The sequence below is a fragment of the Heterocephalus glaber genome, unplaced genomic scaffold, assembly GCF_053883595.1.
Source record: "Heterocephalus glaber isolate CG9 unplaced genomic scaffold, H.glaber_assembly_v1.0 deba00001452, whole genome shotgun sequence".
In the NCBI taxonomy this organism is placed as follows: domain Eukaryota; kingdom Metazoa; phylum Chordata; class Mammalia; order Rodentia; family Bathyergidae; genus Heterocephalus; species Heterocephalus glaber.
The window spans coordinates 10,031,196-10,283,871 of NW_028258302.1; the positions used below are offsets into that span (position 1 = coordinate 10,031,196).

Genomic DNA, 252,676 nt, shown 5'->3' on the forward strand with positions numbered 1-252,676 from the left:
TAGGGCTCTATTATAAATGGATGTTGAATTTTGTCCGTTTTTTTCCACATCTATTGAGATGATCATGTGATTTTTGTCCTTCCTTCTGATTATGTGGTGTATTACATTTATTGATTTGCATATATTGAACCATTCTTCCATCCTTGGGATGAAATTTACTTGATCACAATGTATGTTTTTAATGATTTGTTGCATTCTGTTGTCAGTATCTTGTTGAGAATTTTTGCCTCTGTATTTATTGAAAAGATTGGCCTTTCTTAGTTGAGTCTTTGTCTAGTTTTGGAATCAAGGTAATATCAGCTTCCAGGAATGAGTTTGGCAGTACTCCTTCTCTTTCAATTGCACTAAAGAGTTTGAGAAATATTGGTATTAGATATTTCCTGAAGTTGTTATAGAATTCAGTGGTGAATCTATCAGCTCCTGGGCTTTTCTTAGTTGGTAAGTTTTTGATTACTGCCTTAATTTCATTTCCTATTATTGAACTGTTCATGATTTTTATATCTTCTTGGTTCAGTTCTAGTAATTCAAATGTGTCTAAGAATCTATCCACTTCTTCTAGATTCTCCAATTTATATGAGTATAGGTTTTCAAAGTAGTTACTAATAATCAGAATTTCATCAGTGTTCATTGCGATTTTGCCTTTTTTATTTTTTGCTTGCATTGATATGGGTCTTTTCTTTCCTTCTTTTGGTACATTTGACTAGAGTTCGTATATTTTGTTTATTTTTGAAGAACCACCTCTTTAATTCATTGATACTTTTCATTGTTTTTAGTCTCAATTTAGCTTTGGATTTGGATTGTTCTGATTTTCCATCATGGTTGGCAAGATAGTGGCAGCAAAGGAGGGAAGCTCCAATATGTACACCAGAGGAAAGCTGGTACACTGAGGTGGGGGTAATAGAGAAAAATAGATACAGGAAGGCAATCAAAAGGAGAAACTCACTAGCCCCAAATTTAGTATCTGGGGAGTTCAGAAAGGATGTGAGAATGCTCCTGGGCCATGACATCCTTACACCCAGGGAGGGAGCTGGCATTTCAGTGGTGACCAGGCCAATGGAACAGACTACTAACTCTTTTACTCTCCCCACTAAGAAGAGGAATACAGTGAGTGAGAAATTTGAAAACTATGGCATCATAAAAACAGAAAGCCAAAGAGCAATGTATGACAGAATACCAGTGGGTCCTTGGGGAATTTGAAATCAAGTGCACCACTCTGAGCAGTGTCTGCAAGTGGCAGGATCCTGTAGAGAGACAAGACCAGCCTAGCCAAGAAATAAGTATATGGCCATTTCTTCCTTAAACACTAGAAGTATTATGCCCATGGAACATTCTGCACACTGTCCACCACCCACTGACAGGACCCACACAAGAATCCCCACCACCCCCTGCTAGGGGCTACTCAATGCAGCAAGCCCTGAGGCTCTACCAAGTTAGCAGGTTAGAGGGTGACAACTTTGGGGAGAGTGACCAAGGAAGAACTATGGGTAAAAAGACAAAGAGTGGCACCCTGGCTAGAAGACATCTGGTGACATGTTAGGCAGAAGGCTTGCAGAGAGAAAATACAGAGGTGACTGGGAGATTTGTCATGCACAGAAAGGACTGAGGATCAAGGGGGCCCTGGAAGAAATCAGCGGAGAACTGGGTTCTGGGACACTTGCACTGCACCTTTCCTTCCCCAAATTAACTGAGGTGGTCATATATTGGGTCAAAGACCTGCAGTTACCCATGCCCAAATTGAGGTTTGCAGCTAATAAGTGAGCCTAGAGGGCCATCTGACTAACAAGTCTCCTTGCGCATAGGTGGATAATTGAGCAAATCATGGAGGGAGGCAAGTGTTACCAGCTTGGAGGCCTGTTACTGAACTCAGACTGCAAAATCAATGGGACTGTGAGGATGCTTTGATTTTGTGTTTTTGCAGCTGTGTAAAGGAGATTTTGCAGGGGGTGCTAGTTCTTCTTCCCCTCTCTTCTTTTGTCTTCTCTCTTCCTCTCTTTCTTTTCCCTTATATCTTCTCTCTCTTCCTTTCCTGCTTTCATCTGATATATAGATATAGATGTAGATATAGATATAGGTATAGATATAGATATAGATATCTGTGTAAAGAAGAATAAGAATTAACCAGTGCTTTAATTAAATAATACCTTTCATGAGTAAGTCAGGATAACCCTCACCAAAATTTTGTAAAGGATCTATACATAAGCTAACTACCAACATATTTTTTTGTTTGTTTGGTTGGTTTTTGTTGGGGTTTTTTTGGTACCAGGGATCGAACTTGGGACCTTGCGCTTGCAAGGCAGGTGCCGTAACCACTGAGCTAAATCCCCGGCCCTAACATATTAACAGGTTTTACCATTCTCACTGCTTCCTTTAACTCCAGTTACACTTCCCTCACTCTGTCCCTTCTCCTACTCCCACAAATATTCTCACAAACCCTCTCAACATGAGCTCCAGGCTCCGACATCCAACTGCCTATTTGTCCTCCTCACTTGGAGGTCAAAATAAGCAATTCAGACTTGACCAAAACAAACTCCTGATTTCCAGTAATGGAACTGCTTTTTCCAGTAAAGGAAATGCTCACCCCGCCTGTTCTCTCCAAGTGTTTCTATCTTTTTTTTTTTTTCAAGTGTTTCTATCTTAAAGCAAGTTTCCATACATAGCACAACACCACCCACATAATTGTTCAATACACAAAATTGAAAGTCATTCTTACTTCCTCTCTTTGCTCATCTCCAGCAGTGAGATGTGTTGACACCACATCAGACCCCTTCCCAAATCTGCTATCTTGTCCCCGTCTCCTTCATTAAGCCCCTGGAACATGTGCCATCACTTCCTTCTGGGACTGTGTCAGTGACAGTGGTCTCCTGACTAGTCTTTCTGCTTTCCTTCCTGCCCCTGTAACCCATTCTCCATGCAGAGTAGAGAGTGAGATTTTAAAATATATCACTTCCCTCTCCTGCCTAAGCCCTTCAGGAGTTTCCCATCCCGTTTATAATAAAACTTAATTTCTTACTCTGACCCACAGTGCCCTACCTGAGCTGGTCTTTGCCACCTACCTCTACTATGCCATCAAAGTTATTCTCTTCTCCTCTCCTCTCCTCTCATCTTACTCCTGCCCACCTTCATCAGAAGAGCCACCTGTTTCCACTTGTTTTGCAATAGACATTTCCTTTGTCTGGTAAGCACTGTCCATTTGTGAGGGAGTTTTGTTTTTGTGTTTGAGGAGACCAGTTGATTTGTAGATGTGCCTGCCTCTGTTGTGTGTGTGTACATTTTAATAACCATGAGTTAATGATACAAACTGTGCTTTGTATATGGGTCACTACTTTAGAAACTTTTTGTCTGAGACAAAACAATTCTATGCCACTAGACAATTCTGTTCTCCCATCCTATTTTCTTAGCAGATAGACTGACTTTGAACCTAAAACAATACAAAACACTTTGAAGTCTTTCCATTAATGAAAACACCGTAAGTTGGTCATAATAATAATGTGAAAACGAAATAGAATTTAAGGTCAAATTATTGAGATTAAAGAGGATCATAGTGAAGTAATAAAAGCTATAAACACACACAATATAGCTTTTAGAAATATAAGGAGAAGTTGGCAGAAGCATAATTATGGTTTTATTTATTTATCCAACAAAAGATAGCCTACTATGGCCAGTGGTCTAAGAGGTGGGCACTGAACAAAACATCAAATCTCTGAGATTTTAGAGTTTAATTCTAATGGAAGACAGCAGGCAATTTTTAAGTAAATACATAATAAAATCATGGGTTCTATAGAAAAAATAAAGCAATGACAAGGATGGGAAAAAACGAGAGTGGAGATAGTGTTGTAATTTTTTTGTTTGTTTTTTGAAACAAGGTCTCATCGTATAGTTTAGGCTGACCTTGGACTCACTATGTAGCCCAGGCTGGCCTCAAACTTGTAATGATCTTTCTACCTCCACCTCCCAATTGCTGAGAGTACAAGCATATCCCACCGTGACTGGCCTTAGCACTGCAATTTTTAAGTAATGCAATATAGGATGATATTTCTAGCAAGGTGGCCTTTAAAGCCTGAAGAATAGAGAGGAAACTATGCAGTTCTCTGGCAGAGAAAATAGCAAGTGCAAAGTTCCTGAGATGGAAATGTGCCTGGCCTGTTTGGAAAAAAAAAAGCCAGAAGACCAGGGTGTCTGATGTGGAATGAATCAGGAAAGTGGCAGGAGGTAAAGCAAGAAAGGTCTAGGGGACAACAGGCAGGTCAGGTTGGGACCTTTTGACTGCTGTTAGGAGTTTGGCTTTTATCCTACATGAGTAGTGGGGTCATTGTAGGGTTTTGAGCAGAAGAGTGACATGATCTGATTTATATTATAAAAGTACCATTCAAGCTACTCTGATGAGAGTAGGAGATGATAGATAAATGAGGACAGAAACAGACAAGTAAGTGAGGATCTATTGCAATAAATCAGGTGTTTGATCACATTGGCTTGAACAATGATGATAGACTTGGGTAAGGAGTCAAGACATGGTTAGATATATCTTGTCCCTGGCCCCTTCCATCCCCCTGCCACCATCTTCTCTGTCTCTCTGCACGCCCCTCCAAAAATGTCTTCATTGTCTAAAAAAGGCTAGTTGAAAAGGACTAGTTGAGGGCTGAGCATTCTCCCCTCTGTCTGCCTCTCCCTCTCTTCTCTTCTCTTCTCCTCTCCTCTCCTCCTCTCCTCTCCCCCCCCAACCCTGCATATCTGCCATGAGGAACCCACTATTCCACCATATTCTCCCTGCCATAATGTTCTGCCTCATCCCTAGGCCAAAAGCAACAAAGCCAGGTGACCATGGACTGAAACCATGAGCCAAAATAAAACATTTCTCCTCTAAAAAAAAGAGAAATGGTTAAATTCTGAGTGTATTTGGAAGACAGAACTAACAGCCCTGGCTGATGAATTTGACACGGCATGTGAGAGAAAGAAACATTAAGGATGATACCAAGACTAAGGGAGAACAGGTTTGGGGAAATTAGGAGTTAAACTTTTCACGTGTTAAGCTTAAAATGACTGTTCTACATCCAAATGACAACATTAAATGATGTAAAGTGCTAAACAAAAGAGGCACTTGTATGTGTTCATATGCATGATATGTGTGCATATATGTGCATGTAGACATGTTGTGGTTAGACCTACTGCTGGGTCTTGGTGGCTGTGTGATCTTGGCAAGTCACTTAGCTTCTTTGGGATGCAGAGATAATTCAGCCTACTTCCCAGGGTGAGCTGCTTTTAAATCATGTTTACAATGGGGTTTTTTTGACACTTCTCCTATCAAAAGATTGATCCTAATTCTTTTCCCTTTGCACATGAGCACATCTCAGTGACTGGCTGCTAATGACTTTCTACTTCAGCAGAAGTAGTACAGTAAAACATCCAAGGCTAAATTAGCTACACTGCCATCTGGCTCTCATTCTGGGGACACTCGCCCTGAGAAGGCAGCCACTATGTTCTGAAGAGGCCCAGGTCACAAGGAGAGGTTGCAGGTAGATTCCGGCTCAGTCCTAGTTAAGATCCCAGCATCCATAGCTAAAGTAGTAGCAGACCCTCCAGATGATTCTGGGTGTCCCACTAATGCTGAACAGAGGAGAGACAAGTCATTCCTGCCAAACCCTGCCCAAATTAATGCTGTTATTTTGTGTGTGTTATGCATCTGGAACACTGGGAAGTTGTAAGCGGATTTTGCACACTGGATAACCATCTACAGAAATGGAACAGTAGTCGGTAAACATTCTAAACTACTCATCAGGTGAGTCCAATCAAGTCTTCTAGGAAAGGATGTCATCTCAGGGCAGGCACTGAGTCTCCCAGTACAAGGAGGAGCATCGATGAAACACCTTACAGTCATAATCTGGTCCTGGCTTCCTCTCAAACCCAATCCTCTATCAGGTACTCATGTGTAACACTTGCTACCACCCACAGAACTTCTTCAACATGCTATACTTCATGACATTTCTGCTTTTTTTTCACACTGTTCCTTCTGCCTGAACTACATTTCCTTCCCTGAGCCTCAGGCACCTGGATTCCCAGGTAACTCCTTCCCAATAATTATGGGCTTACTTCTCCTAATGTGATCTGTGGCAAGATTCAAATTTTCCTGTGGGAAGATCTTTCTTCTTCTCTAAAGGCTTGGGGTCTGAAGATCCTCCCCAGAAACAGATAAGGCATGGGGACTTGGAGCAATGAAGTCCCAGAAGATGGAAGAGGGAGGTAGAAGGGTACCATTGCCAGCTGCTGATGGAAAAGAGGAGAGGGGAGACAATCTGTGTGGATTGTGAAATTGATTTTGAGTAATCACATCATCTCCAGCCCCTTATGAAGACCCCATTGAGTTAGTTTTATTGGTTCCCAGGGTACACCTCACTTATGCTAAGAAATGAATCTGTTCCCACAGCAGCCCTGCTATTTTGCTGACCCTAGGGTCCTTCCACACTCCTCTGCAGAGCTTATCCCTCCTTCTAAACCCGATTTCACACAGCTTCTCTGGCCAGGCACAGCTGTTGTCTGCAGATGCCTGCAACCACACTGCCAGAGGCTAGGACTATTTCTTTCTGATGCTCCTATGGTGCCTTGTCCTTCTCATGACTCCCACCTCAGCAGCTCCCTGTGTCCCCTAAATTATGTGTAGCTGTGGGAAGAAAAACAGGACAGAATGTCTCTGTCTTAGTTGGCTAAGGTTGCCATAGCAGAATACCACAAACTGCATGATTTAGACAACAGAAATGTATCAGCTCACACTTCTGGAGGCTGGATGTCTGAGATCAGGGGGTGGGCAGGGCTGGTTCCTTCTGAGGGCTGGGATGGAGGATCTGCTCCACTCCGTATCTCTTCACATTGTCTTCCCTCTGTTGGTCTATCTCTTTGTCCAAGTTTCTCCCTTTTATAAGGTCAGTGGAATTGGATTATGACCCACTATTTAACTTCACCTTTAATCAATTACTTGTGTAAAAACCCTAACTTTCAAGGTCACATTCAGAGATACTGGGGGTTGATACTCCTACATATCTTTTTGAGGGAACACCATTTAACTCATAACAGGCTCCTTATGTTTGTATTATAAGAGTAAACTGGAGGCCATGGACCTCATTCCTAGGAATGAAGCCACAATATCATTTGGATACACATCTTCTCACTCAGTTCTGCCCCAACCCCATCCCAGGACTCAGAACTGCAGGACTCAGAATCTTCACAAATCTACTTTGCCCCTTGGTGTCTTTGGGACTCACAACATTGTCTGGGCCAGTCAGGGCTGCTCCTCCTGCTGCCTCCTGCACTCTGCCTTTGACATCATCCAGGGTAGATGATATCACACGCTGCTTTTGTTCTATGGGGTTAGGTACTCACAATAAACCCTAGACTGCCTCTTGATGAGACTGCTGATTGCCACCCTCTTGGATCAACACCTGTGCCCTGATCCTGGCCCTTGCCTTTTATTCCAAAAAGAATAGCGAGATGGATCTCCCTCTGCTGTGTTTTGCACCCATAGAGCAGACCCACAGCAAGGTGCTTGAGTCCTAAAATGGTACATTATTTAGAGAGATGGCTTTTCCCCCCACATGTAGAGACATGCAGATGGTGGACACAATCTATATCCATTCCTCAGATCCTGACCTGAGTCTTATTCTTCATTCCAGGCTCCTTCATTCAGTCATCCTTTATTTACCAAGTTTCTAATGTGTTTCAGAGAATATGACAATAGCCAGATATGTAAGTTTTGTACTGCTGCTGTTACCAGTTACCACACAGTTAGGAGCTTAAAATAGTGCAGATATATTATTGTACAACCCTGGAAATCAGAAGTCTACAATTGGCCAGCAAACTACATTTCTTCTGGAGTGGAGACTGTAAGGGAGAATCCATTTCTTTGTCTTTTCCCTCTTCTGGAAGCCTCTTACATTCCTTGGCTTGTGACTCTACATTATTCCAATGGCTGCTTCCATCCTGCCTTCTTATCTGATTCTGATCCTGCTGCCTCCTTCTTATAAGTATCTGTGATTACATTGGACCCACTTAAATAATTCAGAATAATCTGTCCATCACAAAATCTTTAACTTAAATCAAATTGGTAAAGTCTTACCTGACAGGCAATAGAGTCATAAGCTTTGGAGATAAGAATGTTGTCTTTTAGGGGAAACTTATTCTGCCTATCACACTGGGTAACCAGTTGAATGCATTCTACTTCATATTTCTCCCCATGATTTTGTTTTCTGTCACTATCTCCTTCTCTCCCAGTTTGCCAGACATATTTGTTTATACCTATACCCCAAACATTGATATAGTTCAAATTCTTTTCTCAGATGCTTTCTCTTCAATTACCTTGTAAATCAGAATGAAAACATTTCCCCTTAAAGAAGAGTGATTCCACTCTCAGAGATAAGGCCTCTGGGTCTCCTCTTAGCATCACAGGTAGTAGTCAGATATTCAGGTAAGGATACTGAGCCCATGGTGAATATATGCAAAGTAAAATCCATAGAAGCTTCCTGTGTTCTTCCATTTATCTCCCCCAACCAAGAACTATTCTCCACCCTCTTCCACACTGCCCTGGGCCCAGATAGCTGACCCCTAGGAACTACACCAATGAGCTCCTATGCTCTCCAGCACCCTCTTGGGTTTAGCTAATAGGAGTCCTGGCAAGAGACTGGAGGGCAGGAATAAGATGAAGGTAGGGTGTGTTCCTCTGACTTCCCCCTCCCAGGCTGCCACGGGCTGTTGCATCCTTCAGCTGGAGAGCTCAGCCCTCTTCATGAAGACTCCTCTGAGTTCAAGCAATTGTCTTCAGACCTTCAGGTCTAGGGATGGTAGCAGCTTTGCTGTTGCTAACTCCAGGCCCTGCACCATTTCTTGTGGTTCCCCTCAACCCACCCCAAGCCCTTGTACAGTTCTGGAAATCAAAAAGTCTACAGTGGGCCAGAATTTCATTGTTCAATTCCTCTAACTGTATCAACTGTGTTCTGATGGGATTCTGAGTGTTTCACTCCCCAAATAGAAATTCAAATGCCCCCTAAGCTTCACCAGTTTATGCCTATAAATAAAATCATAATATAATTTAGATCCAGATGGAGATATTTTAACCCTATCTGAGACAGTGCAGGGACTCAGTTCTTTTTTAAGCTTCTAGAATTTCAAACCCCCAAGGGAAATTCTACAGTCCCTCCATACTTCCCATGTCCATGCCAAACCACCATTGAAAGAATGAAACTGTCCATTTCTTTGGAACCAGGATCTTCCTGGGGCCCAGAGACCCCCCCACACACTGCCCCACCCTCTTTTGGTTCTATAAAACACCCCCCTACTTTGTCTCTCAACTAGTCTGGTTTTTATAATCTCTGAATATGTGAGTCAAAGCTACATGACTCTGAATCTGACTGAATCCTCACATGGGTGCACAGATCCCATATCCTTTCTTTCTTTCTTTCTTTTTTATTTTTTTATTTATTTAGGTGCCGGGGATCAAACTCGGGACCTTGTGCTTGCACTGAGCTAAATCCCCAGCGCCAAACCCTATATCCCTTGCTCAGCCACATGTCTCTTCTGTGCCAGAAATCCCCTCCCTTCTGGTTCACTCAGACAAAGGTGCTCTCAGGCAGGAATGGCTGGACTCTCTTCCTCACCTCACATCCACAAATGTCATCACCTCACCACTCATCCTCACTTTCTTCCTCCCATCTCAGAGGAAAGGCTTCTCTCTCTGTTCAAGGCTGCTCTCTGAACTTTTGGGATGATTCTGTCCACTCTGAAAGCTGCCTCTCTCCAATACAAGGTAGTAACTCCCTCTTTTTCATTTTATTAAAGTCTTCTCCACTAAAATATCCCTCCTTGTCTATAAATATTCTCACTTAGAGAGAAAGAGAAATGGCGGGGGGGGGGGGGCAAGGGACTGAGAGTGTATGTCAGTGGTAGAGCACATGTTCAGGATGTATAAGGTCCAGATTGGGCTCCAGAACAGGGAGGGAGGGAGGGGGGAAAAGAAAGTCCACTTCTGTTCTTTTGTTCTAGATTTGACTATTTCTGCCTCTCTTTCCTTCCCTTCTCCTCTAAGTCACTCTCCGACCATTTTCTTTATAAAGTACATGCTTGCAGTGCATGTTTGCATTCCCTGTGTGGAGTTGGTACATGTACATAACACACCTTCATTCCCTTTTCATCCCCTCTCCCTCCCTTCTGGCCCTTCCCTCCATCTCTTGATTCCCTTCCCGTTTAAGAAAGATCTATCTCCCTACTTCTGATTATCTATCTTTTATTTTGCTATTTATTTATGTTTCGGGTTTCTATTATATGAGAATGTCTTATTCTACGTAACATTATAGTCTCAAAGTACGTCCATTTTCCTTCAAATGATTCAAGTTTATCTTTCTTTATAGCAGAGTAGTACTTTACTGTATGTAAATACCACATTTTCTTTATCCATTCATCTAAGATTGTCTTCTACTTCTGGTTCAAAATCCTCACTTCTCATCTTCAACCCACTGTGATCTGACCCCTTCCCTTCATGGCCTAGGAATTTCATTACTACCAAGTTCAGAGGGTACTTTTTTCTCGTTTTATTGAACTTCTCTACTGCACTGAGCTATTTAATGCTGTTTGCATTTTTCATCTCCTCCCCCAAGAGCAGGGAACCTACAACAGGAACTTGAAATTGCCCTCAGTGAGCCCCCCTCCCCCTTTCCTTTTTTGTCAGTACCTCCCAGGGTTTTAATAGAGAACATGGCTGCCCACTGGGACTCTCCATTCCCCATCTTCCCTTGCAGCTGGTGGTGGCACTCTGGGTTCTTGCCACAGAGATGTGAACACACCTGGTACTGTAAACACAGAGATGAGGGCCTCCCATTAAGGGAACTCACATAAACCCATCAACCTGAACTATCCATGTGAGAAAAACAAATGCATATCTCTGGTAAGCTATCATACATTAGGAGACTTTTTATTATAGCAGCTTAGCCTGTATTCTAAGTCATTAACTCAAGGGCAGGCAAGCCAAAGGCCTTTGCAAACTCTCACGTCTACTCAATCTAAATTAGGTCTTCCTGTCACACTCTCTTATAGAAACCTACACCTCTTCAAAAAAATTTTCACAATTTAAGATTAGATAATTATTTGTGTAACATAGTGGTCACTTTTGATTGCAGTCCCAACAATGTTCCCCCTCCATTATTTTGATCTCACAGAATCCTGATTTTATTCAAAGGTCCATACCTCCCTCATCCAGACTTGGACCGTGTGAAAAGATGCGCTTTGCTAATTAGATTCTCTATTATATACTTTGCACTAAAATAATAATAATAATAATAATAATGCACTTATCAAAAAAATTTAAGACTGAGAGTTCATAACATAGAAGAAGCCAGTGAGACTACCAGGGACTGTGTACAAGCAAAAGCATTAGGGAAACCAAAACTAAGAATGAGAGGGGCCCACAGGTAGGAAAGAAGCAGGAATAGGATAACTGTATTGCTGGTGACCTATGCATCCTGTCTACAAAGGACCCACAGCCACCTTTTCCCAGGATTATCTCCCAGTTCCAGTCTCTGCTCTTGGCTTTGCATGGACAGCATCCACAATTATCCCTAAAATATGTGACCTTGCCCAAGCTAGTGGGCATGAACACCTGTTTCTCATAATTAAGCAAGCCTACATAAAACAGCAACTTTGGGCAAATGTGCTCAGTAAATATTTTTTTAACACGGTATCTTTGGTCCCACCACAGAAGTAGGAAGAGCAATATGGGCTGCCTAAAACATCTCTCTGTAACCCTAGTGCCTGGCACAGGGCATGTAAGGCCAAGTATTTTACTTTTTACCTGGATAAAATGCTTCGGTGATTCCCACTTGACCTCAGACTAATGCCCTTACATCCTTATTATGGTTATAAAGTCACCTTGCATGATCTGCCTCCTTCTACTTTTTGCTTTCAATTCTGTTACTTTACCCCTCCCATCATGTTAAACCATACCAAACCACTTTTAGGTTTCCAAACACTGCCTCTCTTGTGCACATAGGCCTTCGCACACACACTCTCTTATCCACTTGAGAGGTGAGAAAAAGTAAGAGGCAAGGATAGGGATGGCCGTGATGATGATATCACTACCACTTACCAAGTATTTACATATATTATTCTCAGTCTTCCCAGTAATATTCCAAGACAGGCTCTGCTGTTCCCATTTTACAGATGAGAAAACTGGGGCTTCTGAAAATCAGTAACTTGCTTCGGAGCACTTAATTAGGAAGTGGCAAAGCCAGGATTTGATCCAAACCAATGTGATTCCAAAAAAAACGATTTGTCTAGGCCTGCAGGATCTTTTTAGAACTCAGACCCTAGAGGCAAACAAACTTGGGTTTGAATTTGGGGCTCCACCACTCCCTGAGTGGGTAACCCTGGGCAAGCCACTCAACCTCACAAACCTCAGTTCACTTCTCCGTAAAATGAAGCCAGCAATAGACCTGACCTCAGAAGGTTGTCGCGATGCTAAAATGAAAAAATGTAGGTAAAGTGGTTGGCGCATGCCTAGCTTGTTGCAGTCAATGAATGGAGAGGTTGTTGTTTCACTGTCATTATGTTTACCCTCTTCACATACCTTTTTCCCCTTCACCCTGTCCAAGTTAGAGCTCTGCATCTTGTCATGGACACAGTCTGAGAGCTGCTTCTCTGCAGGGCCTCCTGGGGCCCAGCCTGTACAACTCTGTGGAAGTAGCTCAGGCAGCTGGAGCAATAGCCTGTAATTGATCCCAGTTAGAGCTGGGCAGGTCCTGTCTTCCTCGGCTGGGGCCTCAGGAAGCAGGGTGTTGCCTGATTTATGTCTCCACTGCACCAGGGCTGACCCGGTGCCCTCTCTACGTGTTCCAGCATCAGACAAGGCCATAAAATGGAATTGATGCTCCACGTTTGTTCCTTCAGGGCCAACTTATACACAGTGCACCCAGCGGAGGTCAATTCCCTGCAGTATCATTGCCGGGAAATGTTGGTGTGTGTGGCTGCCCTGTGTGGTCAAGCTGCTGGGAGTTCAGGGCCCTGATCTTAGACCAACATCCAGGGACAATGAACATGTGTTTTGTGGCTAAAGTGAGCATCTATTTGCACACGTCCCCCAACACACAACCTGAAGCTACACCTCCTTCCAGCCTCAGTCCCAGCCGTCCATGGGTCTGCTGGATACTTCCTCTCACATGTCTCAAAGTTCCCAGCCTGAACTCATCATCTCCACCTCTCTGGCTGCTCCACCCCCATCTCCCCCTGCTGCCCTCCCAACACACACACACACACACACACACACACACACACACATCTAACACCACACTGAGGCTGTTTCCTCCAGGTGTGATACAGCATCTTTATATACTTCCTTTATATCCCTGAACACCTTGTTTTATAGGTAGGTCATTTGTCTCAGCTTTACCATTATCCATATCACTGTGTGTCTCCTTCAATAGACTGAGGACTCCTGGAAACAAAGGCTTGGATCTGAACCATCCCTGTGCCTCCAGCAAAGCCTGGCTCAGAGAACATGCTGTTTATTTATTTTTATTTTTTTTGATACCAGGGATCGAACTCTGGACCTTACGCCTGTGAGGCAGGCAGCGGAACCACTGAGCTAAATTCCCAGCCCCATGCTGTCTACTTTTGAATGAACAAACAGAGATAAGAAGTTTATCAAGACTGTCTTCTGAGGTAGTTTTAAAGAACAAAGTTTCTGAAGATTCACTGGGTATAGTGAAATTAAATATTAGCTTCATAGAGCTTGCTATGGTTTGAATGTGTCCCCCAGAAGTTCACATATTGGAAATTTAATCTTCAAACATATATGTCAATGACATTTGGAGGTGGAACCTTCAGAAAGTAATTAGAGTTAGATGAAATCATGAGCAGGACTGCCATGATGCCATCAATGGCTTTAGTAAAAGAGAAAGAAAGACCTCAGCTAAACCCAAGTACCTTTGCCCTGTCTTGTCATGTGGTGTCCTCCACCATGTTAGGATACAGCAAAAAGACTCTCACCGGATACCAAGTGGATGCTGGTACCATGCTGTTACACTTCCCAGCCTCCAGAACTGTGAGCTAAATAGACCTCTGTTCTTTAAACATTACCTGTTATAGTGACAGAAAATGGACTAAGACCCAGGAAAGATATTAGTTGCATTCTCTAACCCTTCCCTGCACAGACAACTGAGACTCAGGGACACCAAACAATTTCCTGACTCTAAATAGGTATTTAGTGGCAGAGCCCTTGGACCAGCACCCCAAGCTCCTAACTTCAGTCCACAGCCCTCTCCTCTCTTTCTACGTGCTGAGCTTAAAGTGAGCCCTCTGCAAACTCCTGGGCTTAGCTTCAAGAAACAGATTCCAGAAGCCAGAAGGTATTCTACATTATCCACAACTTTTTATTAATGACAACTTGATTCACAGAAGAGAAACTGAGGTGAGCTTCTCAGATATTTCAGTTCCAAAAGCACATATAAGACCGTATGACCATGTAGCTCTTTAAGTTTCACTGTCATCATCTGTGAAAAATAATAACACCTGCCTAGACAGGATGCATGTTTTTCACTTTGCATTTTTTGGGTAGATTGTATTACTATTCCAGATGATTTTCTGGACTTTCAGTAAAAGGATTATCCATCCTTGCCCTGGCAATACAATTCACAGTGCCTGTCTGTGGTGGGAATATACCCCACTGGCTCCTTGGTGTCAGTCATGGCTTCTGTTGGTGAATGGAATGTGAACAGAAATGATGTATGCCACATCCCAGCAGCAAATTTAAGAAACATTGCAGGACTTACCCACTGCATGTTTCTTTCTGCTTTCAAATTAATGTAGAGGCAGCTCCTTCAGTCTGGGACCTAGAACATGAAGACATGTCAACCAGAAGCTTAAATGACCTGTAGCTGTCATTCAACTTGAGTGACAAATAAATCTTTGATGTTATTAGCCATTGAGATTTTGAGCTGGTTTCTGTAGCTTAGCCTAACAAACACGAGTAATTTTTTATTACAATATAGCCAGAATCATTTGGGACACTTTAAAAGTGAGGATGAGGTTATGGTAAAGATATTCACAAAATGCATGTGTTCTCAGGTGGCTCTGGGGCTGAATATTAATATTCAGAGTAATTAGCTCAGTGGCACCGTGCCTGCCTCTCAAGCGCAAGGTCCTGAGTTCAATCCCAGTACAAAAAAAAAAATTCAGGGCCGGGGATTTAGCTCAGTGGTTCTGCTGCTTGCCTTGCAAGCACAAGGACCTGAGTTCGATCCCCAGTACCAAAAAAAAAAAAATTCAGTTAGATGCCATAGTAAAGAGACTCCAAAATACAAGATTTTTATTTGTTTGTTTTGGGTACTGAGGACTAAATCCAGGGCCTTCATACTGAACTACACCCCAGCCCTTTTTAAATTTTTATTTTAAGTCATTGAGTTTCCCAGGGTTGACTAGAATTTGTGATCCTCCTGCTTCAGTTTCCTAGAATAGTGCGATTACAGACATGCACCACCAAGCCAGTCTTCTAAAATATAAGTTTTAAAATACACATTGACTGATGTCTCTCTTACAAAATGGTACAGAAGTATATGGGTAGCCCAGTGTTGCTTGGCAGCTGTGCTCCAGGAAGTTGTCCAAAGATCCAGGTTCTTTCTAGTTCACTGGTCCTACTGGCCCCCATGCTGTTATCTTCATCTGCACCACATTGGACTCCAGCCTAAAGGAAGGAGAAAAGAGAATAAATAAGGTCAACCAGAGGCTTTTTAAGGATGTGACAGAGGTTGCTCACATTATTTCTATGCACAATCCACTGACTAGATTTTACTTATATGGTCATTTCTAATAGAAAGAGGCTGGGAAATATAGTTCCTAAGTCCCTATCCTGATAAAATTCAGAGGGAGCTTCTTTATATTATATAATACAAAGAGGAGATGACTCAGTGGTAACCTGGAGCTGGTTCATATAGGCTTATGAGAACCATGTATGAATTCTCCACACCCCACCCTATTCTGTATTCATTGATATTGCCTGGAAATCAGCCTTGGGAGTATTTATACCACAGAAATTGGCAAACACCCAAAATCTGGACCCTGACTCTCCCCCATCTTCCACCCACCAAGAGGTAGATGAACATTTATTAACACTGAGGATGATGGATACTGGGGGGCAGTTAGCAGTGTCTACTACAGCCAGGCCATGTCTTCATGGCATATCTGCTGTCATGGCTCAGTCTTGACCAGTTTCCTCACTTCCGCCTCTGCAAGTAGTGCTCCTTTGGCTAAAATTCATGAAGGTTCCTCCTCTGTTCTTGCCTCTCCCTTGCCTATAGATTGCCTAACCTAGGGTAACTCAGCTCTGTCCAGGGGTAGAGGTGCTACAGGGAGACCATGCATAAAGCTGATTTCAGAGATGTTATAGGCAAAACTTGCACCAGAAGTAGACATCATTTTGTGCAGCCAAGGAGTAAAAGCTCTTCCCCTAACCCCCCCACCCCCACACACAGGGCTTAGCTCATAGGAAACTCTCCTTATGCAGTTTTCTGATAGTCTTTTTTAACTCTTGAGATTAGACAGGTCAATTTAGTGAAAGATTTACTTGTTAAAGTGGCAGGAGGCCCCTTGCTATGCCCTGTACAGCAAAGGAATTTTTTATGGTATAGTTAAGGCAGCAGTAATATGCAGATCGGAACAATGATTTGCAGGTGGTCCATTCCCAAGGATCTTAGGAAAGGTGGTTGAATGAGCAGGAGCAAAATAATCTAGGAGGAAAGAAAGTGGATAGATTTTACAATCAGACAGATACAAGCCCAGGGGCTTACCCTGTCCCTTCTCAGGTGGGTGGCCTTAGACACATTCACCTAATGCCAGATTCTTTGTACCAGCATATTCTGGGCCCCTGTGCCTGAACTGCTCTTCCCTCAAGTCCTTCAGAGTCTTTCCACCCAAAAAATGAGTTTCTGCATGATTTTGTCTTGCACTACCGTAATCTTTCCCTTTGTAGCACTACTCAGAATTCAATTGTACAACATGAAAATACCTTTTTCAAAATGGTTGAGACCAGGAGTGTTTCAGATTTCAGATGTGGGTAGGGGGTGTATATGTGCATATAATACACAGTGAAATACCTTCAAGACGGGACCCAAGTCCAAACACAAGACTTGTTTATGTTTCATACATACCTTATACACAGCCTGAAGGATATTTTATACAATATTTTCTGTGTTTTACTGCACCTGTTTTTTTATTAATTATATTGGTACATTTAAGATATACAATATAATGACATTCATCATTGGAAACTTGCACCTTTACATAATCCATCTTGGTTCTTATTTTTTCCCCATTCCCCTGCCCTCCCTTCAACCCCTCCACCCCTCCCTATCTACAAAGGCTCTGTTTCCATTTTTTCTTTTTCTCATACCAATTCCATTCCCTTCTTTCTTTTCCCCTACCCCTCCCATTTGCCCTTCCCTTTTGCACCTTTTATTCCTATTTCACATTATCTATCATACCTTTTAGTCCTTATTTACACTTTCAGTTTCTCACACTAGAGAAACTATTCGGCATTTACACATGTGTGTCCTATTTATTTCACTTAAGAGTATCACCTCAATGTGCATCCATTTAGCTATAAATGTCTCTAGTTTCTCATTCATTAGGGTTGAGTAATACTCTATTTTATTTTTTTAAAAACACATTTTCTTTATCCACTCTCCAGTTGATGGGCAATTGGGTTATTTCCAAGTTTTACGTATCACAAATTGTGCTGCTATGAACATGCATGCACATATATCACTGTGGTATGATTCTTTTAATTCTTTGGGGAAGATACATAGCAGGGGAATAGTGGGGTCAAATGGGACTTCCAGTCCTAGTTCTTTGAGGTATCTCCATACTGATTTCCGCAGTGGTTGCACCAGTCTATACTCCCACCATCAGAGAAGTAGGGTTCCTCTTTCCCCACAGCCCCACCAGCATTTGTTACTGGTTGATTTCATGATAGCAGCCATTCTGTTTTCATTTGCATCTCTCAAATGACCAGTGATGTTGAACATTTTTTCATATGTTTATTTGCTATTTCTACATCTTTGTGTGAGAAATGTCTGTTCATTTCAGATGCCCATTTTTGGATTGGGTCTTTAAATTTGGGAGGTCTGATTTTTTTTAAGTTCTTTATAGATTCTAGACAGTAGGCTTTTGTCTGAGGGACAGCTGGTGACAATTTTTTTCCACATTGTGGGTTGTCTCTTCACACTGCTGGTGGTTTCTCTTGCTGTGCAGAAGCTTTTTAGTAAGAAGAGATCCCACTTGCTGATTGTTTGTGCTAATTCATGGGCAACTGAGATTTTGTTCATAAAATCTTTTCCTACACCAATGTCTTCAAGAGTTCTTCCTAAACTCTCTTCCAGCCAGTTTAATATTTCTGCTTTAATATTTAGATCTTTAGTTCATTTTGATTTTAGTTTAGTGCATGATGAGAGATGTAGGTGTAATTTTAGTCTTTGGCAAGTTGAAACCCAATTTTTCCAACACCATTTATTAAAGAGGTTATCTATCCTCCAATGAGGGTGTTTGGCTCCTTTGTCAAAGATGAAGTGGCTGAGTGTGTCTGGAGTTGTTTCTGCATCTTCTAATCTGTTCCACTAATCCTCAGGTCTGTTTCTTGGCCAGTACCTTGTGGTTTTTATCACAATAGCTTTGTCATATAGTTTCAAGTTGGAGGCTGTAATACCCCCTGCCATGTCTCCTGTTACCTAGAATTGCTTTTGCTATTCTAGGTCTCTTCTTGTTCCAAATGAATTCTTGGATTGTTTTCTCCAGGTTTGTGAAGTATGCTGCTGGAATTTCAATTGGGATTGCGTTGAATCTATATAGCAGTTTTGGAAGTATGGCCATTTTCACTATGTTGATTCTTCCTACCCAGGAGCAAGGGATGTCTTTCCATTTTCTGATATCATCTTCAATCTCTTTTTTCAGAGTTTTCCGAGTAGAAGTCTTTGATTTCTTTTGTTAGATTGATTCCTAGGTATTTCAGTTTTTTGGATGCTATTGTGAAAGGAATTGTTAGTCCTATTTCTCTCTCAATGAGTCTGTTGTTCATGTAGAGGAAAGCTATGGATTCTTGTGTGTTGACCTTGCATCCAGGTACTTTACTGAATTTGGTTGTTAAGTCTAGAAGACTTTTGGTGGAGTTCTTGGGGTCTTCTATATAGAGTATCATGTCATGTGCAAATAATGACAATTTGACTTCTTCATTTCCTATCTTTATTCGTTTTATTTCTTTCTCTTGTCTAATTGCCCTGGCTAATGTTTCCAGAACTATATTGAACAAGAGTGGTGATAGTGGACATCCTTGTCTTGTTCCTGATTTTAGTGTGAAGGATTTCAGTTTTTGACCATTTAGTATGATATTGGCTGTTGGTTTTTCATAGATGGCTTTTATCAGATTGAGGTAGAGACCATCTATTCCAATGTTTTGTAGGGTTTTTATCATAAATGTGTGTGGGATTTTGTCAGATGCTTTTTCTGCATCTATGGAGATGATCATATGGTTTTTGTCCTTGGCTCTACTGATATAGTGTATTACATTGATTGATTTGCTCATGTTGAACCATCCCTGCATCCCTGGGATGAATCCCACTTGGTCGGGGTGTATGATCTTCTTGATGATCTTCTGCATTCTATTTGTCAGTATCTTATTAAGGATTTTTGCATCTATGTTCACTAGTGAGATTGGCCTATAGTTCTCTTTTTCGGTTGAGTCTTTCTCTGCTTTGGGAATCAAGGTGATGCTTGCTTCCAGGAATGAATTTGGAAGTATTGCTTCCCTTTCAATTCCATGAAGAGTTTAAACAATAGTGGCAGTAGTTCCTCTCTAAATGTCTTGTAGAATTCAGTGGTAAAGCCATAAGGACCTGGGCTTTTCTTAGTTGGTAAGTTTTTAAGCACATTTTCAACTTCATTGATTGATATTGGGTTGTTTAGAATCTTTAGGTCTTCTTTGTTCAACTTTGGTAATTCATACGTGTCTAGGAATCTGTCCATTTCTTCTGTGTTGTCCATCTTATTGGCATACAGGTTCTTGAAGGAGGTATTGATGATCCTCTGGATTTCTGCTGGGTCCGTTGTAATATCATCTTTTTCATTCCTAATTGCATGGATTTGGGCCTTTACTTTCCTTTTTCTGATAAGGTCAGCTAAGGGTTTGTCAATTTTGTTTATTCTTTCAAAGAACCAACTCTTGCCTCCATTGATTTTTTGTATCATTCTCTTAGTCTCCATTGCATTGATTTCTGCTCGGATCTTTATAATTTCCTCCCTTGTATGGGCTTTGGGTTTGTCCCATAGATTCTGATATGATGTATTGGCATTGTCATTTAGTTGTAGAACTGCCTGATTTCTTCTTTAATTTCCTCTGTGGTTATTCAGATATGTGTTGTTCAATTTTCATGTGTTTATGAAATTCTTGCAGTTTCTTTTGCTATTCATCTCCTATTTCATCACACTTTGGTCTGATAATATACAGGGGATAACTTCAATTCCTTTGCATGTACTTAAACTGTTCTATGAGTGAGTATGTGGTCTATTTTGGAGAATGACCCGTGCAGCTGAAAAGAATGTGTATTCTGATATTTGGGGTGGAACACTCTGTAAACATCTGTTAAGTTCATTTGTTCAAGAATTTGATTGAATTCTAGTATTTTGTTGGTTATTTTTTGTCCAGTTGTTCTATCTATTTCTGACAGTGAGGTATTGAGGTCCCCCACTACTATTGTATTAGTGCATATATGACTTTTCATGTCCATTAGTATTTGTTTTATATAGTTGGGTGCTCTAGTGTTTGGTGCATAGATATTAATGACTGTCATCTCTTCCTCTTGGATCCTTCCCTTTACAAGGATATAATATCCTTCTTTGTCTCTCTTAATCAGTGTTGGTTTGAAATCCACTTGATCTGCAAAGACGAGTGCTACTCCTGCTTTTTTTCGGGTTCCTGTCACATGGAGTATTGTTTTCCACCCTTTAACTTTCAGTCTATGAGTTTCATTTTGAATTAAGTGTGTTTCTTGTATGCAGCATATTGTTGGATCTTGCTTCTTGACCCATTCTGCCAGTCTATTTCTGTTGATTGGTGAATTGAGACCATTAACATTGATGGTTATAACTGAAACGTATTTACTTATCATTGTCATGGCTTTTTCTTTTTTTTGGATTCTCCCCCTTTACATTTCATTTCTTGTCATGCCCAATGCATTCATTCTGCTGTGCTTCCTGGGGTTGTGATCCTCATTGTGTTTTCCTAGGATATTGTCTAAAATTTTTTGAATTGCTGGTTTGGTATTTGTGAAGTTCCTCAGGTGCTCTTTGTCATGAAAGTATCTTATTTCTCCACCAATTTTGAAAGATAGTTTTGCAGGGTATATCAATCTGGTTTGGAGGTTGTTTTCCTTTAGGGTTTGAAATACATTGCTCCATGCTCTTTTTGCCTTGTGGGTTTCTGTTGAGAAGTCTGCTGTGCTGATGGACTTTCCTTTGTATGTGATTTGTTTCTTTTCTCTAACTGCTTGTAGAATTTTGTTCTTCTGTTGGGTTTCTGGAATCTTGACAATTATATGCATATATGTAGATTTTTTTTGATCAAGGCTATTTGGAGTCCTATATGCCTCACTTATCTCTATGTCAGGTTATTTTCCCCTGTTTGGGAAGATTTCTGCCATTACTTCTGTGAACCATTTTTTATGTCATCTGCACTCTGTCCTGTCCTTTTATATCATCTGTACTCTTCCTTGACTCCAATCACTCTGATTTTATTCTTCTTTGCATTGTCTAGCAGCTTCTGGATTGATTTCTGATGGTCTCTTACTATTTTTAAGAAATTTTTCTTTTCCTGGTCACTAATTGCAATCCTATCTTCTATATATGAAATTCTATCCTCACATTGGCTCATTCTGCTGCATAAACTTTCAGTGGAGTTTTTAATCTCCTGGAAATCTGTTTGCATCTGTTTTATGGATTCCATTTGTTTCCTATGTTGGTATTCCATCATTTTCCTCAGATCCTCTATTTTTTTTTATCTGTGTCCACTCTAGATTTATTAATCATGTCTTGCACTATGGGGACAATCTCTGCTGTTATCTGAGAAATTATTTGTGATTTCATTTTTTCCAGGTCCCCTTTCGTTGCCAGTGCAAAGAGTCCAGGTGGTTGAGTATCAGATTATTCCATCTCCTTGCCCTTTGGGGTTCCCTTAGGTGATCTGGAAGTCTGGTTTTGGGACTTATTTACTTGTCTTCTCATTTCAACAGATGCAGCTTGCTGTGTCTTTGTTGAGGTGACTTTTAGCTCACCCAGTGGTCTTGAATTCTCAGCAGGCCCCTGAGCAGCCTTTAGGCTGCTGTTCACCAGCACACCAATTCCTGGGTTCACAGTGGTGGCCTTCTAGATCCCTGAGCTGAACTGTTGTCTGGGCAAGCTTCTGCCTGGGACCTGAGCACACTTGGGATGGTATCTAGCCATGCCTCTCGCTGGGGCTCCTATGTAGCTATTGTCTGGAAGGGCCTTTGGTTGGGGCCTGTGCAACCCAGTTTCTGTTGTCTGCACAGGCTTTGGCTAGGGTCTCCTTGCACTTATCAATGGTATTGGGGCGAGCCTCTGGGTATTGCTTGTATGCTTGTATAGCTCTTCTCCAGGCAGGTCCCTGGCTGTGGCCAATGGTATGGCAAGCCTCTGGCTGAAGCCTGTGTGCCCATGCAGCCCCTTTCCAGGTGAGCCTTTGGCTTGGGCAGGTGTACCTGAGCTTCTGGGGTTGGAATGGAGCCCTGGCTGGGATCTGCCCCCATCTGCCCTGGTCTGGGCCACACAGCTGCTCCCCAGGATCTGCCCATACTTAGGGATGGAATGGTGGGCCTCCAACCCAAGGCTGAGTGCCCATGCAGCTCCTCTCTGGGCAGGCTCCTGGCCTGGGGTGGGGGGCGTACTCCACCTGTGTTTTGACTGCAACCTGTCACATGAGGTCAGGCGTGGAATTTTCCACTTGTACTGTGTCAAGGCCATACCTCCCCAGGGGTACCTGGAGAGGGGTTTGCTTAGTCCATATAGTTTTTGGTGCCATGAGTGAGTTAATTAATTCTCCCAATAAAGAACAATACATGGAACCATTCATCATTAGCAAAAGGACAGCATCAGAGCAGGAGTGTTGGAGCTGCAGCTCCAGAGCTCAAGAACTGTGTGTCTTTATATCTTCAGCAAAAACAGTTACTAAAAGGCTACAGTGTTCTTTAGTTTACATCAGTTATAGTGTCCATTATCAGCTTACTAGACATGGTGAGACAAAAAACTTGCTGTATGATCTTGTCCATGCCACACATGCATGGTTAAGTATGTTAAGTTATTCTTATATAACTGTGACCCATTAAGCACATGACCCTGAGAGTGGAGTAGTGTCCTTAAGTGTCCTTGGATGCACTTATGTCTCCTGGGATTTGAGTATAATCAGAAGTCATACCCCACATACTATCACATTAGTACTCAAATAGTTTTGAATTTTGGAGCATTTTGGATTTTGGATTTTCCAATTAGGGATCCTCAACTCATTTATATTTATTTATCTACTTACCTCCTAATGTTTCATCTCTCTCTCCAACAACCTAGACTCTTCATATTAGTTTTGTTCAGCATTAAAGATTCAGCACTTAGCCCAGGACAGGCTCAAAGCTGACCCTCAAATTTTTGTTGAATGAATGAATGACCAAGTCAAAAACTAACAAAGTTAGTTAAGTTCTTTAAACATTTTATGTAAATAAGAAGGATATTTAAAATACTTACCAAGTATAGCACAGGCAGGAACAAATTGAAAAGTATGCCAAATGTCCAAGCCTAAGCTCCTTTAGGAGCATCCCAGGGGTCCCTGCTCAGCCAGTATTAACCTTTTAGTTGCTGGAAATTGCAGAGTTCTGGGAGATTCCAATGAAGAAACTGGGGATATCAGGAAGGGTAGAGGAGAGTACTTAGAAGGCTGGAAATCAATAGGAAAACATCTCACCAAATTAACAAACACTTGATGCCATACTGGTGCAATACAGCTAAATGTCAGGAGATGTGACTGTTGGAGTTTTAGTTTGTAGCTCCTTCCCCATGCTAGTGGCAGAGAACTGTCCCCAGCACCTTCCTGGAATGACCTTTCACCCCCACCTCACTCTGCCACTGCTGGTCACATCACAAGACTTAGTAGCCCCAGTTTCCTAAAGAAGTTCCACAGTCAGTGTAGAAATGACCTTGGACACAGACATGAATACTTGCAAGTGGTAGAGAAGATTGGGTAGGTTATCATCATGGAATAAAGAAGTTTTGTGAGGTTAAAAAAAAAAACAGCTAAATGTCAATTCCATCCACAAAACAGAGGAAAAGATACCTAACTTTGCAAAAGATATGCCGAAGGAGGTAACATGCATCAGCTCCATGGCATGTAGAAGAGGCAAACCTAAAGTAAGGGAAGCTCCAGAGGATTCAGTAATGTTAGGACACAAACATTTGCATTCCACTTTCCTGCTCCCTACTTCCCCCAGCTGCCCCCAAGAGGGACAGTCAAGGCCTCATCACCAATTCCAAGTATATGGGGAAATCTGACTCAAGGTGGGAAGTATGTCAATGCCTGAGGAATTGTGGACTTGAAGGAAAAGAACAGTGCTGTGTGTGATAGAGACCAAAGAGACTATCGCTCTCCAGGAGATTCCTCTAAGGATACTTAGAAAAAGGGGTCCCTTCCCTGAAAACTTAGCCAAGCACCCAACTAGTGTTCCAGACTCCCATCCCTTTCCTCTTCTCTGTGTTTGTAAAATTGCCTGACCCAGGGAGTAGGGAATGCAGCTCAATGGCATCACAACTGCCTGGCAAGCCCAAGGTCCTGAGTTTAATCCTCGGTATAGAAATAAAATAAAATTGCCTGACCCAAAAACTCATTCAAAGTAAAGATAGAGGCTCCAAAGCTGGCTGAGGGCTTTCTAGTCTCAAGAATGCCAGACCAGAGGTCTGCGCATGCCCTACCGAGGTCCTGAGTCATGTGGAACATGGCAAATCAGCCCACACCCCAACAACAATCCACTGGACCCCTCCCCCTGCTCCTCTGTACAGCCACCTGGTTCCACACTACAAAGACGCAGAGGACACCAGACCACCAGACCATGGTGCTGAGTCCTGCTGCTCCCGCCCCAGAGATAGGGGCTTCTGAGCCACCCTCCCACTGCTCCTGGTCCAAAGGAAGGGGCTTCCTGGCCACCATCCCTCCCGCTGCTCCCAGCCCAGAGGAAAGGGCTTTTGGGCCACCTTCTGTCCCACCACTCCTGGCCCAGAGGAAGGGGCTTCTGGGCCACCATCCCTCCCACCGCTTCTGGCCCAGAGTAGGGGCTTCTGAGCCACCATCCCACTGCTCCTGGACCAGAAGAAGAGGCTTCCTGGCCACCATCCCTCCCACTGCTCCCAGCCCACAGGAAAAGGCTTTTGGGCCACCATCCCTACTGCTGCTCCCGGCCCCTGTCCCACCTCTCCCGGCTCAGAGGAGGTAATCTGTGCAGGCACCAAACAATCCTCCACCAAGTCGAAATGAGAAAACATGTAAATAAGTCTCAAAATCAGACTTCCAGATCACCTACAGCAACCCCAAAGGGAAATGAGATGGAACACTCTGATACTCAACCACCTGGACCCACTGAACTGGCAACAAAAGGGGATCTGGAAAAAATGAAATCAGAAATAATTTCTCAGATAACAGGAGAAATTGTGCCCTTAGTGCAAGACATGATTAATAAATCTAGAGAGGAGCTCAGGAACATGATGGAATCCCAACATAGGAAACAAATGGAATCCATAAAACAGATGCAAACAGATTTCCAGGACATGAAAAACTCCATTGAAAGTCTACACAGCAGAAAGAGCCAATGTGAGGACAGAATTTCAGATATAGAAGATAAGATTGCAATTAGTGATCAGGAAAAGAAAAATTACTTCAAAATTATAAGGGAACATGAGAAATCAATCCAGCAGCTGCTAGATGATGCAAAGAAGAATAACATAAGACTGATTGGAGTCAATGAAGAAACAGGAGAGAGTGCAGATGATGTAAAAAATCTCTTCACAGAAATAATGGCAGAAAACTTCCCACGCAGGGGAAAAGAACTTCACATACAGATAAGTGAGGCATATAGGACTCCAAATAGCCTTGATCAAAAAAAATCTACACATCAAAAAAAATCTAACATATAATTGCTAAGATTCCAGAAACTCGACAGAAGAACAAAGTTCTACAAGCAATTAGAGAAAAGAAACAAATCACATACAAAGGAAAGCCCATCAGAATCACAGCAGACTTTTCAACACAAACCATCAAGGCAAGAAGAGCTTGGAGTGACATATTCCAAGCCCTAAAAGAAAACAGCCTCCAACACAGATTGATGTACCCTGCAAAACTATCTTTCAAAATTGATGGAGAAATAAGATACTTTCATGACAAAGAGTACCTTAGGAACTTCCTGAATACCAAACCAGCACTCCAAAGAATTTTACACAATATCCTAGGAACAGACATTGAGAATCACAACCCCAGGAAGCAAAGCAGAATGAACCCATCTGGCATGCAAGAAATTAAATGTAAAGGGGGAGAACCCAACAAAAAGAAAAAGTCATGGCAATGACAAGTCAATATGTTTCAGTTATAACCATCAATGTTAATGGTCTCAATTCACCAATCAAAAGAAATAGACTGGCAGAATGGGTCAAGAAGCAAGGTCCAACAATATGCTGCATACAAGAAACACACTTAATTCAAAATGAAACTCATAGACTGAAAGTTAAAGGGTGGAAAACAATTCTCCATGTGACAGGAAACCCCAAAAAAAGCAGGAGTAGCCATCCTCTTTGCAAATCAAGTAGATTTCAAACTAATACTGATTAAGAGAGATGAAGAAGGACACTACATCCTTGTAAAGGGAAGAATCCAAGAGGAAGAGATGACAATCATAAATACCTATGCACCAAACACTAGTGTGCCCAACTATATAAAATAAATACTAATTGACATGAAAAGTCATATATGCACTAATACAATTGTAGTGGGGGACCTCAACACCCCACTGTCACAAATAGATAGATCAACTAGACAAAAAATAAGTAATGAAATACTAGAACTCAGTCGAACTCTTGAACAAATGAACTTAACAGATGTTTACAGTCTTCCACCCCACAAAATCAGAATACACATTCTTCTCAGCTGCACATGGGACATTCTCAAAAATAGACCACATAGTCACACATAGAACATGTTTAAGTAAGTGCAAAGGAATTGAAGTTATCCCCTGTATATTATCAGACCATAGTGAGATGAAATTGGAGATCCATAGCAAAAGAAACTGGAAAAATTTCATAAACACGTGGAAATTGAACAACACACTTCTGAATAACCAATGAGTCACAGAGGAAATTAAGGAAGAAATCAGACAGTTCCTTCAATTAAATGACAATGACAATACAACGTATCAGAATCTATGGGACACAATGAAAGCAGTCTTACGAGGGAAATTCATAGCAGTGAATATGCATATTAGGAAAACGGAATGAGCCCAATTAAACAACCTGATGCTCAACCTCAAGCTTCTAGAAAAAGAAGAACAGGACAACCCCAGAGCTCATACAAGGAAGGAAATTATAAAGATCAGAGGAGAAATCAATACAATGGAGACTAAAAAGAATGATACAAAAAATCAATGGAGCCAAGAGTTGGTTCTTCAAAAGAATCAACAAAGTTGACAAACCCTTAGCCAACCTAATCAGAAAAAGGAAAGAAAAGGCCCAAATCCATGCAATTATGAATGAAAAGGGTGAAATGACAACAGACCCAGCAGAAATCCAAAGGATCATCAATACCTACTTCCAGAACCTATATGCCAATAAGATGGACAACACAGAAGAAATGGACAGATTCCTAGATGCATATGAATTACCAAAGTTGAACGAAGAAGACCTAAAAATTCTGAACAACCCAATATCAACCAATGAATTTGAAAATGTAATTAAAAACTTATCAACTAAGAAAATCTCGGGCCCTGATGGCTTCACTGCTGAATTCTACAAGACATTTAAAGAGGAACTGCTGCCACTACTGTTTAAACTTTTCAATGAAATTGAAAGGGAAGCAATACTCCCAAATTCATTCCTGGAAGCAAGCATCACCTTGATCCCCAAAGCAGAGAAAGACCCAACCGAAAAGGAGAACCATAGGCCAATCTCACTAATGAACATAGATGCAAAAATCCTTAATAAGATACTGGCAAACAGAATGCAGAAGATCATCAAGAAGATCATACACCCTGATCAAGTGGGATTCATCCCAGGGATGCAGGGATGGTTCAATATACACAAATCAATCAATGTAATATACTATATCAATAGAGACAAGGACAAAAATCCATATGATTATCTCCATAGATGCAGAAAAAGCATCTGACAAAATCCAACATGCATTTATGATAAAAACCCTACAAAACATTGGAATAGATGGTCTCTACCTCAAGCTGATAGAAGCCATCTATGAAAAACCAACAGCCAATATCATACTAAATGGTCAAAAACTGAAATCCTTCACACTAAAATCAGGAACAAGACAAGGATGTCCACTATCACCACTCTTGTTCAATATAGTTCTGGAAACATTAGCCAGGGCAATTAGACAAGAGAAAGAAATAAAACGAATAAAGATAGGAAATGAAGAAGTCAAATTGTCATTATTTGCAGATGACATGATACTCTATATAGAAGACCCCAAGAACTCCACCAAAAGTCTTCTAGACTTAATAACCAAATTCAGTCAAGTAGCTGGTTACAAGGTCAACACACAAAAATCAATAGCTTTCCTCTACACCAATGACAGACTCACTGAGAGAGAAATAGGGCAAATAATTCCTTTCACAATAGCATCCAAATAACTGAAATACCTAGGAATCAACCTAACAAAAGAAATCCAAGACCTCTTCTCTGAAAACTATAGCACTCTGAAAAGAGAGATTGAAGATGATATCAGAAAATGGACAGACATCCCCTGCTCCTGGGTAGAAAGGATTAATATAGTGAAAATGGCCATACTTCCAAAACTGCTATATAGATTTAATGCAATTCCAATTGAAATCCCAGCAGCATACTTCATGGACCTTGAGAAAATAATCCAAAAATTCATTTGGAACAAGAAGAGACCCAGAATAGCAAAAGCAATTCTAGGTAACAGGACATGGCAGGGGGTATCACAATCCCCAACCTGCAACTATACTACAAAGCTACTGTGATAAAAACAGCATGGTAGTGGCAAAGAAACAGACCTGAGGACCAGTGGAACAGATTAGAAGATGCAGAAACGGGGCTGCGCACGCAGCGGTGTTTGAATGGCTGTGAGTGGGCCCCGGCCCGGGAGCCGAGGGACGCTGTAGGCTGCAGGCGCTGTTCGTCAGCGCCCGGGCTGGGCTGAGGCGGCAAGGTACAGTGAGGATCTGGTAGTTAAAGAGATTATGGCATCTGAAAACCACAATGTTAAAAAATGGAACTTTTGTAATAATGTTGAGGATCATTCCACTGATCTTCCTAGAAAAAGGATCTCTAATTTCACTGAGAAGAACATAAAGGAGGTTAAGAAATCTCCAAAACAGTTGGCTGCTTACATAAATAGAACAGTTGGACAAGCTGTGAAAAGCCCGGATAGCCTACATAAGGTGATCTATTGCAGAAAGAAAGTTCATCATCCCTTTCCAAATCCTTGTTACAAAAAAACAAAACAAAACAAAAAAAACAGTCTCCTAGAAGTGGGGGCTGTGACACGGCAAATAAAGAAAATGAGCTGGCTTGTGCAGGCCACCTGCCTGAGAAGTTATATCACGATAGTTGGACATACGTGGTTAACTCCAGTGACTTTGGTTCTTCGCAGACAGAAAGTCCATCATCAAAATATAGTGGGTTTTTCTCTGAGGTTTCTCAGGACCATGAGAATGGCCCAAGTTTTGTTCAGCAGGAATTTGAGATTGAATGTGGCTTTAACTTTCTGGAGAAAGAGAAGTATTAGTGAACTTGTAGCTTATTTAGTGAGGATAGAAGACCTTGGAGTTGTGGTAGATTGCCTTCCTGTACTCACCAATAGTTTACAGGAAGAAAAACAATATATCTCACTTGGCTGCTGTGTAGATTTATTACCTCTAGTAAAGTCATTACTTAAAAGCAAATTTGAAGAATATGTAATAGTTGGTTTAAACTGGCTTCAAGCAGTAATAAAAAGATGGTGGTCAGAACTATCATCCAAAACAGAAATTATAAATGATAGAAATATTCAGATTTTAAAAAAACAATTAAGTAGATTGTGGGAACAGGAAAACCATCTTACTTTGGTTCCAGGATATACTGGTAATATAGCTAAGGATGTAGATGCTTATTTATTGCAGTTGCATTGAGAGATTTCCTCCACTAAAGAACAGTTGGTTATTTAAAGCATCCCAGGACTCATGATTTCCAACTCTGAACTGTCAAAGAAATCAAAACCATCCTTTTCTTTTAAAAAAATCCACATAATGAAACCACTAATGAAACCCTAACAATCTACTTCACATTGAAGTGGAAAAATATCCAAAACGAGCAGCTTCAACTTCAGTGAGGTGAAAGTGCACTATGAAGATTATTCACCTTTGCTGCATTTGGAACTTATGGTTATTTAGTAACATTGTTTAAAATCTACTGGGTTTTAATGCAATCCTGCATTAGAATATAATTTATACTATGTGAAAAAAATAAGACAAGATTTATTACTAGGAACCACAGAGACCAATCACAGATTTTTTGTGTGTTTTATTAAAAAAAACACACCTAAATGTGTGCAGCTATTTTCCTATGTTGAAGAGGCTTTCAAAGTTTAAAACATCATAGTAAATAATCTTAAAACTCTTTGTACACACTAAGATATTGTGTATACAAAATGTCTTACTTATTAATAAGCCAATATGTTATGATACCAGTATCTTGTTTTTAAAAAATTAAAACCAACATGCTTCTGGCATGATAAAATCATGGAATTTATCAGGGGTTTACATTCATGTAGAATGTTTTTGTTAAAACATATTTCACACCATTTTTGAAATGTGAGAATATTGTTAATATCTCTGATTTTTGGTTTTTTGTCAGAATTTTCGTGTCATGTATGTATGTATTACTGCTATATAAAGAAAAAGGTGAATATGTATTTGTATGAATGTTTAACTGGAAATGTCCATGGAGCTGGATAATTTATATTCACTTTTTATTGTGTATAGATCTCTAATATTTTTCATTTCTGTATCATTTAAACTTCATTTGAGTAAATCACTAAATATTTCTATTTTTTGCTTTTTTACTTCTGATTTTTATATGAATTCTAATCCTTTTACACTATGTATGTTTTAAAGTTACAGTGCTTTAGAATTGTTTACAGCTAATGCTGACCTTGTATTTTAAATTCCAACACTATGCATTACTACCTCCTCCAGTGGTTAGTATGAAATGCCAGCTGACTGTATGTGATTATTTTTGTGTGTCTTTTTTAAAAATACCATTTGTAATGTCAGTGAACCCAATTCTTTAAAGTCTTAATAGCTCTAAAAAAAAAAAAAGAAGAAGAAGATGCAGAAACAATGCCAGACACACTCAGACATCTCATCTTTGATAAAGGAGCCAAACACCCTCACCGGAGGAAAGATAGCCTTTTTAATAAATAGTGCTGGAAAAATTGGGCTTCAACTTGCCAAAGATTAAAACTAGACCTATATCTCTCACCATGCACTAAACTAAAATCAAAATGGATTAAAGATCTAAATATTAAAATAGAAACCCTGAGCCAGTTGGAACAGAGGTTAGGTAGAACCCTTGAAGACATCAGTGTAGGAAAAGATTTTATGAACAAAACCTCAGTTGCCCGTGAACTAGCACAATCAACAAGTGGGATCTCTTCTTATTAAAAGGCTTCTGCACAGCAAGAGAAACCACCAGCAGTGTGAAGAGACAACCCACAATGTGGGAAAAAATCTTCACCTGCTGTTCCTCAGACAAAGGTCTACTATCTCGAATCTATAAAGAACTTAAAAAGATCAGACCTCACAAATTTAAAGACCCAATCCAAAAGTGGGCATCTGAAATGAACAGACATTTCTCAGACAAAGAAGTAGAAATAGCAAATAAATACATGAAAAAATGTTCAACATCACTGGTCATTCGAGAGATGCAAATAAAAACAATGCTGAGATTCCACTTCACTCCAGAAAGAATGGCTGCTATCATGAAATCAACCAATAACAAATGGTAGTGGGGCTGTGGGGAAAGAGGAACCCTGCTCCACTGCTGGTGGGAGTGTAGACTGGTGCAACCACTGTGGGAATCAGTGTGGAGATACCTCAAAGAACTAGGACTAGAAGTTCCATTTGACCCCACTATTCCCCTGCTGGGGATCTTCCCCAAAGAATTAAAAGAATCATACCACAGTGATATATGTGCACCCATGTTCATAGCAGCACAGTTTGTGATAGCTAAAACTTGGAAACAGCCCAAATGCCCATCAACTGGAGACTGGATAAACAAAATGTGGTTTTTTTTAATAAAATAGAGTACTACTCAGCCATAAAAAATGAGAAATTAGAGACATTTATAGCTAAGAGGATGCACATTGAGGTGATACTCTTAAGTGAAATAAATAGGACACACATGTATAAATACTGAATAGTTTCTCTGGTGTGAGAAACTGAAAGTGTAAATAAGGACTAAATGTATAATAGGTAATGTGAAATAGGAAGAAAAGGGGCAAAGGGGAAGGAAGTGGGAGGGCTAGGGGAAAGGATAGAAGGGAATGGGATTAATATGAGAAATTGGAAAAATAGGAACAAAATCTCTGTAAATAGGGAGGAATGGAGGGGTTGAAGGGAGGGCAGGGGAATGGGGAAAAATAAGAACCAAGATGGATTATGTAAAGGTGCAAATTTCCAATGATGAATGTCATTATATTGTATACCTAAAATGTACCAATGATTAGAATGAATAATCGATAATGCAAAATAGGAAGAAAAGGTCCAAAGGGGTAGGGGTGGTGGGAGGGGCAGGGAAAAGGAAAGAAGGGAAAGGAAAAATGCTGAGAAATGGAAAAAATGGAAATAAAGTCTTTGTAAATAGGGAAGGGTGGAGGGGGTGAAGAGAGGGCTAGGAATGGGGAAAAAAATAAGAACCAAGATGCATGATGTAAAGGTACAAGATCCCAATGAGAAATGTAATTGTGTTGTATACCTACAATGTACCAATAAAAGAATTTAATTATATATAAAAAAAAGAATACCAGACCAGAAACCTTGAATTTACTTCTTTCTTGAGCAGTCTTGGGAAACAAACATCTTGAGCATGGGAAGGACCAGTTGTTGGGGTCCTTCCAGGCAGCAGAAAACAAGTAATCCCTGTTACATCTGATTTACACTCAATGAAGGGTTAATGAAGGATAAAAAAATACATCACAGAACCCAAGACTGGAGATGGTTCTGAGTTCCAGAATAAGGAAGCAATCTGGAACCTTAGTCCCCAGATAAATCTGAACATTGGCTTTACTTTACTTTCTAGTGCAGACTAGCGGAAAAATTTCCACTGCTAACATCTCCTGCATTTACATTCCCACCATTCAGTATGGCAACTGGAGTCAGGCAGAAAGGCTTCAGGGACTTAGAGACAGGATGTGATTGGCTCAGTTTAGGCAGGTGCCCACCCTGACTCATCATCTGTGGCCTAGGCTGAAGGCAGAACCACGTGTGTATTTGGCTATTCTTCTCCAGCCTTGTAGATACAGGAGGGACAAGGTCACTTCTAGAGATTGTGCAGGCAGTAGACAGAAGATGCCTTCCACATGCAATATGCAATGTCACTCACTGAAAAATGGAACACCAAGTCCAAATGATTCCTATGTTCTTCCCATTTTGTTCCATGTTAAGGTTATGCAATGAAGGTCACTGTGCCTACCAACACTGTGCCTACCAACACTGTGCCTACCAACACCAGATGAAGCTGAGAGGTTCAGAATACAATGAGAGTTCAGAGATGTGAAGGTAGTAAATGGAACAGTACTTCTAATACTGTTCCCATGCTAGTCTATAAACTGGGGAGGATTGTGTGTGTGTAAAAAGAGTCCCGACAAGTAGGAGTACTTGGTATTTATTTATAGAAAAACTTTTTTAAATGAATGAATGAACAAAGAGTTTGTTTCCAAGTCTCTTGTAGGGCTTGATAGAAGAAAAGATAACAACATGTGACATTTAAGCTCTTTGTCAACTTGACTAGATTAAGAGATTCCTGGAGAGGTGATTGGATACGGGGGTGCTAAAATCATCAGGGGATGAATATACTCATTACTGTATGAGTAATGTTTATATGCTGCTAAGAGATGGGGCCCACTTGGAGGTAGGATACCGAGGGCATGCCTTTGGAAAGTATATCTCCTGCTGGTGCTCTTCCCTTGCGCTCTGCTTCTGGCTGCCATGAGGTGAGCAGCTTTCCTCTACCAAGGCCTTCTTCCATTATCTTTCTGCTTAGGAGCCAGCTAACCATAGACTGAACCCTCTAAATCTGTAAGCAAAAATAAATCCTCTTTTAAAATGTGTATGTCAGTTATTTGGTCCCATCAATGAAAAGCTAACCAATAAAAATAGTAAGTAACATTTATGGAATGCTTAGTATTCTAAGATTTAGCATGTATTAAATAATTCATCTTTATATTAAACCAATGAGCTGAATAGTATTATTCCCTGTAATAGATAATATATTGGCACAGAAATGTTAAGAAATTCACCCAAGTTCCCTGGCCTGGTGGCAGAATTATTGCAATCTAAGCAGTCAGCCTCTACAGTCTCCACACTCAGCCATTGTATCACATTGCCTCTCCAGATATCAGCAGTCACACCAGATACAGAGGTGGGCCCAGGGAATCTGTGTTTTAACAACTTCATAGGTGAATCTGATGCTCAGATGGAACTAGACCTAAAACAGACTGTCTAAAAATTAGCGATAAGCTGGGGCCATGTAGTTAGAACAGACAAGGCTGTTTCCATGATTTTAAAATTTGTCTGATTATGTGACAATAAACCCTGCTGAATAATGTTAGACTGATTACATCCCTTTGTGAGGGGAGGAATTCAAATCCAAATCAAATACAAAGAATCCTCTGAGGACCCTGGAGAAGAAAGCCTGCTCAGAGGTTCTGCTGGTAAGACAACTTCCCAAGGGGCTTCAGGCCTCATCTGGGGAGAGACAGGACTGACTGTACCTGCCCTAGTTCCTGGACTTTGATCTCCCATCTGACCTCCTTCTCACCCCTGCTCTGATCCGACAACTCCTGCTGGGTTGACCCCCTCTCTGACCCAGCCTGACCCAGTTTTCAGCCTCACTGCTCCAGGCTGATAGCTCACAACATGACAGCTCCAGGCAGACAATTTTGGTATCAGCCACCAGTATTAGGATCAAAACACCATCTCTTCTTATGATATAGTGACAGATGGGATGTTTATGTCAAAAGAACTGTGACCGTCAGTTATTTTAAACCAACTCAACAGTGTCACTGAACATAGGCTGTTGAAACAGTCAGACAGAGAGATGTGTTTCCATTCATTGAAGAAATAGTTTCTGAGGGCTGATTCTAGGGTGACTTCTGCACTAACACTGAGGGCACAAAAAAGTTGATCTGTCCCCAAGAAGTTCCCTTATGCTCAATTTTGCTTTTGTACCTAGAGATGATGTTTCTAAAACTAGGCAGCTGGATTGAAGAGAAGAAAGGCCACCAGGTCTCACTTACACAGAAGGGATGTTTCTAGCTTTGTCCAAGATTCCAAAGTCTTTCAAACGCTGGATCAGCTGGTAGGAGATTGAGGAAGTTGGTAACACACAAGAACACAGTTTTTAAAAACTTAAATCTGTCTGTGCACCAAAGGTCAGGCCCAGGGAGATAGGTAGCCTTCCTAGTAGACATCAAAAGAGCTCAAGATTGGGGTCTAGGATACCACTCTGTTCCTGGCTACACTCTAACTTGATGTGTGACCCCCAAAAATTCTCATCCACTCTCTGGACCACATTTTCCTCAGTTACGTCCTTTCTCTCTGAATTCTTTGCTCCTCACAAGTGTTTGATGATGTTGTGGAGTGAATGAGTGAATCTCAGAAGTCCCTTCTACCTCTGATACTGTAAGCCTATGAGATGCAGACCTCTTTGAGAAAGAATGGAATTGGTCAAGATGCAAAAGGTTGATCCCATTGGTCACACTACAGTCAGTATGATCTCCCCTTTCTGTTCATCCTCTTTTCTTCATTTTATATCTCCTCCCAAACATATTGTTGTGGTTTGACTCATGTACCCAAAATATATATATTCAAAATCTAGCCCCCAGTACCTGTGAATGTGACCTTATTCGGAAATATAGAGTCTTGCAAATATCATCAAGTTAGGGTGAGGTCATACTGGATTACATTGGACCCTAGTCCAAAGACTAATGTGCTTATAAGAAGAGGGAAATTTGGACATGGATATATAGGGAGAACCCAAAGTGACAACAGAGACAGAGACTGAACTGATGCAACCACAAAAGAATGCCACAGAATGCTGGCAATCACCAGAAACTAGGAAAGACGCACAAACCAGACTTCCCTTACGAGCACCTAAGAAGGCATCAACACTGATGACACCATGATGTCTGACTTCTGGCCTCAGGAACTGTACAAGAATCAATTTGGTTTTTTTTAAGCTATCTATTTTGTGGTACTGTACTTTGTCATGGCAGCCCTAGGAAACTAATACACCTATCCGAGACCATTATTGTATCTGGAAATCATTCTACTGCTGCATATTAATGGAGCCCTAGAGAGCTCCAATGGGCCTGATATCTCTCCAATTATACAGTAAAGATGAGTCATTATTATGTCTGTTCCACATGTATGAACCCTAGATTCCTGTTTCCTCCATGAGCAAAGAAAGAAGTGTTCCACATGATTATTTAGCAGGGAGAGGATTCTGGGGATGGGAAGAAGGGCTGCCAACTCTTTTTTCCCCACAAGGGACAGCCCCCAAAATAAAGAGTTTTTATCATTATAAGATGCCACAGTATTTATTTTCACTCATTCAGTAAATACATATGGAGCACTTACTATGCAAAGCACTGGTGAGTGACAGAGGAGAGTGTGTAGATGGATGGGGGAAGAAAGCTAAAGAAATTTAACACCACATATTCCTTGAGTTCTAAGAGCCATGCTGGTGTCGGAGGTCTGTATGCAACATGATGGAGTATCAAGATGGTCTTGGGAATCACAGTCCTGGCTAGAATTCTGGCTCTGCCACTGACGCCCACTGAGATCTTAAACAAGTTAATATCCCTAGGCCTTAGGCCTTAGGCTTAGTGGGAGGATTAAATAAAACAATGTATACAGCAGAAGGCCAGGATAAGTGCTCAATAAATGTTAGCTATTTTCATTTCTGAGGGGAAAAGAAAAAAAGAGAGAATAGAAGGGGAAAATGGAAACAAAGCTTTTGCAAATAAGGAGGGGAAGAGGAGTTGAAGGGAAGGGAGGGGATTGGGGAAAAAAGAATCTAGATATATCATCTACAGGTACAAATTCCCTATGATGCATGTGATCATTATGTATATCTAAAATGTACTGATAAAATTAATTTTAAAAAATAAAATTGTGCTTAGAAAAAAAAAGAAAGAAAAGCAAAAATGTTCCCCAGAAACAGCTCAGTAAAAAAGCAGGCTGATTTAGATCAAGCAGGGCCTCTATCCATTTCAGGCCCTCAGCACTTCCTGCCAGACACCATCTGATAGAATGCTCAGAACAGCTACAGGAGGAAGTTAAGATTACTTTACAAATAACAAAACTGTAGTTCAGAGACATAAAACAACTTGGCCAAGTTCACACACACAGCAAGGAATTTAGCAGTGCAGGGGACAAACTAGAGCTCCAAAGGACCTTTTCTTCCTACTCCTGGGCAGCATGTACATGCAAGTCAGAAGGGTTGGAGGGCAGCAGTGTCTGGGAGACGGTCTAGGTCACTTCACCTAAAGCTGCAGTTATCTCTATAAACAGTACTCTGTACTGGACTTACATGTTTTTGATCAATTACCAAGTGCATCTCTAGTGCATCTCTATCATTACCATAGGGTGCTCTAAGCACTTTGTGTTAGCAGCTCATTTAATCCTAACAAAAGCTTGTAAGAGAGGCACTGTTATTAGTCCCATTTTGAAGATGTGGAAATTGAAATGGAAAGAGGTTAAGCAACTTCTCTAATGTCACACAGATAGCTGAGTTGCAAAAACAGGATTCACATCTGGTGTTTAAACTCTTAACCATTGTTCTACACCGCAGTATCTTGTGGAGGGGGGAATTCGAGTGTAGGAATTGAGGGAACAGGAGTGTTCACACATACACACACCTACAAGCCACCCTTTGGTGCTATTGCTGCCAAGACCATGAGTAATCTGACCCTCTATGCTGAATGGTAGGATGGGGGCTGTTTAACCCTGGGACTCTCTGAGTCATGGATTCTCATTCCCAGCCCACTTCCTGATAACTCTTTGGGCCTCAGCTTTGGAAACTCTTTGAGCACAAAGAGCTCATTTCCTGTACCCAGGAAAGACGGGACAAGTTCCTGATGACAGCTCATCTCCCTCATTAAGGCGCTCATAAAAGTACTTCAAGGAGCCTGACTTACGGCTCCACTGTTTGTAAAGTCTCCTTCTGCAAGGAGCCACTCCGGTAATTTGGTGCTAGGAGATGTGCAAGAGAAACCAGCTCCTTTGAGTCCAGGAATTATTTATGGTCCCCAAAAGAGAGAATGTCATTTGGAGAGATAACAAGCCTTCACCAGCACAACAGGCCGCTTAATGTGCCACAGGATGGAGGCAGATTCAGAATTCCAAAGCCAGCCAAGGAGCCTTGAGAGAGCCTGTACACAGGTTGTCTGATCTGAGAAAAGCTCCTGAGACAATAGCAGAAATGATAACAGCCAGCAATTATGGAGGTTTACCCTGGGCCAGAGCCTATACTAAATGCTTTTTGTACATTAATTCATTTAATTCTCATTAACATTCCTATTTTACAAGTAAGGAAATTTAGGTATACAGATGTTTTATAATTTGCCTAAATTCACACAGCCAACCAGCAGCACATCTGCCTCTATATTTGTGCTCTGAAATATGAAATATTCACAGTTTAGGAAGAAATTAAGTCAGTCTAGTAAGGCAAAACTACAAAATTACCTTTGATAACCCTGTAAAATGCTTGTATAGTTTGTTTCATTTGAGCCAAAGGGTCCAGTCCAGTGAATCATAGATAGTACTTGACATTTGGATTATCACTGTGCTAAACAAGTCTATATGCAGACATTTGTACTTTTAAACCACTCTGCTTCTAGGTGAGCTATCAAGTGCACAAGGGGTAAAAATGGAGTGACAAATATTTTTCTCTTTTAATATTTAGCCTAAAATTTATTCGAATTAGGATTAAGAACTCACACAGTCACATCTTGAAAGTTGTATTAGAGAAGGAGTTCTAACGCCCAGGAATAAATTAAACTAGCCTGATACTATGAGACTCCATGACACTAGTTTTGGAGTCAGATAAAACTGGATTCAAACCCTAAATCTGCTACTTACTAGCTGTGTAACCTTGGGCAATTTGCTTAATTTGCCAAGGCCTCAGTGTTTTAATCTGTAAAATGGTCACAGCATTATTTCCGTGTTGAGAAGATATTATTTAAACGTTTCTAAAGTATTGAATTTGAACATACTTAAATTATAGTAACCATCAGCTTTAATAGCTTTGATCTAAGGCAGGACACATCACCTCTATAAACCTCATTTTCCCTCATCAGTATTATGGACATAACTGTTCCACTAACCTCAAAGGTAAGGAAACAGTAAGGCACTACACATATTATATAGGAGGATTTTCTCAATTATTTGTATACCTGGAATTGTGAGGAGGTGTTGGGGGACCCCTACTGGAGAAAATAACTCAGACGAGTCCTGGGGCTGAAGAACAGAAATGGGCTCAGATCTAGCTCCACTTTTGCGGCTTAGTGTATGTAGTTGTGTGACTGGATGAGTAACCTAACCTCTCTGAGCCTCCGCTTTCCTGTCAAGTGAGGTTAACAGTACAGGCATCAGAGGGTTACCCCGAGAGAATCACATTTTGCAGAAAAGTGTTAGGCCCGTGGTTAAGTACTCATAAGTGCCGAATCTGAATGTCCCTGGCTGAGCCAGATTCCACCCTCTCCCTACACGGAGTGGAACTAGCACTCTGTGTTGCCACGCGAAGCTCAGGTAGGGCAGATATTCCCGGGAGGCCACTGGGCAGCGACGCCTCCTCACCCCCCCACCCCGCCCGCCCAGCCGTTGCTATGGGCACCGGTTTAGGCCCCGAGCAGCACTAAGGCGTGTTCAGCTCAATCCCCGCCTTTCCAGAGTGACCATTGGCTGGAGCAGCCACGTGACAAGCGCTGGTATGCTAATATATGTTAATCACCCACGCCCCTCCTCCGAGGGCCGCTTCGGAGTAGCCGACAGGGTGCGCGGCGCCTAGCCAAGGGGGCGGGCTGAGGGGCGGCCCCCGGGAGAGAGCGGCCAGGTGGAGGAGGAGCACGAAGGCTACCGCAGGTAACGGGCGGGCGCGTGCGCGCTGGGCCGGGTTCGCGGCCGACAGTCTGCGCGCAGGGGACTCCAGGCGCCGAGCTGCCCGCTTAACCCTTTGGGCACCCAGCTGTCACGCCGCGGCCCGGCGCAGCAGCCGGGCTGGGCCGCGCAAAGCAGGGCATTGCCGTGGGCACCGGCAGGCGGGCGGCCTGACCCAGCAGTCGGGGCCGACGACTGGCTCTCCGCAGTGCGCCCGGGACCAGAAAGGCGCTGAGGGCTGCAGTGAGCTCTGGGGCCGAGGCTTGCGGGAAGCTGCGGGGAAGCAGCTGAAGTCCCGGCACTCGCGCGCTTTCGGGGCCGGGGAGCCCTGCCGCGCTCAGAGGCCTGCCTCGGCCGCCCGTGGCCTCGCGAGGCCTGCCTTTCCCTCGCTGTCCCGGAGAGTACTAGGAGACCCTGCCGGCAGTGGGGCCTGAGCGCGGCCCTTCCTCCTCAGCCGAGGCCTGACAGCCCAGCAGCCGGCACTTTGGACTCCAACTAGAGCCTGGGGGGCCCCCTGCGGGAAGAAGGCAAGACTGGTGCGTGGTGGCACCAGCAGAGGGAACGGGGTTAGTGCTAGGAGGAGAAGATAGTCCCCTTAAGGGAAAGCAGGCCCCAAGGCATGAGGAGGGATGCTCGAGAAAGGCACTGGCCCCCTTGTTTTTCTGAGTGATGACCCGACATCCATGGGAAAAGGTCACTGCTGGACACCTGGATCGGGTCTGACTTGTACAGAGGAAGCAGCTGTTTTACGTGAGTTTCTAACAAATTTCTTACAAGGCAAGGTTTAAATTCGTCTTCCTCCCCTGCCCCCTCCGAGGTCTTCTGCAAAAGTGTCGTCTTTTAATTATTCCCCCTCCCCCAATTCACTAAGACTGGTGGCAGCTTTAGGCTCACAGTGTAATTTAGTTTTCACTGCAATAGAAATGATAGGATGGGGAATCTGCTGTTACTATTAAACTTGTCCTGAGAGTTTTAGTGTGGAGGGGGTAATGTTTCTATCACCTGTGGGGTTGAAAAATCAACTACCGTGCCAGTGATATCAATAGAGCTTCGTTTATGAGTCTAAAGTTGTTTCCTCAAAATCAAGCGAAAATGTGGTTACACAAAAAAAGTACCAGGAACCAAACTGATTTTTGCAAATGAAGTGCAAATTGCACTTCCGTGTAGCTCTTGATGTCTTTTATCACACAACAATAAATACTTGATGTGTGCCAGACACTCTGCTCTGTCTTGGAGATGCAAAGTAGTGGAAACAGAAGAGGGAACAATTAGCTGTAGAAGATAAGGGGAAAACACATTTAAGCAAAGCGTTGAGGGATGAAAATAGGAGCTTGCCTTGCAAAGACAATGGAAAGGACTGGAAGGAAAACCGAAGCCGTGAAAACAATGAATCCAGCCACTTAAAATGGTGTCTCTGGGGAATGGTTTAATATTGCAACTGTGGCATTTTTCCTTTCTCCATAAAGTAACTTTCCCAAAGTTATCCAGAACTTCTCATTCATCACAATTTTCCAGGGGTATTTTTCTTCTTATTTTTTTCTCTCCCCTATCCTCCCATCAGTTTCTGTGGACCTCATTCACGTCTTTCCAAGAAAGAGCCCAACAAGTAGAGGTTAAAAAAAAGGGCAATTTACAGTAGCTCCAAGGTATAGGACCTAAAAACTGAGCGTAATGTTCGGCACTGGGGGCAGCATCCTAGGAGGGCAAATCTAAACCGTACAAAAGAAAATGCTGGTCATGGAATAACGCTGGATGTCATATCTGTGAGACCTAGAGAAATTAGTAATTAGTAAGATATGATGCTAGAGGGATCTGGATTAAGAGAGGATTGGACTGTGCTGTGGGTCACAGCAAGCAGTCCAACACAGACCGTGAATCATTCCACTGTGATAGAACCCATGTTACATGGGGACAGCTGTTAAAACAGCGGTGAATCTGACAGCTTCAAGCGACTATGCAGAGAAAGAACATTCCATCTCCTAGACAGCTTCCAGTGCCACCTCCTTTTTGTTCTTCCCTTCCTTATTAGTATCCTCTTCTCTTGATCTGAATTTCCACCTATGATTAACTTTATATGGTTTCTTTTACTGAGGTCTTGCCGGAGGAGAGAAAATCCTGTTCTGCTGCCTTAGTATCTATCCCCAGAACTATAAATAGTCCATATGACCTCATAAGCCATCAACTAGCCAGCCTATTTTTGTTTCCTGATTGTTAGAAGCAGAACAAAGATAGGCCCAGAAGTAGTAAAGTAAACTTCAACCCCTAAAATCACCTAATGTTTAAACCAGATAAAGGCATTTTAGCTTTACTTACACCGAAGTTTATTTTTAGAATGAACTGTGGGTTTTAGCCAATCTTTTCTTTCAAACTACATTACAGATTAAGCCATGTAAAAAGGTGACACAGGTGCCTAACATGCTCAGCTAAGATTGACAAGTCTGAGTACTAGAAAATCATGGCTGTTAGTTAAGCAATCTTCTCAATCAACATATTTACTGAACATCTGCTTGTGTGCAAATACTGTGCTGGATTTGTGCTTTGAAGGAGACGGGAAAATGAAAAAGGTGGTATCCTATGGAGGTTACTCTCACTTAACAAGAATTTAGATTCCAGTTCCATAAGTCACTTGCTACATGATTTGGGACAAGTTATTTGACCTCAGTTTCTTCATCTATAATCTACCTACCTCATATAGTTGTGAGGACTAAATGAAATCACAAAGGTAGAGCACTAATTCAGCACATTTTTGAGGTGCTAAATATGTGGTATTCTAGGAGTTGAGAAAAAAAGTGATCATCATGGACTATGACTACCAAGAGAGGATTTTTCAGAGCCATGTTAAATTCTCTTGTAAAGAAGATGGCAGGAATTTCAGATAGGAAAAATCACGTTCATGAAACAGAAGGCCAGAATATAGAAGAAAGTTTCAGGTGCCAACTGATGAGGTTGACCTGTCCAGCAAGATCAGGTTTAAGTAGAGAAGTTGTAAAATTGGAAGAGTTGCCTGAAATCAGATTATAGCAGGCATTGAATGCCAAACAAGAAGTTGTGATTATCATCCTGTAGATGATAGAAAATGAAGAGTTTTGGTTAAGGAAGTATGGGGTTGTGAAGATTTTCAACAGAAACATGGAGAATAGACTTTAGTAGGGAGAAAAAGGGGCTAGTGTTTAAAAGAGGGGAGTCAAGTGCTCGCTTCGGCAGCACATATACTAAAAGAGGGGAGTCAAAGAGTCTTATACAGAGAAGTTAAGCACTGAAGCCTTATGGTTAGCTAAGTTTACCAGTGGTAGCAGCATAGAAATAAAAGTATAAGAGGCTCAAAGACCAAAGCTTAGAGTTTAGCCATGTTTGAGGAGATAGGGAGAAGAAAGGGAATTACCATGACAGAAAACAAGAAATATCAGAGAAATAAAAGAACTAATTTATTTATCTAACATAAGCATCCTATTCACCACCATTTATGGTGTCCTTGATGGATGCCTGGCCTGTTAAACATGCTGTTAACCACAAGAGTCCAGGGTCACTGACATCAAGAGAGGAAACAGGTTCAAGCTAGAGAAATTGGTCAGCAGTTTGAGATTCTACAGAAAACTCAGGAAATGTCCATTATATTTAGTAAACAGGAAGTCAGTGGCAACTTTTAGGAAGTGATTGCTTCAATGAAGGAGGGCACGTGGAGATATTAAAAGCCAGATAAAAGAGGATTGTAGAATGAAATATAGCTAAGAAATGGAGACAATATGCAGATCACCCTTTGTATGTTTGACAATGAAAGGAAGAAAAGAAATAGGAAAGTGGTTTGAAAATGCAGCAGTCAAAAAGATTTAGTCTCCCTTACATGCTCCATTATTTTGTTCTAAAATATTATTCTCTATAGCAATTCAGCAATTCATTTCTTAAACTTAACACTTTAAGAACTACCTGTATAGTATAGTTACCATTTATTGAATATTTGCTATGCACTAGGCATTATGCTAATCACTTTGTATATATCCTATTCATTATTCCACTTAGTCCTCATTATACTAGAGTCTAACTATATAACTTGGAAACACAAAGGTGTGAAATAAATTGCCTAAGCCCAGGGTCACATAGTTAATGAATGGCAGAGATGGGATTTAGATCCAGCTCTGACTCTAAAGCTCTTCTTTAGGACTATGTGTACTGTCTCTGACACCAGGGCCAGCTTCATGGGCAGGCAACCTGCACAGAAAGGCCCCCTGCTTAGCTTAATATTCTATTGTTGCTGTCGTGAAGTCTTCATAATTTTTAAACAAGAAGTCCTGCATTTTCATTTTTGTAGTGGACCCCACAGACTGTGTAACCAGTTCTGCCTGAAAGTATTGCTACTTCCTAAAGCTGGAAAAGCATTTCGTGCATAACCTTTATTTTGGTCAGGTGGCCCAGAGTCCTTGCTGTCATTATTTTCCTATGTTCCTCTGATTTTGGACCCCTTGGGTCTGGTGATATGAAGGGCAAGAGGGAGATATTTTAAATTTTAAGTAGATACCCAGGCAGTATAAGAGAATAAAGAAGGAAGGAATTATTTACTCAAAATGACTTCTGGAAACATCTGTCATATTTCAAGAGTGTTATTGGATAGAGTTACAGTTCTGATGCTGTTTTACTACTAATGTAAATAAAACACGAATTCATGTCTTCCTTTTGTAGTCAGATGTACCCATTTGCTCTAAGGAAACTAGGGAGACTATTTTTCAACTTTTTGAATCAGAAATTGAAAGTTATAGTGTTATAACTTTATTTAGTATAGTATTCTACAACTTGTCTGCTCTGATCTGGTGCTTTTCAACCAGGCCAGTGCCACCCTTCCACCCCCAAACTATGTGCTACCCAAGCAGCTTTGAATCATAGGGCCCAGTTTATCACAGTTGTCTGGAATATGAATGTTCTGCTGTTGCCTTTGTTGCTTGATCTATTCCTTTATCTACCCACATGGATCATAAAAGGCAGAAAACTTAATTTGCTCTCCTTTTTGGCTTTACATCACTACTTAGAACTGACAAAAAAATTAAATTTTTCTGGCTTTCATGGTTATTGCTTCCTCTCTCTCTCTCTCTCTCTCAAAAACAATTTTTACTTACCCTTTTGCTCCTCCCATTCCTAAACACCCTGGCTAATGATTTAACCATATACTGACCAACAGGACACTAACTAGCCACTTGACCAAGTCCCCTGCCAACAAACCTTGTGGAGGATTCCCTTGTGAAGGAAATCAGACACGACCGAGATTGTGTTGCTTCCTCCCATTACCTATCTCCTTCCCATTCTGAGTGGATTTTTTTCTTATTTTCTACTTCCAACATGGACAAAGTAAATCTAAGACTATGTGAGATTAAAAATATTGACACTTTCAGCATATGTCATGAAGCAAAGTTTATTTAGACAGCTAGGTATTCTCCATAGTCTTCTGTTTGTACCATGGTATATAGTCTCCATCCGGTGATAATAGTAATCTGTTGCTGCATACCAAATCACTCAACATTTGCCAGCTTAAAACAATCAGTTTATTTATCTTTTAAGACAGTGCAAGCATTACCTCTCAGAAGCATTTCCCAGCTTGCTTTTTATAAATTACTACCCTTCCTCTCTGATCTTCCTTTGTACTTTACTGTATTATTATAACACTGAACCACATTGCTGTAATTTCTAGGGATGCTGTCTTTTTCATATGTATAGCTTCAATTCCTAAAACTATTCCCTGAACATAATAGATGCTCAATAAATGGTTATTGAATGAGCTTAAGAATAGCTCCTAACTTTTATGTTCTTTTACTCTATTTTTTAGAAAGCTCAGATATACTGGAAGTATCCAGCGTTGTGGCTTATGATAAAATATACTCTTCATCATTTCCCCATCTATACATGTGTCATTGTGATTAAAGGTAAAAATATAAAGAAACCACTGTTTGTGTCAAACTGCTTGATTCACCTACTCTGAGGAAGACATCTTGACCTCAAATTAACCTGTAAATCCCTGTACCAGCCTACTTAAATCCAGTTCTATCCCTCATAGGAAATCACATAGTGTCAAAGTCAACATTGGTTCACTATTCAACTATTTGACTTTATGAAGACAGGGTCTGTGTCTGGCTTGTTCACCACTCTGTTTCCAACATCAAGCACTAGTAGCTGCTTAATAAATATTTGGTGAACAAATTAATGAAAACCCATTCTGGATAACTCATATCCCATTTCTGTTATCTGAGTGCTGATCTCTGAACACCCAGAACTTTAGGCCTAGACTTTTGTAACCCAGACTTTTTGTCTTGGTCCTTAACTCTTTTCTTTCAGGGCTTTGTCATAGCTTACTTGTTTACTCAGAACTAAGGTACCTCTTTATTCTTATCTTCTTAACTAATATTGGCCAGATCCCCTTGGGAGAATACTCTTTTCCCTACCTGTAACCTGAGACATGCAGACTACATATCAAATGTGTTTTAAAATATTAGAACTAAAAATTGTAACATTCAGATTTCTAAAGAAAATGAACAGACTCTTTAAGAAGGAGGTTTGAGGCAGAGACTAGAGTCTAAAATTTTGTGTTAGACTGATCAACTTGTAAGTTGCAGCAATTCAGTGCAGTGATAATTTTTATATCAAGCAGTGAATCAAAGAAGGGGAAGGAATTGAGTGAGTGTGTAAATGTGGTTGCCAGGACAACTTTTCCTGACAGAAGAAAGAACTTCTCAGGAATTTACGCAGGCCTGAAGAAGTAATGTAACATGATCTTTCTCTGTTCTTTCTGATATGAGAAGAAGATGTAGGAACCATGGGTATAGACAAATGAGATTGGAGACTTTTCAAGAGACTTGAGGAGAAAGTTCCCCAGGGCAAATGATGACTGTCCTAAGGCACCTATTCCTTTTAAGGAACCATCTGGAAACACAGAGTTTCTATGACTCCATCTCTGAGGCAATATTACCTTATTTAATAATTATTTATTCATCACTTTCTAAATGATCATTGCTCAAAAGGGAATGTAATCATTAGAGGTTGATAACCATTTGAAGATAATGAGTTATACCCAATGAATGTTCCTTAAATTTTTCTCTAAATTTTGAGTAGAGAATGACATGAGCTTAATTAAATATTTAATGCTTTTTTCAAAAAATACAATTTTGTTTCTGTAGAAAAAAAACTTAACACAAGTGTGTATTGTTCCATGTTTCTACACTTTGGTTGTTGCTCCTGAGAAGAGCCATATCCAACAGTGGATGTTCATTCGGTGACAGTGTCATCTTTATTGTAGTTTTGGTATCAGCAGAAAACACATATCTCCTCAATGACTAAAATATAAGAGATCCTCCTTGTTTAGTTATAAATGATGGATGGTTCAGTCTTGGCTGTAAAATGTATTTGGATTGAAATACAGAATACTGTTCCATGTCTGAAGTCTACCATTTATGATCTTCTTTCCTTTTCTTCCCACTTTTGTGTTCAGTTATGGATAAGGATTGTATTTACCTGAAAAGAAATATAACTCAAAGCCCCATTATACTTTAATATGCTAGGGTTTTGTTTGGTACAGGGTATTGTTCACTGGCCTGCAAGGAGAAAGAGGAAGTAAGGGTTGGAGCAGGGACACTTGTGCCAGAATGCTTGTGTTCCAGACTTGCCTCTGCCACCCTTTAATTGTAACATTCATTCCTTTTCACCTTTTACTCTGTGCTCCCATCTTGTACATGATAGAGATAATCATAACTCTCACCTTAAATAATTACAGAATTAGGTGGGGTAATATCTATGAGGTATATAGTAAATACCATGAAAATTTTACCTTTTATTCTTTCTTATGACCACCAAGATAGCAGAGTTGAATCTATCTGAAGGAAGAGAAAGTTGAGACATAAGAGATATAATAACTTCCCCATGAATATTTAGTAAGTTTGGGCTCATTATTCTCATCCTTAGTTAGGACTGAAGTTTTCCATTCAACTAAGCAAGCAAGAAAGAAATGAGAATTAAAGTAAGAAAGAAGAGCTTGGCTTTTGGAACATTTTGAAAGAAAAGTTACTTCACAAAAGTCCTTAAAGCACATAAAAATGAAATTGGTTTCTCAAAGGTAAAGTGAATGTGAGAAGTGGTTTGGAATAATGTAAGACAGGGAATATCATCTTGGGTCAAGCCTGTGGTATACCCAGCCCCAAATCCTGTCCCTGATCATGATAGCAGAGGACAGTTGGAGGGTAGTATTGGAGCTGTCAACCATGACAAAATCTTCTAATTACAGGGGTAGTCTTACCAATTTCTCACTGACTTTGAGCATCTTCTTGTGTCTTGTGCACCTGAGTATTAAGCTTTAGCTCTATTTTTTGGCCTTATAATCTATTCATTTCCTTAACAAGCATTTTTAAAAAACTTCCTTATCCCATTCAATTGGCTGGGGTTGTAAAAATGAATACAGTCCAATGTGAGGTATCAAAAAGGTGTCATGGAAACATTAATGATGTAATTAGTGCCATAATAGGAGCATGAACAAACACTTTTGAAAACTTAGAGGAGAGATCACTGAATTTGCTTAGAAATGTTGGGAAATTTTTCTGGAGAAAATTATATTTGAGATGATGACTGAAAGATAATGAGGGGCTCCTCAGGCAGACAAGGAGCAGTGTGTGCACAAGTGGGGGCATCTGGGTGAGAGAGGACATATGTGGGGAACTTCATCAGCCTAGCAGGACCACAACATAGCTCGAGTAAGATAGCCACAGCAACAAGGCGTCAAATCACAAAAGGCTTTGTCTGTTGGGCTCAGAGATTTACAGTATATGCCGGAGGCCGAGGAGTTTAAAGCACTTCAAGAGTAACATGATCAGATTTGCCATTCAGGAAGAATACATCAGCAATGCGGAGGATGATTTGGACAAGAGTGGGACTGCAGACAGAACCATGCAGTTAGAAAGGAACCTCTTAATTTGACTTCTCACTGCCAGTATTTTTGCTGTTGAACAGGACTATTCAGTCAACCCTGATTTGTGGATGACATACCGGGTACTGGGCTAACTGTTGGAAATACTGAGAAAAACAACACATAATCCCTGTCTTAGAGTTGCTGCAGTGTTTTAGTTTTCATAAACACATACTTCCTTGAGTTTTCAGCTTTCAGCTTTCCCTCTGCTTTGTCTCAGTCCCAGTGCTTATTGTGTTCAGGGATGTGAAAGTGAGCTGGTTTGTGTTGACCCTTGCCTCTATTCTTCCTGATTATACAGCCCCTGTTATAACTTCTACCTCTCAGCCATAATCTCTCCAAAGTGCAAGGTCCTGATCATTTAATAAATTCCTATAGAGAATGAATCTATTGCAACACCTTTTTGAGACTCTTGCTACTTAAATTCTTATTTTTTTCTTTTTGCTTCCTCTAAACCTCAAGTACTGTATGTTAGCCCTCTTAGTCACACATTGAACTCTTCAGGCACTACTTCCTGTCCTTTGCTAGCTTACAAAGTCCTTTCTTAATTCTTCTTTTCTTACTTCCCCAAGGATGGATATACATCCCAGAGTATCACTTTTTCTGTGTAATTCCTTTCCTTCATGACATAACAGCACTCAAAGGGGTAACTCCCCTACTCTGGAAAATGAAGAAGTTGAAGATTAGATGATATTTCTACTTAAACGGAGGATTAAGTTACATAGGAGGTGCTAGTATTTATTACATAATAATTGTGAGTACAATTTATTGAGCACTTATATACAGTAATTATCCAGCTAGGGTATTATATGAGAATTTATTTACATAAACTCTGTAAGATACATTAGTCATAACTGTCATCTCAAATCTCATCTTTTTCAAGTTCCTTGATTCCTACTAGTGGTCTTAAGAAGCTACTTTATTTGAATCACAAGAAGGCCCACTGTATTTCCAAGAATGTTCCCCCTCCCCCAAAGTTTGTGATGACTGTCTTAATTTTATAGATTTGACTTTACATGTTACCATTATAGTCTTATAATTAATTGTGGACTCTGTGCTCACAGTTTGGGGACCTACTTCCTGGTGAATGAATTGTGCCTTGGAATATGGTTGCTGTGTATTAATAGGTCTATTGCAGACAGAGCTAAATATCTTTTAAAAACAAATGTTTATGTTGTGATTTCCACACTAAATCAATCTACCTCAGTGATGAGTTAGTAGACTGAATAATGATCACCCATATATATAAGATACCAATTCCTGGTACCTGCAAATATTACCTTAGATGCCAAAAGGGTGTTTTCGGATGTAATTAAGTTAAGAATCTTGACATGGGGAGATTGTCCTGGATATCTAGGTTGGCCAATCACAAATGTCTTGGGAAGAGGGCAGCAGAGGAAAACACAGATGAGGAGGAGGCAGTGTAACCATACAGCCAAGACTGGAGTGATGTGGCTACAGGGAATGCTGTAAGAATCAAGAACAGTTTCTTCCCTAGACCCTCCAGATGGAGTCCAACCCTGGTAACATCTTTGATTTTGGCCCAGAAAAACTAATAGTGAATTTCTGGTTTCCAGAACTGTGAGAGAATAAATTTCTATTGTTTTAAGCTACTAAATTTATAGTAATTTGTTATGGTAGCAGAGGCAGAAATCTAATACAGTGAGGATAATCACTTGTACTGCTTAGTTTATTTTGAGGGTAAATATTATGAGATATCAATTAACACAACAGGGGTAATAATTTCAGCAAACATGTATGTAGGGTTTACCATCTGCCTGGCTCTGGTATAAGCATTTGAATTGTATTTAGTCATTTAATCTTCATAACAACTATATGAGGGGAGTTCTATTATTATCTCCATTTACAGCTGGGAAGTTTGAAGGATAGAGAAGTTAGGTAACTTGGCTAGAGGCTGGAGTCATACAGCTAGTAAGCAATGAGACCAGAACCTGAATCCAGACAATCTAGCCTTGGGCTAAGTTATATGGAGCAATAAATCAACCTCAACTATTAACCTTTTGTGTATGTGGGGTTGAGAGAGAGAGAGAGAGAGAGAGAGAGAGAGAGAGAGAGAGAGAGAGAATGCAGGCTCTTTTGTTTAGCATCTTAAATATGTCAAGTATCTCAACATTAACAGCCTTGTGAATTCAGTTTTTAGGTGCACATCTTGAGTATTTAATGAAAGCTGAGATCTAGAGGTACTAAGGACAAGTTCAAGTTTTTCTACTACACTTTACCATCTTTTACAATGCCAGGCAGCATTACCCTCAGTAGCACCATAATTCAGGTATAAATAGACCACAAACACAACATTGGAACGTTCATCTTGTATCCATGTATTTTGGGCTATAAAAGGCAGAATTTTGATGGATGATCATAGTTTCTTTCTTTACAAAAATAATTTGAAGCTCATAATTTATATATAGTAAATCAAAACAATAATAAAGTAGTGAGGACCTCACATTATTATCTATACATAGGCCAGTTTAACTGAAAGAGGCTTACCCAACACCATACCTAACCTATCATTCAGGTAGGCCTTTTAGCAACCCTGTTTCTAACTCTGTATTTTAAACTAATGATTTTCATAGAGCCTTCACATTTGACATTCCTACCATAGAATAATTTTTCTGTAATTGATTCCTAGCTGTGCCACTCTGTATGAGGTCCTACATCTAGTACAGGTTAAGTATTCCTTATCCAAAGTTGCTGGGACCAGAAGTAATTTGGATTTTGGAATATTTACATAAAAATAATAATATATCTTGGGGATAGGACCCAACTTTATATATGAAATCTATTTATGTTTCATATATACTTTATATGCATAGCCTGAAAATCACATTATAGAATACTTTTTCAATTTTTTTTTTACTAGTACATGTTTGCAGTGCATAATGATTACATTCTTTGGAGGGGGTTGGTATATGTACATAACACATCTTAATTCTTTTTCCATCTCCTATTCTTCCCTCCCTCCAACTCTTGGTCCCCTTCCCATATACAAAAGATCTATCTCCCTATTTTCTACCTTTTATTTTGCTCTTTATTTATATTTTGGGTTTCTCATATAAGAGAAACCATGTGATATTTAAGCTCGTCTGTCTGATTTATTTTATGTAACATTATGGTCTCAAGGTGCTTCCATTTTTCTACAAATGTCTCAAGTTTATTCTTCTTTATGACAGTGTAGCACTCCATTATGTATCAGTACCATATTTTCTTTATCCACTCATCTGTTGATGGACATATAGGCCACTTCCAAGATTTAGCTATTATCAATTTTGCTGCTGAAAACATGGCTACACATATATCACCATGTCTTTAACTCTTTCAGGAAAATACCTAGAAGAGGAATAGCTGAGTTGAACAGAATTTCTGTTTTTAGTTTTTTGAGGAATCTTCATACTAATTTCTGTAGTGGTTGTTCTAGTTCACATTTACACCAACAATGTAGAAAGGCTCCTTTCCATCCCCCGCCCCCAATCTTGCTAACATTTGTTGTTAACTGATTTCTTGATTATAGCCATTCTTTCTGGCGTAATGTGGAATCACATATATTTTAATTTGCATTTCTCTAATGGCCAGAGATGTTGAACATTTTTTCATTTATTTATTGGTCATTTATACTTCTTCTGAGAAGCACCTATTCATTTCAGTTGCCCATTTTTGGATTCGATCTTTTATTTTGGGAGGGTCTAATTTTTTTTCTTAGTTCTTAGTACAGTCTAGATACTAGTCCTGTTTGAAGAATAGCTGGCAAAAAAATTTTTCCCATTCACTCTGTTGATTGTTTCCTTTGCTGTGCAGAAGCTTAATTTTATACAGTATTTTAAATTATTCTGTGCATGAAACCAAGTTGCATGGTATGGAATTTTTTGCTGATATATCATATCAGAACTCAAAATGTTTCAGATGAGCATTTTGGGTTCTGTATTTTCAGAGGAAGGATACCCAACCTGTACTTTGTTTATAATCGCCTTGATTTGGCTTATGGCGAAGCTACCTCAGGCTCCTGCTGTAGCTCCTCTTGGCCTACAAGTTGATGTCCAGTGTTGGTGGGCTGCTATATTTCAAGGTTTCAGTGTTAATGGATTCAATAAATGCTTGTTAATTTAGCAGTGCTAGTTATCCTACTTATTATTAATGGTACAGGCAACCTTAAGTATAACTACTTAAAATTCTATGTATAAAGTCTCTGATGATAACCCTGAGTTTCTCCTATGAAGACATGCATGCTGAGAGATTTTACTTTAGTTTGTGGCTAATTGGACATTAGAACCTTACTTTCAAAGCCTACACTAGTTTTTAATTCTATTTCTGAATTTATCAGAAAGCATGTTATGTGCCCTTCATGTAGAACAATGATGCTCCTGATGCATCATCAATACTCTTTCAAATTTTGTTTTCTAACATTAAAGGTAAGTTATACCAAACCTGAATATTTGCCATTTATTGGTGATGGGACTAAGTAGGGTACATATATCCAACACATCGTTATCAGTGTGATATGTGCTAGCCTATAGTATAAGAATTACATCTACAGCTTTGATGTTTCCATATTAGACAGTTAGTGGCCATGCTTTTTCTAAGCAGAATGAGGATTCTGGACTCACATCTTGTTTTTTATCTTTACTCACCAAAATTTAGGGTGATGCTAATGATCATTGAATAGAGAAGGAAAAATGATGTTTGATGTTAGCATATGTAATAGTCACTTTCCCATGGCTAGGACAAAATACCTAACACCTGCAACTTAAGTGGGGAGAGGTAGACTCAGTCCCAGGTCACCTGGCTCCAAAGTCGAAACAGCATGCAGAATGGCATGGCAGAGGAAAACTGTTCACCCCTATGGCATATATGTGTCTTGATTTTTTTCAGTTTAGATTTTTTTTATTTTGTTGGAACATAATTGTACATATTTATGGGCTACAGTCTGATAATTCAGTACATGTATACAATGTGCAAGGGTCAAATCAGATAATTAGCATTTTGTTGTTTTATATGTTTAGCATTTCTTTGTGTTTGGAGCCTTCAAAGAGAAGAGAAGCTTTCTCTTCTAGTTCTAAATAAAATATGTAATAGTTTGTTGTAAATTACAGTTATCTGACTGTGCTGTAGAACACAAACTTACTCCTCCTGACTGTATTTTGCCACCCATTATTCAACGTTTCTTTATCCTTCCTCATCCCATTCTTCTTACCATCTAATAATCACTATTTTACTCTCTTATTTGAGATCATATGTTTTAGTTTCCTACATATGAGGGAGAACATGTGGTATTTGTCTTTCTGTTCCTGGCCTATTTCACTTAACATGATGACCTCCAATTCCATCTGTTTTGTCATGAATAACAGAATAGCATTGTTTTTTAGGCTGAATAATATTTCGTTGGGTAAATGTACCAATTTTCTTTATCCATTCATCTTCTAATGGACACTTTGGTTGATGCCATATCTTGGCTATTGTGCATATCAGTACTGGGGTGAAGCAACTTGATTTTTAAGTTACCATGTAAGTATGTTGTTGTAAGAGGAAGTCTCCAGGACCAGATTGCCTTGACTTGAATCCTGGTTCTTCCAGGTACTAACTGTAATCATAACCATGGTCAAGTTACTTAATCTCTCTGTGTTATTGTATCCTGTGACCTTTGATCACTTTAGTTCTAAGAGGTTTTTGGTAGGTTCCTTAGAATTTTCTGCAAATACAATTACGTTGTCTGCAAATGAAGACAGTTTTACTTCTGTCTTTCCAATCTTCTTTCCTTTTTACCTACCTAATTGCACTAGCTCACTCCTTCAATATAATATAGAGTTGTCATTCTAAATCTTAGGGAGAAAGCATTCAGTCTTTCAAGAATAAAAATGATGTTAGCTATAGGTTTTTGTGACATGGCTTTTATGAAATTGAGGAAGCTTTCTCTTATTTCTAATTTGCTTAAAGTTGATATGATGATTGAGTATTTATTTTTGACAGATGATTTTCCTTCATCTCTAGGGATATCATAGGATTACCATCCTTATTAATATGGTAATGTACATTAATTTTTCAAAGGTTAAACTTTCTTTAACATAACAAAAAGAAAATAGAGATATTTTAGTATTTTTTGAATTTGTTGAGAATTGGAAGTATCTTAAGGTAGTTCAAAATCTCTAGACTTATTGTCAGTTGTCTCTCAACTTAAAAAAACAATATGTTAAAGGCAGTAATCAATAATAATATAACCTTTTGAGAAGAAATGGCTATATTGAGACTTACTAATTAGTGATTTAGATATATTTTAGTAAAATACTAACTAGGACAAGGAGAATGTAGTACTTATACTAACTTACTGATCATTTACTTCTCTTATAATTCATAGAAAAATTATTTTACTTCTTTTGAGACTTTCTTTTTTGAAGAAATGAATTGAGTAATAATTCATTGAGTAATTAAGCCAGCTAGGTAATACATAGCTATTTAGATGTACTTTACTCCATATTTAGAAATATTTTGGAGTAATAATCACAATAAGCAGACGTGCTCTAATGAAGAAAAGCTTGGTCCTTCATTGGGTGGGAAACAAAATGAGCACCACCATGAATGGTGCCTTCATTTATCATACTTGCTCTTCAACTGTGACCATAATATGATGTTTATTGTCTATAGAAAGGTATTTTTGTTTTTTGTTACTAGGTATTACCAGACCTGTCTTAGTATAGTGACTATTATTTTTGTAAAAAAGGCATTTAAAAATCCATGTTTAAATATGGTAAGAATGATTCATTCCTCCTAGTGGCAAGTCTAGTCCTACAAGTGGAAATAGCACTGGCAAGGCATCTGTTAATTGAGTCTTCCATTAGATATTATTTGCATAGCTCTTAATCCTTAAAGATATAGTCTTCCCATTGCTTCAATAAACCCTTTGTACAAGTACAATTGAATAAAGCAGATGAGTGAGTGCGTGTGGTTGGAGAGCGGTCCTGGAGTCTTGTTCTGTTCCTCATGTGCAAAGCTGCACTGCCTTCCTTCTCTGTACACACAGCCTTCGGGGACAACCCTGAGAAAGAGCTCTCATCAACTTATTTACAGGGTGAACCATGTCGGCTTCGAGAAGCAGCATGACCTTTTCCATTCAGCTGCTGATGTTAGCCCATTCTTTGGCCATGTCTCTTCCGTTCCCATGGAGTAAGGCTCTGAGCTTCTCCTGCACATGCTCCCTGAGAGAGTCATTCACAAAGCAGTCTGCTATATGGAGAGGCCACAAGACCAGCTGGGGAAGGAGATGAGGCATCATGCCAATAGGAGGGGGGAAGAGAGAGACATATTAAAAATGACATCAGTGCAATAATCCCACGGGGATGAGTACAAATTGAGCTGATATGCTTTTCCTGGAAATTCCAGCCCATTCCAGGCATTTGTTTTTCTCTGTAAAGGAGTGGGGGCAGGTTTGATTCTTTCTTTGTGACAGGCTTTTCAGCCACAGAGGCAATTAATACTTGTGGACTATACTACACCAAACTATGAAAAATACAACAGATCTTGCATTATATACTTCATGTATAATGACATGAATTCATTATAGTAATAGTTTTCCCTTTGGACATTTTTTCAAAATATTTTTATTTAGTTTGAGTGTGCAAGATAATTTAAGGCCAGAGGACCATTTAAAATGGAGATTATTTGGTAGAAAACAATCACATTTTAAATATTTGACATTCTGCCACCATTAGGTGGGTAAATTTCTGGTTCTCAGCAATCAGTTTACTTCAGAAAGCATATATTATGAGCCACCCACCTACTCATGAGTGAACACTACTCTTTATTCTCAGGAGCCAAAAAAGCTATGTGTGGCTCAAGTGGAACAGATGATGGAATTAGGAGAATATAAACTTCTCTGCTGATCACTGATAGATTTAAGGGCTAGCCTGAGGTAGCAATCATATGTATTGGATGGAAAGGGATTCTGGTTTATTTTTAAATAATCAATGTTGTATTTTCTTATAAAAGCAACATTTTCATTATAGAAATTCAGTACAGAAAAAATGAACAAAGCCAAGAAAAAAAAACCTGTTAATGAAGCATCCCAAAGTAATGCTGTTAACATGTTATTTTATATCCCCTCTAGCTTTTAAAATTTATATCAAAAACTCTTACCTTATACTCTTTTATAAGCTGCTTTTGTCACCTTATTATGACATTTTGTGTCACTAAATATAATATTCTATTATATGAAAGTACAATTCCCTAATCCCCTACAGATGGGATTTAAATTTTTTAATTTCTTCTCATGTAATGACTGTCCAGATAGTTAAATCTTTTTGAATACCCATGAGTGTGTGTGTGTGAGAGTGTGTGAGTGTGTGTGTGTGTGTGTGTGTGTTTTGAGGCACTGTGTTGCCCAGGCTATTTTTTTTTTTTGGTACCAGGGATCAAACTCAAGACTTTGTGCTTGCGAGGCAGGAGGCAGCACCACTGAGCTAAATCCCCAGCCCTGCCCAGGTTATTCTTAAACTCTTGGACTCAATGATCCTTCCTCCTCAGCCTCCCAAGTAGCCAAGAATACTATTGTGCATCACCACACTTCATGATTATTTTTGAGACAAGATCATAAACATGGAATTACTGTATCAAAAGTTGTATAAAATACCATGGCTTTTGATGTATTTGTTTAAAATTTCTCCCAACATATCAGTATTAAGCTTATGAGAAAGTCTGACTTATAAGTGGACATAATTGAATAGTATCAAATTCTATATTTGTAATGACCTATTTATATATCTTTCTACTCTGATTAAATGTCTAAATTTGATGTAGTTTTTGTTCCTCTTAGTATTCAGCAAATGCTCTACTACAAGTAGATGGGGAGATGGGGGAAGAGTTGAATTCTTGAGAATCTAGTTCTTGCCCAGGATCCTGAAGCCCCTGTAAGGAGACAAGAAAGGCAAGAAGATTGGCATTTTATCTTTTGACCTAGGTCCTACATAAAAGGTAGATACTTACAAAACTAGAAAGAATATTTAATCTTCAAGAACTGACTGTCTAGTCATCAAAGAGAGAACACACATCCATGTAAAGTAAACTAGTACAAATACAAACTCAAAAGATAAAACTATTTTCTTTTTTTGGTTCGTGATTTAAATATATTATTCCTTTTGCCTATAAATAGAATCTGATTAAGGTGACCAAAATAGGCTAGGAATTATCTCCATCATCCATTGCCTTTGTGTTGTATATAATCTAGGACTTTCCACTTCTGGTAATGGTAAACTAGGTACCTACAGCCACTGAAGACAACTAAAACTATGACAGCAATATTATTTTTAAATTTTCTTACACGTATTGAAGAACCAACTAAAAAGTAAGATAATAGTGAGTCAAAACCCAGGGTAGAGCAAGAACTCAGAAAGCTAAGCTGAGCATTCAAAACCTCTTTTTCTATGAAGGTCTTTGCTAGTCTGAAAGAAATATCTGTGAATTCAAGCTGGGTGTTTGTTCATCTTAGAGGGGAAGGAAGACAGGAATCAAAGCCAAGAGGCTACCCCAGGTAAGAAATCTGATAACCCTCTTTATCTCTTTAAGTGAGACTTAAACCAGACATGGCAGCACATGTTTATAATCCTGGCACTCTGGGAGGCTGAGATAGGAAGATGGAAAGTTGGAGTCCAGCCTAGGCAAGTTGGTGACTGAGTGAAATCCTGTCTCAGAAATAAAAAGGCCCAGGGATATAGCTCAGTATAAAAACCCTAAGCTTAATCCCCAGGACCAAAAGTGAAAAAGAAAAGAAAGTAGGACTATAAAGAGCTACTCCTGCAGAGAGAGTGGTCTAGAAGTAAACCTTTACCCAAGTAGTTCAGGTTCGTGTCACTTAGGTGATTCTGGTGTATTAGTCAGCTTTCCTATCACTGGGACAAAATAGCTAACACAACTTATAGGAGGAGAGGTTTATTTTGGCTCACAGTTTTCAGAAGATTCAGTGCATGGTTGGTTGGCTCCAAGCCAGAACAAGGAATTCTACTCATCCCGTGATAGCCAGGAAAGGAGATGGGAAGAGCCACAGACAAGAATGCCTTTCCAGTGATCGGCCTCTAACCAGGCCCCAGGGATCTGCCCCTAACCAGACCCCACCTCCCATACCAAGTCAGCTATGAACTCATCAGCGTGGCCCCCTGTGATACAATCATCTTCCAAACACATGCGACTTTTGGGGCTACATTTTAGATCTAAACCATAACACCAGGCTACCACAAATTTTTTACCTAGACCAGGCAGTTCCCTTCTAGTAGTGTCTTCTCTGGTACTTGACAGAAGCCAAGAAAAGTCCTTTCTAGAGAATAATTCCATTATTGTAGGACTCAAATAAATCTTTGAAATATTTTTCTAGTGTAATTACCAACAGACAAATATAATTATTTCTACAAAATAACAAAATACCCTGAGTGATAACGAACAGAAAGTTTTACATAAACTTCAGATATTATAATCTTTAGTCAAACTATAAAATAACCATGCTATATCTAAAGAGATTTTTTTAAATAAGCTTGAAAATATCTGCAAAAACAGTAATCAATAAAAAGTATTAGAACAGGGCTGGAGATTTAGCTCAGTGGTTCTGCTGCCTGCCTCACAAGCACAAGGTCTCAAGTTTGATCCCCAGTACCAAAAAAAAAAAAAGGAAGAATTTAGTGAACATTTGACAGCAGATCATACATAATTCATGATAAAACTGGAAGATGAGTCTGAAGAAATTATTTAGAATACAGCAGAGCAGATAAAACGATAAAATATATGGAAGATAGGGTATGAGACCTGAAGGATGGAGTGAAAGCACTTAGTAACATAACTTAAATGAAAGTCCCAGAAGGTAAAAGAATTTTGAAAAATACGCATATTTGAAGAGATGATATCTAACAATTTTTCTTAAATGATATAAAACATTAATCTACTAATTCAAGAAACATAATAAATGGCAAGCTGGCAAATGAAAAGAATCCTCACTTAAATACAAGATAATGAAACTGCAGCTAACCAAAGACAAATCTTTCAAAATAATAAGTAAGCCAGGCATGGTGGCGCATGCTTTCAATCTCAGGACTCAAGAGGCTGAGGCAAGAGGATCACTGCCAAGGCCAGCCTGGACTACATAGTGAGATCCTGTCTCAAAAAATAAAACAAACAGCCAGGGATTTAGCTCAGTGGTTTCGCCGCCTGCTGCCCAAGCGCAAGGACCCAAGTTCGATCCCCAGTGCCAAATAATAATAATAATAAGTAAACAATTTGACTTCAAAGAAGTAGCAGGTAAATTGATGCCAATTTCTTGATAATGAACAATGGAAGCCAAGACTGAGGCCGTCATAATTCTTTTTGCAGATCGTTTGTTGAATAAGGGCCTCCTGCCACCTGCGTAAGAGAAGCCAAAATCTACGCCTCACTGTAGTTGTCACAATCTGGCTGGCTCTAAGCTGTTTCTTTCCACAGAAAGGGGTACCTTTTTCTAATTTCCATGAAGGTATCTTCCACTTGCCAAACCATTACCAGTAGGGCAGCCTCTACCCATAAAAGGTACCCTGTTTTAATGTGCATAAAATCACCAAATGAGCAAGCAACAGCGCTGCAGAAGGGTTTAATAATGTCAGTGTCTCAATTAGTTTTAAAGTTTTATATTCTTTCTCTTTAGACAGAGGGAAAATTGATCTCAGATAGGTAGTCCAGAAGGAATATTAAAGGCTGAATCAGAATTTCAGAATTCATTAGAGTTAACAGATTTAATAATATATATACTAGATATATAGATACATAAAAACATAAATATAATATAATTTACAAAGTAGGGTTACAATGGCCACCGGCAGAGTCAGGTGTGGAAAACTGCAAAGGGCCATCTGCATGCTGGGGAGCTGCATGATCTAGTCAAAAGTGGAAGACACCTAGAGCTCACTGCAGATTCCCTTTGGAGTCTGTATTGGTAAGCCAGAAGGTCTGTGTTTGGAGGCTGAAGAGTCTCCCCTGCAAGCCTGGAGATGGATGTCCAAAGGCAATGATGAAGGCTGGGGCTTCTCCAGAGCAGCAAAAGTAAGATTTCCTTCTTTCCCTTTTTATCCATCCAGGCTACAAACCTATTGGTTGGTGCCACCTACACCTAAGGTAGGTATTCCCTCTTCAGTAAGTCCATCATTCAAACACATTCAAAGCTATGCTAAACCAATCACCTGGGCGTTTCTTACTTAAGACCACAGTTAGCTATCACAAAGATATTTTAAGAAAAAAGCGGAGAATTTGCCTCTGTGTTAATGGGCTAAATGTTCCCATTAAAAGACAAAGATTGTCATGCTGAATAAAATAACTCAATTGTCTGCTATTTATAGACAGCATACCTAAAATATAAGTCAGTAGTTTTCAACTTGGGGTGATTCCCTCCCCCCCGGGGGGATATTTAACAGTCTCTGGAGTTACTGATTACCATGACTAGCAGGGATCTGTTGTAAACTATAGTGTGTAAGATTGCACCCTCACAACAAAGAATCTGACCCTAATGTTAATAATGCCAAAGTTGAGAAACTGATATAAGTCAACAAAAAGATAAGAAGGAAGATACACAAGGGACATAACTACACACTAAAAGCAAGCCAATATAGCTATATTTACAATAGATAAAATTATATTGAGTCAGAAAATGTATCTAGATATAAAAAGGGTTAGTTCAAAATAATAAAATTTTCCATTTACTAGGACTATATAAGTATTTTAAAGTTATATGCATCTGGCCAGGCAGAGTGGTATGCACCTGTAATCCCCACTACTTGGTACTCTGCATGATCAGAGAAATTTCTCTAGTAACAAACTATAGAAATGATCCCTGAAAGCATAGCCTTAATCCCTGCTACTTGGGAGGCAGAAGCAGGAGGATCATTTGAGCCCAGGAATTCAGGGCCAGCCTGGGTGACATAGGAAGACCCCATCTCTTAAAAAAAATAATAGCTGTGTACACCTAAGACATAAAGCAAAAATTTCAGAACTCCAAGGAAAAAGAAAAATTCACTATCAAATTGTTTTATGTTTATATACCTTCCCCAGGATTGATATAACAAGCAGTCAAAATCCTAATAGGATTTGAGTAACACAATTACCAATTTTTATTAATAGACATACATATTTCATATAAGAACTACAGAATATATATGTATTCAAGCATACATGAAACATTTATGAAATATAGCCATATATTGGACCATAGGGCTATTCTCAACAAATTTGACAGAATTGAAATCACATAATTATATTCTCTGACCACAATGCAATTATGTTAGTAGTCAACAAGAAAAAGGTGCCTGTAAACACTCCCACTCCAGCTATTTGGAAACTAAAAGCAGTATATTCCATATAAGCCATAACAGAAGAAAATAGAAAATATTCTTAAATGAATGATAATGAAAACTACTATATATGAAATCTTCTGAGGTATAAATAAAGCTGAGCTTAAAGGGAACTTTATAGCTTTTAATTCTTCATCTCAAGAAGTTAGGGGAAAGCAGCAAATTAAACCCAAAGAAAATAGAAGCAAGGAAATAAAAAGACAAGAACAGAAATTAATGAAATAAAAACTACTTTTAGGAGCTGCAAAGCCAAAAGTTGGTTCTTTTTAAAGGATAATAAGAGTATTAACCTTTATAAAGACTTACCAAGGAAAAACATAGATAACCAATAACAGGAATGAAAAAATGTACATCACTGCATATCTTACAAATATTAAAAATGATACATTTCTAAAAGCGTGAACTCCAACTTCTTATTCTAGTCATATGGAGAGCTGTGTAATATAGTCCCTGAATTCACAATATTTTACATACTTTCTGTCTTGTCTACCATGCAGCCATAAAACATCAAAAATATGTTTCTCTCTTAGGGCCTTTGAACTAACTAGTGCAAAGGGTACAATACCTGTGTCCTTGTAATTTTATCTCAGTTTTAAACATTGCCTTCTCAGAAGGGACTCTCCTAGACACCCTATCTAAAATAGCCACCTAGTTATCCTCCATCACACCATTCAATTTTAATTTCCTAATTTAACCTTATATTACTGTCTGGACTGTCAGATATGAAATACTTTGCTCCATGTCAGGTGTAAAACACATTAGAAACCTTATCTTGATCATCACTCTATCCCAGAGTGTACATAGTTGGTTCTCAGTAAATATTGATTCAGGGCCAAGGATTTAGCTCAGTGGCACTGCACCTGCCTCGCAAGTACAAGGTCCTGATTTCCATCCCCAGTACCAAATAAATAAATAAATAAATAAATAAATATTGATTGATTGATTGAAATACATATTCTGATTCAATCACATAGAGGTGGACTAAGGGAAATAAGAAAAGTAGAAGAGAAATTAGAAACTAACCAATTATGGGTAAAAGTGCAGTGTAAAGAAGAGATAAGGAAATGTGCATTAGGGGTTTAAAAAAGGAAAGAGGAAAATACTTTAATTATATATTATTGTTGTGTTTTGGAAAAACTAATTAGAGGGAAGAGAACTAACTTCATTGAGTTCCCTCTATGTAGGGAACCTTAATTGCCAGTTGATGATGTTTTTGAAGGATTTTATTCCTACTTAGAGTCATCACCAGAAAAACTTCCCTTGTATTCAACCCTTTTCTAGGGACAAAAAAAAAGTGCTTTTATTCTATAGAAGGAAATGAAAAGACTTTGTTTTCCTGGAATAGACTGTCAAGGATGACTGGTAATGCTATTCACTGAAAAAGAACATTAGACCTGTTTTCGAGAGAAATCATAACTTTCATTTTTAACAGCTTAAAGTATAGTTGCTTTGAAATATCCAAGTAGAAATGTTGACATGGTAATGGGGTTCATCCACCTGGAGCTCTTAGGAGAGTTCTGAGGTGGAGTTTTAAAACTTTGCTATGTGGATGGTAATTGAAGCTATAGGCAGGGAATGTCTAGAGTTTGCAAACCTAGGATCCAGGGATGACCTTAAGGAACTCCAGTATGAAATGGCCTATGAAGGAGGCTGAGAAGAAATTGCCAGGAGAATATGGTTTCATGAAAGCTAAGGTAAGACACCATTTGAAGGAGAACAATCAGCAGTATTGAATGCTGCTCAGACACCAAGGAAAATGAGAATTGAATATGTTTGTTAGCGTTAGTGACATTGATGTCTTTGACCTTTAGTGAAAGCAATTTTAGCAGGGTAGAGGTGGAATCTAATCAATCTTAGTCTAGTATCCACAGTATCTTTGCATGGGGTAGTCCATGGGTGTCCAACCTTTCATCTTGCCTAGACCACACTGAGTGAAGAGGAATTGTCTTAGGCCACATATAAAAAATATAATATAGTTAATGTATTTGACAAAACTTTTCTTCAAAATGTTTATTATAGCATCTCTAGTATTAGTGATTTTTATAAATATAACAATATCATGAGCAAAAAATTATTTTATAATTTCTGTACTTCCTATATCACATGTGTTAAAAATATTTTAACTTATAAATTGTTGCACAAAATTACACAGGCCCAAGTTTAATAAATAAGAAAATGTACATGGCTGCTTCATAACAGTAAATGCAGGTCTTCACAGATGCATACATGTAGGTAGGTTGAAATGCTTTTATTGGTAATCATTTCACTTACCCACCAAGTCACATAAGTGCATTTGTAACATCTGATACACATAGGTTTCAATTCAACTGACTGTGTGACAGGAGCAGGAGGGGGACTGTGCCCTCCTCTACACAGCATTATCTCATCATCCACGCAGTGCACTCTTGAGCACCATGCAAATTCATGAAAAATACCACTGAAAATCACATATAACATTGAAAATTTATGATCTTATGAGACCAGTTAGCTATCTAGGACCACATACACAGCCCATGGACCGCAGGTTGGGCATGCCTAAGATAAGACACTTGATGTTTTAAATTTGTTTTACCATTAAATGCTTAATTATATATAGAATGTATATGTAGTATTTGAACAATAAAGTGGACAGCATTTATCTATCCTCTCACTCAAATTAGGAAATAGAACCCTAAAAGACACCTTATTGCCTCTTCATGATTATATTATCCTTCTTCCTCTGCCCATTCCACACATGAATTATTTCCTAAACAATATACTGTTACTTTTAACAATATACATTTTTAGTTACAGCTTGTTTTGAACACTATAAATCAAATCAGCCTGTATCAATTCTGAAAATTGCTTCTTTTGCCCAAAATTATGTGCTTGGAATGTGTCCATGTTGCAAGAGATTTTAGGTCATTCATTTTCACCATTGTATTCTGTTGGATTACTGTGCACAATATTTTTTATTATTCTGTTTATGATAGACATTTCGGTCATTCTAGTTTTTTGCTATAAAAAGAACAGTTCTATGAGGAACATCATAATACATGTCACCTTATGAACATGTGCAAGAGTTTTCATAAGGTCCGTATATATATACATATATATATGTGTATATATATATGTATATATATATATGATATGTATAGGATTGATAGGTTGTACACTGTTGGTATGTTCAACTTTATTGTGAAATACCAAACTGTTTTCTAAAGTGCTTAAGTTAATTTACACTCCTACCCCATCTGCATGAGAATTACCATTTCTCCATATCCTCCCCAGTGTTTGATATTGTCTATAAAATTGATGTCAGTTTCATATATATGAAATTTTATTTCATTATGATTTTAATTTGTTCTTTCCTAATTATTAATAAAGTGACATTTTTATAATTTTGGCCTGAGAGTATGCACAAAAGAGAAAATCCAATTCAACTGTAATGCTCATTTTTCTATAGTACTGTATCTTTTACCTACAGATAAGTTCTTTTTAATATTTTGGACACAAATCCTTTTTTCATTATGTGTGATACAGATTTTTTTTCCTTCAGTATAAGTCTTGTTATGATGCCTTATGACCAACAGAAGTTTTTCATTTTAATGTAATCAATTTTTTCTTTACTTCTTTATTGCTACATGCTTGTAGTACATAGTAACCATATTCCTTGTGAAGAGTTGGTACATGTACATCACATCTCTTGATTTTTTTTTTAAATCTGCTTCCCCTTCCCTGACTCCCTCCCTTCATCTCTTGATCCCCTTCCCAAATACAAAAGATTTATCTCTTTATTTCCTATTATCTATTCTTTTATCTTGCACTTTATGTATATTTTGGGTGTCGCATGTAAGTGAAATCATGTGATATTTAAATTGTGTCTGATTTATTTCACTTAGAATTTTGTTCTCGAGGTGCATCCATTTTTCCTACAAATGACTAAAGCTTATCTTTCTTTATAGCAGAGTAGCATTTCATTGTGTATAGATACCACATTTTCTTTATCCAACATCTGTTGATGGTCATATAAACTGCTTCCAAGATTTAGCTATTGTAATTTGTGCTGCTATAAACTTGGGTATACCTGTATCACTGTAATATGATGTCTTTTACTCTTTGGGGAAGAAATCTAGAAGGGAAATATCTGGGTCAGATGGAATTTCTATTTTTAGTTTTTTGAGGAATCTCCATGATAATTTCATAGTGTTTGTACTAGTTTACATTAAATTGTAGAAGGGTTTCTATTTCCCCACAGCCCCTCCAGCATTTGTTATTATTTGATTTATTGATGATAGCCGTTCTTTCTGGAGTAAGATGGAATCTCAGTGTATTTTAATTTGCATTTCTCTAATGGACAGAGATGTTGACTATTGTTTCATGCATTTATTGGCCATTTGTATTACTTCTTGGAAGCGTCTGTTCATTTCAATTGCCCATTTTTTATTGAGTCTTTTATTGGGGGGGGTCTAATTTTTTTGTGTTATTTATGTATTCTAGATATTAGTCCTCTGTCCAAGGGGTTACTGGCAAAAACAAATTTCCCCAATCTGTAGGTTGTCTCTTTCACTTTGTTAGTTGGTTCTTTGCTGTGCAGAAGCTTTCTAATTTGCTACAATCCCATTTGTTGATTCTAGGTATTATTTCTTGTGCCATTGTTCTTTTCAGGTGTTTGCCTACAACTATATATTCAAGAGTTTTGCCGGGGATTTAGCTCAGTGGTTCTGCCGCCTGCCCCGCAAGCACAAGGACCCGAGTTCAATCCCCGGTACCAAAAAAAAAAGTTTTATCTATTTCTTTTTTTTTTCTTTTGGTACCGGAGATCGAACTTGGGTCCTTGTGCTTGCGCGGCAGGCTGCGGAACCACTGAGCTAAATCCCCGGCCCAATTTTTACCTATTTCATCTCCCAGCAGATTAAGTGTTTCTTTTTTACCGCTTAGTACTTTGATCCATTTTTATTTTAGTTTAGTACATCGTGAGAGATACGGGTCTAGATTCAGTCTTCTGCCTGTGTATAACCAGTTTTCCCAGCACCATTTGTTAAAGAGGCTCTTTCTTCTAGCATAAGTTTTTGGCCCCTTTGTCAAAGATCAGGCAGCTGAATAAGCCTGGAATTGTTTCTGTGTCCTCTACTCTAGCCACAGGCTTGCCTTATTTGCTTGTTTGTTTGTTTGCTTGCTTGCTTGTTTTTGCCAATACCGTGCTATTTTTATCACTAGTTTTGTAGTATAACTTGAAGACCAGGATTGTGATGCCTCTTGGTTTGCTCTTGTTACTCAGGATTGCTTTTGTTATTCTGGGTCTCTTCTGGTTCCATATGAATTTTAGGATTGTTTTCTCTAGTTCTGCAAAGAATGCTATTGGTATTTTGATTGGGGTTACATTAAATCTGTGTACCAGTTTTGGAAGTATGGCCAATTTGACTATATTGTTTCTGCCTAACCAGGAATAGGGAATATATTTTCATTTTCTGGTATCCTCTTCAATCTCCTTTTTCAAATTACTGTATTTTTTGTTGCAGAGTTCTTTCACTTCCTTGATTAGGTTAACTCCTAAGTATTTAGTTTTTCTTGATACTATTGTGAAAGGTATTGTTTCCCTGATTTCTTTTTATTATTTGTAAATAGGAATGCTATTGATTTTTGTGTGTTGTCTTTGTATCCTGCTATAATACTGAATTTGTATCCTGCTATGCTACTTCTCTGTAGCTTTTAGCCTCTTTTCCTCAAAAATAAGACCTAGCCAAAAAATAATCAGCCTTGAAAACTAGAGATCAGAAATGCCAGCCCCAATCAGCCTATCCTGGCTTACCTGCCATCACTGTTCTCTTGCTCAGTGGCTGCTCTGTAAGACAAGTAAGGTAAGGATAGGCTGATTGGGGGTGGCATTTTTTATCCCTAGCTTTCAGGGCTGCTTATTTTCCAGCTAGGGCTTATTTTCAGGGAAACACAGTAATTTTCCTGTCAGTTCCTTCCAATTCCTGGCAATCTACTTCTCTTCTTTTCTTCACCAAGTTATCTTCCAGTGTCTAGATTCTGGATCTCATAGAGGCTGGATTTGGCTGCCAATCACCACTTTGCCATTTTCTCTTCCCTATAATGTAGTCAAATTTATCAGTATTTTCTAGTTTAAAATATTCCTTCCTTTTATGGAGTCATTATAATTTTCTCCTATATTTTCTTCTAAAATTCTAATATTTTTGGGCCGGGGATTTAGCTCAGTGGTTCCACTGCCTGTCCCATAAGCACAAGGACCAGAGTTTGATCCCCAGTACCAAAACAATGAATAAATAAATAAATAAAATTCTAATATTTTTGTCTTTTCACTTAAATATTTAATATACTTAAATTTGGAGTTCGTTCTGAGACGGGATATCAATTTCATTTCTCCATATGGATGCCTGGTTTTCACATACCATTTAATGAAATAAGACTGCTTTTTTCCTACTGATATGATAAACCTATCTGTTATATAACTAGCATTTATAAATATGTGGGTATATTTTATAAAAAGCACTGATCTATAATATTTTCTGATCTTTCTGGTATAAATACTGCCACCATGATCAGTTTAAAGCTACCAGTATGATATCATGAAATGAAGAAGGGATTTCACTATTGCAAGTGTCTGTCCCAAGTAGTGTTAATAATAAACTTGCTTTTAATGATCAGAGCTTGATGTCTGATAGAGCAATTCTCTTCCTCACTCTTAAGAGTGATTTGTCTATTATTGGTCTTTTGCATTTCTGTATAAATTTTAGAATCAGTTTGTCAAGTTTCTTTTTTAAAACTCTGGAGACTTAAATTAGAATTTCACTTAATCTATAGATAGACTGAGGAAGAAATAATATGTTTATAATATGAAGTTTTCCAAACCATGAACATAGTATATCTCTCCATTTATTTAGGTCTTTTAATTTTTTTCAACTTTTATTTTTTTATTAGTACCTGTTTACAGTACATAATGATTACATTCTTTGTGGAGAGTTGGTACATGTACACACATAATACATCTTAATTTTTCAATCCCCTTCCCCTGTCCTCCCTTCACTAAATTTCTATACCTTCTGAGTATCTTGTGTATCTTTTATTAGTTCCATTCCTAGGTATTTTATCTTTGTTGTTGCTATTCTAAACAGTGTATTTTTTAAGACTTCATTTTAACTCTTTATTACTAGTATGTAAAAAATACATATGATTTCTACAAGTTGATTTTGTGGCTAGAAATTTGCAAAACTCTTACTAGTTCTAATCGTTAATCTGTGGATTCAGTCAGATTTTCTGTGTAATCTGAAAGTAAGAATAAGTCTTCTTTCCCTGTGTTTTGCTTTATATATCTGAATTCTTTTTCTTACTTTACTGTGGTGGCTAGGAATTCTATTATATTGCATAAGTGTTACTATTAGGCACCTGGTCATTTTTCCCCTTAAAATATGGCATCTCATCATATATGTGAAAAGAATTTTGAAGGTTAAATTGGGCAATGTAGACTAGAATATCTGAAGATGTTTAGGAGAAGAGAAGGTTCTGTTGGTTAAGAAAAGCTCTTGATTGAAATCCTGAGATCCAGATTGACTACACTTTGCTTAGTTAAGAAAAGCATGTAAAGTATTAAAGCCTACCAACCATATAGTAAGTGCTCAATAAATTTTAACCACTGTTATTTTTTCTCTTTCATGGCTGGTATTCTTATTGTTACTGCTGCACTGCTGATGAATACTTGGTTTGTTTCCTGATTTTTGCTCTGACAAGCAATGCTGTGATGAACATCCTTATACATATGTCTGAAAATTTGAGGGCCGTATATTCCTGAATGTAAATTTCTATAAACAGAATTCTTAGGTCAAAGAGAATGTGCCTAAAAAATTATCTATTGCTAATTTCCCATTAAAAAAGATACTCCAAATTACACTCCTACCAGCAGTTTTAGAAGTGCGTTGCACATCTTACATCAGCCTTGGATTATCAAATTTCTAAATTTTTGCCAATCCTAGAGTTACTATTTTGATTTGCATTTCTTTAAATATGAGGTAGATTAAATGTCTTTTATAAGTTTTTTTTTTATTATTTTTTACAAATAATGATGGATTGCTTGTTTATATCTATTGCTTATTTTCCCACTAAGTTATCTTTTTCTTGGTGATTTTGGAGTCAACCATACCTTATAAATAAGACTATTGACATATCAGTTTTCAAAAACACAGTTACTGTGAGTGTTAGACATAACTGTGGATTAGTTATGTTTACTTGCTATTATTTTGTAAATATCTTAAAGCTTCTTTCCTCCTCTTCCCCCTCAATATGTGCTGAGCATTCCCACCTAAAATGTACTGGGGTCAAGATCTTTGACTTCTATTCCTTTATTTTCTCCTGTACCCTGTCACTTCAGGAGAACCAGCTTTGAAAAATTCCATGGTGTAGGGACCTTGTTGTAGACATTTCAAAAGAGTCAACTTAGTCACAGTCCTAAGTTATAAACCACCCACTGGGTCATGAGAAGCCTAAAAAGAAAGAAAAATTGACCAAAAGCTATGTAGGCCGTTTGCATGTCTCTAAAGGTGAGCATGCTTAGGTCAATGACGGCACCTGTGTGGCACCTGTGAGGAAAACTTAGAGCCAGTAACTGAGCTTTTTGGTGTACACTCACCTGTAATTGTATGGCTCCTTGGAAATGGAGACAGCAGTGATGATAACGTGACTATAATATGGCCCTAATGGCCTTAGTGAGCTCTGTGCCCAGAACAGTAATAATTATAGCCTCTTCTGTGAAAGGTCTGCTGTGTGTGAGTACTATTCCAGAACTTTTACAGGTATCTGCTTCATTTTTCAGAGTGTCTCTTCAAGGAATATGATTTCCATTGTAGATGAGGAATTAGTAATTTAGTATTTCATCCTACGTCACCCTGGCAGTGAAGGACAGAGGCCTGAATACTCCAACATGCCACACTGCTGCTGCACCATTCACTTTGTATCTCTGCAGTAGAATTGTTTACATTTCGCCTTATGTACATTTTCATTGACCTTACAATAATGTCAAAGTCTGTGTCTGCTTCACCTACCCTCCCAGCAGCAATAACTGAGGCTGAAAATGTCAAACTGGACTTGCCCAAGAACACTGCTTGCTCAATATCTGGATCAGGAGCTTTCTTTAGCCACCTATATACTCTCTACTTGGAGACAGTCCTAGGAATCTGATGCCTCCCAACTGTGTGTGCCTTCTGGCTCTGAAAAATACCAAATGGTTCTGAAGGCCACTGGAATATGAATTTAGGAGAACAATAATACCTCTAGCCTCTGGTGCAGCAGGTGTCTGAACTCTGTGGCCCATGCAGGCAGTCGTATACCACCAGCTCCTGAGTGACCCATTGTCCAGATAGAGAAGGATCCTTTCCCTGGGGTTTTATGTTTCACTTATATTTTATGCAAAGGATTCAGTGACGTTGAAGCCCAGACTTTTTAAAAAATATATAGACAATTTAGAAAAGACAGAAAAGCACAAATGAGAAAATGAAAATCTGTAGTAACCCTATCATTCAAAGCAGTCATTCTTAACGTTTTGGAATATATTCTCTCAGCTAAACTACACATTAAGTAACATGTAATCAATAAAAGTGTGACATTACATTATACATCCTCTGTTTGCAACAAGCTAAGTGCCTTTTCATTTTTACTGGTTGTTCCAAGTGAAGTGAAAGCCCGTTAGAGCAAAGTCCAATCCTTCCTTTCACTGTGATGTCATGGGGTGGAGGTGGGCTTTAAATCATGCCTACTTCATACCAATTAGAACATTGCAAAGCACTCTACTTTCTAATGAGGAAACAGCTTAGTCATGCTCACTATGCTGAGGCAAGACCAGAGTGTCTTTATTTGTATTCCAGCCTTTGAACTGTTCCACGGGGCTTTAAGTTTCAGGTTTCAGGGTAGTGGGTAGAGCAGACATGAGTAGAATAGATGATCTAATGGCAGGACCAGATGGGATATTGTTTGTGATTGTTATCCATCTGAGGCATTCTCATTAAAATAATTATTTACTAAGTAATTCTTGGATGTTTTACATGCACAGAGAACAAAATTTAAAAGATACAAAAGGGCATACAGTGAAAAACATGCCTCCCTCTCCCCTGCCTCCCTACCACTGAGTCTCTCAGCCACCCACTTGCCCTCTCTGTGGGCATCATTGTTCACAGTTTCTTGTGTGTCCTTGTGGGAAGCATTCAGAGTTCAAAGGGCAGAGGGTCACAGAGGTCATCAAGGGTGCACTCCTCCATTGCCTCGGTGTCCTCTGTGAGGTCATTGCAGTAACTAGACCTCCTAATTCCCAGCAGCATCCCAAAGGGAACTGAGTCTCCTTTCAAAGCCCATGGTGGCTGTATCTGAAGTCTGGATCAAAACCCCTGCCACTGAGACCACCCCAGAGAAAGGGAGCACAGCTCTGTGCTGCCAGAGAAACAATCTTGGCAGGGCCACCACTGAATCTAGACAAATCTCCATTCAGGACACCAAAAGCCTTATCTGGGCTATGCCGTGGCCTCACTGTAGGCAAGCTGTTTTCTGAGCCTGGGCTTTTGACTAAGTGATCGCCCCGGTCCCTTCCTTCTCTACTAGTGTAAGACTAGAAAGATGATCACTCAAAACAGTGCTCAAGCTCTTTTAAGCATGGCAGTTCCTGGTGGCAGTGAGTCTGGGGTGGGCCGTTGTTCTGCATTTTCAGTAGGTTCCCAGTGATGTGATCCTGCTGCTCCAGGGACTGTGACCTGTCCTGGAGCCTAAGTACCTGAAAGTCTAGAGGAAGGTGTACTTTAAAGCTGAGAAGCTGCCTCGGGAGAACCCTGGAATTGGGTATCCTCAGGTACCTGTGTGTTCTCTGGTCCTGACAGTGCTGCTGGAAGAAAGGCTCCATGAGCTCTACTGTATGCCAGACCCTGTGTGAAATGCTCTGTATACACTCCCTTTCCCTCAATCCTTACGACTACCCAGTGGGATAGATGCTATGATTATACCCATTCTGAAGAAGAGGAAACTAAGGCTTAGAGAGGATGACATACTCAAGACTACTCAACTGGCAAGAGGCAGAGTGGGCATTCCAAAACAGGCCCTCTTTTTCAGTTTTTATTTCTTATTCATACATGTATGCATTAGATAATGATTACCTCCATTGTGGGAAGTTGGTACATGTTAATGGATCTCAATTCTTTTTTTATCCCCTTTCCCTCCTCTCTCTCCCAACTCCCTCCATCTCTTGATCTTCTTCCCATTTGAAAAAGAGCTCCCTCCTTAATATCTTTTGTTTTCCTCTTTATTTACAGTTTGGGTTTCTCATAAAAGAGACACTATGCAATATTTACGCTTGTGTGTCTGATTTATTTCACATGATATTATGGTCTCCAAGTGCATTCATTTACATATGAATGGCTCAAGTTTATCCTTCTTTGTGGCAGAGTAGTGCTCCATTGTGTATAAATACCATGTTTTCTTTGTCCACTCATCTGTTGATGAACATATAGGCTGCTTCCAACATTTAGCTATTATGAATTGTGCTGATATATACATGGGTATGCATGTATCACTGTAATATGATATCTTTAACTCTTTTGGGAGACTACCTAGAAGGGAAATAGCTGGGTCAAATGAAATTTCTAATTTTATTTTCTGAGGAACTGATTTCCATAGGGTCTAACTCAGACCTTCTGAGTTCAGACTTCTAGTTGTGGCATTAAACCAAAGAAAAGAATGGCATTCTCGGGCCAGGGATTCAGCTCAGTGGTTCTGCCACCTGCCTCACAAGTGGAAGGTCCTGAGTTCAATCCCCGGTGCCAAAAAAAAAAAAATTGTAAGAATGGCATTCTCCATTCCATTCTTGGAAACAAACACCACAGGGATTGCTATATCACAGGTCCTCTGCTTGTGTCTCTGTGGGAGGGGCCCTGCCTTCTGTTAGCTCAGCTGTGTCCTCCAAGAAAATATATCTCAACTCAAAAATCTGTCATCCGTCTGAAGTTTTCTGGATAACTTTTAATGGGTTCTGATGGCAGCTGCATCAGTTAGGGGTAGGAAGGCTTCTTTCACGAGCCTCCTTTCTGACTCCCTCCACAAGAGAGTTCCTAAGTGCTGCGCAAACAGCACTTAGTTTGTGTCAGAGGAAGGCCATGAGCCTTAACAGACCACATCTATTTTCATTTACCTTCTGAAAGAAGATTAAGGGGAAAATTCAATTTTGCCTAATGCCTCCCCCCAAATGGCTAATTTATATGCTAATTAGCAAGATAGGGATCGATGAAACTGGTAATCAATATGATATCCAAGGCACCAGTAATGAAATTCATTTGGAGATGCACTGCCAGTGGAAATGAAGCAATTATGCAGAATAAATGGGGCAGCTCAGGGAATAGAGGCTCAATATTGCACTTGACTGCATTATTTCCCCCTTTACTCCTCCCCTTACTCTTTCCCCACCCCATTAAAATCAACTGTCTATTGAGATCCTTTAAGGCGCCACACAGTAGCTTCTTCCTCTCCAAATGCCTGATCCTGCACTGTCCCTGTGGACTTCTGGAAAAGCAGAGCTAGAAAAAATGACAGAATCTGAGAAGACCAGTGGGATAAGCCCTGGAGGAGAGTCGGGGGTTAAATAGAAGGTCTTTATGTCATATACTGAGTAGTGAATAAGTACTTTTCTTTTATGCCTGCTGAGGTTGGCTTAAGACTTTTAAATTTAGAGAATAGTATAGTTACTATATTGTCCAGAATTTTTAGAACTGTACTGATTTCAATTATTCCATTCCATGAGACCACATATCAAATGATGTGTCCTATTTAATTCCACTGTGAGCTAAGCTATAGTGTCTCCCTAAGATTTAGCCTAATTCTAGGAAGTCTTTTTCCATCCTGGATATTTATTTCAAGGTTTCAGATAGTTGGGGTAGGGGTGGGGTGATTGGAATTATCCCTGCAGATTTAGGAGCATAATGTTATTCATTTCACATTTTTTAACTAAGAAAATTAAAAGCAGTCTTTTATCCCAATACCTGCTCATAAGATTTACCTGGGGAGATTCTATCCAAATTATATATATCCTATATCAATTTCAAAACTAACATTTTTGTCAGGCTTAGCTTATCACATATCCATCCATCTTTCTATCCATTCATCAGTTTATCTTTTTCTAAAATGTATTTCAAAGTTTCCATCATCAGTGTACGTCACCCCTAAACACTTCAGTGTGCATATTATTAGAGTTTAATATTTGTTTATTTTTTAGGTAAAATTTATATACAATGAAATACACAAATCTGAAGAACACTGTTCTATAAGTTTGACAGATGTATACACTTCTGGAATATAAATCCCTATCACTGGTCAGCCTTGAAGTCCCTTCATGCCCCTTCCTAGCCACTCCCTACCCACCCCTTCCCACTGTTTCTAGAGTCAACCACTGCTCTAATTTTTTTTCCACCATAGATTAACTTTTCCTGCTCTTAGAAATTCATATAAATGGAACATACAGTTTCATTTAATATACCCATCACCTCATATATTATTTCTTTGTGTTGGAATATTCAAAGTTCTCTCTTCTAGCTATTTTGAAATATACAATAAACTATTATTAACTATAGACTCTACTGTTGTATATGTATATGTTAATCTCCTTAACTGTATTTTGTACCTATTAACCCTTATAAACCCTTAAATATATAAAACTACTTTCATTCAGCATAGTATTTTTAAGATTCACCTGTTATTGTGTATATCAATATAAAAAGGAACTTTGTTCCTTTTTGTATTAATGATCAGTATTCCCTTGTATGAATAGGTTTGGGGCTATTAAGAATAAAGCTGTCACGAACATGTCTGTACATTTTCTACAAGACTTTTATGAAAATATGTTTTCATGTTGCTTAAATAAATTCCTCGGATGAAATTTCTGGGCCATAGAGTAGGTGAATGTTTCATTTTTATAAGAAATTGAGTGTTTCTTACAGAAGTAGAGTCAAATAATGGTTACCAGAGGCTGGCAAGGGTAAGAGGAGAAGAGGTGATTTAATGAGTATAGCTAGCTACTAGAATTAAGTTCTAATATTCTGTAGCACAGCAGGGTGACTATAGTTAATAAAACTTTATTGTATATTTCATAACAGCTATAAAAGACAATACTGAATAATCTAACACAAAGAGACAACAAAAATGTTTGAGGTTATGATATGCTAATTACCCTGGTTTGATCATTACACATTGTTTACATATATCAAAAATCACACTGTACCCCATAAATAAGTACAAATATTATGTATCAATTAAAATTAAAATGTTAAAAGAAATTGTCAAGCCATTTTCCAAAGTAGATGTGCTGTTCCTGGGAAGCTTTTTGGGGGGGGGGGGGGTACTGGGGATTGAACGCGGGTCCTGAAACCACTGAGCTAAATCCCCAGCCCTCCTGGGAAGCTTTTAAAAAGCACTGCCCCTCCCTCAGAAGATTCTTAATTAACTGGTCAGGAGTGGGACCCAGGCATAGGTATTTCTGACATGTTCACCCAGTAGTTCTAATATGCAGCTGAAGGTGAGTAATTGAAGATTTAACATTAGGTCCAGATGAAAGACCTTCAGGTACCCATAATCATGAAAAGTTGATTTTTTTCTTACTTTGAAAAGTAGCTTTTTGTTGCCATTCCTTTTCTCCTTTACTTTTATTATTATAAAGTCTTGGGGGGGGTCTTCTATGGCCATGATAGTCCAGGCTTTCAAGTGAAAAGACCAGTTTTTTATTGGCCAGTTTGTCACTTCATAACTGTGCAACTTTGAGGAAATTATTCATCAGATTCCTTTTTGTAAAATGGAGTTTCTACTATGCATTCCAACATTATAAGGACTAAAGTGCATAACTGAGAAAATTTTTCTGAAATTCACTGGAGGACCACCAGTCGGATTCTCTAACTCTGCCTTTTTGAACAAAAGCAGATTCACAGTTCTTTTCTTTGCTCCCCTAATCTGGCTCTGGACTGGAGGCTATGAATGTCAGAGGTTGGAGAGCTGTCACTACCTTCTTATAATGATTGGAGTATAATTATATCTTATCTTACAAATTTGTAAATGCTACAGATCAGCAGGATAGACATTTTCCATTGGTTTTCCATTCCTGATGGTGACTTGGGCTGATCTAACTATTCATTGCCCCCATATAACCAACAAGGAACCTTTACCAGACTGCTGGTTAGAATTGGTTAACTGAGCACTCTCCAGCAACTAAGGTCCTAGTGTATGCCTTCTTTGACTCTGGAGTACTGGACATTGGGTCAACAACAACATACAAACCTACTAAAATCTGATCCCTATTCTGTGAAGCCAGGCTGCTCCCCCTGAGGAGACAGTCTTGGAGATTGTCTTCTGAGTCCACTTCATATGGCACCATCCAGCTCTGATTGAACTTGCCATGAGCCATACACAGTTGGAGTGTGTGGCTCCTGACAGTGTTTTATATCAAATACACATTACTTGTTCAGAGAAAAACAAATCTCTTTAAAGGATGTTATAAGTAGTATGGTTTGTCTCATTGACCCATTTATATGAGGATTTGCCTATTAGCACTAAAAAGAGTGCAGTTGCAAATAACGGGTTTTCCATGTGAGACAGGCCAGCACGAAGCTCTTGAATCAGAGAAATACCAGGTTTTAGCTGTTTTCTGAATAGAATTGAAGAGGATTCTCCTTCTTGTCCTCTACAGACAGCTGTAGAGCAGCCAACATTCTTTGCCTGCCCAGGAAGGAAGTAGGGTTTTGAGAGTATCAGAAATTTCTCTGGGGTCATGTTGTCAGCACAGAGACCCAGGGTAAGTATGGCTGCTGATGAGCTTCTCTTCAAGTTTTGGCCTCCCTGCACTCAGGGAGAACCTGCATGCTTTGTAAGAGGGTACCCAGCAGAGAAGCAAGGGAATGAGATCAGATGGCCTGCTCTCTGAAGCATGTGCCTGGCTTCAATAGTCCCCTTTTGGGTTGGTTGTATTCTGTAATGTGTCCCCTGAGAAGACAGACTAAGCAGCCTGTGTTACCCTGCAATTTCTCCAAACTATTTGCATGAAATACTGCAGACAAAAAGCCCAGCCCCTGATTGGCTGTTGCTAGGTAACAACATAATCATCAGGAAATTAGGCTGTCCTCTTTTTTTTCCAACCCAGAGTATGTGTGTGATTGCAGCATTGTGCAGGAAGAGAGAGGGAGTGGAACAAAGAGAGATAAATGGGATGGTCTTGAAGGCGGGGACACCATAGCCACAAACCTGCATCCCACGGTAGGACAATCTGCTTTATGTTGGGCTCTTTACTCCGTCAAACCAATATTGGTACTTTTTTTTTCTTTTTCTTTTTCTTTTTTTTTTTTGCTGTAAGAATGACAAAGGTGGCAGGGCCCTGCAGACAGCAGGAACAGAAGCTATGGAAGCAACCTTGACATTTGAAGTGATTTTTTGAAGCAGAAGATAGTATTTAATATATGAGGATGACTTGAGTGAGGGTGAATAAGTGAATGTGCCTAAAGAATGTGTATAGGTAAGGATTCAGAGGCAGGGCTTCAGAGTGCCTGCAAGGAACGGAGCACTAGAAAGTATGTATGAATGAGGCATGTGGCAGAAAAATCAAGCATGCTGTAAAATGTGGAAGGAAGCTCCTGAAATTGAAATTTAGAACTGTCTGTTATAACTCTGCCAGTGTTCTGGCACGTGGTCCTTAAGTTATTCATCCAGGCAGTCCTCAGCCTACCCTTGTGCCTGGTTAGACTTTGGAGGTAGATGTAAAAACATTTGTGTGTCTGTGTGTGCATGTGTGTGTGCAAGTGCATGTGCACATACAACAAAAACACCTAGTTCATTTTCAAGATTATGTCCAAGGATGACAGCATGTAGATCCCTGGCAGGTGAACGGCCACACCTGGACAGTTCTACAGGGTAATGAACATCCGTAAAGACCCTGAGCACTGTCCCTTCACGCTAGCACCAGGTGGCTTTCCACCTCCAACCTCCCTTGTCTTGCCCTCCCTCCCTTTCATTTCCCTTGCAGTGACCCTGCCCTTACACTAGACCCTCCATTGCCATACTGCACACTTCACTAGCTCGCTACAACCCCAGGCAAGCTAATTGCTTTTTGCCATTCATTGTCTGCCAGATTAATGACTCCTTGTGCGTCTGGTTGCTCATAGCCTCCTCTGAGATTCCTCTGTGTACTCTCCCTGGCTTGTCTTTCCCCTCTTCCCCCCTCCTCAGATCAGCCTCTCTAAGCTCCACATCTGAGTTTTCAGAATCCATTTAATTGCTAAAACAGAAGCACTCCCTTTTTTTTTTTTTTTTTTTGCCTGATCAAAAGAGATAGTCCCAGGCATGATACAGAAGGGACTGTTTTTGTACAAGTGATAAAAATATGCAGATTTATCAGAAGAAGACAGTAGCCCAGACTCAGAAGATCCTCCTAACCACACCCCTAAAGACTCACTATCTCCAGTGGGTGAGCTTAACAAGACTCAGAGCTCCTGCCCTGGAGGAAAAAAAAGCCAATACTAACTTACAAGGGCCCAAAGCCCTTTCTGAATACAGGTATAAATGTACTGAACCTAGTGCTCTTCTGTCCAGAACCTGGTTCTCTTCTGAACCAGAACCTCTTCTGTCTTTAACAGTAACTTTCATTAACTCTTGGTTCTCAATGTTTCCTCCCAGCTTTCTCATACATTAAAATAGAAAACAGTCCTGTTCCACCTCCGCTTCACCAGCATTCTCCTGAGACAATATGCTCCAAGTGTGGTCCCTGGACCAGCAGCATAAGAAACTGGGGTGGGATTCAGCAGTCTTTTAATAAATCTTCCGGGTGATTCTGATGTATGCTTAAGTTTGACAACCACTGTAGGCCTGAAAAATTTGCATTTTTAATAAATGCTGGGATGATGTTGACCACTCTAAAAAAATCTGTCTTTAGAAAGTAGAGACAATGTATAATGGGAATGATCTTCTACCAGTCCCCTTCTGTATTTCCAAAGTCCCAATCAAACCCATCCTTAAAGACCCACCTCAAATACAACTTTAATTTATTCAACTGAAAGTTATCACCTCATTGCATTTCAGGGCTGGGCAAACTGGAGTCCAGGGGCCAAACCCACCCCACAACCAGTGTATGTAAAGCTCTCAAGCTAAGAACTGGTGGGGGGGGCGGGGATCAGAGATGAATATGCAATAGAGGCCTCATGTGGTCTGCAAAGCCTAAATCATATACTAAATTATATATAGCCCTTTACAGAGAAAAGCTGTCTCCTGTTATGTACTATTCTTATTTTTCCTCTTGCATTGTTAATTTCCTAACAAAGTCAATATTTGAATTATTTCTATATCCATTCAGTACCAAGAACATAATAGTTGTTCAGTAAACAATGGAAAGAATAGATAAACTAGTGGCGGTTGGATGACCTAGTTAGGTGCTGACGAGTGTTCTGGAAATCAAGAAAAGATTAATTTTATTTAGCCACTTTGTGGCTCCCCAACGCATTAGATAGGAACAGCGGCTTCCTCCACCTTAAACAGATGAAGAGAATCAGGAAGTTCATACTAGCCAGTTGTGGTGGTGCATACCTGTTATTCTGGCTACTGAGGTAGGAGGATTGAAAGTTCAAGGAGAACCTCAGCAACTTAGCAAAACTATTTCAAAATAAAAGTTTTGAAAAATGTCTGAGGATATAGCCAGATGCTCTGTAGGTTCAGTCCCCACTACTGCAAAAAAAGGAAAAAAAGGTTCATACTAATGGAATGTACTCTTTTCCATACTAATGATGAAAAATAATAAAAGCCAGTCGGGAGCTTCCCTGCAGCTTAAAAAACAAAACTAACATTTAAAATGTTCATAAATGAATGCCATTATATTGTATACCTAAAATGTACCAATAAAATTAATTTTAAAATAAAATGTTCATAAATGGAAGAGTTTAAAAATAAGCAAAAAACTTAAAATTTCAGTGGATTTCTATACCCAGTGAAAGGTTTTCATGGATTAATGTGCTACCAGTGTTAAAACAGATCCTAGCGGTTCTGCCTTGAGGTTGCCCCTTCTGCTTGGACAGCTCCACTGACAGCAACTCGCTTCCTGAGAAAGCAGCCCCTTCCACATCCTAACAGCTCCAGTTGTTAATAAGTACTTTTTTCTACTAAGCTGAAATTTCTCTTCTTATAATTTGTACCCTATAGTCCTCATTCTGCCTACTTTCATTATCAAAATTAACTACCTGAGTGTTAGTGAAAAAAGGAGCAGGATAGAGTTATACTTAACTAGAAAGTATGGAGTGTTGAGATTCTACCTATTTAGATAGTTTCCCCCTGCAAATATTAGAGAATGGATTAGAAATACAAGAAGCTAAAAGCCAAATAGATATACTTAGAGAGAAATCCATACTTACAAGTATGAAATGAAATAAGACATTCCCAATATGAAAGGAAGCAAAAGGTTGGTGGTCACAGTAGATCATAGGCTGACCACAGACTCATGGTATGTTGCTGCTAGAAAGGACTGTTAATTGCAATTAAAGTCTGTTATTTGGGACAAATGAGGATGAGGAAGCCCCAGAGCTAGGCCTGAGGGACTCTGGAATTGCTGTGTGATTCCAAAACTATAAAACAGCTGCCATGCAAGTTGCTAGGGTAGAAGCAGAGCAGGAGAAAGACCCTGAGGAATGGCTGAGTCCTCTAACTGGTGGGCTCAGGCAAAGAAGAGAGGGCCTTACAGAGAGAATTGTCCCAGAGAGGATGGAGGAGTGGAGAGAGGGAAGCTCGAATTTCAAGTTGTACACTTGTTTACAGTGTAATATATAGTAGTCTTAAGCCAAACACGTTGAGAGCTGATAAATCAATCATTGCATGAAAAATAGCCCTAAGGAAAGTGTTTATTGAATGTTCACTTACTCTCTGAATTTCTAAAGCACCTTTATTGGACAGAACTTTAAGAACTATGAGAAATGCAGTCTAGTATTTAGCAGTCACTAACTTCTAGTCTTTCATTTTCCCCCCTCTCTTCCCACATAAATATATGTATGAGTGTACATGTGTGAGCCCCTCCCACAGATACATACATACGCAGGCACACACGTTTCTTGTGGCTTATGTCTTTTCTGGTTATCACCTCCAATTTTACCTGGAGGTGATTTTGTTTTTGCTTGTTTTCTTTCTTTTCTTAGGAAGAAAATTCCAAGGATTTTGAGAATAGAGCTTTTTGGAGTGTGGTAGAAAGCTTATGTCCAAGCCAGAACTAAGGGTATATTCAATCATTTTCAAGGATTAGAAGCCCAAGCATTTGAGTCATCCCTTCACATTCAAGGTACTCCCACATTGCCATTTGGACATGAACTCTAGATTTACACTGTTCTGGGTTATGCTGCTTAGTAATTTGATCACTGTTACTTTACCTTTCAGAACTTTTTTCCTCTATAATTACTGCTCTAAAGCAGTGCTAGAAAGGTGGAGCAGATAAAGGGAGGTTGGCTTTAACTGAATGTCTATTCTGTGCTGCACATGGTTCTAGGTGTTTTGCTTGCATTTTCTTAGTTACTTTTCTAATACTGTAACTCTTAATAATCAATGTAATTAGCACTGTTCTACAGATGAGGAAACTGAGGCCCATGGAGATTTAAGTAACCTGTCCAAGTTCTCACAGATAGGGCCAAGACAGGAATCAAAGCAGCTTTCTCATACTAAGCACCCCTTTCTCTTCCTTATAAATCATGCTGCCTCCCTGACACTGTGCCCAGCGCTTGGTGGGCATTCAGGAAAGGCAGGCTTCCTCTAGCCTTTCTCTCCAAAGCACTATGGAGCCATCATTTTTGTTCTATATTGCTTTTATATTAAATGATTGCAAGTGACTTTTGTAACCAGTACTAATATGACCAGCGAGATGTGTAGATAATTTATGTGAAATACTTATGAACAGGAAAGGCCTACATGTCCTAATTATTACATCGTGTGATTCCTGGGACACCAGAAAGCACCTGAGAGAGCTGTAGCTGGCAGATTTGCTAGGACTGACCCAAATTACTTGGGATGACCCTTGTAAGACAGCCTGTTAAATATAAGGCCACCAGGGCCGGGGATTTAGCTCAGTGGTTCCGCCGCCTGCCTAGCAAGCACAAGGTCCCGAGTTCGATCCCTGGTACCAAAAAAAAAAAAAAAAAAAAAAAAATATATATATATATATAAGGCCACAGTACCCCAGTTAATTTCATAAGAAGCAACTGGCTCAGAGTGGCCTAGACTGGTGTAAGTGCAAAGAATTCTGCCTTTTATGCATGGACTTGAAACTTTCGAGTCGTACAACAGCCAGTTGCTGACTCCTTGACTTCTGATAATTATAGGACCTCTATGGACCTCACTTTTCTTATGAGAAAAAAATGAAATAAACCCTGTATCAGAATTATTGTGAGGAATAAATAAGATTATTATATTAAAGCTCCTGTCCTGACCAAACAAGAGTAAATGGCAAGAAGTATTGTTATTTATCAGTACCAGGCCCAAGGATGCTGGCCTCTTAATGAATAAAAGATCATTTATATACCAAATGAAAGTCTTCACGAAAGAGGCAGTCTACTGTCCCTGCCAACCTCTCTTTAGACTGTGTCAACATGTTTAAAGCCCCATTCCCTTAATCTCCCCACAGGGGTTGTAAAAGGAAACTCTAATACTACACTCTGAAAAGCAGCTCTGGGAGGATCATACCAATAAGCACAGGAGAACAAAGCACCCTCACATAGTGCCTGCTTTACCAAGGCACTCTTAATAAAAAGACTTCCTTTATGAAAGTCAGCAAACACCTTAGCCCCTCATGCTACAAAATGTCAAACAATACCTATAGAGAATCCTGAGCCATGACAAGAGGAAGAAATGAGGGCTGCTCAAAACTTTCTAGATCCGTTTCTAGCACTCGAACAGTAATTCTGAAAGCCTGGTAATCCACTACTTCCATGACCCTGTTCTGCTTATGCTTGTCAGGAAGAAAGACTAGCCTACCTTTGGTTGCCCCAATCGCAAGCCAATTCAAGGCCAAGTTGGAATGATAGAAAATGGCAAGCTCTAAAAATGGCAAGAGTATGTGAGTGTGAGGTATGTGTGAGAAAGAGAAAGAGAGACAGAGACAGTGACAGATTTAATATGGAGAGATTTTATAGTATCCCTTTTTGTAGGCTTGGCTACTGAAACTTCTATTACAAATCCAAAAAATGCATAGCTCTAGTAACAGTAAAAAAAAAAAAAAGAATTGACTGAGATTATAGCATAAAGAATTTATCATTAGAAATAAGAAAGATTTTTCTAATTTGAAATTATTGAGGAAAATTATAGTTTTTCCCAAGGGAGAAAAAAATCATCTATTCTAACCTATCAGTCTGTTCCTGAGCTGGGTCCTGTCTTTTAAATGCATTATTTCTCCTACTTAAGAAACCTTGAAATCTGTAATGCTGTTCTATTCTGTCCATTTTGCAGAAGAGGAAAATGAGACACAAAGAGGTTAAGTAACTTTGCCAGGGTTGCATTCATATATACCATGACATAACAATGTTTATTCATTTTCATATTACTTAATTTCTCTTCCTTTTTCTGAACCCATGAAATTTTGCATATCTGTAGTTTTTGTTTCTAAAACGCTTTCTTGTGTCTGTGTTGGTTCAATTTTGCAAAACCTTTGTGAGGTGGGAGATAGGGTTTTATCATCTCTGCCTATGTGGATGCATCATTCCCAGCTGGAAAATGGTTTGACTAGGATCACCTATATATGCCTTTTGCAGTAACCTGGCCCCCATACCCATTATTCAACACCCCTTTCCTTCCATTTTCCCTCTCACTCTTTCCCAAACCAAATTTTACATGTGCCGGGCCCTGTTTATTGAGAGTAGTAATAAGGATCAAGAAATTTGAGTAAAAGTATTAGTGGCTACTGAGTTCCAAAAGTGCCCTCTCAGCAAACATCGCATTTTCATAGGCGCTTCAGTATCTTACCTGGAGGTGTTCATCAAGAGGTAAAATCTCCCAGCAGAGCTTCCAGCTATATTTATATAGCTTAACAAGCATTCACATTGCTGACCAGGTACTGTGTTAGAATTAGGGATCTAAAAATAAGAGTCCCTAGGGGCTGGGGATTTAGCTCAGTGGTTCTGGTGCCTGCCTCACAAGCGAAAGTTCCCAAGTTCAAACCCCAGTACCAAAAAAACTAAATAAATAAATAAAAATAAAAATAGAATCCCTGACTGATGAACAAAGTCAGATGGCCTGCTTTGTTATTGCAAGCCAGAAGAGGTTGGGGTATGCAAGGGAAGCCTCTAGGGGGTGCAGACATCATGGCTGAATGGCACAGGTTGACCAGGCTCTGGCCAGGGAGATGGGCTGGAGGGGCATAGGGAGAGGGCTGGACAGAAGGAAGAGTCTGGCAAAAAGCATGAGACACACTGTTGCCTGACTCTGGCACCTGCTGCGTGTGGAATCCACTAGGTGATGGGGCTGGAGAGAAGCAGGAAGGTCTGTGCCTGAGCAGTGCCAGTATTCTCCCCTTCCCATGGGCAGGTATTTTAGGGCCTTCAACAGGGAAGAAACTGTTTGGTGACTCTCCCCCATCCCACTGCTCTCCACCTTTTAGCCCCCTCTTTCAGGAACTTCAGAATGACCAAGGAGTGATTGAAAATACGGTGTGTGCTTAAATTTTTAAAAAATGTATCACAGTAAAAACACATTGCCATTAGTCCCCCTCAGAATACTCACCCTCACTTTGAACACACTCTGTCATTCTTGCCACTTTCTGAAGAAGTTCTAGAAGGCCTCTTTTGTGTCCTTATGCAGTTGATCAAAAATATGGTGAATACTGTTGCCAACTACCATCCAATAGAAAGGCAGGCCTATAAAAATATTACAGTGTGTCCTCATCCACTTCATTCACTGGTCTAGCACCGTGCAAGTTCTGACTCTCCCCCAAAGTCAAAATGACCATAAAAGTTATACGTTTTAAATTTATTCAGGACATCTAGGCAGCCATGACAGCATAACCAAAGACACTCACAAAAAGGACTTCCAGAACTGCTTCAAAAAGTGACAAGAATGATGGGATAAGTTGTTTGAAACTAAGGGGAATATTTTCAGGGAGATTAATGTCAATGTATATTTTACTGTAATAAAATTTTTAATTTAAACATTCACCATATTTGTATCACACCTTGTGTGTCATAAGACAGCTTCTTTTTAGAATCATGTAGAGTTGATAATGGAGCTCCTTAGAGCAGTAGCTTTCAGATTTTATGAGAATCAGAGTTCCCCAGAGGGCTTGTAAAGTCACAGGTCACTGAATACGTTCCTTGAATCTCTGATTTGGTAGGTCTGAAGTAGGGCACCAAAACTGGCATATTTGAAGAGTTTCCAAGGGGCTGAATTTTGAGAACCCTTGCCTTAAAGCAGGAAAAGCTGTCACATTAAAAGGCTTTTTTTTTTTTATGTCTTTGCACCCTTTTTTTTTTTACTGGTTTTATTTGACCTTTTTGGGCTGATCAGGATTAGTAGTAGTAGGGAATTTAATTCAGTATTTTCTAGGGTTCCCATAACAAAGTGCCACAAATTGTATGGCTGAAGACTAGAAGTGTGAAATCCGGTGTTAGCAGGACCATGGTCCCTGTGAAATCCTTCCCTGCCTCTTCCTAGCTTCTGATGGCTCCAAGCAATCTTGGCTTGTGGTAGCATGGCTGTGGTTCTTCCTCCATTTTCATAAGATTATCTTATCTTATCCCTGTGTGGGCCTGTCTCTTTACGTGACCTTTTAAAATAGGAACACCACTTATATTGGGTTAAGGGCTCAAAGGAGATTCAGGATGTATATTGCCCTCCTTTGAAGCAATGAGACTAGAGGTGCCTGAGTATAGACAAACTCACTTCATTCCTGAGTCCCCAAATACTCGGCATGTACAGAACATGCCTCAAACTAATGTCCCTTCCAAAAAAAGTTCAAATCCTTCTTTTTCTTCTTCATATTCTTCTACTAACCTGTACCAGCTTGTAATATAAATATGTGATATAATCTGCCTTTTATAAATTATGAAGAAAATAGTAAGATTTCAGAAAAAGGTTATGTACGTTTAGGTTACGTTTCTCAATGGTATCATTCTGTTTTGACTGCCAGGACTAGGTGATTGGCTTTAACTCCATGTCCTTCACTTCTTTGTTGGCCTTTATTTACTTCAGTTTCTAGAGAGACTAAAGGTGGCAACATGCAGAGGTCTGGGGAGAGAGAGAGCAGGTCTTGAGGAGTTTTGAGTTGAGTCCATTTGGACTGCTCCCAGTGTGTCAGTCGCACCAGACTCCTGCCAGCGGCAGATTATGACCCATACAAATCAAGCTACTTAGGTTCATGCAGCAATGTGGAGGTGTAAGGATGTCTCCCCTAGGCCTCCTAAGTCTTGGGAGTTGAGACCTCTTCTCTTATCACCTTGTATCTCGGAGAGAGAGGCAACCAAAGAGGAACTTTGTCATCCTGCCTTTTCATACTTTCCACACATAAGCTGTACAGGCATAATACCAGCAGCAGCTATTATGGAGCTGACTAGACCTCTCATTTCCTGTCAAGCTCTGATTCCATTAGAAAACCCTCACCCGCCTTACCCCAGGGCTTTAGACTGGGTTTGGAGAGCTCTGTTTTCAGTATCTTTCCCCTCTGCTCCCTTGGAACACTGTCACAGCTGTAATCCACAGCAAATGGATTTCCCTGACCCTGGGGACAAAGGCCTAGTGTTTCCTAGACTTGGTGGCTCCTGGAAGGCAGAGCCATCAGCATTTCTCCAGCTGCTGGTCTCAGGCCCTGTGGGCAGCAGGGACCTGTAATAAGATCACTATCCAAGCCAGTTACAGTCAGCACATCATTCAAAGTGACCCCTTGTGGTTGGGAGGAGAGAACTGACTGAAATAGGAATCACAGCCCTTTAGAGCTTGGGCTCACACAAAACCACACAGTGAGTTGGAACCCACAGAAAAACAGACTTCCCATTCTGGCTGTCACCCGTGAGTGAGATTAGGCTGTGGTTCACAGTGGGAGTGCATAGAGATGGGTGGCCTTGAGGGAGAAATAAGGCAGTCATGTGAAGGAAGAGAAGGAAGGAATGAGAGAGGAAATTAAAACAATAGGAATGGGTAAAATACTTGAAGCACAAATACTGTGAAAGTTTTAGGATTCAGGTTTTCTAGTGTGGGATGCTAGATGGCAGGATGTAATGATAGTCCACAGACTCTGCAGTGGCCCCCACTGAAACTCCAGCATGCCTCCTTCTCTTCCCATAGGCCCCAAGCCTTGAGGTAGGGGGAGATAAGAATGGGGAAATACAAAGCTTTGCTGCAAAGAGTGGAACTATAGAAGAAAAACTCAAAAACTGCTATAATGACCCATACTTCCTGATTAGTTTTTCTAAACTCAAGTTCCCTGCAACTAGAAGACCAATGAAAATGTAACATATGCCAAGACTTTTGCTTTGCTTTGTCCTCAGAGACTTTCCAGTCCTCTGGTTGAGTAAGTCCCCACTACAATAAGTCCAGTAGGCTTACGGGGTGCCTTCCATCACACTGGAGGAGGGTCAAAGGAGCCAGGTCACAATGATAACACCCAAAAAAATTGGGCCTCTGTTTTTGCACAGAAAAATGGGGGAGATATGGTAATGTTCAAGTTCTTAAACTGGTTGATGGGTACACATGCATAGAATCTTTTCTATATATATTATAGAGAGAGATTTGTTAGTATAAAATGTTTGATAAACATTAGTAAGTAGGGGATTAAATTCCATGATCTCAGATTTTTTCCAGTTCTAAAACTCCACTATGCTCTGACATGGACTGTGCTCAATGTCATTGAAGTAATGGCTCAAGGTGAGATTATGCCTGAAGCTGTAGGGTTTGAATTCCAGTTATGTGATTGCCTTAGATAAATTCATTAAATAAGTCTCTTATTGACAAAACTGAAATATGAATAACTGCCTCATAGGAGAGGTCATAAGTATATATAAAGCATCTATTGTAGTGCTTGACAAGTAGTAGGTACTCAATAAATAATCACTGTTGACAATTTAAACACCATTAGTGGAAGATATGGAAACTAAATCACAGATAGTTTATGTTTTAAACTAGTTGACTTCTGCAGATGAGGTGAAAATTAAACTACACTTTCAGATGAGCAATACAATGGAGTGTGGTACATTTCCATAAATGTTGCTCAACAAGCATTTATGGCATGAAGTACCAGGTATCCATGAGAAACTGTGACATGATCCCTCCAGGAGTGCAGAATCCAGTGAGGAAGATGAATCCCCCCAAGCAAATCAATTCCTTGCAGCACTACATTGTGCATGCTAGGACAGAGACAAGTACCAAAAGCTGTGAGAGCAGCCCTCTAACTGGATGGCTTAAAGGAGAAATTCAGGCTGAATTTGAAGGAAGTAGGAAAAGAGTTTGAAGAGGCTACATTCAGTGTGTATTTCACAAGAGAGGCTCAGATTATGCTGAAAAGCTAAGGAGTTGGTTAAATGGAAGGGAGGCATTTCAGGGAAAGGGAGCAGCATGAGTAACTCACAGCAATCAACCCAGAGGTAGCAAATAGCAAGGCTTCAGGCCACTGAGAAAAATGCTGAGCCCAGTGGGAGTATAGTGTGGAAAAGTAGTGGAAAATGAAGTGAGGCAGGCAGGCAGGGTCAGACCTGGGAGACTTAGCATATGCACTGAGCAGTTTAGAGAGGAACTGAGTGGGCCCGGGAATGCACACTGGTAATTCCACAAATGATGTAAGTACAACTGGATAGCCCAAACAGAATTATCATATGATCCAGGAATTTCACTTTTACTCATATATCCAAAGAATTAAAAGCAAAGATTCAAATAGATACTTATATGCCAGTGTTCATTGCAGGCTTTTTCATAATAGCCATAGTCAAAAGGTGGAAATGACGAGTGTTCATCAACAGATAAAGGGACGAACAGAATGTGGTATATATGCACATGCACTGGAATATTATTCAACCATAAGAAGGAAGGAAATTTTCATACAGGCTACAACATGAATGAACCTTGAAAACATTATGCTAAATTTAAATAAACCAGACACAAAAGAACTGATATTGTATGATTCTGCATATATGAAATATGTAGAAAAGGCAAATTCATAAAAACAGAAAGTAGATTAGAGGCTACCAGGGCCTGCATAGGAAGATGGGGGAATAGAGGGTTATTGCTTAATAGTTGCAGAATTTTTGTTTCGGATGATGAAAAAGTTCTGAAAATAGTGGTAATAATTGCACAATATTGTGAGTGTAGTAAATATTAGTGAACTGCACATTTTAAAATGATTAATACCCTGATCCTCTAGTCAGAGTTGGTCCCTCCTTCCCTCCCTCCCTCTGTCCTGTGCACGAGTGATTGAGAGAGAGCCAAAGAGAGAGAACAGTCCGGAGAGTGAGAGAAAGCAAAGAGTGCCGTTGGATAACAGCTGTAGCTACCAAAAGCATGCGCTAGGACAGAGAGTGCCAGAGAGACAGAGCATGTTGCGAGCATGCGCTATGTAGGGAGTACAGTGTATGTGCATGCACACAAATGAGAGAGAATGTGTTTGATCAGGCCCAAGGGGCAGAGATCCTGAGATCAGAAAGGACTGGAGCTTAAGTGGCAAGGGAGCCACAGAGGGGCCGGTCAAGGGCCAGGGGCTGGAGACAACAAAGATAAGATTAGGAGAGATAGAGCTGTTAGTGAATGGGAACAACCAGGCAGGATCCATCACATGAAGAGAGTGAGAAAGGAAATGATACTGAGGGGAACGTGCTTCTATTCCAGAGAGCCAGAGCACAATGAGGTGAGTGCACACAGGAGGCAGCCATAGGAGACCTGTGGGGACAGTGCAGTCAGGTGTGAGCAAAGGTATGAGAGAGGATAGGACCAAGGACAAAACCAGGGGCCAGGGGAGCAGCAGCTGGTGAGACAGACCCAGCAAAGGAGGGAGGAGGCTAAAGCCAAGAACAAATGCAGCGGGAGTGAAGAGAGAAAGTAAAGGCATGCTGGCTGGCAGCAGGAAGGAGACAGGTGGGCAGAAGCCAGGAGGTGCTTTGTGCTTGTGGCCCCAACTTGCTCAGGTAAGTCTCTCACCTCTGCATGTAGAAGCAGTAGCTGTCCTTGCCAATGCAATTTTTCTATAAAGGGATGCCATGCTGTCTTTAGCATCTGACATTTCTCAACAACAGTTGAGTACATAGTGTCCACCCAGCTGCAAAAAAAATAGAAAGAAAAAAGAACTAAGTCTCAATCATTCATAATGTAGATATCTTATCCTTCTAATTTCCTGTGACTGCTAGCCTATCTTTCCATTTTATTTTTTATGAGTGCTTTAGTTGAGATTTCCTAGAGCTGGATGAAAAGCAAGAACTGAAATGCAATACTGGTCAATATTTGGAGAGAGAGAAGTAAGGCCTTGAACCAAGAGAAGACCTTGCGATCCTATGGGGTATACCATGTTTGGACAGAACTGTCATTTCCTGATTTTTTGCTCAGTGATCCTTAAAACTGCAATTGAATCTCCTCTGGACAACTAGTTTTCAGTTTCTGCAAGGTCAGGAATTATGGCTTCTGTTACTTTCCACCCAGCCTAGGCTTCCCTCCTTGGAACATAGATAAGATGGATTTTGCATAGCAGGGCACAAGAAATACTTCTAACTTTGCTGTGTCATTAATTCCTGCGTCTATCATACATGCCCTTAACAAGTGAGTAGCCATAATGAGGGCCATTGCAGTTCAGAACAAAGAGAATTCATGACAGTGGTCTGACCCTGTGGCAGTAAGAGCAGACACAGAAATATTAGGCGAAATCTCTGCATAAAGACCCAGGTCACATGCACAGTTTGCAGATGGGCACACCACCTTGGAAGCCAAACTCAACTTGCTGCCTCCCACCTGACAATGGCCTAGATTTTCTGACCCCCAAAATTTCTGCCTTTTACCCTTCACCCATACCTTTTTAACCCACAGTGAAACCCACCCATTCTGAAGAAGGCAGCTTGAAGAATGGTAACCCCTAAAATTAGCAGCATTACAGAGATGACAACAGAACACTAATGCCTGTTTTGCACTAATCAATCTTTAATGTGAAAAATTATATGTTCTTCTTTTACTAAATTGGTGAGATGTAAAAGCAGAGGACTGAATGTCTGTGATTGGGTGCCAGTGAATCATTATTGATTGTTACATGTGGGAAGGAGTGAGTAAAAAGAAAAGTTTATACATAGAAATGAGGATTTGGGAAATAGTATGAAAGAAGAAAAGAAGAACTTGAACTCAAATCTGGATGTGCCTCTCCTACCACTCAGTCCTTCTTTCTTGAGGCCTCTCCATACCAGGTACATAGGAATTCCTCAAGGAAATGTGTAGTTTCCAGTTGTGTGTCTGGACCACAGGAGATGGAATTTCTGGGCCTCATTAATGACTGGGACAAGAGGTCTCTAGAGGCTCTGCCAGTTCCATCTTGGGAGAAGCCTGGTCTGTTGGCACCAGACGGTGGGAACCAGACTGTGCAATATTTATAACCACAACAACAGCTGGTGCTTGCTTATGGAGGACTCCGTGAGTGCTTGACACCTGCCAAGCACTTTGTATCACCATTTACTTTCTGCTTGCAGTGGTCCATAGACCATCACATTTGACAAATTAATAAGCAGATGGCCACACAAGTGAGCCTTGCCAAGGTTTCCTAGCTAGAAAGTGGAAAAGCTAAGTCTTTCTCATTCCAAAACCTGAAATTTTAACCAAATCATTCCAGTCTCCTGCTCCATACTAGACTCAAAAGGCACTCAGTAAGTACTTAATAAAGAAAACAGAGATTCCAAAGTTCTTCTGGCTTTGAAAACAGAATAACACTTCCATTTATTTTATTACCTCTTTATTTTCCTTTTCTCTCATTCTGTTGTTGCTAGATTTTGCTTTCTAGTATCAGGGATTGAACCCAGGGCCTCAGCACTGATGCAGGTTCCTAGTCCTTTAAACTTTTTTGTCCTTTTTTTTTTTTTTTTTTTGAGTTGAGGTCTTGCTGAGTCACTAAGTTGTCCAGACTGGACTGGAACCTGCCTCAACCTCCCAGAGTGCTAGGATTACAGATGTGCACCACCAGGTCCAGTTTCTAGATTTTCAGTCCTACTTTCGTCACTATCTGGCATATGGACCAACAATAAGTTCCCTGATGTTCATTTCCTCATCCCACAGATGAAGAGCTTGACAGGGTGATGATCCCTAAGATCACTACCAGTTAGAAAATACAGGAAATCTGTCTCCTTTGCTAGTTTTACCTCTGCTGGCAGAAGGAACAGGTCACATAGGCTTTAGAATCAGGCGGACTTGATTTCAAACCTCACCTAACGAACCAAGTCTGGCCCCATCCTTTTGGTGATAACTGTGTTTTGAAACCTCAGTTCACAGGTAGCCTCATGCTGGGCCAGCTGAGCAACTGATGACCATACAGTCCTCCCTTGTCCACAGAGGATTGGTTCCAGCACTCCTGGAAGATACCAAAATCTGCAGATGCTCAAGTCCCTCACATAAAATGGTGTAATATTTGCATATCCTCCCACATACTTATATCATCTCTAGATTATTTATACTACCTACTACAATTAAATTCTATGCAAATAGTTGTTATACCATATTATTGAGGGAATAATGGCAAGAAAAAAAGTCTATACATGTTCCATACAGATATTTTTTTCCCCAAATATTTTCCATCCAAGGGTAGTTGAATTCACGATGTGGAGCACCTGAATATAGAGGCCCAACAGCATGTCCATTCTCTAATAAGCATTTGCTAAACACTTCACTCCTGCCTCTTCCCTCCTAGCATCTGCCTGCTCTTCTACCATCTGAGCACCCTGACTGTGCCACTCTGTAGGCCATGGAGAATGAGCTGCCAGTCCCACACACGTCCAGCAGTGCCGGTGCCACGAGCAGCACCAGTGGAGCCAATAGCAGCAGTGGCTGCAGCAATAGCAGCAGTGGTGGCAATGGCCGCCCCACTGGGCCCCAGATTTCTGTGTACAGTGGTATTCCTGACCGGCAGACTGTGCAGGTAAGGTTCTAATTTGTCCAGGAATTGTATTGCTTCATCACCTACAGGGCTGGCCAGGAGAAGGTATAGGCATGGTCTTGTAGAATAACCTGGAGGGCTTCATAGTGAGCAAAAAGGAGCAAGTTCATGGATATATATGTGTGCATAGAGGAGGGGAAGTGATGCAAGGTGGGCCAAATCAAAGAAGTTTGGAGAGAGGAAGAGTATTTAGCAAATCAGAAAAAAAAAAAACAAACCCTCTCTTACTTGATGGTGTAGATCCTTGAGTGCTGTTTTGGGAAAATAGGTGTGTGAAGGTATAAAGGGCAGACAAGAAAAAAATGATAAATATGAAAAATGACTGGAGGGCCTGGGATTTTAGCTCAGTGGTTTCGCAGCCTGCTGCGCAAGCACAAAGACCTGAGTTCAATCCCCAATACCAAAAAAAAAATGACTGGAGGCTGCTCAACTATAACCCAAACCCATTATCTAAATGAGTGCTCTATGAGGAACAGATCTAAGTTTCTCAAAGGCAGAAGACCAAAAAAGAATCCCCAAAGAGTCCTTTGTCTTTGAGGCTTTTTTCCTTGCTTTCCTAGAGGTTGCAAAGACCATTCACACAGCCAGCTCTCAGGTGACTATACACTGTTTCAAAATGCTATTATGACCATGCATTGCTGTCTGCTATCTGCTCAGCATGATACTAAAATTTTGCATATTTATCTTCTTCCCAGCTATGAGAATAGTTATTATTAGGCACAGTTGTATAATTGATAAAATGGGGGAGGCTCAGAAAAAGTAATAACTTGTCCAAGGCCACTGAACAAAAAAAATTGAACCTAGCTCTCCTCCTACACCTGTGTTGTTAATCACAACAATATCTGTTTTCAGTTCCTGAATGATACAGGGAGAAAAGAGAAACTGCAGCTGAGAAATACTTACTCTAAATAACATTGTTACAATTTGGATATATTAGAAGAATGACCTCATCCTGCATTGGCTCTAGGTCTCGATAAGGGAATGGGGGAGAACTCACAGGAGACAGTGAGAAGCTTGAGAAATCTGATTAAAGAAGAGACCATCATATGCTCTGGACTGTCCCCTCTCCCAGTTTTCTCTGCCCACACTTTAAACCATGTTTCTTGCTCCCACTCTTGCCCAGCTCCAGCCTCTTCTCCTGGCCCCTTCACGCCTGAGTATTATAGCTTGGGTTTCTAGGATCTGGCATTAGATTATGCCTGCCTCCTACAACACCTCAGAAATCTAGGTAAAGGGGTACAGGGTTCCTCTTCTGACAAGTGAAGTAAGCCAAGGTTGCATTCTGGCCCCTAGGCAGAACCCCTGAGGGCTGCTCCTGACTCCATTCAGTGACACCCTCTGTGAGGAGGAGTCACAGAACCAGCCACTGCTGCTGGATCGCTTCGGGGGTCACTTTCAGAGTCCAAGAAAGACAGAAAAGGCTAGGTAGTAGGAGGAAATAATTCCAGGGACAGCAGGGGATAAAAAGAGAATGGAGTTCATATCGACAGGATCCCAGAGAGGAAAGTACCCTGAAGGAGAGAGGAATTAAGGAAGTACGCACAAGCACTAGGGGTGTGGGAGGTGTCTGGGGAGATACCAGAGCCCTTGCAGGATCTGTCTGTTTTCACAGAACCCCAGATCTGAGCACGAGCTTTTGTCCTGGAACAGAACAGGAATCAAACTAAGCTAGAGAGATCCTGGACAGAGGGGCAAGGCCCAGCAACAGGAGCAGCCCTGGTCAGAGACTGCAGAGAACTAAGAGCAAGAAATAGACCAATGCCTGGCCAAGGCCAGTGGAAGGGATGGGTGAGTGGGCTGGGGCAGAAAGGAAAAGAAATGTCTCTGAGCCTCCTGAGAAAAAGACAGAGGGTCTTAGGACCACAGAAAAGCATTCACTTTTCTTTGTTCCTGGGGGTGGTGGAGGACCAGAGAATAGCCTTTTATCATTTCCTAGAGACTGCTGCTCACCATCAAGAAGGATGGAATAGGCAATAACCCCAGAGAATGGGAGGCAGTAGCTAAAAAGAGGGAGCAAAGGACAGAAAAGGCAAGAGAGAGAGAATCAAAGTGGAATGTATAATCCCTGTGGCATAGGCCTGTTCTGCAAGGCTAAAGCCACCTTCTCAGGGGCTACTAGGAGTTTCTGGGAGCTGTGGGCAGAACCTGGGGAGGAGAACCAGGTCAGACTTGAAGCCCTCCTTCCCGGGGCTGTTGGTTGCCTTGGCATGAGTCTCAGTTTGGCCACTGCTGCTGAACCTGGAGCAGGCCCGGCTTGCTTGGCTTTTCTTTCCAGCCCCTTTTGGTGCTCTGCCTTATTAAGCTTTTCCCTCACCTGCAGGCTGCAGAGTGGTGGGGGAGAGGAGCACCTGCCAGGCTGGCATGGGAGGCTCTATCTCCCTACCAGTAGTTTAGAGCAGTGGTATGTGCTTTTGACTGTTCTTGTGACAGCTGATCCAGGAGCAGGCGTGAAAGGGAGGAGCCCAAGACAGGCATTATAGCAAAATAGTTATAAAGTTCTGTGAACAGCTGTCTCCCTGGCCCCTACTCCCACTCCAAGAGGACTGATGGGTTACAGTGGTGGTCACAGATCTGCACTACCTCTCTTGAGTAGCCAGGAAGAACTGAGGTAACAAGGCATGACTGCAGAAGGGCCTGTGGTATGGGAGGGGATAGCTCCAGCTCCCCTGCCACCCTCCCAGGTGATCCAGCAGGCCTTGCACCGGCAGCCCAGCACAGCAGCTCAGTACCTGCAGCAGATGTATGCCGCTCAGCAGCAGCACCTCATGCTGCAGACAGCCGCCCTGCAGCAGCAGCAGCTCAGCAGTGCCCAGCTCCAGAGCCTGGCAGCCGTACAGCAGGTGAGAATCACAGGGCATAGGCACCAAGGCTCCTTTGGGTTGAGGTTGTGCGAGTAACAGGGAAAGGAGGCAGGTATGCCCCATGCAACTCATGCATCCTCTTACAGTGATCAGAAGGCCGTCACAAAGCAGGCACTGTTGCCATCATGTCCTGTTAGTAGATGAGGAACACAGCTCCAGCTTGGTCACAGAGCCAGTGAGTGGAGTGGCTAGAATTCTGCCCTGGGCAGCCCAGGGAAGAAGTGCTGAGAGAGCCCCTTTCTACCCATTCTACCACACTACTGGGGAGGGACCACAACTCTAGAGAAGTGCTCACAAGAGCTTGTCCGTCTGGCACTGCACTCTCTCCTCCCAGTGACTCTTGAGAAGAACACATTCATTCATGCATTTATTTGTCATTTGACAAAATGTTTTATGCACCTACTGCATATAATGCTCATGTCATGGATATACTGTGGACTCTGTCCTTTTAGAGCTTTAGAGTGAGGAGACAGCAAGTAAACAACTGAAATAGACAAACAAACTATTTAACTCTCTAAGTTGTGATAAGCTGTGACCAAGAAGAACAGACTGCTATGAATGAAGGACAGAGGATGGTCCTGCTTTGGGTGGTCAGAGACTATTGACGGATAGGAAGAAGCTGGCCAGAGCAGAAAGCCAGGCCAGACATTCAGGTCGCGTGGGTCGGGTGGAGCACTGGGGAGAGCTGGGAATGCTGAGCAGTAGTAATGGCTGGCAGAGGGCTCAGTGTCAGGCTCAGTTCAGTCTTCTCAGCAACCCTTCAAGGTAGGCACAAACTGGGCTCTTGCTCAGAACCACATGAGCGAGGCAGGTGGGACTGTGCTCCAGAGGCTACTGTCTTCACCATGGTCCCAGGTACTCCCTGGAAGATGAGGGCCCAAGAATGAGTGACTTGGGAGAATGGGGGTAGGGAGTGAGATGCTAGTGATTAGTTTGTTCTTTTCCAGGCAAGCCTGGTGGCCAACAGACAAGCGAGTACTTCTGGCAGCAGTGTGTCTGCACAGGCCCCAGCCCAGTCATCTTCGGTGAGTAGGGTAGGGCAGCAAGCAGAGTCTACAGCTCTGGACCAGCTCCTTCCTCCTTCCATGAAATGCTTATGAGTTTCTAGACCCAGTTGTGGGGACTCCTTAGCCACATGGGATCATGGTTGGAATCTACTGTTCTTACGAAGGGAGGAAAAATATATGGCCTCTTTCTAACCCTTATATTAACTAACACCTGTCATCTTCCCACTGTCAAGCCTCTGTTGTTACCTCAGTTTTCTCAATATCACATCCTCTCTGCACCAAGACCAGGGGGAAGCTCCCAGGCTCAAGCACCAGAGATGGTCCTAAGGGAGACTGTAAATCCAAGGGGCAGAAGAGGAGGAAGAGCAAGAAGTAGATGAGGAGGACACCATTCACCCCCTAGAACCTCCTGTTTCCTACTTCATGTATCTCTCTTACCAGATCAACCTGGCAGCCTCCCCAGCAGCAGCCCAGCTCATCAACCGGGCCCAGAGTGTCAATCCAGCCACAGCCTCAGGCCTTGCCCAGCAGGCTGTGCTCTTGGGCAACACATCTTCTCCAGCCCTGACTGCAAGCCAAGCACAGATGTATCTCAGGGCGCAGATGGTAAGTACTTACTTGGCTCTGGGGCTGGGAGGGAAAAGAGAGAAGTTGGGATTGAGGTGAATAAAGAAGGAGGGTGGAGCACTGGAGGCTGGGGGCAAGAAAAAGCGGGTAGAATAAAGAAGGGTGGGCCTGGAAGGCTGAGTGGGACCTGGTTTTGTAAGCTCCTCAACTCAAGGAAGGATGGGTTCCAAGCTGAAAGAGTTACCCAGGATGTCACCCTTGCTTCTCCTCCTGGAGTGAAACCAAATATCAGAAACTGCTTTTCAGATCCAATTAGGTAGACAGTGCAGGGCTCCATGCCCAGATGGTCCTCAGCACTCAGACTGTAAGATGAGCAGATGCACAGACACCAGGTGCTCCACAGAAATGGGATCATCCTCACATGGCAGTTCTTCAAGGACTGCCCGCCTCTAACTCAGAGGCCAAAGGTGCATTGTAGCCCAAGGGGGTAAACTTCAAGGCCAGCTGCTGTTGCTGCTGCTGTTACCACTGCCCTCCCAGCTGGGCCTCCCTTCTACTAAGGGACAGGGGAGCTGAACTGGACAGAATACATCCAGTATACATCTCAACAATATGCCTGGAATCTTTCCTTTGTACCTGTCCCTAAGAGGAGAAAAGGGCCCTCTACGATTCCGGAGAATTTCCTGGAACAACAGCAGCATTCTCCCTAGGAGGCAGGAACATACAGTGTTACTATGTTAGATTCCAAGCACAAAGTCATATTTCATACTTCCCATGCTGAAGAATTTTCCCTGTGGCTCCATGTCACACCATCCTGAAGACAGTGCAGCCCTGCCCCTCCCTTTTCTCTTATGGCCAGAACTTGACAGCTGGAGCTTTTCCGGTCCTGTTCCCACACCTATGTTCATGGCTCCAAGTCATTGTTTGAGGCACATCTCCATTCCCAGGGAATCCTTCTTAGACACACAGCATAAAATAGACTTCCACTTCCCCAGCAAACTGCCAGCCATAATGACCCCACCCAAATCTGCCTTCACGTTCACTCTAGTCATTCCCACATCTCACTCAGCACCCCAACTGGGGTCCTGACATCTGCCTGCTGCCCCTCAACATCAGGACATACACCCAGAGGAGCAAGCCCTGATGCATCACCTCAGAGCTGCAGGGAAAGCACCCTGGCACCAGTTTACCCACACAGACAGAGCTAGACCCACCTGCAGGTGGAGGTGCCAGGCAAGGAACATCGATAGCCTGTGCCCCTCCAGCTGAGACTGAGATGCAACCACAGATCTAGGCTGTCTGCTTCTTCTGACATTGCTGCCTTTAGGTCCCTGAGTAAAAATTTGAATAGAAAATGATCAGAAGCATACATCTGATCTAAATCCTTCTATAGGAGAGTCTTGTTCCAACCTAGCCCTGGAGTCAGGGTAGCTTAAACCTGGGAAATAATCCTCAGGCATCTGCCCAGGGTCTCTCCTTGCCAGGATTCTGAGGAAAGAATGGCTTCAGCATGTCCCAAGAATATTGGTTCCCTCCAGGATGAAGCCCCAGAATAGCCTCTGAGACCCCACACCATCACTGCCCAGCCTGGGTCAGCATGATACAAGCCTCTTGAGACATTCGAGCAGTCCCTTAGGACTCCTGCCCTGTCTTGCCTCCAATTTTTATTTTCCTAGCCATCCTCATGTCTACCTTGGCTAAACTCTTCTGCCCTTTGGCTGAGCTCACGTTGGGCGGGTAAAAGGCACCTTGTTTCCTGTGATTCCAGGCCCAGCCAGGTAACCTGGTACAGGTAGCTAGGACCCTAGGCGGCACTGTTCCTTTGTCCCCTCAGCTCATCTTCACGCCCACGGCCACCGTCGCTACTGTGCAGCCTGAGCTCGGCACTGGCTCCCCCGCCCGGCCCCCAACCCCCGCCCAGGTGAGGATCCCATGCTTGTGGGCGGGCAAGGGTGGGCAGCTCTGTAGAAGGGTAGGTTGCTGGGGATGGGTGGCCCTAGAGGAGTGTTGAGTCTTTGGAAAGGCTGGACTCTTTTAGGGAAGCAGGTGCTCCCAGACTTGCTCTTTCATTCCCATCCAGATGGCCTCAGCCCTCCTTGATTCTATTTTCTTCTCAAATATAGTTAGGAATCAAAGGACAGCATTCTGAGGCTTTAGTACCCTATACTTCCCTCTCATCTCTGGGATAATTTGCTTTTCCATTGCTGCTTTGCAAGTGGAAAATCCCACTCTGGTAATATACACTGGCCATTGCTAGGAATCAGGGAAAATAGCACAGAAGAGAAAATATGGATGTGCCCTGGGTTCCTCCCTTCTGTTGGGAGCACACGGGTGCTACTATGGCAGTGAAGATCCTGTGGGCAGCTGGGAAAGGAGAATTTCTCATTCCCATCTCCCCACCCCATCTCCAAATGGAGCCAGAACTGGAGGATTGGGTAGCAAGGACATGAGAATCTGGCACAGCATCCACATGTCCAGCAGAGGGCGCCAGGGACCAGGCTAAATAAGTATGCCAGGTGTCTTGAAAAGCCCTACAGTTAACCTTATTCTAAGGACAAGATAATCCTTTGACTGGTGGCCTTACTAGTCAATTAACTTTCACTTCTTCCCTGGCTTTTTACAGCATGGGAAGCTCCATGCTCCACTGTATCTGGAGATTATTTCTCAGTGTATCTATCCAATTCTGATAGCTTGGGGGAGGAAAGAGGCTAGGAACAGTGAGGAGCCTGGCCTCCCTGCCTTTGCCTGCCCCAGCCTGGACGTCAGTCATTTGTCAGAATTCAGTTCCTACTGTTGGTGGACCCAATCATGAGTGATCTTTTTGTCCTCTTTAGATACTCCATCTGCTCCTGGTTCTTTCAGCGTCTGTCTGTCTCTGTCTCTCTATTTCTATTTCTGTCTCTGTCTCTGTCTCTCTGTTTCTCTCTCTCTCCACCCGGCCCCCTCTGATTTTACAACCCACTATCATGTTCGGGCCACTCCTGAATCCATCCCAAACTTCTTCTCTTAGTTATGTGTTGGCATTACGCCTACCCACATTCTCTGGACTCCCACAGACCCCTCTCTTCCAGGTACAGAACCTGACCCTCCGAACACAGCAGACACCAGCTGCAGCAGCCTCGGGCCCTTTCCCCACTCAGCCTGTCCTGCCCAGCTTGGCCCTGAAACCCACACTGGGCAGTAGCCAGCCTCTGCCTACCCCATCACAGGGCAGAAACACTGCTCAGGGTTCCCCTGCAGGTGCCAAGCCTGGCGTGGCTGACAGTGTGATGGAGCCACTCAAGAAAGGAGATGGCAACAGCAGCCTTCCAGGGAACATGGAGGGCCAGGCTGGCCTCGGCCGGACAGTTCCTGCTGTAGCTACCCACCCCCTCATTGCACCAGGTAAGGGCCCTGGAAAGAAGGAACCTGGACTCTGAGCCAGGAGGAAGCTTGTAAGCCTTCCTTTTCCCATGGTTGTGCTAAGATTCCAGCCACATGTTTCTCTCCCTCTCCCAATCTTGAGGTGTGTGTCAGCTCTGGATTCTGTTACATGCTTTAAGCATAACTTTAAGAAAGGACAGGAGGGACAGGAACAAACAAGTCCTTCTTGCAGTGGCACAGTGATGGATCTTGGAGCACACAGGCATAGCTCTTAACCTTGGATCAGTGGAGGTTGGCAGTGGACCATTTTGAAATTCTCTAAGACTCAGGGAAAAGGATAGGAACCAGCCAGAAATGGGTAAGAACCAAGGGAGATGGGGAAGTCGAAGTTTATTTTATCATCATTCCATAGGCATGTGTAGGCGAATATTTCCCAATTATGTTGCCAGTTCTGGGTGTGTAGAGGTCAGTGAGATAAGGAGGGTACAGTCTAGATGGGAGACAGACAGGTACAGGGCAGCACAGTGCCATCCTGTGGGCTAAGCTATGAGCACTGCAGGAGCAGAGGAACCATGTAGCCAAGAACTGCACTCCAGTGAGGGGACACTTGAGAGTAAATCTAGAAGATGAAAACGTCCAGCCAATTACTTGTAAGACAGATTCTGCAAAGGGGATGAATCAGTACTCCCTGGCTAGACTCCTTTCCCTGCCTGCTAAGCTTTTCCCAGAACTGCCCGTTATAAGCAACATTTAATGGGAAAATCTGCCAGGAGCCCTAGAAGCCAGACTGATCAGTCTAGGAAACAAGACCAAGCCATTATACCACAGAAATAAATATAGTAGTGGACCATATGGCTTGGTATTAAAGAGAGAATCGCTCCAGTCCCATCCCTGAGAAAACCACTCACCTTCTGTCTTCATCCAGACCATTTTACAATCTAATCTGTGTTTTTTGTTTTGTTTTGTTTTGTTTTTTGAAAACCTACTATATGCTTGTCATTAGATTAAAACCAAGATGACCAAGTATGATTTCTTACCTAAAAGAGAACAAAGTCAAAGGAATGGCGCCAGGTATATGAGTAAATATCTTCAATTTCCTAAACCTGCATTCCAAACCTCACTCCCAGGCAGGCTGCATCAGAGATGCCGTCCCTCAGAGGGTCTGGCACCTGAGTCCTGAAGGATGAGCAAAAACCTGGCAGCCAAAGTAGAAAAATCATCCCAGACAGAGAGGAAACACAAGTAGAAACACATGTCACTTAGATGGGAAGAAACCATGCTGAAGTCATTTGTTCAGCTTTGTGAGATTTTACAAATCACAAAGGGCCCAATGTGCCTGCCTGTGGTCACTGCTGAGCTGAGGCAGGCCCCTCCCTTCAGCGGCCTTGTAGTTCAAAGTGTTTCTCACTCTCTGGCACTGCTTTCTCTGGAGACTGGCCCGGCCTCTTCCTTTTATGGAAAAATAAACAGGTTTAGAGGATGAAGACTCAGGGATCTTGTAGTGTGTTAATAACAGCTTGGGCTAGAGCCAAGACCTCAAGGCCACACTGACTACGTTTTCATCTAACCCTCAACATCAGGGCCCAGGACTTCCTGAGGACTCCATTCCTGACTGGCCAAAATGTAGCTTCCCTCTCAGTTTAAGCCAGCCCCCAAATTCAGAGGACTATTCAAAAGCAGTCCTTGGGCCACTCTTATGGCTGTGAGGCATCTAGTGGAGTCTCATCACATGCCAGCTACCATGCAAGGCACTTCATCCACACCACTTCTCCAGTCTTCCAAAAGAGCTCTGTATCATAGGTGTTTTTACCCACTTTACAGACAAGGAAACTTAGACTCACAGAGGTTCCCCAACAACTTAACACAGAAAGCCTGGGAAGTCACCAAAGTAGTAAGTAGCAGAACTGGAACCCAGCCCCACATCTGCCAGAGTCAGCTTCTGTGCCCTTTAATCATCAAGCCATATTGCCCCTCTCATTTTTTTGTGATTTGAGACCTTGGTGGCCTTTCTAATTCCTGACCCAAAGCTGAGCCTGGGGATCCTCGGGCAGTTTCAGATTTGCAGAGGCAGGTGGTGGGCTCTCTCCTCTTGAGCTGAGATCCAGTGGCCTAAGTGTGGCCTCTGACTGTATGTGGCCATAATGCCATACACAGACCAGTGGCCCCACAGAACTTTCTATGGAGCAGCTGTGAGCCAAAAACTACAAAGACCCTCAGCCCAGAGACACAGATCAGTGCACCCTGCATTGTTCCTGCCTCGCACTGTCCGTTCTATTCTTCTTTTCTTTCCCTCTTCCTCCCTGTAAGCCCTTGGTTCCACTCCCCCACTCCCACCTCCCAAATAGAAGGCAGCTGGGGGAAGCTTAGGAGCAGTAGGTCTGCTCAGGGCCTCTGGAATTATTCTTATGACTTGATGGGGTGCAGCCTGGAGCAGCACCTGTCTTGGGCTCCACAGCTCCCCAGGCAGAGGTGACATCTGGCCTCCTGCCCAGCCAGCCCACTGTGAATGAGCCTGGGAGAACAGGAGCCAGAGGGAAGAGCATGCTTGTGCATGTGAGGGAGAGAGCTAGATGTAAGTGCTGTACATGTTTTGTTTGTTATCAGAGCATTTTTTGAGCTGGCTGCCTGCCCCCAGGGAAAGTAGCCAGTGGAGCTTCTTGATGGCAGGGAAAGTGGCTGGGAGTTGGTCTGGGGCACAGTGTAGCCAAGAGGAATGTGTCCTCCTGGGGGTATTTCCTCCCAGAGAGGCAAACCCTCTAGTCCCAGCTGGGCCTGCTCCCACTGACAGCTGTTTGGGGGCAAAGCCCCTCCCCCATGGCAAGCTCCCTGCTGTTCCTGCTCCTGTCACCTTGGCAACCAGCTTCTTTAGGCTCTGCAAATAGAAAAGGTCCCTTATGGCCTGAAAGGGGGTGGGTGTGGGGGAGGGGAGCAGGGGAGGAGAGCAGACCTAAGAGGTTGGGCTTTGGAGAGGAAAGCAAAAGGGCTGGCCTTGCCCTCTTCAGTGATAGGAGGATGGAACCACCAAGGGCAGAAGAGGGGCAGGCAGCAAGGGTCCCCTGGGCCTGACCTCCAGGGAAGCCGAGTCCCAAGGGAGCTAGGACCAGGCTCCAGCTAGGAGGCTTGGTTCTTGGAGTCCTCATTCTAGATGATAAACTCCAGGCTTTGGGTACACACTCAGGCCCAAAGGTGAGGAGAAAGTTGCTGACTGGGAGGGGGGTGCTGTGATAAAAGGGAGCTGTTGGGTCATTGAAAATCCTGGGCCCTTTCACCCAGCCATGCCTCCAGATGCCAGTTCTTTGTTTGGTATCCCCCACCTGCCTCGGGTCTCAGCTGAAGAGAAAGTTCTGTTGGGGAGGCCTGCCACATAGTTGCTTTGTTTCTATCACAAGGACATTTTATGTTAGGGAGCAGAGATTTCTGTCTGTGATAAGCTGTTCACTGTGATGCTTGCTGGTTCTAGGATTCTTGGATACCATATTTCCCTCCTAAAGCAGCCGCCAAACTGTGGGGCAGGCACACATTTACTTAAACAATCCAGTAAATAGCAAAGCATACTAGTAGGCCTGTTGTCTAGCTGGCAATTAAAATTCCCATCCACTTTGATGTTAAAATCATGTTGCTAGCCACAAAGGTCATTTCAACTATCCACTGTAGAACCAAAGTTAGATTACTATAGTAAGAATCTATTCTTATATTCAGGAGGAAAAACTCAGAAGACTATCAGTGGAAGAGTTTTATATTCTGCTGAATAACCTTCACTGTGTGGCCCTGTGTGTGTGTGTGTGCGTGTATGTTGTGCGAGAGTGAGAGAGAGAGCTGACTGTGGTATACAATGGGTCTTGAAATTGCTCAGTATTCCTTCTTAGGTTTCTATTATACTACATCCCTGGTTTCTGCCAGCTAATAATAATAATTACCATTTAATGAACAACCATGTTCCGGATACTGTTCTAACAGCCTTACCTACATATCTCATTTAATTCTATTGCACAAATGAAGAAGGTATGGCTCAGAAAGAATAATTAGCTGCCATCTTCAAAGTTTTTCTGTTTCTTCAGTTCAGCTCAACAAATATTCATTTAGCACCTGTTCTGTGCCAGCCATGATGTTAAGCACCACGGAGGTTCCACAGATGAACAAGAGCTGAAATTCTAATAGAGGTTGTGGAAATTTGAGTTGTGCTCTGAAAAATGAGTCAGTTTCAAGAGTGGAACAGGAGAATTGCCTTAGCGGCATTGAGAAGCACCTAAAGCTGGAATGGCCGCCACCTGCACGTGTGACCATATGTGCAGTAGGTGAGACCTGTGCCTCCTGCCTTTTTCTGAGACTCACTGCCATTGGCACTGGCTCTCCCGTCTGTACCCCTCTGTATTTCACCCTTGGAAGAGCTTGTCTGTTCCCACTTCTCAGACACCTACCACCTGTCTGCCAGTGGCTTATCAGTATGCATCTATCCCTGCCCACATCCCCTTTCCCCATAGATCTCCACTGCCTACAGGATATTTCTTTCATTTGGAGAATTCATGAACAAAATAAAAACCTTTCCTCTACAGAAAGGTCCCCTTTCCCAGGTTTCTAATCACTCTCCACAGTCATGAGGTCTTCTTGGAACCCAGGCTCACAAGCTCAGAGGCACTTTGACTTCACTTTCCTTCCCTAGAGAGGCAGAGTACTCTACCAGGAAAATCAGGGGCTTCAGCATTCAACCTAGTTTCAGACCAGTTTTGTTAAAGTTTGATGATCATGATTAGGTTGCTTAATCTCTGTAAACCTTAGTTTTCTCATGTATAAAACAGAGGCAGTCACATTTCCCATAGCCCATAAAGATGAATAGGAAGCCTTTGAGAGTGACCAGCCCAGAGAAAGTCATGATAGACTTTCATTCTGTTTCCCTCCCTGTTCCCACCATCTGTCACCACCTAGCTTATCACCAGGTGATCACCAGCTTCTGATAAGACATCCTCTGTACTGGCTTCCTGCTTTGGGAGCTGACCAGATGAGACTTAATTGATCTCCAGGACATCCTACTGAGGCCCATTACAAACATCTTTCTCAAGGACTGTAGATTTCTTTCATGTTTAGAAACTTTCACTGTATCTGTATTCCTACCTGACCAGTTGGAGTGTCTGTCCATAGTAAGGGCCCCCTAAGTGGCATGTTGATGCTACTGATGGACTGGCTCTTTGCCTGGGGTCTACAACACCCTCCCCACACTGCCCATAACACCAGCCTGGTTGCTATGGCTTCTTCACGCAGATCATATGTTTCAGCCAAGCAAATATGCTTCTGTTTTTTCTCCCACTCCTACTTCTTTGAAACTGGCTTGACCTGTCATAGACCTTTTGCTTCCCTACCTTCTGCCAGAACACACCCTTCTCACTGTCTGTTCCTCCAAGATTACCTGCAAAATCCTCAACAGTTTGAATAACTCATAGGCTCGCTGCATTCATTTGTGCTTGCTGCTGGCACGTAATTCACGCAGCCATCAGCAGTTGGGGCATTTGTCAGGTACAAGGCACCATGCCTCATCTGTCAAATGAAGTCAGTTTTCCTTCATCTTTCTGATCATGAAAGTCTCTTGGAAAGTTCTTGCTTGTACAGTATAATGGGGACGCTGCTTGATTGAATAAATGAGATTCAAATTATAAAAAATTATTTGAGAACTTCAAAGCAACATACAAAGAGAAGGCAGAATTTTAAGAATAGCTACAATTTTCTGAGCATCTGCTAGGTACCAGGCAGTGCCATTTCATACTAACAACTACCTTATATGATATTTACTACCATATTCAGAACAGGAGGTCAAGATCCAGAGAGGTGAAGCAATTTGTCTAAGGTTGCCTAACCTGTCATTAGTACACCCAAACTCAAACCAAGATCTGTCTGACTCTTAAAGCCATGCTCACAGGTACTTCACCATATTGCCATCCTTCTGCCGAGGGCAAGGCAGGGCAGAGATGCAGATACTAATTTCTTTTTTAATGTTCCAAGCTGCTTAGCAAGGAATCCTGCATGTACAGGAGATTTGGTAGTTTCACGAGATGGCTGCCAAGCAGGCCCAAAGATATTAAGGCTTATATGGACCACATAGAATGCCCAGAGGTTGGCAAGCCTGTTTTTATAACCTAGTTTCCTCTTACTCCCCGTAGTGCTCTTTCCCATCTCAAACTCCTCCTAAGCCTAAGCCCAGGGGGAATGCATCATGGAAAATTTGTGTAGCTTGCCTTAGGTCTTCCTGTAAAGAACGTCCTGGACCATTTCTGTGTGTGTGGAGCTCTGGCCTCTAGTCAACTTCAGACTCAGTCACCCCTGAAGCCTGATCACACGAGACATCTTTGGAGATGAGCATCCTCTTGAATGTGCTGCACATCTTAGACCCAACCTAAAAATGCCTCCTCTTCTGGCTTCTTTCCTGCAGATGCCCTGGGCTGCAGCTACACAGGATGCTCTGTAGGTCCTGGAATGTAGCACAGTGTTTCATGCTTCTAAGTCTCCCCATTTGCTGTTCTGTTTGTCATCTTTCTAACTCTAATTCATGTTAAACACTTCCTCTGAGAAGCTTTGTCTGCCCTTCTTCCAAAGCTGAATCCTCTTTTTCTATGTTCTCAATATTCTTTGCTTATGTCTGAATATAACATTTACAAAATTATGCTAAAAGTCTCTGTCTACCATCTGTCTCTTTTACTATGCTTTAATCTATTCTAGGAACATGTTTTAGCCAGCACCAAGCATAGCAGGTGACCTCTAATAGCTACTTAGTAAATGTTTGTTGAGTGAATGAATGGTTGCATGTATTTCTTCACTTAACTTGCTAAATCTCACAAAGTAGTGGTTAGTAAAAAGATATGCCATTCCTTTTCCATAGGCATCCTCCCTCACCTAATTAACTCCAAACTATAGTCAATTATATGGACTCAAAGAAAAGTAAGAGCATAAGCAGGCCAGGGGGATGTTTGTAACTCTCTTATATTACTGGACAAAAATTCCAGCATTTGGGACAGTGGACTGTTTCCTGCATACAGGAAGCCTTGAAACAATAGAAATTTACAAATATTATTGATAAATTCTGGCAGAGGATACAATGAAGGGGCATGCCAGTGATCTCTCACATTCAGCCCCCCTGCCTGGAAGACCTTAATCCTCTTGTTGCTATCAACAAACTTGTTTGAAAGCAATGAGTAAACTGGCCTCTCCAGGTTCTAAGGAGCCAGTTCAAGGTTAGGGCACCAGCCAGAAATTTGAGAATTGCCTGCAGTCTCTCCTTTGAACTAGGTGCTAATTTGCAGAGGCCCTGGACCTGCCCCTCCCTTATGTAATGGCAGAAAGAGTTGATCCAAAGCTTCCAGAACTGCCACTGAGGTCTCACAGAACCAATTCCTTGTGTTTCTTGGAAGCAATGAACTTTCCGGTAGGAGAGAGAGTGGGAGTGGGGGGTGGGGCTGTAGGTCTGTAGATACTTGTCCTTAGGAAGAAATAACAAAGGTCCAGAGAGATTTCTGTGCATTACTATTTCACAGTCACAAACTGATCTTAGCTGCAGGGGGAGAGACATGGCCTCTTCTGATATCATGGCTTCCTATCCTGGAAGGAATGCCCTCCTTCCCCAACCTCACATTAAGCTGGAAGAGGGAACAAATTAATTGATCTTACCACAATCACCAGCAGACATTTGCTGAGCATCTATAAACAAGTAGAGTATCATGCTAAATCATGCAGAGGGTAAAGGAAGCACACCTTTGAATTAAAGCACATCTTTTCAATTAAAAATAATAAGACATGTCTCTGGCTCAAAAAGCATACAGTCTTGCTGGAAAGTTAGCATATACACACAAAAATTAAAGTATTTCCATTTCTTTTAAAAAGACCTCTCTGGGGCTAGGGATTTAGCTCAGTGGTTCCGCCGCCTGCCTCGAAAGCACAAGGGCCTGAGTTCAGTCCCCGGTACCAAAAAAAAAAAAAAGAAGTTAAAAAGACCTCTCTGATTGTAAAATGTACCATTAGTTTGTTAACTGTAAGAAAAATAAGCCCTGCCAATTAATCTGACATATCAACTGTAATATGTATCCCAATTCCAAACATGCTAAAATGGGAGGAATAATCAAATTTTAAGAATCAATGAAATACATGTGTAATAGAGTGCATGGTAAGTGACAAATGAATCAAGCCCACAAAGCATGCAGTAACTCAGGCAAAATCCACAATTGTGAGTTAAGGCTAACAGGGAGAACATAGAAATTGAGCCTGGGCCAAAGACCCTTGAACCTTAGATCACTAAAGCAGAAGGAGGGATTGCAGAAAGCGGAAGCACTGAAACTGAGACCTAAAAGGTGGGAAGACAGGAAGTGCTATGGTGCGGTAAGTAGATCAGTTACAGGAAGACTGTATACAAAGGTTGGAATGGCAGTAAGCCAGAATGTTGGCAAGACCCAAGTGGTCTATGGGATTACACCTATTTTACCTAAGTTTTGGCTCTGAAGAGAACCAGTTTTATAGAACAAACATGTCCCACAAATCAAGTGTTGTCATTCATTTATTCAGCAGGACCAATTAAGCATCTACTAAGTTCAAGGTACTTTGGAGGAAAACAAACGAATTACATAAATTCAACCTATAAAAGGAGATTATTCATCTACTGAAATAACTGTAAGACAGATATCATCCTTATCCCCACTTTAAAGATGACACTAAGATCAATTAATTTACCCAGTGTCACACAGCTGGTAAGCAGCAGAGCTAATATTTATATCCAAGCACTTTGACTCTAAAGTTTACACTGACTGCCCAGCACACTGTGTCTCTGAGGGCAGTGCAAAGCAGAGAAAACTCACAGGCAGTTCAGAGAAAGGAAGAGTCCTGTTGGCTGTATGGTCAAGGAAAAATACCTAGAATTTGGTTTGTGGCCTTCTAGACAGTATGAAAAAGGGCATAAATTCTGGACAGGGCACAGTAAAGATTACTTGGGTCAAAGAAATAAACATTGAAATGTGGGTTTCCATTGCACAGAGATATTGAGTGCCAGTGGCTTTGGAAAACTGTAGACAAAGGAGAATAAATCCTCATGGTTTTTAATCAGAGGTCAGATTTGTGCACTAGGAAGATTAATTTGCACTCTATAAGATGGATTACAGCAGGAAGAAACTGTAATCAGGAAGATCAGTTAGAAAATCATTGGTACTCTAAACAAAAGGATTTTTTGACCTAGGGTAATGCTGAGGTTAAATCATGGTCTTTGTTTTTCATTAACCTCAAAAGGTTAATGATGTGTACTCTTCCTGAAAAACCTTTGGGTGGTTGATCTATGAACTTTTTTTGGTACCGGAGATCGAACTCAGGACCTTGTATTTGCAAGGCAGGCTCCAGAACCACTGAGCTAAATCCCCGGGCCTGATCTGTGAACTTTTTTTAAGCCTTATGAGCTTTATTTCCAGCTTGGATATTTAGTGGCATCATTTGACCTAAAATGATTGCCTCCTGTTTTCCATGTACAGCTCAAGTGGGAGAAAGCACAGGGTAGAAGAGGAAGCCCAGGAACCGGCAGCTATGAGGCCAGCAGCTCCCTTCTCAGTCTTTTGGTGTGTTTGTCAGCTTTCCATAACTATAGCAAATACCTGAGATAATCAACCTAGAAAAGATTTATGTTGGCTCACAGTTTTGGAGGTTCCAGGTCATGACTGTCCTTTTGGGGACCATATCATGGCAGGAGCACATGATATAGCAACATCACTCACCTCATGGCCAGAAGCCAAAAGAGAGTGAGGGGTGGGTAAAGATTCTACAGTCCTCTTCAAGGGCATACCTCTAGTGATCTGAAGACCACCCATGAGGCTTAAATGTTCCACTACCTCCCTGTAGCACCACCCTGTGGACCAACCCTTTAACACACTAGCAAAACATTCAAACTATAGCAGTTGGTAAAACAAATATATATTGTCCCTAACTGTACTCCTTAAGCTCTGTAAATGTAGAACCACCTTATAAAGCATGAATTTTAAAACTATTTTCCTAGTATAGGCAACCCTTCAAGTTGTAGAGCTGGAGATTTGTGTGATCACCTAGCCCAGATCTCTTCTTTCACTGAAAAAACTCTTTAGTTCTGATAAGAAAGAAATTCATGTCTCGGGCCACACAGTCACCAGACAGTGAAACATGCCTTTGATTCTCCTAGCTTCCCTGACTGGAACACCTCCAGCTCTCACCTCAGATGGACAGCCCCTGGCATGACTCTGTGTCCAAAGCTGCATTTCCAGTGATATGCCCATCACTCACAAACCACTGGGGCTGCTAGAGCCTAACAGAGTGCTGCATGGCATCTGGAGCATCTCTTGGGTTCCATATCAAGAGTTGTTTTAAAAACTCTTGATTGTTGCTGGGCATGGTGGGGCACACCTATAATCCCAGCTATTTGGTAGGCTGAGGCAGGAGGATTAGTTGTAAGCCAGCCTGGGCAATTTTTTTTTTTTTTGTACCAGGGATCGAACTCGGGTCCTTGCACTTTCGAGGCAGGCGATGGAACCACTGAGCTAAATCCCCGGCCCCAGCCTGGGCAATTTAGCAAGACCATGTTTCCAAAATAAAAAATAAAAAAGGATGAAGATATAACTCAGTGATCCCTGAGTTCAACCTCCTGTATCATTAAAAGAAAATGGAGAAGGAAGAGGAGGAGGAGGAGATGAAGGAGAAGGAGCCACCTGATTGTTAAATTTGCCTGATTTGTTTTGATTTTTGCTGACTGGGGATTGAACCCAGGGCCTTTGCCCTGAGCTATGTCCCCAGCCCCCACCCCTTTAATGTTTTATTTTGAGACAAGTCACTAAATTGCCCAGGCTGGGCTTGAACTCATGATCCTCCTGCCTTAGCCTCCCAGAGTGCTAGGATTCCAGGCATGGGCCATCCCACCCAGCAAGTTTGACTGATGAACAGTCTTTATAGCTTGTTAACCTCTGAGCTCTCCCATTAGAATTAGTAGACAGGGCTTAGACTGGGATCAGAGAAAATTTATAACCACCAAATCCCTGATGGCAATTTCCATCAAGTTCTATAAACACCTCAGACCCAACACATCTTCTCCAAAACCATATTGATGTTCAGGCTTTCCAATTTCATTACGAGTGTCACCTAGACTAAAATTTTGTGGGCCTCCCAGATTTCCTTTGTGTCTGACTCCAGCAACCATCCACCAAGAACCATTGTACTTTTTCTTTGTAATGCTTCTTGTTTCTGTTCTTTCCTTTCCATTCCTGCCGTCATCCTGCTTGGACTTCCATGTTAGGCTATGATGAATGAGATACTTGGAAACTTACATAGAATAATAAAATTTTAAAAAGAAACTACCTCTTCTAACTCAGTTTGAGATCTAAGTACTTGTAGCATCACAAGATTTTTTTTTAATGTTAGTTTGAGACCCAGAATTGGCTTTTATCCTTCCTAATTGTAAGAAGAGTTGTACAAATCCATTTGGGAGACTCCAGCTGTAGCCCTCTGCATTTGCAGGGCAAGGCCTCTTTCTGTGGCTCTCTGGCTGTGAGAATCTCTGGGGGCAGCTTTACACAGGACAGATTCATCCTGAGCGGGCCTGGATGCCACCAGGCAGTGATTTGCATGAGGACAAACAATCTCTAGGATGCACTTCCTCAATCCATACTATGCACAAAGCAGGAACTAGATGCAAAAGGGATTGCTGTTTAAAAAATTCGACCTTACTTCAAAGAGTCACCCTGATTAAAATGGAGGAAAGCAACAACACATGAGAATAAAAAATTCCAGATCAAGATAATAAGTTTATCTTCTTGTTGTAAATAAACCAATCTACTATCAGGCACGATGTTAGATTCTGGGTAAAAACATATACTGGAGTTTCCAGCTACAGGGATTCATGGTCTAGTATAGCCCACCACCATAAACATTATTATGACAGAGGTAATCCCAAGATACTTTCAGAACCTAAAGTAAGATTGAAATAGTACTTATAATTATAGCTAGAAATGTATGTGCATGACAGGTGCCAACCATTGTGCTATGCACATTATGTCATTTTTCTCATTTTATTTTCATGGGGTTTTTTTTCCCCTCTCATGTCATCTTGAAACAACTTTCTGAACAGAAACTGTATTTCCAACTTTCAGATTAGGAAGCTGAGGCCCAGAGAATTTAAATAGCTGGTCCCAGATCCCACAGTTTGTAAAATTAAAAACAATAACAACAACAATAAAACATTAAAAAAAAAGAAGGGGTGGTACAGCCCTGGTCTGCCTGATGTGGGTATCCAAGGGCTCCTGTGTCTGCTGGTGGTGGAGGCAGGGACATGGGAGAGGTGGCAGGTACCACAAGTATGGAGAAGTGCATGGAAGAGAAAGAGAACATGGCTCCCTTGGAATCCAGTGTCTCTGGACAGCTGGAAAGGTCAGAGAAGCCTTCCCAGAGGAGATGAGTGCTGAGCTGAGCTTTGAGGGACAACCCAAAGAGCCCAGTGTTGGCCACAACTACTTCTGTGGGAGGAGATCCAGAAGAGAGAGGGTGTTGGGCCCTGAAACTGACCAAGCCATGCTCGCAGAGAAAAGTGAAAGGGATGAAAGTAAGAGAGCTTGGGTTTGGGAAGCCATTTGTGTGGCTGTGGGAGGTATCTAGCCAAGAGACATGGAGATGAGTCCAACCGTGTTGTCTAACCTGGTCTTTCCTCTTCAGCTTATGCTCAGCTGCAGCCACATCAGCTGCTCCCACAGCCATCAACAAAGCACCTGCAGCCCCAGTTTGTGATCCAGCACCAGCCGCAGCTGCAACAGCACCCCCAACCACCACGGCCTGCTCCCCAAGCCCAGGCCCAACCCCAGCTAGCCTCAATTCCCCCAAGTGTGGCTCTGCAGCCCAGCTCAGAAGCCCACACCATGCCACTAGGCCCAGCTACACCCACCCTGCCACTCCAGTGTCCCACTGCCCATCTACACAAGCCCATCAGCAGTCAGCAATGTCACCCTTCCACGCCTGACCCTGGGCCTCAGAATGGACATCCCGAGGACATGTCCCACACCCCTCAGCGCAGGTTCCAGCACACCTCAGCTGTCATCTTACAACTACAGCCTGCTTCGCCAGTGGTGAGTAAGCTGACCCCAAGGTGCAGGGAGCAAACAGGGAGGCCATGACTCAGTTTCCATTCAGATGTTTTTGTGGGTAGGCTAAGTGTTGAAGTCATCTCTGGATAGTCCAAGAAAGAAGACAGGGCTCTCCCTAACTTGGGGATGCCTGAGTTTAAGGTCCTTGCCTGCTACTACAAGTTCTGTGGAAACCGGGGTAGGTCTAAGAATGCAGTCATTGTATAAGCAGACTGATCTTTCTGTCCTGCCCCTCAACAGCCTCAGCAGTGTGCCCCTGATGACTGGAAAGAAGTGGTGCCTGGGGAGAAGAGTGTGCCTGAGACTCGGTCAGGCCTATCACCACATCAGCAAGCCATTGTCACTGCCATGCCTGGTAGCCTGCCTATACCCAAGAGCCCTAACATCCAGCAGTGCCCAGCTCACGGTATGAAGCACAGCTGGGCCCCTGGGGGAGGGAAAGAAGACAGCCTTCCTTGCCATCCCCTGGCACCTTGCACTTGGGTGTCAAGAATGGGAGGGTAAACCACTGCAAGCCCAACAAGGCAACGAGGGTACTGGGCATTTGGAAATGGGAGGGAAATAAGAAGATGAATCAGGGAGAAAAACAGAGAACCTGGAGGATATAAGGGTGAATGGGTAGAAAAAATAAAAAGGAGAGCTGAAAGTTCTAGAACCAGATTCTGAGGCCCACATGTCATTGATGCCAGATGTATGTGCATGTACAGGTGCCAGGTAGACAGTTGAGGCAGAGGCCCAGTAGTTACAGATCTTGCCTTTATTTAGTATAAGAAAGAGTTCTTGAAATTGGAATCAAGGTGCTCCAGTATATAAAAGGTAAGGGAAACACTTAGGGTGAGTTAGAAGGGGATTCAAAGTGAGTTCAATTCACAGAGAGCATCTTTGAGGGAAGTTGCTCAGCTCTGGGGTCCCTATATGTCTGTCTGTGAGTTACAAGAGTTCTCCATGGCCTGGGTTTAAGGAGCCTCTGCTGGATCAGTCCACCATGATGAGAGAGACGCAGCAGTATCTCCAGCCTCTGCAACAATCCATTTGCTTCCTTCCCTCACTGCCAATTTGCACAGCAATCTTGGCCCAGATCTCAGTGACATTTTGTGCCACAGTCTGTCTGCAACTCAGGGAGGCAGTTCCAGTAATGATGCTAAGTATGTTCTGGGAGGGGAGTAGGAGACGCAAGAAAAAAAGAGTTTTCTTTGTAAATGAGAGGAGAAATGAGAAGAAAAATATTTTGGGATAAGATAGGGTGAAAAGTTTATAAAGTCCTGTAAGGAATAGGGGATGGGGTGAAGGAAATGGAAAGCAAAAGAATGTGGAGAAAAGACATTAGAAAAAGTAAAAGATGGGAAGGAGGTCATCCATTCTCTCTCTGTACACTATCAATGACAAGAGGCTTATTTTGAAAAGCAGCCCAGAGGCTGAGAGGTGACATGACTCAGGTAGAGAGCTACCCTGGCATATATAAGGCCCTGAGTTCAATCTCTAGCCCTGAAAAGGAAGGAAGGCAGGAAGACAAGCAACCAGCTCCTTCCATTGTGGAATCGCTTTATCAGAAAGATGCTCTTCAAATTAAGCCAATAGCTGTTTCTCTGGATCTTGGCCCCATTGGTCATGATTCCATCTTGTGAATTACATACAGTGTAATACATACGTACATACATACATGCAGTGTAGACATTTGTCATGTCTTTTGCATCTCCTTCTCATTAAAAAGAGAAAGAATCTCCAGGCTAAAGACCTGAGATTTTTCATTTTTCCCTTATGACATTCCTCCATTCCCATCATTCTGGTTGTGCTTGTCTATCCACATTCTACCTTTCATTATTCTCCGAAAGTGCAGTACCCCCAAAATCAGATTAATTCCAAGTATAAAAGGCCACTAATCCTTATAAGCCTGTTAAGAGGTAGACTATTTTCTAGATCCATATGGAATTGTAGGAAGGCACTAAAATTTTTCAAACACCTACTGTGTGCTAGGTAACAGTTGTATTTTTATCATTATTCAGAAGAGGAAACAAAAGTTTGAAGGAGTTTCAGGTTACACACCCTGCCTCTGGCTCCTAGTACAGTAGCTCCTCGCTGTCCTTCATCAGGCCAATACATTTGTGGCCTCACATTAACTCTTCTGACCACAGGAATAATGCTGTTGGTTCAGAGGACAATATCAACTGAATGCCAGAGGCCTGGGTTTAGTTTTGTTTTTGTTTTTGAGGTCGCTTTTTACTTGAACTGCTTTATCTTCCAAGTCTCCTCAGTCTCTCACTTTGTGTGATTTATATTTTGAATCAAAATACAATTATATCTGCTAAATATTATCTTGTGAACTCATCCCAAAGTTCCAGCTTAACAAGTGATTAGTAATAGTTAATAGCTAACATTTATTGAATTCTCCCTGACTGGCTCCCCATATATTTCTTCATTTAATCCTGACAATAGCCTCTGAGGTAGGAAACTTTCTTATCCCGGTTTTAAAGATGCAAAAACTGAGGCACAGAGAGAATAAGTGATGGGGCCAGAATCTTTTATATCTGAATTCTGTTATTCATTATACTAACTCATCTGCTTAATGTAGCCACCCATAAAGTACACAGTATGTTTTCTTTATCTTTACCAATGTGCTTATAGAAATGTATAGGATCTGACTGAGGACACATGCCTTGTCTCCAGGCTGCTGTTCTTTGTTCAAGTATTTGTTATCTAACAACCCCTAAATGAACTGATATTTACCTACCTTTTCCCATCTTGTTCATAATGCTCTCAAAAAAACTTTTTTGAAATGTAATCAGGGTGGTCAACACATAACAAGCATCTTGCTCTTGAGGTCCTATCTATCTTGTGAGAGAAGTAAGCCTTGCACAGTGGAAACAGTGGCCAAGGACCCACAACTTAAATACACATTCATGTGTATGTTTGAATGCCTATTCTGTTTTGGACATCTGTGGGACAGAAGGCAATACACAGAGAAATAAGGTCTGTACACACTTTCAAGGAGCTTAAGGTCTGTTGGGAAAGATGAAAATTACATGGGAAGAAAATGAAAATGAAAGCTAAAATGTGATAAATGCTTCAGAAGGATTTTAGGTAAGTGCTTTACAAGTTACAAAGAGGGAAATTCTACTGCCAAGTAGAGATTATCAGTGTAGACCTCAGGGAGGACTTGGCAATGCTGTATAGCAGGGGTTGACAAACTATAGCCCCGGGTCCACATCCATCACATTGCCATTGTTAAACAGCCTGAAAGGTTAATAATTTTAACAATCAAAAGAATACTATTGGGCCAGGGATTTAGCTCAGTGGTTCTGCTGCTTGCCTTGTAAGCACAAAGATCTGAGTTTGATCCCCAGTACCAAAAAAAAAAAAAAGAATACTATTTCATAAGAGACTCAGAACACTGAGATACAGATTTCAGTGTTCATAGTGAAATTCGTTTGGAACACTGCCACATATATTCATGTGCATATTGTCCATGGCCAAGGGGCTGGTGGAGCAGTTGGGACTGAGACCATATGGCCTGCAAAGTCTAAAATATTTCCTCCCTGGTCCCTTACAGGAAAAGTTTGCCAGCCACTGTTCTTGAGTCTGGACCTTGTAGGATGGGTGGGACCTGGACATGGCAAGGTTGGGGAAAGACCATTCCAGGAAGGACCAGCAGAAGTTGGGGTGGGAGGACAGGAAAGTGTGTGCATCTTTAGGATAAGAGAGAAGTTGAGTATTCAATCTTGTTAGTTTATCAAGCAAATTGCCAAGTTTAAGAAATGCAGAAGCAGAGAGGGGGTAAATGTGAATATTGGGGAAAATGTGAATATTAGTGAAAAAGTGATTTGAAAATTCAGAAAGGGGGGAAACAAAGGATTGGGGGGAAATGAAAGAAGTAAACGTTCATGGAATATGAAATAAATGTAAAATGTGGAAATAAAAAGATGAGACTGGAAAGGGAAAAGCAGGTGAAGAGAGAAATAGAATGATACAGAATGACTGTAAATACTAAGAAAGGCATGGGGAAATATTGGGACTAGAAAGTGGTCAAAAATGGGGAGAGAAATTTATTGTGATCTGTGCAGCAGCTAGTGGGATGAGAATTGTGGGTTAGGTCTTCATACCCTCATAGCTTAGGAGATGAAGGTGTGCGCCCCCACACACACACACACACAGTTCAGGTTAAACCAGTGTTTTGGGGAAAAAACTTACATTTATTGGGCTCCTACTGTGCACCAGGCACTGCAGACAATGTATAGATCTATTAGCCCTCACATTCATTAAACCTAACAGGCAGGGATTACACCCTTTATGGAGGTATGACTGGGTCACTTCTGTCATTACTTCATCTCCCTGATCCTGGTTCCCAGTGGGGAGAATAATGACTACTTGCAAGGTTACTGTGAACAATAATGGAGGGGCTGCGTGCATTAGGCCCAGACACATACTAAGCCCTCAATTACTGGCGGTCGTTATTAGGATGCTTGCCTCTGAGGCCCCACAGATAGTGAACCGTCGACGCAGGAATACCGAGGTATCCTGGGAGCTGCCTGGGAGCGAGGACCGCGAGGACAGCAAAGACCGCAGTACTAGGCCCCGCTCTCGCCTCCACTGACCCAGAACCCCACCCCACCCCCGCGCCTGGGGTCCCGCCGCGCCTTCCGGAGAACGCGGGGCGGGACCGGCCGCACAAAGGAAGCGCGCGGCCCGAGGCCCCGCCCCGCGCCGCCCCCGCCAGCCCCGCCCCGCCCCCGGCGGAGGCGGCCGCGGGAGTCGTCCCGGACGCGCCGCATTGTTTCCGCGGCGCTGCAGCCCTCCTTCGCCCGTCGCGCGCGCGCGCAACCCAGCCGCCACCCGCGCCCCCGCCCGGCCTCGCGCCCCCGCCTGGGCCAGCGCTCCTGTCGCCCTTTGTTGAGGCCGGCCAGGCCGCTGCGGTCGAATGCGCCGCGGCAGCCCCGGGCCCCGGCTCGGAGGCTCCCGGCGGAGAGCAGTCGGCCCTCCCGGGCCCGGGACCCCGCGCGAGGCGGCGCTGGGCCGTGGGGCTCCGTAGGCCCCGCCCGGCCAGGCCCAGCCGGGCCCTGGACAGGTCAGTGCCGGGGCGGGGGAGGGGTGCTCTCCGGAGGGCCCGGGCCGCGCCGCGCTGGAGACTGGGCACCGCCCTCGGCCGCGCGGCGGGCCTACTCGGCTGCCAGGCCGTGCCAGTCGCCGGCTCGGCGCCAGGGAGGTGCCCGGGGACCTGCTGCCCTCCCGCCCGCCCATCCGCTCCAGGCCCACGGGAAGCCGCCGAGTCAGCCTCGTGTGTCCCGGTCCCTGGTCGCCCGCGCCCGCCCCGGGAACCCGACTTCCAGGCGGATCGACTACACCTATCCAAGAGGCTGCGGCCTCGCTGGAGTTTTGTTCTTAATGTAGTTCAGCCTCACGAGGTTTCTTATTGGATGGAAAGGGACAAGCTGTTCTGTGCCTATCCTCTCTTCCATTTTTAGAAGAGCTTTTTCTCTTTCTGTGCCAACTGAAGGTATGCTATATTTGTTGGTTCTTCACGTTTAAACTGGGATTTGTGACTTGTGAAATTCTCTATTTAATGCAAGTTTACAAAGCGAGATAATGTGCCCAAGGCCAGGTTACAAACCATTGAAGCCTCAGTATGAACCGCTGACCCTCTGGCTACCGTGCTGTTGGATGCCGGTTTATTCCCGTTGAGACCCTCACCCTCCCAGCCCCATTCTCCCTTTGCTGCCTGAACATATTTCACTAACACACTTTCTGATCAACTTTCTTTTTCTTCCTACTCCACACCTAGAATGTTTACCTTGTTCGTGTCATCCACAGAGCACTTTTGTTTTTTCTTTTCCTTTTTTTTTTTTCCTGCTTTACAAATCAATGACAGCTTTCGGCTCAGAGATCTCCCATCTTTGATCCTTAATCCCCTCCATTAGCATACTGGGCCCGGAGGATCCCTTGTAAAATAAAACTTTGGACCTAAACCCACCGTATGTCCCCAATTTTTTTTAGGACGGCCTCAATTTAAACTATTCCATCCCTTTGTGTCTATCAGCCCAAGTGTCTCAGGTTTTGGGTTTACGAAATAATGTCACTTTGACTTTTTAGACCCCACTGTCAGGCTTTTTCAGCCATTTGGCCCTGGGGCATTACTGGGTAATCCAATTATCATTCACCTGGTGTTTTCCTTACCCTCTTGAGTGAACCCAAATGTTGAAACTGCCAGGATTTCTAGGTCAGCGTGAACGTTACAGGCTAATGAGGCAAGGAAATGCTTTCTTGGTCTGGTATTCCTAGCTCCTCCATTTTTTTTACCGGACAGCAGACCTGTGACAGTGCCTAATGATTACAGTTAAGGTTTGGATAACAAGGGATGTAGGGGGTCACGTCATTTTGAGTCTAAAAAGTACCCTACTGTTTTCACTACAGGGCAGGAGATTTTTTTTTTTTTTTTGCTTGAATCTTAATATGCCAGCACAACTAAACAGTTATGGTTTCATTCAGTTAGATTTAACACACCTTATCAGGCTTCTGTTTTAGGAAAAGTACTGTTGGAGGCCTGTGGAGACTATAAAAGTGATTTTAACACATAACCCTAACATCTGAATTGTTTGGGAATATTCACACTTTCAAATCACCTGATAACTGTTTTCCACTATTAATTTTTGCACCTAAATTCAAGCCTGAGGCAGGGACAAGGGCTTCTGGCTTGGCTCCTTGACAGGGGCAGGCTTGTTTCACAGAGGGTCCAGCAGTTGGGGAGTGGTGCTCTTTTGGCACCTGCCCTTTCCAGGCAGTGTTTATCATGTCAGCCCAGCTTCTCTGCCCACCCAAGATCTGTTTCAGGCTTATCCACAGACACTGAGAAGAATAGATGCCTCTTTTCTTCCAGCCTTAATCTCAAAAGTGTGGATAGTTTCTTCTCTGTTGTTCGTGAGTTGGTTTCTAGTTGTGTAACTGCATTTTCATGTGCAATATTTGCAGTTTTCACCCCCTCCTTTTTTCCTCCCTAACTGTTCTTTACTGACATGTGGTACATATGTGCTTAAAGAATATTGATGCTCTGTCATATACCCACCTTTTATTGCTTTACACTTCTCTCCCAGATTCTGGCTTAATTTTTAATTTACCTTCATATAATTTTCTTCCCTCAAAGTGAAGACGAAACTCCAACTCTCTTCCTTCTGTCCTGGTCATCTTCTCCCACCCACAGGTCTTTATCCGTTGCTTCTCTGTATTCTCTGCACCTTTCCCTGGAGGGGACAGTATTTTAGGAGGGTAGTGGTTTATTCTATAGACATATCCCTGTCTTTGATTTTCTAGTATAAGCTGATTGACACTGAGATTTCTTTTCCTGCCACCTACACCCCTTCCCCCACCTCTGACCCTGTGCCTGTTACTTGCTCTGGCTCAACCCCAGAATCCACTCTTTTCAGACCACATCCTTTTTCCTGCCTTACTCATTTCCTGTCTCAGATGCTTTGGATCCCTTGGTTCTGATCTTTCAGAAGGAAAGTGAATAAACCACGTGAAGAGGAATAGATGGTAGATGATCTTATAAAATTGAACTGTTCTTGCCTCTGCCTTTGCATACTTTTACATTGATTGTCCCTTCCCTAGCGTGTCTTAATGAAGGAAATACAGTTTCAGAATTAAGAACTCATGTGTGTTTGGGAATATCTCTGTCCCTGTGTCTGTCTGTCTTTCCGTCCCTCCTCCCTCTCTTCCCTCTCTTCCCTCCCTCCCCCTGGTGTGTACCGGACGGAGGACTTCATTGTCTTATACCCTTCCTCTAGGTCTCTATCCTCCTTTGGGCTGAAAGTCTCATTAGGCATTTGGTAACCACTTGCCAAATAACAGTTCACCTACCTCCTGCCAATACTTCAGCTAGTGTGGATCAGCAAAGTAAAATAAAACTAGAGAATAGGATGGTGGTTCTGGTTTTGGTACTACTGCTCCATGTTAGTTTGAAACTACCAAGGGCTTTTTCCCTCTTCTTGAGTCAGTCCAAATTTATTTTCAAAGTTCTTCCAGCTATTTGGTATTTAATCTCCAAACATTTGGTCCCATGCACCAAAAAGATTCTCTTCTGAAAAGACACCAGTAGAGAGGAGAGGAGGGGCATAAGAATAAGGAGTCTGCATAAATGAAGGTTTCCTCCTTATTCCCTTTCCGTGGTACTATTTTGCAATTGGAAGATGAAGAGGAGGAGGAATCTCAGAAAAGTGGTAATAGAGAATGGCTTCTGTGTACCCCTCCAAAGACTACCCTAAAGTGAGATCTAGTGTCTGGGCCTGCTCTTCCCTCTCACCACCGGCACAGTCCCCACTCCCACTGAAAAGCAGTGTGGGGACTGACTGCCTTATGCAGTCTACTCTGACTAGTCTGTACCAGTGACAGAAATCTTTCTCTTCAGTGATTTAGCAACTAGAAGCTGGACTACCTCTCACAGTAGAGATCTGAGCATGTATAGATTTGTTTTAAAGGTTTGTATGGCATAGTTTGAACTATAATTTGAGTCATCATTTGCAGAGATTCTGAATATGTTTTCTGATTTAAGTGCCACGTTAGATAACTTTATTTATAAGTCAAATACACACAGGTGGCCAGGGATTTAGCTCAGTGGTTTCACTGCCTGCTGCGTAAGCACAAGGACCCGAGTTCGATCCCTGGTACCAAAAAACAAACAAACAAATACACATAGGTTTCATATTAAGCATTAATATGAAATTTTAATTATTAGCTATACCAGAATACTGATTTGATATTTATAAAGATACTCAGAAGCAAACCATCTTTAATTCTACTTTACATCATGGATATTTTAGGAATTATTAGGAAAACAACTATTTGTCTATGCAAGACAACTTTTAGAAATTCTGAACTCTTTTTTCCCATCAGTAACAAAAGAAGAATATAGTTGATGTGGTCAAGAAATGAGCTGATTTATAGTTCATCAAGAGTTGAAGGGCCAGGAATTTAGCTCAGTGTACCACACCTGCCTTGCAAGCTCAAGGTCCTGAGTTCGAGCCCCGGTGCCAAAAAAAAAAGACTTGTGCAACTTAGAATTATTAGTTTTTGAAGATAGAATATAATAACCACAATGTATATTTTAATAAACTCTTACTGAGAGATTCATTGTAAGACCATGTAGGCCAGCACAGTAAACTTGATGCTTTTTTTCCCCTTCCTCTTCCAAGTTATTTATAGTTAGTGAAAACGGACATACTTTCTTATTCTTTCAATTTCCAAATGACATTTTAGTTCCGGTAAGCCCAAAAGAAAAGAACATTCTTTCTACAGCTGCTAAAGAAATGATCACTATTAAACACAAATTGCCAGGGTTCTAAGATGAATCCAGATGTTGAAGAGAATCCTAGTTTGCTATTATGACTTTCTTTAAAGCACAGACAAATGTCTGTTTCTTGGATGATTTTCTTCTTAGCAGTGAAATTTATTATCATTTCTGTTGAGAAAAGATAACTGTTAGATGCTGTGTCATAACCAACTCTACCATAGTAGATGAGGAACAGGACTGATACTGAATATTGAAAATGTTGCCAAGAAAATTAAGTTCATGACTGCTCAGAGTTATTTTTAAAGGTCTAGTTGCATGGCTGTTATGTCTCAAATAATGCATAATTATTCCTAGTTACTGGTATCTTAGTATATTTGAAACCATCCATTTGTGTTCCAAAACTACACAGCTGTATTAAGGCATTTGAAACAACCAAAGCACATGACACTTTAAAATAAATGTGAAGCAAAAAAAAAAAAAAGTTTTTATTTAAATCCACATTTCCAAGCCTCCAGTAATCAGTATTATGTGTTCTTTCAGTTGACTGGTGGCAAATAGGGTATTGAAGGCTTAGACAAGGGTGCAAGAAGAAAAGGGGTAATGTTTTCCAGGAGAAGAAACTAGCAGAAGGATTGATAAGTATCTTCTGGACCTAAAGTTATGTAGGCAACACAACAGATTTGGCACTGCCTCCCTCCATCCCACCCCCTACCATTTCTCTAAAATTAGTGATCCTAACATTGGTAACCAAAAGTAAAAGTTAGATTGGGGAATATGGTTACCTTTCCTTGTCATTAGCCATTGAATAATTGAGGCATTTACGAAACATTTCCAGATTTCTTTCATAAACTGGCAAAAATCCCTCTTCCGTGAGTTTAGCCTTTTAAACTGATTTCATTTCACAAGCTAAATCACCTCCTGACACTAAAAGTTCTACTATTTTATACTATTATACAGTTTACTATTTCCTAGGTAAAGTGGTTATCTTGAAGTTAAGCCCTTTTGTTTTCTGGGGTTCTGCAATGTTTCCTTGATAAGTCTGAGAGTCTTTATGAAAGATTTATCTAAAAAGGGAATTTGGTGTTTGTGTTCTTGTACTTTGGATTAGTAGCCATTGATAGTGAATTGAGATTCAGTTTGCATTGAAGGGCAGAAGCATTTCTACTCGGTTGAAGTGACAGGACAGGATCCTCTGAGGTAGACCAAGGCATTGGGGAACATGAGCAATGCCTCAGATTGGGCTATGGGAAAAACAGCTCTGTTCTGGGGCTGGAAAAGTCTGGACCCGGTGACAGGGAGCTTAGGATTGCTTGCTAATCTTCTCAGTGACCTTGCCACTCCTGTGGCCAGCTTGGGCCTGTTCCACTGTGTTGTGCTCCATTATCTTACTGAATTCTCACACAGGTAAAACAGACAAAAGCAACCCAAGTCACAGACTAGGAAACCAAGGCCTACAGTAACCTACTGGCATTACCAAACTAGAATTGAAGCCTAGGGTCTTTCTGATCCCAGATTCTTAACTCCCATATAATATAGCATAACTTCACCATGTCTTCAGTGCCAGGTGTGTCACATAAATTATTACTTACTATAACCTTGCAAGATATAGACAGTGTGGAGTACCTGAGACCTGGCAGATACTGAGCACTTGAAGCCACACAGATCATTGCAGGGGAGGCAGAATGAGCCCAGGCCTGACCCCAGAGCCAATGTTTTTCCCACCCTGCCATTCTTTTTTTCATCTCCTGTGACCTTTGAGTCTCTGTAGAGCCTCTCCCCTGGTCCCTCTCAGACTTGTTGCCTGTGAAACTGTCACCTATGCCAGGGAACTGTGATATGAAACCACTGGGAGCCCATGGGGCCAGCATTAGATACCATCTTAAGGTGGACTGGCCTTCATTGCCAGGGCAGTGAACTCTGAAGCAGAACTCTGAAGACCCCCTTGACCCCCCAGCCAGAGCTAGCTCATTCTTGGTGCAGCAGCCTGTTGGACCTCACTCTATGCTCCCACAGGAACTGCTGCTGCATTTGACCCGAGCCCCTTTGGGGTGCTGGGCTGTGGCCTGCCTGGGAGGCAGTTCAAGCAGCCACTTGGAAGTCCCCGCATTGCTCCTGTACTGCATGGGGGAGGGCCACACTGTTCGCTCCATTGATTCCTTCCCTCCTAGCTGGGGTGGCAGCTTGGAAGACATTCTGCTGTTTACAGTTCAGCTTATGTACACTTTAGCTGAGGATTGTGGGTGAGTCAGAAGGGCGTTTTCTGCCTTGTCCTGAGAGCATGAAAGTCAGCTGTATGGTAATGGCTGCCAGCAAGGGAGGAGCCAGCCTCCCCAATAATCCTTAGCAAGAAGTGCTCAGCCCAAATGCTTCAGTTGCAAGAAGCATGTCTGCTCTTCAGTCCTGCTAACCGAGATTCAACCAGGTTATTCTGCAATTACAATGAGGACTCACTTCCTCCTCCATTCGGCTGACCAACTCCCTCCCCTGTAGTGAACCCAGGTGTGACATGGGGGTGGGGTCCTGCTTCATGACTGAGAAGTTCACCACTATTCTGGGCAAAGTGCCCCAAGAGTCCTCCTGTCACTGTGTTCCTTCCCTTCTCTCTGGAGGAGTTCTTCAAAACAAGCTGCTCTTGTTGGCAAGCAGAGGAAGGTACTCTGGGGCAACTGCCATAGCCTGGGTATACTCCAAGCCAGGAGGTTTTGCATGTCTGACAGGTTTGTCCTTAGCAGAACTTAATAAACATTTTGCACTGGTTCTTCTGGTCCCTCCTGCTTCTGGTACTCAGAGGACACTAGGGTGGGAATGGACCTACAGTTTTCCTACCACTGTGAGGTTCTTTGGTGTATGTACTAGAAGGTGCTGTCTTTCAAATGGCATTCACTCACCTTGCTTCCAGAATGCACACCTACAATGCATACAATCAACAGAGGAGATGTATGTGTAATGATTATGTAAATTTAAAGTAAAACCTTGAGAAGGAAATAAGCCATCTTAACTGATAGCTTTTAAGTGTGGGAAACATGGTATTAAATCATAGCATGTCTATGTCTGTTGAAGTTACCTGTGCCGATATTTTTTAGCTGTCTTGAAATATTGAATCTAGTTTTTGGGTTCTGATTAACCATGTTCAGGGATCCTTTTTCTATTAGTCCAGGCATCCCATTCTAGGAATCGCTCACCTGCATTATCCCTCTGTTCTCAACCTGAATGCTCCAGACCACGTAAGATACCTGGCCTCTGCTTCAGAATGTCTCAGAAGGCAGTTTACATTCCCTGACAACTTTTCTCAAGTGCCCTCATGTGATCCATGGCAAATCTAACCACAGCCCTTCTCCACTGCTCTACTTGAGCAGCCCACACAGGGAAATCTAAAGCTCTGAGTGCTGCCTCTAGCTACCTTTGTGACATTAGATAAATCAGCTCATCCTTGAGGCCAAGTTGCTTCATCTAGAAAATTAAGACTTTTGACTCAGGGCCCTTCACTCAGATCCTGTGTGATCTAATGTCCTGTCATTCAAGACAGTCACTCCCCCCTCCCATCCCCTCCCCTCCAACCACACCTCTGTCCCTAAGCAGGGCAGAAAGCCTTGTGCTTATCTGAGTGAAGTGATTCTGGGTAAGGTGTGACCTTAGGGCACTTGCATTTTAAAGGAGGTTGTTAGCCAAATGAATCTCTTTAATTGCCTCCACCCTGCCCCTCCCTCCCTTTCCTTCCTTGTCCTGGGGTGGGAGGGGTGTCTACAAATTGGTGCTCTTGAAATAATACTCCTGCCCTTTGAGAGTACCTCTAATTTCTTTGGGGGCCCAAATATGATCAGAGATTGTAAGGGTGGCCCTAGATCTTTCTATAGGCCTGGGTACTCTGCCCTGAGCATACTGTGTGGCAGGCCAGCCTGCTGCTGGGACTGGGTAGTCTGATCTGCTGCTGCCAGTACTGAATAAGGTCCATAACCTCTGTCAACAGGTGCTCCACTGGGGCTCTCTGGAGTAGGCTGTTCTTAGGAACCCTCCTGTCACCTTCTAGCCACCTTGTCACTTCCTGGCAGTACTAACCTCAGGCACAGTGAGCATCACTGGTGCTTGAGCCTGCACCAAGTGCTCTGTTTTTGATAGGCAGCCTTGTTTTGCCATTTGTTGAACAGAATTTTCCATAAGAAAATAATCCCCGCTATCACCTACTGTGCTCCCTTAAATTCTTTAACTTCATTAGTTCTGTTTCAATCCTGCTGAAGCCAAGCAGGGACAGTTGGAAGTCTTTTAAATTAAAATATTTCCTTTTCATATCTAGAGAAAGTAGAAATTGGCTGATGAACAGGTTGCAGAGGTAGAAGGAGAAGCTCCACTGGTTCTGTTTCCTTCACAATCAGGTCTCCCAGCCTATGAAACTGAGGGCAAACACTGAGTGCTAGACCATCCGTACTGCCCCTTGCAAATGTTAGTACAAAACTGTGTTACAGCATAACAGGTGGGGTTTTTTTTTTTCCTTATCTGTCCATATAAAGAGCATCAGAACTTGCTTGTAAGTGGCCAGATTTTGCATGGCTGGGACCAACCAGCTTGACCTCTGTCTTCAGCCAGCTAGAGAATTCAGCCTCTCTGGATGCTGGTCCTGAGGGCAAGGTTATTTTTCTAGGCCCTCCCTACTTCTGCCTCTAGAGGTTATCCCCCTGCCAGGTTTCTAGATCTGCTATAAATGTTTCACAATGGGACAGGGAACCCAGAGTTGTGGGCCTCAGCTCCACCCTCAGGGGTAGACTTAATGTTGTATCTCCCCTCTGCTGTGTATCTCTCCGCACTGTGTCAGAAAGAAGTAGGCCAAAGAATAGCTATTCATTATAGATAGGTACCCAGGAATACCATGCCTGTAGGCAGCCACCAGCCTAACCTTTCCAACCATGAGTCTCAGAAAGCAATCAGCAAATCTCAGCTGGTACCACATTGCTTGTTTAGGGACATCTATAGTCTATGCTGACAATGAAGACAGAGATTGGATTCCATACATTCCAATTTAAAGACATGAGGCATCTACCCTATCTTGGGCATTGGATTATCCCTTGGAGTTATAGGGGTGACTGAGTTACAGCCCCTTGCTCTGCTTAGTAGAGGTAACCAGCCCTAAAGCAGGTAATTTCACATCGGGTGGTCCTTCCTAATTTGATCCCGCTTAAGAGCTGTTTGTGCCAAAACTGTGAATGAGACCAGAATGAGACTTACATTCTGCGACACTTGACAGCACAATACTTGGTCCTCTGTGGTCAACTTCAGCTCAAGGCAAGTTTCTACCTCCCTGCTTCCCACTAGAGCTCAGCTTAACTTCTCCCTCTACCCACCCTCCCCTTCCAGTCCCTCCAACTCTGTATCCTGCCTCCACTTCAGGTGTCTGGCTGTAAAAAGGCAATTGATATCTGTGGGAATACCCCAACAGCATTTTCAACCTTGGGACTAATCAAGAGAATTGAGCACTTGAACCACATTCCAATGATAGTGTATTTCTATTTCTTTTATCTGGCCTGTAGGCCAGCAGGGCAAGTTTCTGCAGGTTTCACTGTTAAGCTGCTTTCCCCTAGCCAGGCTGAAAAGCAGTCTGGGACAGAGCAAGAAGTAGATTAAATTAATCTCAGTGTTCTGAGCTTGGCAGGGAGTGAGATTGCATTTGGCCATTACAAAAATAGCCCCAAACTCCTTTGTTACTAATGCAGATGATAAGCTGTTGGCCTACAAAATAACTGCAAAGCAAAACAGCTGTGCACTTTTGTCATTCAAAGAATACCCTCCTTTCTGTCCCTTAGATTCTGTCTTTCCTGTGAAGAGTGAGACTTAAATGTTCAGGGGGAAAGTTTTATTAATTTGTCCTCTAAGATTTTTTTTTTTTTAACTCAGATTCCAAAGTCTGCTTTCCAGAGATAGCCTTGGCTCTGAAGCCTCTGAGCTGGTGAATGTATCATGAAAAAAGCATGTGACTTCAAGACTTAACCCCCAGGGTACAGTAGACACAGATCAGGGGTATGGGACAGGGAGCTTACAGACAAGGAGGATAGATCCCATAAAAGGGAACACAGTATTAGGAGCTGTTTGGTGATGAGTATCAGTGAAAGGCAGGAGATGAGAGCAATCTTAGAATTCAAAGGAGAGTGGATTAATTATATTTTATGCCATTAGTAATTTCAGAAGGATTATAAACTGAAAGAAGGGAGCCACTTCCCTCTACCTGTGCTCTCAGTTGGAACTGTGACTGTTAAAAGTTTTACCAATCAGATCTCTTAGATGATTACACTTGATTATGTTCAAAATTGACTGGGCACCTGACATTGAAAGATACAGGCAAAGAAAACCTAGGATGCTGGTGGATTTGCACCTTTGTTACATAAGGAATAGTTAGTTGAAAGAGCAGAGGGGGTTGGCCTGGAGGAGAGAAGACACACTGGGGTCATGAGTGGCACCCTTCATGACTCCAGGAGTATTTCTTTCACATCTCCTGGAAGATAGCCCTGCACACATCAACACAGGTAGGTATTAGCATCCTTATTTTATAGCTGGTGAGACACACAGAGAAGGACCGTGACTTGGTGTAATTCACTCAGTGACAGAGACCAATCTCAAAGCCAGATCTAGGTCTGTGTATTTTGATCAGTATATGGTGAGTGGCCTCAGTCTCATCTTGAGAAACGAAGCCAAGATTAATAAGGCAGAAATTAACTGGAAGAAAGATTTTGGGCTCCTTACAAGGAAGATTTTTTAACTGTGCTGCCCAAAGTAGTTTAACATACTGCTTAAGGGATAGTGCGTTCCTTTGTCATTAGAGCCATTCAAACAAATGCTAGAAAATCATATGGGCCGGGGTATCACAGAGAATGTTCAGGCATTGGTAAGAGATTGAAGCCAACTTTCTGATCTTGTGATTCTGTGATCTACAGTTCATTGCATCTTTCAGGGAGTGTTTTACTAGGCTCTAATTAGGAGGAAATAGATATAACCTAAAAATACAATTTTAGCTTTTATGTAAAGCTTTTGTGTTTTAACATTTAACTGTTTTAAATAAAGTATGCATTGTTTCTTTGCACATTTAAAATATTAGAAAGCAAAGAGGGAAATTATAAAGATATAGGCTAGGGCCGGGGATTTAGCTCAGTGGTTTCGCTGCCTGCTGCGCAAGCACAAGGACCTGAGTTCAATCCCTGGTACCAAAAAAAAAAGAAAAAGATATAGGCTTACGTATTTTTTATAGCAAAACATTTATTAATACATTTTAGGCATACATAGTGATAACACTCAGCATAGGGAAGGCTTAAATATATAAAATTTAAAAGCAAAAACTTATTTGATTATGGCATTAACTCAGTCCTCCTAGCTATTCACAGATTGTAAAGGAAAGTTTTTTTCACTTCCCAAATACCTTTACAGTTTAGAAACACTAATTCTAAAAATGGGGATTTTTTTCATCTCTACTGAAAAGCCAAAGCTATTAATTATTTTCAAATGAATATAGACACTTAAGAGAATTTTTGTAACTTGCTGATGTGAGTTTGGGTCAAACAAAAATTTTTTAAAATGCATATCATTCACATCTCCTGAATGACTCCTGCTCGGCTCTGAAATGGATCATATAGTTAAATTATGGAGGAATGAGTACTAATGACATGTGTCATAATGCTTTTTCATTCAAAAATAAGGTTTATTGAATCTCAGGATTACTACTAGTAAGAAAAAACTTTGAGAAGATAAAGAACTATTGAGACCCAGTTATAAACCTGTTCTACATTGTGTCTGTTTTGATTTTCTCACACTGAATAATCTAACACTATGAATTCCTGTTCCTTTTTTTTTTTTTTTTTTTTTGGTACCGGGGATCAAACTCAGGTCCTTGTGCCTGCAAAGCAGGTGGTGGGACCACTGAGCTAAATCTCCAGCCCCTGAATTGCTTTTCTATGGTGATAGTTTAGATCCTTAACATGAAATAAGAGTATCTTCAGCCAGCCGTGGTGGTGCATGCCTATAATCCCAGCACTCGGGAGGCTAAGCCAGGAGGATTGCCTTGATTTGGAGGCCAACCTGGAGTACACAGCAAGATTGTGTCTCAAAAAAATCCAAAACTAGGGCTGGGAATTTAGCTCAGTGGCACTGCGCCTGCCTCACAAGTGCAAGGTCCTAAATTTGATCCCTGGTACTGGATTTTTTTAAATCCAAAAAAAGAAATAAAAATATGTTCATATAAAATTTTGTGCAAAAATTACTAAAGTAACAAATGTACTGAAAATTTCAAATTAAATATCATGTACGAGTGGGCTGTGCTTAATATTAACAGGCTTGTTATAATGAAATGGATTTTCCTTTTTTCTTTTTTAGAAAGTCACAGGTTAAAGGCAACTCAGCTCCTTGGGCAGTTGGTGGTGGTAGAGAATAGCCCTGGGAAGTGGTCTGAGGGGAGAGTTACAAAAAGGAGGCAGTGGAGCCTTGGACCTCAAAGACAGTGAGGCAGCTCTGGAGAGATGCTGTTGGAAGTAAAGGAGAAGGGGGGGTCTGCTGTGGTGGAGTGTGTAAGGCACCGTCACACTTTTTGGAGCACTCCTTTGATAGGAAGGCTAGCAACCCCATGGAGGGGTTAGGAAAGGTTGTTCACAGAGAGTTGGAGGGTCTCTGATTTGCTAATTAGGGGGATATGAAATTATGAACATGCACATTAGGCTAGCTGAGAACACAGAAGCAGCATAGAAAATTCTGGCTCCGCTCAGCAACTTCCATGGTAGAAAAGAATATATGCACGTCTAGTGCAGTGATCCCCAATAGTCAGTCTCCGGATAGTCCAGACTCACATGATAATGTCTACTGATAGTTTAACCAGACATCACTTCCCTTGGCATCAATTTCTTGGGTTCAGTGCTTTGATATTTCACTTCCAAGGAAACTCATTGAAGGTTCTTTTAACCTCTGTCTGCCAAACTCCATCACACCCTAATGCCCTATACATATGTTTAGCATCCTTTTTTAGATGTCACCTTGAATACTAATTTTCTCCATCAAGCTGAATGTTACTTTGTCCAAATCAGTATTGGCCAAGTTCTTATCTCTTCAAAGATAGAATTCTTACCTATTTAACCCGGTTAACTGTTCTTAGCAATGTTGGGAAATTAAGAAACACTGCTAGCTGATTAGGTGTGTTATTGCAGAACTGATTACACTCACATTTGGTGGTGTCTCCACTGAAACTGTACACTTTTTAAACAGGTCAGTGAGGGAGGGGACTACTTGGTTAGCACTGTCATTTGGGGGCATAGCAAAAGCCAGGTGCACTTTGAGTCCTTGATACCCCTTCTCCAGGCCCAGCCTCTATTCTGATTTCCACTACTTTGTTTTCTTACTCTCCCTTGCAGAGACAGGGCAGGGCATTGTTCATGCACTGACCAACCTCAGCAGCCCCGGCATGACCTCAGGGAACGGAAATTCTGCCTCCAGCATCGCCGGCACTGCCCCCCAGAATGGTGAGAATAAACCACCACAGGCCATTGTGAAACCCCAAATCCTGACGCATGTTATCGAAGGGTTTGTGATCCAGGAGGGGGCGGAGCCTTTCCCGGTACGGACTACTTCTTTTCCCCTTTTTTTGTTTTGTTTTTTTTTTATTTTGAAGTATATTTTGGATGTGTATTAGAGTATTTTTGCATTTCCGTGTACAGTTTCTGAAAATGTGGACAGTTTGTTCTTTCCTTGCTATCCCCTCCCCGCAAAAAAATGTCAGAAGCACTTTTTTCCTAGGATTCTCTCTCCAAGGTTTAGAAGCACTCAGTTATCAGGAATAACTGGCAAGAACCCTTATTAGGAGTTTCTGTGCACAGGTTTAATGTATCCTTGCCTGTGATCCTTTGGTTAGAAGAGAGTTCACTGTTGGGTATTCAGTGAGAGATAATGATTCGGGGAAATTAGAGCTCATCAAGCTTTGAATGCTAAAAACTCTCAATGGCAAAACTTTGGCCAGTCAGAGAACAAAAGGAACCTGCATATTAGTAAGGGTTTTCAAGATGTATGGGAAATGAAAGTGGGGGAGTGGGATCACAGCCTCAGATTTGTTTTCTGGGGGCAGAGCCTTGAAAAGGAAATGAATGAAATTGAGAGGTCCTCAGAAAACATACAATCTGAAGTCTTCAATGAGAGCCTAAGACTGAAGGGAAATATAAAAGAATCATGAAGATGGTTTATGAGTGCAAAGCCCCCAGAGCTGATTGTGGGGGCGGTGAGTGCTGCTCTGCAGTGTGCAGAGCCCATGGCCAGGTGCACACTAGTCTGTCTTCTGATGGGCATTATCTGGCTGTTGGAGACCCCATCTCTTCAGGATGCCATCTGCTTTGTGCTCATTGTTTGGATCCATAGGTGGTTTGATCAGCCAGTGGAAGACTGGGCTTGATTAACTGAGATGGGTGACTGGCCCTTCAAAAATGCCAAAAACAAATAGATTCTTGTCCTCTTTCCCTCTGGAGGGTATCCAAGCCCAGCTACAAATCCAGCAGGGATACCTACCTATAAATAGCCCTAGCCCTGCTGCATCCCTTCTCTCACTAGACCAAGTCCTCCCCTTGCCTTCTGGAGTAACTCCAGGAACCAGCTGGTCTCACAGGGTAGATTCAGAATGACTAGCATGTCAGCACTGCCCTAGAGTCAGACACCAAGTGATATGGCCCCTAGGCTGCCTGAACAAAGGCCACAAAGGGAGGATGAGAAAGGTGAATAAGCAAATTTGGGATCCTGACAACCACAGAGCATTTGCTCTGTGCCCCAGGTTTGGTTTTTCTAGCTCTCCCATGCACCTGCCTGTACCTCTGGCTTCAGTGGGGCACTGGTAAGGAGAAGAACAGTAAGAAATCCAGAAAAGGGTGCTGAGTCTCTCATAAGTATACTCACACACAGACTCAGCCCTGCCCCAGGGCCTGGCACTTAATCTGGCATTTTGGGAAACTTCACCTCTGCCTTTGTTTCTGCCTGGAGACACCTAGAAAAATAGGTTCTCCCAAGCCATCCACTGCCTCCCAAGCCATCTGCTGGACACAGACCGAAGGCATTCCTGTACTTCGGTGCCCATTGCTCCTTGCCTCATGAGCTAGATAGGGCATTGAGCAGGGTGCCTCAAATGGTGACATGGGGTGGGGGATGTGTTGAGGAGGGCTGGCATCTGCCTGGATACTTTGTATTTGTGTAACTGTGATGAGGCTGCATGGCAGGGGAGCCATTCCACCTAATCTTTGTGGCCTCCATGTTACCTGTCCTGTAGGTGGGACGCTCATCCCTGCTGGTGGGGAATCTCAAGAAGAAGTATGCACAGGGATTCTTGCCTGAGAAACTTCCACAGCAGGACCATACCACCACCACTGACTCGGAGATGGAGGAGCCCTACCTGCAAGGTAAGTGCCTCAGACCTGTCTGAAGGCCTTCCAGTTGGCAGGACAGCAGGCCTCATGCCTTCCCTTTCTCCATCTGTGGAAGAACTCGAGCAGGGACTGACAAACACTTCCATCTACTGAGCATTTCCCCCAATACCTCCTCTGTCCCTAGAGAACAGGGACAGGAGAAATGGAGAACCATTTATCCCCTGCTTCTCCAGCCAATCACATGATTTCAAAAGTTGTACTTCCTTTGGGAATCATTAGGACATTCTAGAAATGAATACAGGGCTGCACCAGGCCAGCATGTCTTTCTTTTACTGCCTCAGGAGGCTCCATTCAGAGTGGGCCAACTCTGAGGCATAGCAGTGGCCAGGCAAGGATCATACTTTGCACGTGAACCACTAACTTCCTGGGAGCTGTCCAGGGTCCATGAGTGTAAAGCTCCTGGGTTCTCTGACCCAGGCTTCCAGTAGCAAGATGGATCAGAGTAAGGTGGGATAATCCCAGAAAATCAGTCATGACATGACTGTACCCAGAGTATTTCCTGTGAGCTTCCTCCTTTCTTCCATGGTTATGAAGGCTGCTAGTTCTGTCCTGCCTATGTTGTGCCTCAGATTTATGGGACCTGAGAAAAAGTATCACTTTGGGCCGGGGATTTAGCTCAGTCATTCCACTGCCTGCCTTGGAAGTGCAAGGTCATGAGTTCAATCCCCGGTACCAAAAAAAAAAAAAAGTATCACATTTACAAGGGTTATCAAAAAGACGCCTTTAGGAACTTCCCAGTGGAGAGACAGAGCCTTTTCAAAAGTGGTGAAAATGGGCTGGGGATTTAGCTTAGTGGATCCGCTACCTGCCTTGCAAGTGCAAGGTCCCAAGTTCGATCCCTGGTACCAAAAAAAAAAGGTGGTGAAAATGTTTTGGCATTTTCCAAGCTGCATGTCACATCCGTAGGAACATGAAGAGGCAGGATAGAGCAGGAAACCTTGTAGTGGGGCTGTTCGAAGTCCTACAGGAATTTATCCTTCTCTACACTTACCCATTTCCATACTTTTCAGAATCCAAAGAGGAGGGTACTCCCCTCAAACTCAAGTGTGAGCTTTGTGGCCGGGTGGACTTTGCCTACAAGTTCAAGCGGTCCAAGCGCTTCTGTTCCATGGCTTGTGCAAAGAGGTGAGTGGCTTCAGCTTGCTGCCATGTCTAACCTTTCCTTGCCTCCAGATTGCACCTTAGAATCCTAGTTTTACGTCCTTTCTCCTTCCAGTAATCATCTACCCCCAGAAAATTGTAGGTGTGGCTTATCCAGCATCCTCTTTCCTTGAACTGCCTGGATACAGTTTAGCATCCCTAGGGTACTGGGTCTGTGAAACCAGAACCCCTAGGAATGGATCAGAGAGAACACAGAGTCTGAGGAAAGGAAGCTGCCCATTAGCTGGGCTGGCCTACTGGGTTCCACTGGCACCCATTTTCCTTGCCTCCTCTTGGCAACTGCCACCTCCTTAAAGTAAGCCCTCCAACAGAAGCTTTGCCTAGAACTGCAGCACTAGTTACAGTGTTCTCCGGGTGAGCTTCCACCCACCTTAGAAGGCTGGTGATCAAAATAAAAATCACTGTCATTTATTGAGAACCTGCTATGTGCTGGATGTCAATTAATGTGCATTGTCTCATTTCACAATAACCCTACAAGGTGGTTGTTATTGTCCCCTTTATGTGGTTGGAACTCTAAGACATAAAGGAGTAATTGTGCCTAAGATGACACAGCTAATAAGTCATAGGACCTGGGGATTTAGAAACATCTGATTCTAAAGTCCTATGTTGCCAGATTTGGGCCAGCAAACCCTGATAGATGAATGAAAACATAGGAGACAGAGAGTATCTTTGTGGAGGATCAGGGGACTCCACCAAAATAAAGTCCTGAACTGATGCAGACTCCCAGATTTATTTAGGAACAACAAAGGTATAACATTCTGCTGAGCAGAGATGTTTGTTTCAGGTTAGCAAGGCATGGTGACTATTTGGCTGAATTATTAACTTTTACCTGATTTCCCCCAGGGAGCTTCGTTTTCCCTATAAGGCCCATCTCTGCTCAAGTTGGCAAAAATCCCATCTTCGCCTGCCTCGAAAGAGCAAGGACCCAAGTTCAATCCCCAGTACCGAAAAAGAGATGTTCCAGCTCCACGGAGTTAGCAGTCTTCTGCCCCGCACCCCCACCTTAGTCAACCCAAGCAGTCATTGACCCATTGGGTGTCACAAGGAACTCCACACTATGTGGTCTTTTTACCAAGTGGAAGAAGTGGCTGATCTTGAAGCCCTGAACTCCCAAAAGAGAAGAAATTTCTAGGTCCAGGCAACAGTTCCCTGTATGCCCAGGCAGTCATTGTCCTCAGCCTCACTGTCATCAGGCTGTATGTTGCAGGCAGCCAGAGGCCCTTTGTCAAGCTTTGCCTGTCCATTCTTTAGCAAGACAGCTGACAGTACTGACCAGGTAGTATTTAGAGTGTGTCAGCCATCCTCCAAGTTTTTGTGTTAAAACAGGTCATCAACATTATTTCAGGTCATTGTGAGACCTTTTTCAGAAGTCAAGTGGTGTCTCCGCAACTCTCGGTAAGGCCCAGAGCTTAAGTGGTTGCCCAAAGTTGCACAGCCAGCAGTCAATGATACAGGAGTCAGGATTTGAACCAATAGATGGACTCAGATTTTGCCAGACAAATTGGCTGCTTTTCTTCTGCCTAGGGCTTAGGAGCCCTCCAACTGCTAATTTTACCTGTGTATCTTGACAGGTATAATGTGGGGTGCACCAAGCGAGTGGGACTTTTCCACTCAGACCGGAGCAAGCTGCAGAAGTCAGGGGCCACAACCCACAACCGCCGCCGGGCTAGCAAGGCCAGTCTGCCAACACTTAGCAAGGATACCAAGAAGCAGGTGAGAGGCTGGCAGAGCCTTGCCTTTGTTCCTACATGTGCCCAATATTTTTTAGCACCAGTTCTATGCCAGCAACTCTATTAGGCACTAAAGTTCCAAGAACATAGTCTTTAACATAATTAAAGGAAATCATAGCCTAGTTTAGTTTATTTTTGTATTGTTTCTGGTACTACGGATTGAACCCAAGGATGCATGTGTGCTGGACAAGTATTCTACCTCTGAGCTACACCCTCAGCCCTATTTTTTAAACTTTATTTTGAGACAGGGCCTCACAATTTCACATAGAGCCCATACATAAAAACCAAGGATTGACTTTTCCCTGGGTTTGCTCTTGGCCTAGACACCATTTCATAATTCCAGCATCGTTTGTCATCTGGAGAAGCTGAGAAGCCAGAGCCAGCAAATATTGGCTCCCTCGTGTTAAGTAGCTTTTCCTTTACCTTCTCTTTTTCCTCCCTTTTTTACTATGAGCAGCAACAAAAGCTAGGCAGTGCCTTCAATATTCTGCCAGAAAATCTCAGCTAGATCACTCAGTTCCTTGTGTACATTTAAGTTAGCATGTTATCAACAATATTGCTAGATTTTTCTATTTCAAATATCACCTCTAAAAGAAAGCATAAAATCAGATCATTGTACTGTAGTCCAGTGTGGTACATGCAATAGTTCTGGAAAGGGCTGACAGTTTAGGGCCAGAAAGGAGACAGCACGGAAGATGCTATTTGATCTAGGAACTTCCAAGATATAGTAGTGTACCAAGCAGCAAAGAGAGAAACACCTACTTTTAATCATTGCTGCTGCTAGAAATGGTTTGTTCCCCCATGCTGAAAAAAGCTGTTTCTCTCTGCCCCCAGCCAACAGGCACTGTACCCCTTTCAGTTACTGCTGCATTGCAGCTGACGCACAGTCAGGAAGACTCCAGCCGTTGCTCAGATAACTCAAGCTATGAAGAACCCTTGTCACCCATCTCAGCCAGCTCTTCCACCTCCCGCCGGCGACAAGGTCAGCGGGACCTGGAGCTCCCTGACATGCACATGCGGGATCTGGTAGGCATGGGACACCACTTCCTACCAAGTGAGCCCACCAAGTGGAACGTAGAAGATGTCTATGAATTCATCCGCTCTCTGCCAGGTAAGGCCCTTGGAAATTCCATGCCTGCCTGGAATAGCAAGGAATGAGAGGGAGAGAGACCTCACCTCCCTCTACCAGGGAGGCTCAAGTAGTTCAGTTAATGGCTCAGGAACTAGGGTGCAGAGATTAACTAACCATGAGGCTCCTGCCTCTAAGAGATTATACTGTAGTGTAGAACGTATACTCTTAAGTGATATTCCACAGCTATAGTTCTATAAAGTGACCTGTGTGAAATGCAGCAGTGGTAATGAAATCAGCCTTGTCTCTCTCCTGGGGTAGCCTGAGAGAGGAGTCAGGTGGAAATGTAGGCAGTCTGTCAAGGCATACATAAAAACCAAGGATTGACTTTTCCCTGGGTTTGCTCTTGGCCTAGACACCATTTCATAATTCCAGCATCGTTTGTCATCTGGAGAAGCTGAGAAGCCAGAGCCAGCAAATATTGGCTCCCTCGTGTTAAGTAGCTTTTCCTTTACCTTCTCTTTTTCCTCCCTTTTTTACTATGAGCAGCAACAAAAGCTAGGCAATGCCTTCAATATTCTGCCAGAAAACCTTCTCAGCTAGATCACTCAGTTCCTTGTGTACATTTAAGTTAGCATGTTATCAACAATATTGCTAGATTTTTCTATTTAATGAGATAAAATTGAAATTCCTATCTCTTTCAGTCTTCAATAGCAGTTTCCTTAATTTCCTTTAAGCTTCCCAGAAGCTTCCTCGGAGGCGGTCAGGCTTTTGCTCATGGTGTCAACGCACCTTAGTTGTTCACTGACAGTCCTCAACATCCATCCAGCTGCAGCCCGCTGCCAGGTCCAAGGCCATGCCCACATATTTAGTTTTTTAATGACAGCACCCCCTCTTCCATATACCAACATCTGTTTTAGTTATCTTTTGTTGTGATATAAATTACTCTAAAGTTTAGTGGCTTTAAACAGTAACCACTTATCTCAAGAGTCCATAGGACAGGAATTTACAGTGCCTCAGATGAGCACCTATGGCATAGGGATTCATACAAGGTCTCAGTGACGTCAGCCAGGACTACAGTCATCTAAAGGTTTGGAGCTGGTGGACCCACTTGTAAGTGGCTCCCTCAATGACAAGCGAGGCTGGCTTTTGGTAAGAGGCCTCAGTTGCTCTCCACGTGGGCCTCTCCAGAGGGCTGCCAGAAGGGGTCTCATGACAGGATGGTCAGCTTACTCCAAAATAATCTAAAAGAACAAGGTGAAAGCCACTGTACCCTTTATGATCTAGCCTCAGAAATCACCTGCTGTCACTTCTATACCACCTTATTGGCCACGTGAGTCAGTGCAGTTTGAGGAGGTGAAGGTCTGAACGAGGGCATGAGTAAGGAGGCCTCTATCAGGGCTTCCTTGAGTAAGTCACTTAGCTTAGCCTCTCAGAAGCTGCAGGATAAGAATAGCAGTACCGTCCTCAATGATAAACCTCAGAGAAAAGGCTGCCTCATTATTGCTGGCTGCCACAAATGAATGCCGTCACTTTAACTGATGCTGTCTTTGGTGGTACTCCCAGGCTGCCAGGAGATCGCAGAGGAATTTCGTGCCCAGGAGATTGATGGGCAAGCCCTGCTGCTGCTCAAGGAGGACCACCTGATGAGCGCCATGAACATCAAGCTGGGGCCTGCCTTGAAGATCTACGCACGCATCAGCATGCTAAAGGACTCCTAGGGCTGGTGGGGCAGCGGGGTCTGGCCCGGGGCTCCCAGCTGAGCACAGCCAGATAGACATTCCCAAGGGGCCCAGAGATGGGGCCAGTCAGAGGGAAGGGCCTCTCTAGGGGCGCAGCTGGTGAGGAGGTCTGGGTACCTCAATGGCTCTCAGGGGCCTTTCATTTCTTGGGAGGGCAGAGAGGCCGGGGGCGTAGAAGATGGGGCTTTATGCTTGTAAATATTGATAGCACTGGCTTCCTCCAAAGTCCCAATACTCTAGCCCCACTCTCTTCCCCTCTCTCTGTCCCCCATTTTCCAGGGGGTTTATGGTCAGGGCTCCCCAACTTGAGTTGGGTTACTTCCGAGGGCAGCCAGCAGGCCTGGGTAGAGGCCTTGAAAGCCCTTGCCTTCCTTCTTCCCACCTCCTTCTCCAGGCCTGGTTAACCTTCCGTTGCCAGCTTCTCCCCCTCAGCCTGTTTTGGTAGCAACAGGGGGCTTCTCCCCCTGTACCCTCTGCAGGTGGAGAGAGAAGCTGGCCCCAATTTGGCCATGCCTGCTGGCATAGACGCCTTAACGCTGTGTGTGTGACTGAGTGACTGTGTGGGAGCCTGGACTGACAGGCCACGAGCTGCCCTGTGGCATCACCAGGTGTTTTGTAACAAATGGCCGCTTAGTGCTTTGTCCTAGACTCCACTTGGCCTGAGGATGGGGAATAGAAAAGAAGGGCAGCCTCCGTGGGGATTAGATTTCCTCTCCAGACACGTCAAGAGGTCTCTGAAGCTCCTCCCCACACTGTGATGTCCCCGACTGCCCTGCTGTCTCACAAACAGCATTAAGGAAGCTGCCGGTGGGCTGGGCCATGTATCCCAGGGCCCAAGCTGGGCTGAGCCTCCTAGACGGCCTATCTGCCTACCCTCGGAGCCCCATGGTGGGGCCCCAAGAACTGAGAGGAGAGAATAGCTGGAGGCAGGATGTGTGAAGAAGACAGCCTGTGACTTCCCATTTCCACATTTCTTTGCTTGTAAAACTTCTTAGCAGCAGTTAACGGTTCCTGAGGAGAAGGCAGGGCAGGAGGGTGAGGGCCTGCCTCTGACTTGCCCTGTCCTAGCAGCTCCTGGGGGAAGAGTCGGACTCTTCCCAGGAAGGGGTGGGCACTGTTCTCAGCTTGTTCTATTCCCCACCTACACCCCCAGGCAGGTTTGGAAATGAAGGACTTTTTTTTTAACCTTTTGTTTTTTAAAAATAAATCTGTAAAATCTGCCTCTTCTGTGCCTTTCTCCTATAGAAATGCCTGTTTTTTTTATCTGAGTGGCTTACTTTTCACCTGTAAAGACATGGGAGGGCCACCTGAACTGGACAGCATGTCCATCACAATTGGCGGGGCCAGATCATTTGAAGTATCCCAGCCCCAATTCACAGTGTCCATTAGAGAAGGTCCAGAGCACCTCCCCACCATCCCCACGTGGGACACATGTTGAGGAACACCTGGGCCAGAACCCAGATTCTGCCACCCTCCAGCAGATGCCGCTGCGGGGAGCTGCCCAGTGTCCAGAAGAACCCTTGGGATAGCTTTACATCTGGATTTTCCAAGCATTTTTTAGGATTAGTACAGAGGAGGTAACACTCAACCTTGCACAAAGAAGAAAGGGCATCTCAGACCAATGCAGTATGGCAAGGGCACAGCATGGACATGGAAGTGCAGATGAGTGGGATCCAGCTGGCTGGACTGGATGAGATGTGAGCCACCAGCAGTGGCTGGGGTGGGCTGTGTACCTGAGACAGGCAGTGTGCTAAAGACAAGCCTGTCCTCTGGTGTGCAGCAAAATCTCTCTTGTACCTACCTCACAGGATAGAGAGGAGGCACCTGCCTCCTTTGGCTAGTTTTTTACTTAAGGCAACTAAGAATGGGGGTTACTATACCTTGCTCCTCCTGTATTGCACAAGAACCTCCAAAGAAAAATTAGGCATAATAATTTTTGAGGACCAGTACCTAGATCTTGGTAACTCCTTTCTGAACCTGTTCAGATGTAACTATCAGCAGGAGGAGGAGAAGCTAGCTGACCTATCCCCAGTGAGAGCAAGGCCTGGAAAGCCCGCTATCCCTGGAGGCAAGGAACCCCTGAGAAGTTGGAGGGCCCAGGGATGCTTGGGGGTGCTTGCCTGAGTGAGCGGGGGGGGGGGGGACCCCCAAGCAAGGGAGGCTTCCTGTGCTCGCCCTCTCACTAAGGAATATGGGATCACTTTCTGGACCCAAGTCTTCTTATATGGGAGAAAATGAGAAATAGGCCCCACCCAAGTCTTTGCGCTTTGGAGGTAGGTGGCAGAACCACTGAGCTAAATCCCCTGTCCCCAAGTGTTATTTCTAAGTGTATGATGGAGAGGGAGGAAACCAAAACTATTAAAAGGATATCGTGAGTACAAGGGACTGACTTGCACAGTAAATGCACATTCTTATTCTGCTTTAGGTGACAGGCCCCAACTGGCTGCATATTTGAAGGGCACTTTCTTAAATACAGATGTGCTTCTATTTAACCTTACACAGAACTTACGCCCTTGATAATGACTCACAGTATTTCCCAACCTTGGGTACACACAAAAGTTCATGTACTGCCATAATTCCTTCTTGCTGCTTTTAAAATCTTAATCATGATCTACTAAACTAACTTCTTGGCTGCTGGGACACCACTTGCATTTTTTAAAAACTTGCCCAGGGTGAGTCTCACAAAAAGCCCTGATTTAATCCAGCTCACACTGACCTAGTGTATGTTCCCCACTTTACTGAGGAGGAGTGAATTGCCCAAGGTCATGATGTCCATCCAGTGCTCTTCAGTTCCAGCTGGGCCTCTTTGTAGAACAGGGGTTTCCCTGGGTAGGAGTGACATACCCTAGCCTGGCCACTTTCAGAAACAAGACTGAAGAAGAGTTCAAAGACCACTGGAAAGGAAAGAGAAGTTAATACAAAGCTTAGAGCTTTGAGCCAACTCAGATCCATCTCTTTCTGCTGATTGGTCCCAGATGGGTCATCTGCCTCCAGTAGGCCCCACCCCCCAGCAAGTGCCTTACTGGGCAGTCTACTTCTGCTTGCTTTTGTGGGTGTGGTTCCTGAGGTAGAGGGCAGGAAAGAGCTGCTTCGTTCCAGTCACCAACCATTGGAAGCAGGTCATTTTTTCCCTGGCTCTGAACAGAGAAAGTCTGTAGCAGGCTGTTCCACTGGCTTCTCCCTATGGCCCTCAAGGAGGGACTCAGGTGAGTGGGGGCAATGCCAGGGGGAGAGGATGGAGAGAAGGGGAAGGACAGCTGTCCCAAGAAGGGTCTTGTCGGTGGCCAGAACAGTCAAGGGGAAAGCACCAAAGCTAGACCACTGAGAACCAGCTGAGCCACAGGTCCTGGGAAGAGGTGACTCAGGTAGCTCATGTAAAGGATGGTGGGGTCAGTGCACCACACCCTAGTAGGTTGTGTAGCCAGTGAACAGCTGGGTGAGTGAAGACCCAGGGCATGCACCCCCTCCCCCATACTGAGCTCTGTTCCCATAGGACTGACTGCCCAAGACTAGGAACCTGCTTCTTGAGGACTAATAGCTGATCTGTACCCTTTTGTGAAAGCACAGAGAGGGAGCAGGGCATGGGTAGGGCTTGAAAACAATCTGCAGGTAGAACTGGCAGACAGGACTCTGAAAATAATGGAGCAAGGAATGTGGAGGAGTGGACTGGGCAGGTGCATCCATGCATAACAGTTCTGGACTGGATGTGGGACAGGTGGAAGGAGCTGGAAGACCAGTCTGGCCTGGGAACCAGCACCCTCCCTTACCTGACTGAGCTCACCTGGGCCACTCAGGGCCAGCTCTGCCTGGCTGTCCTGGCTTAGCCCCAATGCCCAAGATAAAGCACTGCTTTGCCTACCCTAGTGGGGGTGGAGGGACACTGGCAAAGAAAGTACAGCCACTAAGGGCAGAAAGAAGCTGATAGCTTTTTTCTACCCCTGCACCACAGCCAGTCCTGCTAACTGCCAGTCCAGACTGGCTTCTGAAAGCAAAACCACAGCCACTGCCTACCCTCCAGGAACTTGAAGTGGGCTGCAGGCCAAGTGAGGAAGGGGAAGGCTTGTTGGAAGAGAAACACCAGCAAGAAACAGGAGCAGCTAGGAACCCAGCGTTGGGCTGTGGCCACACCATAAGCACCCAAATGTCACACTAGAGGCCCTACTGTAGAGTCAGACCTAAACGCAAAGCTCAGCCCACCATTTACCAGTCCTGTGGCACTGAGCAGGTGACTTAGTCTTTCCACACCTCAGTCTCCTCACTCACAAGGTGGAGATAATTCCAGCTCCTCCTGCTAAGGGTCTGTGGTCAGATTTCAACAAGACAGGCAGAGGGCACAGCTCAGAAAGCGTCCGGGATTATTAATGAGTCCAAATCCTGGAGAAAATTGAATTTTAAGCAAAGGAGTAACAGTTTGGGAGTTTGGGAAAGAATGAAGTCAAAACATTCTATTCACTGCTTCGTTCATTTACCGAACAAATGATCATTAGCACCACCAGTTATGAAGCAGGCTCTGGGACTTGGCACCAAGAGTGCAAAGTCTTATTAAACAAACTCACAGCCCAGACAGGCAGTGAACTCGTAGTTTGGCAAGGGCTAGCAAGGGGTTTGGCAAAGGTTCAGAGGAGCATTTTGGGGACACTGTGGTGGGGAGACTTCAAAGAAGGATTCATAAAGGAGGGAGTTGGGAATGAGGAATGATTAGAGGATGGAAAAAGTGATCTGGACAAAGACTGGGGGAGACTCAAAGTCATGGCAAGCTTCAGTAACATCATGATGGAGGGTGAAAAACTGAGACGAGAGGGGAGGTTAAGAGGCTGTTACTAGAATCCAGATAAGAAACAATAAGGCACAAACGGCAGTGGGAGTAGGCAGGAGGGGTACCTCAGGCACTAGGAAGGAGGTAGAAGCAATAGAAACTGATGACTAAGCCACTATGGGTGAAGGAGAAAGGGTCACATGGACCACAGATGAGACAGGGTTTGAGGGGAGGTGTAAGCTGCAGCATGAGAGGCACTGAGTTGAGGCATCTATGGGGCACCAAGGTGGACACAGCTCTAGCGATCACATGATACCTGAGGGCTGGGCTGGAGTCAACAGCAGAGAAGCCAAATGGTGAAAGAAGAGGTACAGAGAACTGAGCTCCAGGTAACGGGCAGTGCTGGAAGAGCCAGCAGACAAGGATAAGAGTGGCAGGATGGGATGTGACCAGAGAAGTGGGCAGTGGGCAGAGTACCAAGCATGGATCCCACTCTAAGAGCAGTGAGAAGTCATCAGCAGACTTTGAAGAGGGGATGGGTGTGGCATATGGATGGACTGTAGGGGACAAGAGCAGAAGCAGGGAGGGTGGCAGAGCAAGCATGCTCTGCCAGAGGACTGGACGTGGGGAGCTGGGAGTGTGGCATGACTGCTACAACGGAAGGTACACAGTGAGTTAACAGAGAAACACGTACTCATTGTACAAGATGAAACATGACAGAAGGGCTGGGATGACAGGTGTGCTACAGGTGTGAGCCACTGTGGCTGTTAGGTTAAAGAAAACTATTGTTAAGTGGGGCGGGGGTACACCCATAATCCCAGCATTCTGAGCAGCTGAGGCAGGAGGATTCCAAGCTTGAGCCTAGTTTGTGCAATTTAGTGATTTAGTGAAACCCTGTCTCAAAATTAAAATTTAAAAAGGGTTGGGGATATAGCTTGGTGTGAAGGCCCTGGGTTCAATCCCCAGTATTGGAAAATAAAAGATTAATCTCACCTATTCCTTTTCACTTTTTTAACACATTCATGACGGGGCCATAATTCATATGTCTGACAGGTGCCTCTGATTTACGTTTATTCGTAAAAAGACCAGTAAAAGCAATTAGATCTATTTCTACAAGCTGCCTGTGAAACAGTCACGCATGTGCCACTGGCAGTTCAAGTTGGCAGGAACATGTTAATGTAGCTGACAAAAAATTTTAAATTACTCAGATGGCTCATGATTGATTACACACTTACAGGGCCTGGATATACATGCCTTAAGAGTGTAAAAGCATGGACACACAGGCACAGGACCTTTCCCTCACAGATGCGACAGCTGTCTCTACTGGAGCTGTTATTCCTTCTCCATTCACATCCTTTTCTGGACACTGGTGCACATTACACCTACACCATCCTTGGTGGTGGCCGTGTTGACCTCCACTCTATAGATATCCATAATCCACTATCGGTGAACACTGGGGTTGTTCATATTCCTTTGTCAACAATGCTACAAGAACAGGGTTGGACTGTCCACTGTAGAGTACCCATGCCTACGGGCAGGCAAGGGGGCTGGGGTGAGTGAGCACTCAAGATGGAAGGGACTGAGAAGGCTCCTTAGGCAGTGCTAAGAGATGTGGAATTGATCCTTCGGTCAACAGGAAACCACAGGATAACTTTTCTTGTAAATTATTTTTTCTGTATTTTTCCTTCATTAAGACAGCAATATGAATATATTACAGACACCTGGAAAGAAAAATAAAGGAGGAAAATCCCTGCTAGAATCCTATCACACAGTTTCGTTTTTCCTGTCTCTCACTGTCTGGCACATGTTTTTTATTCTTGCTAATTCTCACCGTGGTGTACATCACTTTTCTACCCTGCTTTTTTCCTTTCTCTTCAGAGTCAGCATTTTTGCATGTGAGTGTGAAGTCTTGGTGACTAGTTTACTCAGCAGGTCCCTCTGGCTGGACGCTGGGGCCTTTTCTAGTTACACTTGAGTGGCTCAGATACTGCTGTCTCTGGGACTTCCAACACTCTCTGTAGATGTCTCCCAAGGAGCAGTCACCAGGCTGGTCTCCCTGGTGTCCACTTCCAGCCCCTTGTCCCCTTCCAGTTATCACCTTATCTCTTTCCTCCATACAACCTGTCTTCTTCTTGGGAGAGTTACCTTCACACACACACTCTCACCTCTCCATGGTACTTCTCACACACTTAACACTCAGCCTCTCTCCTGTTCCCCCTCAGCCCTCTGTGCCAGGGCTCTGGGCTCCTGTCCCTTGTGCCCTTCTGGTGAATCCCAGAACTCTCTCCTAAGCCTGCCTGCCTTCCGGGCTCCAGCCCCTACCCCCAAACAGACAAGTAGACAACTTCTGCTTTCCTGCCCCTCCCAGCCCTACCCTTCCAGTCAATGGCCAAGTCATGCCCATTCCTCCTCCTCTACAGTGCCTCATGGCCTAACACCTAATGTTCCTACTGTTCCTACCAACACACTGCTTCCTGCCCCAGGAGCACCCTGATTTCTAACTTACCTTCCTGCCTCCGGCCACACCTTCCCTCCCGGCCCACCATGTCCAGGCTCAACAGTTCAGCACAGTACTTTTTATTCGCCAAATAAAAATCGGTGCACACCTTGGAGGAAACTCTCCTGGGCTCCCCATGGCCCATGGACTGGGGGCTTTCACTGACCTCGACAGCCTCAGCTCCCAACAACCCTCATCTGCACTCTACCTTCTCCCCTCCAGTGCCACCTGCCTGCCAAGCTTTCTCTCACCTCCTCACCTGTGCTTGCCTTTCCTTCTTACAAGCTGCCCTTCCCCCTCCCTCACTGCCTCTTTTGCCTGCACATCTTCTAATCCTTCAGGTCCTACCTTAGAGGTCACCTCCTCCAGGAATCTTCCTGACCTCCTCCCAGTATGCCAAGGCTCTGGTGCTGCCCTACAGCTTGACCTCCTTAACACCAGTGTGTGTCCTACTCACAACACTCATTGTTCTGGTCTGTCCCGGCGCCCCTTCCTCACCCTCTTCTCCCACTGCACCCACATCTTCCAATTCCACACCCTGAAGACAGGGTCTGTCTCACTCCCTTCTAAATCCTTGACCTAGTACAGTGGCCGTATGCTGCACTGGTCTGAATGCATGACTGACCGGAAACAGATGGATATCCTGATGTACTAACTTTGCATACCAAAGGTCATTGCCTACAAATAGATTTCCAGAAGCTGGAGTTACTGAATCAAAGGGGATGACTATCAAAAGCTTTCAATTTCAGCTTCCCAAAGGACCCTCAGAATTCACACTTTCACTAGTGAGCCTATCTCACCGTATGTCAACAGCTTGGTTATTTTCATTATTTTTTTAAAGTGCTGATTTTATAGGCAAAACCTACCATCTTGTTCTAATTTGTATGTCTCTAGTTACTAGGAAGGATGAATGTTTTTCCATATATTTGCCTACTAAACGCATTTTTTCTTTAAGGATTTACCTGATATGACATAAACACTGTTAAGGGAAGTGGACAGCTTTTGAGCTGACTTGGGGTGCTTGGGGATTGACTAGAAATAGGGTAAGCTCTGCTGCAATGGTCTTGGTAATAGATGAGCCAGCCAGGCTCCCTGTGGAGGCTTTGGGGAGGAATAGGAGGTGGGCAGAGACCAAGGATGCCAACTCAACCCAAGCTGAGGACTGACAGTGGTTGCAGGTTTCTGGCACAGCCAACTAAGCAGATGTCTGAAATTGTGTCCAGGTAGATGTAAACACAACTGCAAGGTAGTTCTCACAGCTGCTCCTGAACATGTCCTATGAGAAACAAAGAAGTGAAAAAACAGGAAAGGCAGGGGCAGGAGGATCTGATGCAGGCAGCCTTCTTGAAAGAGACCAGAGGGAGCCAGAAGGACCTGTAGGACAGGGAGTGGAGCTAGAAGGTTGCCAGGGGATGATGAGGATCTGTTAGGAAGAAAAATCATCATCTTCATCATCAGCTAAAGTTTGCCAGCTATTACAATGTAAAAGGCCTGGCTCTACCGCTGTGTTAACTCAAAGTCCATGACTGCCCTCTGCAGACAGTACTCTCATCACCTATCTTACAGATGAGAAAGCTGACATGCAGAGGGTCAGGCCTTGCCCAAGGTCAGACAGCTCAAAAGTGGAAGAGCTGGGATTCAGACATGGGGATCTGGCCCCAATGTCTGTACTCCTTCACTTCTCTCCAGGAGATCTGCAACATGTTGGAAGACAACCTACTACAGATAAATCCCATAGCCAACCTTTGCTAAGCCAGGAATGGGGCCTCTGAACCCTGTGGGAGGAACTCTGGCCCAGCCTGGACTGCAGCCACCATGGACACAAAATTTCTGACCGTAGCCAGTCCAGCAACCTGTCTCTTCACTCCCAGCCACCAAGCCACAAACTCCCCTATAGCCTCTTCTGGCCCATTGGCCTGACCAGGGTCAGCCTTACCCCCACCTAGACTATGTACCCCAGCCCCTAATGCTGCTGTCCTCCAAACCTGCCCAAAGTCATGCCCTCCAGCACTTCTGTCCAAAGACAAGCTCAGTGCTCATCAGACAAACCCTGGTTAGGGAAATCACGCCACCTCCAACCCATAGCATACTAGACAGCTGGACAAATGGGTGAGGAGGTTAAGTACTGAGATGGAATAATCTAACAGCAAAAAATGCAGGTGCAGAATGGTATATCCATTGTGCTGCCACCTGTGGGAGATCCAAGAAAGAAGAAAAGTGTACTTGCTACCATTTATATGGAACTCTGGAGGACACACTGGCTGCCTCCATGTGGAGGAACAGCAAAGACTTTGCTGTATATACTCTTTCATCCCTTTAAATCTCTGTACCATATGAACAGGATGCATTATTTTAAAACAACAAATAAAATGAAGCACTAACAGCATGTAAATGATTTGTCCTGTATATATGTTACGTATGTATGTATGTATGTGTGTTTGTGTGTATACAGACATAAACGAGTTAGCAATTCCCTTTCCTCCCAGGCTGAGGAAGAGAGTCTTCTGGCGGCTGACTGTACCTGCACTTGGCCTCTTAGTCTTGCTCCTGTACTGGTTCCCTGCTTTCAGGTACAGCCTCCTTGCCCCAGCACCTGAGGTGGGACCACAGGGTAAGAGTTAAGGTGGATCTTTCCAAGTGTCTCCTCAAGAGAGGGAATGGGTGGCTAGCTCAACCTGGGCAAGTGTCCTTATGGGCTGTCCCTCCTGAGTGTGCCCCTTACTGCTGGCCCCACTTCACAGGCAGCTAGAAGTCCTAATCCCCATGGGTGTCTGCCCTTCAGCCACAATGGCCCTGCTGAGAGACAACTTCACAGGAGTCCTGCGACCATGGTAAGGTGCTATACCATTCCTTCCACAAACCTACAGAGCTCTGCCCCGTGTCCCTGCCCTCCCCTCATTCCCTACCCCACAGAGACAGTCTCTGCACCTACCAACCCCAAGTTCCCCACTGGGTCATATGCTTCCTAGTCCTCTACATCTCTGACTTGCTTCTGAGATAGGGGCTTTCAGAGGCAGGGACTGGTCTGATGCACCTGTGGGTGCCTAAGGCCCAGCACTAGGGAGGTGGTAGTGAGTATGCACTGAGTGGGTGGTGAATGGAGCTGTCTCTCCATCCCTGTTCTGGCCAGGGACCGACCTGACGTCCTGACCTGTACCTCTTGGAAGACTCCCATTATTTGGGATGGCACCTTTGACCCAGACATAGCCCAGCAAGAGGCTAGACGGCAGAACCTCACCATTGGACTGACTGTCTTTGCTGTAGGCAGGTAAGGCCTGGGGAAAGCAGTGGCGCTATACAGGTGGGGACTGGGAGGGGTATGCATGTGTGCAGGGATGTGTGACGTCCTGTTCCCCGTAGCAAGGAACCTAAAGTGCACCCCTTGTCCCTGACACCGAAGGTGAACACAAGAGTATCTTCCTCCCCCATCCCTGGACATCAGTGCCAAAGAGCCCACCCAGCATAGGCAGCAAGGGGCTCAGGACTGTGTCCTAGAAGAAACCTGCCTAGGGGCTAGGGCTGGTCCACTAGGTTTATGGTAAGGAATGATGGAGTTTCTCAGGTGAAAGCAGGGAGAAAAAGGGGAGAGCAAATGGGTAAACAAAGGGAATAAGGTGCTTACTGGAGGTCAGCGGCCTAGCCACAAGCAGAGTGGGTGTGGTGACATTCTGCCTGGGAATTCTGGTGGAGGAAGAGGGACTAAGGACAAAAAAAAGTTTGCGAGAGAGTGAATCTGACCTGGGTAAAGAGGGATGGGAGTTGGCAGGTACTGAGAAGTGGCAGGATTAGAGGACTTGGTGAGGCAGGACTGATGGGTGGGAACAGAGTAAGTGAGCTGAAAGAATGGGTGGCTCACACAGTGGTACAAATGAGGCTGCATTTGGGAAGGTGGGACACTGATGATGACAAGGACAAGGGAGTGGCCACAGAAGCAAATGACTGAGGAGGGTGGAGGACAGAATCACTGCAAGAGAGAAAGTCAGTAAGGAACTGAAGGCCCCAGGCAATGGATGGGGTTTCAGGTATGGGGAAGGGTGGCCAAAGAAGAAATGACAGGTGCACTGACCTCCCCACTGTGGATAGGAGGAGGATCCAGGATAAATGGCCAAGCTTTCAGAAGCAATGCAAAGAAGACTTCTGGGTAGGCAGTCAGGCCTATGACCCTAAGGCACAAAGATGTACAGTCCTGGGAAATAAAGGAAGTGTTCCTAATGCTAGGATAGCCTGCTGTGGAAGGTAGTGAAGAAAAAGATATCTGAAATGCTGGAGAAGGAATTTTGTCACCAGATACCTGAGACAACTGCTCAAGGCTTCTCAACTTTGTCCCCCAGACTCTAGAAGGGCAAAAAGGCCAGGAGGGTAACTGAGAAGCAAGGGGACACAAGACCAAGGGCTGACCCATGGACAGGTGGGCAGAGGTGCCGTGCCACTTGAACCTTGGTCTTTCCCAGGACCTCAGTCCCCTCACTTCCACTAAGGATGCCAAGGAGTGTTCCTGCACCAGCCCTAGGGTCTTCAGTCTCCAGGAACTAAAATTCCAGGATCCTGAAGTCCTGAGTTCCAATCCTCTGTGATGCTGAGGTCTCCAAGATCTCTAATTCCCATTTCCCACAGTTCCACAAGGAACAGAGTGAAGGCCCCAGACTCCAACACCAAGCTGGGTTCAATCCTGGCTCTACCATTTACCAATTATATTGCACATCTTATTAGAGCTCTTTAAATGAGATAATTCATGTTGGCTTAAAGGAGCCACAAGAAAAATGTTCAAAATATTAGACATTCTGACATACTAGTATCCCAAGTTCTAGTAATAGTTTCCAGTATTCCAAGCACTCTGGTTATCTACGAAAATTACTTCAAAGTCGATCACTTTAAATGACTAATTATTCTTGTAGCTTACCATTTTGAGTGTCAAGAATTCAGACGGGGCTCAGCAGAAAGGGCTCCTCATTGCTCCAACATGTCAGGGTCTCAAGCGGCAGATAAATGCTGAGGACCCGAGGTGCACCTCTCCCTCTACCCAGCCTCTCCCAGCTACCCTGGGTCTCCTCACATCATTCTCTTATATGAAGGCTCACAGTAGGAAAGAGGCAGATGCTGCCAGCCCTCAAGGCCCAGCAGAGACATTCTATTGGTACTGCATGAATTAGGGCAGTCAAAGGAAAGCCCACTCCAAGGTAAAGTACACAGCGGACCCTCTCTTCAGGGCAAAAGTGGCAAACATGTTGCAAGCACATCATGGTGAAAAGTTCCAGGTCCGTCTGAGGTTTCAGAACTTCCATGCAGGTGTGGGCAGGACTCCAATGCGGGTCGGGTGAGGCAGGATGGCCAACCAGGATGACTTTGGCGGTGCCCACCCACCCGGCAGGTACCTGGAGAAGTATTTGGCGCGCTTCCTGGAGTCGGCCGAGCAGCACTTCATGGTGGGCCAGCGTGTGGTCTACTACGTGTTCACCGAGCAGCCCGCCGCCGTGCCCCGCGTGGCGATGGGCCCCGGCCGCCAGCTGCGCGTGGAGTTCGTGGCGCGCGAGCGGCGTTGGCAGGACGTGTCCATGGGCCGCATGCGCACGCTGCAAGAGGCGCTAGATGGGCGACTGGGCCGCGAGGCGCAGTTCGTGCTCTGCATGGACGTAGATCAGCACTTCACTGGCGCCTACGGGCCGGAGGTGCTGGCCGAGTCAGTGGCGCAGCTGCACGCCTGGCACTACCACTGGCCGCGGTGGCTGCTGCCCTTCGAGCGCGACGCGCGCTCGGCCGCTTCGCTGGCGCCGGGCGAGGGCGACTTCTACTACCACGCGGCCGTGTTCGGGGGCAGCGTGGCGGCGCTGCGCCGGCTGACGGCGCACTGCGCGCGCGGCCTTCTGCTGGACCGCGCGCGGGGCCTCGAGGCGCGCTGGCACGACGAGAGCCACCTCAACAAGTTCTTCTGGCTGCACAAGCCCGCCAAGGTGCTGTCGCCCGAGTTCTGCTGGAGCCTGGATGTCGGTAGGCGGGCAGAGATCCACCATCCGCGCCTGCTCTGGGCGCCCAAGGAGTACGCACAGGTGCGCACCTAGCGCCATCGCGAGGGCACCCCGCCCCGCCCAGCCGCTACCAACCCCTGCACCTTTGCCACGGTTCCAGGGACGCCCTTCTAGAAGCTGCACCGGCAGGTTGGAGGGCGGAGAAATGTTGGATGAAAGGAGCCGCGTGCCTGTTTCTCACTTTCACAGGCGACTGCACAGCAGCAACAGGACCTAGGGCAGGCAGTCTGTAGACCTTTGACCTCTGACCTTACTGAATTTGGCTAATGCCTCCGGAGCAGATATTTTAGCCTCACCTCAACCCCTCTTTTAAGTGAGAAGCCTGTGGCACAAACAGGGATGTTTGATCTCGGGTCATCGTGGTGTCAGCGGTGGAGAGCCAGTCCCACTGCTGGGGGAGGCGGGATCATGAACCACAGGGAGAAGCGCGAAAGGCATCCCTGTCATGGACTCTTTCTACCTCTCCTGCCCATAAACAGGGAGTCGGTAGGTATCTGTATTGAGTAATTTTTTTTTTTTTCTGTACTGGAAGTCAAACCCAGGGATATTCTGCCAAGTACTCCTGCCTCAGCCTCCCAAGGTGCTAGGTTCACAGGCATGTGCCCTGTGCCCACCTTTGAGTAATCTTATAATAAATTGTTGCAAAATTGTCTTATGGCCTTTTTTGGTAAAGAGTCAGTGACTGCAAAAATGACATTTCCTGGCCTCAAGCTGGTAGGGCAAAGTCTGACCACCTCACCATATCTGTAAGGTAAGTTCCTTCATCCATGCCTTCCCTCCAGACTCATTTTCCCACCAGGAAAAACACAGGCTCTGAGTAGAAGCCAGAAGTACTCAGGCCCTCCAGGAAGCCCCAGATAATTTCCCTGAAACTGAGGCTCTGAGGAAGTGAGATTTCATTGTGAGTCTCTTAAATCCTCTGTGTAGTATTCACACTGGCCTTCTATTTTTAGCAGTCTTCACTGTCCCCAAGCGTGGTGGCCATACCAGCTATTTACCTGGCCCAACCATGATGGTTTTCACAATCTGGTAATTTTTACAAACAAGTTCAGATATTGATGATGTGCTATAGGAGGAATCATTCCTTCAAAAGCAGTTTGAAGTTCCTCAGTGACTTCTACCTAAACTAGGTGAGCAAAACCTAGGCCTTTTGGAGTCTGGATGAGAAACAAAATAGGCAAGTTGTACCCAAGAATAGCTCTTTGCTGGCTGTGAGCTGGCACATGCCTTCCTCTCATGGGATGATGTCTGTTTCACCTTACCCGGAAATGTTTACCAATTATAACCCTATGGCCTCAGGAACCTGACCGCCAGCCAGTGAGATCTGTATGTGAACCTGGCCCTCATCTACTTGTGTGTGTCGTGAACCAGTTCCTTAGTTGTGCTGAGCCTGTTTTCTCACATGTAAAATGGGGACACCAGTGGTCCTCTTCGCCATGATGCTCCAGCTCACACCTTGCCCCCTCCTCTGCTTCCTTTGCTGCAAATTCTTGGGGTGCAAGGGATTCACCAGAGAATATCGGTTTCCTGTTTTATAGGGGAATAATGGCATGTTTGGGAGTGTGCACGTCTCCAGTTCTGAGCAGCTGTGTGCTGCAAAGGAGACCTTCCCGAGGAAGGAAAGGGGTTCAAGGAAGCTCAGGGTGGAACATGGTAGGCAGACTACAGAATGGCTCCCTTCTGTAGAGCCCACAGGCCTAAGGAAGGGGTGGGGGCTATAGGTGACTTGGGCAAAACTGAAACAAGAAAAAACTCCCTCTGCAGCCACATCCATAGTCTTCGTCATTGCTCCCAGCACCTGTCTTGGACCCATAGGGACAAGGATGTTCACACACACACCCCTCCCCCAGGTGATCAGATGAAAATCAGACTCTCAGTTCTGAGTGTCATTGCTGCATGCAAAATCTCCTGTCCCAGGGTGAGGGATTTAGCTCAGTGGTTCTGCTGCCTGCCTCGAAAGCAAGCGCAAGGACCAAAATTCAATCCCCAGTACCAAAAAAAAAACCAAAAAACAAAAAACTTCCTGTCCCAGGTGCCCCACCCTCCCAGGCCAGCTCAGATGCCACCCCAAGAAATTCCTGCACATCTTCACCTACCTTAAGGAACACTAATTGTTATGGTTTATATCTAGATGTTCCCCCAAAGCCTCATGTGCTCATAAGTGGGGCTTTTCGGAGCTTGCTGGATCTAGATTCTAAGGTGTGGGATTCTAGGCCCTAGATCTAAGGTGTGTGACACTGGGATTAAGGGCATGTGATACTAAATTAGTATACTGATTAGAATTAACATAGCTATGGGTATGGCTGAATGGATTTACTGAAGGCAGAAGTTCCACCCTGGGTGTATCCTGGATGGAATAAAAAGGGAAAGGTAGGCTTGCTGTCTCCTGCCTCCAACCCCATGGACCGTTTCTCCTCTGCAGTGTCCCTCTGTCATGCCACCCTGCCTTGGAGCAAGTCGACTATGGGCTGATGCCTCTACAGACTGTGAGCTAAAATAAACCTTTCCTCCTTTACTTTGTGAGTGTTAGGTATTTTGTCTCAATAATGAAAAAGTAAGACACTGACCATAACATGAATCCACTAGGGCTAAGTCAAATAACAACAATTAACAATAACAATATGTACATTACTTACTATGGGGCCGAGGGTTTAGCTCACTGGTGCCGCCGCCTACCTCACAAGTGCAAGGTCTTGAGTTCGATCCCTGGTACCAAAAAAAAAAAAAAATATATATATATATATATATATATATATATATATATATATATATAACTTACTATGTGCCAGGCACAGTTTTGAACCTTAGATATGTATTCACATAATCTTCAAAAAATGGTTACTATTATTTGCCTCATTTTACATAAGAGGAAATCAGGCACGAAAAGGTTAAGTACCTCAAAATCATATCAGTAGCAACAATTTCATGGATGCCAGAACAGGAAATTAAACATAGCCAGAGGATGAAGACTGGGAGTTGGGAACAGAGGTTACCACTAGCTTTTAGTCTCCTCTATCCATTTCTTTTTGTCTCTGCCTCTTATTCTGCAGGTGTCTGACTCCACGGCCACTCTGGCTCACCATCTCTTAACTGCCTTGTTCCTGATTCATGGAGTGGAGAACCTGACTAGAGAGGGGTAGTTTCATCCAGTGGTGTGCTAGTAAATGTTTAGCAACCGACTCGTCAAAGAAAATCCCTGATTTGTAGGGTATGCCATTTGCTATGGAATAAATCCCATCGTGGCGGATGACAAGCTACCAACACTCACTGTGGGTGAGTGGGAAAGAGGCAGGTGTGCACAATCTGCTCTTATGAGCCGGGACAGCTACTGCACACCACTGGCTGGAGTCACTGGGTCAGACATCCATCTCTGACAATTCAGGTGGGGCTGGGATGGGGTCATGTGACATCAATATTCCTGCCAGAGCCCCTCTTCCTGGCATAGCAGGCCATGGGAGATCAATTTAGAGAAAGAGATGAAGCCTGTGGCATTACTGAAAACATCCTGATTCCAGGCTACCCCACATCCATTCTCCTTTCTGATGGTAGCACCCTTTTGGGAGATGTACACCAGACAGGGGCTTCATTCTGCTCCAGTATAGCACAGGCCTCAGGTCCAAGCCTAACCAGCACACACCTCACCCCATTCAGAACCAGGGAGACCCGAAGAGACTTGTGCTGGGCTCCTGGCAGGACAGGATGGCAACCTGGGAGCTGTGAGGCTGCAGTTGATCCCACAGGAGCCCAAGGATGCCTCTGACTCAGAAAAGAGCCAGGTAGACAGCTGAGACACATCCTTAGAGCCCTGAACCTGACTTTACATCAGCCAGTAGATTCTCATGTGGGAAATTGTAGTTATCTTTCTTAGTAACCATTGTCCAGGTTCAGAGGACTGTGACCCAATGACTCTACGGGTGGTGAGAGAGATACAGTTCACTATGTACATCTGTGATGTTTGCAGTGGGCCAGTGGGCTTGACTTCTGCTGAGGTCGCTCTGCTTTCTTGATACCGTCTGATAAGAAGAGGGCTGCAGTGTGCTCTTAGATGTACAGGATTGGTGAACGGAAACGAGGGACTTGTAAATTCTCCTGTAGCTTTTATGAGTCACTTAGAGTCACTTGTTATCACCAGATGTTAAAACCAAAAAGACAATAGTCAGAATAATTAAGCTGATTTCTTATATGTATAAAAGCCTTACCTCTTTGTGATTCTCGAACAGTGTCAGAAGAATAAACTGCTGTTCGTCCCCCAGCCTGTCTCCTTTTCTTTCTTTAAAGGTCGGTGCTCTCCAGGGTCTCTGGTCTCCCTCTAGAGAGACCACTGACATTCTCATTTTAATTGGACTTCCTGTCACTTGCAAAGAAGCCTGGACAGAAGACTGTGAGGGCTCTGGGGAATGCACTCCCAATGACAACTCCATAGTGACTCATAGCGGTCACTTGTCTCCCAAGATGCTCCCACAGGGACAGCCCTGATGAACCTAGGGGGTTAATCTCTGCATTACCCTCCTAGAAAAAATGGTGACCCCCTCCCCCCTTTCAAGGAGATAAATGTATGTGAAGGGGGCCTCCTGGGCCTGTCCCCCAGCCCCAAACACCAGAAAAGCTTCTACAAATCAGACACTCGTGAGGGACCCTTAGAGGCCGCTCCTTGGGAAGCGGGGGAGGTGAGACTCATGGATGAACCTGTATATCAGAGCTAGACAAGCCTGGTAAACATGTGTCCCTGCCACTTAACTGCAGCCTGACCCTCAGCACAAAGCACTTGGTCCCACATCTGGGTGAGGCTAGCCCACAGCAACAGCCATCTCCTTCCTTCCCAAGTCTGAGATGGGGAGGGGAGAGGAGCTGTGGGAAGGTGCCCCAGCCCCGCTCCCGCACGCAGCACGGCACACCACACCACACACCGCTGCCACCCGGGTGCAGGTACAGTTTATTCTTCACAATAGAGAAATACAAAGAGCAGAGGGGTTGTAATTTCTTTGTTTCTTGCCCCCTTTAGTGTTCTTCCCCCACATTGATTTTTACTTTGCTCCCCCTTTTTTTCTTTTTAATAGAATGCAAACTTTTCTCCTGAAGTGTTGGAGTGGCACCTGCCCTCGCCTCCCTGCCACCAAGATGCAGACTGAGAAGCCAACAGACTGTTTTCTCTTTTTTAATAACTAGTTCTAAATATGGTGGCCTGGAGGTCCCATAGAAAAAAGCAAAGGGGTGTTAACAGTATGTATAACAGCATATTTACAGGGTAGTAACATGCGGACGAAAAGCTACAATACTGAGTATCAGACAAGTCAAACAAAGGGGTGGGGGTGGGGCAGAGAACCCCGTGGGAATAGAAACCCCAGGAAAGTTAAACTGGTAAATCAATGGCGAGTTAAGGCTTAAAAAGTGTATAAAAATAACAGTTAATATTCAAAACGGAACTCGAGATACAGAATATATAGATGAGTTTCTGTCTAGTTTTCTTTTTTTTTTTTCCCGGGGGGATGTGGAGGGGCTTTTCCGGGCTCTGTACATGGTTCCTATATACATGGACACGCATGGCTTTCAGATTGGGGATGTCTGTGGGGGCCATCCGGGGGCAGGGTCTGCTCCTGGGACCCTCCTCCTGGAGGATCCCTTCCCTGCTGAGGGGCCTGGTGCCTGGGCTGGGATTCCCGTTCCATGGCAGGGAAGACAACCCCTCCCTGGGCACTGTTCCCATCTGGAAGAAACTCTGGAAGGGGGTCCTAGTCCCAAGCCCATCCTCCCCATGCCCCTGCCCACAGTCTGGGGTGGCAGAGAGGTAGCCGATAGGTTTCTTGGCCAGCACCGAGGTAGCCTGGGGTGGTCGTCAGGGTCGTGGGGGAGGGGCCGGGTCTTACCCAACCCTCCCCTCTCCCCCGTTTTCCTGGGCCTGCTGTCCAGCCCTTCTCTGCACCCTTTTGGTCCTGCTGATCTCCCGGCCCCTCTTGTTGCCGCCTCCCAAAGCCTGGACAGCCCTGATAGCTGCCACATCCTCTGCTCAGTGAAGCCCAGGGCACAGCTCAGATGGTATGAACTGAGCACCCAGGGCCGAAGGGCTCACTTCAGCTGCCTCCTGCCCGCTCCCTCCTTGGGTCCCCTTTGCTGTCCAGAACCCCAAGCCTGAGCTTTCCCTCAAGACCCGAGGCCATGGCCAGAGAAGGTCCCACGCTGCCCTCTGGTTCTCTGCATCCATCTGTCCGGTTCTTTTAGTTTCTCGGTCTTAGCAGCACCAACATCCTGGCCAATAAATATCTCTTTTTTTTGTTATTTCCAAAAAAAAATTAAAAAACAAAAAACAGTGAAGCAAGTGAAGGGTGGGGAACAAAAAGAAAACCCAACAGACAGGTACAAAGTGCTCTGAGATCGTCTTTGGATGCCACCAAAACAGTCCAGGATCTTGCAGTTGGCCTGGCTGACCCAGGAGTTGAACCAGGCAGGGCTTCTGCGGACCAAGCTTCCTGGCAGGCTGGGAAAGTCATGAGAGAGCTTGGCGGTTCCTGGAGGGCCCCCAGTGGGAGTCGGGGCCTGGTGCTGCCTGGGTCTGGGTCTGCCAGTGGGCCGGGCAGGGCAGCGCCTCAGGTAGGCTCAGATGAGGGAGATTCGCACCGGGATGCCGGGAGACTCCGTCCTCTGGGGCGAGTGATGGCTCACCAGGTGCTCCACCACCGTGTGTTTGGACATGTGCTTCATCAGGTAGGTCTCCTGTGGGCAGGGCAGAACATGGCACCACTGTAAAGGCAAGGAGGCTGCAGTTCCCACAATCGGCCACTAGAGGTGGAGGGGCTTGCGCATCAGTTTTGAGGACACTGCTATCAGGGTGAGCTCTAGCTGCCTTGCCAAGTCTGACCCGGCAGATTGCTGGCTGGGGAGCTGACCAGCACCAGCCTGGCACTCAGCAGGGCCCACCTACGACTCTCCAGAGCCAGGCCAGCAGCCTTTCACCAACTGGGTGTGAGGGGTGTACCGGCTGGGTCTCAGCCCTGCGTGCCGGATTTGGCACAGTGCCCTGCCTCTGGCTGGGGTTCCCAGTGACGGTGCCACAGAGAGTCTGGGCTTGAGACTAGTTGTGCCATTTCTCAGCAGCAGGACTTATCCTGGACAAGTCATCTTATCCCTCCATGCCTCAGTTTCCTCCTCTGTCAGCAGGAATGGGAAAGGACTGCTATGGTGAAGTGCCCTGAGAGTGAAGGGGACCACTCCCTTCCCCATTTCTACACCTCACTGCAGGTTAGGTGGAGGTCTGGCCTCTGCACCCCTCATTTAAACCTGCTGGGGGTGAAACTGGCCTGAGCCCCGCACTGGCTCTGCTAAGTCTATCCCGAGGCAGCAGAGCTGGGTAGGTGAGTGGCCCTGCTCACTGCAGGCCCACTGGCTTCCACTCAACCACATCCTCCACGGCTCTCCAGGTACAAGGTGGCACTCTGGGTTCCCAGCTGCCATACCTCAAGACACTACAGTCCTCAAATGTGGCGAGGGGCTATTGCACGATACCAGAAAAAGGGTAATTAGCAACGTCCAAGCTAGGACACTATTCTTCAGGGAGTACACAGCAAAGAGTGGGGGCTAGAGATTAAAAGAGACATCTACAATGTAGGAATCTTAGGCTCTGGATTTAAAAATAATACAGGAGGGCCAGGGATTTACCTCAGTGGTTCTGCCGCCTGCCTTGCAAGTGCAAGGTCCTGAGTTTGATCCCAGTACCAAAAAATAAATAAATAAAAATAAAGCTATACTGGAAATAAATAAAACTATAGCATCCAAGGGACAAACTAAAATGTCAATGCTGACAGGGTGTTTGATAATGATAAGGACTTTTGTTATTTTAAGGTATTATAAAGGTATTGTGGGCATGTCCATAAAAAGAAGTCCTTATCTTTACAGACATAAAGTCAAGTGTTTTTGTTTCGCTTCCTGTTTGTTTTTGTCGTACATTAGCCCATTTTCTCCCACAAGGCACCCCAATTCCACTAATTCCTATACTTGTACTAATTGAAACAATTAGCCTCTTGGGATTGAATGCAGGCCCTTCACATTCCCAGCCCTTCTTTAAGTGTTTTGAGACAGGGTCTCTCTAAGTCAAGAAGTTGCTCAGGCTGGGCTAGAACTTGCTGTTCTCCTGCTTCAGCATCCCAGGTGTTGGAACTATACTGGTTTACAGTGAAGTTTTTCCAAGTGAAATGATAGGACATCTGGGTTTTTAGTTCAAAAACAGATATGAAGTCCAGCATGCAGCACACGCCTATAATCCCAGCATTCTCGGAGGCTGAGGCAAGAGGATCACAAGTTTGAGTTCAGTGTGGGCTACATGGCAAGTTCAAAGCCAGTATGGGCTCCAAGACAATACCTTGTCTCAAAAAAAAGGAGCCGGGGATTTAGCTCAGTGGTTCCAGCGCCTGCCTTGCAAGAGCAAGGTCCGGAGTTTGATCCCCAGTACCAAAAAAAAAAAAAAGAAGAAGGAGTTTAAATAAGGCAGGACCGGTTGATGGTGACAGGATGTATTGAAAGCCTGGGGGGCTCCCCCACTCTCTGTGGCCCTTGTCCTCCATGTTCTGTCCTCATTGTCCATCTCTGAGCTCTCCTCTGCCCCTTGGACTTCAGGGAAGGATAAATGTCACATACTCAGCCCTTAGCAAGCAGGAGCCCTGGCTGGTACCTCACAAGCACTGCCAATGGCCCCATAACAGTCCCTGTGCCCCTGCATTGGAGACAGACCTTCCAGGAACACCCTCCCCCAAGTCTTCTCCTGACTCTTCCCATTCCACATAAAAGAGCATCCAGACTCTTTACAGGGTCCTGAAGCCTGTGTGACCTAATTTTCTCTCAATTCCTACTACTCAATTCCTACTCTCTCAATTCCTACTACTCAATTCCTACACACTCCATTTGTTCCACCCAGGGAGCTTACACTTGCTGAGCCCTGCATGGAAGGTTCTTGCCCCGTCTTGCTCCTCATCTAATGATCCTTCGAGGTTTCACTGAAATATCCTGGTATAGTTTAGCTCTGGGATGTCCTCCAAAGGCCCAGGTGTTAAGGCTTGGTCCCAAGGCCATGGTCCTATTAGAAAGTGGTAGAGCCGGGGATTTAGCTCAGTGGTTCCACTGGCTGCCTCGCAAGCATAAGGTCCTGAGTTCGATCCCCGGTACCAAAAAAAAAAAAAAAAGCAAAGAAAGTGGTAGAACCTTAAGAGGTGGAGTCTCCTGAGAGGAAGTTAGCCACAGGGAGGTGAACGCTTGAAGGGGATAATGGGGCCCCAACTGCTTCCCTTTTTCTTCATTTCCCAGCTGTCATAAGCTGTGCAGCTTATTCTACCACATTCTCCCAGCATGCCGTGCTGCGTCATCACAGATCCAAAACCAACAGGGCCAATGGCCTATGGACTGAAGCCTCCAAAACTCTAAGCCAAAACAAACTTTTCACCTTTTCAAGTTAGCATCTCAGGTATTTTGTCACAGTGACAGACAGCTGACTAACACAAGGCCTTTCCTCAGATGCCCTCTCTTCCCAAATCCATTTTGTTCCCTCTGCTGTTGTCTCTCAAAACATACTTTTCCTTCAGAGCAGTGTGGTTCTCAATCAGAGACCATTTTGCACTCAGGGACACCTGGCAATGTATGAGACATTTCTGTTGGTCCAACTTGGGGAGGGGGCTGCTACCGGTACCCAGTGGGTAGAGGCTGTGGATGCTGCTTAGCATCCTACTAGGCACAGACACCGCCCTACAACAAAAGGTATCCTGCCTGTGTCAGTAAGGACTAACCCTGAGAAGCTGCTTTACAGTAAGGCCCACATTTGCCTTTAAACACTTGGGTGGGTGATTACTTGTTTCACACCTGTCCCCAATGGCGTTTCTAACCTCCCTGTGGGCAAAACATGTCTAGTTGGATTCTCCTAATTCCTGCACACCTGCCATGGTGTTCAGGCGGCATCAAGTAGTTAAGCTGTTATACGAGGTAAGGTTTATCTGGCTATGCTCTGCCAGCCAGCAGCACAATGAGTCAATCCATTTGACAGATGAGGAAACAGGTTCAGCAATCTCTAAATTGAGTATGAGGGTCTGTTAACCAGAATATTTGAAGAACCAGAAGCACACATACAAGTGACACACTTGGGTGCCCAAAGGCCTTCATTTGAGGAATTTTCCCACCCTGGGACAGGGGCTGGACACAATGACCTTTCTGGTGCTGTTCAAGGCTTTGCTCTGATGAGGATGGCTCTGGGCCAGGTCACTGTGCCACCTTGTGGCCATGATGGGTACTGCAGCTGTCCCACGGCACAAGACCATTGTGTCTCCCAGGCTGAAGAGAGCAGGTCTCAGGACCCCACCCCTGCCTTGAGAAGCCCAGGGCCCCAGGAACCTTGGCTAAAGGTAGGCAGGAGGCAGGGAGCCCAGCTCAGCTCAGCAAACACGGAAGGAGGACACAGAAGCCCTGGCTGTGCCATTCCCTGTGATCTTGGGGAGTCACTTGCCCTTTTGGGCAAGTTCCTGTCAGGCAAGTGGGGAGTCAGTATGAAGCTAGAAGGAGGAAGAGGAGATGGCGGCTGGGCCCTGGTGGCACTCACCGAGGTGTAGGCCCGCCCGCACATGCTGCAGCAGTAGGCCTTGGCATGCTTGATGGCGTGGGCTGAGAGGTGGATCTGCAGGGACGCTGAGTCCGAGTAGGCCCGGTAGCAGTTGGGACACTTGTAGGGCTTGTCCTTGTTGTGCTGGCGCTGGTGAGACTGTGGGGAGCACAGCAGGGCTCGGAAGGTGGGGAGTCCTTCCCTAAACCCACCCCTTCTTATGCTCCCTGAGGGGCGGGAGGAGGGAGGTACTCACCTGGAGGTTGGAGAGCTGAGTGAAAGCCTTTTCGCAGCCAGGGTGTGGGCACTTGTAGGGTCTGTCACCTGTGTGGATTCTGCAATGGGCAGCCCAGTGAGGAGGGGTCCCCGACATGGACCTCTAGACCAGTTCCGGGCCCAAGCTCCTGGCTCACCGGGCTATACCTCTGCCCCTAGGCTGCTCAGCCCCCACCCACGCCCTCTCTCCAGTGGCTGAGAGTGAGTCCAGGCAAGAGGACTTCAAAGGTCACCATCTTCCCTCCCTTCTCTGGCCTCCACTACCAGTCTGATCAAAACCTCCCCACTCCTCCCCATAGATCCCTGCTGCACCCAGCCCACTCCTAGCACCCACTCAGAGACCACAGCAGCCTCCAGCTAATCCCACAGTACTTGCTTGGTCTGCCTCTCTTCGAAAACTCCCACTTTCCAGAGCTCCCGCTGAAAAGAAGACTCACAGTAGTGTTGGGACCTTCCCTTTCCATCCTGCCTCCTTCCCTGAGGAGACTTCTCCCTTGAATTAGCCCCCAACTCCTATTTCCTGTCCTCTCTCCATGTCAGGCACATGTCCATGATGGTAACAGTCACCCTAGTGACAGAGAATGCAGAACAGTGTGGCCCTGAAACTCAGCCCCTCTGAGTCCTTGCTGGGAGCTCCTTCTGTCCTCAAATTCCTAAGTTCTCATCCTGGATCTGCTCTCTACTAGCTGGGTGACCTTGGGCAAATCACTGAGCATTAGTTTCCTTATCTGTAAAATGGGTACACGAAGCACAGTCCCCAACTCACTAGGCCCTGTGAAGATTACATCAGGTAACACATTTAAGGGCCTCAGCCCAGTGTTGGCACAGACAGCATTCAACAGATGTTTGCAGGTGTTGTTACTGGTTCACTCAGCCTTTGTCACATCGGCATCTGTGTGCCAGCACCACGCTAGGATTGGGAATGTATCATGAACTAAACAGACACAAACTACTGCCCGGTAGAAACAACCAATAAGCACAAAGTGAATAAGTAAATCACACGGAGAAGGTAGTGAGTGCTGTGGGAAAAAGTAGAACAGGTGAGGGACCCTGTGAGTGCCATGGAGGAGGAGGGCAGTTTGAAACAGGGTGGAGGGGAGGGCCCCATTGAGCAGGTGACATTGGATCACTGATAACAGCTGATAAGGCTGATAACAGCTGCTGCTTGTCCAACAGCCTAGGTGAAGACAGAGCCTGGATGGAGCAGTGACTTCGGTGAGTGGTGCTCAAGGGTCTGCATGTGCAAATGGGTGGTTTTCCTGCATGCCACACCCAGCCCTGGGTGGCTCCCAGCTTGCTGATTCACCAGCCTGGCAAATCCTTTGCCAAGCAGGCAGGCAGCCAAAGACCAGCAGGGCCAGAACCCTGACAAGCATTAAGTGAAGGGTGAACCCAGATGTGGCCAAGTGGTGCCCTCTCCTTCCCTACAATGCCCAGACTCACAAGTTGGCAGCCAGGGTCTACTGTGCCCACCATCTAACTCATCAAAGAAACGAAGGCCCCTCTAGCCAGGCCCAGCACTGGACTCAGGGACACCCAGGGCTCCTACAGAGTCCAAATTCCCGCGTGTCACTCAAGCCCTTCCTCCGGTGGTCCAGCCTCACCTTCTAGCTCTGAAGTACCCATGTCCGGGTCAGGACTGCTATCTAGCAACTGCATTTGAGGATTCTCCCCCTCACCCCTCTACTCTGCCACACCCCCTTCCTTTCATGTGCCAGCGCCTCCTTCCCAGCCATCACAGAGCCAAGCTCTGAGGAGTCTCCCCGAGAAAGTTGCTCACCATCCCACCTCTGGCACCCCAAACCCCTGCACATCACAGCTCCTCCTCGCAGCGCTTACCCTCCGATTCTCAGGGCCTCCCGGGTGTCTCCTCTACTAGATGGGGAATCCTGAGGGCCCCAAGACTGCACCCGGATGTGCCACGTGGAGCTGAGCCATTCCCAAGAGCCTCTAACTACCTGCACGTCCCCTGCACATTGGGGTCACCTTGGGGACAGCACCCCAGACCACTGCTTGGTTTCTGCAGTGGAAGGACAGGAAGGTTCCAGCTCCATCTGATGCCAGCACCCCCCCCTTCCCACCTCCCTCATTTCCCTCCAGGGCTGGGGAATTTGGTTGGGAGCAGGTGGCAGAGGAGCCTAAGGGTCCCCAGGACATGCGCTGCTCTGATTTAAACCCCACAACGGCCTCCCCCGGAGTCCTCTCCTCCTGCTGTGCTCAAGACCGTCCTCGCCATCCCCACCCCCTGGATCCCACCAGCAACTCTGGCATCCTGGACTCTCCTCCTCCTCCTGCCCTCTCTCCAGGCTGTTCCCTCCACCAGGCACACTGTTCCCTCACCTTCTACCTGCTAAGCCCACTCTCCAATGCTCAAGATCCAAGTCTCTTCCCCAGACAGCCTGCCCTGACCTCAGGTACTTCTGTCAATGTCTGCTCAGTGTTTTCTTGGCTGCCTTCCTGAGCACAAGAACTCCTTTGCTCTCCTTTACCACCATCATCACCCCAGTGCGTGGCATAGGCCTTGCACAGAGAGCCTCAATAAACAGCTACAGACTGCACCAAAAAAGGGAGTTTCATCTTTCTAAAGTTACTCACTGACAACAGAAACACGTTCATATAATTAAACTGTTCTTAAGGTATATGTCAGAAGCGTTTGTTGACTGAAAGACTGATCGTCTTCATGGATTTCAGGTCCTCTCTGAGGGACCCAGCCAAGTCCTCTTAACAACAAACTGCCCCCTCTGGCCTCCTCCCATCCAAGTGGACCATCTATCTGTATGGCCTCCTCCCTGGACCCTTACCTCAGTATCTGCAGCCTGACCTCAGTCACAGCAACAGCTACAGGTGTCTGGCCTGGTTGTAGCCCTGCTTGGCAACCTCCAGTGTCTCCCTATTTCTCCAGAACAGGGTCCCAAGCCCCTGCCCCAGCTTTCAAGGGCCTTTCACAGCGTCCCCTGACACATGTGGCACACGCTGGGACCCTGCTCCTGCCCTTCCCCTACCCAGAATGCCTTCTCCTCTAACTCAGGAGGGCCACGGACCCTTCAAGCTTGACCCTGATGATTCTCCCCAACCTCCACCTCATCCTTCCTTCTCACAGGCATTGCCACCTCGGCTAGCCTCCCACGTCACAGTGAGAGTCCCACTGGGCCAGGGCCTGCCTCTGACCCCGGAGCTGTCCCTGCCCATGCCACCCAGCATGGGACTGGCTCAGATCAGGCTTCAGAGAGTGGCCTCTGGAAGCAAGAGACCAGGCTGCCTGCTCCACTGGCTGTCCTGGAAAGTCCCTGAATTCCAAGTCAGCTCCAAGCCCTCCCTTCTCAAGGTGGAATCCTCCTCTGCTCCGGGACTCCTCCCACTAGGGGGCCCCCAGCCTCAGGTAGTAGTGAGGAAAGTCCTGAATCTGGTGCCCCAGACAGTTCCCCCAGCACCACTGCCTGAAGGCCTGGGGACCTCCGCCCGGATGTGAGCTCCTCCTGTAGCCGACATCCCTGCCCCTCCCGTCTTCCTGCAGCACCAGTCACTCACTCCTTGGCACAATGCCTCGGATCCCACTGTGCCACCTTAGCTGAGTGACCTTGGGCAGCAACTCTGCCTCCCTGAGTCCCAGTGTCCACCTCTCTAAAATGGGATGATAATAATAAAGATTGTAAGAACTAAAATGATCAGATGACTTTATATGGAGTGTTTATAAAATATTTTTGCAGTGTTGGTTTTTAACACACTAATTTCTATTTAAGGTATATGATTTATCTAAAACTATAAAGAGTTAATTTATTTGATGTTTAAATAAAATTAAGGATTCACTAGATAGACTAGGGGTTGTTATTCCAGTAACAGTAATAATAATAATAATAATAATAATAATAATGTTCCAAGTTGATTTTTATTTCTCAGGTATTCAGTATTGAATGGCTTTAGTCATCTTGTGCTTTTCAAGTAAAACCACAGTAGATACAGTGAAAGTTAACATTCCTCTAGATGACTCACTCTCTCAAGAAAAAAACAAATTTTACACTGTACAAGGACTTTACGGACACCTTGTATATTAAAGCACCTTATGTTGGGTGAGGCACAGGGAGCTCTTCATAAGGAACAGTTAGTGATGCTATTTATCACCATTATTATCATCACAAAACAAAAAAGGGTACTGCCCCCTGCTATGGTTATCATTACACATGGAGCTAACACCACACAACCAGGAAAAGAGAAACACGACGCACACTTTACACCTCGAATAAACAAACAAACAAATGCAGCGTCACTCTGTCTGGCACTAGGTTCCATGAACAGGTAAAACTTTGTGCTTTTTCCTATTATTTCCTAACTCCCTCCTGAAACAATTTTATCCCTGACATGTGCATTGTGCCATCTGCAGACATGTGATGACCTTTATACATATGCTAACTGCATAAGACCCCTGCTGTTTTTCCACCATGAACAGACTAACTAGTTTATTTTCTCCATAAATACATGTGGTATTTATTATTTAGTGGGCTGATCCTTCTGAAGTCTGGGCTTGTGCCATACTTCACAAGTCACCTACTTTTCTCTACATGTTATGCCTTCCTTTCTTCATGCAGGTCCTCTCAAAATTGCCCCTGGTCCACCAGTGCCACAAAACGACGACTCCCCAACAGTGGTCTCGGTCACATCATTCTCAACTCCTAGGGCAGACCTTGCACATCCCCTTTCTAACTTGCCTCTATCACTTGACCACAGTTGGCTCTGCTCTGGACATAACTTTCTTTTATTCCTTCATTAGTGGCTGTAACACTGGGAAGATGGATTTGATTAATTATATGATCTAAATGTCTGGTTCTCTCCCAAAAGAAAGAAAAATAGAAAAAGTTCTTTGTTGAATAGCAGAGGGCATGGAATTTGGAATATAGTTGTTCCTTTCGGTTTGGATTTTTTTGTTGTTTGTTTGTCCAATGGATTCTGGGACTTTGGGCATTTGGGACACCCATCTCTTTGCCAGTGGTTAAACACATTGGCTTAATTATATGTACCAATGCCTAGTGACTTATAAATGGCCTTCCCAAATGTTGACAGAATCCTCTTAAGTTCTTTCTTTGGTTTCCTACCATTATGAATTTAAATCACACAAAAGAAAAGAGAGAAAAAAAAAAAAAGTTGTGCCTAAAGGAATGGAGAGCAATCCTTGAGTCTGGGAACATTCTTCTCGAAGGGCTTGTTAATTTGGGGGGGAGGGGGGCCATGTTCTTAAATGATAGTTTTAAGATTTTTACTTCTAAAAAAAAACCCAGAATTTTTAATCATTACCATTACTTGCTACTGTGTCTACTTTAAACCAGAATAATGCCCCTATCTTGCCTATTCTGCCAACTTTCTTCTGCCACCTTTCTCAAATCCAGGCCCCTGGCTCAGAATAATACAATTGTCAAGGTGTCTTTTACATGCAAATGCTCTTGAAGTGTCCAGGTGGCCAATGGGCAATGCCACAAATTTGATCCCTTGCGTTAGAAAAAGAGGGATACTCAGAACAACTGGCCCCATTGTGTATTCTCTATATTTTTAAATTAGCTGAACACAAAAGTGATAGCTGCCCTATGAAATTTAATATAAAAAAGGGGATTCATACATGATAAGTAACATGTATATCATATAAATATCTGTATTTAGTGTACTTTTGAAGAGGATCAAAAAACTATTTTAATACAGAGACTGGCACAATAAATATCAACAAAAACATTGAGAGTATTGTCATGGGCTCAGAGTGTAGCTCAGTGGTAGAGCACATGTATTCATGCAGTGTTCCTGAGGCCCTGAGTCCAATCTCCAGGACCACAAAAAAAGGCCTCTAGATTTAAAACATCAATTAATTATAGTAATGATCATAACCTATGTTTTATGAGATGAATTAAAAGGCCTGAATATGGAGCACCCGCAAGGAAGCTCCCTGCCTCCATCCCAGGCTCCTAGGGCAGTGAAGCTCAGCCAGTCCCAGCACCCGGAAGGAAGCTCCCCCACTGCCATCCCAAGCTCCTAGGGCAGAGAAGGTGAGCCGCGTGGGTGCCAGAAGCACCCCCACCCCCACCCCCACCCCCCACTGTGGAAATGAGAAAACACATAAACAAGCCTCAAAAACAGACTTCCAGATCACCTACAGCAACCCCAAAGGGAAATGAGATGGAACACTCTGATACTCAACCACCTGGACTCTCTGAACTGGCAACAAAAGAGGATCTGGGAATAATGAAATCAGAAATAATTACTCAGATAACAGCAAAGATTTTGCTCATGGTGCAAGACATGATTAATAAATCTAGAGAGGACACAGATAAAAAAAAATAGAGGATCTGAGGAACATGATGGAATCCCAACATAGGAAACAAATGGAATCCATAAAACAGATAAAACAGATTTCCAAGAGATTAAAAACTCCATTGAAAGTCTGCGCAGCAGAATGAACCAATGTGAGGATAGAATTTCACATATAGAAGATAAGATTGCAATTAGTGAGGAGGAAAAGAAAAATTGCTTGAAAATTGTAAGGGAACACAAGAAATCAATCCAGCAGCTGCTACACGATGCAAAGAAGAATAACATAAGACTGATTGGAGTCAATGAAGAAACAGGAGAGAGTGCAGATGACATAAAAAAACTGTTCCCAGAAGTGATGGCAGAAAACTTCCCATGCAGGGGAAAAGAACTTGACATACAGATAAGTGAGGCATATAGGACTCCAGCTAGCCTTAATCAAAAAAAATCTACACATAGGCATATAATAGTTAGGATTCCAGAAATCCAACAGAAGAATAAAATTCTACAAGCAGTGAGAGAAAAGAAACAAATCACATACAAAGGAAAGCCCATCAGAATCACAGCAGACTTCTCAATGCAAACCCTCAAGGCAAGAAGAGCTTGGAGTGATGTATTTCAAGCCCTAAAGGAAAACAGCCTCCAACCCAGATTGATGTACCCTGCAAAACTATCTTTCAAAATTGATGGAGAAATAAGATACTTTCATGACAAAGAGCACCTCAGGAACTTCATGAATACCAAACCAGCACTCCAAAAAATTTTAGACAATACCCTAGGAAAAGACAATGAGGATCACAACCCCAGGAAACCCAGCAGAATGAATCCATTGGGCGTGACAAATTAAACGCAAAGGGGGAGAAGCCAACAAAAAGAAAGTCATGACAAGGCTTTTAAAACTTTTAACTTCATCTCCCTAGTGAGTGTATAATTCAATCTTATTATTGTACTGATTAGTATTTTTGATTCTAGAATTGCACACCATTCCTTGTGCTATACTGGCTATTTATCATCTTCTTATGTCTACATTTTAATTGGGTTGTCTATTAATGAGCTCTAAGAATTCTTTATATATTCTGCTCATAAGTTATATGCATTGTAAATACGGTCTGTTTAAGGACTACTTTTCATTTTAATGATGTCATTTAAAGTTCTAAATTTTGATGGAATCTCATTTATCAATTCTTTTTCTTTTATACATCATGTTTTTTGTATCCTAGGTAGTTCTTGCCTACCCTGAATTCATAAATATTTTCCCTTATAATTTCTTCTTAAAGTTTTATACTTTTAGGCTTTCATATTTAGGTTCATAGATCCCTTCAAGTTATTTTCATGTATGGAAAAAAAGGGTTGAGGTTAATTTTTTATATACGGATACCAGGCGTTCTAGTGGCGTTTGCTGAAGACACTATCTCTTCCTTGGCTCTTGAATCAAGTTCATATTCTATAAAATGCTAATGTTAAATAATCTTTCAAAACTCAGTGGACCATATATATGTGGTTCTATTTCTAGATTCTCTGTTTTATTCCAATGATCTATATGTCTTTCCTTACACCAACACTGCCTTGATTACTGTAGCTTTAGAAGAAGTCTTCAAATTGGGCGCTAAATGTCTTCCAACACTGTTTTTGTTTTTGTTTTTGGCTTTTCTGGGTCCTTTGTACTCCTACATAACTTTTAAATTTCAATATCCAGTTCTTCATTTACAGCAAGTATACACAGACCTGAAGTTTTATATATACCTTGTGTTTTCTAATCCTGCTAAATTCAAGTACAAATTCTAGGGGCTCCTAGAGATTTCTTAGTATTTTCTCTGTAGATGATCATTTCATCTACATATAAAGATTTTGCTTCTGCCGTGCCAATCCTAGCCTAGTTGTGTCATTTTATTGCCAGACTATTTTGGTTTAGACCTATGTTTCAAAGTCTAATGGACAGATGAAGAGTAGGCATATATGCCCTTGTTCCCCACTTTAGGGAGAAAGCATTGTATCATCTCCATTCATAGAAGGAGTTTTTGTTGGAAGTATGGAGTACATGTCTTTGATCTGTTGAGAAGGTTCCGTTCTACTTCTAGTCTCCTGATAGCTTTTATCATGAACAGCTGTAGAATTTAGTCCAATACTCTTTCTCCAACTAGTGACAGGATCATATGGCTTTCTCCTTTCCTCTGTTAAAATGATTACTTTTGAGGGTGGATCTTCCAATGCTGAACCAACACTGCCAACCCTATAATAAAACCACTTTCTACATACTGTCAGATCTGACTTCTAAGAGTTTGTTTTGTTAAACAAATTTCTATCTATGTTCATACTTTTTCTTCTATTATCTTTATCCAGTTCTAGGATTAGCACAATGTTGAGTTCCCAAAATGAGGGGAGAAGTGTTCCTTCTTTTTTCTGCTTTAAATGTTTGATATACTTTATCAGTTAAAATGTTTATGAGCCTGTTGTTGTCATATAGGTAGGTTTCCAAGCTAGGAATATACTTTCTTTAACAGGTGCTATTCAAATTTTATATTTCCTCCAGAGTTAGTTTCATTAATTTGTCTTCTAAGTTACTTCTTAGAAGTTGTCAAATTTATTTCAAAACAGATTTTTGTAATATGCTTTCTATATCCTTTTAAATTCTGTAAAATCTGTGGTAATGTCTCCTAGATCTTAATATTGTAATTTACAAAATGTATAACTGATATTGTGTAACAGGAAGAAAAGGTCTAAAAGAGCAGGGGAATTGGGAGGGGTAGGGGAAGGGAAAAAAGGGAAAGGAAAAAGTATGAGAAGAGGAAAAAAATGGAAACAAGGTCTTTGCAAAAAGGGAAGGGTGGAGGGGGTGAAGGGAGGGCAAGGGAAGGGAAAAAAAAAAAAAAGAACCAAGAGACTCATGTAATGGTACAAGATCCCAATGATGAATGTAACTGTATTTTATACCGAAAATGTACCAATAAAGTTAATGGGGGAAAAAAAAAAAGGCCTGAATATGGGTGCAATGTACTGCTGCGCATATGTTCTTTATCTGAGAAATTGATCATGCAATACACCGTAACAGAGGACTCCATTCTCCTTTATTCTGATATTGTTGATTATGGGAATGAGTTGACTAGAATCATTTATTCTCGTCAACAAGTCTCATTTCCTTCCCCCTCTCACATTTGCCTTAAAGCCTCTTCTTTGAGCTAGTTTTCTACAAGGAACGTCAAGAGAATGCAGCCCCAGGAAGGGCTGGGGCACATACACTTGGCTCTGTACTTTACGGAAGAGATGATGGGCTCAGGCTTCCAAGCTGACATCACCAGCATGACCACACACCCACAGCCTATGCAGGATGCAAGAGTCTATGGTCCAGAAGCAAATGGCTTAGCAAAGTGAGCTGACTAATCAAGGACTGTATGAAACTGATTTCACTGTGATTAATGGTCCATTTTCTAAAGGCCACATGAAAAAACTTTTTTCTCCCCTTTGGTCTACCTTTGATCCTCAATTGAAGATGTTATATTTAACAAAGTAGACTAAAATATCTGTTAAACGGTCCCTTGTTCCAACTACCACCTCACAATTCATGGTAGGAGGAACTATAATCTCAGCAGGAGGATCACCACAAATTCAAGGCCAGCCTGGGCTACATAGTGAGTTCAAGGTCAGCCTGCACCACATAGCCAGACCCTATCTCAAAACAAATAAACAATAAAATTAACAAACTAATAAATTTATCCAGTAAGTTTTCTATTGAAAACAATGTATAAAATCAGTAGTAGTCTATAAAACTACTCAGAATAATTCTTTACAAACATTCAAAGTGCTTTTAGGGTGATCTCTTTTCTTTTCACAATCATTAGTTCTGTGTACAGATTCAGTAAGAATCTCCTCTCCTTCCGAACACGATATAATTGAGTAAATCAAATTTGTAACCATGACCGCGCCAGAAATGTCACATTTAAAGGCAAATCTCATTTAACTAGGCATGACAAGCCTGACAGGCTGGTACTTCTTATGTGAGAATGAGGCCTCCCCGGGCCTCTGGCAAACACTGGACCTGCTCCATGGCTTGTGAGGCGGCTGTCTTGACGGTGATTCTAAAATAAATTAATTCCTGCTATTCCAGGAACATTGATAAACTTGAAGATTCTCCAAAAAGAGGGTAACCTACAGTCACACAATCTGGCAGAGGTGAATTGGATGGTTCTGAGTTCCTGATCTCTGATAATCTAAGAAAAGATTTTTCTACCCACCCCACAGGACACAAATGAATAAAACTTTGACAAATCTCCTGGCAGAAGTTAGACTCTGCAGCCTTTGTTCTACATGCTCTAACTCTAAGAACCATGCAACCAGGAGGACTTTGCTTATTAACCCACACCTTATTACATACATCTGTGCACATAAAACTGGCTAAATTTTTTTTTTTAAAAAGCAATGACAAAATCAGAAAATTGGTGAGACAAACTTCTTTGGTCAGGTCCATGCCTTAGGAGGCTTGGGAAGGAGAAAAGAGACTGCCAACTTGCCCTGCAGCCATTTCTCTTGTCACACAACATGCTCCAAAGTCAGAGATACAGACAAAGTAAAACACCTTGCATCCTGGGATAAAGGATACAAGGACAATGCAGGCAAAAAAAAACAACAAAAAAAACCAGGTTTCCCTTTCTGTAGTATTAAAGTTCCCTGAAAGAGAAAAAACTGAACTTTGTCAGTAAGTTAAAAACTCCACAACAACACAGTTTTCTCCCTGATGTTGACCATGCTGATACTGGTGACCACATGACTACACCTCCAGCAATGATAATCATCATGTGAGCAAACTATTTCTTCCCCTCTGACAACTGAATTGCAATTCTGGAAACCTTTCCTTTGTTTTGTTAAATACCTCTGGTATTTTTATTTGATGAGCCAATCTCTCTGATGTCTACACTCCTCTGCAAGAACTTTTCTTCCTTTAAAGCTTGTGTATCTTTGAGTTTCCCTTTCACACTCTCAGCTAGACTGTAAGCCCCAATAGATTTTGTCTATTTTGTTCCTGGCTGTATCCTCAGCACCTAGAATGGTGTCTGGCATATATAAGGGCTCTGTAAATATTTGTTAAACAGACGAATCATATGCTCTATACAAGCTAGTTCTATTTATTCCACAGATATTTAACAAAGCCCAAAATGTTTTTATGTGCTACATAATGGGAATACAGAAACAGAGGACACTAAGTCCTTGCCTTTAAGAGCTCCCAATATCTCAGGGAAAGTGGGCAAATATGCAGGCCAGTATGTGACAGCCCACCACTGCTGTAATGCAGATGCACATGGCCTATGAGAACATATGCCAGGCCCCTTACCCAGGTTGGGGCCCAGGAGAGCTTGTGGGAAGAAGCTAGACTAAGCTGGATAGAGTTGGGCAGAGAAATGGAGTGTCTCAGGAAACGAACACAGCATGTGCAAAGACCTAGGGATGAAAAAGTGGTGCAGTAGTGAGAGCCGAGTTCAATGGGGTTAGCAAGGCCACAACATACAAGGCCTCTAAGGTCAACCAAAGGAATTTGATCTTGACCTTGGGGGCAACAGACACCTAGAGAAAGTCTTTGCTTCTCCTTGCACCAGCTCCATGCACCAGGCCCCAGGTGCTGAGCTCAACAGGCTGCAGTAGAGCAACATCAGGCAGGCCACATACCTGGTGTGCTGCTGGAGGTGGGAGAGCTGTCGGAAGGACTTATCACAGTAGGAGCAGTGGTAGGGCTTGACACCCAGGTGGATGCGCAGGTGCTGGGCCAGGTAGGAGGCGTTGGCAAAGGACTTGGAGCAGTGCGGGCACTTGTGGGGCTTGGCCTCTGTGTGCGACTTGGAGTGGATCTGCATCTCAGACTTGGTGAAAAAGGTCAGCGGGCACACCTTACACCTGCAGGCAAGAGGCAGGTTCACACCTGGGAAGACCTCCCCAGCCCCTGCTCTACATCTCCGGGGAGACCTACATCAGAGAGACCTGCACCTGGAACAGAGCTTGCCTGTCAGGAGGCCAGGGGACACAGATCCACTTGGAAAGAAAGCAGGTTCTCAGCCTGGGCACCCTCCAATTTGGGGTTGGAAGCTCCTACATCTGGGGAACATATGCAGCAGCCTGGGGAAACGGTCTACACTCATGGAAGACAGGCCAGGATCCCAAAGAGGGCTGGCAAAGGGCCACACCCACGGTGGGGAAAGGAGGCTTTAACATGCTAAATACTTTACAACCTGACTACAGTCAGAATCCTCTGGGAGCTTTCAAGAAATACCAATGCCAAAAACAAAACGAAACAAAACAAAAAGCAATGCCTGGTACCACCATGTCCCCATCTCCCAAAAATTAATTCAAACTTGCTGAGGTGCAGTCCTGGCATTGACACATTTTGAAAGTTCTTCAGATGGTTCTAACATGGAGGGGCACTGCTTAAAGGGAGGAGGACATGGACTCCCAGTGACCTCTGAAGGATCTATTTCCCCCCTCCTGCCCTGTCCCCCAACATGGCTTCAGCTTTGTGCAGGGTTCCTCAGGAGACCCTACCCCTCTAGACCTTAGCTTCTGTCCTTAGCCCTCAGGGTCCCTCTTTCCAATGCTTAGTGCCAGCTCCCTGCCCCCCCAACCCTGTCCCACCAAGACCCCCACCTGTATGTCTTGCCCTCCTTGGCAGTTTCGCCTGAGGCCAAGATGGGGTAGGGGACAACAAGGACGGGGGGACCCCCTGGGTTCTCTGCCTTGATCTTTTTTCGGCCACGTTCAGACTTGGGGGGGCCAAGCAGGCCATGGCCCTGGATTGTCTTGATGGAGTCCAGGAGGGGGGGGCTGGTGATCCCTGAGATGAGGGTGGGGGACGAGGCGATGAGGCGGCTCTGGCTGGTGGTGGTGGGTGTGGATGGGGTGCTGGTACCCGTGCCTGTGCCGGTGCCCGTGCTTGCACTTGACTCAGACGTGCTCACAGCCGGGGTCCGGGAGGAGAGCCCCAGACCTGTGAAGATACCAGGTTGGGGCAGGGGTGACGGGAGCTGCGGAGGCCAGCTCAGCCCAGGCTACCCAGCTGTGTGACCCCAGCATCTCTGAGCTTCCCTTCCTATTCATAAGTTATTTCCCAGACAAATCTAAATGACAGCATGTATATGTGTAAAATGCACTAGATAACTTAAGACTGAATTAAGTGAGATAAGAGACATTTTGGAAATAATTCCAACCACAGAAAAATCTTTAGGCACAAAGATGTTCAACACTATGTCATTTATAATTACAAAAATTTAAAGACAACTGAAACATACATTAGGGAAGGGTTGAGTAAATAAATAGTGGTCTCTACTGAACGTCCCATTAACCATATTTTAAAAACCTATAAATGTATGCATAAAGAAAAAATTTTTAAATGTGCCAAAGTATAATTATGGAAGGAAGTAATTTAAAAGAGTGTTTGATTTTTTGGCTCTCTGATTCTTTGATAATGAACTTTTTAAAACTTTTACAATTAGTTATGCTTTTAAAAATGAAGGAACTAAAAATATTTATAATATCAATCTTAGCAGCTAAAAAGATGAAAATGGTATTTATCATGTAGATTAAAGAAAGAAAGAGAGACAGAGAAACCAAAAACCTGTCCATTGAAAAAAGCCAATATCCAGAGTCACCATGAGTATGTTTTGTGTCTCACACTCATGGTGGAAACATACATTTGTGCAGCCTTCATGAAGGGCAGTTTGGCAATAGCCATCAAACTTTAAACATACGAAACTTTTGACTGAGCAATCAATTCTACTTCTAGAGACCTACCCTAAAGAAACGGTCACACATGAGCACACAGAACTGTGTACAAGGCCCTTCCACTCAACTCTGTGGTCAGACAAAACTGGATACAACTCGTCTGTCCTCAGTTGGGCCTGTGCAAACATATGTGGGACCCCCTCAGATGGAGGACCACACAGCCACCCAAACAAGAGAGCCGGAATACAGTGCAGAGAGCAAATGCCAAAATGTGCCATCATGTGAAAAAAAGGAAATCACAGACATTGCAAACCCATCTATTTAAAAAACACACACTTAAACTATATACAAATACATGGACAATGTATGTGTGTGCGAAGGCACTGGAATAGATCAGAGAAAAGACACACCATACTGCTAAACTGATTCTCTCTAGGGAGGAAGAAGAATTTTTGGGTAACAGGAGATTTTCATGCTTTATTTATCTGCTTCTATATGATTTGAATCTTTTACCTGGTGAATTCATCCATTTTTTATATCTGTGATTAAAGGATAAAATAAAATAAATTATAGAGAAAACATAAAAATTCTAACAATTAAAAAACGAAGGCTAATTTTTCTTTCACCTTATCTGCCATTTCTAAATTTTCTATAATGACTATACTATTACCTTTTCAATAAAAATGCAATAAATGTGTTTATGATAGAGCAGCAAGTAGCAAAAGCAAGTTAAATCATAGACACAGCTCTCCCTACCATAAGCTCAGAAAAACACACACACACATATTAAAAAAAAACAACCAAAAATATGAAAAAGAAAGGAAATGGACCAAAAGGCTCTTTAAGCTGCTGGGGTAGGAGTTGGGGATTATGAATTATTTTTTTCTTGGTTTCTCTTTTTTCCAAATTTCCCTTAATATGCTTATATTGCTTTTTTAATATTACTTTTATAATGAAAAAATAAATTTAATAAAATCATAATCAAAGGAGATGTGCAGAGTGCAGCTGGGGCCGCAGAGGATCACCAGGCCCCACAGTTCTTGGGCACCTCTAAGAAAAGGAGAGAGACAGGAAAGGAGACAGATAGCTGGCTGGTGCCACAGGGGAGCCATAGCGGCTTCCTGAGAAAGCTAGGACTAAGGAGGATCTCAGACACTCCAGGCCCTTGACACATCCCCAGGATATCCCACAGCATTCCAGCCCCAACCTGTCCAAGACACAGCTCCCCTCTTCCCATGCACCTGTTCTGGTGATCCCGTCTCCACGGTTGTGCCCTGGGAGTCTCCTGCACATCCACCCTCTCCTTGCCACCTACATCCTCTCCAGCAGCCCTGTCCACTCTTCTCACTGTACCTCAGATCTGTCCACTTTTCTCCATTCTCACTGCCACCTCCTGGCCCACTCCATCATCCTCTCCCAAAGATCCCCCTACTTCCATCCTCGTTCCCAAATACCCAGTTTCTACCCCACAGGCAGACTCAGTTTTCCAAACCTACAACTGACATTTCCCTCCCCTACTTAAAATCCTTCCAAGGCTCCCCTGGAGCCCCAGGGCAAAGTACACACTACTTAAAGTGCCCCACAGGGTCCTTGATCATCTAGTGCCTGCTTCCTCTCAGCCTGGGCAGAACTAGGTCCAGCAAAGGGTTAAGACCTGAGCTCTGGAATCACGCTGCCTGCCCCTGCTTCCTTCTAGCTCTGAAAGCTTGGTTTCACATGACTTTACTTTTCTCTGCCTTAGTTTCCCCATCTGGAGACATTAGGGTGAAACACATAAAGCTACAGTTTTTGTAAGTTAAAAAAGGTTCATTGTTCAAGCTAATACTAATAACACCCACTTCACAAGTCTGCTGGGAGTAATAAAATGATATCATTAAGCACAGGACCTAACTGGACTTAGCTACCATTATCATCATCATCTTTGGTCTTCCCCAAACCAATCCTTCTCTTGCTTCCTACATACAATCCTCCTTGGCATGTGCTGTTTCCCCTTCCTGCTCTCTGATCTTGTTGACTGGCAAACTTTCCTTGTATTTTGGCTCCCCCAAGGAAGCCTCTCTTCCACCAAATCTGGTCAAGTTTATTCTGTAGATTCCCAAAGTTCTTCATGTTGATTTGGGTTTCCTGTGAGCCCCCAACAGACAGACTAGCCCTTGACTGGTCCATCGGAGGGAGTTTCCCAGTACAGAGACAGAGGAAGTCCTGTGGTTAGTCCCACCAGCCCGAGACTCAAGCTTACCCCCATTCTTCGCAACTACAGGCCCTGCGCCCCAGGTCTCGCCTAGCCAGATTCTAGCTGCACTGAGTCTCCACCTAGCCCTGCCTCCATTCCACATTCTCTGTTCAATCCTCGCCAGTCTCGCCCATTTCCCAGGCCCCACTCTTCCTCCCCGCACCCTATCTCCACACATCACAGGCCCCACCCACTCCTCCACCCGCCCGGTCTCCACCCACCGACCCCGCCGGCCCTCCAGGTCCCGCCCCGTTTCCGCCCACCCCGGGCCCCGCCCACTCTCCTCTCCCGCCCTGGCTGCCCACCTGTAACAGTGCTGGTGGCCGGCCTTGCGTGCAGTGCCACGTCCGGCTGCGGCACTGCCTGCGGATGCAGCCCGGGCACCTGCTGCAGCTTGGGCAGCGACATGACAGCCTGACTGCTTTCGGCGGGCGCAGGTGGCACTAGCAGCGGCTGCTGAGAGGAGGCCGATGTGGGCGGCAGGTGAGGCGGCCGGATCTTCTCCGCCATCAGCTGCTCCTTGATCTTGTTAATCAGGACCAGGTTGTCCAGCTGGCAGTGGGAGAGAAGATGGGCTGAGGGCGCTCAGGCCAGTTCCCTGGGCCGCCGGTTGATCATACTACGACGCCGCGCGCGCGCGCGCGCGCACACACACACACACACACACACACACACACACACACACACACACACGCACGGCAAAGCAAAGCCGCAGGGGGGGGGAGGGCAGTCAGGGGAACAACATCCTCTTACCTGACTGGGCATGGTGGGAGGAGGGGGCCAGAAGTAGGGGTTGTTAAATCGAGGCTCGGCCATCCTGCGGGGAGAGAGAGAGAGTCTGTCACTGCTAAGTTCCCATCAGCTAAGCCCACTCACTTCAGGACCAGTGCCTGGGATCGCCCGCCCCGGCCTTGGGCTCCTAAGCCATGAGACACAGCTGGCCTCCCACCAGGCTAGTGAACCACATCTCCAGTCTAGAAGGTCTGGAATTCAGGGGCCCCAGAGAGCAAAGATCAACACCCAGACCAGAATGCTCCCAGCCACCCACCCCCGACTCCATCAGCCTAGCATTGGCAAGTTGGTCTCCATCCCCCAGGAGGTTCTGCGCTGCAGAGCCAGCCCCATGGACCCATGGATTCCACAAAGAAGTCCCTCCCCATCCAAAGATGAACTGGGAGTCCTGGAGCAACTCTGCAAGTGGCCACAGAGCAGAAGCAACTGTCCATCCCCAACCCGTCCTTCCCTTGAGCGAAGGCATCCTCATTAGAGTTGAGGGGCAAATTGGGATCATCAGATACAGCCTTTCCCAAGGGAAGTTTGGCAGGACAATTTACAGAGACCCAAATGACTACTGCCCTTTGACTCAAAAAATCAGACTTCTGTAAAGTTACCCTCAAACAAAAGGCACAGATGGACAAGGCACCATCTGACCTACCAGGACACGCTGCTGTTTGCTAGGAGGGGTTTGTGGGGGCCTAAGGCTAGGGCACTTTGGGGACATTTAGTGGGCAATCCCACCAGTGGCCCTCACCTCTGGCAAGTTTCATAGCAGCCTGTGTGGTTAGATGGCCTTTTCAACCAGGGCAGTGTGAAGGATGGGCCTTGGGGGCCACCTCAATGTTCCAGAAAGTTTGAGTCTCCTGTGACCCTGGACTTACAGGGACTGTGCACAGAAGCGTTCTGTTAAGTCTTACTTCCTCTTAAGCCTCTCTTAATTCTCTTACAGAAATTACTAGCTGCTGGTTCTGTTGATTAAGTGAAACTGCTTACAGTATTTTGAGAGGAAAGGCCAAAATAAAGTGCCTTCAGACGCTTCCTGGTCCTACAAGCTTGAGGAGCCCCTATTGGAATCATAGGCTTAGAGTTTCTGGAGAAAGCCCTCAATCGGGACACAATTTAATCTGAACATTTTAAGGAAGAACTTGCACACAAATTACCTCTTGTGATCTTTACTTGAAAAGTAGGCACAAGAGGTTCTAACCTATTTTACAGATGAAGACAGAAGGAAGGAAGAGAACTGTCCAAGACCACAGGGCTAGGGTGTCGGGGTGAAGACTAGTGATCAGATTTCCTCAAGCTGGTTCTTTTGTGGAATTTGATTTGCAAATCTAGTCCTTGGTAAAGCAAATACCCATTGCAAATAGCTCAATACCCACATGCAAAAGCCATTCCCAGACCAGGATGGAATTGGTTTGAGTCTGGCCAGGCTGAGGAATCACAGAATCCTCCTCTGGGGCAGCCTGGGCAGCTCCTGTCCTCCACCAGCCTCCTGCTTCTGCCACTCACAGGCACCAGAATGCCCTTCCCTCTCCCCATCCAAATTCTACAACAAAAGAAGCTGTTTCAGCCTACTGCTCTCCCTGACTCTCCATGCCCCTGAGACTTCCTTCCCAGAAAAAAACTCAAAACAATGATTAACAGTGAGGAGGCTGCGCAAGTGCTTCCTTGTGTCAGGCACATAGAGACGGAAAGGCAGGTACTTTTGTCATCCCTGTTTTGCAACTAAGGAAACTGAAGTTCAGAGAGGTGGAGTGACTTGTTCAAGGTCACACAGCAAGTTAGCAGACAGCTAGAACTCCCACTCTAATCGGCCTGACTTAAAGTCCAGTCCATCAGTTTCTTGAAACATCCTGACTGTAGACTTATGGATGTGCCCTGCCTCCGGGTGGGATGGCTGTGACTCCATCGGTGAGCATCTGCTCACCCAGCAGTCTCAGGACCTGTCCCTTCCCTGCTGTTGTCCACAGGGAAGAATGTGGAAGGGCCTGGGCTGTAAAACCAGGGTGAGGAGGTTGCAGGACAGTGAATCAGGGGACGGGGACTGGGGAGCTGCCCCAGAGGAGCCTGGATTGGACACACCTGTCTAGTTCACCTGGGCATCTTGGCACCCAGGCCCAAAGGCTATCAATATTGTGAGCTGCACGACAGAATGAACAAATGAAGGAATAGTAATTAATCAGAATTACTTTAAAGCCAATCCCACACGATTCTCTTATGGTGCCCAGCTTACAAAGACTTTCTCTCCAGAACCCTAGGGGGATAGCAAGCAGGGACACAGACCAGAGCATCAGGAAGGCCCCTTGCTGAAGGCCACATAGATGGGACACAGGAGGCCACACTGGACTGCACTGCTGGATGTCAGTTCTGTAAGCCTCACTTTTCCTCATCCGTAAAATGGGGTGAAACATGTTGCCCCACCTTGTTCCTTGGCCACTGCACTGGGCTGCTTCTGATACAGTTCTGGGGAGGCATTCTCCCCTCCTCCTCTTCAGTTCAGTGCCAAGTTCAAGCTTCCCAGAGTCCCCACCCTGGTCAGGGAGCTGTGGGAAGCACCAGGGTCCCAGGCTGGGGTAGAGCATCCTCCACCACCTCAGCCCCCGGGCAGGCAGGGTCATCCCTTACCCTAGCTCAGAGCGAGGCTTAAAGACCAGAGTGCTGCTTCTTGGGTCACCTAATCTCATCCACACAGCCAATGCCTGATTTCCCTGCATCCTTCTCTGGCTAGTCCTGGGTATTTAATGACCCAGTCAATGGCCCTGGCTGCAAGGAGGCACAGCAGAGGCTGAACATGTTCTGAGCTTGGTGCTCACCCACAGTCTATCAAATGAGCCCCCAACAAGCCTTGGAGGTGGTATTTCCGGTGCCACCTGGGAGTGGCAAGCAGTGAAGGGCAGGTGGCTGGGGCCAGGCTAAGCCCCTCGGACCTTGCCCAGAGGGAGGGGGGGGGTGTGAGGCAGGAGAGAGGCACAGTCAGTTTGTTTAGGACACATGGACAGGGCAGAGGGGCATTCCCAGCAGAAGTGACAGCTTGAAGAGAAGCATGGAGCTGTGGCAGCACGTGGCCAATCTGGGGCAGTGAGCTGCCACTCCCAGGCACCCGAGAGCCACAGAGTTGTGAGGTGGTAAGGAATACAGGGGCCAGACAACAGGGCCTTCAATGCCATGCCATGTTGGATAAACCGATGTCAGTGGTGAGGAAGCAACAGGAAGCATGCTGGGCCAGGGGAGCAATGAAGCAAAGGGGGCACCAACCTCAGGGAGAACCCCGAGAGCCGGGCAGGGGCCTGGCCTTAAGTGTCCATGGTTGCTTGGGCAGAGGAGACAGGGTGGCTGTCGGGCAGGTTGGGCAGATTGGGCAGGGCCAAGACTACTGCGAGCTCCAGGCCCAGAGCCCTGATCCTTGCAGGGGCAGAGGAGCTGTCATTGCTTCCCTTGATCTAGAAAGTAGAGGGGTGGATGAAGGATGCATCCCCCAGGGTGCTTCTGGAAATAGGGTCCTGCTGGCAGCCAGCCACCTGTCGTCCATCCATCTGTCCACCCGCCCATCCATCCATGCCTACCAGCCACATCCTCCTGGCCAAGCTGGGACAGTGCTGGGGAGCAGGTGGCCAATGGGCACCAAGTTACTTGGCAGCCAAGTAATTCAAAGCCTTCTGCAAAAAGGTGCTGCTTCCTATGAGACTCACCACACACTAGTGGCCTCCGCTGGTCAGAGCCAATGGGCCACCTTCTGGTCCTGTCCTCTGTGGCCTCCCTGCCACCTGGACATGTGTGGGGGGGGGGGTGCTGTGTGCCAGGTCCCTGGGATTCCTCGCCTTCTCTGTCTCTTTCACAGCTACCCACCACTCACGCCCACCAGCTGGGCTCCTCCCAGCTCCAACAGGAGCCTCCTCTCCCCCCACCTCAGTGCCCGGTTGGCCCTCCCTTCTAGGACTCTAGGTACCAACCAACCTCGAGCCTTCGGGTCTGGCCCAGGCCTCCATCACCACCACCACCTCCCCTGGCCAACTCATAGACTGCTCAGACTCAGCGGGGCTGCGCTGGATAAGGCCTCCTCTGGCCCCATCCCTAAGCAGGACGGCTCCATCTGCCCAAACACACAGTGACCCACAGCACTTCCCTCCCTCCCCTCCTCAGGCCCACCACCAGCCACATCCACAGGAGGCCATTTCCAGAATCTCAAACCCACCCACCCCTCCGAGGCAGCCCTGGGACCAGGGAACGGCCTGCTTTGTTTGGAGCCCAACATGGCCAGTTCATATCTCGGCTCCAACTCCCCAGTGGTGTGATCTTGAGCAAGTCACTTGCCCCATCCCCACTTAAAAGGATCAGCAGCCCAAAGCCTGGGGCTAACCCAGACTGGGGGGATCAGAGAGACTTCGCAGGGAAGCAGGGGGGCCTGCCTTGGGTCTTAAAGGATGAGACAGTGGGGACATGCTGGCAGAAGTGACAGCCTGAGCAAGGGCCCACAGAAGAGAAGCATGTTGTGTGGAGAGGACACAGGTGTCCTGGTGCTGTTGGGAGATGGGGACAGGGCTGCAACATCAGTCAGGGCCAGGCCAGGGAGGTGGCTCCCCGAGCCCCAGGCCTGGAGTCTGGACCGGAAGCATGGGTGATGGGACAGTGTGTGGTTCAGAAAGATCCCCTGACTGCTGGGTGCTGAAGGGACTGCAGAGGCAGGGCAGGAGGGTCCCCATCAGGAGGCTCTGGAGAAGGGAGGAACAAGGAGGGGCTGCACCAGGCCCTAGAGGACAATGACCACACAGGCCTGGCCACTTGGTTAGAGCTGCAGGCAGCTCCACAGTGTGGCCTGGGAGGTCTCTAGATACCGACAGGGACAAACACAACCACAGAAACATGCAGACAGACAGCACCAAACCCGGACACAAGGGACAGACACAGATCTGTGGCCACAAGCAGGACCAGTGGGGACACAGCAACTGCCATGAGTGGGAAGCCACAACCACCAGGACATGGGCAGCTGCTGAAGGAAGGAAGCGGGGGACCTCCCCCCCAGGCACAGCTGGAGGGCAGCAGTGAGTGGCTAGGGGACAATGGGATGAACAAAATGCCTGGATCCCCCAAAGAACACACCCCTCATTCACAGATTGCAACCTGGAATCACAGGCTCCTTACCTAGAGTGTCCTTTCCCACTTGGTGAACTTCTACTCATCCTTCAAGACCCAGCTCAAGTGTTCCCTCTTCTACGGAGCCTTCCCTGAACCCCCAGTCAGTCACTTCCTCTGTGTTCCCAACAGCACCTTGTATATGGGAATAACAATAACAATAATCATAATAAATGGCAGCTACCATTGATTTCAATACCTATGTGCTGAGTACGATTCAGCTCACTGAATCTTCCCAAAGACATTGTCAAATGTGCACTTCACAAAAGACACTACAGCTCAGAGAGGTCAACAGCTTGCCCAAAGTCACACAGCTGGTAAGTATGGGAGTTAAGATACCACCCAGATCTGATCCCACCTTCCAGGGCCAATTACACTCTGGTTGGTCCTCCAGTTCCCTGATACTGTACCTGGGTATCCTCCCCCACCAGACTGAGCTCTTCACAGCCAGGGCTGGTGCTTGTTCACCTATGCCAGTATCTAGCTCAAGGTGGTTACTTAAAATGGGCTGGGAACCATGGTGGGATATGTACAGCCAATTTTTACTGTTACAGTAGATCCAATGTGCAGATGAAGAAATGGAGGCCCAGAGAGGTTCAGTAACTTGCCAGAGCTGAGTCTGGATTTAAAAGCAGGTCACCCTGCCCCAGGAGGGTGGCCTCTGAGATCAGCCCAGTTAACTCCACACAGGGGTAGTGAGGGGGCTAGGAGAGGGGCACACCATGTGCCGGTCCTGTCACCTGGGGAGGTGCAGACCCAGATGGATGGACAGAGGGTGGGCAGCACAGGGTGGGCTGTAGGAGCCTTGGCCAATGCAGCGGGCAGAGGCGGGCATTTAACCAACTTATGAGCCCTCCCCAGCCCAGCCCAGCTCATCCCACACACATCAAAAATGTGCCCAGGCCCCACGGCCCCACGGGAAGTAGCTCCCAACAAAGCAAATGGGAGACAGAAAGGCCCGGAACTGTCCGACACTATGATTACCAGGAGGCAAAAATAAAACGTGCGTCAGAGAAAGCAAGCGGCAGGAGCCGCGCCCAAACAGAGGCCAGGACAGAGGAGGCAGCCCCACTGATTCAGGGTTTTGTCTTCGTTTCTGTGCTTTCCAAATTCTCAGTAATATCACTAAGTTGCTTTTATGATGAAAACAATACATTTATTCTTAAAATGAAACAAAGTGGCGGGTGTCCCAAGGCAGAGGGAACCTGCAGCGGCAGGGGAAGGTCAGGGGCGGCTGATGGTGACCGCTCAATGCCAGGCCCTGCACAGCGCCACGCTCCAGGCTTGTGTGGCGGGTGGGGAGTGGGTACAGAGAGGGCCACCCGGAAGGGTACCATGAACCTGGTTAGGGTCTCGCAGGCTGGGGGAAGAGGGGGTCTCTGCCCCATCCCTCGCTCTGCTCTAGGACACTTCAGCTCTAGCTTCAGCTATTGCTGGAGCCTCCCCCAGGATTCCCCACTTCCACCCTCACCCTTCATCCCATTCTCCTACTGCAGCCCCTGTGATATGTCTGCTGTCTAAGTCAGATCATGCTGCCCTACTTCATACCTTCCATGGCTCCCTACTTCCCTCCAGATAAAGTCAGGATTCCTCGAGCCTTCCGTTCTGGCTCCAGCATGCTGACCTTTGACCTCGTGTGTTGTTCCCCTTTACTTTCTGCCCAGCCAGTCTCTATCCCCCAGTGCTCCACTTCCTTTCTTGCTTCCTCAGCTTCAAGTTGGCAGTGTCCTCTCCCTGGTATCCTCTGCTGTTCCCATTTTACTGGTTAATGCCAACTTCTCCCTTCAGCCAGTTTACAGGCCATTTCCTCCTGGAACCCTGGACCGCTTCCTCCACCCTGGGCCCTGCCCCAGTGTACCCTGCATTTCTATCACTGGAGTACTGCTCACTCCATTTTCTGTTTTCTCATCCATCTCAGTGGCTGGACCCTGACTCTGTCAGGAAAGGATCAGGACTGAATTATTTACATTTTAAGCCCCCTCAGTATCTCTAAGTACTTGAACGAATGAATGAATGAACGAGCACTTAGGTGGAGAGACCGAAGTGACCCGGCCTGGTAGAAGAAAGCTTGCTTCCCTCAATTCCTCCTCCACCCTGACACTTGGATTCCCTGCATTACACTGTTCCCTGTTCTCCATTTCCTGTATCTGGGCTCTCTCTTCCTAATTGATCTGGGAAGGAGCTGTGTGTACTCCGTAAAGCCTAGAAGACCTGAAAACAATGTTAACAGCTAATAAACACAGCCAATGGTTCTGCTTCCCTGGCAGTGAAAATTAAATAAACTTCACCTGTCAAAAGACCAAAAAGAAATAAGAAAACAATAACATCCGATACTGGTGAGGGTATGGGGAAATTGGCACTCTTATGTATTATCGGTGGTAGTATAAATTGGAACAAAATCATTTCTGAAAACAACCGGGGCATAATGTGTCAAGAGCTCTAAAAATGTTCAGATTTCCTGGCCTAGTGATCCCATTCTTGGTCATCCATCCCTGGAAAATAACCCAAAGATAGACAAAGTTATATGCACAAAGCTGTTTGCTTCAGTGGATTTTTACGATAGCAAAAACCTGGAATAGACAAAATTTTAAACAATAAGGAGACAGCTCTGTAAATCATGTTATTCAGTGCTAAGTATAGCCAGTGCTACTGGCATTGCCCTGACTCATTTAACATCAGCATCAACCTACCAGGAACTGAGGCAGAGATTAGGGAAATCACCCTGAGTCACCCCATGAGTATGAAACTCAAATACAGAGCACCAGCCTCTGGAGCCCAGGCTTTCTACATGGACACTGAACTCATTAAAAAGAAGAATCAGAAAATACTGCAGTCATTTAGAAAATCCTCAGTACAATAGTCAGGGGAAAATGGAAGATTTAAAGTTAGCAATGATGTCTCTATAGAAATGGGGTGCTGAGAGAAAAGAGGGTTAGAAAACACCCCAGTGCTAATAGGGATGGCATTTTGGACTTGGATTAGGGCAGTGATGGGAAGGGATTTTTATTTATTAAATTTCCCTACTTTATGACTTTTTGCAGGATAGCTATGTGACTTTTTAAAAATTAAAGCTTCAGCTAGGGTTGGCAAAGCAAGACACCCCAGCCCCCTGCCCTATTCCCTCACACCATTCCAGCCTGAAGCTTGCAAGGTTACCCAAGAGAAAGGGATTCTGGGAGAGGCAGGAACTTGATGGAGTCTCATAGCAAGCCTGAGCCCCACCCACTACCCCAGCCAGGAAAGCAGTCAAGAAGGGACTCTCAACCCATCCCACCCCGTCCCATCCAGAGGCTCCATCAAGGAGGCCAGACAAGGAATAGCCCAGGCTGCCCAGGTCACTCATTTTCCCACTGAAAATCCTTCTGGTGTTCCCAGTGTTTGAGAGGTACAGTACTAACCTCACAGCTGGACACCCAAGGCCTTTGCCAAGACGATCCTGCTGGTCATATTCACCCTGACACCTGGCCTCCACCCTCACATGTGGGCCCTTCAAAACAAGCTGCTCATGTGCTGTGCACAGGTTCTGCCACCCACCCAGGGGCCACACCACCCTGCTAGACACCAACCTCTCAGGCAGGTGTCACTGCCTTGGGTGAATGGCTTGGTTACCTATCTGTCTAGTCCCCCAAGCCAGCTGTAAGCTCCACCAGGGCAGAGCCTGAGCTTAGGGGCGACTTGGTTATAGTCACTGTTCCCTCACTTGGCCCCACAGCTCAGAGGCTCTTCCTTCAGGTCTCAGTTTAGAGACCACTTTCTCCCAGCAGGCACTGGGTCACCTGTTAACACACTCTCCTACCCTGCCTTTGTATCTTGGAGAGTCAATGGCAAGAGGGTCTTTCCATGAGTTCCTGAAGACAAGTTTGCCAGAGGAGCAGGAAGGCAGGGGTGCATTCGCTACAGAGGGGCAGTGTGTGCAAAGGCACAGAACATACCTAAGAGGAAAAGCAGAAGGAACTGCTTGTGCAAAGGTCCAGGAGCAGGAAAGCACAGCACAGCACTTTTGCCCTGGAGTTAGCATAGCGCAGGGAGGGATCTGTGGGAAAGTGGGAGCTGGTGATCAGAGCAGTTCTTTCTGGGCCAGAGTTCCAGGCCATTGTGCCTAGCTGATAGGCCATGGGGGCCACAGGAAGGCCCTGAGAGGGGCAGGAATGTGATCAAGGTTTCCTAGTGGGGCCAGAGAGATGGCCTGGAGGGGACAGGAGAACACCGTCTAGGAGGCAGAAGCTGAGGCTTCCCATCTTTCTGGCTCCTTGATACTGCCACATGCTCAAAGCCCATCTCCCATGGCCCTCTGCCCTCCATATGCCCCCACTCCATGCAGCCCAGAGCCCCTCCTCAGCTGCTGTGCCCCACCCCCAAGACCTTGGCCAGGCCAGCCTCAGAAACTCCTCCTGCGAACTTCCTGTGAGGAGCAAGGCTCCTGAGGGTCCTGGATCCAATTAGGCTGGTTTCTGCAACCCTGGAGGGCTGGGGAGGGCTGTTTTCACTGTGAGGCAGAGCTGATCCAAGTGGGAGGGGGGCTAGTGTCTGTGCCTGGGTCCTGAGAGCTGGGATGCAGCTCCCTCCCCTCCCTCTGCCCCATCCCTGAACCCTCAGGGACCCCGCACATCCTCTTCTAGCCACCTAGGGACACCCTGGCAGTGGGGCTTCTTGGGGAGCCTCAGTGTCTTCATCTAGGGAATGGGTAACATTTTCTTAGTACTGAATTTTCTACAGCTTTTGAACCCAGGCCCCTCTCTACTTCCAGCTCCCCTGGGGACCCCTAGCTGTCATCCCCATGGGATCTCCTGCCATCATGGGATGGGGATGACAGTGACAGATTCTGAGTGCTTTTCACTCCAGCTCCTAACAGCCCATTAGGAAGAGGCTGTGAACATTTTGAAACAAAGCGCACACTCAGAAAGACAGTGAGAAAGTCCAGGTACAGCTAGCTGGCTGGCTTTTACAAAGCACACATTCAGGACGGTTACGGGTCCTTGTCCCACTCCCTTCTCAATAACACCCCACCCAGGCCCCAAAGAGCAATCCCTTATGGCAATCTCTTCCTTGACTGGAGTTAGGAATGAAGTTCAGGTCATCCTAATCATCCCAAGGCCAGGCATAGGTGAGGGCCATGGTAACCTCTAGCAAGTCCTCTTCCTTTCTGAAGCCTTTCCTGCTTTAGAAAATGAAGGGGCTCAACTAAATCACAGCCTGGATCCCTGAACTCTCAAAGGAGCAATGTGACAACTCAGGCAACAAAAATACAGATTCTGGAACCAGATAGCCAAACTTGGGGCCCTGGGATGGTTACAAATCCTCAAGCCTCAGTGTTCACATCTGTAAACTGGGGATGATAATGGTATCTCTGCAGGACTGCTGTGGGAATGACAGGAATCATTAGGTCAAAATCTGCAGGATGGTGCCTAGGGCAGGAAGGACTCTGGGTGATGGCATAACCGCCATTGGCATAAGGGAGCCTCTCCCAACATGCAAAGGCCTTCATGCAAATCTGAATAACCAGTCAGACCCCAACATGGGGGTGGGGGGATAACAGTGGCTCTGAGTGGCTTTCTGGAGCCCCAGGGGTTGCTCTGCTCACTGGTGGAAAGCTAGGTCTGGGGTCAGCTCAAACGTCAGGAAGGCTGACTGCTGAACTTCAGCTCTGGCCTGACCTAAAGAGATTCTAGATAGGTGCAGGTGTCCTGGGCAGGGACCCTTCGGCAGGCCCAGCCAGGCTAGCAGTCAGTGGGGCAGGTCAAAAGAGTTCAGCCCAGCAGACAGGGTGGACCTTGAGCAAGGCAAGGCAGCCAAGGAAGAACCACTGGTCAGAGGGGAGCCAGGAGGGCTGCCTCCTCCTCTGCTTCCTCAGTGTCCTGCCTCAAGGCTTCTTCTCCGGTTGTTCCCTCTGCCTAAAATGCCCTTCATCTGGAAAACTTCACGTGACAGTTCAGGGGTCACTTCCTCCCAGCACTTTGGTCCTCTTCCCCACCATCATTGTCATTCACGGCAGTAAATCTAAGGCATGATGCTGCAGGAAGTGCTTACGGAAAAGTAGTTTCTCCTCCCCAGCACTCACTGAAACCTGTAGAGTCCTGTGAGCAATTTTGTGCTATCTTGTCTTCTCTGCTAGGGCAGGAACTAAGCAGTTTTCTTTATTTCTCCCCCCCTATATCTGGCCAGAGCCTAGGAAAGAGTAAACACTAAAGAAACACTGTTGCATCAGAGTGGGACAGAGAAATGAGGTGCTTGCCCCAGCCCTTCAAGCAGAAGCAGGGAGATATGGGCACACACAGGGGTGTAAAGGCATGCATGAAGGACCATGTGCAAGGCTACATGTGCAACTACATTCTTACAGGTCAAAATGTGCACATCCTCCCTGTGTGTACAAACACACATGTGCACAGGCAGGCAAGGAAGGGGTTGAGCAGAGGATCAGTGAGAACACAGCCCTGAGCAGGCACATGGCTGTGCACTATTTCCTGGAAGGGTGTGCAGGGGTGTAGCACAAGCATGTGGTTCTGAAGGTGGCAGGATGTGCGCACATGTTCCTGTGTGGACTGTGTCACGTATGAGGATGCGCACTCAGTGGACAGGTCTCCTGCGTGCCTGGCTCCTGGAGGCCCAGGTCAAGGCATCTGTGGCCATGTTTACAAAAAGCAGGGCAGCAACCAAAATTGGCAAAGATGGGGCAGGATAGAGTCAGGGGTCGCAGTGGAAGAGGTGATTGTGTGAACGTGTATGAATGTGCATATCTGAGTGTGTTGGGGGCATCCCTGCCCCAGCCAGTGACCCCCCCAGAACCCAAAACCTGGACTGCTAGACTGTTCCCATGAGGAACTGGAGGCCCCTGCCCAAAGTTTAGAAAAGGGCCCAGCTCCAGCTCTGGTTCCAGAAAGCCATCCCTACCACCATAGCACCCAACCCACTTCCATCATAGTCCATTTCCTCCAAGTCACTCAGGTGTGAGGCACTGCCTTGTGCCTCCAGGTCTGTCACCCCAAGGCAGAGGGCAAGAAATTGGTGCCTGAGGGGGAGCAGCTCCCCCAGTATGCACTTTCCCCTGCTCTTCACCCCAGGCAAAGGCTGTGGCAGACTGCTGGGAGCAGGAAGTCCATGTGGTAAACAAGGCTCATTTCTCTCCCTCCCCATTGCAGTCTCCTAAGTGGGTAGATGAAGCTTGGACAAGATGGTCTGAGTCCACCTCTCTCACTGTACATGCTTTAGATCTCTTATAATTCTCCAAGACTGTGTACACAAACATCATCAGATACATGTTAGTGGAGAAGTGTGTCTCCTTTCCCTGAGTACACCAGGCCTGTCCCGATGCCCCAAAAGTGGTAGCATGGTGCTTCTGAGAGACAAGGAACTAAGGAAACACTGAGTGTTCGTGCAGTCACTGTGTACTCATTCATACATTCTATGTTCATTCATTCACTCACGTGTTCAACAGTATGTGCCAAGGCTACCTTACCCATGGAGCTCCCGACCCCATGGAGAGAAAGAGGCTACCGAAGGCATGAAACCACAAGGTCCGGGAAACCATAACTCTAACATCACTTCCCAGGTGTTGTTCACTGGGGAGGTGCAGCACTTTACACTTTGTGAGAAGAAAATCTTCCTGGCAATGAGAACTATCTGATCTCAGTGGTTCCAGCGCCTGCCTCGAAGGCGCAAGGTCCCAAGCTTGATCCCTGGTTAAAAAAAAAAAAGAACTATCTGATCACAGATGGCTCAGGGCTGGGTAAGGAGGGGGATTCCTAGCAGACATCAGAGGCCCTTCTGTAAGGATGTGGGAAGGGGATTACTGTTTGTGCAGGGCTCAAGTGAGGCTGGGCTTCCCCCCAACGGCTGGAGGATCAAGGAGCCCTGTGGTGCTGGTTCTAGTCCCAGCAATGCCTCTGACTAGTTACCTAATCACTCCACACCTCAGTTTCCTGATCTGCAAAATGGGGTAATTACAATGAGGATTAAAAATATGTTCATATTTATAACACCTTGTAGAATGTGGTCTGGCCCAAAGTGAACACTACGTTGCTAAATAAATAAGGCAAGGAGAGTCTACAAGATTCTAAACCCAAGACTGGATCATGTGAAAACTCCAAGTGTCAAAGGTTCTGAGCTGGAAAGCTGCTCAGATGCTAAGGTTCTGAGATTGGAAGAGGCTGGAATGATTAGATTCCACAATTTAATCATCTCATTATTTCCTAACAACAACCCTAGGCCTCCTGGGGGAAGGAGGAGACAGATCTCAGTGTGACTTCATCTCCCAGGCACTACCAGGCCACCAGGGCTGTGCCACACCTGCACTCCCAGCCTTGCCTCACCTCTACTAAGGCCTCTGCCACACCACACTAGAAGCTGATGTGGATTTTAAGCACATTCTAGTGGTGCAGACAGCAAGAAGTGCAAAGAAACAAATAAATGAGGTTTCAAATACTGAAAGCCACAAAAGAAAACAAAAAGAGGCTCATGTGACAGAGACTGACAATAAGAAACTACTGTATTCTAGAGAAAATGGTCAGGAAAGCCCATTAGATTCAGATGGTCCCAGCCATGCAAAGATTTAGGGAAAAGCATTCCAGTCAAGGGAATGTGCAAAGACCCTACCAACAGGCTTTGTAAATTTAAGGTGCAGGAAGAAACCAGAGTGGCTGGAGGTAGTGAAATTGGGGCCAGGGATGGGAGGCTAAGGAAAGTGGGCAGGACCACGACCATGAAGGGCTTTGTAGGCCCAGAAAGGACTTGGATTATTTTTCTTCTAAATGCCCATGAAATTGTGAGTTTCGACAGAGAATGACAAAATAGAGCAGGGCTTTCACAGGGTCCCCAGATCATTTGGCTGGTTCTAAAACCACCACCCTGGTTCACAAAGTCAAGAAAGGGCCTAGGACGGTAATTAACAATCCTTATAATTCAGTGTGTATATCCTGAGCTCCTACCACACACTGGCCAGGACCAGGAGACAGGGCAGACAGTGCACTGTTACCACTACCCAACCCCATGAGAGAGCATTTGCCATTTCAGAGATGAGGAAACCAAGGCTCAGAGAGAGAAAAAAAAATGTGCTGAAAGCCACACAAGCTATGTGACACAAATCGTACTTGATTTTAGAAGCCTGGTCCACCATTGTTGACAGTCTATGGAATTCCTTCGGTGCTTCCAAGTCTCCTTATTCTCCAGAAGACTCTCCCTGGGGACTTGCATAGGCAATGAGGAAATGCTGCCCTGGCCAGTGCTTTATGCACCTGCATGCCTACCTCTTCTTCCTCATAGGCTTTAGAGCCCTGGAGGGGTACACTTGTATTTCACATCCATCTAACCAAGGCTGGGTGAGCCAGGGATTGGATGGATGGAGGGATGGTAAACACATAAGACTACTGAAATGAGTAGCCAATAACTAATGGACAATGGGATAATTAATGATCTAGCAACAAATGAATGAATAAACTAACCCATGGTAGAATAATGAATGAATGGAGAGAGGCAGGGTAGCAAAGTACTTGCCTAGGGAAGGGCCAAGCCAGGTCACATCTCATTCCCATACCAGCTTCTTCCTTTCTACCTGGAACCAGCTTGTTGCATTCCCTAAGACTGCAGGTTACCTATTCTTCAGCCTCTGGGACAAACCCATGTCCCTACCAAGTACTGGCCATTATGCCCCTGCCCCAGCCCCATCACCAGCAACTGCCATTTCCCTCAGCCCTGCGGAGCTGGCATTGGGTAGAATGGTTCACTGTCCTTCTGAATGTCTCATAGAGGAAAAGAGATAAAAGGCCACAACTGTGGTACTAGCAAGAACTAGAAACTACTGGGTGACTTCCATCCAGCCAGTGGCTTCCCCTCTCTGAACCCCAATGACATCCCGGACCTCTCCATCTCTGACATTCTTTGGGATGGGAGGGTGGGCTCCTGGATTTTTGTCCAGATAATGGGGTCAGCAGAAAAATTAGAGAGAACAAAAACTATTAGTTGGGAAAGAGTCCTACACACAAGCACCAAAATCTGCCCAGGAAAGGCCCAGACACGGAGTCCATAGGCCTGAATTTAAACCCTTTTCTGCTACTGTCCAACCTCTCCAGGCCTCAGTTTCCTGAATTTTATAATGGGGCCAATTATCCCCACTTTAACACTTCACCCCAGCTGAGTTCCCAGGACAGCCTGACCTTACAACAGCCAAGCACCACACTGCACAAACTGTAAAGTTCCATTCCCTAAAGAAGGATTATGATGCTGGGGGTCAGGGAGAGTGAAGGGATCATGCTGACCCATTCTAGTCCAGTTCCTTCCAGGCATCAAGGCTCCAAATGGAGAACAGTGAAGAGAGCTGAGCAGTGGGACCCTGGACATCTGAGTCCTGGGCTCAGCTCTCCTTCTTCCTGGCAGTGTGACTATGGGCAAGTCACTTCCTTTTCTGGACCTCTCTGTTTCTTTATGTAAAATATGCCTGGCTTGGTACCCTCAGACCCAGGCTAGCCTAGCTCTGAACCCCTGACCCTCAACCTCCAACTCCTGACTCTGTCCTCAGAGAGCCTGAACAACCCTGTGGAGCCAGGACCCAGGCCAGGGATGCAACTTGAGGATGGACTCTCCAGGAAATGGTGGTAGGCAGGGACCTCCCAGGACAGACAGGCTTCCCAACAGGGGAAGGCCAGGCCCAGCCCTGCGTGGTGCCTTGGACAGCAGTGGTCACCCCAGATTTGTGGTCCTGATCTTCAGGCCCCTTTGTAGCCTGCAGAGCCAGCAGGTCCAGACCTGTCCAGCCAGATACTTCGGGAACTTACAAAGTCCAAACCATCTCCAATTTGGGAGCCTCCAGGGTGTCGGAAGGGGTGGCAAAAGGGATACAACTAGAAGAAGGGGAGTGGCCCACAAATCAGAGACTAACAAATCAGCCACCCCTCAGCACCAGATGGGACCCACTGGGGCTGTACCTGGCCAAAGCCGGCCACCAAGGGCTCTCATCACTAGATACCACCTCTGAGGGTCAGGAGGACCACCAGATTGGGGAAGGGATTCTCCAATTGCCCAAGCGGGGGGGGGGGGGGGGCAGCACAACACCCAGGGCTCGATTCAGCCTACCAAGGGACCCTGGCCACCCAAGGAGAAAGGCCCACCCCTACACAGGCTTCTGGAGGCTCCACACTGCTGGAAGGCAGGGTGGTGAAAGCAGGATTATTTCCTTATGTCCAGGGTCTTAGCTGGAAACCTTGGGCCCACTCCGAGCCCCTAGAGTCAGCCCTCTCACCCTAAATCTGAGAATATAGTCCCTTACAATGCCATTTGTATAAAGCCCTTTCCAAAAGACATTCCCTAGTTGCCCCAAAACTCCCATCCCCAACCCTCCACGTCCCCTTGCAAAGCTCTGAGCAAACCGGCAGTTAACTTTTCCCAAAAACCCCGCAAAGGCGGCTAGCTGGGGGTGGGGTGGGGGAAAGAAATGGACCCCAAGATCCCTTCGCGGCATCTCACCGCCTTCCTCCCCCCCAAAAAAACGCTTAGAAAAAGAAAAGAAAAGAAAAGAAAACTTTCGGAGTTAACTTTAAATTCCTAGTCCTCCCCCCTAAATCGCCCGGCAGCTTCCCCCCTTTTTTTTCTTTAAAGTGCAATTGCATTGTGTCTCACCTCCCCGAAAGGCTCGCGGCTCTCGCCAAAGAAAAGGAAAAAAGCCAACCCTTCGGGTGCCCCCTCTGCTTCCAGCCGCCTCTCCCACATTCTCAGACAGTTTTATTAAAATTTTCAGACAAAAGAAAAACAAAAATGGCAGCCTGGCTTATTTTTAAAACAGGACAGGGACGCCATATTCTGCAGATCTGCAAAAAAAGGGAGAAATCCGGCACTGGCCGCTCCACCGGGCCGGCAGCAAAGTGCGCGAACCGCGCCGTTTGCAATCCGTTTATTTGCATTAAGCCCCATGAATCATTGTTTACCGGAGAATTGCAGCAGGTTTGAATAGCCCGGCTTAAGAAAACACACGCACACACACATACACGCACTCGCACACACTCTCGGAGACCAGCCCCAGACACGCCGCCCTAGACACTTCCTACCCCGCGCGCCGCCGCTGCCCCGGGCCCGGCCCCAGGCGCAGGCGGCCCCGGCCCTCGGGGCGTCCCGGCCCGGCTGACAGCGCCCGCGCCGGCCCGGCTCCCGCCCGCAACTCGGCGCAACTTTCCCGCGGGCAGGCGGGCACCCTCGCCGCCGGCCCGCTCCCCGCGCGCCCCGGGCCCGCACGGACCTTGCGGTTGCTGGAGGTGCCTCCGGGACGCGGCCGCAGCCCCGCGCCCGGCGGCCCGAGCAGGGCCGGGCTGGGGCTCCGGCTCCGGGCTCGGGCTCCCGCTTGGTGCGGAGCCGCGCGCAAACCTTCCGGGTCGCCTGCTGTTCACTTCTGGGTTCTGCAAGCGCCGAGGCGGCGGCGGCGGTGGCGGCGGTGGCGGCGGCGGCGGCGGGAGGCTGGGTCTGCGGCGTCGCGCGGCCCCCCGTGCGCTCCGCGAGCCCCTGCGCCAGGCGCCCGGCTCCGGGTTGGGGGGGCCGCGTTGGGCCCCCGCCTCTCCGGCTGCACAGCCCGTCCGGCCCCGGGGCTTCGGTGAGTGGGCAGCGCCCGGCGCTGGCAACGGCGTGAGGGGAGGGGGCGGAGGGGCCGACGGGGGCGGGCCGCGCGCTGGGGCCCCCGCTCGCGCCCCGGGGCCTCGTCTCGCGTTCCCCGGCCGCCGCAGCAGCCCAGCAAAGTTGCGCGGCGCCCCCCGCCCGCGCCGCGCCGGAGGCAGAGCCACAAAGGAACTCCTCGCCCCCTCCGCCCGCCCGAGCCGCGCGGGGAGGGCACCGACGCCCGGCCCTAGGACGGCCCCTTCCCCAGCGCGGGGGCTCCCGGAGCCCGGGCGGCCGCGGCCATTGTCCCGCCCAGGCCCGGCCGCCGCCTCTCCACCCCCCTCCGGGTGATGGCGGCCGGGGACTCGGGCCTGGCGGGCCACGGCCCTAACCGGCAGAACCCGCGCGGTACCAAGATGTCCCGGGGGTTTGCCCCCGGGAAGACTGCAGGATAGAGGAGATCCCCAGAATGGACTCACACCTGATAACAAATGTTCGTGCTCAAAATCCAGACTGAGATTTTTTTTTTTGTAAGTCGAGGACAAGGGAGTAGGGGCAGAAGTTTGCACAGGCAGGCCATCCCTTCCCAGCCCTAGGCCTGAACTCCAACGGACAGGGCAGCCGGAGGCTGGCAGCGGCTCTTCTCGAAGTCTATCAGAGGTGGCACCGGCGGTCCCCTAGCTCCAGACCTCAGAGCTATCCGTGTGACTCCTCCTCCCGCTTCACCCTCCCCAGCCAATCAGTCACCAAGTCCTCCTGATTCGGCCTCCCGGGCCGTGTCAGTTTCAAAACTTTACTTCTACAGGAGGAGCCGGCTGCCCCTTTCTCTGGAGGATTTCTGTACGCACAGAGCCACCCAGTTTCTAGGCCTAGATGAATCAGAGCTTGTCCTGCCCTCAGGGAGCATCCAGTCCCTGGGCAAGGACAAACACAGAAACAATCATCTGTCTTTTAGGAAGCATTCCAACTCAGTAAATATTTACTGAGTAAATATTACCTGCTGCACTCCAGACACTGTGATTGACTGGGAGCACAGCCGTGAACAAGTTGGACCAAGCTCCTGCCTGCATGGAGAGTCCAGTCTAGCAGATTGGCAAATGCTGGCGGGCAACTGGAGGACAGTACTCAAAGAGGCTGTTTGTTCCCTGGCCCCAAGCGCAGTGCACTCCCTGCACGGGGCAGAAGCACTGTATATGTGGCATGAAATAGAATTACAAGGCGCAAGGCACAGAGGGAGAACACAGACGCTATTACTCCTAGAAGGGTGGGAAGGATTTTCAGAAAGTGGCTGTGGGGTGAGACAGGTAGGGAAGAAAGGCCTTCCAGCTCCAGAAATGAGAGTGATGAAAGTACCAACTCATGGAGTAGTCTCCCAACATGATACATCAATAATGGGGATGGGGGGGATTCTCTTCTGCGCAGGTGTGGGCTGTGCCTAGTACTTCCGTCCATAGAGCATGGCAGGGCAAAGGAGGGAGAAGAAGGACTTTACAGTGGAAATGCTGATGACTACTGCCCCATCCAAGTGACAAAGGCCATCTACAATCATGAATCATGTCAGTAGTATGAACAATTGATATTATGTGATAAAAATGGCACTTTTGGGTCTTCCTCACAGTAACCCAGAAGCCCAGGCTTGTCGTGGGAAACACAATAGTGAAGCATCCAACAAAATACCTGACTGGTACCCTTCAAAACTGTCAAGATCATCAAAAACAAGGAAAGTCTGAGAAAGTATCACAGCCCAGAGGAGCTTGAAGAGACATGACAACTAAATGTAATGTGGTATCCTAGATGCAATACTGGAAATTAGTTTTAAAGGGCATTTTAAAAAACTAAAGAAATTTCAATAAATTATAGACTTTAGTATATTAATAAAACTGTCCATCAATAATTGTAATAGATTACTAATAAAGAAAATGCTAGGAGAGGATACAGGGGAACCCTCTGAGATGTCTTCAAAATCTTTCTGTGAATCTAAAAATATCCTAAAGCACTGGCTTGATGGCACATGTCTGTAATTCCAACATGGGAGGCTGAGGCAGGGACTGCTTCAAGTTAAAAGCCAGCCTGGGCTACATAATGAGTTCAAGGCCAGCCTGTACTATATAAACCTGTCTAAAAAATCACCCCCCAAAGAAAATCCTAAAACATAGTCTATTAAAAAGAAAAAATCTTTTAAAAGTATATTAACTGTGGCATCGTTGATAGGCTCAATAAAATAATGTTCATCACAGCACCTGACGTTCTAAGGGTTATCAAGTTATGTTATCACCACTGTCATCGGTACTTAGAGGGGTTTAGGGGGAGAGGGAGAGGGAGAGGAAGACAGACTCCTCATGGCCTTGGCTGCTGGGCTGGGGCCTTTGGAAGGGATTTCTGGGGGGCAGGTTCCATGACCTGGCCCTGCTTTCCCTCGTCAGCTCCTCTCTGACACCCAGAAAGCTATGCTCCAGCCAGCTACATGAGCTGCCATCTCAGACCTTGCCAACTCCCCTCTCTAGGCATCTGCACATGCTGTTCCCTCTGCCCAGAACACCGTCTCCTGCTTTCACCCCACCTTCCCAGGGCACCTTCAACTCAGCCTTCAGGCCTTAGCTTAGATTCTGTCTTCAAAAGCCTTCCAGTTCCTTCTGAGATGCTGTGGAAGATGGCCTGAATGGAGCTAGTATGGCATCAGGTATAGGAAGCCAAGATGGAGACTCTCAGCTCTTTAGCCACTAAGGGATTTAGGTCAGTGAGTCCCTAACATCTAGGAGCTGAACACTCACTAGAAGACAGAGTGGAGGATTGTGCATGAATTTTTCACTACTTCAGCCTGAGAGTGATAGACACCACTTCTCACCATCCATTGGCCAAAACTAATCACATGGCCTCCCCTACTGCAAGGGAGTCTGGGAAACAGTGCTCACTGGGAATGAGAAGGGGAGTAGACATCAGTGATATGGGCAAACTCTCCCACAGACTGTTCTGAAAGACAGAATTTAAACAAGAATTTTTAAGTTACTATATATTTAGGTCTCATGAAGGCCAGGAAGGAGAGGTTTAAAGTGTCTGGAGAATGGCTGAGAGGTGGTCAGGGAGAGTTTCCCAGAGAAAGCGACATTTAAACTGAGGGTAGAAAAGAGCTGAGGAAAGAATGTCTTTGGTAGAGAGAATAGTGAAGGAAGAAGCATGCAACACTGAAGGGACAGACAGTACAGTGGAGCTGGAGTGGAACACGAGGTACTGTGAAATGACACTGGGGGATGGCCATCCCAGTGAGCCTAGGTAGGTGATGTTTTAGGGTTTTAGTTAAAGGGCAATTGGGAGTATGGGGAGGTAGCAGTTCAGTGATCTGTGGTCCAACTTCTTTCTCAAAGGCCCCTGTGGCCACAGGAGAGAATGCACTGGGAAGCAGGGACCCAGTGGGAGATCTTCAGATGAAGAATGGCTTGGGTCTTGGTGGCATTGGCTTGGGCTTTGGTGACATAGGCAGAAGTGGAGAGAAGTGGACAAATGTGGGTCACTTTAGGAACAGTGTCACCAAGACGTGGTGATTGATGGGTGTGGGGAGTGCCCAGGAATTCCCAGGTTTTTCAGCCCCCATCATGTCCCTTTCAAGGCTGTCTTTAATACATGAGGACATGAGCATGTCATATTGAGACTTTGATGTGAAGAAAGTCTATCTCTTTTCCCTGCCCACAAGTCAAGTGAGCTACCACCTCACCCCTAAAGTGGGGTGTACCTCCCATCATAATGAAAAGCAGTCTCAGGCAGCAGCACAGGCAGTTTGTACTTGGACCCCTCAAGTAGTTCTGAGAAGGAGGCTGGCAGAGGCATTTTTCCCATTTCACAGCTGGGAAAACTGGGGCCCATAGGTAGGAAGTAGTTGGTTAAATCTTGGAGCTGAATCTCTAGCTAAGGTCCTGCAACTCCTGGTCCAGAACTTGTTTTGCTGCAGTGCCTGGCACATGGTGAGTGCTACATGGTGTGTGCTACATGGTGTGAGCCGAGCCGAGCCGAGCTGAGTGAGTGAGGATATGAGGTCGCTGTCCATTTACTCTCTTCACCTTTGCTTATTTGTTTTTCTCAAGGACACTACAGAATTGTATTCACAGGTTAGGTTTAAGAGTCCAACAGCTGGGCTTTGAACCCTAGCTTCATCACTTACAGGCTGGTGTTTCTGTTTCTGGACTTCAGTTTTCTCAGGTACAAATTGAGCATGATAATTTATATCTTATAAAACTTGTATTAGAAGAGAATATGTGAGCTGGATATGGGGGTGCACACCTGCAATCCCAGCACTCTGGGAGGCTAAAGCAAAGGGATTACAAGTTTGAGCCCAACCTAGGCAATTTAGCAAATTAGTGAGAACTTCTCTCAAAATAATGAAAAGGTGTACTTCAGTGAAAAGGCCCTAGGTTCAATCCTCAGTGCCATAAAGGGAGAAAGGAGAGAGAGAGAGGAGAGAGAGGAGAAAAGAGAGAGAATGAATGTGTGGATTACACTGGAGTAATGTGGCTGCCTGTCCTTCAGACATCTGCTCCCACCTCCAATGTCCCTGGCAAATCTTCCCTAAGAAGCCCAGCCCACACTCCCCCGTCCCTACAGAAGCTTCCCAAGCCCTGCTCTGTCCACACCACCCAAGTTATGGTCCAGAGGCAAGAGGCCGTTCAACAGACTACTGCTCTGCCTGCTTAGGGCAGAGGAGGCATAATTCATTCATGTCCATGCGAAGCTCTCTGTCCTCGCCTTTTCACTTTCCTAAGGAGCAGGGCATGGAGGAAAAACTCTTCTAGAGAGACTCTGAGTATGTAGTTCTCTGCTAAGCAGAGACTTCCATAGAGATTTGGGTGTCTGTGGTTAGCCATGAGCTGAGCTGGAGGCAGAGGTCTACTTTGCTCTACATAATAAAATGTAGGGGATTATGATCTCCAAGTCTCTACATGGTTTGGTCCTCAACCAGACTCATTTTCCTCTGACCTCTGTCTCCAGCCACACAAGCCTCCTGTGAGTTGAAGAAAGGCATGGTGTTTCCTTTCGCCACAGGACCTTCGCATGGGTAGTCCTCTTGGAATGTTCCCCACACCACCACACCCACAGCCTAAGAAACTCCTACCTATCCACCCTGCCATGCCCCATAGCCACATCCTGGGGATGGCCTTCTGCTACCTTCAGGATGTTTCCATAGCTTTGTGGGTCTCTCCTCCTTTTGCACTCTTATCCCAAATATAATTCCGCATTCAGGTTTCTAATAGTCTGACATCACATTATAAATTTAATATACATTTTTTCATTAATCTAATTAAAAAGTGGTGGAAATCAAATTTTTTATGATGAAAGGGCCTACAAAATGAGCATGTTGAAATTCGAGCATTGTCTTGAAGTGGGGAGTGGTGCATAAAATGTGGGAACCTGAGAACAGAGGTGGCCAGGGGCCAGCAGCTGAGGGACTTGGACGAACAGGGCTATCTCTGCTTTCTTCCCTTCACTTTGCTATGATGCACCCGGGCCCTCTGTCCTTGAATATTTAGCAAAATGAATTGCATACTGCATGGCAAGTTGGCACCAGACTGGCACTGAGCAGAAAGTAAAGACAAGTGGAGGAGAGATAGTGCAGGTGCCTTGGGAGCAGAAAGTTGGAGTTAAAAGTGACCAAGACTTTGTAAGACACTGGAGTTTGAAGAGCTCTTGGGGACTTCATTGTATTTCTGCAAGATTTAAGATGGGAAATTCCAGTCAAATGCTATCTAAATCTCAAAGGACTGGGAGTCTGGGCTCCAAACAGGGAGAATGGTACAACTGATTAGCAATGCCTGTCACAAGCAGCGAGAGCCCAGAAGCCAGCCCAAGTAAATGGCTTGCAGGTCTACAGTTTAGCTAGGTGTTTTCTCACCCAGGGGTAAGGACTGTCTCAGTCATCTTTTGTGTCTCTGCCGTCAGTAGTGAGCTGGAGATTGTGGGGTAGAGGGAGTAGTAGGACAAAGGGCAAGGTACAGGGCAGAGCAAGCAGCAGGTCAGAGCCTCAGCTCAGCAGGTCAAGACATGTGGCTCCAGGTACTGACCCTGTTAAAACCCTGAGTGAGCTGGGCCTCAATTTCTCGCCTAAGAAATGGGCCAGTAGTACCCAGGGCAAGCTGTAAAGCAAGACTGGGAGGTTTTGAGGTCAGGTGCTAAAGGTCCAAATCTTCCCCTTAGATTTAGAACCTGAGGAGATCCCAGGCTTCTTATTTATAAATGGGGATAGTAATCCCTCCTTCACAGGAAAATGTGCTGGGGTTAGAAATAAATACGTATCATTATTTGCCAAGCATTTGCTGTAAGCCAGGCACTTGCTGGGCTTCTTCTGGGCAGATGTTGCCCTGAGAAGGTAGGGGGCCTAGTGCAGTGCCCAGGGCATGGTCAGGGGTCTGCCAGGGGTAATTCCCCTTTCCTATGGGATCTAAGGAGTTCACGGGTATGGAAGGGCTGTACCATCTACAATCCACCTTTCGGAAGGAAGTGAAATTGTCTATAGTAAGTATAGCTCTTCCCCAGCTGGCCCAGCAGTGCTCCCAGAGCACCACATGACAGATCTGCACCCAGCTCCCTTTTATGGTTGGCCTGGGGGCAGCCAGGGGAAAAGGGCAGAAGTGCCATAATGGAAGGGTAGACAAGTACTTTCCCTTATAATTACCATTTGGAGTAATTAAATAATAATAGCCTTTTGTAGGCCCTGAGAACTCAAAGCAGCCCACCTCCTAACATCTGGTTCCCCTTTCTTCTGCCAGGAATGGAATGCCCACAGGGACAGAATAGGGAAATTGAGGCAGAGAGGAAGAAGGCCAGTTGAGCCACATGTAAATATACGACCCAGAGTGGCAGACAACTGGGGGCTTGTGCTTGGGCCTCCAGCTCCACTGCTCATGTGCTTATGGAGTCAGTGATTCACCCTCTCTGTAGGCCTCAGTTTCCCTATCTGCAAAATGAGATGAAGCCAAGCCCCAAGTGTATTGTTCTAGGTTTTATTCTGTTCATGCATAATCAAGGGCAATTCTTTTTGTACACCTAGGGTTTGTGTGTTAGTTACTTTTCCCTGGTTGCTGAGACAAAATACCCAGCATCCCAAGTTAAAGGGTTTATTTAGCTCACAGTTTGTAGAGAGGTTTCAATCCATAATCGGCTGGCTCCAAGGCAGAGTGGCACATGGCAGAGGGACACTACAGAGGAGAAACACTTCATGGCACCCACGTGGTAGCAAAAGCAGCAAGGGAACCTTAATAGCACCTTGCTGCCCCTTTGATCTTATCCAACCTACCGTGATTAGGGCGATGCCAAACCAATCAGTGTACTGGTTTAGTAATCACACACCCTTAATCCCAGCATCACACACTCTAGATTCAGCCACCTCTCAAAAAGCCACCTATGAGGCTTTGGGGGACATCTAGACCCAAACCATAACAGTTTGCAAGAGACAGAAATCTACCTTAGGCTAACAAGTAAGCAGCAAAAGGGAGTTACAGAGTCCAAGAAAGGGTTGAATAACTAAACTGTGAAAAAAGCAGAGGTCTCAGTGCTACAACCTGGATGTAATGCCCATGTGTTAAAAGCTTGGTGCCCAGCCTGGCACTATTGTGAGGTGGTAGAACATTTAAGAAGTAGGGTCTGGTGGGAGGCCTTCTCATCAATGGGGACATGCCCTGGAAGGGGACACTGGGACCAAGCTCCTTCTTCCCACTCTTCACATCCTGGCCATGAAATAAGCAGTTTCTTGCTCTGCCTCATATTCCCACCATGAGGTACTGCCTCACCACAGACCCCAAACAACGGAGCCAGCTGACTCCCTTGGACTAATTAGCTGTAGCCAATATGGCAGCATCTGTAATGTCCTATGGCCATGTCAGGGATAAAGTAAGAGAAGAGACCAAGCCCAGAGGAAGTAGGGGGCATCAGGCAGGCAACTAGTGAAATAGTCATTCACTAAACAAAAGTCCTGTATGTGGCCTACAGGACAAGGAAGGGACAGTGACATAATACCAAAGTGAAGACAGAAACCAACAGGAATGCAGAAACACCAGAGGTGGGGAGGGCTGAACATCCTAGGTAGGCTTGAGTCCACCCCCTACTCTCTGAGCTGGCTACCCAGTCCTGTTTGCTCATCCCATCTGCACACTACAGAGAAGAGCAGTTCCCAGGCTTCTCCATGGCGAGGTGACATGTGTCGTGCCTGGGCAAGGATTGGTGCTGCCTGCCTAGCCCCTTCCTTCTGGGAGCAGCAGCTTCCTCCCTCTCTGGGAGCGACTCTAGTGGGAACTGGAAAGCCACATAACCCAAGCCAAGCCAATCAGAGTCTTTCTGGTTTTTCCCTGGAAGTTACCTCCAGCCATGGCCTCAGAAGAAGCCTCCAGAGAAAACAGAGATCCTGTGCTGGGAGAAGCAGCATTCCCCAGCCGGTTCTAGCCACCCCAAAGTTTGGTCCAACTGCAGCCCCTTCTTTTGGATTGGTGACAAGCACCAAATTCTCCTTTGGGCAAGTGGATTCATTTCCTAGGGCTGGCATAATAAATTCCCACAAACTTGGTGGCTTAAAACAAGAGGGATTTATTCTTTCACAGCTCTGGAGGCCAAAAGTTCAACATCAGGATGTCAGTCAGCAGGGCTGTGCTCCTCTTAAGGTTCAAGAGGAGAATCCTTCCTTGCCCCTTCCATCTTCTGGTGAGTGCATACCTCTGACCTTCGCCTTGATCTTCACATGGCCTTCTCCTCTTCTTTCTCTAGGGGGACACTTGGCATTGGATTTAGGGTTCACCTGGGTAATCTACAATGATCTCATCTCAAGATCCTTAACTTCGTTACAGCTACAAAGATCCTTTTACTAAATAAGTTCATACTTACAATTCTGGGAGGTAGGACATGGGCATATATTTTGGGGCGCCATCATTTAACCCACTGTTGCAAATCTGTGTCCCTTATAACCAAAACAACTCTCAGTAGCTCAGTATCACATAACACAAAGTGCAGTTTAACTTGTTTGTGGTTTGTTTTTTGGTTTTGCTGGTCTTATCTTGGGGGGAGGAGTAAATTTTCACTTTGAAATAATTTTGGATGTATAGAAAAGTTGCAAGAATAACCAAAAAACCCCAATATCTTTTACCCAGGTTTGCCAATGATTTATATTTTATCTTATTCACTGTCATTCTCTCTAGTACTACCTAAATATATTTACACACACACACACACACACTTCAATGAAAGCACCATGCCCCTTTTCCACTAAATATTTCAGAGTAATTTCCTAAGTACAACAATATCTTCTTAAAAACAAAAATACAATCATGAAAAACAGGAAATGTAGCACTGTTACAATTCTGTCATCTAGGACCACACTGAGCTAAATCCCCAGTACCAAAAAAACAAAAACAAAAAAACCCAATTCTGTTGTCTAATCCATAGTCCCCGTTCAAATTTTGTCAATTATTGCAATGATTTCCTTTATAACTATTTTTGCCTAGTCCAGAATCCAATCCATATTGCACATCTTTTTAGTCTCCTTTAATATGAAATAATTACTGAGCCTTTCTCTGTCTTTCTTAACTTTGACACTGTTCAAAATTCCAGAGGCCAGTTATTTTCCCAAATGTCTATTTGTCTGATGTTTCCTCCTGGCCAGAATCAGATTATACTTTTTAGCAGGGATATCACTGAAGGTTGTACCCTTCTCAGAGTATTCAATACCCAGAACAAATCCTTCACTTTATTTATTAACACTTCCTCTTCTATATGACACAATTCTTTTCAAAAATAATCACAAAATGATATGAATGATAATGACCATCAAAGAAACACAGTTATGCCAGTAATGATATGAGAAAATGTAATATGTTAAAATATTCTAAAAAGGAAAAAATCATGGATTGATGATTTTTAATTACATTGATATAGTTTTTAAAAGAAAAGGGGAAATGTAGATGTACACACTGCTCTATACCTACACCTAGAGATGCAGAATCACTTTACAGTTACTATTTTTGTGACTTAGCTTCTACAAATTTCTCATGATTTCACCAAAACTAATCTTCTGCCTATGTCCTTGTTTTTGGTACCAGGGATTGAACTCAGGACCTTGTGCTTGCGAGGCAGGTCGTGGTACCACTGAGCTACATCCCCAGCCCCTGTCCATGTTTAATAAAGGTGGCTAGATATATAAATCTATCTTTATAGTTGATAAAAATACAATACTTATTAACTTTAATTTAGAAAAGTTTCTTTCATATGAATCAACAAGTATGTAGTTTTTAAAAGACTTAAACATAGGGGTAAGTCTCGACAAAACTCATTAAAAAAATCTCCTTTCATAATATTTATTATTATTATTATTATTATTATTATTATTGATGGTGTTAGGGATTGAGCCCAGAGTCTTGTGGTTGCTAAGCATGAGCTCTACCACTGAGCTGCATTCCCAGCCTCTTTTGTACTAAGTACAAGAAACTGTAATGTTGCCCATGGTTTTGGGTGGGGGATTAACACTGATTCAAACATTTCCAGTCAAAATATCTTCCCAACAGAGTTAAAGCCATCATATTACAGTGACACATATATATACCCTTGTTTATAGCAGCACAATTCATAATAGCTAAACCTTAGAAGCAACTTATATGTCCATCAACAGATGAATGGATAAAGAATATGTGGAATTTATACACAGTGGAGTAGGACTCTGCCATAAAGAAGGATAAACTTGAGGCATTTGTTAAGTAAATGGATGCTCCTCAAGACCATAATGTTAAGTGAAATAAATCAGACACACAACATAGTTTCTCTTATATTTCTCAAAACCCAAAGTATAAATAAAGAGAAAAATAAAAGATAGAAAATAGGAAGTAGGGAGATCTTTCTCAAAAGAGAAGGGAAACAAAAGATGAAGAGAGAAGGAAGGAAGGGAGGGAGAGGGGAGGGGAAAAGAGAAGAAGAAAACGCAAATCGAGCTTTTGTATGAGGAGACCAAGAGTTGGAAGGAGCAAGGAGGATGGGAGGTATAGGGTACAAAAAAAAAATTAAGATATGTTAGGGCTGGGGATGTAGCTCAGTGGTTCCGCCACCTGCCTTGCAAGCGCAAGGTCCCGAGTTTGATCCCCCATACCAAAAATAAACAGATAAGTTATGTTCATGTACCAACTCACCACAATAAATGTAATTGTTATGTACTGCAAACATATACAGTATTAATAAAAAAAGACAGTAAAAAGTTTCCACTATATTATATTTACCAGAAAACTCATCAACTATTTCTATTATATTTGGTTTAAAAAAACTTCTGATGTTTTTTCTTTTTTTGTGAAAACTGACAAAATGGCTGAACATGGGCATTATTTCCTTCATTGTCTTTGAAGAGTATCCAATTCTTGATGAAGACGATCGTGGCATTCAGACATTTCCCCTTTATTTCCTTTGGCAGCACAAGACTAGAATATTCTGTTGTTTTTTCCAGCTCTCTTCTTTGAGATCTGATTATTTTCTCTATGTAAATGTTCATTTCCTTACATTTTGTTGTTGCAGTGTTAATGAACTTAACAGTTTTTGTACACCAACCTTCAAGGAGCAATTTTAAAACTTGATATTTTACTGTACAGTGAACAGGGCTGATTCTGAATATTTTTGTGTGTGATTGACCTCACCTGAAACTTCACTCTTGAAAAAAAGACAACTCAGTGTGAAAAAAATTGTCACATACAGTAGAGAGCAAAATCTGAACAGATTACTCTTCAGTTCACACAGTACTTCAAACGTTGAGGTTAACTTTTCAAACACTGTCCGTACTGCATGCACAGCTTCTTGCGGAGCCAGCATTTCATCTGTGAAAGTCTTTTCACTCTGACATCTTTATCCTGCAGCATTTCCCATCAGTGAAGTGAGACTGAAAAGAATGAGTACATTTTCTCCAAGTTGCAAAAAGCGTCACACATGGAAAATCTCCAGGTAGTCACATACAATGTCAGAATTAAACTAGCTTGGGTTCGGTTTCTTTGCCATCACTCTGCCATCATCGCTTATTTTGAGTCTCCGCTTTCAGTGCAAGGATATGCAACACAACAGGGGTTGGAGACACAGACTGCACCAGAGTTGCAGGACTGAGAAGATCCAAATTGAACTTCCTCTGAAAACAAATACATGTTGCAGAGTCCACATAGGCCCCAGCCAACTGTATTCCTGCAAACTCCCCAAATAAACGTGTACTTTGAACTCAAAGTTTATTAAAAGGTAAATAATTAAAAATTTCTAATTTAAGGGCTGGGAGTGTAACTCAGTGGTAATTTGCCGAACATGTACAAGGCCCTGGGTTTGATCCCCAGCAACCCCCTCCAAAAATTCTAATTTGAATTATATATATGTATATGATTATTTATACATATATTATTGCTTATATATATGTATATATAATATATATGAATATATAATTAAATCTAAAAGGTAATTAGAGAAATTGCATAGATAATTTCAGAGAAAACTGATACTGGTTGTCGCTACCACCAGGCAATAATAAAAAGCAAGTCAGTTTTAGTCCATACTACTTTTTTTTTTGTATTAGGGATTTTACCCACAGCCTTTGCACTGAGGTATATCATCAGCCCTTTTAAAATTTAATTTGATTTTTTTATTTTGAGACAAGATCTCGCTAAATCACTAAGTTGCCCAGGCTGGGCTCAAACTTGGAATCCTCCTATCCCTGCCTCCCAGAGTTCTGGGATTACAGGTGTGGGCCACCATGACTGGCAGCTGTTGTTGTTATTGTTCTTGTTTTTGAGACAGAGTCTCACTTTGTAGTTCATTCAGACTGGCCTTGAAATGACTGTGCACCCTTGGGGGACCTTGAACTCACAGCAATCATCCTGCCTCAGCCTCCTGAGTACCTGGATTAAGACATTATTTTTAAATTCTTAAAAAATGCCATTCAGCCTTTAACTGCCAGCAGCCTGAGCAGACAACTCCCCATCACATATCCCCCCCAAGCACAACCCTGTTTGAGGACATCAGATCAGGAAGCACATGATGTCACTTTATCCCAATATTGGTGATGTTTACTTTGATCCTTTACTAGATATCTTTGTAACTAAAAAGAAGTCACATGAGAAGAAACTCTGAGACCACACTAATAACCTGTTTCTCATCAGGCTTTGCCCATGAGTCATACCATCCTTCAGTGGTTTTTCTAACCCATTCTTTCCATATGTAGTAGTTGGCATTTCACTGTAAGAAAAAAACATTTTCTTCTCCCAAATTTATGTAATTAAGTATGTCAGTATGGACTCAGAGATTTTTGCTTTTTCAATGAGTTATAATCCATTACTATTGTTATTAATTTTTTTTTTTTTTTTGGTACCAGAGATCGAACCTTGGTCCTTGTGCTTTCGAGGCAGGTGATGGAACCACTGAGCTAAATCCCTGGCCCTGTTATTAATTTCAATTTTCAAAATTTCCCTGATTTGGCCAGTGGGAGCCTCTTCAAGTTAGCTCTGGTGTTCTTTGGACACATTCTTATCATTCTTTTGAGCAGTCCCTTACTTTCTGGTGTGAACCAATGTGCATATGAGTATACCTTGTGTATATGTTCAGTAAGTAGTAAGTACCAGGAGAATGATGTAAGAACAATGAGTACCAGACTGACCTAAGTACCAGAGAGAATGTCTGGAACTATTATTGGGGCCCATGCCAAGAATACTGTGGCAGGAGAGAGCAAATCTGAGCTTTTGACTTTGTCTATAACTCCCCACCAGAGTGAGTGTGCTGCCATTTCTGTCCAGTAGCATAAATACTTCTGTGTATAATCATCTTTGTGAATAGTATTTGATAATAGCACAGCAGATGCAAGTTGAGGGATGGAGGAAGTGGTGCCTGGCTTCTAATGGTTCTCCCAGTGCCAAGGCACCATGTCCATAGTCCCCTTGCCTGCAACCAACATTTATCTTTTTGTAAATCACTCCTCTGGTATTAGTTTACTCAGACTGCTATTAAAAAAATGCTCAGATCATGTGGATTCAACCACAGATATTTATTTTTTACAGTTCTGGAGACTGGAAGTCCAAGATCAAGGTGCTAGCAGGGTTGAATTATGGTGAGGTCTCTCTTCAACTTGCAGAGGGAAAGTTCTCATTTTTTTTTTTTTTTTTTTTTTTTTTTTTTTAGTACCGGAGATCGAACTCCGGTCCTTGCGCTTGCACAGCAGGCAGCAAAACCACCGAGCTAAATCCCTGGCCCGGGAAAGTTCTCACTGTGTTCTCACATGGCCTTTTCTTTATGTAAACATGAAGAAAGAGAAAGCGTGTTCTTATACCTCTTCCTTATTTTATTTATTTATTTATTCATTTATTTTTCTGTTTGCAGTTCTGGGGATCACCAGTCCTATGGGCTTAGGGCCCACCCTTATGACTTCATTTAACCTTAATTATCTCAGTAAAGTCCCTATCTCCAAATATAGTCACTTTGGGAGTTAGGGCTTCAATAAATACTTTGTGAGGAGACATGGTCCATAACATCTCCCTTTGTTACAGCTGTCTGACTCCTTCTTCCTGGCTGCACTGATTGGCTAAAGAGGAGGCACCTGAGCCCAGCTTGGCCAATCACATCACTTCCCTCTCCTCAGCTACAAGACTGGTCCAGCCCAGGGTACATGAAACTGGCTTCCTCAGGGATTTTATTTTTTTAACTAAAAGCAAGAATCATAAACATGTTTTAAACTTAAAAGATAAGGTGGTAAATATTTTTTGCTTTGGGGAGTGCTATGATTTGAATGTCCCCTCTAAAACTCATGTTGACATTTTTGCCATTGTAACAGTATTAAGAGGAGGCACTTTTGAGAGGTGATGCCGGGAAGGCTCCTCCATCATGGGTAGGGATAGGGGCTGTTATGAAGGAAACAGTCCAGCCCCTTTTTACCTTCTTGTCTTCTGCCAAATAATACCTTCCACCCTGTTATGATACAGCAGCAAGAAGGCCCTCGTCAGAGGCCAGTATATTGATATTAGACTTCCCATCCTCTGGAGCTATGAGCCTGCATTTCTGCTCTGTATAAATCTCCCAGTCCCAGGTATTCTGACATTGCAGCACAAAGACAAGAGGAAGGGGCCATATATTCTCTGTCACAGCTATCAATGTTTTGCTCTGACCTTGCAAGTAAAAAGCTCTATAAGGTCATTCATAGATTTCATAGACACTAATTCTAGCATGTGGTTCCAGTATCTATTTGTGTGTGGGTGAGAGGCAGTTGTTTTGTTTCTTTGGGTTTTTTCAAAATTTAAAGTCTCTAAGTTGCCCAAGCTGGTTCAAATTTGCAATCCTGCCTCATCCTTCCAAAACATTTTCCACCAGTTCCTGTGACATTCTCAGCAGTTCCACTGTTGTTTTTTAAGTTAAAAAAAATTTATTAGTACATGCTTGTAGTATGTAATGTCTACATTCCTTGCAGGGAGTTGGTCCATGTACATAACACAGCTTAATTCCTTTTTTCATCCCCTTCCTCTCCCCTCCTACTCTCCTTCCTCCATCTCTTGATGTTCTCATCTGAAAAAGATCTACTTCCTATTATCTATCTTTTATTTTGCTCTTTATTTATATTTTGTGTTTCTCATATAAGAGAAAGCGTGCACTATTTAGCTTGTGTGTGTGATTTATTGCACTTAACATTACGGTTTCAAGGTACATCCATTTTCCTACAAATGACTCAAGTTTATCTTTCTTTATGGCAGAGTAGGACTCCACTCTGTATAAATACTACATGTTCTTTACCCAGTCATCTGTTGATGAACACATAGGCCACTTCCAAGGTTTAGCTATTAAGAATTGTGCTACTACGAACACGAGTATGCACGTAAAACTGTAATATGATGTCTTTAATTTGGGGTGGGGGAAGATAACTAGAAGGGAAATAGCTAGGTCAAATGGAATTTTATTTTTAGGTTTTTTGAGTAATCTCCATACTGATTTCCATAGTGGTTGTACCAGTTTACATTCCCATGAACAATGCAGAAGAATTCCTTTTTGCCTCCACAGCCTTGCCAGCATTTCTTATTATTTGATTTCTCGATAATAACTATTCTTACTGGGGTAAGATTCAGTGTTGTTTTAATTTACACTTCTCTAATGGCCATATTGACCATTGTATGTCTTCTGTGAAGTGTTTGTTCATTTAAGTTGCCCATTTTTTGAATGGGTTTTTTTATTTGGGGGTTCTAATTTTTAGTTCTCTATATATTCTAGATTTCAGTCCTCTGAAGAATAGCTGGCAGAAAATCTCCCATTCTGAGGTTGTCTTTTCACTCTGATGATTGTTTCTTTTGCTGTGCAGAAGCTTTTTAATTTACTATGATCCTAACTGTTGATTCTCGGTACTATTTTCTATGCAACTGAGGATCTGTTCAGAAGATCCTTACCTATACCTATGATTTCAAGAATTTTACCTATTTTGTCATCCAGAAGGTTAAGTATTTCTGTATTAACAGTTCTTTGGTCCATTTTGATTTTAGTTTAGGATGTGGTGAGAGATATGGATCTAGATTAAATCTTCTGCATGTGGATACCCAGTTTTCCCAGCACCATTTATTAAAGGGCTATCTTTCCTCCAGTGTCTTTTTGGCCCCTTTCTCATAGATCAAATAGTTAAATATGCTTGGGGTTGTTTCTGCATCCTCTATTCTATTCCACTGATCCTTATGTCTGTTTTTGTGCCAGCCTCATGCTGTTTTTATCACTGTAGCTTTATAATATAACTTGAAGTCCAGTATTGTGATGCTTCCCACTTTGCTCTTGTTGTCCATGATTGCTTTAGCTATTCTTGGTCTCTTCTCGATTCAAGTAAATTTTAGGATGGTTTTCTCCAGTTCCGTGAAGAATGCTGTTGAGAGTTTGATTGGGATTGTATTAAATCTGTATATCACTTTTGGAAGTATGGCCATTTTGACTCTATTGGTTCTATCTATCCAGGAACAGGACATATCTTTCCATTTTCTGATGTCCTCTACATTTCGTTTTTCAGACTACTATGGTTTTCATTGCAGAGGTTTTTCACTTCCTTAGTTAGATTAATTCTTAAGTATTTAGTTTTTCTTGGTTCTATTATGAATGGTACTTTTTCCTAATTTCCTTTTTGGGGTATTTATTATCAGTGTACAGGAATGCTATTGATTTTTGTGTGTTGAATTTGTATCCTGCTACATTGCTGAATTTGGTTATTAATTCTAGGAGTCTTGTGATGGATTTGGGGTGTATTCTACATAGAGAACCCTGTCTTCTGCAAATGATAATTCTTCTTCCTTTCCTGCACATATCCCTTTTAATCCACCATCTTTAACACATGAGTCCAAAGATACACTGTCCTCAGCCAGCTGGCAGATTAAAGAGAAAGAGAGAAGGAAGGAAGGAGATAGAGACAGAGAGAGAGATTGAATGGAGAAGATTTCATTGTTAACTGCCTTGAACCATGCATGGCTCACTTCTACTCACATGCCACTGTCAAGAACTAGCCACATGGCCCCATCTCTATGCCAAAGGCCTGGGAAATGTAGCTTCCTGTGGGCCCAGAAAGAGGAATAATGTCTGGTGAGCAACTAGCCATTTTCTGCCATGGAATCCATGTAGATTATCACTAGGACTGAGGGAGAGAGTGCCATAAAGCCTTGGAGTAGTGTGTGCCCACATAAGCACACAGCAAATGCTACCTACGACTACTGCTGAAGCTGGAGGGAGAGGGAGACCATTCTTTTACTCATTGTTTATAGAGCAATAATGCTTAGAAAAGCATTTGGTACATGATAAGTTATAATAACTATTAGCTACTCTTACTGCGGTAGTTATTAGGAGCTGACTGACCAATACTAGAGAAGGACAGCTTGATCCCAGCAGGCACCTCAGGATAACCAGGAGTCTCTCTCCAGCCTTTGTTTCTCACCTCAGGTTCTTTTTGGGTGTCAGCATCCTTCCTATGCCCCAAGCTTTACAGGGAAGCCTGCAGCTATGCTCCTCCTGAGTGTAGCCAGCCAGCATAGGAAGGATGCTGACATCCAAAGACAAGGTCAGAGACAGAGACTGGGGAGAAACTTCTGGCTACATTGAAGTACCTCCTGGAATCAAGCTGTCCTTCTCTAGTATGAGTCAGTGAACTCCTCATTACAACCACAGTAAGAATAACTAATAATTACTAAGACTTATTATGTGCCAGGTAATTTTTAGAGCTCCTAACAAACATTAATAATTTTCAAACTTAAAACAAAACTCATAACAGGGAGAGGAGTAGTCATGAAATCTTTTTAAGGAGTTGGTACTAACATTTTTTAAATAAACAAAACAGGATTCTCTAGACCAGACTAAACTAGAACAGAAAGTATCAGAGCATATCACAAGTAGTAAGGACAAATGTTGTTTTGTAGACTTGTGTTTTACATTTATGTGTGTACTGGGTCACGATATGAAATATCCTTCTTACTGTGAGCTACTTACTGTCTTTGTTCTAATTCACTGACTCTACCCAATAACCCAACCAAGGAGATATTACTTTAAGCTCCATCCTGCAGGCCTGGGATTTAGCTCAGTGGTTCTACCTCCTGTCCCGCAAGTGCAAGGACCCAAGTTCGATCTCCGGTACCAAAAACACAAAAACAAAACAACAACAAAAAATGCATCCATCCTACAGATAAGGGAAGTCACAACAGCTAAAGGTAACCTCACTTGCTGTGGGCTACACAGCTAGGAAGCAGGCCAGTCAGTGTCTGTAACACCCCCCAACACACACACATACACACACACACACACACACACAGACACCACACACACACACACAGACACCACACACACGCAGAGTCTGGCTTCTGAGTCTCACTCTAAGATGTGCCTTAATATCCATTTAATACTTCAATGACTTCCCTTTTGGCTTAAGCTTCTTCAAGTTGTATTTCTGTGCTGTGAAAACCCAAGAGTCCTAAACAATTGAATGAGGGAGGAGGAAGGCTGAACAGAGCTAACAAAAAATCTCTGCTTGACCAAACTTTAGTCAAGTTCTTGAATCTCTGCCTAGTTCTCATAAACCTAGTTTCCTAGGAACCCAGCTAAGTTGGTTTAGCAAGAATTCCCTGTCCTTGATATTTGATCTCCCTCGATAGCCAATCAGTTCCTCATCTTCCACCATCTCCCAGTAATGTGAGGTGGCGTCTGACCATCCTGGCCTGTCCTCAGCAAGAATACTATTAAATTGGTTTAGCCAGGATCCCCTTTTCATAAGTTTTCATATACTGATCCCACCCTGCTCCTTGGCTGTAAATTCCCACTTGTCCATACATTGTTTGCAACTGAGGCCAACCTGTCTCCCCCGTTGCAAAATCCCATTGCAGTGGCCCCTATCTATTGTGATGGTCCTGAATGAAGTTGGCCTTACATCCTTCCAAGAGTATCACTTCACTGAATCATTAATTTCTTTAATGGGGCACTGGATTTGAGAGAGGAGGCAGGTCTGGCCTAGGTTAAGCCTGGAGCTGGCCAGAGAACTACCAGAGGCTCTGCATCTTTCTGGGCCTCTGTTTCCTCCTCTGGGTAAGTGAAGATGGTGATAACCTAGGAAAGGACCAATCCTGTCTCTGAGCTTGAGTACTTAGGAAGTGGAGTGGGGAGGGGCAGGGATTGCTTTTGCAAAGGTGTAAAGGAAGCACTGGTCAGGACATGGAGAGGCTAGCCAACTGGGATTTAGAGCAAAGAAGGTGTAATGAGGCCTCACAGGCAAGACAAGGAGAGTGGGAAGATTCCATTAATCATGGAGAGTCTGGGAAGGTTCCCCAGTGTCCTAAGGTACAGACAGGCATTGCTTATGAAAGAAACTTGACGACTCCACAGCGTGGTGCCTCCTTCACAGGCGGCTCACAGAAGATCAGTTAAGCATCTTGAACCTGTGACCCAGGACTGGAGAGTGGGGAGGCCCAATGTCTGACCTCAGCAGAGGCCTCAGCTGTTCCCAGGGCTGCGCAGTGAGCTGTATGCAGAACAGGAAGCCAGGAGCTTTTCAGAGGGCAGGCAGCTGTGAGGCCCCCTTGGGGAGCTCAACCTTTGATCTCCTTGGCAGCCCAGGGGTCCCACTTCCTGCATCTCAGCAGGCCTCCTAAGGAAGCACTGCACAGGTCACAGGGCCCAGCCCCATTGGACAGATGGGGCCAATGGAGCCCTGAGCGACGCAGGGCTTGGTCAATGTCACACAGGCAACCCGTGGACAAGTCAAGACCAGCATCTGGGCCACAGCGCTTCCTTGCCCTGGACCTCTCAGTTCCTCCTGTTTCCTCTCACTCAGCAGGAATCCAGTGGGGAGGGCCAACTCCTTCCCCTCTCTGTGCTGTGGGATGCCTGCTTTCTGCCAAAGCCCAATGAGTTCAAAGGCCCCTGGATGGTTGGGGATCTAGACAGTACAAGCTGGAGAAGGGTCTTTAAACCACAAAGACTACTTTATCCTTTGAGATTTTAAGTGGCCGGCAGCCAATTTCCTAAAGCTCTTACTTCTGATGTGGTCTCTAGTAAAAATGATGACCTGGGAGATGGGGGTGGGAGAAAACTGAAGGTTTTTGAGCTCTTACTACTATATTCTGGGATTGGCGCCAGCTGAATCTTTCATAGACACAACAATCTTCCGTGGGAGGTGTTGGTTTATTTTACAGATGAGGAAATGGAGGGACAGGGAGACAAAGAAATGTATTCAAGGCCACACAGCTAGTATTGGAGCCTAAGTGTGTCTGATTGAAGAGCTTCAACGGTATTGGACTTTGGGTCACATCAGGGCCCCAGGGATTGTGTTCTAGGTAATCTGAGTTTCGCTACTCTATTCTTTCAACAAACACCTGCCAAATATCTGATAGGGCACATGCACTTTGAGCATAGAGATAATAACAAAAAATAGGCAAGACTTATTTTATAATCCCTATTTGCTAGGCACTGTCCTGAGTATATTGCCTACACATTTAATCCCCATAACAATGGACAACTATTAAATATCTGGGGCAATGGGAAAACTAATAAATACTTCCATCTTACAGGGAGTAAAAGTGAGGCACAGAAAGCCAAGAAGGCACATCTTAGTACCATAACCAGGCAGCAATGGAACTAGTGTTCAAACTCTGAGGCCAGCGTCCATGCTCTGGACCACTACATTGCACTTCCCTTGGAGGCCTCCAGAAGCTGACAGTTTGATGGGAAGACAGATTTAAATCCAGAACATTGTAATAAAGTGTGAGAAGTGGTGGGTCTGGGGAGTGTGGGTGTCTTAATTACTTTTTGCTTTGCTGAGACAAAATACCCAATACCCAAAGTTAAAGGCGGAAAGGTTCATTTTGGTTTCAGCCCACAGTTGGGTGGCTCCAAGGCAAGATGACATGGCAGAGGGTTATTGCAGAAGAAGCAGGAGGTAGCAGAGAAACAGCAGAAGCTATAAGCAGACTTCTTTCTGTCTCTCATAGTCCATCAAGGCTACCAATCCTTCGAGCAGGTAGCACTCACACCAAGGGTGAGGCACCCTTAATGCAAGCATCACACCTTTAATCCCAGCACCACACCTTTAATCCCAGCACCACACACCCTAGATCCAGCCACTTTCAAAAAGCCCCACCTATGGTGGCATGAGGCTTTGGGGGGTACATCTAGATACAAACCATAACAGTGGGACACTATGCATGCCAAGAAAGGGCAGCCGGAGCCAGCCTGAGTGGTCAAAAGGGCCTCTGAGAGGAGGCAACAGCACAATCAATGCCTAAAGAGTGAGGTGGGGGTTGAGGGTATGGCTCAGTGGTAGGGTACTTGCTTGGGTTCCACCCCTAGTACCAGGAAGGAAGGAAAGAAGGATGGGAGGAAGGAAGGGAGGGAGGGAGGAAGGAAGGAAAAAGGAGAAGGCAGGAAGGAAGGAAAAAGAGAAGAAATAAAAAATAAAGGAAGGAAGGGGAAAAAGGAAGAAGGAAGAAGGAAGGAAGAAAGAAAGAAAGAAAAAGAAAGAGAAAGAAAGAAAGAAAAAGTTGTGTATTGTACTTGGTCAGGTAGAAAGGAAATAAAATAAAATGTCACAGGCAAAGGGAGCCACATCTACAGAGGGCACACTTGTGGGGACACAAAACAAAGTTGGTGTGGCTGGTGGAGTGAGGTGGGCGGTGCAGAGTGGCAAGATATGAAGATGAGGAAAGTAAAAAGGACCAAGTGAGACAGCAGGTAGGGCATGGCAAATCTGGCTGGGGAAATAAGCAGGACCTGTCAATTACAAGATCCCAGGACAGCGCCAGATAGTTCTCAGGACCCCCTGTGTGGAACTTCTTGCAGGCTGCCATGAGATATGAATGATATATAAGGATACAGACACCGCCAGGAGAAGCCTGCCATCACGACTCTTCATGGTAGCCCATGCTGTGTCTCCCAGACACAGGGCGTCCCTTTATTTTTGCTTTTTCTATCCTTTTCTCTCTTGTATGGCCCAAGTTCACGCTGCAGAGCTAGTGTTTTTCATTTACCTCTTCACCCTTCACTTTTCAAATAAATTTTTGCACCATTTTTGGCTTGTCTCATCCAATTCTTTGTTGGAAGAAAGTGGGACCCTGAATAAGTTTAATTGGCGAGCCATTTCTAAAGGAACTACCTGACAACATGAGGATCTGGAGGGGCACAGAATGCCACATTAAGAACTTTGGCTGTCATCTTGTGGGCAATAGGGAACCTCAGTGTGTGACCCTGGGCAAGCCACCGAATGTGGCTGCACTTCAGCTTCCCTCTCAGTAAATTGGGAATAGTTTGGGTACTTGTAGTTACTGAGTGGAGGCAAGAAGACAATGCACTTGTAGTAAGAACCTCACAATGTTAGTTTTCAGTCTCTACCCCTCACTACCTTAAAACAAGGAACCAAAGCACAGAAAAGCAGCTGAACAACTAGACAAATGCCACGGAAGCCAGAGGCTCCCCATGAGCCACCTAGGAGGCTTTGAGCCAGAAGAAACAGAAAGCCCATCTTAATATATGGAGTTTGTTTTCTCACTTAATAACAAGGGAGAGAAGCTCTGGGGTTTGAAAATTCAGGGGCTGAGCGATATCTTCAAAGAGACATCAGTCTTCTTCAAGGTCACATTGTCTTGCCTCATGGTCGTGAGAAGGATGCAACAGTTCCTGCCATCATCACAGACATAACAATGTGCAGTGAAGAAGGCATTTCCTCCTCCACATCTGTAAAGGAAACAAACCTTCACTGGAAGCCTCCCTATCAGATGTTTCCTCAAGTCTATTGGCCAGGATTGGATCACACACCTTTCACTAAACCAATATACGACAAAAGAAACATAATCACCATAATTGGCTTAGATGAATCATGATTTGTATTCCAATGCCGAAAAGGGGTCTGTCCCAAGAGCTTAGTGTCAAGGGGTGGGACCAAAGGAAGTAGGCCTTTCCTGAGAAACTCATGCACTAGTGGTGGGAATGTAAATGAGTACAACCATTATACAAAACTGCACAAGTTCCTCAAAAGGCCAGCAATAGAACTGATCCAGCAATCCCACTATCAGGTACAGATCCAAAAGAATGGAAATCAGTGTGTTGCAGAAGCATCTTCATTCTCATGTGTATTGCAATTCACAATAGCTAAGATAAGGAATCAACCTCAGTGCTTAATGCTAAGTACATGAATAAAGAAAATGTGGTATATATGCCCAATGGAGTATTATCCATAAAAAGAATTAAATTCTGTCTTTCATAGCAACATGGATGGAGCTGGAGAATATTATGTTTAAGTGAAATAAATCAAGTACAGAAAGACAAATACACATCTTTTTCATTTGTGTGTGGAAGTCAAAAAGTTGATCTAAAGAAGAAGAGAACAGAATAGTGGTTACCAGAATCTGAAAAGAAACATTTGGAGAAGAGAGGAAAGCAGTTAACAGGTACAGGGATGCAGCTGGACAGGAGGAACAAATTCTAGTGTTCTATAGTATAGTGGGATAACTAAAATTGACAGCAATTGTATACAAGACTTCAAAACAGCTAGTAGAATTTCGCATGTCTTCAATTCAAAGAAGAGATAAATAGCTGAGGTGATAGATATGCCAATTACCTTGATCTGATCATTACACATTGCATACATGAATTGAAATGTCACACTGTGCCCCATAATTGTGAACAATTACTCTGTCCAGTTAAAAGTAAAATATATTTCATTTTATGTCATTGAAAAGTAAAATATATTTTAATGTGTCAGTTAAAAATTAAAAATATAATTGTTTAAAAACAGGCCTTTCCTGCCAGGAAGAAGGGGGAATGGATGTGGGTAGGCCCTCAAGATTATCTGTGCCTTTAAGGACGAGGCTATGGGTAAGGGTAATTCTGGGTCTCACCTGCTGGGGGGATTGGGCCCTGACATCCTTCTATGGTCCCCGGAGTCAGGACAGACTGAGCACATAATCCTGAGCCTTAGAATCTTCCCTAGTGGGGCTGAAGGAGCTGGGGTGTGTGCCCAGTACCCACTAGGTCCAGCTCTGTGCCTCTAGAAGACCTATCATTCCTTCATTCATTCAACCCATAAATGTTAACTGGGCACCTACTTTGTGGTGGGGCACAAAAACGAACAAGGCTCACCATGCACCTTGCCCTTATTGAGCTCGCCCTCTAGTTGGGGAGATAGGCACATGACACCCAGGTGTCTTTAGAATGTCAGTCACAGATTGACAGGTTCATGGTGCTATAAAAGGAAGTATCAGAGGGCTTGACCCAGAGAGGTCAAGAACTCTGGGTTCATCAGGTATCATTTGGGGCTCAAGATCAGCCAATCACTGGCTGTGTGGCTTTGCAAAACAGCTTCCTTGACATCAGTGTGCCTGGTCTTTACTGAGAAATAGCAAAAGCTAAGTAACTGTCCCTCAGGATTGGTAGGAAAACTGAAATAAGGTGATGTGAGTGTCACGCAATAACCATAGATCTAAGAGATCTCGCTTCATCAATAATACTACATCCAGTAGTGAACAGAGTGACTGTGGCTTCTGGTTCAAGCCAGACTGCATGTATTGTATTTGGGCCCAGCTCTGCTTCCTTCTAGCCGTGTGACATTGAGCAGTTGCTTCATCTTCCTAAGCCTTAATTTCCTATCTGTATAATGGAGCCAGTAATAAGGAGAGCTGTTTTAAAGATTGAATAGATCATGTATATAGAGCTCTTGGCATAAAGCCTGACATATATAGCCGTAAGCTCAGTAAATGTTAGCCAAGGTTATTATTATTGTTGTTGTCATTCTTTTGAAATTAATCATAAAAAAGAATGTGAAAATATGCTTAGGTTAGATATTTTCACTCTAGCAACTGGAAAATCATTTTTCTTATTGATATCTTAATAATGAAAGTGTTTGTCACAGCAATATATGTACAGCTATGAAAGTTAAACATCCCTGAGCATTCCTGGGCTATGATTACATCTAGATTTTCTGCCAGAATGCTGGCCTTCCTGTTTCTACCACCACCAGCACCATCGATAACACACCTTGAGAAGCAACCATTGTTAGAGTAAACAAAGCAAAACCCAGCCAGCAGCTGCACACAAACACAGCTTCCGGGCTGCTTCCAGCTTGCGCTGGTGTATAACCAATTGTGAGCCACAGGATGAAAATGGTATTCCCTAATTGATCCATCAAGCTGTGTACAGATGGGGTTATGAACACTGGCTCTGTGAGAGGAATATCTGCACATGCAGACTCTTAGCACTGGGCACAAGCAGGCTGGTGACCAGCTATTGTTATTAACATTAAGTATTCTGTGGACAGCAGCAGCATTGACTCTTATAAACTGGAGAGAGCTAGGACCAGCTTTGCTTTCCCTTCCCTTTGTAAAATCACTGGAGCCTGTTTAGGTTATTGTGTTATCAGTGCCCCTGCTTCATGGGTGGTTGAGTGGATTACCTGAGTTTATGCATGGGATGTGCCTGGAATGGTGCCTGCTACAGATGGCATACGCACTCAGCAACAACGATGGTAATGCTACTGAGCACTCACCAAGTTCACAGTCACCTGCCATGCGATAGGTATTAATACCATTCCCATTTTACAGGTGAGGAAATTGATCCATTGAAAGGTTAAGTCATATGCTTAAAATTACACATTAAATGTAAACATTGGCTACTATGAATCCAGTTTTTTCAAAGTAGGGTATTAATCTGACAGTAAAAACTCAGCTGTATGTAAGAATTATCATAGTTTGTGCACAGAAAAACACTTCAAATGAAAATCATGTGTATCTCTAAATGGTAGGGATATGAATAGAATTTTTCTCCTTTTGTTTCATTTATCAGTGTCTGTTTTTCATTAGTAACATGTAATATATGGAGAAAGCATCAAAATTAATGTTGTAAATGGCCATAGCAAGAGCCTAGAGTAGTAGTGGCAAAGCTATGGCACGCGCATGCCACAGCGAGCTGTTTGTTATCACTGAAAGCTCTAAAAGGTTCGCCATCACTGCCCAAGGTGGACAGGAAGAGAGGAAAGGACATGGATTAATGAACAATTACAAAAGTCAAGGGGAGTGATGCAGTCTGAACCAGGGTGCTGACTGAGGGACTACAGGGAGTCTCTAAAAAGCAGAATAAAAATGACTGTGATAATGTGGGAGGGAGCTGTCTAGAGTCATTCCACAGATGACATTCATTCACAGTCATTCCACAGATGACCATTAAGCTATCTCTAGATCATGTAGGCATTGTTCTAGGAACCAAGGTTGCACAAGACAGGTAAGTCCCTGAGTTCGTGGAGCTTCCACGTAACTGGGAAAAGACAAGTCACTGTGTGATGAGTGAGTCAGATGAGTGTAATGGGGAAAAGGAGGGCTGGACAAGGGGGCTAGAGAGTTTGGGAGAGGCAGCAGCTAGGGACAGCCTCCCCTTTGGATATATATGAGTAGAGATGGAAGGAAATGAGAATGAGCCCAGCAGGTGTCTTCAGGAAAACCACTCCCTGAAGAGGGAATGGCAGCTGCGAAGACTGTACAGCCCAGAACCTTCAGGGGGATCCAAAAGGGTGGGGGTGCAAGAGAGAGAGGGAAAAGCAGCAAACCGCAGGAAGGGGAGGTAGCCGGCCATTGTCAGATCACGGACTCTTAACCTGACTGAGACAAGAAGCCAGCAGAGGTTTCCAGTAGAAGAGGGACTGGCTTGACCTTCGTCTAAAAGGATCACTGAAACTCTTGCATGGGAAATAGACGTGAGTAAAGCTGGAAGCAGGGATCTCAGTCAGGGGCCTTACAGTAATCCTGGGGGGAGATGATGGGCTTGCAAGGCCCATCAAATCACACTGAGCTGTGACTCAATTTCGAAAGTACTTTGTTTTTGTTTTGTTTTGGGTACTGGAATCAAACTTGGGACCTTGCACTTCCGAAAGTACTTTGAAAGGAGCCAACAGCATTTCCTGACTATATGCGTGGTACAGAGGAGAAGTGAAGAATAAGCCCCAAATGGCAGGTGGATATCCTGGGAAGATGTTCAGGGGAAAGGTGAGGACTGGAGACAAAAATGTAGAAGTCACCCAAATCCAGGTGATATTTAAATCTCACACGCTAGACATAAAGGTCTAGGAGAAGAGAGAGTATCAAAGGGAAAAGAAGACTCCTGGGTTTGGGGCTTGAACTGCCTGAAGGACAGTTTCCTTCTTCAGAGATGGAGGACACAGGAAGAGGTGCAGGTGTTGGAGGGAAGGTGATATGTGTGCTTGTGGACACACTGGCTGTGAGGTGAGAAAGGACATCCCACGGGCAGGGAGTGGCCTGGAACCCAGGCAAGCAATCAAGATGGGGCTAACTGCGGAGCTAGCAAGTTGGTGTAGAAGAAATGCAAATCTGTCCAAACTCTTTTCCCAGTTCCCAGGGTCAGAGCAAACAGGTGTGCACACAGGTGTTCCAGGGATTAACAGAGGAATCTGAACTTCCAGGTGAAATCTTCAACCACATATTATGTGCAGGAAATACTGTCAGAGAAGAACTGGGTGAGAGAAAAAGAAAGACCCTTGCCCTCTCCAGTTCTGAGCACCACCTGCTTCTCCAGAAAACCTAAATGAGGGCTCTTGAGACATCTGCGAGGGGTCAAATGGGACAGAGGAAAGAACTGTTCAGCAGGAAGTAGGAAGGCGGTTTTCTGGTAACCTATTGCTGCTTAACAACCACCCCAACTTGACTGTACAAAACATTTTTTGTTATATTCATGGATCCAGGGCTCGGGAATTCGGACAGAGCACAGCAGGAATGGCTGGTCCTTGCTCACTGAGGTCTGAGGCTTTGGTGGGGAGGACTCCAGTGGCTGAGGATGAGGATCATGGTGGGGGGGTCTTCACTCACACATCTGGCTCCTGGTCTTAGATGGCTGATGGCTGCGCTTAGCTAGGAATGTCACCTGGAGGGTCACCATGTGACTTCACAAAACGCGGCAGCAGAGTTGTAAGAGGAAATGTCTTAAGCACCAGTTTCTGGAGAGAGTCAGATGGAAAGTGCTACAAAGCCTAGCCCCAGATGCCACATAGTGTCACTTCCATCATACTCTGTCAGTCATGGTAGTCACAAGCCCACTCAGATTTAAGGGGAAGAGACATAAAACCTACTTCTCCATAGAAGTTTCAAATAATTTGTAGCCATTTTTTTAGTTACATTTTTTTGTTTTGGTTCCGTTTTTTGTTTGTTTGTTGTTTTGTTTGTTTTGTTTTGTTTTTGAGACATGGTCTTGCTTTGTAGTTCTGGCTGGACTTGAACTCACTATGTAGACCAGGCTGGCCTCAAAGTTGTGAGGATCCTCCTGCCTCAGCCTCATGAATCCTGCAGTTACAGGCATGTGCCACCATATCCAGCTTAGTAATAGGTTTTTTTTGAGATATAACTCACAAACCATATGATTTACTCATTTAAAGTGTTTCAATGTTTTTAGTATATTCACAAACTTGGACCACTCATCACCGCAATTTTAAAACATTTTCATTACCCCAAAAAGAAAGCTTATGCCCTTTAATTATTACTGTCCCTAATATTCCTATCCCTTTTCCAGCCTCTGACAATCTACTTTCCATCTCTGTGGATTTGCCTTTTCTGGACAATTCACATAAATGGAATCATATAATTTATGTGAATTTTGTGACTGGCTTCTTTCACTTAACATGTTTTCAGGGTTCGTCTATGTTGTAGCAAGTATTAGTACTTCATTCTTTTTATGGGCAAATCATATTAATACCACAATTTATTTATCCATTCATCAGTTGATGAAACTTTGGGCTGTTTCTACATTTTAATTCATACATTATGCTGCTGTGAATGTTCATCAATGAGTTTTGTGATCTAATTTTTATTTATTTATTTATTTATTTATTTATTTATTTATTTATTTATTTTTGGTACCAGGGATCAAACTTGGGTCCTTGCGCTTGCCCAGCAGGTGGCGAAAAATGTGGTCAAATTTTTAAACCACTGATGATCTACAGCCTGGATTTTCAGGAGTGGTGGACCCAAAATAGGATTTTGATACATCTTAGTCTTACCATCTTCATCAAGTTACCTGGCATCTCTGAGCTTCATCTACAAAATAATATGGTAAAATATCCCAGATGAGGATTAATGAGGTCAAGGATGTGATTCTTTAAATGATAAACTGAGAGATGTTCTGTAAGAGACCCTTATGTTGCCCACACAATAATACTCCCTTTCTTGGTATCAGAACTGTGATTTTGTGCTAGTATTAAGCAGCCTTTTGCTCATGAAACTAGATCCCTCCTACCACAGGGACAAATCACAGTCTCAGCCAATCATGATATGCTTGTTGACCTGTAAATGGTTTTGGATGCACTATATCAGTCAATGGGACAGAGAGGAATCTGCCAGGGAGCACTGCAGAAACTGAGGATCTCAGCCCCCGAAAAGGTGCAGCAACACAAGAAACTATCCTTCTTTGTCAAAATTCTCAGCTTATTGAGTGTGACAAAATGTTACAATGAAACACTGGATCTCATCTTTCAGCTAATACTGGAGAAGTTTCAACTCTCTGGATGGCTTCTTATATGAGACAATGAATGTCCTTATTCTTTAAGTCACTTGGAGATGGGTTTCCTGAAACTTTATATCTATCTATCCATCCATCTAATCTACTTCTTTTTTAAAACTTTTATTTTATTGGTACATTTTAGGTATACAATATAATGACATTCATCATTAGAAATTTGCACCTTTACATAATCTCTCTTGGTTCTTATTTTTTCCCCCTTCCCCTACCTTCCCTTCAACCCCTCCATCCCTTCCTATTTACAAAGACTTTGTTTCCATTTTTTCATTTTCTCATATTAATTCCATTCCCTTCTTTCCTTTCCCCTACCCCTCTCAATTCTCCTTCCTCTCTGCCCCTTTTCATCATATTTCACATTATCTATTATACCTTTTAGTCCTTTTTTACACTTTCAGTTTCTCACACTAGAAAAACTATTTGGTATTTACACGTGTGTCCTATTTATTTCACTTAAGAGTATCATCTCAATATGCATCCATTTAGCTATAAATGTCTCTAATTTCTCATTTTTCATGGCTGAGTAGTACTCCATTTTATTTTTTTAAAAATACATTTTCTTATCCAGTCTCCAGTTGATGGGCATTTCAGCTGTTTCCAAGTTTTAGCTATTACAAATTGTGCTGTTATGAACATGGCTGCACATATATCACTGTGGTATGATTCTTTTAATTCTTTAAGGAAGATAACCAGCAGTGGAATACCTGGGTCAAATGGACTTCCAGTCCTAGATACCTCCATACTATTTCCACAGTGGTTTCACCAGTCTACACTCCCACCAGCAGTGGAGCAGTGTTGCTCTTTCTCCACAGCCCAGCCAGCATTTGTTATTGGTTGATTTCTTCATAGCAGCCATTATTTCTGGGGTGAGGAGGAATCTCAGCATTGTTTTCATTTGCATCTCTCAAATGATCAGTGATGTTGAACATTTTTTCATATGTTTATTTGCTATTTCTACTTCTTTGTTTGAGAAATGTCTGTTCATTTCAGATGCCCTTTTTTGGATTGGGTCTTTAAATTTGGGAGGTCTGATTTTTTAAAGTTCTTTATAGATTCGAGATAGTAGACCTTTGAGGAACTGCAGGTGAAAATTTTTTCCCACATTGTGGGTTGTCTCTTCACTCTGTTGGTGGTTTCTCTTGCTGTGCAGAAGCTTTTTAGTAAGAAGAGATCCCACTTGTTGATTGTTTGAGCTAGTTCACAGGCAACTGAGGTTTTGTTCATAAAATCTTTTCTGACAGGGCCAGGGATTTAGCTCAGTGGTTTCGCCACCTGCTGCGCAAGGTCAAGGACCCGAGTTCGATCCCCAGTACCAAAAAAAAAAAAAAAATCTTTTCTGACACCAATGTCTTCAAGAGTTGTACCTAACCTCTGTTCCAGCTGGTTCAGTGTTTCTGTTTTAATATTTAGATCTTTAATCCATTTTGATTTTAGTTTAGTGCATGGTGAGAGATACAGGCCTAGTTTTAATCTTAGGCAAGTTGAAACCCAATTTTTCCAGCACCATTTATTAAAGAGGCTATCTTTCCTCCAGTGAGAGTGTTTGGCTCCTTTGTCAAAGATGAGGTGGCAGGCTGGAGATTTAGCTCAGTGGTTCCGCTGCCTGCCTCGCAAGCACAAGGACCCGAGTTCGATCCCTGGTACCAAAAAAAAAAAAAAAAACCAAAGATGACGTGGCTGAGTGTGTCTGGCATTATTTCTGCATCTTCTAATCTGTTCCACTGGTCCTCAGGTCTGTTTCTTTGCCAGTACCATGCAATTTTTATCACAGTAGCTTTGTAGTATAGTTTCAAGTTGGGAATTGTAATACCCCTGCCATATCTCTGTTACCTAGAATTCCTTTTGCTATTCTCAGTCTCTTCTTGTTCCAAATGAATTTTTGGATCATTTTGTCCAGGTTTGTGAAGTATGGTGTGGGATTTCAATTGGGATTGCATTGAATCTATATAGCAGTTTTGGAAGTATGGCCATTTTCACTATGTTGATCCTTCCTACCCAGAAGCAGGGGATGTCTTTCCATTTTCTGATATCATCTTTAATCTCTCTATTCAGAGTGCTCTAGTTTACAGAGAAGAGGTCTTTGATTTCTTTTGTTAGGTTGATTCCTAGGTATTTCAGTTTTTTAGATGCTATTGTGAAAGGAATTGTTTGCCCTATTTCTGTCTCAGTGAGTCTGTTGTTCATGTAGAGGAAAGCTATTGATTCTTGTGTGTTGACCTTGTATCCAGCTACTTTACTGCATTTGGTTATTAAGTCTAGAAGACTTTTGGTGGAGTTCTTGGGGTCTTCTATATACAGTATCATGTCATCTGCAAATAATGACAATTTGAATTCTTCATTTCATATCTTTATTTCTATTATTTCTTTCTCTTGTCTAATTGCCCTGGCTAATGTTTCCAAAACTATAGTGAACAGGAGTGGTGATAGTGGACATCCTTGTCTTGTTCCTGATTTTAGGAACAAGGATTTGTTTGTGTGAAGGATTTCAGTTTTTGACCATTTAGTATGATATTGGCTGTTGGTTTTTCCATAGATGGCTTTTATCAGATTGAGGTAGAGACCGTCTATTCCAATTTTTTGTAGGAGTTTTATCATAAATGCTTGTTGGATTTTGTCAAATGCTTTTTCTGCATCTATTGAGATGATCATACGGATTTTGTCCTTGGCTCTATTGATATAGTGTATTACATTTATTGATTGCATATGTTGAACCATCCCTGCATCCCTGGGATTAATCCCACTTGGTCAGGGTGTATTATCTTCTTGATGATCTTCTGCATTCTGTTTGCCAATATCTTATTAAGGCTTTTTGCATCTATGTTCATTAGTGAGATTGGCCTATAGTTCTCTTTTTTGGTTGGGTCTTTCTCTGCTTTGGGGATCAAGGTGATGCTTGCTTCCAGGAATGTATTCAGGAGTATTGCTTCCCTTTCAATTTCATTGAAGAGTTTAAACAGTAGTGGCAGTAGTTCCTCTCTAAATGTCTTATAGAATTCAGCGGTGAAGCCATCAGGACCTGGGCTTTTTTCAGTTGGTAAGTTTTTAATTACGTTTTCAATTTCATTGATTGATATTGGATTGTTTAGAAGTTTTAGGTCTTCTTCGTTCAACTTTGGTAATTCATATGTATCTAGGAATCTGTCCATTTTTTCTGTGTTTTTCGTCTTATTAGCATATGGGTTCTTGAAGTAGGTATTGATGATCCTCTGGATTTCTGCTAGGTCTGTTGTAATTTCATCCTTTTCATTCCTAATTGCATAGATTTGGACCTTTTCTTTCCTTTTCCTGATAAGGTTGGCTAAGGATTTGTCAATTTTGTTTATTCTTTCAAAGAACCAACTCTTGGCTTCATTGATTTTTTTGTGTCGTTCTCTTAGTCTCCATTGCATTGATTTCTGCTCTGATCTTTGTAATTTCCTCCCTTGTATGAGCTTTGGGTCTGTCCTGCTCTTCTTTTTCTAGAAGCTTGAGGTTCAGTATCAGGTTGTTTAATTGGGCTCACTCTGTTTTCCTAATGTGAGTATTCACTGCTATGCATTTCCCTCATTAGACTGCTTTCATTGTGTCCCATAGATTCTGATATGTTGTATTGGCATTGTCATTTAATTGAAGGAACTGTCTGATTTCTTCTTTAATTTCCTCTGTGACCCATTGGTTATTCAAAAGTGTGTTGTTCAATTTCCATGTGTTTGTGAAATTTCTGCGGTTTCTTTTGCTATTGATCTCCAATTTCATCACCTTGTGGTCTGATAATATACAGGGAATAACTTCAATTCCTTTGCACTTACTTAAATATGTTCTATGAGTGAGCATGTGGTCTATTTTGGAGAATAACCCATGTGCAGCTTTCTGAAAAGAATGTGTATTCTGATTTTGTGAAGTGAAACACTCTCTAACATCTGTTAAGTTTATTTGTTCAAGTGTTTGATTGAGTTCTAGTATTTTGTTGCTTGTTTTTTGTCTAGTTGATCTATTTATTTGTGACAGTGGGGTATTGAGGTCCCCCACTACTATTGTTTTAGTGCTTATATGATTTTTCATGTCCATTAGTATTTGTTTTATATAGTTGGGCACACTAGTGTTTGGTGCATAGATATTTGATTGTCATCTCTTCCTGTTGGATTGTTCCCTTTAGAAGGATGTAGTGTCCTTCTTTGTCTCTCCTAATCAGTGTTGGTTTAAAATCCACTTGATCTGCAAAGAGGATAGCTACTCCTGCTTTTTTTCGGGTTACTGTCACATGGAGTATTGTTTTCCACCCTTTAACTTTCAGTCTGTGAGTTTCTTTTTGTATTAAGTGTGTTTCTTGTACACAGAATATTGTTGGATCTTGCTTCTTGACCCATTCTGCTAGTCTATTTCTTTTGATTGGTGAATTGAGACCATTAACATTGATGGTTATAACAGATACGTATTGAGTTATCATTGTCATGACTTTTTCTTTTTGTTGGATTCTCCCCCTTTGCATTTAATTTCTTGTTGTGCCCAATGGATTCATTTTGCTGGGCTTCCTAGGGTTGTGGTCCTCATTGTCTTTTCCTAGGATATTGTCTAAATTTTTTTTGGAGTGCTGGTTTGGTATTCATGAAGTTCTTCAGGTGCTCTTTGTCATGAAAGTATCTTATTTCTCCATCAATTTTGAAAGACAGTTTTGCAGGGTACATCAATCTGGGTTGGAGGCTCTTTTCCTTTTGGGCTTGGAATATGTCACTCCAAGCTCTTCTTGCCTTGAGGGTTTGCGTTGAAAAGTCTACTGTGATTCTGATGGGATTTCCTTTGTATGTGATTTGTTTCTTTTCTCTAACTGCTTGTAGAACTTTGTTCTTCTGTTGGGTTTCTGGAATTTAACAACTATATGCCTGTGTGCAGATTTTTTTTGATCAAGGCTGATTGGAATCCTGTAGGGAACAGGGAAAGGGGACGTTACTAGAACCTCTGCAGTAAGTCCTAGTCTTCTGCAAGCCACGCCAGCACAAGGTGAATTAACTTATTATACAGGAAAGGTAGAAAAATGAGACTTTGAGAAGAAGCTGAGCTTTGGGTCTGATCAGTGCTGCTCTGGGTGGCACTGATGAAAGCACCCAGCTTACCACACTTTTTATTCAGTACATCAGGAGAAACAGATGTAACAAATGACTTGCAGAGAGTTCAGTTCATCAGGATAAACAAAGTGTAACAATCCAAGAACAATGAGGAACTGAGTAGATGAAGATTTTGTTCCTCCCAGGATGTCTTCAACTGGTGTAATCTTGTCCTAGAGCATCACAGCATCACTGGATCATTGAGGTCTCATTGGGACTGGGGCCAAAATGGAATTATGTCTCAAAATGCCATAACTGGCCTGTAGGCAGGAGAACAAGGCCTAATCAAATGATTTTTCCCTAGAATTATGTAGCACTGCTCCTGACATATCTCCCTTTCTTTTTGTTTTATGTGAGGGTGCTTTTAGGAAAAGTGAGCACACCCAACAATGGCTTGTCCCTATATATTGTAAGGATCTATAGTGTGTTTGACTGGCTTAGCTGTGTATAATAAGCAAAATTTCTCTTAATTGGGGCTGCAAAAGGATTAAAAATGTAATAAATTTAAAATTCTTTTAAATGTTGGCCAAAAAACTTAAAACTTTTGTTGAACTCAAATAAATATTATCTTCTGTTATACTTTTCTACTGGGTGTTTAAGACCAAGTTACGGTGAAATTTATATTAAATAAAATTAACCTCTTGCTATCTAACTAGGTCAATTAAGTCTCCACATGCACTGTCCTGGAACCATGCATAGAGCCTCTTAGCTCCTCTGTCAGTGTCAGCCATCAGGATATGTCATGGCCTTGCTTGACCATGTTGCTTTCTGCAAAAGTATGGGAGATTTTTTTCCTCCAGGTGACATTCCTTTGGCACACTTTTTGTTGGATCTTTACTGTTTTGGTGTTCAGCGACCTCCCTGCTCAGGAGGTTGGGTGACTCACCAAAGGTGCAGGATCTTGGAGAAGGTTCCCTCATGACCTGTATCTGTTTGTTATTGTTGTTGACCTTGGAGGGCCAGGGCCAAAATATTTGCTGCCTTCTTAGCCCAGATACTTTTTTAGTTTTGGTCTCTAAACTTAGGTTGTTGAACACCCAGAAGAGAAGATCAATAACATTAGCATTGTAAGAGGAACAGTGAACTCAACTATTACAATTTTACCTGGATATTAAGCATTTTAGAATAAAAATATAGTTAAAAGACTGTTATTATTGCCAATTATGGTTGTTCTTGTAGTTGAATCCCTAAGTAGCTATCTTTTTATAGGATGTCATCTAAGGAAAATTTGTAAGCCTACAAATGTGCTTATTATCATAGGTGGCTGGAATGTAAGAGAAAGGCAAATATCAATCAAAAGGTTATTACCATAAACAATATGTTGGAAGACCCATACAATTAGAGGGCTGAATACATTATGTACACCAGAAAAGGAGCAGTAATAAATGTCACCGTTATATAAAACCTTATGATCTTCAATGTAGTTTGGTACCAAAAGCATCTTTCTAATAACACTCATTTGTTTATGCCACAGAAATTAATCTTTTGAAGATGACCAATGTAGACATATCACAATAACATTTTTAGAACTTAACCAATATAAACATTTTATAATAACATATTTAGAATTTAAACTTCAATGATAACCAATGTAATGAATTTATAATAACATATTGAGATAATATTTATTGCACTGTGTCTCCCATAAGATTATGAAAATTACTAGGGGGTCCCTTTAGTGAATTAAGACCAGGATAATTATTTTCTGGGTGGCCACTTCAAAGGGAGTACCCACAGTCTCTATTTACTTTGACAAATAAATCTTGATGGCACTTTGATCAGTTAGCAACCTGGGGGAAGAAGGGCATGCCTTTAATTTAATAACATTTATCTGCAAGCCAATTTAATAATAGGTGAATATCTTTTAAGAAAAAACATTTTTTTTCAAAAGGTGAAAAGGAAAAGAGAGGAAAAATATATTTGAGCTCAACTGTACAAACGGACAAACAAGACAACAGACAAACATATAAGACAATTTATAAAACTAGAGTGCACTCAAATATATCTCGCCAAATTGAATTATAATATCCCTTTTATGATTTTTAGGGTTATAATTGTATATAAGACTGGTCAAAAACTTTTGTAGTCAAGTAACAGAGATCTCTTGAGATTAGAATCAGAAGGAATGCAAGCACTTTTATATCTGTAAATGTAAAAAGAACATTTTGAAGTTGTCCCCCCCTTTTTTATTTTTTACCATAAATCTATAATTATTCTTCCTCTGGGGGCAACATTTCAGCCCTGGACCCTGACGTGGATTTGTTGGTCATCCCTGGTGAGGTGGGTTGCTCAGGTGCAGCTGGCTCATCGCTCTCAGCGGGGGTGCTATCCCTGGTCTCTGAGATGTTGGTGGTTCCACTAGCGTGACCCATGATTGCATGTTGCAGGAGGGGAGCCACAAGGTTTCATCCTTATCTGTCAGCACACAGGCAAAACCTCTCCCCCGAGTTATTAAGGCAGGAGCAATTTTTTGGCGTATGGCCTTTTGTAATCTTAAAAACAAGTTGAATAATTTAGGTTCAAGGGCCAAGGATTTAGCTCAGTGGTTTCGCCACCTGCTGCACAACTGCAAGGACCCCAGTTCAATCCCCAGTGCCAAAAAATAATAATAATAATTATTATTATTATTATTATTATTTAGGTTTGAAGGTGGAGCAGACCATAGCTCCTTCCAGTCTTCGAGTCAACCAAACTGCATAAAGGGAATCACTTAAAATATTAAAAGGTTGGGAAGGGAAGTTTTCAATCACAAATAAAATGGCTAGCAACTCTGACCTCTGAGCAGAAAGACCGGGTGTAGGCAACACATAGCTAAAGGAAGAGTTCCAAATTGCTGCTTGGCCCTGAGAGGAGCCCTCGGTAAAATAGGTTGAGGCACCTTACAACAGCTGATATTGAATAACCTTGAGGACAATAAATTCACATTTTGCAAAAAACTGAAATGGAGGATCACCAGGATGATAATTATCTATCTGTCCAATGAACTCTGCAAAGGCTACTTGCCAATATAAAGCAGTTTGTAGCAGCATCTCCATTTGAGCCTTATCAATTGGGATAATGATAATGAGAATCAGCACCAAATAACAGTCAGGTTTGATTACGTCCCAAGAAAACTATTTTTGCAATTTGCTCTCGATATAATTGTAGAGATTTCACTAACTGGTTAGACAAAAACCACCATTCCATGGGAAAGACCTTTTTTTCATACCATTGTCCTATTAAACCTGTAGGTGAATGAGGGGTGCTAAGCACAAACAAATGAACTGGATAGTTAGAGTTGATAAGAAAAACCTGCCAGTTATGTATTCTTTGTTCTATTAATTGTAACTCCTTTTGTGCCACTGGAGTTAATCTTTGAGGGGAATTTAGATCGGAATCTCCCTGTGATATTTCATATAAATTCAGCAATTGAAAAGTTGCTATCCCTATTTTAGGCCTAATCCAATAAAAGGCAAATTGAGGTTGGTCAGTCAGCCACAAAGAAATGTTGAAAAAGCAGTCTTCTAAATCTATAAGTGCCCACTTCTTGGGAATTGCCACTGGGTTTGGTAAGCCAGGTTGCAACGCCTTCATGGGAATGAGGCTGGCATTAACTGTCCATAGGTCTTGAGGCAAATGCAATTTCCCTGACCTTTTTGGGATAATAAAAATGGGTGTGTTCCAAGGGCTCATGGATGGTTTTAAATGCCCTTTGTTAAGTTGTTCTAATATAGGTTGCTCTAAAATGGTTAGTTTCTCATGTGTTAGGGGGCATTGACTAACCCAAATGGGGTCATTCAATTTCCATTGTAAAGGCAAAGCTGCCTTGGGCAGAGAAACTTCTTCAATAGCCCCAACTAAAAATTTTTTATCATATCCAATTCTAAGGCTATTATTCTGTTGCTGTTCTACAGGCTGCATTCTTCCCTGAAGCTGCTTGCCTAATCCTATTTCTGGTTCATATCCCATTTTAGACATCATGTGTTGACCCAGTGAGGTTTCAGGGGGTAAAGTAGTCACTATAACACTCTATTCTTCCAATAAATCTCTGCCCCATAAATTTATAGGTATGGGAGCTATGTAAGGACAAATATGTCCCAATTGACCATCAGGCCCTTCATAAGGCAGGGGAATGGAGCTTTGCAAAACTTGTTGAGGGGGGCACCAAGGCCTACCAGAGATGTTTAAGTTGGTTTTTCCCCCAAGATGATGGCCAAAAACATGTCTCAATCACAGACACGTCCGCACCCATGTCTATCAGTCCTATAAAGAATTTGCCATTGAATTTAATTTTAATTTAATTTTGCACATGGGGCAGTTTTTGGAAATCTCTTGGGTAAAATAAATCTCCTCCAGGCGGTAACTTATTTTCTTTGGATGCCTGACCTACTGGCTCTGGGTCAGCTTGTAAAGCCACTTTCATTTTGCAGTTTTTTCTGAGATGCCCCGTTTTTCCACAATTAAAACATTTTAAATCGCTGTGTGTACCATGTAATTGTTGGGAGATGGCTTGAGCCATCAGAGCCGAATTGTATAAAGGAGACCCAATATTTTGCCTTAATATATGCACCAAGATCTTTAGAGGAGTGAACAGGATTTATTGCCTGTTTGCAATCCATATTAGCATTTTCATAGGCTAGCTATAAGATCAGGATATCTGCTGCCTGGAAATTAGAACTCCGTCTCCTAATAGTTTGTTCTAATCTTGCTACAAATTCTGTGTAAGTTTCCAATGGCCCTTGCATGATTTGAGTAAAAGATTGTGGTGGCACACCATCAACTGTCACAGAAGCCCAAGCCCTCCACAGGAGGTCCTTTAGCTGGTGAAAGAGTAACACTGGGCAACAGGCCTGCCTGCTTAAATCCAAAAAGTCACCCATGCCCGTTAACATATCAATAGTAACTTATCTCAACTGAGCATCTCCCTGAGCATTCTTATGAGCCTGTTCCCTGATTAATGAATGCAGTTCCACCTCAAAGTGGAGATACTGAGAGGGGACAGGCACATTTTTACAAGGTGAAAAACATCATGCAGAACCAGAGAATAAGTCTGAAGTACATTGTCCAACAAACCCACTGTACAGGAGCTTTGGACACCATTAGTTAGCACACTCTGCCTGCGGTCCTTTAGGATGTTAAAATCAAATGAGGCATGAACATACATGTCCACCTCTGAGTTGTCAGGATCAGGCAAAATTGAGATAGGAAAGCACAAAGGGTCTCCAACCGCCTTGCTCAATGTCACAGCCTTTTGCAGGGTATGGTGGTAGGGAGTGGCCCCAGAAGAGGGCTTCACAAGAGGGGCAGCTAGACCTTTGTGAGATGGCTGAGGGGCTAGAGAGTTAGGGTCCCCCTCAGCATGCTTCGGTGGTGGAGCAGAAGCCAAAGTGAGATGAAAGCAAAGTGGGGAAAAAGCCAAACAAGGGGAAGCCTGGACAGAAGAGCAGGTGCGGGGAGGGGTAGCCAAGGTCTCCCAAATTGACTGAGAGAATTTGAGAGCAGAGTGGACTAAGGCCCAAGTGGGGAGCGTTTGGGGTGGGGGGAGACGATCACCCCTTCACCAGGCCTCACGGAGAACGATACCTACACGTTCACATGCTATTAAGTTGGTTGTCCTTCCTGGGGCAAAGATGGGACATACATTTGTATGTCTTTTAACAAATCTATCATCCTTTGGTACTGGATACATAGCTTGCTTTAAAAGCAATTTAAGTAATTTGGCAAAGTTACACTGCTCTGATGACAGAGTGACCCATATTTGTAACTCAGAAAAGATAGAAAATTACCCCCAGCTGGACACACTTACCACCAGTGTCCCTTGTCCGAGTCCGGAAATCATCCTGGGAGAACCGTGTACTGTCTCTTTTACTCCGAGTTCATCTCACAGGCGAGTTCACCCCTGGATCCAATTCATATCCATGTCGGGCGCCAAATATAGGGAACAGGGAAAGGGGATGTTACTAGAACCTCTGCAGTAAGTCCACTTCCGGCAAGCCACGTCAGCACAAGGTGAATTAACTTATTATACAGGAAAGGTAGAAAAATGAGACTGAGAAGAAGCGGAGCTTTGGGTCTGATCAGTGCTGCTCTGGGCGGCACTGACGAAAGCACCCAGCTTACCACACCTTTTATTCAGTACATCAGGAGAAACAGATGTAACAAATGACTTGCAGAGAGTTCAGTTCATCAGGATAAACAAAGTGTAACAATCCAAGAACAATGAGGAACTGAGTAGATGAAGATTTTGTTCCTCCCAGGATGTCTTCAGCTGGTGTAATCTTGTCCTGGAGCATCACAGCATCACTGGATCATTGAGGTCTCATTGGGACTGGGGGCCAAAATGGAATTATGTCTCAAAATGCCATAGCTGGCCTGTAGGCAGGAGAACTAGGCCTAATCAAATGATTTTTCCCTAAAATTATGTAGCATTGCTCCCGACAAAGTCCTATATGCCTCACTTATTTGTATGTCAAGTTCTTTTCCCCTGCTTGGGAAGTTTTCTGCCATCATTTCTGTGAACAGTTTTTTTATGTCATCTGCACTCTCTCCTGTTTCTTCATTGACTCGATCAGTCTTCTGTTATTCTTCTTTGCATCATCTAGCAGCTGCTGGATTGATTTCTTGTGGTCCCTTACAATTTCAAAGCAATTTTCCTTTTCCTGGTTGCTAATTGCAATCTTATCTTCTATATCTGAAATTCTGTCCTTACATTGGCTCATTCTGCTGCATAGGCTTTCAATGGAGTTTTTAATCTTCTAGAAATCTGTTTGCATATGTTTTATGGATTCCATTTGTTTCCTATGTTGGGATTCCATCATGTTCCTCAGCTCCTCTCTCGGTTTATTAGTCATGTCTTGCACTATGGGCACAATCTCTGCTGTTACCTGAGAAATTATTTCTGATTTCATCTTTTCCAGATCCTCTTTTGTTGCCAGTTCAGGGAGTCCAGGTGGTTGAGTATCAGATTGTTCCATCTTGTTTCCCTTTGGGGTTGCTGTAGGTGATCTGGAAGTCTGGTTTTGAGGCTTGTTTACGTGTCTTCTCATTTCAAAGGTGCCGGGGGTGGGGGGGTGTTGCTGGCACCTGTGCGGCTCACATCCTCTGTGCTGGGAGCAGTGGCACATCGGCCCAGAAGCCTCCTCCTCTGTGCTGGGAGTGGTGGTACATTGGCCCCATCTAATCTACTTCTACAGATTAGTCTTACTTGAAATAAAAGACACATGGAAAAATCAAAAGAGAGATATACATGGCATCATGGCATCCTAAATACCCTGGATGACCCTCCTGATAAAAACAGATTGAATTATTTTAAGTATATATTTTAAATAAATAAATTACATTTATCAATCTCTATTTAAGCCAAAAGAGACTAACCCCAAAATATAAATATATGAAGTTTATACTATCTAGAAGGTAATAATTTATAGAGAAAAATAAATCAAGGAAAAGAGATGAGACATGTGAGGTGGAGTAAGTGTTTTAAATAGGGCAGCCACAGAAGTCCTCAGTGGAATGGTGACATTTGAGAAAAGACTTGAAAGTCGCAAGGGCAGAAGCCATATAAGTATCTGAGAGAAGAATGAATCAGGTAGAGGAAACAGCCATTGCAAAAAGCCTATAGAGTGAAGATGTCTAGAATGTGCAAGGAAAAACAAGTCAGTGTGACTGGAACTGAATGAGTAAATGGGAGAACAGAAAATGAGGTCACAGTAGGGATGGATACAGACTTCTATTTTGGCAGTATTTTCTTTCAACAACTTGAGGGTATCACTGTCTTCTTGCTTCCATGGTTTCTGTGAAGTCCGATGGTAATTTCTTTGATAATAATATAGTGTATCTTTTTTCCTCTGGCTGCTTTTGAGATTTTCTCCTTGTCTTTGTTTTTTGTTTTCCTCACCTTTAGTATTCAGAAGTTTTACTATTCTGTGCCCAAATATAGTTTTCTTTATACTTATTCTATCTAGAGTTCATAGTTTATCATGGGTCTTATTTTTTTTTTTTTTTTTGGTACTGGGGATCGAACTCGGGTCCTTGCACTTACACAGCAGGCAGCGAAACCACTGAGCTAAATCCCCGGCCCTATGGGTCTTATTTTTGATGTCTTTCTTCAGCTTTGGAAATTCTCAGCCATCATTATCTTCAAATATCGTCTTCCCTATTTTCTCCTTCCTTTCACTCTGAGATACCAGTTGCACAAAATTTAGCCATTTCTGCTATGTTTCATACATCTCTTACATTGTTTTCTCCATTTTTTCATTTTTTTAGTCTCTCTTTACTTTGGCCTGGGCATTTTCTTTTAACATATTTCCTGTCCACTAATTCACTCTACACTTGGGCCTGATCTGTTTTCAAATCCATTTATTGAATTCTTCATGTAAATTATTGATTTTTTCAGCTCTAGAATTTTTTGGATAATTTCATAATTTCCAATTCTGTGTTGAAATTCTCCATTTTTAAATTTAATTTGTTGATCAGATTAATGATTGTTATTTAAAAGTCTGGTAATGCCTATGTCTGGATTGCCTGTGGGTCTGTTTCTAGTACTTTTTTTCTCTTGAATTTTGGTCAATTCGTGTCTCTGTAAATGTTTGGTAACTTTTGATTAAAATTTGATATTGTGTATTAAAAACCATAGAGATAATTTGAAGCTCTGGATCATGTTCTTGTACTCAAGAGAGGGTATTACTTTTTTTTTTTGGTACAGGGATCAAACTTGGGCCCTTACACTTTCATGGTTTTGTTTGTTTGTTTGTTTGTTTGTTTGTTTGTTTGTTTTGGTACCTGGGATCAAACTCAGGACCTTGCACTTGCGAGGCAGTAAGCAGCACCACTGAGTAAATCTCCGGCCCAAAGCTTTCTTTCTTTCTTCTTTTTTTTGGTACCGGGGATCGAACTTGGACCTTGTGCGTATGAGGCAGGTGATGGAACCACTGAGCTGAATCCCCAGCCCAGAGAGAGTATACTTTTACTTTTGGTGAGTAGTCAAAGCAGATCACCATCAATGTAATCAAGGATTGGGTTGATCCAAAGCTGATTTTCCACCTGTGATAGCTAATCTGTATCTGATTTACCCAAAATCACAAGCTGTGAAAAATGCTGAAGGTAGTAAGCCAGGTAATAAAATGGAGAATAATTTGGGATGAAAGAGAGAAGTAGATGCTCTAGTAGGAAGGCCTCTGTGAGAAGTGACAGTGAGACAACAGCCACAGGAAGATGTAGATTCTTCCAGACAGAGTTAGCAACAAGTGCAAGTGGCCTGAGGCAGAAATGAGCTTGGCAGCCTTGTGGAATAGAAAGGAGGATGACATTACAAGGTAGATAAAAGTTTGATATTAGAAGCCCTAGAAAAGAGATTTCATTTCAAACTATTAAATAATTTTACATAAGGGAGTGACATAATCTAGTTTATGTTTTTGAAAGATCAGCCTGGCTGCTATGGGAAAAATATCCAAGAAGAAATAAGACTGAAGCAGAGAGACCATTGACAAGCCTATTTACAGTAATCCAGGTGAGAGAAGGTGGCAGCCTGGACTAAGATACAGGGCAAACATAGAGAAATAGAAGGACTTGAGATATATTTTAAAAGTGGGGTTTATTGGACTTGTTGCTGAGTTAGATGTGGGTTTGGTGGGAACAGAAAAGGTCTTGGATAATTGGGTGGATGATGCAGCCATATACCAAGATGAGAAAGTCATGGGTTTGGGGAATAAAAGTCAAAAATTCCATCTTAAACCATTTACATGCTACACAAGTGGCATTAATTTGGTGTCTTTTAGTTCCAAGTGTCAAACTGACATAAACAGAAACAAGAAATTGTTGGCTGACACTCTTGGGAATTACAGGCTCTCCCGTAGCTGGATCCAGGCACTATATTACCAGGCACTATATTACTATATTACTATATTGCGCGCACACACACACGCACACACACATACACACACACACACTATCTTGCTCTCTCTGTCTTCTCCTTCCCCTCCTCCTCCTTCTCCTCTCCCTCCTCCTTCTTCTACACCTCCTCTTCTGCCTCTTCCTTTCTCCTTTTTTGCTGGGATGATTTAACCCTGGAGCGACTGCAGCTACACCCCACCCACAGAGGAAACTGTCTACAGCAGGAGAAACAGCAGCCATGCCACAGTCCATCCGCCACATTCTCCTGACCCATCATTCATGCTGGGTGCTATCATTTGGATCTGGATCATTGCTTAAAGACCCATGTGTTAGAGGCCCAGTCCCCAGCTTGACACTACTGAGAGATGATGGAAACTTTAAAAGACGGGGCCTAGTGAGTGATCTTAGGTCACTGGGGCCGTGGCCTTAAAGGGGATTTGGGTCCTGGTCTCTTCCTCCTTTTCATCTCTTCTACTTCCCAGACATGAGGTGAGTGGCTTTGCTCTGCCATGTGCTCCCAACATGATGTGCTGCTTCATCACAGGCCCAAAGCTAAAGGACTAACTGATCAGGGACTAGAACCTCTAATACTGTTGGCCAAAGTAAACCTTTTCTCTTTATAAATTGAACCTCATGTATCTAACATAGTAATGGAAAGTCAACTAACATACTGGGTAAGATTCTTTACCCACCTGTTTATCCCTTTAAGAATAGGGACCAGGGATTTAGCTCAGTGGTTCCGCCGCCTGCCTTGAAAGTGCAAGGGCCCAAGTTTGATCCTCGGTACAAAAAAAGAATGAACAGGATACATCACAAGGTCAAGGACCAGGTCTTGGTTCCTCTGATTCCCTAGTTCAGTGAAATGAAAAGTGAGTCAGCTAGTTAGTGTTTGGCTTTTGAACTCAGCAGCTACTTGGTCTTGCACAATTCATTTAACCTTATTTTTACTCATGTATGAACTAGTGATTAAAAATATAAATTGAGTGGATTATGAGATTAAAAAAGATCTTGATGCAAAATGCCTGGTACAGTTCAGGAACTCTGTGCTTTAATAAATGAAGACATGACTGGGGCTGTAGTAACTCTATAGGTACAATCTGGAGAAGTGGGCAGGAGGTACAAGCTGCCATGAACCTGGTGGCAGGGAGGAAAGGCCATTTCCAGCAGGGATCAGGGATGCCTGGTGTTCCTGTGCTTTCTCCTCAGTTGGCTTCACCCCAAACCTGGCCTAGGCCCAAGCTTACCTGAGGGGGGCCCACCCCAGGATCCTCACCCATAGCTAGGACAGGCCCTGGCCTGTACCCCACTCCTCTGCCTGTGGCTGGGGTTTGCTGAAGCTGCGTACATTCCTGAGTGATTGAAAAGATTCCAGAAGCCATACCCACCACCCACAGCTACCTCAAACTGGATAGGAGGAGAGAACCAGGCCTCCCCTCCATACCACAGACCAACTGCCAGCACCAGCCCCCATATGCATATGCCCCATCCCTTCTTCACACTCTAAGAAACCCCAAAGAGGAACTGCCACCCTCCTGCTGTCCCATGAGCCTGTTGGGGCTCCCCACCCTGTCACCCACTGAGCAACAACCAGTTTCATTCCTTACCTCCCCGTGAAACCCACAAACTAAAAGAACTTTCCCAAAATGTGCAACATTAGAGAAACTGTGGCTTGGTTGGCCTAACAGTGGGTGGAGGCATCCAGGACTCTCTCGAGTCCTGCCCCTTGATATGGTTCTGTAGGCTCTGGGCGCCTAGCCCCAGGATGGAAACCACTGATCTTGTTAGGCTTATAGGGAATGGGGGGCCGAAGAGGAAGAAGGGCTTGCCCAAGTTACAGTCAGGCCCAAGATGCTGCAGGCTAGACCCCCAAGGCCTGGCCTCTCACCTGTCTATCACCCGTTATGAGGACAGGTGAGCCCCAGAAGGCACCTCCATGCTTCCCATGATGGTGGCAGGTGAGGATACTAAGAGGGGAGTTCTCAGCCTCTGGGGACAAAGAGAGGATCCTGCACTAACTCCTCACTGTGGCCCAGAGCAAGTGCCTTAACCTCTCTGAGCTCCCACGCCTTCATTTGTAAAATGGAGTTTAACCATAAGGTAAGTGAGGATTTGATGAAATGATGTGAGTGAAGTGTTCGGCAGGAAGCCTGGCATATAGTAAGCAGCCTATATACAGGGCCTTTATTGTCGTTATTATTAACATAAGCAAAGGAATAAACGTTTATAATCCTGCCTTAGCCCTGAGACCAGCTTGAAGATTGAGGGAAATGCAGAGTCAGCCCCCTCCTCTGGTGTCGTGCGCCCCTGGGAGCTGCCACCTGCCTCACCCAACACCTCAGGAGTGCGGGGCTCTGCCCCTCCTTCTTCACAGCCCTCTCCCTCTGCCACTCCGGTGATTCATCCTCCCCCAGGCCCTATCAGAAAGCCATTTTTCCGGTTTCCTCTCCCGAGCCAAGGGCCTCTCCGACCCTGGCTTGCTCCCAGCCTAAATGAGAGGCAGGGGTCCCTGAGCTGGAAAAAAGGCCCATAGGGAAGATCCAGAGGGAGGGAAGAACTGATAAGCCCTCCCGGGCTGGTGGGGAACAGCGCGGACCCCTGGGAGGGGTGGTCCCAGCTTTTGCAGGGGTGAGGAGGTAGTGCCGGAGCAGGTGAGAGGTCAGGCTGGGGCTGGGACGCCCCGCTGCTGGGAGGAGCCCAGCGGTCTCCCTATCGCAATGCAGGTAGGACTCAACTCCTCAGTGACAAAACTGCACCCCCTTGGCTGTCCACCCAGCCCCTCAGCTGGAAAACCCGGGAGCTCTCTCTCCTGATGAGCACAATTCCAGTTCTGGCCTTTCCTCCCTGGAGCCGCATCTCGCCCTCTGGTCCCTCCCAACCCAAGGCTCTCCCCACCGCCCTGGTCAGCCCTCAACAGCTGTCCCCATTCTCCCTGTTCGCCTCCCACCACACCCTTCAAGCTACAACCCAGTGGGAATCTTCTTTTGACACAGAACTAATGAACGGCGCAGGAGTGGGCAGGACCACGCCCAGCCCGGACCTACCTGTCGCAGCTCAGCCAATGAGTGAGGGGGGGCGGGGGCGGGGCGGGGCTCACACTCGCGAGGGACTTCCGCTGCCCAGGCCTCAGCATTCCTGCTCAGTGAGTGAAGGTGGTTCCACAGGCCCAATGCACAGATGAGGAAAGCGAGAGGCAGAGGTCATGAAGATCACACCTAATCTACAGCCGACTGGCGACAGAGTGGATTTCGAACTCCAGTCACTTCACAGCCTGATTCTGTACACTGTTCATAGCGATCTCTAGAGACCAGGAGGAAGGGATCTGATCTGGGGGCCTTTACGGTCACTGGACCAAGAGATTTCCCTAGAAGAGGAAAGGGTGTGTGTGTGTGTGTGTGTGTGTGTGTGTGTGTGTGTGTGTGTGTCCACAGCTCCTGCACAGGCCTGTGCCACCTCCTGAAAGTGAATCTTGCCCACTGCTGCCCTCCACTGACCAGAGACAAAAACTACTCCAGTCTCTTGAGAGTCTCACTTTGCAGGGAGCCATCGCTCAACAAGAGGGACCCTGAGAAACCAAACGGTCTAAAGCCGAATCCTCGATATACAAAGAGCTTTTGAAAAGCAATGAGAAACAAATAAATGTACCCAAAAGAAAATAGATGAAGAACAGACAGGATATTTCACCAAGAAACCATCTAAACAGTCAATAAGCAGATGACTAATTTCACTAATAACCAAATAAATGACAATTTTTAAAATGAAACGATGTGTTCACCTATCACATTACAAATTGATAATGACATTTTTTAGAAGAGTTGTTGAGAAATAGGCCCTGTCCATAGAAGTGAGAATTGGTACTAACCTTTTTTTTCAGACAGGGTCTTGCTGTATAGTTGAGGCTGGCCTTGAACTCATCATGTAGCCCCAGCTGGTCTCAAACACATGGTCATCCTCCTACCTCAGCCTCCTGACTGCTGGGATTATGGACATGTACCACCACACTCAACTGAGAATTGGCACTAATATTTTGGAGAGCAATATCAAAAATGTTAAGATTCACATTTTTGACCCAATGATTTCATATCTGAAAATTTGATCCTAAAAATGCAAAAGGATGTATATTTAAAGATGTTCATTGCAGCACTGTTTATGATCCATAGAGGAAAACAAGAAGCCACTAAAAATAAAGAGTTGTCTGGAATCTTCTCACATTTATATTGATCACATTTATACATTTATGTAAGTAATGTATTGGTGTACAACTTACATAAACATAAAATTTTGAAAATAACTAGGTTGATATATTTTTACACAGATATTGGTGATATATTTTTGAGTGAAAATGTAAATTGTACAATAGTTAAAATACTATATTCTTGGGTCTGGGAGTATAGCTCAGTGGTAGAGCATTTGCCTACTATGCACAAGGTCCTGGGTTAGATCTCCATCACCAAAACAAACACAAATACAAAAGTATCATCCTGTAGCATTATGTGTGAGGGTGTGTGTGTGTGTGCGTGTGTGTGTGTGTGTGTACGTAGGGAATTATTTGGAAGGCTGTTACCAAATTCTTAATGATAAGATTACCTTTTTATAATAGGATTTCACTTTCTAATTTATACTTCCCTTATGGTTTCAATATTTTTGAGCCCATATTCATTTTATAATAAAAACAATAAAGCTATTTTCATTGTGAGAAAAGGAAGCAAACAAAGGATATTGCCTCACCAGCTGGAGGAGCCCATGGTGGGGCTGAGGGTGGCCCTACTAGGAGGGCATGCTGCAGAGATGGGCATTAAAATGGACACAGAGACCTGGGACAGGACCTGCTGGTCCAGTGTGAGATTGTCAAGAGTGAGCTGGGTGGCGCTGGGCGTGGTGGCGCACGCCTATAATCCCAGCACTCGGGAGGCTGAGGCAGGATTGCCGCAAGTTTGAGGCCAGCCTGGGTTACAAAGTGAGTTCAGGACCAGCCTGAACTACAGAAGGAGACCCTGACTCAAAAAAAAAAAAGAAAAGAAAAAGAAAAAGAGTGAGCTGAGTAGAGACGAGGGGCCTGCTCATCCAACCCTCTTCCTCAGAAGCAGGGGTGATATATTAGATGGCCCAGAGAGGGCAAGAGGCAATAGCTGTGTCTATTTTATGCTCACTTTGAATGGTGGATAGCCAAATGTAGGGTTCTGATTTTCTGATCACTTTGGAGCTATTGGAACATGGGCATCAATTGTTGCTGATGAAAAACTGGCTTTGGCAGAATATTGCTCATTTGTGGATAATGTTTCCTCTCTGGTAGCTTTTCATATTTTTTCCTCTATCATTATTGTTTTTCAGTTTCTCTACAACGTGTCCAGGAATGGATTTTTTTAATCCCACTCAGAACTCAGTGTACCTTTTCATTTTGGGGACTTATTTTTCTCCATTTATGGAAAATTCTTTAGCATTATTTCTTCAAATGTTGCCTCACCCCTACTTCTTCCTTCTAGAACTACTAATATAGCACATTAATCTAATATAAATGTTGAATATTCTCACTTTTTCTTCCGTTACTTTGTCTTTCATATTTTCCATTTTTCTATACTATTGCTTATTATTTACTGAGCATTTGCTAGTGCCAAGAACTATAAACTCATTTAATCCTGGTAGGAACACTGTAAGGTACGTACTAGTATATCTCCATGTGTAGGTGAGAAAACTGAGACATAAAGAGGCTCTAAAACATGCCTAAGGTCTTCTTACTAGTAAGCAGCAGAGTTGAGACTGAATCCTGTGTGTGTGGCTTCAGAGCTCACATACTTTACCCACATTCTAGTTTTCCCACTCTGATTTTATCCTTTGTCATTCTTTCTGCACTTCATGCTTAGTGCTTTCTTCAAAACAACTTGTCCAACTGTATCTAGTCTACTCTTCAAAATATCTATTGAGTTGCTAATGGTTCATTTCTACTAACTCTCTTTGGTTCTTTTTCACAATCACTCCTTCTTGCTTTATGTCATATATCCCTAATTTTTTTGTCTTTTAAACATGCTTACATTAAAGGCTTTCAGATTGTTCTATGATGGTAATTTAGGGCATGTGCACCACTTAGCACTATCTCCAAGGAAGACTTGCCATTCAGGCATAAGACACATGGTCAGAGGCAACCTCAGGTTGTTTGTGCCTTCAGGATCTGCCTCAGCTGTTGAGTTGGGGTCACACTCTTCCTTGGTGGTCCCTAAGCAGTGGTTGAACATGGCAGGGGTATCAGAGCCTTGCCAGTTCTGCTCATCATGGAACTCCTCTAACCAGTTGTTCTGCAGTTCCTCTTGAGGCTGCCAAGACTTCGTCTCATCCAAGGTTCTCCCTGCCCAAAACTGCTTCCTCCCCACTTTATTGTTCACTGTAATTATCCATCAATGGAACCCTTACACTCCTAATGGCATCTCTGCATTTATTTCCTGCAGGATCCAAATAGCACAGCACACAAACCGTCCAAGGTGCTTCATCTTCTAATTTTCTCTTGTGCAGCCCTACTTCCTCTCACAGTCT

The 252,676-nt window shown here is 43.9% G+C and overlaps 4 protein-coding genes, 1 long non-coding RNA gene and 2 pseudogenes across 13 annotated transcripts; 4 read left to right on the forward strand and 3 right to left on the reverse strand.

Annotated features, from left to right (window-relative positions):
• The first annotated feature begins 29,534 nt into the window (after positions 1–29,534).
• Positions 29,535–30,685, forward strand: LOC147827208 (KATNB1-like protein 1 pseudogene; annotated as a pseudogene).
• Positions 30,686–40,578: 9,893 nt separating this feature from the next.
• Phc2 (polyhomeotic homolog 2) lies at positions 40,579–143,608 on the forward strand. Of its 5 annotated transcripts, none has more exons than XM_021263285.1 (15): positions 40,579–40,700; positions 94,849–95,076; positions 97,776–97,934; positions 98,903–98,980; positions 99,404–99,568; positions 101,298–101,450; positions 102,601–102,913; positions 115,574–115,980; positions 116,239–116,404; positions 134,641–134,843; positions 136,530–136,659; positions 137,697–137,811; positions 139,419–139,560; positions 140,412–140,688; positions 142,213–143,608. In XM_021263285.1, the coding sequence occupies exons 2-15, from the start codon at positions 94,903–94,905 to the stop codon at positions 142,365–142,367; spliced, it is 2,637 nt and encodes an 878-aa protein (XP_021118944.1). In that variant the 5' UTR covers positions 40,579–40,700; positions 94,849–94,902; the 3' UTR covers positions 142,368–143,608. The 5 variants fall into 5 exon arrangements, with proteins under 5 accessions (XP_021118944.1, XP_087071479.1, XP_021118943.1 ...); XM_087215353.1 differs by having other exon boundaries at positions 101,364–101,450; XM_021263284.2 differs by lacking the exon at positions 40,579–40,700 and adding an exon at positions 40,740–41,465.
• Positions 47,910–49,102, reverse strand: LOC110350443 (uncharacterized). Its single transcript, XR_002397034.2, has 3 exons — positions 48,982–49,102; positions 48,517–48,562; positions 47,910–48,203 (listed from the first exon to the last, which is right to left on the reverse strand). It is a non-coding gene; the product is annotated as an uncharacterized LOC110350443 (long non-coding RNA).
• On the reverse strand, positions 62,400–62,498 carry LOC147827209 (small nucleolar RNA U3; annotated as a pseudogene).
• A 156-nt stretch (positions 143,609–143,764) lies between the features above and the next one.
• On the forward strand, positions 143,765–156,324 carry A3galt2 (alpha 1,3-galactosyltransferase 2). Its single transcript, XM_004850898.3, has 5 exons — positions 143,765–145,594; positions 152,128–152,211; positions 152,383–152,472; positions 152,772–152,909; positions 155,010–156,324. The coding sequence occupies exons 1-5, from the start codon at positions 145,572–145,574 to the stop codon at positions 155,695–155,697; spliced, it is 1,023 nt and encodes a 340-aa protein (XP_004850955.1). The 5' UTR covers positions 143,765–145,571; the 3' UTR covers positions 155,698–156,324.
• Positions 156,325–160,580: 4,256 nt separating this feature from the next.
• Znf362 (zinc finger protein 362) lies at positions 160,581–201,877 on the reverse strand. 5 transcript variants are annotated; one of them, XM_004850899.4, is made up of 9 exons: positions 200,848–200,985; positions 188,640–188,765; positions 183,477–183,540; positions 183,029–183,275; positions 179,417–179,756; positions 178,448–178,672; positions 166,488–166,566; positions 166,232–166,390; positions 160,581–162,372 (listed from the first exon to the last, which is right to left on the reverse strand). In XM_004850899.4, the coding sequence occupies exons 2-9, from the start codon at positions 188,675–188,677 to the stop codon at positions 162,256–162,258; spliced, it is 1,269 nt and encodes a 422-aa protein (XP_004850956.1). In that variant the 5' UTR covers positions 188,678–188,765; positions 200,848–200,985; the 3' UTR covers positions 160,581–162,255. The 5 variants fall into 5 exon arrangements, with proteins under 5 accessions (XP_004850956.1, XP_087071484.1, XP_087071480.1 ...); XM_087215358.1 differs by lacking the exons at positions 188,640–188,765; positions 200,848–200,985 and adding an exon at positions 201,679–201,877; XM_087215354.1 differs by lacking the exon at positions 188,640–188,765 and having other exon boundaries at positions 200,848–200,981.
• On the forward strand, positions 199,192–215,905 carry LOC110350442 (uncharacterized). Its single transcript, XM_087215762.1, has 4 exons — positions 199,192–199,213; positions 200,577–201,195; positions 209,774–209,873; positions 215,708–215,905. Exons 1-4 carry the CDS (start codon positions 199,192–199,194, stop codon positions 215,744–215,746), a joined length of 780 nt encoding a protein of 259 aa, XP_087071888.1. The 3' UTR covers positions 215,747–215,905.
• The last annotated feature ends 36,771 nt before the right edge of the window (positions 215,906–252,676 follow it).

Coding starts and splice junctions, on each gene's coding strand:
- Phc2 (XM_021263285.1), top strand. CDS start 94,903: ATGGAGAATGAGCTGCCAGTCCCACACACGTCCAGCAGTGCCGGTGCC. Junction 136,660..137,696: donor GGAGGAGCCCTACCTGCAAG/GTAAGTGCCTCA, acceptor CATACTTTTCAG/AATCCAAAGAGGAGGGTACT. Junction 140,689..142,212: donor ATTCATCCGCTCTCTGCCAG/GTAAGGCCCTTG, acceptor TGGTACTCCCAG/GCTGCCAGGAGATCGCAGAG.
- A3galt2 (XM_004850898.3), top strand. CDS start 145,572: ATGGCCCTCAAGGAGGGACTCAG. Junction 152,212..152,382: donor TACTGGTTCCCTGCTTTCAG/GTACAGCCTCCT, acceptor CCCACTTCACAG/GCAGCTAGAAGTCCTAATCC. Junction 152,473..152,771: donor ACAGGAGTCCTGCGACCATG/GTAAGGTGCTAT, acceptor TGTTCTGGCCAG/GGACCGACCTGACGTCCTGA.
- Znf362 (XM_004850899.4), bottom strand. CDS start 188,677: ATGAGTAGAAGTTCACCAAGTGGGAAAGGACACTCTAG. Junction 183,276..183,476: donor CTCCCACCATGCCCAGTCAG/GTAAGAGGATGT, acceptor TCCCACTGCCAG/CTGGACAACCTGGTCCTGAT. Junction 179,757..183,028: donor GGCCACCAGCACTGTTACAG/GTGGGCAGCCAG, acceptor GTATCTTCACAG/GTCTGGGGCTCTCCTCCCGG.
- LOC110350442 (XM_087215762.1), top strand. CDS start 199,192: ATGGACTCTCCAGGAAATGGTG. Junction 199,214..200,576: donor GGACTCTCCAGGAAATGGTG/GTAGGCAGGGAC, acceptor GCCCGGCTTAAG/AAAACACACGCACACACACA. Junction 201,196..209,773: donor CGTCCGGCCCCGGGGCTTCG/GTGAGTGGGCAG, acceptor ATTCTTTCACAG/CTCTGGAGGCCAAAAGTTCA.